General features: G+C 53.6%; 9 protein-coding genes across 30 annotated transcripts in view; 4 read left to right on the forward strand and 5 right to left on the reverse strand.

Annotated features, from left to right (window-relative positions):
- Nucleotides 1-76907, reverse strand: part of snd1 (staphylococcal nuclease and tudor domain containing 1) — a 148095-nt gene extending 71188 nt beyond the window's left edge. Inside the window, 14 exon segments of the mRNA XM_062982754.1 lie at nucleotides 116-180; nucleotides 182-227; nucleotides 4750-4850; nucleotides 13397-13486; nucleotides 45350-45463; nucleotides 55286-55376; nucleotides 56611-56717; nucleotides 58365-58523; nucleotides 58726-58817; nucleotides 58976-59136; nucleotides 61685-61763; nucleotides 69874-69994; nucleotides 72392-72541; nucleotides 76711-76907. Coding sequence (XP_062838824.1) covers nucleotides 116-180; nucleotides 182-227; nucleotides 4750-4850; nucleotides 13397-13486; nucleotides 45350-45463; nucleotides 55286-55376; nucleotides 56611-56717; nucleotides 58365-58523; nucleotides 58726-58817; nucleotides 58976-59136; nucleotides 61685-61763; nucleotides 69874-69994; nucleotides 72392-72541; nucleotides 76711-76818 — 1484 coding nt within the window. The 5' untranslated portion in view covers nucleotides 76819-76907.
- Nucleotides 76908-82384: 5477 nt separating this feature from the next.
- Nucleotides 82385-86585, forward strand: LOC134299724 (transcription initiation factor TFIID subunit 4-like). Of its 2 annotated transcripts, none has more exons than XM_062983466.1 (2): nucleotides 82385-84979; nucleotides 86435-86585. In XM_062983466.1, exons 1-2 carry the CDS (start codon nucleotides 83901-83903, stop codon nucleotides 86583-86585), a joined length of 1230 nt encoding a protein of 409 aa, XP_062839536.1. In that variant the 5' UTR covers nucleotides 82385-83900. The 2 variants fall into 2 exon arrangements, with proteins under 2 accessions (XP_062839536.1, XP_062839537.1); XM_062983467.1 differs by having other exon boundaries at nucleotides 82385-84985; nucleotides 86435-86579.
- fscn3 (fascin actin-bundling protein 3) lies at nucleotides 85575-102498 on the reverse strand. Its single transcript, XM_062982755.1, has 6 exons — nucleotides 102400-102498; nucleotides 98464-99223; nucleotides 98180-98298; nucleotides 87318-87477; nucleotides 87006-87215; nucleotides 85575-86899 (listed from the first exon to the last, which is right to left on the reverse strand). The coding sequence occupies exons 1-6, from the start codon at nucleotides 102496-102498 to the stop codon at nucleotides 86697-86699; spliced, it is 1551 nt and encodes a 516-aa protein (XP_062838825.1). The 3' UTR covers nucleotides 85575-86696.
- Nucleotides 102499-103756: 1258 nt separating this feature from the next.
- Nucleotides 103757-111806, forward strand: gcc1 (GRIP and coiled-coil domain containing 1). Of its 4 annotated transcripts, none has more exons than XM_062983479.1 (3): nucleotides 103757-103866; nucleotides 108537-109515; nucleotides 110287-111806. In XM_062983479.1, the coding sequence occupies exons 1-3, from the start codon at nucleotides 103766-103768 to the stop codon at nucleotides 111631-111633; spliced, it is 2427 nt and encodes an 808-aa protein (XP_062839549.1). In that variant the 5' UTR covers nucleotides 103757-103765; the 3' UTR covers nucleotides 111634-111806. The 4 variants fall into 4 exon arrangements, with proteins under 4 accessions (XP_062839549.1, XP_016854304.2, XP_062839550.1 ...); XM_016998815.2 differs by having other exon boundaries at nucleotides 103798-103866; nucleotides 108437-109515; XM_062983480.1 differs by lacking the exon at nucleotides 103757-103866 and adding an exon at nucleotides 103889-104050.
- A 1433-nt stretch (nucleotides 111807-113239) lies between these two features.
- On the reverse strand, nucleotides 113240-122118 carry dennd6b (DENN domain containing 6B). 6 transcript variants are annotated; one of them, XM_062983483.1, is made up of 20 exons: nucleotides 121951-122118; nucleotides 121803-121841; nucleotides 120219-120261; nucleotides 119964-120079; nucleotides 119795-119872; nucleotides 118662-118767; nucleotides 118261-118340; nucleotides 118093-118155; nucleotides 117412-117467; nucleotides 117002-117124; nucleotides 116776-116871; nucleotides 116600-116694; nucleotides 116415-116480; nucleotides 116096-116160; nucleotides 115688-115777; nucleotides 115507-115560; nucleotides 114908-115131; nucleotides 114232-114334; nucleotides 113766-113840; nucleotides 113240-113633 (listed from the first exon to the last, which is right to left on the reverse strand). In XM_062983483.1, the coding sequence occupies exons 1-20, from the start codon at nucleotides 122116-122118 to the stop codon at nucleotides 113511-113513; spliced, it is 1863 nt and encodes a 620-aa protein (XP_062839553.1). In that variant the 3' UTR covers nucleotides 113240-113510. The 6 variants fall into 6 exon arrangements, with proteins under 6 accessions (XP_062839553.1, XP_062839555.1, XP_062839552.1 ...); XM_062983485.1 differs by having other exon boundaries at nucleotides 114908-115017; nucleotides 119795-119875; XM_062983482.1 differs by having other exon boundaries at nucleotides 119795-119875.
- A 16-nt stretch (nucleotides 122119-122134) lies between these two features.
- On the forward strand, nucleotides 122135-143911 carry ppp6r2 (protein phosphatase 6 regulatory subunit 2). 3 transcript variants are annotated; one of them, XM_062983476.1, is made up of 24 exons: nucleotides 122135-122279; nucleotides 128337-128469; nucleotides 128618-128863; nucleotides 129407-129593; nucleotides 129980-130117; nucleotides 130801-130866; nucleotides 131403-131515; nucleotides 132483-132596; nucleotides 133274-133400; nucleotides 133727-133879; nucleotides 133995-134210; nucleotides 134930-134994; nucleotides 136355-136470; nucleotides 137284-137369; nucleotides 137527-137607; nucleotides 138266-138363; nucleotides 138547-138604; nucleotides 138898-139025; nucleotides 139119-139309; nucleotides 140270-140435; nucleotides 140617-140711; nucleotides 140918-141131; nucleotides 141212-141376; nucleotides 141717-143911. In XM_062983476.1, exons 3-24 carry the CDS (start codon nucleotides 128637-128639, stop codon nucleotides 141766-141768), a joined length of 2856 nt encoding a protein of 951 aa, XP_062839546.1. In that variant the 5' UTR covers nucleotides 122135-122279; nucleotides 128337-128469; nucleotides 128618-128636; the 3' UTR covers nucleotides 141769-143911. The 3 variants fall into 3 exon arrangements, with proteins under 3 accessions (XP_062839546.1, XP_062839547.1, XP_062839548.1); XM_062983477.1 differs by having other exon boundaries at nucleotides 128618-128852; XM_062983478.1 differs by lacking the exons at nucleotides 122135-122279; nucleotides 128337-128469; nucleotides 128618-128863; nucleotides 129407-129593 and having other exon boundaries at nucleotides 130034-130167.
- A 463-nt stretch (nucleotides 143912-144374) lies between these two features.
- Nucleotides 144375-178852, reverse strand: sbf1 (SET binding factor 1). Of its 8 annotated transcripts, XM_062983468.1 has the most exons (43): nucleotides 178585-178852; nucleotides 169950-170035; nucleotides 169040-169177; nucleotides 168764-168901; nucleotides 168228-168338; nucleotides 167464-167490; nucleotides 166740-166845; nucleotides 166334-166466; nucleotides 165538-165646; nucleotides 164261-164374; nucleotides 163397-163474; nucleotides 162799-162912; nucleotides 162309-162437; nucleotides 162119-162217; nucleotides 160995-161199; nucleotides 160504-160616; nucleotides 159737-159886; nucleotides 159543-159611; nucleotides 158770-158928; nucleotides 158373-158632; nucleotides 158046-158218; nucleotides 157861-157934; nucleotides 157438-157633; nucleotides 156200-156336; nucleotides 155878-156053; nucleotides 153420-153565; nucleotides 153076-153286; nucleotides 151961-152157; nucleotides 151670-151810; nucleotides 151072-151167; nucleotides 150726-150803; nucleotides 150162-150346; nucleotides 149874-150050; nucleotides 149503-149604; nucleotides 149223-149408; nucleotides 148993-149119; nucleotides 148006-148136; nucleotides 147642-147878; nucleotides 146585-146701; nucleotides 145902-146125; nucleotides 145661-145748; nucleotides 145440-145571; nucleotides 144375-145347 (listed from the first exon to the last, which is right to left on the reverse strand). In XM_062983468.1, exons 1-43 carry the CDS (start codon nucleotides 178637-178639, stop codon nucleotides 145249-145251), a joined length of 5823 nt encoding a protein of 1940 aa, XP_062839538.1. In that variant the 5' UTR covers nucleotides 178640-178852; the 3' UTR covers nucleotides 144375-145248. The 8 variants fall into 8 exon arrangements, with proteins under 8 accessions (XP_062839538.1, XP_062839539.1, XP_062839541.1 ...); XM_062983469.1 differs by lacking the exon at nucleotides 167464-167490; XM_062983471.1 differs by lacking the exon at nucleotides 151072-151167.
- A 7067-nt stretch (nucleotides 178853-185919) lies between these two features.
- On the forward strand, nucleotides 185920-197390 carry LOC134299725 (germ cell nuclear acidic protein-like). 4 transcript variants are annotated; one of them, XM_062983488.1, is made up of 9 exons: nucleotides 185920-186096; nucleotides 186200-186266; nucleotides 189381-189445; nucleotides 190369-190830; nucleotides 191667-191817; nucleotides 192869-193013; nucleotides 193631-193769; nucleotides 194888-195092; nucleotides 196983-197390. In XM_062983488.1, exons 1-9 carry the CDS (start codon nucleotides 186033-186035, stop codon nucleotides 197233-197235), a joined length of 1551 nt encoding a protein of 516 aa, XP_062839558.1. In that variant the 5' UTR covers nucleotides 185920-186032; the 3' UTR covers nucleotides 197236-197390. The 4 variants fall into 4 exon arrangements, with proteins under 4 accessions (XP_062839558.1, XP_062839559.1, XP_062839560.1 ...); XM_062983489.1 differs by lacking the exon at nucleotides 189381-189445; XM_062983491.1 differs by lacking the exons at nucleotides 185920-186096; nucleotides 186200-186266 and adding an exon at nucleotides 186385-186410.
- Nucleotides 197391-206983: 9593 nt separating this feature from the next.
- LOC103281512 (coiled-coil domain-containing protein 166-like) lies at nucleotides 206984-208249 on the reverse strand. Its single transcript, XM_062983492.1, has one exon. It carries the CDS (start codon nucleotides 208247-208249, stop codon nucleotides 207206-207208), a length of 1044 nt encoding a protein of 347 aa, XP_062839562.1. The 3' UTR covers nucleotides 206984-207205.
- Between the last annotated feature and the right edge of the window lie 19251 nt (nucleotides 208250-227500).

Raw genomic sequence — 227500 nt, forward strand, 5'->3', positions numbered from 1 at the left:
GAACCATCCCCATTGCAAGCCTTCTCCGCTCTGCCCTTGTTGCTCTGGTCATCCCAGGCCATGAAGGTGAGGCCATGGGCCTCTCACTCACTCACTCACTCACTCACTCACTCACCGTGCCTCGGCAGCCAGGAGCTCGTCGTAGTGGGAGGAGCGCTGGTCATCGTCCTGGCGGTAGCGGGATGACAGTGGCCAGACCCTTGCTGACCAGGGCTTCTGCGATGTTGCTGCAAGACAACAGGAGGGACAGTGAGGGCGAGGAGGCCACAACAAGGACTGCAACCTCATGACACCCCCCCCCCCATACACACACACACACACACACATCCCAATACCTTAAGGCAATCCAGGAGCCCATCCTGTCCTTGGGAGCCAAGCCAACCCCATAATCCCCTGCTGCAACCACCACCGAAGCACTGCAGCCCTGCTCTGTCCGCTGGCCAGGCCCCCACGGCTCTCCTCCACACTGGACACGGTGGTGCTAAGGCTTGCGGGCGGGGGAGGGAGGCCTCCCAACAGGGCAGTGCTGCAGAGGCTGGTCTAGATGACCTTTGGGCACCCCCAAGGCAGCATCCCAATGCCCCTGCAGCACTCACAGACACCCCCAGCCCTACCCCTGATGGGCTCTTCAAAGTGGCTGACCTGCCTCCTGCCTCCACCCCATCTTAAAGGTGGCAGGGCAAGACCCCCTCCCCGGCACAGAACTCTGCCAATTAAAACCTTTTTTGAAGAAGGGCTACCTTGCTGTTCTCATGCTGGAAACATGTCTGTTTGTAAAAGCAGTCATGTGTGTCAGGTGTAGAATAGTTTTAATGTTTAAGTTAGACTTTATGTTTTGTGTATTTTAATATGTATTTCACGGAAATATGTTTTAATATGTGTAAATGATTATGTGTGTTGATTGCTGGTATCTATTTTAGCAATGTTGTAATCCACCTCAAGCCGTGAGAAGAGGGCAAGAAATAGAATTATTATTATTATTATTATTATTATTATTACATACACAATGAGATGAGTACACGGCAAACAAGATCCCTATCCTGGCTGTTGTATTGGATCACACGTTGGACCCTTCCCAATAATATGGGACCCTTCCCCATACTATGTAATGTATAGGTGAATAATGCATGCAGATCCGAGTAGGGTGTCCTTTTGCAGCTGACAGGTGGGGATTGTGTCAGCACCGATTGTTTTCAAGTGCTGGCCAAGGTCTTGGGATCACTGGGACCACCTTGACTGGCTTGTGCCAGAGTCTTTGCAGTTTGATCTTTAAATCCTTGTATTATGTAACCTTTACAGTTGCTTCTCATCGATTCTGCTGTCGCCTAGGATTGCAACATCGACGACCCACACTTTGGTTTTTAACACGATGGTGAGGTCAGAAGTATTGAATTCAGAAGTCCATTATTATTACTATTATTGTTGTTGTTGTTGTTGTTATTAGTGACTTCTAAGTGGCAGGTTTCCAAGAGCCAAGGGGGCAAGGAGGTTGCAGCCCACTCTGGCCAAGGCCAAGGTCAAGGGAGAGGCCCTTCTGAGGGGCAGAGCCATCCCGGGCACCCTCCCCTCAGGGACTGAGACCCACCGAGGCCTTGGGCTCCTGGGAAGGACCCAGGAGAAGAGAGTGTCCCTGGGGCTGATGTGGGGCCGGGGGCAGGGAGGAGGGCTCGGCTCCTTGGGAAACAAGGGCAGCCAGGAACTGGGCCACAAGCTCCGGGCAGACAAAACCCCGAGGGGGGGGGGGCTTTGCACAAAGGAAATGCTTCTCCACAGAACCAGCACAGAATAAATCGCCCGCAGGGATCCTCCAGGCAAAAGGCCTCCTCTTGTCCCCGCTGGCACAGAGGGCCCGAGGCTGCCAGGGAGGCTGGAGCGGAATGGAACGGAACGGGAGCGGCCTGGGGGCTTCCTCGGGGGTCCGGGGGCTGCCCCAGCGTGGCCGACCCCCCCTGCAGAGGGACGGGGCCTCCTTTGGGCCCCACTCACGAGGCTGCCTCCGCCCAGTGGGGATCTCCTCCTTCTCTGCAAGAGCCTGGGTGGGAGGACTTGGGCTGTGTTTTGGACGGGGGGGCCGTGGGGTCTCTTCCAGTTCCATGGTTGTATGAGGCCCCAAAGCAGGGCCAAGGAGAGGTCAAGCGGGGTGGAGGGCAAGCAAGAGGGACTGAAGGCCGGCCGGACCAATGACCAAAGGGGGTGGACCAGCAAGAGAGGAGAGCCGAGCAGCAGAGGCCGCAGAGACTGCCCGGCCACCGTGAATGAGCTGCCTCCGCCCCCTCCCCATTGGCCAGTCCGGGAGGGAGGGAGGGAGGGAGGTGAAGCCCAAGCGTGGGCCTCTTTCCCCTTTCCCCCACAGCCCCCAGGAGACCCCAGACCCCCTTCCGTGGAGGCTCCTTAAACAGGAAGGAAGGAAGGAAGGGGCTTCCTCTCTGAGAGGTGAAACAAAGCAGGGATGGGATTTGCAGGCACGAAAGGCAAGGAATTGGAAGGTTGGGCAAATATGAGGTGTCGTCTCTTAAACGGACTTGAATCACAGGCAATTATGGCCACAGGGATGAAAGGAGGGGGGCCCTGGTTGCCCCCAGGCAAAGCGCATGCACTTGGAGGGAGAGAAAGAAGGAAGGAAGGAAGGAAGGAAGGAAGGAAGGAAGGAAGGAAGCGAAGCAGCAGCCCGTATTTCAAGTAAAATAACGGCAACAGCAATGATAATGACAAGGGAAACAACCAAGGGCAATCAGGCCCTTCTGGGTCTCTCTCTCTCTCTCACACAGAGAACACAAGCTTCACGAGAGGAGGAGGGGGGTTTTGCAAATGAGGAGGGGGAAAGGGTGCTTTGCAGGGCACCTCACTCCACACTCGGCTCCCCCCTCACATCGGACTCCCAAGGAGAGGCTGGGGTCGCCTCCCCAAGGAGCCTTGGCAGGAGGGCTACCCAGGAGCCTACTTATTAAGTGATGCAAGGGGAGGGGGAGTCTATGCTGAGCCCCCCCCCAATACCCTTTCTGCTTCTGCATCTGGCCGCCGGGCGTCTGACCCATTTCACGTTTGCAGAGTTGCAATGGCAGCGGCGGCGGCGGAGGCAGCTCATCTGCTACGGAGATTTTGTGCTGATGCTCCGAAGTGGTGCTTGGGGTGGCAGGAGGGGGGCTGCTTCCACCACACGGCCAGGCAGGGCCCCCCAAGGCAGGGTCTTGGCCACAGCGGGGAGGGGGGCAGGTCTCTGGGGGGACCCCCTCCGAGGCCCCGGCATCTCCAAGAAGAGCCATGGAGAAGATGCTCCAAGACCCCCCTCCCAAGCATGCTGCAGCCCCCCCCCCCCCACACACACACAATGTCCCGTGGGACTGCTGGCAGGTCCAGAGCATGTCTAATGTGCATGCAATTGGCAGCTTCACCATTGGCACTGGGGCAGAGAGACGGCGCATGGAGATGCCTGGCACTCTCTTTGGGGGGGGGGGGGGGAGCAGAGAGGAGAGCGGGTGCCCATGGCCACCCAAGGGCCACCCCATCTGCTGGGGGAGGGGGTGCCTGTGGGGAGGGAGGGAGCAAGCCACCCTTCCTGCCACAAGGGGGTCCCCAGCAACGGCCATTCAGAGGCCAAGACCCCCAGCACGCCCTCCTTCCTTCCGTCCTTCCTTCCTTCCTTCCTTCCTTCCTTCCTTCCTTCCTTCCTTCCTTCTTGGCCAGAGAAATCGCTCGGCAAAGGCTGTGTGAGGAGGGGCGCACGGCCCGGGATGCCCCCCAGCCCCCCCTCCCTCTCCCCAAACGCGCCTGCGCTCACGGATGGCGCTGACACAGCGCAGGGGGCACAGAGGCCGCCGTTTGGGCCTCCCGGGGCTCCTCTGACAGGGAAGACGGAGCTGCAGCTGCCGCCGCATGAAGTCAGTGCCCCAGTTGCCCCCTTGCATGCATGCATGCATGCGTGAACACACACAGGCCCAGGCGCAACTGTGCACAAGCGCCGCAGCTGCAGGGAACACCGCCACAGCAGCAGCACCCATGAAGCAGAGCCCCTTCGAGGGGCATCTGCCCTGGACTTTATTTATTTATTTGCAGCATTTATATTCCGCCCTTCTTTCTCACCCTGAAGGGGACTCAGGGCTGATCACATTGCACACATAAAGGCAAACATTCAATGCCATAACACAGAACAGAGACAGAGACAAGATGCAGGCACGGGCTGGCCTCGAACTCATGACCTCTTGGTCAGAGTGATTTGTTGCAGCTGGCTGCTAACCAGCCGGCTTTGGGACACAGGAGCACCTCCAGGGAATTGAGTGTTTTTTCGGGGGGGGGGGGGGGGTAGACACATCCACTGACCATTTTCTAGATCCCCCTGAAATCAGCCACCCAGTTTGGGGGTCCCCAGAGAAAGAAGGGGGCTGTGGGGACGCCTTATTCTAGAGGCCCTTTGCACTGGCATCTGTCCCAAATGTTTGCAAAAGTGGCCTTGGCAGGTGCGGCCCCCTTAGACTGCCCTGGCTGCCTCCCCTCCCGAGATCCTGAACTGCAACTCCCATGAGAATGTGAGAGCCACAGCAGGAGAATCCTGACTGGGTAGGGTGAAGGGAAGAGGGACCTCCTTAAAGACCCCTCCCATAGTGCCCCATGCCTGGGCTGGGATGGGGCTGAGGGACCCATGGCAGGGGCACAGGGCTCTTTGCCAGGCCTCTCCTCCGCTTTGGGTTCCCCCCCCCAACCCCCCCCCCCAGAATGAGAAGGCCCCGCCCCCCCAGGAGACCCCACACTCACATGCCACCGATGGTGACCGTGGCGCATGTGCGCTCGGAGAAGGCAGGCACCGTTTCCGTGGCACTGCTGGCCGGCCTGATGTAGTCCACGGTGACATTCACCTGGAAGGGAAGGAAAGGCACACAGATTGGGACCCAGGGAACGCCAGGACAGCCGAGGAGGAAATAATAATAATAATAATAATAATAAATTTATTTGTATACCCCGACACCAGGAGCCCCGGTGGCGAAGTGCGTTAAAGCACTGAGCTGGAGACCAAAAGGTCCCAGGTTCAAACCCCGGGAGCGGCGTGAGAGCCCGCTGTCAGCTCCAGCTCCTACCAACCTAGCAGTTCAAAAACATGCCAATGTGAGTAGATCAATAGGTACTGCTCCGGTGGGAAGGTAACAGCGCTCCATGCAGTCATGCCAATGGCCACATGACCTTGGAGGTGTCTACGGGCAACGCCGGCTCTTCGGCTTAGAAATGGAGGTGAGCACCAACCCCCAGAGTCAGACATGACTGGACTTAACGTCAGGGGAAACCTTGACCTTTTACCCCGCCACCATCTCCCCAGAGGGACCCGGGGTGGCTCACAGATATAAAACAAGCATACCGTGATATCAAATACAAAAAACACACAAATAAAATTAAAAGGCATAAAGTAAAATAAAATCAGTACCAGGAAACACTATGGGGGGGGGGGGGAGAAAGGTGGGGGCAACAGGAAGCCGTCACATCTCATCTCATTGCATCTGGAGGAATGGGAAGGGGAAAGCCCGCTGGAAGGGATTGGGGGGCTGGTTAAAGGAATTAATGGGGCAGAACCAGAAGCGTGGCCCATGGGACCAGGAGGGGGCATGGAGAAGGCGAAAGCGCCGTTTAGAGGCCCCCAAAGGGGACAGATATGCAAATATGCTTTATGTGTTGTCGAAGGCTATCATGGCCGGGATCACAGAGTTGTTGTACGTCTTTTGGGCTGTGTGGCCATGTTCCAGAAGTATTCTCTCCTGACGTTTTGCCCACATCTATGGCAGGCATCCTCAGAGGTTGTGAGATCTGTTGGAAACTAGTCAAGTGGGCGAAACGTCAGGAGAGAATACTTCTGGAACATGGCCACACAGCCCGAAAGACATACACCAACCCAAATATGCTTTATGCCTGAAGCCTCCACATGGCCCGCAGCCCCCCCCCCCCACTCTCCTCCGCCAAAGACAGATTCCCATTTCAATTCAGGGAGGGGGCACGGCATTCCCGGGTGGGTGGTGGGTTGTGGGTGAAGAGGTCTGGAGAACGTTATCTGCCTGCCCTTGTGGCAAGCCCATTGTGCCTTGCAAGTGGGCCAGCCGTGGTTTCTACAGCTTCTGGTTCACAGATTTGACGGGTTCTTGTTGCCGCTGAGTTGCCTGATCGATTTCAAATGATGCGCAACTGTGTGGCCTTTACGGTCGCTGCCCGGCAGCCTGGAAGCGCACAAGGGCAGCCTGGGCACCAAGCCAGCAGCCCACGCGCCTCTCCAGGCCAGGACCCCCGGGGCTGGGGGGGATCTGCTCTGGGAGCCCCTCCCCAGCCAAGGCTGCAGCCTCCCACCCAGGCACCTGCCCTTTGCCCCTGGCCCCCTGCAGAGCAGCTCCCTCCAGGCCCAGAGCCCACTCCCCATGGGCTTCTGACAAGGTGGGCCAGAGACCCCCGAGGGCCCTGCCAGGCCCAGGAGGGACCCAGGAAGGGGGGGAGGGTCGCTAGTATTGGGGGGGGCTGTGCAGAGCAATACAGCAAGTCCTGATCCCACGTGAATGGCAGGCCAACGGCAGGAACGCGGCCGAGGCGGAAGTTGCAGAGCTCCGGGGGGGAAGAGAGAAGGGTTTCCACTCACACATCTGCACACACCCGGAGGGAAAGCACACGCTCATTATTAGCTTAAGTTACGAGCACAACAGCGCATCACCTTGCCAACTGTCAGGAAGTTTGCAGACTGTCAGTAAGAAATGGAAAATTGCCTGTCAATAAACACAGGGATCGTGTTGCGCAGGCGCAGAACGGCAGTGACAGCAGCGGAAGCGCAGAGCGGGAGGGGGCGGCCACGGCCTTGGGCTGCGTGGTGGTGCTGGCCCTCCCCCTCCGCTGCCCTTCCTGCCCCCCCCCCCCTCCCCAGCCTGGCCTGGGACCCAGAGCACCCCGGCAGCACCACCAGCCCCATGCCCAAGCTGACAGGCCTCCCCGGGGCTTCTGGGTCTCAGCCCTCCTTGGGCTCTCCTGCAGACACAGCTGGGAGGCCCTCTTGACCACAAGCCTGTCCATCTGGCTCTTCCAAGGGAGCCAAACAGGCGGGCCCAGGCCAGGTGGATGTCGCTAGGTTGATGTGAGTTTTTCAGGCTGTACGGCCAGCTTCCCCTCAGAGGAGGGAGGGGAGCAACGGGTTCAAAGGGCAGGGGAGGAGATCCCACCCAAACATCAGGAAGAACTTCCTGACTGGAAGGAGAGCTGTTCAGCAGTGGAACTCCCTGCCTCAGGGTGTGATGAAAGCTCCTTTCTTGGAAACTTTTAAACAGAGGTTGTATGGCCATCTGCCAGGGGGCTTTGGTGGTGCTTTTCCTTCATGAAAGAAGGGGGCTGGGCTGGAAGGGGCTCTCCAGGCGTGGTGTGCCAGCCTCCCTGCGGATGGGGGGAGGGTTTGCCAGGCTGGAGGAAGCCCAGGGCAGCCCTGCCCACCGGCCATGCATCGTCCATCCCTCTGGGACCTCCCTGCACCTCCCTCCGCCCCTCGCCAGCCCCCAGCCCCCCCCAGCCCCCCCCCCCGCGTGTGTCAGAAGAGTGGCAGGGGCCCTGCAGCCCGTTGCGCCCCGGAGCTGCAGGTGCTCATTGGCCTGCGAGTCACGTCCTGTGCAAGCCACCGAGGAGCAGCCCTGCCCCCCCCCACCGCCAAGGAAGGGTCTCTCTCTCTCTCTCTCTCTCTCTCTTTGGCTTTATGGGCCAAGGGAGGCAGGCAGCAGCGACGTGGCCCGAGACAGTTGGGGAAAACAAATGAGGCCCGTTTAGAGGCCGGCCAACGCTCCATAAAGCCGGCGCTCCATAAAACTTCATGCTGCTGTGATGAAAGGCCGAGGCGGCCGAGGCAGCCAAGGCAGCCCATCTATCGCCTGCTCATGTGCCCTCCTCCCCCCCCCCCCCCAGTCTCCTTGGAGGGGCTCCAGCTCTGGCCCCGTGGCGTCACGCTCCCCCACCCCCCGGGAATGCCAGGCCTTTCCTCCCGCTCTGTTTGCAAGCCGGCCCCTCCGCTCGTAAGTATTACAACAACCGACCCCCAAGAGCTCAGCGCCTCCCAGCAAAGAGCCCACCTGCACTCCGGGAGCCCCCACCGTGAGCAAAAGGCATTGAGCCCAATGCACCAGAGACAGTGCGCAGCCGCTTGGGGAGCCTCCTCATCTCCCACCAGCCACTCCAGACCCTGCAGCCAGGAGGGGAGAGCTGTGTGTGTGTGTGTGTGTGTACATGCATACATAAAAAGTAAAGGTTTTCCCCTGACATTAAGTCCGGTCGTGCCATTTCTAAGCCAAAGAGCCCGCGTTGTCCATAGACGTCTCCAAGGTCATGTGGCCACTGGCCGGACTGCATGGAGCGCCGGAGCAGTACCTATTGATCTACCCATATTTACATGTTTTTGAACTGCTAGGTTGGCAGAAGCTGAGGCTAACAGCAGGAGCTCACCCCACTCCCGGGATTCGAATGGTTTAATCCGCTGCGCCACCGCAGCCAATATATATACACACATAAACACACAAACACACATAGGTAAAGGTAAAGGTTTCCCCTGATGTTAAGTCCAGTCATGTCTGACTCTGGGGGTTGGTGCTCATCTCCATTTATAGGCCGAAGAGCCGGCGTTGTCCATAGACACCTCCAAGGTCATGTGGCTATAGGCATGACTGCATGGAGCACTGTTACCTTCCTGCCGGAGCGGTACCTATTGATCTACTCACATTGGTATGTTTTCAAACTGCTAGGTTGGCAGGAGCTGGAGCTAACAGCGGGCACTCATTCTGCTCCCGGGATTTGAACCTGCGACCTTTCGGTCTGCAAGTTCAGCAGCTCAGTGCTTTAACACACTTCGGCATCAGGGCTCCCAAACACACATATCACCCCCTATATGCATAGAATCATAGAATATAGAGTCAGAAGAGACCTCATGGGCCATTCAGTCCAACCCCCTGCCAAGAAGCATGTATGTATGTATGATGTGGGTGTGTGTGGGTGTGTGTGTGTGTGTCTGTGTGTGTGTGTGTATATATATATATATATATACACACACACACAGTATATATATATATATATATATATATATATATATATATACACACACACACACACACACACACACACACACACACACAGTAGAGTCTCACTTATCCAAGCCTCGCTTATCCAAGCCTCTGGATAATCCAAGCCATTTTTGTCGTCAATATTTTCAATATATCATGATATTTTGATGCTAAATTCGTAAATACAGTAATTACAACATACAGTAGAGTCTCACTTATCCAACACTCGCTTATCCAACGTTCTGGATTATCCAACGCATTTTTGTAGTCAATGTTTTCAATATATCGTGATATTTTGGTGCTAAATTCATAAATACAGTAATTACTACATAGCATTACTGTGTATCGAACTACCTTTTCTGCCAAATTTGTTGTCTAACATGATGTTTTGGTGCTTAATTTGTAAAATCATAACCTAATTTGATGTTTAATAGGCTTTTCCTTAATGCCTCCTTATTATCCAACATATTCGCTTATCCAACATTCTGCCGACCCGTTTATGTTGGATAAGTGAGACTCTACTGTAACATTACTGCGTATTGAACTACTTTTTCTGTCAAATTTGTTGTCTAACATGATGTTTTGGTGCTTAATTTGTAAAATCATAACCTAATTTGATGTTTAATAGGCTTTTCCTTAATGCCTCCTTATTATCCAACATATTCGCTTATCCAACATTCTGCCGGCCCGTTTATGTTGGATAAGTGAGACTCTACTGTAACATTACTGCGTATTGAACTACTTTTTCTGTCAAATTAGTTGTATAACATGACGTTTTGGTGCTTAATTTGTAAAATCATAACCTGATTTGATGTTTAATAGGCTTTTCCTTAATCCCTCCTTATTATCCAAGATATTCGCTTATCCAAGCTTCTGTCGGCCCGTTTAGCTTGGATAAGTGAGACTCTACTGTATATATATATATGGGGGTAATTTGGCTCCCCATGGACCAAGCCCCCAGGAAGGCCCTGGAGAAGGCTAGGCAGGCTTCGAGGACACAGTGAGAGTGAGGAGCTCCAGCAAAGGCACACAAGGAGCATTCATGGAAGGAAGCAAGGCAGGCAGGCATGGAGGAGGAGTGGGGGGCTGTCCCTGCTCTTCTTGGTCTCCCCAGTCAGCCCCCCCCCCCCTGTGCCCCTCTCCTTCAGTTGGGCAGCAGCAGGATTCCAAGGATCCCAAGGTGTGGATGGGGCGTCAGGGAGCATCAAAGGTTGCAGTGCAAGAGAAGGTGCCTCTGGCTCTCTTTGCCGAAGCCGGTTCACTTCAGTTGCTGAGGAGGAGGAGGAGGAGGAGGGGGGAGGCAGCGCCATTCATGGGGACCAGCAGGGAAGGCGGCATTCGCTCCCAGCAGGGCCAAGGGAACCCCACACAGGCTGGCAGGTTTGGGGGGGGGAGGAGGAGGAGGTAGCAGGGCTTCCTCAGCACCTGGGGGGCAAAGGGATCTCCGCTCGAAATGGCACCGCAGCTCAGTTGGGGAGCCGACACACACCCCTGCATCCCTGACTGCCAGGGACCACCCTCCCCCCCCCCCCCCAAGATAGGAGGCCCCTTGGAGCAGGTGGCCCTTGTGGTCCCCTCCAATGCCCTGAGTCTATGCTTCCTACCCAGAGGCCCTCCAGGGAGCAGGGTGAGCTCCCAACTGTCAGCTCCAGCTTCCTATGTGGAGACACGAGAAAAGCGTCCCACAGGATGGTAAAACAATAGAGCGTCCCCTGGGCAACGTCCTTGCAGATAGCCAATTTGCTCACACCAGAAGTGACTTGCAGTTTCTCAAGTTGCTCCTGACCCGAAAAAAACTCAATAGGGCCAGGAAGGCCCAAGCACTGGGGGGGGGGGGGGACAAGTGCACAGATGTGCCAGCCAGTCCCCCCCCCCCCCCCCGGCCTCAGAACAGAGCACAGCATCAGATCGGGACATTCAGAGGAACGACTCCTTTCTCCGGAGGCCCTGATGCAGCAGAGGCCTAGGTGTTCCCCTGAGCAGGTGGGCCAAGAGAGTGCTGGGGGGGGGGAGCCTCCTCAGGAGCGCCCCCGCATGCCCTTTAGGCCCCTCTCCCCCAGGAAGCCAGAACCCACCGGTGCTGCGCTCCAAGTGCCCCCTCCACGTGCCTCTCTCGGCTCAGTCTCCCCCTCCCACCCCCTCCCTCCCCCTCCCTCCCCAGTAATTATTCTCACGGATCCTTCTCTGGCTTGATTGCGGAATGTTTCAAATTGCTTTAATTACAGGCAGAGAGAGTCACTTATTATTGTTAAGGTTTCAAAAATGTTTGTGCACCTTTCTCTTACCTGGCAGAGCTGCCGCGCCAGGCAGAGGGGGCAAGGGAGGGGGTGGGCAGGGAGGGGGTGAGTGGGTGGGAAGGGGGTGGGCAGCCCTGTGGGGAGTGGGGGGCCTGACTGACCCAGGCCTCGCTGGTCAAGCGGTGCCCAAGTGGGGGTGGAGGAAGTGGAGCTGGTGCCACTGTCTGTCCAGGAAGGAAGGAGAGAAGGGAGGACGGACGCAGGTGGCAGCGGCAGGAAGAGAGCAAGCGCAGAGGCGGGGGGGGAGGCAGGCGGGGAGGGGGGCACGGGCAAGGGCAAATGGAGGAAGGAAGGCAGGCCAGGCCGCGTCGGCCGGGCCTGTCATGTCCAATCAGGAGGCGGCTCCAACCTCCAGGGATGGTGGTTTTGATCATTAACGCAAAGGACTTTTTCATCGCTGAACTCAATCAAATTAATCTGAAGTGAAAAACGTGGTGCTGACAAAGGAAATATTTATAAAGCAGGTTCTGAGGCATCAAAGGCGGCGGCTGACCGGACTCCCACCGCGGCCCCCCTTTCTCTCTCCCTGGAAAGCCCAAAGAGCAGCTGCCCGCAGGGAGGTGGCCAAGGGGGGCATGGGGCCAGGAGAAGCAGCGTGCCCCCAAAGGTCACTGGGGCTGTGGAGGCAAGGAGGGGGCCGCTCATCTCCTCCTCCCTCCGGCCACCCTCCCTTCAGGGGACCCTCAGGCGGCCACTCAGCCCTTTGGAGCCCACCTTGGCCTCTACGCAACCGTCTCGCCTTCCCTGCCCTGCCCTGCCCTGCCCTGCCAAGCCAGCCGTGCGCCAAATGCCTGGGTCTGCAAAGCGGGAGCAGAACGAAGGGTTATTCCCCTGGCCCTGACAGGAAGCCCCCACCCTGACTGCCTCCTTCTCCAGGGTCTGGGGGCAGAAACCGTTCTTAGCAAAGCACCCTGAGAACCGTTCCTGAGCTAAGAGCAGGGCAAAAATAGCAAAGGTTTGGGAGGAGAAGCACCCCCCCCCCACACACACACACACACACACACTGCAGCAGTGGGCAGCCAAGAGAGGTACGCAGGGGGGGAACCACTGACCAGCGTGTGAGGGGTCAAGACCTTGTCCAATGGAAGAAGATGCTGACCCCCTCCCCCACAGGAGGCAAGGGCACCACCAGCACACACCCACCCCACCCACCCCCCTGCAGAAAGGCAGCACGAACACCCCAGAGGGTCCCAGAAGCCCCGCTGCCCCAGGGAAAAGGCATCGCGACAGAGATCCCTCTTGCACCTGGAAGACTGTGCTGGCAGGAGGCTCTGCAGACTGCCGCCCACGTGCTGGATGAGTTCCTCAAGATCCATCCCAGTCTTCACCCCCCCCCAACACACACACACACACACACACACACACACACAGAGTGGTGGATCTGGCTGTGCTGCCTTCTGTGGGGGAGACCCAGCCCTGCAGGTCTCAGCCCACTGCCCACCCACAGGCACACTGCCGCGGGTGGGCCTCTCTCGGCCATCAGGACGTCCAGCTCTGAGACCAGAGGAGGGAGGCTGGCAGGCCAGCTGACCAGGAGGACCGTCCATCAGAGGGAAGATGGACCTGCACAGAGGCCAGTTTCTCTGAGTGATTCGGCAGGAGGGGAAACTGCCGAAAGAGGCCGAAGAGGCCGGTCCGTTTGCCGAAGACGGCTCCTGTCCTCTCCTCCATGCGCTCAATTGCGCAGAGAGCCTCCCCAGGCGCTGAAATATTCATCACCCAGAGCCCTCCTTCCCATGGATAGTTAATGACGGCAGGCCCGGCTCCAAGAAAGCGGCGCTGGAAGCCACAAGAATTCCTTCTCTGCAGAAAGCGGACGAGAATCTGCCCGGCAGCGGAGGCGGCAGCGAGAGCACTGATTTCTGGCCCTGGCGCACGGCGGGGCTTCCCCTCCACGAAGATGACCGGGGGAGCCTGCGCACTGGGGTGGGGCGCTGAAGGGAACCCTGAATGTGCACCTTGCAGAGGGAGGGGGCGGGGGAAGCCAGGGGTGAGGGGCTGGAGGGGGGGGGCTTCCTGGCCCATGGGTCGCCCATCACTCCCTGCGCCACTCACCTTCTTGCCAATCAGCTTCTTCCGGAGGAACTCCCGGGCCTCAAACATGTAGGGGATGTCGTAGAGCGGGCGCAGCTTCCGGTTCTTGTCCTGGAAGAGAGAGCAAGAGGGTCAAGAGCGTCCTCTGCCCCACACCCACATCCCCCCCACCCCTGATCAGTGGCTCCGAAAGAGATGTGTGCACCCACATGTGCATGTGCAAGCGTGCCTGGAATCACGTTCTCTTTGGCTTCTTTGTGCCACTGTGCCAACACAACCCAGAGAGAGAGAGTTTTGGGGGGCCTCCCAAGAGGTTGGGGCCATGTTCCTCCCCCTCCCCTCCCCTCTGTGGTTGGGGCTATGGACATGCAGTTGGGGGGAAATGCTCAGGATTCTGTGCCAGAGAGTTCACTGTATGCTTGTTTTATATCTGTGAGCCCCCCGAGTCCCTCTGGGGAGATGGTGGCGGGGTACAAAAATAAAATTATTATTATTATTATTAGAGCCATAGAATCATAGAATAGTAGAGTTGGAAGAGACCTCATGGGCCATCCAGTCCAACCGCCTGCAAGAAGCAGGAAAATCTTATTCAAAGCACCCCCGACAGATGGCCATCCAGCCTCTTCTTAAAAGCCTCCAAAGAAGGAGCCCATGCTCCCATGCACTCTCTACACAGGTGCACACTGAAGCCCATCATCTCTACAGGCTCACCCCCTTTGCCACTCCCCTCTGCAGCCCCTCCAGCCCTGTTCCAGGCTTTGCTGGCCATTAACTCAGAGCCCCAAGGCCTTGGACACTCCACACACCCCCCGCCCCCCGCCCCTCGCTTTGCTCTCTTCTGTGCTAGAATGGCCAAAGGAAGTGTTGGGCTTCCCTGGGCCTGTGCGCATGTGCTTCCTGAGACCATCACTAAGCCAGAAAATGTGGGTTTTCATCTAAATGCTCTCAGTGTGCCGAGTGTGCATTTGGCTCGCACATGCGTATGGGCGCGTGCATGCATGCTCCAAGCTGCGCTTTTTAAAAAATCCCATAGTCATCGGCTTCTGTTTGAAAGCCTTATAAACAAATCTGTTTGTGTGGTAATTCTAATAAACCTTTGCTGTTCCTTTGGAAATTGCGGCCTCCTCCCTCCCTCCCTCCCTCCTCCCTCCTTCTAAGGCGGCACAACCACACAAGTCTTGAGAGGGATGCGCAGATGCAACCAGCCCTGGGCTCCTTTTTAGAATAGAGGGGGGAGGGGGCTGGCCCCATCTGTGACCCCCCCCCCATCTGCATGGAAGGGAAGGGCCCTGGCAGAGGGGCGGCCGGAAAGTGGACACTGTCTTCTGATCTATAGAGGCTGCTGTGCAATCACACAATCCTGGGGGTGGAAGAGACCCCCCCCAAGGCCATCCAGCCCAACCCCTTTCTGCCAGGCAGGAAGGCACCATCCAAGCCCTCCCAACAGAAACCCTCCAACCTGTGCTTAAACCCTTTGGAGAGGGGAATCCAGCGCACTCCAAGGCAGTTGCACATGTCCTTCCGTTGCACAGCTCTCACTCTCAGGAAGTCCTGCCTAATGTTGAGGGAGAATCTCTTTTCTTTCCATTTGCATCCATGCGCCCATTATGCCCTCGTTTCTGGGACTTCCTCCCTCAACAGACCTCTTTGACAAACTTAAACCTGGCTCCTTTCACGACCCCTTCTTCTCTCAGCCTTCTTCTCACAAACCAAACACCCCCAGCCCCGTGAGCCACTCCTCGGAGGAGGAGTCATGCTTTCCAGACCTCTGGCCATTTTGGTGCCCGTCCCTTGGACCCCCCCCCCCCCCCGCTTGTCCATATCCTCCTTGAAACAGGCATGTCCCCCGATGAGCCCCCCCCCAATTTCTTAGGTGACAGAGAGAGGAGGCCTCTCCCCCCCCCCCCCCCCCGGACACACATGCAGAGACATGGCTTCGAATCCCAGGCACCAGACAAAGAAAAGCCATCTCAGCTGCCGGCCTGCCATCCATCCGCCCATCAGAGCTAATTGTCCCTGGCAGCTCAGGGGGCAACAGCCGCAAGCCAGGACTGATGGCCGGAGGCAGGTCTGCCCCCCCCCCTTCACCCTCCTGTCAACACAAGGACAGTTTCCGAGGAGGAGCGGCGGGGGGGGGGGGGGGGCTAAGTCCGGCACACAGCTCCGCCTTGGACGACAAACCTGAAATGCAGACAGACCTAGAGGGAAGGAAACACTTCCACTCCCAGACCTTCCCTGGCAGGGATTTCATGGGGGGGGGGGCTCCACCCTTGTGCCAGATGCTGCCACCCCCACCGTTTATGCAGAGACACAGGCACCCCCATTTGTCCCGAGGCCATGCCCTTCACTAAAGGAGAAAAAAGAGTGGGGTTCCCTAAGGAAAGGCCGGAGGATGCAAACTGAGGTGGGTGGACAAGTGGCCTGGCTCCCAGGACCCCCCACCCGGGCCTTGGCCTTCCAGAAGGGCAAAGGGCAGAGAGAGAAGGGAGGCCAAGGGGGATCCCTCACTGGGAAAAGGTCTCTCGGCAAACGGAAGCCATTTGTGCCTCCTGTTGTTGCCAAGTCCCGAATCAGAGCAGATTCCTGGGGCTGAGGATTGAAGCCCCCCGACTGGAGCTCTGCCAGTGCGCGACACACACAAGTATTTTGGTTCAGCCCTCTAAACCTTAAGGAAATAAGGGATAGGTGGGGAGGGGTCCTCCTCTCCATGGGGGGAGGCACCCCAAGAGTGACCCGTGGCCTGGCAAGAGTGGCAGCCCACCCAGGAAGGAGGCAGGGAGGAAGGGTTGGCGTTGGCTGGAACACCACGCCATGTGTGTGCTGACTGGACACAGCCCCATCCGGACATGCCGGGAGCCACCTTTGCACTGGGTCTAAAGGAGAAATAGGAAAACTTGGGCCCTCCCTCCAGTTGTTCTGGACTTCAACTCCCACAATTCCTAACAGCCGGTAGGCGAACCAAAGGATCAAGGGTCTGGAGAACAAGCCCTACGAGGAGCGCCTGAAAGATCTGGGCATGTTGAGCTTGTAGAAGAGAGAAGGTGGAGAGAGAGGAGACATGGTGAGGGCCATGGACCAAGGTGTGAGGGTCGCCCAGCACATGGAGGGTGCCATTCCTGTCTCCCTAAAGAGGGGTGGGGGTGGCTCTTGGCCACCCCTCCCTGCTGGCTGGCCTGACAAGACACCTGCCTGCCTGCCTGCCCACCCGCGTGCCTGCCTGCCTGGGCCCCCGCAAAGGCGGATTAGCAGCTTGCCATCAACGGGGCTGCCTCTCGGCACAGCGGCTGCTGACATTTCGGAGAGAGGTGTGCAGCGACTAATCCCCAGCCGGTGTGCTCTGCCACGGACAGGCAGACGCTGCGGCTTCTTTGTGCCTGCACTGGCTCTGCTCCTGAGGGGCTCACTGGGCCTGAAGCCCCCCACCCCTCCTCCTCTTCCCAAGAGGCCCAAGGCAGCAGTGGATGGGTAGGAGGCCCCCATCAGGAAGCACATACACCCCCCCCATATGCTACAACAGTGTTTGCTCACTGACACCAGAGGCCGAGGCTGGTGAGACGGGAGGAGCCCCCATCCCAGTCACACTTTCCCATTGGTCCACCTCCCTCCTGAACTGCTTTGCCCAGAACTGGACGCTGCCTCCCCTTGTTGTTTGCACCAGTCGTGTCCATCCTTCAGCTTGGAATGCGCTTGGCCTGGGGGAAGGTCCTGGGGGAGTGCAGGACATTTAGTGGATCAGGCCATGGTATGTATCAAGAAAGCCGCTTTTTCTGGACGACCTCTTAGCTTGGATGGCCATCTGTCAGGGATGCTTTGTGTGCTTTTCCTGCATGGTGGGGGGTTGGACTAGATGGTCCAAGTGGTCTCTTCCAACTCTATTCTAGGATTCTATTATTCTAGATACCCTGTGTGTGTGGTGGGGGGGGGTGTAAAGGCAGCCCTTGCTTCAGGGCCACCAACCCCCCCCCACCCACCCAGGCCCTGGCCAAAGTCCCCCAGAGGAGCCACCCGAGAGAGTGGGCAGCCTGGCTGAGACTGGCAGCCAGAGGAGAGGGGGGGGGTCTGTTGGGTGCGAGGGCTCCTATGATTTAGCCAATGCCAGAGGGATTTATGGCCGGGGATCAGAGCCTCCTTCCGCCTCGGAAAGCAATAAATACAGCAGCGCCGGTCGTGGCAGAGTTTGAGCCATGAGGCTGCGCTTGCTTCCCCTCCGATGGATGGATGGAGGGACGGACGCCCCGGGGCTTAAATCACACCAACGAGGCCTATTTCATCCATTTGAGCCCCAGGGGCCTGGCCGACCCGCCTCCTTAAGCGCCATTTCCCTCTCGGAGGCAAGACGGATCCAAGCTCTGGCTTCATGGGGGGGGGTCCCACAGTCTCCCCCTCCACACTGCAGGGTCTTACAGAGTAGGGACCCCTGGCCAGCCCCTCTGGCATCCGTGTGGCAAAGAGCCCATTGAGGCAAATGCATGAGGCTTCACTGGTCAAGAAGTCGGCAGAGCAGGCCTTAAAAGAGTGGCATCACCCCCCCCCCCCAAAAAAAAACGGTCCTCAAGGTGGCTTAGGACTGGTGCAGTATAACTGCATGCTTACAAAAGGGAACATTAGACTATATTATATCAATTTAAACGGGTGCAGTTGACCAGCTGTCCAGGAAAAGCAATGCAAGTCTTCCGTCTGAAGCGCTCTGCCCCAAGGCCGCCAGGAGATGGGTGGCCCTGACCGGAGCACAGCGAGGAGGGGGCCGCAGTGCCAGAGCCCAGGGACAGCCCCCCAAAAGGCCCTGATCCTTTAATGCCTCCCCATCCCCCCAAACCCGGCTGCCCCCAGGACCCTCCCTTCCCAACCCAGTAAGCTTCCAGATGGACGGCCTTCCCGGTGGCCAGCGCAAAGCAGTGCCCGCGCTGAGAGCCAGCAAGCAGGCGTTGGCAAGTCCCCCGCAACGGCACAGATTGTCCTGAAAGCGCTTCCCTGTCAGCCCCCATTAAATGCCATTTTGGCTGCCGGTGGAAGCGATCTCTCTTTGCACGGGGGCCGCACATAAGGTAGCATTCTGGGAACTTGTTCAAGAACCAGCGGCTGCTCAGAGATTTCGCAAATAAACATTTAAAATCAATATAACAGCAAGGAGACCGGCGCAGCCCGGCTGCTTCCAAATACGGAGGAGCCCTTCTGCCGCTTTCTATACACGGCGGCCGCGTTCAGCATCAGGAGCGGGAAAGGGCCTGTGCAAATGGCAGGGAGGAAAAGGGGAGGCAGGGGTGGCCGGATCTCTCTGGCCACAGAGGGAAAGGCCTTGCTGGGGGGGGGGGCATGATGCTCTGGCAAGGAGCCGGCCCTCAGAGGGGCTGCCCGGGCCCCTCCGCACCCACTCCCCTTCCTGACCTTTGGGGGCCAATGCAGCACAGAATGGTCAACACGTCTGCAGCTGCAGAGCTCTGGCCTCAAGGCTCCACGGTGGGCTCACAGTCTGTCCATTTTGCAGGGCAACCCTAGCCTATTCCGGTCTCGTATTTAATAGGACTCATCCCCAGACATGCACCAGCTTTGGCCGTGGTGAAAGGTGTCGCAGGAAAGACCATCACTGCTGCCGCGTGTGCCGTGGGGAGGGGGCTCCACTCAGAGTCCGGTCCCTCTCTGCCCCGAAGGCCCAGAAGCGTGGGTCGGGAGGGCTTCCTGGGGCCGTGGGCTGGAGGTGGGGGTCGCATACCCTCGCCTTCCACACTCTGCCCCCTCCTCGGTGCCACCGAATCCCCAGGGAGCCCTGCAGAAGGTATTCTCCCAATCCGCAGCCAGCTTCCGCTTTGCATGACTGATAATTTGATTTGGCAGCTTCAGTGGGGATTCTCTTTCTGAAGGATTGCCCTTTAATTTGCCAGGCTGCTCCCCGGAGGCCGAGCGGAGGAACGCCTGGGCTCCCTCCCCCTCCCTCGCAGAAGGATCACCCCCACATATACACACACACACACACACACACAGAAAGGCTCCTTTCCTTTGCGCCCAGTTGATCCCAGGCCCCTCAGAGCACCCAGGGGTCAACAGCAGGGAATGGCCCTTTGATCAACGGTCTCCACCTGCCAGCCAGGCCAGAGCATGGACCCCCCTCCCACCACCACCACCACCACCCCCCAGTCAGAAATGGTGGGTCTCACACTTTCCTCACCTCTTCAGTGGACAATGCTCGGCTAGAGATGGACAAGGCAGTTTGCTCTCAGATAAGCAGAGCAAGACCTACATGCACATATATATGCCTTAACCTTCCACATGTAAACGCACTGTGTCTCCCATTTTTTGACAAAAGGAGGTGCACCCAAGCAAGCAAGCAAGCAAGCAACCTAGCCGTGAGGAAACCCAGGCCTCGGAACGGCTCAGGCTAAACACACAATCCTTGGAGCCACTTGATTAAGGGCTCTTTCCAGAGGGCGAAGAGGCCGTAAGGATCTCATTAAGACTGGCCTGGAAGAGGGCGGAAGCAGCAGCAGCAGCAGAATCAGCAGCAGTGAGGGCAGGCCCAGGGGCTTCCGCTGGGCAGCAATGCTCTCAGGACGCAAGCACCACCGGGCGCCAGACCCCACCCACTGCAAGCTGCCCAGGCCTGGAAGGGCAAGGGGCCAAGGAGCCCAAGACCTTCCCATAGGCCCCAGTGACCCATCCATAGCAAGGAAAAGCCACAAACCCCTGGGACCCAATGTTATCAAGAAATCGACCCCTCCTGTAATAAGAATAACTATAACTGTATAACATGCAAAGAATGCCCCAATTTCAAAAATGCATGATAAATGTTTTTGTGAATGCATACGTATGAAACCTACATCAATGTGAAGGGTTGTTTCCCCAACACTCATAGGCACTCCGGATGGAATAATTGCACAAGCGGCCACCAGGCACCGTTTGTGTGCCTGGCAGTGCTAAATGGCTGCAACCCAACAGAAGGCATCCTGTGTCCTACAGTTTCAAAGCACTACGTCCACAACTGCCGTACAGCAGGCATTTAGAATGTGCTATCAGAAAGTAGCGCCAGATGGAAAAGAGGCAGTGGGGATATGCTAAAGATGTGGTGTATGTGCCACCTCTGCTGGCGACCGTTGATGAGCTAAAGAGACAGGTCACCGGAGCTGTGAGTGCCATTGACCGTGACATGTTGCAATGTGTGTGGCAGCAACTGGACTACTATTTCGATGTGCGCAGCATGACTGACGGCAGCCATATTGAACATCTTTGAGTGGAAAAAACTTAAAGATTTCCCTTTCACATTGACGTAGTTTTCATGTATGTGCATTCACTAAAACGTTTACCATGAATTTTTGAAATTGGGGCATTCTTTTGTAATAACCCAGTATTTTTACAAATCTTCTTGGGGTTTCAAGCCCCAGCCCAGCCCCAAACATTCCTGAGAGGATTAATGTAATCATTTACCAAGTGAAGAGACTGGAAATGTACTGAGAAAGAAGGTTAAGGCAGAGGGGAGGAGGGGCCGGGCGGACTTGAAAGAAAGATGGGTCTCCTTGCTGGTCAAAACAGCAGAACGGCAGGAGTTTTAGAAAGATAGAAGGGGGAGAAGGTTCACGAGACAGGACTTAATGACCTTAAAAAGGAAGGAGGGAAGAAAGAAAGGGAGAAATTGCTGAAATGAATACAGATGAGAGGCACCAAGAGAAGGACAAGAGAAGAAGCAGAGACATTTCAATGAGAAAAAGCTTGCGCAAACATGTTTAGGAACTTTAGAAATCTCTCCAAAGAAGACATTGGCCCCACACCCCTTACAGAGGTTTGCCTTGACAAAATATCTTAAGAGCTCTTGTGTCTAGATTGAGGTTTATGCTTTATTAATAAACAAATGTGAGGGGAGAATGCTCACTCATGTAAACACAAAAACACAATATTCCCGGGCACCCAAAGAAACTTGAACTATATATGTGGTTGTAAAACTTAAACTGGGGGGGGGGGGGGTGACCATCCAGGAAGCTAGCCCGATATCTAGCTGAGAAGGAATCCCATTCCCATGAGGGAACCAAGACCTCTTTAGAGATGTAATCAAGGGCAGGTTCTGAGAAAGTCATCCAGGTGTTTTAGAAATATCAGTTAGGAGATACACCTCAATGAAATCTATATGGTGTTATATGTTTCCTTTCTATTCAGCTGTATATATTTGCATAAGCTTCATCTTTTGTCGCTGGGGATGGCCGCTACTGTAAACCCCATAATCCCATCCTGGACTATTTCAGACCATTTCCCAAGTCTTGTTCCTTTCCTCCTTTTCCTTCTGGGAGGATCTTCCAAATGCCTCCAGCTTCAAAAGGACAAAGAGCATCTCTCCGTTTCTCCCACCACAAGAGAGACTCCATCCACCTCTGACATCACAGTAAGTTCCCAGCCAATGACAGCTTAGATCCTAGCTCGACCATTCCTGAGCCAATCAGGAATGGCTACCAAAGGGGATAAAATATTTTGCATTATATTGTATGTTATGTCAGTTCTTTAGGCAATTACACTGTTCTGGCATCCATCTGGCCAGATGAATAAAGCTTCTGCTTCTGCCTTCAAACTCATTCACATTTTTCCTGGCTTTCAAGGTAGCATGGCATGCTGGGCAACAGACATACACTGTCCAGTTGTGGTAGATAGCTGATTTCAGTAGAACCCACGCACACACACCCCCTTTGAAGAATCAGGCCCAGCCCCGACACAACAACCCACCATAGCCCATTAATTTCTTAGCAAAGTTTTGGCTAGTTTCCTAAAAGCCCCCTACATATTTGTGTCCAGGTGACCTGAAGGATGACCTTCTCTCGTCCAATGTGCACCCCGTGAACCCAAATCCTCTAGGAGACAATTTGTTTAACAAGACAGAGCCTGACTGGCAACTCTTGCTCTCTGGAACTTTCAACAGCCACCCCTCAACTGCGGAAGGACCTGCTAGAAGAGAGCCCACAGCTAAAGGCTCTCAGAACTCAAGGAACAACTAGAGACCTTTAGTTGTGGGATCAGGCTTATTTCTGCTGCCCTGGAGACTAGGACGCAATGGAACAACAGCTTCGAACTACAGGAAAGGAGATTCCATTCAGAAGAGCTTCCTAACAGTGAGAGCTGATCAGCAGTGGAACCACCTTCAACTATGGTGGAGGCTCCTTCTTTGGAGGCTTTGAAACAGAGGCTGGATGGCCATCTGTCAGGGGTGCTTTGAATGCGATTTTCCTGCTTCTTGGCAGAATGGGGTTGGACTGGATGGCCCACCAGATCTCTTCCAACTCTAGGATTCTAGAATTCTTCTGTCTTATCTATGAATTTTAACTATGTTGTATCCCGCCTTGAGCTGCGAGGAGAGGCAGGAAACAGATAAGAAGTTGTTGTTGTCGCTTTACTACGACTAGTACTATTAATAAATGCAGGGCAGCAAGGCTTGCGGCCTGTTCCTAGCCAGAATCCTGGTTGGAGGTCCATCAGCGTCCAGCCCGGGGTCCATCATCAGCCCTGTCAAACTCTTGGCCTGGAAGCAGGAGGGGGGGGTGAAGGCCGGTCCAGGTCCCCCTCCTGCCCCAGTCCGAGAGAAGAGCCCCCCCCCTCGCCCCTTGCATATGTCCCCCCCCTCCCGCTCACTACTCCATGAATGCAAAGGTGGATCCGGAGTGGAGGAGGAGGAGGAAGGCAAGCTGACAGGCAGGTCTGCAGGTGGGCAGTTCCCCCTTTTACACACGAGCTAATTAGGAAGCTCATTAGTTGTTAAGTAATTAGCATAACAAATCAACTCAAAGTGACACAGGAGGCTAGGCAACTCAAGATTAAGAGGCAAAATTATTCAAGTGGTTTCCCATGGCAGCATCCTAAAGTGTCTTGGAGGAGAGGAGGAGGAGGAGGAAGGAGCTTGAAGCAAGCAGGGGGCTGTGGGGGGGGAGGGGGAGCAGGAGAGGAGGGGGCCTCTCTTCCCCTTTGGCTCCTCGGCCAGAGCCCATGGGGCATCTTCCTGACCCACATGGCCAGCAGGGCCTTCAGCAGGAAGAGGGACCCAAGGGGACAGCAGCCCAGAGGGAGGAGGAGGGACCCTCTAAGAGGGGTGCCCAGACCCCAGAGGCCTAGAACCAGAGCGGGGCCTGAGCTCTTGACCCCATAGGAAGGGGAGAGACCCGGCCCCACACGGATCCCTCAGTCCAGAAACCCCCTCTCCCACCCAAGTGGAGAAAAGGTATGGCCTCCATGAAGGCATGGCCTCCCTGTTTTCTTGGTTTTGGCCCTGATTCTGCATTAGAGACAAGCCAACCGTTCGCTATTTGAGAAGGGATGATGCCACAAGAAGGGCAGCAGATGGAGGGGGCCCTTTCCTGCGGGACCCTACAACCCCCAGTCCAGGGGACTCCCCTCCCGCCTCTTTGGGATCCGCATTTCTGATGTCGAGGCCAAGACAGGGAGCATGTGGTGTACGGCCGGCCAGCCCCCCCCCCCCCACACACACACACACACATACACACACCTTAATTCCCAGGGCCCACCTGAGGCTGAAAGAGAGAGGGGACACCTGCCCCCCAACTAAGCCACCCCTTGAAAAAGAGCAATTTCAGTCAGCTGCTGAGAGTGAGATCTGGGCTGCAGCTAGCGAAACTTGGAGCACGAATACCGAGTCCCGGTTAAGCGGATACCGGTACCGGCAGCAGGCCATCTGTGGATATGTTTGCTTGGCAAGAAAAGGAAGCCAACCCAATGTTTCCAAACCAAGAAATCTCACCCAGTTGAAGAAGAAGCCACCAAGGTAATTTATTTTCAGGTCAGCTGAAAGGAATGCTAGCTCACGGTAAGCTGCAGAAGGAAGCGGAGATCAGTGACTTCTTCTTCAACTTACCGGGACTCGGTATCCACGCTCCAGTTTTCGCTATCCGCGGCCCGGATCTCACTATTCGCAGCTGCCTGAAATTGCTCTATTTCACACCCCAAAAGCAGGTGGAGGAGAGGAGGCACCCACAATCAGCCCTCCAGGCACTGCAACGCCCAGCTGTCTCCATCCCGACTATGCTGGCAATGGGATTTGCAGCCCATGCACCTGCTGAGGGCTGCTTGCCCCAGCCCTCTTCCAACCCCCCACCCCCAATTCCTCATTCTGCAAAAGAAAGGTGCAATGGCAGCAGCGAGGAAGCCGTGGCCTTTCCCCGTGGTCTCAGCCCCCGCAACACAGAGCCCCCGGTTCGCCCTCCCCCCATCATAGCCCCCCCCCCAATGCCTTCCCAGTTGGATCAAAAGCCAGTGTCCTCAGGAAAAGTCTCAGTCAGGAAAAGCGTCCTGAGAGGAAGTCAGGAGATGCATTACACGGGGAAATAATTACAATTCAGAGATTAGGCATCAGGATGTAAGAGGATCATTCTCTTGGCTACTGAAGCTGCTCTAAAATGGATTTTTGATTTAGTGTAGCCTGTTAAATAAGATTAGCGAGTTTCAGAGCTGTGCTGCTTTGATTACAGCCCTCGGAAGGCAATCGGACGGGGGCTCCTTCCCCACCCCCCACCCCACCCGTCAGAGGGGAAGACAGGCAGCAGCTGCTCCCTCGTGCCCTCCCCCTCCCCCCAGCCCATCGGAATCCCACCGCCCTGCGCACTGCCCACCCCACCCCATTCCCCCCAGCTCCCCAAGACTACGGGACTCATAGCATCAGGGGTGGGAGGGAGCCCCAGAGGCCATCCAGCCCAAACCTCTTCTGCCGGGTGGGAGGACACAATCCAAGCACTCCCCACAGACAGCCATCCAGCCTCTGCTTAAAACCTCTGGAGAAGGAGACTCCACCAGACCCAAGCAGTACATCCTTCTGCTGAACAGCTGTGACTGTCAGGAAGCTCTTCCTAATGTGAGGTGGACTCTCTTTTCCTGCAAGGTTCATCCACGGCTCCATTGCGTCCGAGTGTCTGGAGCAACAGAAAGCAAGGTTCCCCCCCCCCTCCTCAATATGGCCTCCTTCCAAATGTCTAAACACGGCCCTCATGTCCTCTTCTCTCAGGCTAAACACCCCCAGCTCCCTGGCCTGCTCCTCAGAGGAATTCATAGTTTCTAGGCCCTAGATGCCTTAGTTGCCCTCCTCTTCCATCTTGTCCATATTCTCCTTCTTGAATTTCTTTGCCCAGAATTGGACACAAGGCTATTATTCCAGGTGAGCAGAGTGGACTTCCCTTCGTCTAACACCCTATACTTTGGTTGGTGCACCCTGGAATCGCATTGGCTCTTCTAGCTGCCACATCACAGTTGACTGATGCTCAGTTTGTGGTTTTGGAAGACTCCTAGATCCCTTTCACATGGATCCTCCCACCTGGTGGGCTCTGTGGGACTATTGCGTGAGCCTTTGGAGCAGCCTCCTGGTCATGGACCCCTGAGTCTTGCCCTCCAACCTTGGTCCATCTGTGAGTGGCCCCGCTGTGCCTCAGCCAAGTGTGGTGAGTGGGATGGATGCTCAGACTCATCCACGGTCTGCAAGCCTGACCCAAATCGTCATGCTCATTGAAATGGCATCACACAGGAGGCCAACTGTTGCGTGGAGCAAAGACAGGGGCCAACTGGGGCTGAGCTCCCCTCACTCGCCGCTCCCTTTGCCGCCTTCCCTCCAGATCCCGGGCTCCCTGGCAACACAGTCAAAGCACTTCAAGAAGGCAGTTGATAGGATACGTTCCGCATCTTAAGAAGAGTGAGCGAAGGAAGAGCAATCTGAGCTCGCACCTGTCTCTCAGGCGGGCTCCCATGGGAGGACCGGAGAGGCCCAGTCTGGCCAGAATGGCACTGGTCTGGGACTGGGGGGGGGGGCCTGGCGCATGCCGGGAAGGAAGGCGGCGGGAGACGCAGAGAGGAACCCAGTGCGAACAGGTGTGCTGCAAAAGGCCCGGAGCCAGGTCCGTGAGCGAGTGGCCGTGCGCCAGGAAAGCCTTGCGTCAGGAACGCACCTGGAGGGAACCCAAATCCTCCGCAAACTACTTTGCATGCAAGCGAACGCGCTGCCCTAGTTGCAAGGCTCGAGGCCTGCCATCCAACGGAAAGTAGAGCACCTTCGGGCAGCTCTTTCACCTGAGAGCCCTCCTGGTCCGGAGCCAGGCCCCGGCGTCTCTCTCGCCCTCCAGGCAGTTAAAGCCACACGGAGGAACGGGGGGGGGGGGGTCCCTGTGTGCAGGGATGGATTGGGAGCACGTTCCCTACAGACAGAGAAGGGAAAGAGGGCGGAGAGAGAGGGGGCCTTTGGCTTCCGGGGGGGGGGAATGACAGGAGCTTCAGACAAGAGGCTGCACAGGAGGCCCCGGCACACATGGGAAGGGAAGCCGCGTGTCCTGGTTCTGCGGGCGCGAGATTGCCACGGCCCTCCCCGAGGAGCAAGACATGCAGACACACGGCAGAGACGTGTGAGTTTTCGCTCTCACACAATTGGTGCTGGGTGGGAATCCGACAAACACTTAGTGGCGGCCCATCTGTGGCTGTCTGTCATGACAGATCAGCACGGCTTCCTGGGCCACGGGCAGTCCCTTGGGCTCCCTTCTGCCTGCAGGGCAAGCCCACCCGGAAAGCAGGAGGAGCAGCTTGCAGGGGCTGCTCAGCTGAAAGGCCCACCGATGGATGGACGGATGGATGGATGGATGGATGGACATTTCTACATCCTCGGCCATTGGGGAAGACCCGCCTGCAACCACACACACACAGAGATACACACCAGCTATGCCCAGGCCGGGCCCACCACAAGGACAGCCTTCTTCAGCCTCAAGAACGAAGAGCAGCTCATTAGCCAAGCTCAATTAAAAAGGAGAAAATCAGCCGGCTTGAGCCGATCCAAAAAAAGAGCTCCATCTTAATCACTTTCCTTATCAAAACAGACTCCCTGCTGGAGCCTGGTAATTGCAAGCCGGCCATTTTCACAGGACTTGCGAGTGATCGGGCCAAAACCGTTGGCGAAAGCGGCACCATTGCCCCCCCCCCCCGAACATGACGAGTGAAACAAGGGAGGGCAAAGCCAGGTGCGCACACACACAAACACACACCCAGAGACGCCGTCCACGGGCCTAGCTCACTCCAGTCACAGGCCACAGGCCGAGGAGCCCCACGGATGGCTGCGGAGGCCAGAGTGACGAGCACTGGATCCTACCAGGGAGCAGGGACCCCCAGAGAGGGGAGCAGAAAGCGGCTGTGAGAAAAGGGTGGGCAGCACACAGGCCCAGATGCCTGGCCCTGGGGGAAGGGCAGTGGCCCACACCTCACAAGGGGATAGTGGCCGGGGGAAAGGTGGCCGTGGCCGGCAGGGCTCAGCAGCTCAGCCAGGAAAGAAAGCTCGCAGAGCCTCCTCCAGACATTTTTAAACAGAGGCTGGGTGGCCATCTGTCAGGAGGGCTTGGGATTTGTTTCTCCCTGACAGAGGAGGCCGGGATGGATGGCCCCTGGGGGTCCCCTCCAACTCTCCTGGGTTCTCTGAGGCAGAGACCCGGAGGCCCGGTCCTTGGCGTCCCACTCTGCAGGAGGGGTGAGTGGGGCAAGCAGGGTCCATCAGCTGTGCAGAAGGGGGAGGGGAGAGGGGGAAGGTGGGGGCAGCACAAAGCGCCCCCACCAGGCCCCTGCACCGGCAGCGGAGTCTCCCTCCCCACATCCCGGGCCAAAGCAGCACACTCAGACAACAAAGGGGCCCCGCCAGCCTCCTCAATGCCAGCGCCAGCCTCCGCTTTGACCAGGCGGGCCCTTGATCTCCGCGGTTCTTGCAGAAGCCAATTAGGATGTCACTGCACAAGAGCCCCGTGTCACCGCCAGCCGCCCGAGGAAGGAAGAGCCCTTTGATGGCTAAGCGGGAAGCCACCTTTCCTTTCGTCAGCCGGTTTAACAGGCTGTGAAGAGCGGAAGGAAGGAAGGCCCTCGTGCCACGCCACAGCCCCAGGGGCGCTCCCCACCCTGACCGATCGGGGCTGGCCGGGCGAGGGGCGAGGCCCAAACAGTGCTGCCCATAAGCAGGAACAGGTGCTAAAGCAAGGCACCCGGCCACTCCCGGCCTCCCTTTCGGCCGAGGCATCAGGCAGCCAGAGAAACAGAGAACCATCGCACATAAGAGTTGGAAGAGACCACATAGGCCATCTAGTCCAACCCCCTGCCATGCAGGAAAGGCATGATCAAAGCACCCTGACAGATGGCCACCCAACCTCTGTTTCAAAGCCTCCAAAGAAGGACACACACACACACACACACTGGACTCTCCTTATGGCTCTCCTTAAGGTCAAGAAGTTCTTCCTGAAGTTCAAGTGGAATCTCCTTCCCTGTCATCTGAACCCATGGCTCCAGTGAGGTCTAGTCTCCAGGTCAGCACAAAACACCACCAAGAGACGTCAGGGCGCTGGCGGGGAGGCCGCCTGGGAAGGCCCCAAGGGGCCCTATGGCCCCCACAGCTCAGCCTCCTCTCCCTGCCTCCCCTCTCGGGCTCCAAACCCCTTCGTGTTGGTGCCGCCTGGATTTGCGTGGCGCACGGCTACCTGTCCCCAGGTCACCCAGGAGGAGGGGCCGGAGGGTGGCCGCCCACTGTGCCGGGACAGAGGCGGTTATGGCCCCACAATGCGGCCCCTCGGGATGTGGAATCCCCTTCCCCCACAGTCACAGACCCACACGCCACAGCCTTTCCTCCAAGGATAAGCCTTAAAAGGCAGCACAAGCACCTGGGGATCAATTGGCGCCTGATTGCTGCTTCCGGCATGTAGTTGTGGCCGATACCTGTAATTCCAGACATGCCAAATTTTATGAGTCGAGACATCTGATTTTAGGGATTTGCAGTGTGATATTTTAGCAACATCATCTTACGGAAGATTGACACTCGCTCTGAGGAAGGAAGGAAGGAAGGAAGTGCCGGTGGGAGGGAGGGAGGGAGGGAGAGAGGGAGAGGGGGACACGGAGCAGGCCTGGGCCCTGCTGTGCAAGGAGACTGGCTGGGGGGGGGGGGGGGCTGTAGGCGACAGGAAGCCCTGGGACCCCGCAAGTGCAGCCCCCCCCAAAAAAAAGAGAAGGAGGGGGCCAAAGGTAGGGGCTTCCGTCCAGCCACATACACCGAGAGTCCACCTGCCCTGGAGCATTTCTGCGTTTCTACTCTTGCCGGCCCCCTCCCCTCCCCTCCCCTCCTCCGTGGGCCTCTGAGCTGCAGCAGCAGGAGCCACCATCGCCACAAATTAGTGGAGTTATTTGTCTTGTCAGATTGTGTTACACATCGGAGCCACTTGTTAGATAATCAGCGGAGGCACGACCGACCGTTCATGGCCCTCCAGGGAGACCCTGCCAGAGGAAGAGCAGCGGCAGCAGCAGACATTTGGGCCTCCGAGGGAAGCGGGCCCGACACTGCCAGGAGGACCACAGGAAGGAAGGAAGGAAGGAAGGAAGGAAGGAAGGAAGGAAGGAAGGAAGGAAGGAAGGAAGGAAGGCTGGCTCTGTGTGTGGACTGAGAGGGAGGAGGCCAGCAACATGGAGGCAGCCTTTGAGAGGGTCAGCTGCCCCTCTGCCACCGGACTGAGCCAGGACTGACCGGCGGGAGCGTCCACAAGAAAAGGCAGGGCTCCTGAACCACAGAGACGATGACCCCACAGAGGCCATCAAAGCGAGGTCTCCGGCTGCCCCAAGGAGGAGATCCAAGCAGTTGGTCCTCACTGAGTAACTTGTGACGTTCCTCTGAGATCTATGTACTGTGCCTCTGAGATCCTCTCTCCTGTAACTGAAACGCATGAGACCTGGATGGAGAACAAAGGTGCGCCCTCCTCTTGAGTGCGTAAAGGGGGTTATCCTGCCACCGTCCCTCCACCTTGTCTCCCCATCTGAGAGGGGCCGGCTCCTTCAATCCCTCCTGGTGAGTTTTGTTCCCCGTCCCCTTTGCGCCCTTCTCTGAACCGGCTCCCAACTTGTGTGCCTTATTCTTAAGCCAAAGAGCCCAGAAAGGGACACAGAAGTCAACATGCACCCTGCCTAGAACAACACATAGTAGGGGTGTTCCTTCCCATATCATGGAAACTATGCTTCTATTGGTATTACAGACTAAAATATTAGTTGCCTTTTGCTGCAATAATTATGCCTAGGTGGTTCTTCCATGTAGTTCTGCTGAGCCAAGCATCCTGCATCCTCTACCTGTGCATCTGGATATTTCGCAGCCTAAATGTAGGTCCCTTTGAAGCCTGTTCCATCTTCCAGTGTGGCTGCTTCCCTCCGAAGACTACGGAGCCTCCCGCCTCTCCCGCTGAGTGGACAGGAGTGCCAGTCCCAGGGAATGCTGGCCTCCCATGGCCCGTGAGCAAAGAGATAAGCCCCCCAATGCCCCCCTAGACCCAGCGTAAGGGACGGGGACCCAGCACCCCCCACCACCACCACCACCCTCAATTCCAGGCCCAGGGAGGAGAGCCCGGCAGCCCCCCAATCCCAGCGCCATCCCGGACACACAAAGGACGCTGTTGGAAGAGACGGAGACGGAGAGAGGGGAGATTTGCCTGCCGGAGGAGGCTTCGCGCCAGAGGAGAGGCTGAGCCAGATGCCGCAGAAGCAGAAGCCACATTGAGGAGAAGCAGCCGATGACGGAGGTAAAGGGAGCCCAGGGACAGCGCAAATAAAACGAGCCCCCCCCCCCCGCCTCCCCAAAACCAATCCAGGGAAGGCAGAGGAGGGGGAGGATGAATCCTGCCCCGTCCTTGCTGCTGCCGGATGCTGCCGCCTCTCTCCCGGCTGAGAGAAGAGGAGCCCCGGCACACGCCGTGCCTCCACCCAGCCAGCCATCTATCTGCACAGGCCATGGGGTGCCCTCCCAGCCGGGAAATTGATTCCTCCCCCCCCCGCCCTCCCTCCCTCCCGGCTGCGTGGGACTCCACTCGGTGCGCCAGCAGAACGACTGAGGAGGGACCCATTGCAGGCAGGCAGGCAGGCAGGCAGGCAATCAAGAGCTCCTCCAAGAGAATTCAATTTATCGGATGCTGGCGCGAGCCCAGCAGGGAGCCCCCCTCCTTCCCCCCACCACCCATGCGACCAACCGCAAGAGGCTGCCACCCCACCAACGGCACTGAGGAGACCCCCCCCCCGCACACGCACACACCCTCAGGCCAAGCGGGTCCCGGGGCGAAGTGAGGGAATGCAGACACAGATGAAGCTGTTCCCCCCAAAAGAGAGGAATTTACTGAGCGGCGGCAGCAGGCGCTTGCCTCCGCAGAGGAAGAGCAGGCGCAGCCAGAGCGAAGATGGGCAAATAGGCTTTGAGAGAGGCCTGGCCTGAGATTGAGGAGGAGGAGGAGGAGGAGGAGAAAGGGTGGGTGCGCAGGCATCACTTCCACCAGGAAAGGGGCCCACAACATGCAGAAACAAGCACAACATGGCCCGTGCCTGCCATCCCAAGGCACTTCCACCACAATGGATGCCCTTGACTAGCAAACAGAATAACAGCTCCAAAAACATCCCCAAAAGCCCAGCAATCCGAGGCACAAAGAGATCCAGTTTGGAGGCAAAATAAAGCCTGTTTCATGTGTGCTCCTGCCTGGTGGGATGGAGTTGGGCTGGGTGGGCCTTGGGGGCCTCTTCCAACTCTAGGATCCGATCATCTCGCAAGAGATGCAGCCACAGCAATGGCACAGGCCTCCCAGTAATCCGCTCACCACGCCATGGTTTTCACAGGGGTCTCTCAGGGCCTTTCTCCGCTTCTGATGATACCCAGCCTTCAGCACCCAGCATTCCCTGGGGCCTCATCCAACTCCTCACCCAGCCTGGACCTGCTTAGCTTCCAAGGCCAGGGAGCCTCTGGGCCTTGTGCAATCCTTGCTGCCTATGCCAAGACCCATCTCCCGGAGGGACACTGAGGCATCCCTGTCATGCTCAGCTCCAAACATAGCTGGCCTCCTGGGCTCCTCTCCCTCACGTGGACACTTGAGACGCTCAAGACAGAGAGAGAGAGAGAGAGAGAGAGAGAGAGAATCATAGAATCATAGAATAGTAGAGTTGGAAGAGACCTAATGGGCCATCCAGTCCAACCCCCTGCCAAGAAGCAGGAAATCGCATTCAAAGCACCCCCGACAGATGGCCATCCAGCCTCTGCTTAAAAGCCTCCAAAGAAGGAGCCTCCACCACAGCCCGGGGGAGAGAGTTCCACTGCCGAACAGCCCTTCTCACAGTCAGGAAGTTCTTCCTGATGTTCAGGTGGAATCTCCTTTCCTGCAGTTTGAAGCCACTGTTCCGAGAGAATGGGCTCGGGCTGTGGCGCAGGCTGGAGAGCAGCTGCAATTAATCGCTGCAATAAATCACTCTGACTAGGAGGTCATGAGTTCGAGGCCCAGCTCGGAGCCTATGTTTGTTTGTCTTTGTTCTATGTTAAAAGGCATTGAATGTTTGCCTATATGTGTAATGTGATCCGCCCTGAGTCCCCTTCGGGGTGAGAAAGAAGGGCGGAATATAAATGCTGTAAATAAAATAAATAAATAAATGCCAACCAGACAGTCAGCCCCCCACCGCCTGCAGCCTCCACAGAATTCCAGAATCCTATGAGGAGAAAAAACCCCAGAGGCCTCCAGGCCACACAGAAAGGCACCATCCAAGCACCCTCAACAGATGCCCATACCCAGCCCCTGTTGAAAAGCCTCCAGAGGAGGGAGGAGATGCCACCAGGCTCCCAAGCAGCAGCGGAATCCAGCTCTGAGCACCAAGAAAGTTCAATGGAATCCCATTTCCATCCATTTGAATCCTTTGTTCTGTTGTGTCCCAGTCTCTGAAGTATCAGAAAGCAGGCTTTCGCCCTCCGCAATATGACCTCCGCTGCCACCTCCCCTCCAGCGGGATGCAAGAGCCCACCTGCCTACTGACCGCGACAGGGGCCACAGCGGAGCAGAGGGACGCGTGAGCCCAGGTCTTGCTGGCAGCCCAACCCACTGGCAACTCAGCTGCAATCGGGCCTTCATGCCTGTCTTGTAAAACACTGGGGAATCCACCCAAGTAGCCCATCCTGGTGTCACCTGGCGCGTGCCGCAGCAGGAGGGGAGAGCGGCTGGGAAAGAACCAACTCCTCGCTCGTCAAGGAGGACCCAGCACGGGGACACGGCGAGTGGGAAGGCTCTGGCAAACGCAACAGAGCTTCCAGAAAGAGCAGCGCTCTTCCTGAGCAAGGAAGTGCCAGGTTGCCATGACAGGAAAGCCAGTCTTGCAGAGCAGCATGAGCCATATTGATGCACGAAGGTCGTGAGCGCAAGCTTCAGAGCAGGCCACCTTCCATGACCAGCTTCCCCATTGGCCCTGTGCCCTCCTCTCAAGCAAAAGGTATGTCCTCAAATCCACATAGAATCCTAGAGCTGGAAGAGACCACATGGGCCGTCTAGTCCAACCTCCCACCATGCAGGGAAAGCACAATCAAAGCAACCCTGACAGATAGCCATCCAGACTAAGAGGTCGTCATGTAGCTTTCTCAAAACACGCCATGGCTTGATCTGCCAAACGTCCTGCACTTCCCCTTGACCTTCTCCTAGTCCTAGCTGAAGGATGGCCACGACTGGTGCAAACAAGGGGAGGCAGTTCAAGAAGGTGGTGGGCCAGCTGGAAGGTGTCCAGAGAAGGGTCAAAGGCCTGGAAGCCATTGATCCCAATAAGGAGCAGCTGCGGGAGCTGCGGGTATGTAGCCTAGACAAGACCATCGTCCAGCTTGTTAATATCCTCTTCAATTGTATTGCCCAGAACCAGGTCTATTTCACAAGTGGTTTGGGAACAGGACTTCCCTCGATCTAGACCAGGTATGGGCAATCTTCGCCCCTCCATGTGTTTTGGACTTCAACTCCCAGTATTCCTGGCCTCAGGCCCCTTCCTTTTCCCCCTCAGCCGCTTAAGCGGCTGAGGGGGAAAAGGAAAGGGCCTGAGGCCAGGAATACTGGGAGTTGAAGTCCAAAACACATGGATTGCCCATGCCTGATCTAGACACTAGTGCTGTCCATGCGGCCCAGAGTTGCATTGGCTTCTCTAGCTGCTCCCTCACACTGTTGACTCACGTTCGGCTTGCGGTCCTGTTTTCATGCCAGGCATCACCCATCCTTATTTCTGTGCATTTTGTTTTTATTCCATGTGTAATACCATACATCCTTCCCTGCTAACGGTCACTGTGTTAGTTTTGACCAATCTGTGAAAGCCCTTTTGGATCCTGATCATGTCCTCTGGGGTATTAGCTCTGCCTCCCAATTGGGTGTCATCTGCAGAAATGATTAGCATGTCTTCTATTACACCGTCCAAGCCTATCCTACAGTTTTGGTGGATCCTGCTTGGGATTGTCTCCTCTCACGGGTATGGGTTTCACAGGGCTCCAGAGTTTCAGCAGCAAGGCTGGTGGGTCAGGGTTGGGAAGGGCTTCTTGGAAGAGGCTGCTGCCGGGACTGCTGGGACTGAACAGTGTGAAACCCATGGGCTCTGCCACTGAGCTGCTACATCTTCTCTAGAGCAACGGCCAAGAACCAGCATGACCACTGGTGGTGGCACCACACCTTCTCTAGAGCAACGTCCAAGAACCAACGATCAAGAACCAACATGACCACTGGTGGTGGCACCACACCTTCTTTAAACAAATGGCCAAGAACCAACATGACCACTGGTGGTGGCACCACACCTTCTCTAGAGCAACGGCCAAGAACCAACATGACCACTGGTGGTGGCACCACACCTTCTCTAGAGCAACGGCCAAGAACCAACATGACCACTGGTGGTGGCACCACACCTTCTCTAAAGCAACGGCCAAGAACCAACATGACCACTGGTGGTGGCACCACACCTTCTCTAGAGCAACGGCCAAGAACCAACATGACCACTGGTGGTGGCACCACACCTTCTCTAGAGCAACGGCCAAGAACAAACAGCCAAGAACCAACATGACCACTGGTGGTGGCACCACACCTTCTCTAAAGCAACGGCCAAGAACCAACATGACCACTGGTGGTGGCACCACACCTTCTCTAGAGCAACGGCCAAGAACCAACATGACCACTGGTGGTGGCACCATACCTTCTCTAGAGCAACGGCCAAGAACAAACAGCCAAGAACCAACGTGACTACTGGTGGTGGCACCACCAGACAGAGCAACAGCCAATGCACGGATGGAGGGATCCAGGGGTCCTTCTGTGGCTTCCTCTTGCAAGGCCAGCCCCTTTGGCCTCTACTGGAGGGTCCCAGGGAGGGGTGGGTCAGCCCAGGCATGTGCGCTCAGGTGCAGCCACGCGGACCACCAACGCGCTTGGTTTGCTTGACCTGCTCGGCGAGGGCTGCCGCACCTCAAGTTGCTAATTCCTTCCCTGTTGCCATGGAGACGATGCCAGTCTCACCTATTCCCTCCTTGCGCTGCTGCAGCGGATTGTCCTTCCTTCTGCTTCTCTCTTTATGGAATTTGATGGCTTGTTCTGTTCCCGCTGTTTAAAATCACCGGCCTGAGCGTCAATGGATGGGATCTGCGCCGCCTGCCAAGTTTTAATGCTCTGGGTGGGAAGGAAGCTTTGCTCCCCACGCCGGCCACACACCAAAATCTGGCTCCCCCCCCCACACACACACACACACACACTCCTGGCCACAGAGGCCTATTTGCAGCCAGCACAAAGCGGGACGGGCAGAGCCGGGCTGGGCAGGGAGGCTGGCAAGAGGGCGACGGCCTGGGCCCGATCTGTCTGCTCTGCGCCTCCGCTCCAGCCCCACAAAGCCTCTTCCTTTGATCCCTTGGCCGCTCGGAAAGTCCCACAAATAAATCCTCCTTCGCGCTGCCCTCCCGCGCCCACAAGCAACTCTGCCTTAAATAGGTCAGGCCTGGGCTGCGTCCCCCCCTTCTTGGCAGATCCTGCCAGAATTCCACCCAGAGAGACAAGGCTCAAGGGCACGCTCAGCTCAAAGCACTAGCCGAGGCCTCCTCCCTGCTGCCCGGAAGTGGAAGTCAGTCCCTGGCTGCTCTCCACGGGCCCACGCTGTGGCCAACACAACCAGGGAGCCTCCTGCCCTGTGGCTTTTCAGGGGCAAAGGGGCCACTCCCCCCCCCCCGCGGCAGGAGAGAAGGGCCAGAGGTGGGAGGGGGCCAGGCCCGTCCCTGGGAGGCTCAGCTCAAGCAGACCTAGAATCATAGAATCATAGAATAGTAGAGTTGGAAGAGACCTCAAGGGCCATCTAGTCCAACCCCCCGCTAAGAAGCAGGAAATCGCATTCAAAGCACCCCCGACAGATGGCCATCCAGCCTCTGCTTAAAAGCCTCCAAAGAAGGAGCCTCCACCACGGCCCGGGGGAGAGAGTTCCACTGCCGAACAGCCCTCACAGTGAGGAAGTTCTTCCTGATGTTCAGGTGGAATCTCCTTTCCTGTAGTTTGAAGCCATTGTTCCGTGTCCTAGTCTGCAGGGCAGCAGAAAATAAGCTTGCTCCCTCCTCCCTATGACTTCCCCTCACATATTTGTACATGGCTATCATGTCTCCTCTCAGCCTTCTCTTCTGCAGGCTAAACATGCCCAGCTCTTTAAGCCTCTCCTCATAGGGCTTGTTCTCCAGACCCTTAATCATTTTAGTTGCCCTCCTCTGGACGCTTTCCAGCTTGTCAGCATCTCCCTTCATCTGCGGTGCCCAAAACTGGACACAGTATTCCAGGTGTGGTCTGACCAAGGCAGAATAGAGGGGGAGCATGACTTCCCTGGATCTAGACGTTATTCCCCTATTGATGCAGGCCAAAATCCCATTGGCTTTTTTAGCTGCCGCATCACATTGTAGGCTCATGTTTAACTTGTTGTCCACGAGGACTCCAAGATCTTTTTCGCACACACTGCTGTCAAGCCAGGCGTCCCCCATTCTGTATCTTTGATTTCCATTTTTTCTGCCGAAGTGAAGTATCTTGCATTTGTCCCTGTTGAACTTCATTTTGTTAGTTTCGGCCCATCTCTCTAGTCTGTCAAGATCGTTTTGAATTCTGCTCCTGTCTTCTGGAGTGTTAGCTATCCCTCCGAGTTTGGTGTCATCTGCAAACTTGATGATCGTGCCTTCTAACCCTTCGTCTAAGTCGTTAATAAAGATGTTGAACAGAACCGGGCCCAGGACGGAGCCCTGCGGCACTCCACTTGTCACTTCTTTCCATGATGAAGACGACGCATTGGTGAGCACCCTTTGGGTTCGTTCGCTTAGCCAATTACAGATCCACCTAACCGTAGTTTTGTCTAGCCCACATTTTACTAGTTTGTTTGCCAGAAGGTCGTGGGGGACTTTGTCGAAGGCCTTACTGAAATCTAGATATGCTACATCCACGGCATTCCCTGTATCGACCCAACTCGTAACTCTATCGAAAAAAGAGATCAGATTAGTCTGGCATGACTTGTTTTTGGTAAATCCGTGTTGACTATTAGCAATGACCGCATTTGTTTCTAAGTGTTTGCAGACCACTTCCTTAATGATCTTTTCCAGAATCTTGCCTGGTATTGATGTGAGGCTGACCGGACGGTAATTGTTTGGGTCGTTCTTTTTTCCCTTCTTGAAGATAGGGACCACATTCGCCCTCCTCCAATCTGCTGGGACTTCTCCTGTTCTCCAAGAACTCTCGAAGATGATTGCCAGTGGTTCTGAAATAACTTCCGCTAGTTCCTTCAATACTCTTGGATGTAGCTGATCTGGCCCTGGGGACTTGAATTCGTTTAGAGTGGCCAGGTGTTCCTGGACAACTTGTTTCCCTATTTGGGGTTGGATTTCCCCCAATCCTTCGTCCATTCCATGTTGCTGAGGTTGAAGATGGCTTTCTTTTTGTGAGAAGACCGAGGCAAAGAAGGCATTAAGCAGTTCTGCCTTTTCCCTATCCCCTGTCACCATCACCCCATCTACTCCTTGGGTGGCATTGCAAAAGGGGGGGGCTTCTGTTGCCCCTGGGAGGCTGCCCACGGCCTTGGAGCCTTCTACAGCCAAGCAGGAGGCAGAGGAGGAGGAGGAGGAGGAGGAGGAGGAGGAGGAGGAGGAGGAGGGGGAGGAGGAGGAGGCGGCGGCCCCCAAAGGACAGCACAGAGCGAGAGGCCACCAACGCATCCCTTCTCGCCAGAGAGAACGCTCTGCTTCCAAGGCCGAGGGGTCGGTTGCCCAAATGTGATCCGGCTCCCGCTGCTGCTCCAGCCGCTGCCTGGCTCTTGCTCGGCTTCTTGGAAAGCGGTCCGGCCTCCAATTAAATATTGATGAGGCGGCAGCTGCTGGTGGTGCTGTTGATGCTTCTGCTCCCGGGGAGCCCTGGCACCCGGCCTGACTTCTGCGCCCCAAGACCCGGCTCAGCGGGCAGCGCGCGGGCGGCAGCGGCGCTTGGCATTTCACAGAGCGATGCGCTCCACCGGCAGAGCCGCGCCACGCAGAGTGTCAGATCTGGGGCCGCCGCCACCGGCTCCGTTACGCGACACGCGGGCAACTCCTGTGATCCTTGTAACGCCATTTAGCTGAGACGTGCGCGCCGATCAGCTTGCGGCCCAGCTCCTCATTAATCTTTTATTGCTCCACGAGTTCCCTAATGCCGTTTTGTGCAACTGCTCCTAATCCAGCTCAGGCAAACTGGGCAACTGGCAGGAGGCGCTGGGCTCCTCCTGGCAGAGCCCAAAAAGGGGGGAAAGAGTCAGAGCAAGCGTCAGTGCGCCATACAACCCGGGCCTGGGCCCAAGGTGCCACTCGGCCGCCGTGTGGGCCTTTGAGCTTTGGGACCGGGACAGAAAGTGTGCGCTCCCACATCCTCTACATACTCAAAGCCATGGCTCTGCACTAGAAGGAAGGGCTGGCATCTCAGGGCAACATGGTGCACATGGGTCTGCAATGATTTGCATGTTCGCGGCCCTGCCTTGCTGCCCCACACAGTGCAATGCAGAGGTATCTCATATGGAACAGGCCCCAGGCCAGCAGGGATGTCTCAGACCCGTGCCCCATCCTGGCCCACCATCAGCCACACTTCCAGAAAAGAAGCAGGTGGCCCTCCAGCACACCCCTCCTCCTCCTCCTCCTCCTCCTCCTCCTCCTCCTCCGGCTGCGCTTCCATGGGCACAGAGGCCCTGGCACCTTGCTCACATCACTGGCCAAAGGGGAGCGAGCAAGGCCCATCCTCCTCCTTCACCCCCCCACCCCTTAACTCATCTCCGCCTTTCCGCTTTGGGCTGCTTACACATGAAAATCATTGCAATAAGGTTAATACTATTGACAACATGAAGACAAGGTAAAACATATGCTTAAACTTGACTTCCAAGACTTCAAAGCGTCTGGGGCAGCGGCCAAGGGGGAGAGATGACCAAAGAGGGGAAGCCGGGAAGCCCACCAGGCCTTGGTTCTTGGCACACCAGGAATGGGCTGTGCCCACTGTCTCCCCATCCATATGCAGGGCAATTGAGAGACCCCGTAATGGAAAGGGAAGGGCCCCCAATCCCAGACCAGGAGACGGGCAGCGAGGGGCCACGGGAGGAGACTCTGCTGCGAGCGCAGCCCTGGGGGCCCAAGAAGCGAGGCCAGTGGCGGGAGAGGGAAGGGGCAGCCGTCCCAACAGGCCGAGGGTTCCTGCCCAGGACGATGGCTCAAGTGAGGGGCCCAGTCCCCACTGGCCCCCGCGTCTGCTGCCCATCTCTCAGCCCATGGACGTGGGCAGTGCCCGGCGGCCACACAGGCACGTCGCTAACAAGAGCTGTCACATTTGCAGAAAGAAAGAGCTTTCTTCACAAAGCAAACGCGGGTAGTTGTTAAAGCCTTCTGCGACTGGAGACCTCATGAACAGCTATTTTTAAACCTGCAAGAAGAATAATCTGTAGTTTCCGCAGAGGCGGCCGGGGACCGAGGCAGGCGCCCGCCTCAGAGGACCAGCCTCAAACCAGAGGGACCCACTGCCCGGCCCAGCCTCGCTCTTCCTGCAGGGCCACCACCAACCACCACCAAACTTGCCTTCCTGGCCACGGAAGCCTCCTGCCAGCCAATGCAAGAGGGGGGGGGGTCTTGCCAACCTGCAGCCGGGCCCCATCCCCTTGCACATACATGCACAGATATGGACACACATCACAGACGCTCCCCAACAGCAGAGCAAGGAAGCCAAGCCTGCCCAGCGGCACTTGGAGGGAAGGAAGGCAGGCAGGCTGGCAAGGCACTGCGGCAAGGACAGGCAGAGAGATCCATGGAAAGGGGAGCTTCCGGTTCCACATAAATATCTTCATAATCAGATGACAGGGCAGGGAATAGACGGCGGCAGCGAGGCTTTAATGGAGTTTGATAAAATACGGCTCTTCCTGCCCGCCTGCCTGCCGAGATGCGCCCGGCTCAGAGTGGCAGGGAAGGGGGAGAGGGGGCGGGAGGGGAGGGGGATCCACGGCTCCATGTGTCTCGTTATCCGGAGCAGCAGGAGACCCCCTCGCCCCCTCCTCAAGGGGACCCCCTTCCCAATGTTTAGGCAAGGCTCAGGTGCACATCCCCCCTCTAAGTCAAGTCAAGCTCCCATTCTGGGGCAAAGCTGGCGCACAAGCAGGGAGCAGGCACCACAGTCTGGGGGGGGCATCAAGACAGTCCTCGCGGGGTGGGGAGGGGGCTCCTGCAGCCCAGCCACCCAAACCCTGTCCGAGGAGTGGGCACGGGGAAGCTTGGGAGGCCGCTCCGAGAGACGCCTGCCCTCAGAGCCCGTCTGCGGAGGGTGAGGCTGGCAGGAGATGGGAGGCAGCAGGGCGTTAGGACTGGGACTTTCAGTTTGTCAGTTCCCATCTACAGCACCAGCGCACTGGGAGCCATTGGCACTTGCGGGGGAGGGAGGGAGCGGAGCTGTCTCTCATTTGCCTCGCTTGACATCTCTCTCCGCTGCCCGTCCGCCCGACCGCCCTCCCTTCTTCCACTCCAAAGGCAGCCGCACAAAAGTTGTCCAATTGCCCGGCAGCCACTCCTGGCTTGCCCCAGGCGGGAGAGAAGGGCCGCGGAGTAGCCATGCCGGGGATGAGCCAAGCGCTTCTCACACACACACACATTGTTCCTATTCAAAGCCCGCTCCCCATAACCAGAGCCCATCTTGCTGCAGCACAGCAGCCCCGTTCTCATGGCAAGGCAGTGGGAGGAAGCCCCCCCCCTCTGCCCCCCACCCCATGATCACAGAACAATGCACATCATTTTCGTTCTCTAAAAAACTATGAAGCGGGCATGAGCCAGTCCCACCATCAATGCAACAAACAGGATCAACTCAGTCAGTGGTCCTCAACCTGTGGGACCCTCTCCAGATGGTTTTGGCCTACAGCTCCCAGAAATCTCAGCCAGGTTACCAGCTGTTAGGATTTCTGGGAGTTGAAAGCCAAAAACATATAGGGAGGGATCCACAGGTTGAGAACCACTGAACTAAGTAGACATCGAAAAGGTGGATCTGGTCCTGAGGGTAAAGAAGGGTCAGTATCAGCGCTTGGCTCCTTCTTTATCAGGAGAAAGGGGGCAGCAGGGGGGACAGAGGTGCCCTTCGGGTCTCTAGGTCGGTCAGAACACTGATGATGATGACTCGCCTGAGGATGCGCCTCCTCGCTGGCCCCCCACCAGCCGGAAAGGGGTCTTCCCGGGGGGGGGGGGGGGCAGGACGGCATCTGGCTGGGACTCTGGAGGGGCCCAAAGACGGCGCCCCCCTCCCTCTTGTGCCGGAGGCGCCTCGCACGCTGAAGCGCATGCATGCGCTGTGTCTCCTGAAGAACCACCTCTGGCTCACCTCTGGCTCCCCCCCTCCCTTCCCACAGCTGGCTCCTGGTCTTCTTTTTGCACTGTTGCATCCTGGCACCCCTGCACCCTCTTGCTCTGGAGAGGGAGAGGCAGAGGGAGATGGGGGGCGCCTGCCCCTCTCCTTCGCTGACACGCCACTTGCCCCTGCTCTCCCCCCCCCCCCCCGCCACAAAGCCCTGGGTGTTCACAGCGGGGCTCCCGCGGCCGCTGCTCTGCTCTCCGTCCGCTCACCCTTGCGCCCCTCTAATCCCCGGCGGCGGTGGAGGCAGAGGCAGCAGCGCACCTGATCCCTGCCGCCATCTCCGAGGGGCGCCTTCCCGCCTTGGGCTTAATCGCCTCCAGCGCTCGCGGCTCCCACCTCCGCCGCTCCTTATGCACATCTCTTAAACCTTTAGTCTCTTCAGCATAAGCTGCATAAGCTCTCCCAATATATGCGCAGCATCACTTCAAAGCTCTCCTCCTTTAGGGAAAGTCCACTGAGAATCCCTCCTGGCAAGGCGGGGGCCTCCCTCCCTCCAACTCCCCACCGCGCGCCCAGAGGCCGGGACCAGACAGAGCCAAGGGACCCCTCCCCACCTTCCCCCCGCCTCCACTGCTGGGTGGACCAGCGCCTGGCAGGACCAGAACCCACAAGAATGGGGCCCCTCCCAGGGGAAAAGGCCCTTGGCTGCCAGAACTGTGCCCACAACCCACTGCTCCAAAGCCCACACGTAACAAGTGGCAGTTGGAGAGCCCCCCCTTACGCACACACTGCACGAAAGACCGGACAGGACCCCCACCCCACCCCACACACAGGCCCTTCCACGCATGGCTGCCCCACCCTGCCCCGTAAAAGAGGGAGTGGGCAAAATCATGGGCCACAAATGCAGCGCTGCACACCGCCAGGACCACAAAGTCATGTGAGCTAAACCTGCTAAGAGAAGCTCAGATTTTTTAAACCTTTCCAATCGAATACCAGGAGGATTGCACATAATATAACATATTTCTTTGGAGAGAAAGAAGGGGGACAGGTGACCCTACCTAAGGTTCACATGGGTCCGTTTCCAAATTGGGGGCCGCCATGAGGCCAGAACGAGGCCAAGGCCAGGCCACAAACTCTCCGTGGGTCCTGTTTAGTCCTTACGTAAAACAACTTTGCTTTAAAAGGGGTGCAAGTGCCTCCCTGTGGCCCCCAGGCTCGTTTTGGCACACAGAGCCCTTGCCCTCTGCAACCGCCCTGTTTTGGGCCAAGGGAACCCAGAAGCCTTTCCCCAAAGCCTTCGGGAGTGGCCGCTCAGCTGCCACAAGGCTGCCCATCCTCCCCACCACACACACACACACACACACAAGAGTTTAATGCAGAGGAATGGTTTTTCAAAGTGGATTTACTGTGCTGTTTTGGCAGCCTGTGTTTGCCTCCCGAGGGTCTTTGGCAGAAAAGCGGCCCCAACACCCACTGCAGCATCCCGCCCTCCTCCAAAGCACTTCAGGCACTTGGCGCTTGGAACAGAAGGTCTCAGTGACCTTGTGAAGCTGCCGAGACCACCCTCCCGGGCCACTTCTGTCTCCCCGGCAGCCAAAAGCTCAAGGGCAAGAGTGCCCGAGGCTTCAGGGGAGAGGCCCATGGCTGCCTCATAGGGTCTGCACACAAAGCCCCTAGTAATGTGCCAACTGAACACAACCCAGGGGACCACAGTGGACCTCTGGCCTCAGCCCTGGTTCCAGGTGGTCTGCTTCTCCATGGCACTGGGATAGGGACCCCCCTCCCCATCCTCACAAGGGTATTTTTGTGCGTCTTTGGCTGAGTCCTCTCCCTGAGGACACACTCCGGACCGGGGAAGAGAGACGGGATTTGGGGGGCACTTCAGGGCACTTTTGGGGAGAGGTCTCACTCCATGGAGCCATGGCGCTGCTGCCCTGCCATGTTCATGCCATGTTCAATGTCTTTGCCACGTTGCAAGCACATGTGGGCTGCCCCACGGGAGGAAAAGGCACAGCAACAGTCTGCAGGCAAATCAAGGAGGGCGAAGGATTTCCGGGGAAAGCGGCAAGGCAAGAAGAAGAGCGGGGGGCTTCTGGGGGGGATGGTTATTCCCAAACACGGGAGGAGGATCCAGGGAGGGACGTGGCACACAGAGGCAGAACCACAGAGAAGGGAGCCCGTTTCAGGCTTGGAGCCACAGCCTCTCTCTCTATCTCCGATTATAAAGCAAAGCGACGGGGCAAGAGCCTCATGCTTCTGCGGGTTCTATGGATGGAAGGGTTCCTGTTTACTCCCCGAAGGAGGGGGGAAGTGGGGGCCGTGGGGGATTCCCTCTTGAAGGAAGGAAGGAAGGGAGGGAGGGAGGGAGGGACGCTGCAGCCCGATCCGCTGCCCGGAGCCTTGCGCGGTCTCCCAGGGGGAAAGGCCGACAAGGCTCCTCAGGCCGACTGGCCGTTGCCCTTCCTCCCGATCCACGCTGGAGCTAATAATACACCAAGAGATGCCCTTCGATATATCGCAAGAGACGTCCAGGCTCCGGGACAGAGGCAAAGGGCCGAGGGGGGCGGTTTGTGATTTCATCCCTCCTCCATCCTTCCTTCCTTCCTTCCTCCCAGGAAGAGGGAGACGAATGCGAGAAGTGGACAACGGGCCCTGGAGGTGGTCCCCCCCCCCCCCCGAGGAAGGCACGCCGTTTCTGGACCACGGCCTGCGGCTCCATGAACAGGGGCTCTGGGCTGCAACTCCCAGCATTTGGGGAGGATCTGCTTGCTAGGTGTTTCGGAAACAAGATCAGAAGATGCAGTTCAATGGAGGTTGTATTTGGGTGAAAATAAGAGGGAGAGGAAGGACAAAGACCTCATGCAGGAAGAGGGAAACTTGGGCCCTCCTTTCAAGTATTTTAGACTCCAACTCCCACAATTCTTCACAGCCTCAGGCCCTTTCCCTTTCCCCCTCAACCACTTTGCATTGCATTGCATTGCATTTATGCAACACTTTTCTCACCCCTGGGGGGACTCAAAGCGGTTCACTTCAAATAAATGCCAAAATACAATGACTCACATATAATAAAAACAATGTATCACGCATCTAAAACAACTGCACATGACTATGAATTAAAACAATTAAAACTAAGACCATTAAAAACTATATACCATCAAACATAAACATAAAAGGTTTGAACATTGGAGCTGCAAAGTCAATCAGTGAGGGTCTCTGCACAAACATCCACATTCAGAGAATCTGGCAAGCGCAGGGTGTGTGTGTGCATGTGAGCGTGCATGAGTGCGTGCTCAGGGCTGACCCTTCAAACAGCCACGTGCCCCCTCCCCTTTCATCCCTCCCCCCCCCGCCCGTTGCCCCCCCACAAGCGGCGCCTTCTCACCTGGGTGCCTTCGCCTTCCAGCCGCGGGGGGCGGATGCTGGAGAGGTGGACGGTCTTGTAGTCCCCCGAGTTGAGCTTCACGATGATGGCGTCTGCGTTGAGCACCTGCACCACCTGAGGAGGGAAAGGAGTCCCAGGTGAAGGCCTGCCGCCAGCCCTTGTGGGGGGACGAGGGGAAGGAGAGCTCGTTCGGGCCGGCTTTAGCACAGCAGGTTAATCACCAGCTGGTTCCAGGTTTAGGGAAACCAGGGAAGTTCAAATCTCAGTCTGTGCTCTGATGAGGCACACGGAAGATTGATTCTAGGTTGATGTGATCAAGGAGACTCAATTGTTCATTTTGAGTCAGTTTTAAATAAGTTTGGTGACTTATTTAATGTAGTCTGTGTCCTGGAAAGGCATAGAGAATCTGTGATAGTATATCACAGGGGTGACTGTGAATTGAAGTCACTGGATAGTCCAAGTTTCAGACTTTGGGAACCAATCCCAGCTGGACTCACAGACATCCATTGAAGTAACAGTTAGAAAGGAGCAGAGGAATAGGTTTTAACTACTTTAAGTAAAAGAAGTGATACTTTAGAGAGTTTAATTAATCTCATTCTAGTATTGTAACTGTTAATAAGAATACCTCTAAGTGAAACATCTTTTGTAACCCCCAAGCTTGTGCCTGAATAAACTTGTTATTGTTCTTTCAACATCCAAGCCTCTGTTGCATATATTCTAACCCAAGTTACGCTACCCTTTAAAGTAAAAGTAAGCATCTCCCTGTGTCTTTGGTGGTTGCATCTTTCCAAACTGGTGGCAGTCGATATTAGTTATTTACAAATTTGGGGCAGTGGGTAGGATAAAAAAGATTCCCCCTGCCTGAAAGAACCTTAGTCGTTCATAGTCCCTTACAGACCCCCTGCCCCGTGCCCCACTCTGCCGCAGGCAGGGCTCCTTGTGCCAGGCAAGAGGGAGAGACCCATGCGGGTCCCTGCGCAACCTCTTCCTCAGCCTCTATGCGCAGGAGGGAGAAGGAGAGAGACGCAGGAGAGCCAGGCTCACGGTGGAAGTGCCGCCTGCCCTGCGGATACGGGGGCCGATTAGGGTGGCGCGCTGTCAGGCCGCGGTGGAAACCTGCGCCAGATGCTCATGGAGCCAACGATCCTGTCAAGGCCTTGATCTCACTGTGGAATGACAAGCGGCAACAGGCCGATGACGACGACGACGACGCTCTCCCCTCCTTGGCATTTGAGGCAGCTCCGGGCAACAGAGCCACCTGGGAAGGAGCGGGGAGAGCGCACCGGCATGCGGCGCCCAGGCCGGGCAGCGAGCATGACTCCGCTGCGGAGAGGACCCTTTTGCCATCTGTCACAACCTCTCCGCATGGCCGCCGGGCCGCCGAGAGCACCTTCGGAGCCGCAGGGCCCCCAAGAACAGCTGCGACAGATTTGCAAAGCACTTCTTAAGGCGACACAGTTGTGGCGGACTTAAGTGGCGCTCCGCACACACCATCTGGGCAGCCGTTAAGGCCTAAGGATGCGCGGACACGGCGGAGGCACGACAAGGCCGTCCTCAGTATCCCTGTCCATGCGCATCCAACCCTAAACAGAGACCGACGTGGGAGGGAAGCACCTCCGTACTGGCCAAACTGTGCGCTTTATTACTCTACAGCAGGTGTTTTGGACTGCAACCCCCACCATTCCTCACAGCCTCAGGCCCCTTCCTTTTCCCCCTCAGCCGCTTAAGCGGCTGAGGGGAAAAGGAAAGGGCCTGAGGCTGTGAGGAATGGTGGGAGTTGCAGTCCAAAACACCTGGTGGACCAAAGGTTGCCATACCTACTCTACACAGAGGCAATTTAGCATTTTCCAGCTCCCGGCTTTATGAGGGTGTGCTCGATTCCGGCCACAGGGGGAGCTGTTGCTTCATCATCCACTGTGACACCAAGTCCTTGGATACTTCCTCATTCTAACCACTGCTGGACAATTACCTGAATTTCCTACTTGATAGATGAAACTATCTTTTGGGTTGCTGAGGTCAACAATGAGCATGGCTATTTATTTTTATTTTATTTTAATGGTCAAGTGCTCACTCCAACACAGGCTGGCCTCGAACTCATGACCTCTTGGTCAGAGTGATTTATTGCAGCTGGCTACTAACCAGCCTGCGCCACAGCCCGGCCCCCAATTTCTCCATTTCCCCCGAGACATTACTTCTTAGCACTTTAATCCCTTCCTACCTTACCTTATCCCATATTATCCCAGTTGACTCTGACACTTGTTTATGCACTTTATTAAAGCTTTGGATATTGTGGTTTATATGCCCAACCACTTTTATCTTCAGTGGCAGATGTTGTATTATTACACATTTATTCTGATTTTATGAGTTATATTGTATTTTTAAAACGTTTAAATTGTTTATTTCATTTGATTTATGTTGTTACTGTTTTGTTTTGATATTCGTTGTAATTGCTTTATTCTGCTTTTGTTTTGGGCATCGCCCCATGTTAGTCGCCCCGAGTCCCTTCGGGAAGATGGTGGCGGGATAGAAAAATAAAGTATTATTACTATCACTAGCTGTGCCCGGCCACGCGTTGCTGTGGCGTTGTCTGGTGGTGTTGGTGAGAACTTGTTGAGGTAGTGGTGGTATTGAATGTTTATTGTATGGTTATGTTTATGTTTGGTATGCATTTGGTCCCTGTGTAGTATTGTATAGTATTTATATGTTGTCCATGTGCTGTGAATGCTTGGATTGTGTCCTGCTGCATAGTAGAAAGGGTTGGGCTGGATGGCCCTTAGGGGTCTCTCCAAACTCTTGGATTCTATGCTATTATTATTATTATTATTATTATCATATTCATCATCATTATTATGTAGAGACTGGATGGCCATCTGTCAGGAGTGCTTGGATTATGTCCTCCTGCATGGTAGAAGGAAGTTGATCTGGATCCTAAACCTTAGGATTATATGTTATTATTATTATTATTATTATTATTATTATTATTATTATTGGCGGGGAGAGGGAAGCCGCACACGAAAACGTGATTCCAATTAGGCGCCACTAATTTGCCTCACTCCAGATTGCAATTTGATATTGTCAGTTTCCGAGCCGCCTCCTGGCCAAACTGGTGTCCTGGCACTGGGACTACTGCCACCAGCCTCCCAGTGGCAACAGAGGCCAGAGAGGGCTCAGCCAGGAGGCGGGTGAATGTCAGGCCCAGCTTTGACTGCTCAACAAAGACAAAAACACCAACAACCCACCGACCAGCATTAACATAGATACACACACGATACTAACCCACAAAGACAGTTCTATGAAGCTCATGCTGTGTATTGATTGTTATGCACTGGACTGCAACTCCCACCATTCCTCACAGCCTCCTTGCCAGTCATCAGGGAGTTTCCTGGATCCACCAAGGAGGCTGGAGACCACCACGGCCCCTCAGGGATGGTCTGGGGGGGGGGGGCTGACCCTGCAGAGTGACCAGGCTCCAAACTCCGCAGAGTGACCGGCAAGGAAGCCACTCGCCGCCGCCGCCGCTCATGTTGCCGGGCGACAAGCAGCAAAAACGTGATTCCAATTAGGCGCTGCCGCCGTGGCTCACTCCAGATAGCAATTTGATATTGTCAGTTTCCAAGCCGCCTCTTAGCGCTCCTTTTCTCCCCCACTTGTTATCGCCCTCTTTTTAAATGCCTCTGAAATGCTTTCAAAAAGCTTTTAGAATGACTTTGTTTTACAGTAAATTACTACAGTAAATGACTACTTCAAAGCACTCGACTCAAAGCGCGGGCCACGTCCCCTGCGCACCGGCTGGCAAAGGAAGAGGCAGCCGGAGCCACGGCAGCCGGGCAGCCAGCGGCCGACACCTGAGTGGCAGGGAGGGAGGGGGGAGGGAGGGGGGCACACAGGCAGGTGGGGGGGGGGTGTTGGAAATCATCCTGGACTACACAAGTCTCATCTATTAGATATGTAGTGGATAGATTAGACTCAGGGAAACCTCTCTATATCCCATGCATGCCTAGATAGGCCTTTGCTGGTTTCTCTCTTCTGTCCTGTCTACATCCACTCCCTCCACCTTGTTGTTTTAGCAATGTGATCTCTTCAGGGATGGGGTAACTTCCTCTATTTAGATTGGAATTTTTATTGCCCAAAAGAAAGCTCAGACCATGCGGTGGTAGCCATTCTCTCCTCCTTTGTCTTCTGCATGAGAAGGGCACATTTTGCCCTCTCTACTGGCAAAATGTAGCTATTTAGATATTCATTGTTATTTTTACCTGCTTACCTTCCTCAGTGCTAGCTTAGACAGCTAGTTAGCTCCAAAACCTTTTCTATCCACGATGGTTTCCTTTTACCTCAATAAATACCTTTTTTGAACTTTTAAGCTGACTTTGCAATCCTTGGCCATCCTAAGAAGAAAGGCTTCCCTAAACTCACCTCATGTAAGTTTCTGCTGTTTGGAAGTGTGCTTCTGCCACTCTGCTATATTTTAGGGAATCTCCCTCAGAAAGAGGGTTTTTTTTTAGTCTAACCACTCAGAGATTCCCAACAAAGGGTTATGGGCCCAGCACGCTTCCGCTGTGCAACTCTGCCGCATGGGGTATGCATGCATGCGCAGGGCAGAGCACCTCTTGTCCCAGCCACAGGGGTCCGGCTGCGAATGATGGCATCTCCGCACCGTCCCCTACAGCCCCTTCCTCGCCCTTCTGACTGAACGGGCTTTGCAGGCCAAGGCATGAAACACTGTCCAAACGTGGCAGAGCAGGGGTCTTGGAAGGGCAAGGATACCAACACAAAGCGGAAAGGATGCCTAAGGAGACACACCGGACAGTTCCCCCCCCCCCACAGGACACTCTGGAATAGGTCAAGCAGGGAGGGGGAGCCTTGAACCCCTGCCCTGCATCCTCAGCCCCCACTGATCAGCCTGGGGGGGGGGGGGAGAGAAAGGGGGGAAGGGACACGCAAGGGCCCAGGAAGGCATGGGGCGTCCTTCCACCTGCATTTGGAGATGCCACAGGGAAGGCAGAGCCCCCCCCCCCCCCGATGAGCCCACCAGAAGGGCGGCAGGTGGCAGCCGCCATCTGATCAGAAGGGAGGGGGAAGCATATGGCAGAGAAGAGCCACCTCAGCAGAAATGGCAGCAGAGGAGGAGGAGGAGGAGAAGTCGCAGGCAAAAGTTCAGCCGATCGTCACCGCTCTGAAGCGGAGGAAGGTGAAGCCAAGGGAGCTAACCGGAGCAGAAACACGGAAGAGGCCTCCCTGGCACACGCCTGCCGACACTGCTGGCTCAGCAGAGACACACACGCATAAGAGCCAGGTTCAGGCTTCAGACCCACCTCTCCTCCTCCTCTTCCTCCTCCTCCTCCTCCCTGCTGCTGGCCCCACACAGCCCTTCCCCTGCCAAGGGGGCCGCGCTGTGCCCTCCAGGCGCCAAGGAGAGTGCCGGCTTGCCCCCTTGAACCCTCTGCCCGGCTTCCCCCAAGAGCAGCCCTCCCCTGCGGAGGGTCCTGGCCCCCTGTGTGGAGGTGCCCACCTGCCTGACCCTCTCCTGGCCAAGGCAGGGCCCCCTTCCCCACTCCAGGTCCGGGCTGGGAAGGAGGATGGGGTGTCCAGGGGGCTGCTAGGCTCCCCAGCACTGACTTGCCTCTTCTGCAGATAAACATAATAATAATAACAATAATAATGCTTTGTTTATATTCCGCTCTATCTCCCTAACTCAAAGCCGATTACAACATAAACAGATTGGCAAACGTTCAATGGCTTAATACAGCGGACTAACAATGACATACGAATACACAAAACAAAGGTCAAGGCTTCCCCTTTCACCCCTGGCTTTCTGGAGGTGGTTGGTGCTCAACTCTGCCCATGGAGAAGGGCTCTTGTTCTGTTTCCAAGCCCAGGAGCCTGCTGTCTGCAAACACCTCCTGGTTGCTTTGTCGGCATGGCTGCACGGGCACCTTTATGACCTCCCACCAAAGTGTTGCCTATTGATCTACTCACATTCGCATGTTTTCAAACTGCTAGGTTGGCAGGAGCTAGTGCTGACAGCGGGAGCTCGCCCCAACCTTACTGCCTTGAGGGACACGCAGCCAGGGCTTTCCTTCTGGTCTGGACCCAAGGCAGCCCAAACCAACCCCGCTTCCCCTCCTGCTTCCTTCTCTCAACCCGGGACAAAGGCCAGCCCTTCCTCAACTTCCTTCCCAGGAATTCCCTCAAGAGAGGCAAGGGGAGACCCCTCAGAAGCCCCCCCCCTCGGCCGAGAGAGTGCACCACAAGGCAGAAGAGGCCAGGGAAGCCTTGCCCTCGCCAGGGCACCACTGCTGCTGCGCGGCTGCCATGGATCCCTCTGCTGCCGGGCACAGCTGGCCTCCTCCGCTCTGCTCCGCTCCGCTGTGCTCTGCAAGTGCGCAGCCAGGGGCTTGGCACCAGCGCGGGCCCACAAGGCCCAAGGCATTCGCAGGCTGAGTCTCGTGGCCGATTCCGCTCCTGCTGCTGCCGGCCTTCATGGCCCTGGCGCCACTTGCGCTCTTCCCAGCCATGGCCAGCACTGGGAAGGGCACTGGCGCCATCTGGTGGCCGCTGCAGGGAGCGCTCCTCTGGACAAGGCAGACACAAAGGTCACGGCAGGGGCTCCCCCCAAAACAAGGCTGCTGTGGCTCCCCTCCAGGTGCTTTGGACTGCAACTCCCACCATCCCTAACAGCCTCAGCCCCCTTCCTTTTCTCCCTCAGCCACACTGTTTCAGCAATGACCTTGTTGCATGACAGTCTGTGGCCTCTCACCAGCTCTGATTCATGGTGAACCTATAGGAGGGACACTCCCCCCCCCCCCCCGCTAAGATGAGCCCTGCTCAGGCCTTGCGCCTCCCTGGGGGAGCCAGTTCCTCTTTTCCGCCTGCCTTCCTCCCGCGTTCCCAGCACAATTGCCTTTCCCCGTGAGTCATTCCGCCTCATGATTGGGCGCATCATGCGCACAACAGCCTTCGTTTCCTTATCCGTCTTCTAGGGAGAGTTCAAGCTGGATGCGGTCTCTGGCCCACTCACTCGCTGCTCCCGTCAGCCCTCCACGCTCTCCGCAGAACTCTCTTCCGCGTCTCAAGGGAGTGGATGTGATTCCTGTGCGCTCTCTTCACCGGCCACCTTCCACAAATGTACACAGAAAGAGGGGCCACCGGGTCCGTCCCCTGTGGTTCTGCCCCTTTGGTTCTGCCTTCGCTGTTGAGTGACACCCCACCCGAGGGCCTTCCCTGGTTCCTCCCTTCTCAGCTGCCACGCTTTCGTCTTTTTCTGACTTGTTTACCACAATCTCCATTTGTATTAATGACCGTACCATAGTTTTGACGTCAGCCCATATCCAGCTGTAACCCGACTTTGGGACTTTCATCCTTAGCGTTCATCGGTCGTCACCCATTTTCTGCTCGTAATACAGTATTATATGTGCAGCTCAAATGTCACTTCCTTCCTTCCTTCCTTCAAACCTCATCTCACTTCCAATAGGACAAGTTCCACATATACATTCCCCCTTGTCAGCTAGCTGCCTCTTTGCTCTAGGTCCCAACTGCCTCTTCTGTTTCTCTTGCAAATATCAACCAATGGTAAAAGCCTTGTATTTCTGGCAGCTGCGCTTTTGAGGATCTCAAGATGACACAGAAGTGACAGAAACGCACTCTCGTCTCACGCACAATCCTACACACCCAGGGCATCCGGCTGTAGCACTTACACAGGTAAAGCACTCCTGTTGTAGGGGCCGCGGTAGCGCAGCGGGTAAAACCTCTAGGTAGGTTAAAGGTAAAGCTTTTCCCCGACATGAAGTCTATTCATGTCCGACTCTGGGGGTTGGTGCTCATCTCCATTTCTAAGCCAAAGAGCCGGCATTGTCCAAAGACACCTCCAAAGTCGTGTGATCACTGGAATGATTGCATGGAGCGCCGTTACTTTCCCACAGAAGCAGTACTTATTGATCTACTCACATTTTCATGTTTTCGAACTGCTGGGGCTAAAAGCGGGAGCTCACCCAGCTCCCCGGATTCAAACCACTGAACTTTTGGTCAGCAAATTCAGCAGCTCAGTGGTTTAACCCACTGTGCCACTGGGAGCTCTAGCTGCAGGAAATCTACTGACCGGGGGGTTAGCAGTTTGAATCTGTGAGTCAGGGTGAGCTTCCGGATGTTAGCCCCAGCTTCTGCCAACCTGGCAGTTCGAAATGCGAGTAGATCAATAGGTACCGCCTTGGTGGGAAGGTAAAAAGGTGCCCCATGCAGATGTCGACATGCCAGCAACTCAATCAGAGATGTCTCTGGACAACAGGCTCCTCGGCATGGAAAAATGGAGCAAGAGCCCCTCCCCATGGTCGGAGCTGAGCATCGCCTCCAGACGCCAGAGATGGAAAAAGGGGAAGGCCTTGACCTGTCTGCGTACTGTATGTCGTTGTTGCTCACTGTGTCCAAGGCATTGAATGTTTGCCTTAGATGTGTAGATTGCCATCCGCTCTGAGTCCCTCCGGGGAGATAAAGCGGAATATAAAGTGTATAATACCGTGTTTCCCCAAAAATAAGACATCCCCTAAAAATAAGACCTAGTAGAAGTTTTGGTGAATTGCCAAATATAAGGCATCCCCTGAAAGTAAGACCTGGGAGGAGGGAGCTGCCACCCCCGAGAAAGGCCACGTGTTGCCTTAGAGACAGGCCACTGCAAATGGGGTGAGCAGTCTGAGGCCGCCAGTCTGGCAGTGCAGACTCATACTCTCCAGGCCAAAGCAGATCATCTGGAGTCATTTACCTGGATTCTGTGACAGTTTAGACCAGGCCTGGGCCAATTCCAGACCTCCAGGTGTTTTGGACTCAGCCTGTGAGGAATTGTGGGAGTTGAAGTCCAAAACACCTGGAGGGAAGGCTGACGTTGGCCCAGGCCTGGTTTGGACTCATATCATCCACTTCTAAGCAGATATCACATGTTGTGTTGTATTTGTATTTGTACTCTTTGGAAACCTCCCTGAGTCCCTTCGGGGAGATAAAGTGGCATTATTTTTATGCTGATGATGATGGTAATTATTATTATTATTATTATTATTATTATTATTATTATTATTATTATTAACATTGAGGTTGTATTTGTTCCCATTTTGTTTGTTTACTTCAAAATAAGAGATGTGCAGTGTGCATAGGGATTTGTTCATAGTTTTTTTTAAACTATAGTCCAGCCCTCCAACCATCTGAGGGATCGTGAACTGGCCCCCTGTTTAAAAAGTTTGGGGACCCCTGGTTTAGACTCATGTCATCCACTTCAAAGCAGTTATATGGTTATGCTGGTTTGCGATGACCACTCTGTACAGTATATAATAAGTCAGTGATTCCCAAAGTGGGCACTACCGCCCCCTGGTGGGCACTGCAGCGATCCAGGGGGGCGGTGACGGCCACAGGTGCTTTTTCTGTATTACCTTTCTATTCTGAGTTCAAAAAATAGCTTCATAATTTCAAACTTCAATGTTTCTAATTTACACCTGTCTTTACTATATTTTACAAAAAAGGTAGAAACATGAATACATATTTCTTTCTGTTTAATTGCTATTAAAATTAAAAAAATAATAATTTCCAGGGGGCACTGAGTAATATTTTTTCTGGAAAGGGGGCGGTAGGTCAAATAAGTTTGGGAACCACTGTAATAAATGTTCATATGTATTTTTTTCAACAATAAATGTGAATTCTTCTTCATGACAAAATAAGACACCCCCTGAAAATAAGACCTAGTGCATCTTTGGGAGCAAAAATTAATATAAGACACTATCTTATTTTCAGGGAAACAGGGCAATAAAAAGAGAACGTCTGCCAACAGAAACACGCCCTCGAAGGCAAGCTAAACTGAGGGCCAGAGGACTCCGTGGGGACTCTTCTTCTTTCCTGGAAGGGTCACCCTGAAGCCGCCAACACGTACCCCACACTGTCACCCCTGCCCTGCACACTTACCTTGGCCACAAACTGCTTGTCCTTCTGGTCCAGGTTGGCCGTCGGAGCCACGTAGTCCCTCCAGATCCTCAGCTTGCGCTCTTTGGCAAACCTGCCGCCCAACGGGAAGACAAGGAGGGAGATCAGCCCCGGAGCAGCATCTTCCAGCCCCACAGGCCCGTGGGGACCACCCTCTCCTGCCCTCTCCCCTCCCCATTGAAGACTCCAGGCCATTTACAAGGAATAACAGCCTGGCCTAATGCAGGCATGGGCAGGCGTTTCCTGAGGCTAGGAATGGTGGGAGTTGCAGTCCAAAACACCTTTCCTCCAGGTGTTTTGGACTCCCAACCTCCACCATTCCTGGCCTCAGGCCCCTTCCTTTTCCCCCTCAGACACTTAAGCGGCTGAGGGGGGAAAGGCAAGGGCCTGAGGCTGTGAGGAATGATGGGAGTTGAAGTTGAAGGTGACACTTAGTAAGCTAGCTAGCTCCAAGACCTTTTCTACCAAAAATGTATTTCTTTGACTTCAATAAATATTTTTGAGCCTACAATTCTGACTCTGCAATCCTCTGTCATCCAGAGGCATAGAAGCTTATCCCAGCTCATCATGCGTAAGCTTCTGCTGGTTATGAAGTTATGCCAGTCACCCCTTCCCGCAGCTGCACAGCATTGCCAAAAGGCCGTGTTGCCAGCCACGCCCCCATGGTTGGAAACCAGTGGTTGAGGAAGCAAATGGCAGAATTTAGTGGGGAAGGAATTGCAAAGCTCCTTCATCGCTATGATAAGTGCCTAGATTTGAATGGCGACTATGTTGAGAAGTGGTATTTGGGTCTGGCTTTCAACTGTATATGGTAAATGTTTTCTCCTATACTTTGTTCATTTTTAATTCCAAAACGTAACCTACTTTGTGGATAACCCTCGTATATACTGTAAATAAATAAATAATGATAACAGCCCACGTTGGCCTATGCTTGGCCTAATGGTATCCATCCAGAGAGGCCCTGCTCTCACTGCAAGGCCAGCCCTCCTCAGTTTGAGGGACAGCTATCACCGTGCAAGAGGCTGTTGGCCAAGGAAGCCCGAAGGCCATGTCTGGGGCCCTCCCTCTGTCTCTCTCTCAGGAGTGCTTTCCTGAGGATTCCTGCTTTGATGGCTAAGCAGCACTTCCCAACCTACCACAATTCTAAAAGGGGGGAGCAAGTGGTTCTCTGGAGAAAGTGCGGGGCAGAGCCAAGACCCAGAAGAGCCCTCCTCCATGCGCAGATGCCCAGGACAGCCACGCCAAGCCTCCTCCGGCCTTGGAGGGAGGGAGGGAGAGAGGCCACAGACAGGGGTGGGCAGCCCTACCTCTCTGCCGCTCGCAGCTTCTCAGCCCCCCGGGTGTAGACAGCGATGGACCAGTCCACACAGCGAGCAAAGCCTTCTTTCAGGAGCAGCTCCGTGATGTTCCCATTCTGGAGACAAGCCAGAGAGACAGGAGAGACGGTGTGTAAATCCTCAGTTTGACGGACGCCGGCCCTTTCCTCCTCCACCTCCCTGACACCGCTATCACCACCCCTTGGCATCTTGCAAGTGCACAACCCCTGCACACACACACACCCCAAACAACAGCCAAAGACTTCCCTCCACAAAAGGTGGCCGTGTCTGCTTGGTCAAAGGAAGAGAGGTCGTCCCCCCCCCCCCCAGCCCATCTCCACTCCGTGGCTTTTGATCTCACATGTCTTGCCGCTCCTGGTGTGTTGGAAATAGCAACCTTCCAAGCCTTCACTATTTGTTTGTTAATGTATATATTTGCTTACCTGTATTGCATGTGTATGTTGATTTGCCAGTTTGATTGACATCCTTGGTGTGGGAGGGGCTACAGACATGTGATTGTACTGAGCATGTTCAGACTCAAGACTCCATTTTGTTATCAGTTCGTTTTAGACCTCAGTGGAGGTGGATGCACGTATGCTTTAGAGACTTCAATGGATACGGTAAAGTTTTGGACTTCAGTGAGTACAGTTATACTTTTGTTGGAGTATGGGCTATTAATTAAGAATGATACCCTGTGTACTCCACACACAGAGAACAGCATTCTATCGATAACTGAACTTCAATTAAGAAATGTGCTTGTATGGTGAATTAATCCAAGATGTTTGTGAGTAAACAAGATATGTTATTTTTCAAAGAAGACTTTGTTTTTTAATCACTGAGTGCATATTTTATACTAAGAGGTTTCAAGGGAGGGTATATCTTTTGGGCAAACGCAACTACAATTAGAACTGCAAAGAAACATCTTTAGTGCTCTGCTAACCAAAAATATTTTTGTAGCAGCATGTCTTTATCCTTGGCTGTTCAAAGACATGGTTCTTCAGTTTAACAATCTTATGATTATCATTTGTTCAAAGGGTTGAGCTATGTTTTTTCCCAAAATGGCGGCCCTCCCCCCACAGCAACAGGGCTTCTACCTTGGAGCTCCTCAAAGAACGGCCCATGGGGCCGGGCTGTGGCGCAGCTGTTGAGCAGCTGCCTTAAATCACTCTGACCATGAGGTCATGAGTTCGAGGCCAGCCCATGGTGGGGTGAGCACCCATCAATTAAAAATAAAATATAGCCCCTACTCGTTGCTGACCTAGCAACCCGAAAGATAGTTGCATCTATCAAGTAGGAGATAAGGTACCACTTATAAAGTGGGGAGGCAAGATTAACTAATTTACGACCTGGAATGAGGAAGTGCCATCAGTGTGGATGATGAAGCAGCTGCTCCCCCCTGTGGCCAGAATCGAACATCCCCTCAGAAGAAGGTTGACTTGCCTCTGCGTGTGTCTCTCAGTCTCTGTTTGATGTGTTTATGGGCATTGAATGTTTGCCCTGTGTGTGTTATAATGTGATCCGCCCTGCGTCCCCTTCAGGGTGAGAAAGAAGGACGGAATATAAATACTGTCAATAAATAAATGTGACCCTTGCCCAACGCACTCCTTCCTTGCCATTGCTGGACTTTGGGTCTCAGGCCGCATGGACCCTTGGTCTTCCCAAGGCTCAGACCGAGTCTCCAGCTCAGACACTGCCTCCCTGACTCTGAAAGGCCTGCCACACCCACACTCCCCGAAATGCCTTACCGGATGGAGGATGGTGCCCAGGATGTTCTGGTTGTGGCAGCTCTCCAAGACGATCTGCACGTCTCTCTGCAGGAGCCGGGACTCTGTGAAGAACTTGGCCTCGGCCGCAAAGGGCTCCGGGGTCTCTGTGCCGTCTGCCTCTCGCTTGAAGGTGGGGCACTGGGGGGGGGGGGGGAGACCAGCCTTTGATCCAACACCATCCACACCTCTCCATTCTGGTCACAGATGTGGAGGAGAGCCCCCTTCAACGCTCAGGGGGAAAGCCCACCCTCCCTCCCACCTCCGGCCACGCGTTGGATGGGGTGGCAGGAGGCCACCGACAGAAAGGGACTCCGTCTCCAGGCTGCCTGAGGCCACCCACCTTGATGCCAGAAAGCATGACGGTGACCAGGTAGTAGTCGGGCAGGAGGAGGGCGCGCACCACGCTGCCGTCGCGGACGTGTTCGATGATGGCTGCGGGAGAGAAGCAAGGAGGGAGGCTGTCTCCCTGCGGCAGAATGCGCCACCAGGCCAGACCAGGTCGGGCCAGGCCCCCCACCACCTTCTCCAGGAGCCCCTCCCTGGGATGCGGTTGGATGACGGACTTCCGCAGGACCTGCGCCCGCACTCACCATTCACGGGCTTCTGGTGCATGGAGTCCACAAAGTGCCGGGGGTTCTCGATGGTGTACTTGAGGTCCCGGACGGTGTGGGAGCCGGTGCCCTCGCTCCACATGCCCTTCTTGGCCGTCCGGGCCTGCTCCTCCAGCTCAGCCAGGCGGCTCTGTTCGGGGCTGGCGGAGGAAAGGACGCTGTTAGGCAACTCTCCACTGAGCACAATGGGCGGCCGCTCGTGCAAAGGGACCCCAGGCCAAACGAGCCCCCCTCCCCACCTCCCAGGAGGTCCTGGGCAGTCGGGATCCACCACAGTCTTAGAGGGATCGGGGCCTTCCGGCAAGGCAGAGGAGTCCAGGTTGCCCTGAGTGAGAGATATGGGACTTCCTGATATGGCCATGCTATGCGACTCTCTCTTAGGGGAGTGGGCTCCATGGAACCATCTCTGTCTCATGCCAGACTTGTGAGAATTAGAAATGGTGGGAACTTCTGCTGGTATATTGGCAATACCCATCTGCCTGCCCCATCCCTCTCCCTCTGTCCTGTGTCAGTTCAGGTCTCATAACTGGAGCTCAATCCAGAGGGACATTGATAAGAGGCAGCCCTTGTTTACACTCTGATTCAACCCTGAACTTGGGCTGATTCTGGGCTTTGCTGTCCCCATAGAGCCACAGCCCAGAGTGCACCATCCATCTACGGCTGGTGCCCAACGATGAGGCTCTTGGGCAGCTTGCAGGGCGTCAAGGCCCATGGGGCTGCCCATGGAGACTGCTACAAACGTGCCTTTGCTCAAAATGCCTCCACAGGCGTGGGCAAACTCCAGCCCTCCATGTGTTTTGGACTCCAACTCCCACCATTCCTCACAGCCTCAGGCCCCTTCCTTTTCCCCCTCAGCCGCTTAAGCGGCTGAGGGGGAAAAGGAAAGGGCCTGAGGCTGTGAGGAATGATGGGAGTTGAAGATGAGACTTAGTCAATCTCTTTCCTGTCCCCGCTCAAAACCTATTTCTGTTTTACATTCTGCTCTCTCCTTTGGAGGAAGAAGCCTTATTCTGTGTTACTTACAAGGACTATGTCAGTTTGTTGGGCTGTTTTATTTTGTATGCAATACTGCAAATGTATATTTTTTAACTCTGCTGACAAAAGTTTTTCTGTTCCTTCTCCTCTTGCTTGTGTGTCTTTTGCATTGGACCTGACTGAAATCTGCTTACACGCAATAGGTTATGGGCCCAGCATAGCCCAGTCTAGTCCTAATATTGCAAAGACCTTAACTGAGGAATTTTTTTTTTACTTTACTTTTTGTTGTGACTCAGCTGGAGCCTCAGAGTGACTCTGATGGGGATTATGGGATTCAGGTTCAGAGTGTTCCTGCTGTGGAAGATGAGGAACAGGGAGGCTTTCCCATGGCAAGGAATGGTGTTGTTGATGATACTGAAGCTAGCCAAGTGCAAACTGACTCAGGAAGGGAGCACAGCTCTCAATCTGATAGCATGCAGACAGACGCTAACGAGCTGCCTGGCCTTGACGAAACGGAATCTTTAGATCGAGCTGGCCATTTGGAATTCAGGATTCGCAGGAGTGTTAGAATAGAAAACAAGAGGGAGGTCAGAGGCCAAAGAAATGCTTTCATGCTATGCAAAGGGTATTAAAAGAGTGTGCTGAGAGAGAAACCTTTGTCAAATCAACTTCTCATTTGAGACAAGAAGCAAGCTCTTGCTTTCCCGGATTATCTTGTGTGTTCATGTTCATGGGACTTTATCATGCATTAATGGGACTTTGTTTTATGCCTAATGTTTTCTTTATAGCCTTGTTTTTCAACAATCTTTTGGAACTTTACTTTTGTTTTTTAAGAACTATTTATTTCCTATTTCCTAATAATCTACAAAAGACTTCAACCTGTATGCAGCCTGGTGTAATTAGCAAGGTAAAGCTAACCTAAGGTGTAACACTTTTGCTGTGGGACTAAACTCTAGAAGATGGATCCAGGAGTGAATTTTGCAGCATTCCCCATTGCCAGCTTGAATGGCAGGAATTACTCCCTATGCTCAGCCTGCCCCCACCTGGGCCATGGGGCTCCCCTTCACGCCCTGTGGCTGCTCCGGCCTCACGGGTCCCAAGGCCAGCAGTGGGAACCATGTGGGGCCATGGGATTCCTGCCCACAGGTCCCAGCAACACACAGCTGGCCAGCTCCCAGCCAAGAGGGAGGAGTGGTGGGTGGCGCAGACCCACAACATCTAGTGTGTGAGGGCAGACCCCTTCTTCCACTCAGAGGCATCCAAGCCCCCACGGCTTCACCTTCACGCATTAAGCCCCAAGTCCCATCCCAGGCAAGGCTGTTGCTCTTCTCAGAGCCTTAAGGAGGACCCGTTTTTGAGGGGCCTGGGGGCAGAAAAGGGGGGGACCCAGGAGCCACAATGGGCAGGCGCTTGACAGAGAGGAAGCAACGTTCAAGGACACAAACACAGGAAAGGGATCCCACCTGACCAATCCCACCACCTCAACTCTTTCTCTCTCAACTGCCCCCCGGGGTTTTCTCCGCAGCCCAGCATTTAAACGGGTCTTTCTGCATTGCACAACATGGGTTTTGCATCCCAAGAAGGGAGAAGGAGGCGACGGCTGGCTCCCGGCCTCTCCCCAGCCCCTGCCACGGGATTCGCCAGTGAGGCTTCCCCCCAAGAGAACCGGGGCCCCGGTTGGAAGCAGGCCTGGCGCTGCAAAGGGAGACCTACTTGTTGGCACGGATTCCTTCCCGGCGACTGGCCAGCCCTTCCGCCACCAGCGACTCTGCAATGTTCTCCCCGGTTGTGTCTGGCGAGAAAAGACAGGCACGTCAGCAGAGGAGCAAAAGAGGAGGCCCGGGGACAAGGGGGGGCAAAGGGGGGCACGGGACCCACCCAAGTCAGCACAAGGCCCAAGGCAAGCCCACCAGTGCCGCCACCAAAGCCAGGCCTGGAAAGGAAGACCCAGAAACTCTGCTTGTTTCAGTGCGGTGTGGTGGTTAGAGCACTGAACTATGACTCTGGAGACAGGGTTGGAATCCCTCTGGGTGGCCTTGGGCAGGTCACACGCTCTCAGCCTCAGAGGAAGGCAATGGTAGCAGACCCCTCTGAACACATCTCATCAGGAACGGCCCAAGGGTGCCAACTCAAAAGCGACTTGAAGATGCCCCACCAACTGAGGTCAGTCTGGGACAGGGGACCTTCAAAGAGAAGGCCAGGCCCCCCTCTCCCTGCAAGACCCAGGGACAGAGACACCCCCCCCCCCTTTGCAGGCAGCAAGGCCCAGTCGAGGGTCAGCCCAAGCCCAGTTCAGGCAGCAGCCCCCCCCCCCACGCTAATCTCCGTGTGGGCGGGAGAGGTTCATTAGGGAGCCTCCCCCTCCTTGGCTAAGACCGTGGCTGTGGCGCGGCAGCAGCAGGAGACAGAGACAGAGAGCAACATGACATGGAAATCCTTCATGTGGCATGGAACAAGCGGAGAGATAACCGGAACAGAAAACGCCGGCCGATAGCAGCCTCGCCGCTAAACAAAGAACTCTGAAGATTTATGTCCAGCATCCAGCTCAGACAATGTGACAAATATACTACCGCTGGGGACCGACTGCGAGAGGAGATTTGCCGTGGCCGCTGAAGCGCTGAAAGCACTCTTGCAAGAAGTGGGGGGGGGAGGGGGCTGCGGGCAGAGGATACAGGCCCAGAGGAAGGGGACCGGGTGGAGGAGAGGCCAAGGGCAGGGCAGGGACCCCAGGAGGGGCAGATAGAGGGGGGGGGGGAAACAGGCAGGCTCTTTGCCACTGCCAGGAAGCTCAGCCCCAAGGCCCGAGGGGCACGGAGGATGAGGATGAGGGCGACCCACTGCCCCAAGGGCACGCAGGGCCACCTTTGGCCCCCAGCCCAGCCCCGGCACAGCCGGAGGCACACTACAAGGCAGCCGCACAGCCTAACAAACCACGGCGGAGGGAACACAAACAGGACCAGCACAGCTTCAATCCCAAGGAGCCAAACGCTGCCTAACTCAAAGCAGGTTGTTTCTGTTGTTGTTGTTCTTTGCTGGAAAGAAGAACAGCACAAAAGGGGGGGGGAGGGCTGGAAGACGTGGCTCTTTGGCCACCCGTCCTGAAAGTCAGTGGGGTTTGAAAGAGACCTTCTGCCCACCCCCAAAGGACTTTCCTGATAGAGCACCTGTCTTCCGTTTCACAGCAGTGGGAGAGCGAGCGCCTCCTCACCTGGGACACTGGCTGGCGGGGGGGGGGGGGCTATTGTTGAACCCACCCCAAAGCCTTTTCCACAAGCAGGCGGATCTAACTGTGGGAAGCATCCTGCAAGGGGTGGAGGGGTCAAGCGCCCGGTCGGTCACTCAGGACACACAGCTCAGCTCAGGAGAGCAAAGAGGACACAGGAGGAGATGAGGGACGTTCCTTCCCCAAGGCCCCCAGGCCGAACGAGACAAACCACAATCCCCATCCCCGGAAGAGGGGACAAGGAGACCCTCCACAGCCTCCTCCCATCTCAAGGAAGGTGGTCCACTTTCCCACCGCTCTCCCCTTCCAGATGATCTCTTCTCCACAAGGAGCTAAGGGCAGAACAAAAGATGGGTCTCCAAGAAGACCAGAGTCCTTCAGCGGGATTGCTTTCTGACAGATGGAGCTTCCAGCTCTGAAACTCCGTGCGCCCCCGCAGCTGCAACAAGACATTAAGCCTCCTCTTACACTGATCTGATGTGTGACCCCCTCGGAGCCCCCAGAGCTATGGCGCTGAGGTTTCTTGTCCGACAAGGTCCTGCCCTCGGACTGCAAGGCCCACAAGGGGCTTCTGGCTGGAAGGTCCAATTAAGGCGGCAGGGAAGGAGTGGCCAGCGCACTGATCCCAGTTAAGTCCCCTTAAGAGAGAGCTCCCAGGAGCTGCTCAGGGTCCAATCCCTCTCCTTCCGCCCTCCGGAGAGGACCTTCTGCCTCCTGCGGGCCAGGTCAGGGGCCCTTTGGCCGCCCTCTCCTGTCCAGGTGGCCAAGGGGCTGAAGGGGCCTGAATGACCCACCCAGAAGCCAGAGATGGGGCAGAGCCATGGGAACTGAGGGCTCCTCTGAAATGTGGAAGGACTCACAGGGAATCCCCTGCCAGACAGACACGCTTGCACAAAAACACAACAAATACTTTGGGTGAACTGCAACAGGTAGGGGAAGGCAGGTTGCTATTATTGTTGTTGTTGTTATCATTCATCACTCAAAGCAGCTTGACATAAAACCACCAGTGTACAATTTAAAATATACAAAAATACAGAATTAAACACAGCAAGTATCAGTGTACAGTACAGTCTCACTTATCCAACATTAACAGGCCAACAGAATGTTGGATAAGCAAAAATGTTGGATAATAAGGAGGGATTAAACATCAAATTACGTTATGATTTTACAAATGAAGCACCAAAACATCATGTTTTACAAGAAATCAACAGAAAAAAGCAGTTCAGTACAGGGTAACATTATGTAGTAATTACTGTATTTACGAATTTAGCACCAAAACATCGCAATTTATTGAAAACATTGACTACAAAAACATTGGCTACTAAAAGGCAGACTGCGTTGGATAATACAGAATGTTGGATAAGTGAAGGTTGGATAAGCGAGACTCTACTGTATTGTCGAAGGCTTTCATGGCTGGAATCACTGGGTTGCTGTGAGTCTTTCAGGCTGTCTGGCCATGTTCCAGTAACATTTTCTCCTGACCTTTTGCCCACATCTGTGGCAGGCATCCTCACGACTGAGAATGCCTGCCACAGATGTAGGCAAAACTTCATGAGAGAAAGCTTCTGGAACATGGCCAGACAGCCCAAAAGACTCACAGCAACACAGCAGGCATCCCCTCCCCCCCCCACCCCCATTGCTAGCACTCGTTTCCAAAAGCCTTTCTGGAAACCAATGTGGCGCAATGAGTTAAACCCTTCTGGCCGCAATGGCACAATGGATCAAACTCTTCTGCCACTGAACTGCTGACCTGAAGTTTGTCTGTTTGAATCTGTGAGACAGGGTTGAGCTCCTGTCTGTCAGCCCTAGCTCCTTGCCAACCTAGCTCCTTGTCAACTTCGAAAACATGCAAATGTGAATAGATAAATAGGTACTACTTTGGTGGGAAAAGGCAAAGAGCAATCTTTCCGGCCACATAACCAGGAGGTAACAACCCCTCGGCTTGAAAATGGAGAAAGAGCGCCTCCCAGAGCCAGACATGATCATTGCCTCCAAAGCCAGAATTGAAAGGAGAAGCCTTTGCCTTTGTTTGTGTTTGTGTGAGTAAGATTGTAAAGGCATTGACTGTGTGCCTATGTATGTATATACTGTAATCTGCTCTGAGTCCCCTGGGGAGAAGCGCAGAATATAAATAAAGTGTATTACTATTATTATTACTATTCTGAACGACCAAGAGAAGAGTGGCCCACATGAGGGAAGCAGGGAAAGTGAGTATATAATCTCACAAAAGAATCGTGTTTCCAACAGTATTGAAGTACCTGCATTTGGTCAATCACCTGGATGTCGAGATGGCAGACCTAAAGCCTTTGTACAAACACGTAGCCAGTCTTAAATAATAATAATAATAATAACTTAAAGGACCCCCACTGGCTGCCCATCTGCCTCCAGTCTGCATTCGGGTGCTGGTGGGGGGGTCCCTTGTGTTCAGGGGGGCAATCCAAGGGGGAGGGGCCTCACCTGTGCCCCCACCTATGGAATTCCCCCCCCCCCTTTGGAGGCCCAATGGGTCAAGACATGGCATGTAGGGGGGTGGGAGTTTACTTTTACAATGCACCTGGTTTCGCTTCTTTGGGGTTTTCGAGTCTCTTTTAACTTCTTTTAGGCATTTTAGATGGTTTTCTCATAGATACTGTATATACTCGAGTATAAGCCTAGTTTTTCAGCCCTTTTTTTAAGACTGAAAAGGCCCCCCTCGGCTAATCTTCGGGTGAGGGTCTTGGTTGGCTTATATTTGGGTCAGCTTATACTCGAGAATATATGGTACATTTATTATTTTTCTCTATTATTGTTGCTACTATTACATTTATTTTACTCTATTTTTATTATTATTCATACATTTATTATTTCATTCTGATATTATTATTGCATTTATTATTTTACTCTATTTATTATTACATGTATTATTTTTCTGTATTTATTATTATTATTATTATTATTACATGTATTGTTTTACTCTATTATTATTAAAAGGCTACATAAGCACGTTTACATTGAAGAAGATGAGAATGATTTGATCAGAGTTGGACAGTCTTATCTTAAATTTGAGCTTTATGTAAATATTCAAAAACATTTAACCTACTGATGCCTCAATTAATGTAATTTTATCGGTATCTATTTTTATTTCTGAAATTGACCATCCTCAGTTTATACTGGAGTCAATGTTTTCCCAGTATTTTTGTGGTAAAATTAGGTGCCTCGGCTTGTATTCGGGCCGTCTTATACTCGAGTATATACGATACATTATTTATTAATTTTAATTAATTAAACGACTGCCTTGCCAAGCAGCCAGAGCATCCTCCTCAGAGGTTTCCAAGGCTTTCTCTCAGTCTCCTTGCAGCTTTGCAGAGACAGAAAGGAGGAGGCCAAGGCAAATATGGAGGGCGGGGAGCCTGCCCCACCTTTTCTGCTGTTAGAATGGAGAAGGGGGGGGGGATTTCCACTGAAGGAGTTGAAGGAGCCCAAGATTGCTCCAAAGGCCCCCCCCCATTGTTGGGCCTCTTTCTGTGGCAGTGAAGAGGGAATTGCTCCTCCTTGACATCGTCATACAAGAGTGTGTGCTCACAAACAGCCTCACGCTGCATCAGAATGGGGCTCCACAGAGGTTTCCAAGGCCTTCCTGGATGTTCCAACGAGAATTTGAGTCTCTGCTTGGAGCCCCCAGTGGCGCAACGTGTTAAAGCGCTGAGCTGCTGAACTTGCTGACTGAAAAGATTTGTCTATGTATGTCGTGTGTCTAATGGCATTGAATGTTTGCCATCTATATGTGCACTGTGATCCGCCCCGTGTCTCCTTCGGGGTGAGAAGAAAGGGCGGAATAGAAATACTGTAAATAAATAAATAATAATGACAGCTCAGATTCCCCGACACACCCGGAGGGCTCAAGCTGGCCTAATGGAATCCATGCAAAGAGGTTCTGCTCTCACTGCAACTTCCGCCTGTCTGGGAATTGTCAACCCTGACTAGATGGATGAGCCAGGTCCCACCTCTGCTCACCCCGGCAGACCACTTTGATTTATGTCTGCTGAACCTCAGTGGCTCAAAAGGCTTTATTTACAATATTTACAATACTAACTGTCCAAAGCTATCCGGACACATGTTGCATGTCCATCTCACTCAAAGTCAGTTCTCTCTGTGTACATGAGCACCTCCCTTTGCATTCCACAGTCTGTGATGTATCTTCCTGTCATGTAGCTCAAACTGAAGTCCTTGTTCATTTGCCCTTCCAGCAATCAATCAAAGCCTTGCTGCAATTATCCTCTGGACTGCTGGAATGCTTGCCAGAACGAAATACATACATATCACAGCAACAATAGATTACACATTTCACTCCATATCAACAAAAACATTAACACAGCTCTCCTCAGTTTGATGGACAACTATCACCATGTGGGAGGCTGTTGGCCAAGGAAGCCCAAAGGCCACGACTGGGGCCCTCTCTCTCTGTCTTTCTCTATATATGTCGTTTGTCTAATAATGGCATTGAATGTTTGCCATGTATATGTGCATTGTGATCCGCCCTGAGGCCCCTTTGGGGTGAGAAGGAAGGGCGGGATATAAATACCGTAAATAAATAAATAAGGCAGAAGAGAAAGCATTTCCAGTCCAAGACAGCAGTAGCCTCAGTTTCTTAAATATCCCGGTGCGGAAGCACACTCTGGGCTTGGGGGAGGGGGGGCTGGAGCCGAGGGAAACTGAGAGGGCGGGGGCTCTGGTGGGTTTGCCCAGGCCCCGTGGCCAGTGAGAGTGGGAAGGGTGAACCCACGATGGGGAGCTCCCCCCTGCCCACTGCCCGCTCACAAGTCCCTTCGTGGGCTTCGTCCTGCCGTTCAGAGACCCCCACCCCCAAAGATCCTGCCTCCTCCGAACCACACAAGCCGCTTCAGGTCGGGCAAACCCATGGCCACCTAAAAGCAATACAGAAGAGCCAAGCCGGGCCCCTCCTCCGTCTAAGTGGAGATTGAGACCCTGGTCTTGGCCTCAGCCCCACACCCCCACCTCCACACCGCAGTGGTGTGCTCCTCTCTTCCAATTCATGAGTGGGTTGAAAAGTTTGTTCCCGCTCCAGGGACCCCCAAGGAAACCTCCTTCCGTTTGCAAGAGGCATGCTCTCATCTGGGGGGGGGGGGGTCACAGCAGATCAGCCCCTTCCTTTTTCCTGTGTTGGCTCCCCATAAAAGGCTTCCCCTCAACCTGCTGGGACGGTTCAATGGGGAGGGCAGCTGGGCAAAGGAAAGGGGCTGATTTCAGGGCTTCTTCGGGGGGAGAAGGGCTACTGGCCGCAGCCTCCCTGCCCCATGTCTCTCCGCTGGCTGGGCTGCAGGAAACCATTCCCGGCCCAGGCCAGGCCACAGCAAGAGAGGAAACCTGCTCCGCATGCCTTAACCCACTTCTCCTCCTGCGCGAGGTCTGCAATACTTCTGTGAGACTAAAGGGATGTTTACTTCTGGCAGGAACATTCCTTGGACTCCCCCTCCGCCCTGACAGCACCAAACACGGCCTTGAGCAGGAACATGGCTGACCCCGCCAGCCCTTCCCCACCCGCCAGCACACGCATGGAATAGCCAGCGCCCTGCCCCTGTCACAAATAGACTACTGCAATGCGCTCTACGTGGGGCTGCCTTTGAAGACTGTTTGGAAGCTCCAGAGGGTCCAACAGGCAGCAGCCAGGTTGCTCGCCAGTGCGGCATACAGGGAACACACAACCCCCTGTTGCGCCAGGCCCACTGGCTGCCAGTCTGCTACCAAGCACAAAATAAGGCTCTAAACAGTTCCAGCCCAGCTTATCTGTCCAAATGCATCTCTCCCTATGAACCTTCTGGAGCATTAAGGTCGTCTAGGGAGGCCCTCCTCTCAGTGACGCCTTCTTTGCAGGCTCAACCAGTGGGGACGAGAACCAGGGCCTGCCGGCCTGCCTGCCTGCCTGCCTGCCTGCCTGCCTTCCTTCCTTCCTTCCTTCTCGGTGGTGCCACCCCCCCTCGGCTGGGGAACTCCCTCCCCAGGGAGATCAGATCAGCCCCCTCCCTCCTGACTTTCCGTAAAAAAGCAAAAACATGGCTGTGTGACCAAGCCTTCAGAGAATAATTACAGTGAAATAAATGGATTTAGAATTACAGTAGAGTCTCACTTATCCAACATAAACGGGCCGGCAAAATGTTGGATAAGCGAATATGTTGGATAATAAGGAGGGATTAAGGAAAAGCCTATTAAACAACACATTAGGTTATGATTTTATAAATTAAGCACCAAAACATCATGTTATACAACGAATTTGACAGAAAAAGTAGTTCAATGCACAGTAATGCTATGTAGTAACTACTGTATTTACAAATTTAACACCAAAATATCATAATGCATTGAAAACATTGACTACAAAAATGTGTTGGATAATCCAGAACGTTGGATAAGCGAATGTTGGATGTATGTGCAGTGAGTATCAAAATGGTCTGGATTATGACGGAGGAGAGCATGGTTTTAATAGGGATTGTAATGTTTTTAAACATTTTACTGCATTTCAAATGTTGATCTTAATGTTAATTTAAATGCCAATTTTAATTAAATATTGATTTTATGGCGTTGAATTGTTGCCTATCCGTAAGCCGCCTTGAGTCCCTTTCAGGGTTGAGAAAGGAGGGGTAGAAATAAGAGTAAATAAATAAGTGCTGCCCAGGGGGCCCCTCACCTTTGCCCAGGTACACCATGCCGTACTCCCGGCCTTGCGCGGTCTTGTACTCCACCGTGAAGCAGACCTCCTTCCCAATGAGCTTCTTCCGGAGGAACTCCCGGGCAGGGAAACCCCAGGGCTGAGGGGGAAAGACGGGAGAGGCGCGGGTCACGGGCGTCCAGGCCAAGCCCCCCCTCCACTCCCCACCCTTCTCTTTGAGGAAAACTTCGCACTGCCCGGCTCCCTGACAGCCGCGTCCAAGGCTGCTTTTGAGAAAGGGTAACCACCAGCCTCAAGAAACAGAGCACACACAGACAGAGATATTAGGGTTGTGCTTTTGGGGTAAACCTTACCCCGTTTCATCTCCCGGCTTTCGATGGGAGCTCTGATCCGTTTTTTGGGAGCCTCTTGAAATCAAGAGGGCATATACCGTATATACTCGAGTATAAGCCGACCCGAATATAAGCCGAGGCACTTAATTTTACCACAAAAAACTGGTATAACTTATTGACCCAAATATAAGCCGAGGGTGGGAAATGAAGCAGCTAGTGGTAAATTTCAAAATAAAAATAGATACCAATAAAGTTACATTAACTGAAGCATCAATAAGTTAAATAATGTGTGTGTGTATATATATATGGATACAGATATGCAGGTACATGCATCTACATGTATATAGGATTTGCAAGGGCCTGCAAACTTATGAGGGGAAAATTCTTATATAAAATTAATGTATATAGATGGATAGATACATATATGTAAGTACATAGGGATTGCAAACGCATGCAGGGGATTAATGCCTATATATCTGTAGGAGAGAATAACAAATATTTCAGGGGAAATGCTTTTATAAGATTACTGGATATATATTTTTCTTCTTCCAGACTTGCAAGGGCTTCTTTCCCTTTTCAAAACATTCCCTTGGTTAAGAGGGAGGAAGGCTTTGGAAAACAACTATTAAGGGAGAGTAAGAGAGGAATATATCATATATTGCAAGCCATGGCCTCCAGGTTCTGTTGCCCGGCCTTGACCTTGACCCCATTATAAGCCAGGAAGGCATTTTCAGCTCAAAAAAAGGGGGGTGAAAAACTCGGCTTATCTTCGAGTATATACAGTAACTGTTTTCGCTCTGAGGTGCCAAAAGATCAGTTTCCTATTGGCCCATTATTTGAGGCGGGGGGGGGGGGGGCTTCCCAGGCTCCCCTTCCCATCACTTAGACACTTAAGCTCTACTCTAGAGGAGAGGCACTCTGCTGCAGACAGGCACGCGTTTTAAGGAGGCACGTTCTTACCGTCTAGTCTAGAGGAGAGGTGCTGCAGGCAGGCAGGCACCCGCATTTTCTCTCCCGGGCCTGCATGCCACACACACTTTTCAAGGCTTTTTAAGGAAGCTTCGCACTTCCAGGTAAGGAAGAGCTCCTTATCCTCCCTGGGCTTCCTTTAAAAACCTCTCTTGGTTCCTGGCACACTTAATGCTTCCTTACAGCTGTTTCTCCTTTCTACTCTAGAGGAGAGGTAACTGGTAGTAGTTCACAGGGAATGAAAGTTTTCTTTCTGTTTGCTGGGGGATTCATCAGAAAGATTCAACTATGATGCTGAAAAGCAGAGGAGGAGCTGAGAACGGCTCCAGTTTGCTTTCCTTTCGGGCGGGTTTTCATACTTTGGGGAGGGGGGGGAGCTTCCCATTTGATGCTCCCGAACATACAGAATGTGCCACAATTCCCGGAGCAATCGGGATTCGCACACAAGGCTTACAGATCTATATCAAAGGGGCTTCCAAAGCCAACACTAAGAGCAGCAAAGCAGAAGAGTTCAGGCAAAGGCAGGAGGGTGGGACAAGAGGCAGGGAGCGGGTTAGGGAAGCCCCCCTAAGCAGGAACGCCCCAGTCTCAGGGGCTTTGCCGTCCATGACCGAAGGCAGGCAGTCTAACACCCAGGCACTCCACCTTGGGTTTCCCTCTACTATTGAACACAGCACAACCCAACACACGTAGAGGGGCTTGAAAGGGGAGGGGGCCAGCACTGCCTGTATGAGGAGCAATCCTTAAGTGAGGCTAACATTGGGCACACAAGGAGGCTGCCCCACCACACTGTTCCTTGCAAGGGACTGTTTCAGACCCCACTCCCAAGAGGGAGTGTGTGTGTGTGTGTGTGTGTGTGTTCTGCCCCCAAGTCAGGTGTGCTCTAGGCCTGGGTGGTTCTGGAGGGGCTCTGGCCAGCCCAAGGGAGGGTCCGCCCAACTGCACAGAGGGGGTGGCAGCTGCCTCTCACGGCACCCACCGGGAAGCGGGACAGGCTCAGGGCAAGAGGAAGCCCATTGGGCTTAGCTTTATTCAGATCATCTTTCTCCCAGCGTGAGGCCCAGGGAGGGCTGGGCTGCCCATGGCCAGCAGGCCCGGTGCCCAGCTCTCCTTGGGCCACACCGCCCCCCCCCCCGGAGGGAGAGAGAGCCCCCTAAGGCTCCCCCCATGCCCAAGCGGAGCCCCCACTCCAGCCTTGCAACCCAGTGGCCCTGCGCCCAGGAAGCGCCACTTACCTCGTCCGGCGTGTCCTTGCTGTCGGGTTGCCCTGCAGCCGCACGGCGTGCAAGATTCCCCGCCCGGATGTTGCTCAGGTTGATCTGCCTCTCCGGAGGGGGGCCCCCACGTGGCTGGCCCCGGACGATGATGGCGCAGCCGGACAGAACCTGGGGGGGGGGGGGATGGAGAAAGGGAGGCCGTGAGGTCAGGGCCAGCAAGGCGACACACTCGGCCCATCGGCCCTGCAGGGCAGGCCTCACTCGGGAAAGCCCGTGGAGGATGGAAGGCAATCCTCCAGAAAGAAACCTGGCTGAGAAAAGCCTGCCGTGCGACCACAATGTCAGTGGCGACTCAGAAGGCCCATCACAGCAACGAAGGAGCTCTCACACAGGGTCCTGGAGGGGACCCCCTCTCCTACTGACTTGAGGGACATGTGGCGTTGACACCAATGTTACAATATGGCTGCAAAGAGCTTTGGGAGAGTGACCGTTTGATCAAACGTGACGGAGCTATGATGCAAGTCTCTCAAAGGGGCAAAGGTCATCCATCCGCCCTGAGTCATCCCTCGGGGGTGAGAGGGGTGGGGTATAAGTAAGTACAGTAAACAAATAATAATAAACATCCCAGGCCTCAGGCGGCTTCCTTTTCCTCCATCGAAGTCCCCAAGACCCCCTTCCCCGAAGCCCACGCCTCAGCTGAGACGGCCTGGCCCACCGGGCAAGAAGAGCCCCCCTTGCAAAGCCCACCTGCAGCAGGAAGGAAGCCCGGCCCCACAGCAACACCTGGCCGTCCCAGGCCTTGTGTGGGGACGTGTGTGTGGGAGGGGCGCCCCTTCTCTCTGCCAGCCAGGAGGAGGACACGGACCCATCCCCGTCCCAGCCTCCGCTTGGAAACCTAGAGAATCTGGGCTTTTGGCCCTGTGAGCAATGGCAATGTTCCCCCCAAAAGGTGCCCTTCACCTGGGGTGCCCACTGGCACAGGGAGCGTGGGAGCTGCAGAATGGGGGACGATGCGTGGCTCAACAACCGGGCGTGTGAAAAAGATCTCGGAGTCCTCATGGGGAGGAAGGGGAACGTGAGCCAGGAGTGCCACGCAGCGGCAAAAAAAGCCAATGGGATGTTGGCCTTCCCTCCAGTGAAGTCATGCTCCCCCTCTATCCTATTCTGCCTTGGCCAGACCACACCTGGAATCACCCTGTGTCCCATTCCCATTAAATAAATAATGATAATATAATAAATAATTCTGGGCACCGCAATGGAAGGGAGATGTTGACTCTCAGCTGGGATGTGTCCAGAGGAGGGAGGGCAGCTCAAAGGATCAAGGGCCTGGAGAACAAGAATCCCTATGAGGAGCAGCTGAAAGAGCTGGGCAAGTTTATCCTGCAGAAGAGAAGGCAGAGAGTTGACATGAGAAGGGCCAGGGATCAAGAGGTGAGAGAGGGGAAGTCCTAGGGAGGAGGGAGCAAGCTTGGTTTGTGATGCCCTGGAGACTAGGACGCAATGGAGCAAGGGCTTCAAACGACAGTAAAGGAAGGAGATTCCATCTGAACATGAGGAAGAACTTCCTGCCTGTGTGTGTGTGAGAGAGAGCACTTCAGCAGTGGAACTCTCTGCCGAAGAGTGTGGTGGAGGCTTTGAAGCAGAGGCTGGGTGGCCATCTGGAGGCTGGGGGTGCTTTCAATGTGGTTTTCCTGCTTCTTAGTAGAATGGTGTTAGACTGGAGGGCCCATCAGGTCTCTTCCAACTCTAGGGTTCTAAGAGCGGGCCTTTGACCAGCAATGGAAAGGCTGTGCTGGCCAGCCCCACAGGGCTCGGCCCACTCCCCAGCTGGAGGACCCCGAAGGGGCTGGGGGGCCTGGCCTACCATGGGCCAGCAAGAGCCACGCTGGCCACCCTCTCCAGCTTCCACCCCATTCCATGCTCGTCTATCTTCTAATCCTGAAAGCAGGCCAGGGGTCACGCCTCCCAGGAGGGCAGCTAGAAACACACAGGTCACAAGCCCGGACAGGGAGGGGGGGGAGGGGAGGGGGCAATGTCTCTCCAAACACCCTTTGGCCTTCCCTAGAGAGCGGCGGGGGGGGGGGGGCAGCTGGAGGCACCTCCTGGCCTGGGCAGAGGCTCATCCCCTCTGAGGTCGGGCCACCACCACCCCCCCCAATGCTTTCCCCAAGGAAATAAGACAAGCACCCTCCTTGTTGACCTTCAGGAAGGAGCTACGTAAAAACGTGGCTATTTAAGCAAGACTTTGGGAATGGCTAGGATTACACTGGAAACCATCAGACACAGGAAAGGCTGCTTAAACAGTGAGATAGACTTGGATTGTTTTTATTAGGGTTCTTTCTTTGAATTGTTGTTGTGAATTTTAGCTTCTAGGTGGGTTGTACAGGACAATTATTTTCATTTACTCTATTTATACCCCGCCCTTCTCAACCCCAAGGGGACTCAAGGCGGCTTGCACACAGGCAACCATTCAATGCCTTAAAAACAATGTGCAATTACATAAACATTCAATTAAAATACATTGAAACATTAAAATCAGGATGAAAACCACGCGACCCACAATCGTAATCCTGGCCATTCCAGTAGTCATTGCACATACAGTAGTTCCAAATCCATCTATTGCACATAATTATTCTCCAAAGGCTTGATCACAAAGCCATGTTTTCACTCTCTTCCTGAAGCTCAGGAGGAAAGAGGCTGATCTGATCTCACCAGGGAGGGAATTCCAGAAGAGAGGCCACCACGGAGAAGGCCCTGTCTCTCGCCCCTACCCCTCGTGCCTGCAAAGGTGGTGAGAATGGGAGCAGGGCCTCCCCAGACGATCTTAGCCTCCGAGGTGGGTCACAGGGGGAGATATGTTAGGACAGATAAGCTGGACCGGAGCCATTTGGAGCCGGCACTTTGAAGTGTCCTCGGTAGCAGATAGTTTTAAAACTGTTACTTATTTGAAGAATGTCATGATGAAGAATAATTCAAAAAAAGATCACAAGGTAAGAACATGAAAGAGATGGACTGGACCCCCTTTATCGAATGGCTAAAAATCAATGAAGTCAAATGGACAATCTAAAAATAGGAGAGGACTGAGTAATCAAAATGGACAAAGTAAACAAATCACTACCGCTATACGTCATAGAAGGACAAGTTACTATTAAATAAATAGAAGAAGAAACCTTTTTTTCACCACTCCTTCTCCCTCTCCAAACTCTTTCTTTCCCCTATTTTCCTTTTCTTGGATTGTTCCCCCACTTTTTATGTAAAAGAAATGTATTTTATTTTCAATAAAAAATAATTAAAAAAAAAAGAAATGACACAACAAACAAAAAAGTTACTTATTAATAATTATGGTATTTTAAATTGAACTACATGATAATTTGATTGTTGTTATTGTTGTTTATCATGGATGCTTATCATAATTTTGTATTATTACTTATTGTGAGCCTCCCGCATCCCTTTGGGGAGAGGGGGCGGGGCATACATAACAATGTATTGCAGTATCATTATTATTATTATTTGCATAGTCACAGTGTAATGTTGATGTTCTTGGCCAATTCGTGCAAACAGCATAGGAGGACTTGGGTTGGGTTTCTTCCCTGAACGGCACAAGTCTCTGGAATCGCACAGTGTCCCATTCTGGGCACCACAACGGAAGGGAGATGTGGACTCTGAGCTGGAATGTGTCCAGAGGAAGAGGGCGACTCCAAGGGTCTGGAGGAGAAGAATCCCTATGAGGAGTGGCTTAAAGAGATGGGCATGTTTAGCCTGCAGAAGACAGAGAAGGCGGGGAGAGAGGAGACATGAGGAGGGCCAGGGACCAAGAGGTGAGAGAGGAGAAGACACGGGAGGGAGGGAGGGAGGGAGGGAACAGGCTTGTGCTCTGAAGCAATGGCTTCAAACTGCAGAAAAGAAAGGAGATTCCGCCTGAACATGAGGAAGAACATCCTCCCCGTGAGAAAGAGAGCTCTGTTCAGCAGTGGAACTCTCTGCCGCGGAGGGGGTCCGGTGGAGGCTCCTGCTTTGGAGGCTTTGAAGCAGAGGCTGGGTGGCCATCTGTCGGGAGGGCTTTGAATGCGGTTTTCCTGCTTCTTGGCAGAATGGGGTTGGGCTGGAGGGCCCACCGGGTCTCCGCCTACTCTAGGGTTCTGGTGTCACGAAGTTCCCAGTCCTCCATGAGTCTCTCTCCTAGAGAGGGGCCAAGGTAAGGGGTCCCGCCCCGCCTGTTTCCTGCCCAGGCACGCTCCCCTCCTGGCGGCCCCTTCTCCGGGCTGGCTCCTCACGGAGGACTCCGTGCGCGCCCCCGTCCGCACTCTGCACGCGCCCCGGAGCCTCTCTCTGCTCACCATCTTGACGATGCCGCGCTGGAGGGCGGGCGCCGCGGACGAGGAGGCGGAGGAGGCCGAGCCGGACGAGGAGGAGGAGGAGGCCGTGTTGCCGGCGGAGGAGGCCATCGTGGCGCTGGGCGAAGGGAGGGAGGGAGGAAGGAAGGAAGGAAGGAAGGGAACGAGGAGGCAGCCACGGAGGGAGGGAAAGAGGGCAGGAAGCCTGGCGCGGGCAGCCAATGACGGGGCGCCTCCCCGGGCCCCGCCCACCGCGCTCCGGCCCGGCCAATCCGCGCGGCGAGCGGCGCCCAAGGAGGGAAGGCAGCGCGTTCAAACCGCGGCGGGGGAGGGACTTCCGGGGCAGGCCGCCCGAAGGACACGTCGGCAGAGGCGCACGTGGGAGGCGCGCCTGCGCACAGGGAGGGGGCGGGGCCTCCCTCTGCGGCCACGCCCCCGCCCCGCCCCCTTCCGCCCAAGGGAGGCCCGACGGCGCGCACGCCCTCCTCCAGGGAAGAGCCCGCTGCCGACAGCCGGTTATTTATTTATCATGTCGGAAGTCTATTGGGAATACAGTTATAATTCATTCAAAAACACAAATAAAGTGGTTGTGTGTTTTCCGGGCTGTCTGGCCACGTTCCAGAAGCATTCTCTCCTGACGTTTCGCCCACATCTATGGCAGGCATCCGGAGGAAAACGTCAGGAGACAATGCTTCTGGAACGTGGCCAAACAGCCCGGAAAACACACAGCAACCCTGTGATTCTGGCCATGAAAGCCCTTGTGCATGTGGCAGGGCTCAGGCTGCATGCTCCTCTCCACACTCACATCATATAATAATAATAATTATTATTATTGTTGTTGTTATTTATTTCTAGACTTCCCTCCCTCTCCAGAGGGACCCAGGGCGGTTAACATACATATAAACGGCAAACCTTCGATGCCACAACTACCTCACTTAATATCAAAAGTATAAAGTGATTATAACATACTCATAATAAAAAAATCCAAATTAGGAAACAAAGACAATAAATGTAAACATAACACTCAGTAAAAATATTATTGCACAGAGCGAGCATCTACCCGGACTGAATGAAATTACCAAGTGGCACAAAATGTTCAGTATTCCTTGTAGTTAGACCATAGCTGCTATGGGGTGACAATTATGTTAATCGTTAATTATGTTGCAGAATCCACTTTGTGGCCCCATTTCCTCAGGTTGGCTCTGCATCTGGTGGTGCCTGAGCGCAGTCTGTTCAACGCCTTCCAAGTCGCCCAGTCTTCTGTGTGCCCAGGAGGGGGTTTTGGCACTGATTGAGGTTCTGGGTTTGAGCCTGCCACTTTTGGACTCTTGCTTGCCTGGGTGTTCCTGCGAGTAACTCTGTAGATCTTAGAAAGCTATTTCTTGCTTCAAGGTGTTGCCATGCTGGCTGATACCCAAACAGAGGATGGGCCGGAGATGTCAATGCCTTGGTCCTTTCATTGCTGGCTGCTACTTCCTGGCAGATGTCAGGTGGTGCAATACCAGGTAAACAGTATAATTTCTCCAGTCGTGTAGGCCGTAGACATCCTGTGGTAATGTGTCTCATTAAGAGTTACATCCACTGTTGTAACGTGGTGAGCTCTATTCCACACTGAGCATGCTTACTCAGCAGCAGAGGAGCAAAGCGCAAGGGCAGAGTCTTCACTTGTCTGGTTGTGATCCCCAGGTTGTGCCATTTAGCTTTCATACAATGTTATTTCCGGCACCCACTTTTGTGAGCTTCTTGTGAATCAGAGCGCGGTCCAGGGTGACTCCCGGGTATTTGGGTCTGCGGCTATGCGCCAATGGAATTAGAAGTCCAAAACACCAAGAGGGCCAAAGTTTGCCCATGCCTGGTTTAGCTCTACAGAAAACAGATCTGTTGCTAAACGTTTGGAACCCAGAAAATGAAAATATTTCAAAGCGAGAATAATAATTAGGAGAAAATAACTTCGAATCTTGGGAGGAGAGGCTGTTGTCATCTAGTCAATCAATGTTGTTCTTTCATTTTATTATGTGTATTTTATAAATGTTTATTTTATTGTTTTAATTATATATGCTGTTACTGTGTTCTGTTTTTATTTGTTGATTCTTGGGCTCGGTCCCCATGTGAACTGTTCTGAGTCCTCTTGGGGAGATGGAGGCAAGTTATAAATAAAGTTTTTTATATTATTATTATTTTTATTATTATACGAGGGTTATCCAGAAAGTAGATTACATTTTGGAATTAAAAATGAACAAAGTATAGGAGAAAACATTTACCATATGCAGTTGAAAGCCACACCCAAATACCACTTCTCAACATAGTCCCCATTCAAACCTAGGCACTTACCATAGCGATGAATGAGCTTGGCAACTACTTCCCCACAAAACTCTGCCACTTGCGTCCTCAACCAGCTGATCACCCCTTTCCGCAGCTGCGCATCGTCATCAAAACGCTGTGTTGAGGACGCAAGCGGCAGAGTTTTGTGGGGAAGGAGTTTCCAAGCTCATTCCTTGCTATGATAAGTGCCTAGATTTGAGTGGCGACTATGTTGAGAACTGGTATTTGAATGAGGCATTCAACTGCATATGGTAAATGTTTTCTCCTATACTTTGTTCATTTTTAATTCCAAAACGTAATCTACTTTCTGGATAACCCTTGTAGCTCTTTTTTCTCTTCTTGGTCTCAGATATTTTGTAGCTTTCTTTTTAAAATAACTCTACTATCCACACGGAGTCTCCCCCTTTCCTCCACCTTTTCTAACCTGTTGGTAATCAATTGTGCCTGTAATTCAGCCATGAAGGCCCCCCTTCACCTGGCAGGAGGGCCAAAGGTGGCCCAGGGCTGCTATAATGGGTTTGTACGCTTGAAGAGACCTCAAGGGCCACCCACCCATCCGTCCATCCACCCAGCCCGCCCCCCCCCCCCTTCTTTCGATGAGGCAGGAAGGCACCATCCCAAGCTTCCCGGTAGATCCTCACGTCTCTCCTCTGCTTGAAATCTTCAAGGAAGGAGGCTCCCCTGTAAGACGGCAGAAGATTCCTCTGAATACCTTTCCCACCTTTAATAATAATAATAATAAAACTTTATTTATACCCCGCCACCATCTCCCCAATGGGGACTCGGGGCGGCTTACATGGGGCCATGCCCAAGACAATACAATAAACCATAACATAATACAATTAAATAATACATTACATAAAATAAACAGTACAACATAAGATCAAAACAGCAATATAACACGAGCGGGCCGCATGAATACTACATTTAAAAACTAGATTAAAACTAGATTAAAAACTCCCTTTGAAGGGAGTTCCTTCCCACAAGGAAGCTGAGTCTCCTCTGCTGGATTTGGACGACTGGAATGGCACAAGGTCCAGAAACTATGACTCTCTCTAAGGGTTCAGGGGCTCTTTGCCCCGGAGGAAAAAAGGCCGAGGGAGGGAGGGAAGGAGGGGCATGTGCCCCGATGTTGGAAGGGCCCGCCGTGGAGTCCAATGGCGCCTCCTTCCCCGGGAGCAGACTTCGGGTGGTCCCGAGGGGAAGGGGTCTCTTCCAAGTGGATGGCACTCCCATTCCTTTGCCTTCTAAAAGACCAGGAGCAACCCAGAGAGTTGCCCACTGGCCTTCTTCCACGAGAGAATTCGTCACAGAGGGTTCTCCCAGGCAGGAAGCAGCCAGGCCTTGAAGCTGTGAGACTATTCAATACTGATCAAGCTGGCCCATGGCAACGTTCACGCTGGCCTCCAACAGACAAGTCCTTTCTTTCTTTCTCTCATCCTGGACATCATTCCACAGGGATATATATATAAACCCCACCTGCCCAGTTTCCGACAGACCTCACAACCTCTGAGGATGCCTGCCATAGATGTGGGCGAGACGTCAGGAGAGAATGCTTCTGGGACATGGCTAGGCAGCCCGGAAAACTCACAGAGGCCTAGGGCCGGGCCCCAGCCCCCTCCCCTCCCCCCTCCTCCTTTCTCCGCGGAAAGCGGGTCCCAGGGCCTCCCGTCGGGGCTGATCCCGGAGGAGGGGGAGGGGGAGGGAGGAGGGCTGGTTAATGTGTAATGGGGCCAGATGGCGGATCCCTCCACCCGGGGGAGGGGGCGGGGGGCGCCCAATGGGGAGGCAGCGAGGGAGGGAGGAAGGGGGGAGGGTCCGGGCCTGGCGCTCGACGGGAGGCAAAGGGAAGCGGGAGGCGGCTCGCCCGGCTGTTGTTTGCTCGCCAAATATTGTCCCGAAGGGACCATCTGGGCCGGAGGGGGGGCGGGGGCAGGAGGGACAGCCCCTTCCCCCTCCCACAAGGCAGAGGCGCCGCCGGGAAGGGAAGAGAAGAGAAGAGAAGAGAAGAGAAGAGAAGAGAAGAGAAGAGAAGAGAAGGAGCCGCAGGAGTCCCGTCCCTTCCCTCCTTCCGTGCCTTGGGAGCGCCCCTCCCCGCCTTCCTTGGAGACCCCCCAGGGAGGTGAGAAGGAGGGACACCGAGGAGGGAGGGGGGAGGAGAGGGGAAGGAGAAAAGGAAGGAAGGAAGGGAGGGAGGGAGGGAGGCAGGGCAGCCCGAGGAGGAGGACGAGGAAGGCAGGGTCCCGCGGGGCAGCCCCGACGGCGCCCGCCCTGGGTCCGCCTCCCTCCCTCCCTGCCTGCCTGCCTGCCTCCCTCTCCGCCGCTCCGTCCTCGGCCTCTCGGGGCGCCGCTGCCCCGTCCGGGGAAGAAAGAGAAGGCAAGGAGGGAGGGAGGGAGGGAGGCGCAAAGGGAGCCGAGGATGGAGGAAGGCAGGGCGGGGCGCTGTCCAGAGCGAAGGTGCTGAAGCCGCGCCGCCCGGGAGACGCTGCGCCTCCCGACCCGACGGCGAGCAGGGAAGGACGGAGGGAGAGAAGGGAGGGAGGGAAGGAGGCAAAGTCTGCGACGTCAAGGGAGGGAAGTCGAGTCCCCTCACACACACCCCTCCGCCCTTTCCCTCTAGGAAGGAAGGAAGGAAGGAAGGAAGAGGAAGAAGAGGAGGAAGAAGAAGCGGGTTCCCGGTGCCGGGATGCAGGGTAGGCCCGCCCCTCCGCCCCCCCCCCCTTGCCACGGAGACCCTGAAACTGCGCGAGTGTGTGTCGGGGGGAGGGGGGCTCTGGGTACCTCTCCCCCTGCGCCCCCTCCCACCTCCTCCCCGGGAAGTCCTTTTGGAAGGAAGGAAGGGAGGGAGAGGGGAGGGAGGGAGGGAGGGCAGCCTTGCACCAGGGGATTATCCCCAAAACATAACATTCAAGGCGTCCACGTGTGCCGTCAAGCGCAGCCCAAAACTCCGAGCTGGATTAGCGAAGTCCGCAGCGGAGGTGAGAAATGGGACCGGGGATAGTGTGGGGTGATCCGAGTCAGGCATGGTTCTCGTTATCCCGTCGCTGCGAGTGTCATTTTAGAGACCCCAACGAGTGCCCCCTCCTTCCTTCCTGTCCCTCTCCCTCCTGGCAGGGGGGCCGTGGGGCGTGAACCAGCGCGGGGGCGTGTTCGTGGCGGGCGCGCCCCTCCCGGAGGCCACGCGGCGGAGGATGGCGCTGCTGGCCGCCCTCGGGGAGAGCCCCTCCCGCATCGCCCGGCGCCTCAAGGTCAGCGCGGGGCAGGGGGCGGGGAGGGAGGGGGAGGGAGGGGCGGGAGGGGCTCCGGGGACCGCGCCCGCCCTCACCCCCTCGCCGTCCCCTGGGCGTTCAGGTCTCGGAGGGCAGCGTGAGCCAGATCCTGGGCCGCTTCCGCCGGACGGGGTCCCTGCAGCCCCGGGCGCTCCGAGGGGGGCGCCCCCGCTCCTCCGCCGCCGCCGCCCCCGCCCTCGCCGCCCTCCTCGCCGCCCCCGGCGCCCCGACCCGACCCTCCGCCCCGGACCTGCGACGGCGCCTCCGCGAAGAAGGCCTCTGCCCCGACGAAGCGGCGCTGCCCAGCGTAAGTAGGGAGGGGGAAGGGGAGGGGGTCCCTCTCTTGCGGACTAGGGGGGGGGGTGTTTGGGGAGCTGCTCTCCAACAGCCAAAGGCTCAAACTCGGCCAGAAGTGTGGAAGCCCCCGGCCCCGCTCCCTCCCGAGTGGCGGGCTGCAGGGAAGGGTATTTCCACGCCATCGCATTAGACGTCACAAAATCCGACCACGTTCCCTGGTTTGAAAGTGTTGTTTTCTGTCTAATGGTGTCGTCCTTACTTTGCAAGTAGCGGTGATGTCCGAGAAATTCCATTTTCCTGCCTGGCGGAGGGTGGTCCTATCATTTCCTTCATCCAGACCAGGCATAGAAATGCATTCTGGGTAGGAAAGGTCTTGGAGCTCACTAGCTTACTAATCTCATCTTCTAAAGGGTAAAAAGCCCATGCGGCTGCATTCTGCCGAGGGAGGGGCCCAATGTGCACCCTCCTCGCAGGGAGAAAGAAAGGCGAATGGCCGCAGGGCCAGCCCAGGGCAGCAAAACTTTAAATGGAAGTTGCCTCATAGGATTCCATTGCTACATCATCAAAGGGGGGGGGGGAGTGGCTGGCAGGAGGGAGAAAGAGAAAGCCCTTTTGGGAAACATGCATAAGAATGTGGGGGAGGGATCCCTCAGCTTTCTGGCCTGGCTCCTCGTTGAGGACCGGACCCTTGATGGCACAAGAGACTTGTGCACTTCAAGGATGAGACTTTATTTCTTCCCCACCATCTCCCCCAGGGACTGGGATGGGCTTACAAAGAGCACACAAAGATGCTAACCACGAAATACATAATACAGCAGAGTCTCACTTATCCAACATAAACCGGCTGGCAGAACATTGGATAAGCGAAAATGTTGGATAATAAGGAGGGATTAAGAAAAAAGCCCATTAAACATAAAATTACATTATGATTTTACACATTAAGCACCAAAACATCATGTTTTACAAGAAATTGACAGAAAAAGCAGTTCAGTACACAGTAATGTTATGTAGTAATTACTGTGTTTACGAATTTAGCACCAAAGTATTGCAACATTGACAACAAAAACATTGACAAGGCTGACTGCGTTGGATAATACAGAACACTGGATAAGCGAAACTTGGATAAGTGAGACTCTATTGTACATAATTTCCCTGAATGAAAATAGGCCATTCCAAACCTTTCAGTGTGCAAACCTTTAAACGACCACAAAGATCAACTTTGGGCAGTTTAAATAAACTTTCTTCCCGTGAGGAAATAATGACCTTGAGAACCCAGGAGCCAAACGCTTCGTGTCAGGGAGTGCAATGGGGAAGAGAGGAAGGAGCAGGGGGGGGGGGCGGGGGCGGGGGGGGGGGCGAAGCAGGCCTGGTGGGGGTCACGAGGCCCCAGGGAGGGCGGGGCCTGGGACCCAGGGCTCCCTCCTCCTCGCCCTCCCCCTCCTCCTCCCGCCTCTCTCTCCCTCCCTCCCCAGGTCTCCTCCATCCGCCGCCTCCTCCGGAGCCTGGAGAGCGGCGCCCCGGTCCCGGTCCCGCGGGGCCCCCCGCCTCCTCCTGCGTCGGAAGGTGAGGGAGGGGCCCCGAGTGGGAGGGTCTGGGGGCGGGGCTTGCCCGGCGGAATGTCTCACGCCCCGCCCCTTTGCCTGGCAGGAGGTGGAGGGGGCGCCCCCCGGCCCCCCCGCCGGAGCAAGACGGCCTTCTCCCCGCGGCAGCGCCGGGCCCTCGAGGCGGGTGAGTGAGCGAGCGAGCGAGCGAGCGAGAGAGAGAGAGAGAGAGAGAGAGAGCGGGGCGCAGGCGGGCGCCTGGACGGCAACCTCCGAGCAGGCCTGTAGCCAGGATTTTGCTCCGGGAGGGGCTGGGATTTTGGTTGGGGGGGGGGGGGCTGAGTCTGAGCGGGAGAGGGTCTACCCTAGCAAACCTTTTGCATCATTGTCCCAATATCCCCATTCATATGGGATAATATATGGAGCATGGGGATCAGATCATGATATGAATAAACATAACAGTTTAAATAATAAATGTAAGGCCTTCTCAAGAACCACCTTGAGAATTTCGGGGGGGGGGGGCAGAAGCCCCTCAAGCCCCCCTCCCTGGCTACATGCTTGCCTCCGAGGGTGTCCCTGTTCCTCGAAGGGGCTTCTTCCTCCCGCAGCCTTCCAGCGCGGCCCCTACCCGGAGGCGTCCGCGCGAGCGAAGCTGGCCCAGGAGGCGGGGCTGCCCCTCCCCGCCGTCACCGTGAGTCGCCCTCCCCCTCCCCCTCCCCCCGGGCCCTGGGCCTCGACTGCCCCTCCCCCGCTGACCCCTCTCCTCCCCCCAGGCCTGGTTCTCCAACCGGAGGGCTCGACGGCGGAGGGAAGCCCAGGCCGCCCTGGACCCCGAGGACCCCGGTAAGGGTAAGGAAGGCCCACGGGGGGGGGGGGGGAGGGGGCGACACACCTGAGCGGGAAGGGAACCGGGGCATGTTCACCACCCGTCGCATCCGGTTCTCTTGCTATTCTGTTTTACAGCCAGATACAGGGCCGTAGAGAGAGAAAAAATTTCGGGAGTGGTTTTGAACATTTCGGGGTGGGTTGAACCCCTGACCCACCCGCCCCCCGGGTTCAGACCTGTCAATATCTGCTTGAGATAGTGCCTGGAGGGACTCTTAATTTTTTGCGTCTCATAGACTTTGCATGGGGATTTGGTTAACCAGTTAAAATCCATGAGTAAACCAAGTTTTTTTTTAACTGAAAAATTTGGGGGGGGGGGTTGAACCCCTAACCACCACCACCACCACCACCATCCCGGCTACAGGTCTGGCCAGCTATATACAGTAGAGTCTCACTTATCCAACCTAAATGGGCCGGCAGAACCTTGGATAAGCGAATATCTTGGTTAATAAGGAGGGATTAAACATCAAATTAGGTTATGGTTTTACAAATTAAGCACCAAAACATCATGTTAGACAACAAATCTGACAGAAAAAGTAGTTCAACGCGTTAGTAATGTTATGTTGTAATTACTGTATTTATGAATTTAGCACCAAAATATCACAATACATATTGAAAGCATTGACTACAAAAATGCCTTGGATAATCCAGAACCTTGGATAAATGAGTCTTGGATAAGTGAGACTCTACTGTATATATTTTAAGGTGGGGGTGCAGTGAAAGGCCATCACAGGCAAACTTCGGCTCTCTAGGTGTTCTGGACTTCAACTCCCACAATTCCTAAAAGCCTCAAATCATAGAGTTGGAAGAGACCTGGTGGGCCACCCAGTCCACCCCCAAACTGCTAAGAAGCAGGAAAATCGCCTCCAAAGCACCCCCGGCAGATGGCCATCCAGCCTGTTTCAAAGCCCCCAAAGAAGGAGCCTCCCTCCACCACACTCCCGCTTGGGCAGAGAGTTCCACTGCTGAACAGCTCTCTCTCACACACACACAGCCAGAAGTTCTTCCTCATGTTCAGGTGGAATCTCTTTCCTTTCCTGTCGTTTGAAGCCTTTCTTTCCTTTCCTTTCCTTTCTTGAGGGGGGAGAAGGGGGGGCCTGTTAGGAACTGGGGGAGTGGGAAGTCCAAAACACCTGGAGGGAGGGCCAGAGTGGGCCCAGGCCTGGTAGTAGAGCACCTGTGCCAACACTTGGCGACTGGGAATCTTTAGCGCAGGTTCAGTGAGCTGGCCTTCCCCTGAACCAAGTGGAGCCAAGGAGCGTTGCTTCCTGCATTAAAGCGGAAAGCAGGCTGCACTGTGGACACTCGGTGGGGCTGGGGTCTCCATCACCACAGGGAGGGGGAGGGGAGCCCGCTCGGGGGTCTTCCTGCCAGAATGCCCCCTCACCCCGCCCCCTTCTTGCTCTCCCCCAGGAGGGGGTCTCTGCTCCGGCTCCTCCTGCTGCTTCTGGTCCGGAGAGGAAGTGGCCGTGCCACCGTGCCCCTGCTGCCCCCCCCCCCCCGACGGAAGGAAGCCCCCCCTGCCTTGACCTCTGCCCTGCAAGTTGGGGCCTTCAATGACTGACTGTGAACCTCGTGGTGTGTGGGGGGCGGTGTATTTTATTCTCTCTCTCTCTCTTCCTGGGGCGTCTCCTTCCTTCCTTCCTTCCTTCCTTCCTTCTTCGTGTCCTTCCTCCTAGAATTCCCAGAGGCATTGGTGGGGGTCGTGGGCGTCTGCGCAGAGGGCCCCCCGGTGGTCCCCCCGCACGTACAGCCCGTTGGGGGCCAGGAGGGCCAGGCGGTGGGGGCCGCGCAGCTCCAGGCAGAAGTTCAGGGCCGCGCGCCCCCCGCAGAACAGCGCCCCCTCCGCGCCCAGGCCCCAGAAGCCCTTCCCGCGGCCTGAGAGGGGGGGAGAGAGGGAGAGAGGGGGGGTGAGTGCCTCTGGGGCCAGGCCACGCCCCTCCCACCCCAACCCCCGCCCCCGCCCCCGCCCCCCGCCTCTTACTGCGGAGGTGGTAGACGCCCCTGGCGCAGGGGAGCAGCTCCACCACGTCGGGCTCCAGGAGGTCCCCGCGGAGGGGCGGCAGCAGGAGGCCCCGCTTCGGGGGGGAGGAGGGGGGCGAGGGGGGCCCCCGGCTGCCCACGAAGCCCCTCGCCCCGCGCAGCACCACGAAGGGCCGGTCGGCCAGGCGCAGCCAGAACTCCTCTCTGGGGCCTGCGAGGGAGGGAGGGAGGAAGCGAGGAGGAGGGAGGGAGGGGGCACGTGGGGACGCCCCCCGAGGGAAGAGCCCCCCCCCCGCCCCGCCCGCACACTCACCTGGCTCGGCGGCGGTGGCGCGCACCCTCCCGCGGGGCCCCGTGCCCAGGAAGCGCCCGTCGGCGGCGCGCAGGAAGACGGTCCCGCAGAGCCAGAGCGCGCGGAAGAGGGTCGCCGGGTCCCGCGCCTCGCCGTCCGCCCTCACCGCCCCGGAGCCCCGCTGCAGGCCACGGAGGGAGCGGGGGGGGGGGGGGAGAAAGGAGGCACATTTGAGGGGAGGGAGGGAGGGAGGGAGCCCAGTCGCGCACTCGGTCTGGGAGAAGAAGGGCCTCCCCGCCCTCGCGCGCCCGCTCACTGCGCCCTCCGCAGGCCAGCGGCACCTCCCAGGGTTGAGCTACACCCGTGCCTCTCAACCTGGCGGTCAGGACCCCGGGGGGGGGGGTCGCGAGGGGGTGCCAAAGGGGTCACAGAAAACACATATTTCTGATGGTCTTGGGCTAAAGATCTCTCCGCCTGCCCTTTTTGGAAACACATGGCGAATCCTCCCACCAAAAGCCCTCCTGCTGCTGTGACTGGATGCAGGGAGAACCACAATTACCATCATGTTGGGTCAGTTCTCTCTCCCCCCCCCCAAAAAAAAACCCCCCCTCCACCAGTATTCAAAGTTGGTCATATTGGGTATTTGTCCCAAGCTTGGTCCAGATCCATCATTGTTTGGAGTCCACAGTGCTCTCTGGATGTAGGTGAACTACAACTCCCAAACTTAAGGCCAATGCCCACCAAACCCTTCCAGTATATCCTGCTGGTCAAGGGAGTTCTGTGTGCCAAGTTTGGTTCAATTCTATTGTGGGGTCGGCCCTAACTCTCTTATATAGAAATGCAGTTCAAGACAGTCTTTTGTAACTTTGAAGAAGGATGGGCCTCTGTGCTGGTCAAAACAGCAGAACGGTGAGAGAAGGACAAAGAAGCAGAGAAGGAAAAAGCTTGCCCACACATGCTTAGAAACTTTAGAAATGAAAGGGCCAAGTTGCAGCTCAGTGGTGCGGCACTTTCATTGCCAACCTCACCGATGTTTGTCCAAATAAATCTGTTAGGGATTACTGTGAATTTTTCAGGCTTTATGGCCATGTTCTGGTAGCATTCTCTCCTGGCGTTTGATCTGTTGGGGAACTAATAATCATAATGGCGTGTCTGTATGTCCTGTCTTTCCTCTCTTCCTTCTCATCAGTTTTATGATTACCCCCCCACCCCCCAATTAACATTTGCATGGGTCTTTGAGCATCTTCTAGAAAGGTGGTTGACAATCCTTTTGAAGTTAAAAGTTGTAAAAGAGGGGTCCCCTTTGTTCCCCTGTCTCTCTCTCTCTCTGTGTGCTCTCTTAGTTTGAGTTCTGCTCCAGTTCAGGTCCAGTTGTGTCGTTTGCAGGCAGCATGGCCTGCTTTTTGGGCCTATGCTCAAGCCGAGAAATCTACCTTTTGTTCTTTATCCTTTTTGGAATGTACTTTTGATATACTGCAATGAAGTTACCTGTACCTGTGTGATCCTTTGCACAAGCTTTCATGAGTAAACTGTTTTATGACATCAACCAGTTGATGTGGTGTTTTTGATTTGGCACACTGAATACATTTTGGTTGTGTGCATGTGTGCGAGTGCTGTGATTAACTGCTTTGATAAGCTTAACTCTGCCAGTTCCTTTTTTAAAAAGCAAACTCTCCTAAGTTTATACTGTCACAATGAAATATGGTGTATGGTTTGAATGGAATTGTATGAAAGATGAATGAATGAGAACTAATACTGTATATACTCGAGTATAAGCCTAGTTTTTCAGCCCTTTTTTAAGACTGAAAAAGCCCCCCTCGGCTTATACTCGGGTGAGGGTCCTGGTTGGCTTATATTTGGGTCAGCTCATACTCCAGAATATATGGTACATTTATTATTTTTCTCTGTTATTATTGGTATTATTACATTTATTATTTGTCTCTATTATTGTTGCTACTATTACATTTATTTTACTCCATTTTATTATTATTATTAATACATTTATTATTTCACTCTGATCTTCTTCTTCTTATTATTGCATTTATTATTTTACTCTATTTATTATTACATGTATTATTTTCCTGTATTTATTATTATTAGTATTACATGTATTATTTTACTCTATTATTATTAAAAGGATACATAATCACATTTAATACATGATGTAATACAATATAATAATAATAATACACTATTATAATTGTATATTTATAGTACATGTAATATTACTAATAATATTACAATACACTGTTATAGTACAATATAGCAATATATAATGCTTTTATTGTGCTGTGTTAATAATATAATATATTGTATGTAAATATAACTTCTAAGCCGCCCTGAGTCCACTTCGGGGTGAGAAGGGCGGGATATAAATGTTGCTAATAAATAAAGAAATAAAGAAAGACATTTACATTGAAGAACATGAGAATAATGATTTGATCTGAGTTGGACAGTCTTATCTTAAATTTGAGCTTTATGTAAATATTCAAAAACATTTAACCTACTGATGCATCAATTAATGTAATTGTATTGGTATCTATTTTTATTTTTGAAATTTGCCACCCTTGGCTTATACTAGAGTCAAAGTTTTCCCAGATTTTTGTGGTAAAGTTAGGTGCCTCAGTTTATAATTTTGGAGACACCATTCTAAACATATTGAGGCCTGGAAAACAACTAGACTCATGGACTGTAATTAAAAGTTGCCAAACTGCTGACATTGATGAACTGTTGACAATGATCACCTGTTGAACTTTTGGGGAGAAACAATGTGTTTACATTAATCAGAGACAATGGCTCTTTAAGTTCAGGAAATGTTTGCAAGGTATCCTTATGTTAAGTAGGAAGTCAACCCAGAGCTGCTTGTGTTTAGGAACACCAATTACATAGAATCAGCATCTGCCAGGAAGGAAGAGATGAAGCCAGGAGGTTTCAGGCCAGAAAAATATCTATCATCCATTTGCAGCCTTTTGGAACAACATCATCAGAAATGTCTATCTTCTTCTATATATATAAAAGGGCGATGAAATTTCGGCCTAGGACAAAACAACAAAACTACACATCCCAGAAACACTAAACTTGGCAACACAACCATTCATCCATGCCTCTATGTTCATACAACAAAAAGAAAAGAAAAATGAAGTCCTAATTAGAGGGAGAGGAATAATTGTTTTTTATCCAGTTGCTGCCAGTTAGAAGGCTAAGCTCTGCCCACTTGGTCTCCTAGCAACCTACTCAGCCCAACAGATGGCCACCCAGCCTCTTAATAATAATAATAATAATAATAATAATAATAATAATAATAATAATAATAATAATAATAAAATAATACAATCCTAAGGTTAGCAGATACCCCTAAGGATCATCCAGTTCAACTTCCTTATATCATGCAGGAGGACACAATCCAACCACTCCTCACAGATGGCCATCCAATATCTGCACAATAATAATACACATCGAATCATAGCATCAGACAGTTAGGAGACACCCCTAAAGGCCATCCAGTCCAATCCAATTCTGCCATGCAGGACACAATCCAAACACTCCCAACAGATGGCCACCAGCCTCTCAATACTACTACTACTGCTACTACTACTACTACTAATAATAATAACAACAAAAACATCATAATACAATCCTAAGGTTTGGAGTGACCCCTAAGGATCATCCAGATCAACTTCCTTCTACCACGCAGGAGGACACAATCCAAGCACTCCTGACAGATGGCCATCCAGTGTTATGATTGAGCCTCATGGCTCTGTTACTGACAGACGTGGGCGTAAGACTCCTCGAGAGTCAGATACTCTCGAGGAGCGAGAGAGAAAAAGACTGCGAGACATATTTGCAGCACCATCTGACGAGGAGTCTTTCGAAGGGTTTACGGAGAGAATGGAGGAGGGGCTGGTTAGCTCAGAGGAGGATGAGATGGATTGGACTCGGGTAAGGGAGGAAGTGGGTGCCACTGGCCATGATGGGACAGAAGATGAATGGGGACCTTCAGGATTAGACCCATGGTTTAGCTGGAGGGATGGGACGGGATCCACAGCTGGAGATGCTGTTGGGCGTAGTCAGAGGTGTTCCAGCTCTGACGAGGAAAGTGATGAGGAAACGCCCGGGTTAAGGAGGACAGCTGACAGTGATGAAGATTTGTAACTGGCATAAAATGGGGCTTGGGAGCAATTGCAAATTGCGTTGGGCAAGGTAATCTGGGCAAACGCTTGGGATCCGTGTGTGTGTGGGACGCTTCCCTGAAGACTTGTGTGCTTTCCTGTGCTGTGACGTAAGTTGATTGGAATCCAGGGTCAGACGGCGGGAGGGATTGTGTGGGCATTTGTTTGTGCAAACCTGTGCTTACTCTTATTAGCTTGACCTTCCGTCGTCTTCTTGACGGACGCCATCTCCTGCTTTGAGAACTCGGACTGAACTGACCACGGCTTGTCTTCCCCCCCTTCTTGGACTTGGAAAAACTACAAACGTCTGCTTCTGGCTTTGATCTACGGAACGGAACTGGTCTACTCAACTGCTACAATCCTTGGCTGTTTTACTCGTGTTGGAGATCCTGTCTGCTGTGTGTGTGGGGGAGCGACGCAAGTTACTCTAAGCACAGTGTTGGCAGCAGAGAGGAATCTGCTGCCAATTAGTTGCATTCTTTGTATCTTTTGTTCCTTGGCTTTCGTTTCGTTTATACCCAGGCTGACGCAAGCAGTTTGTTTTTACCCGGATTAAACTCCGGTTTAATCCGGTTTATCTTTTGAACATTTACTTTTGCCCCTTTTTGCTCCTAAAGGCAAAAACTGCCTGGCCCTTGTGTTTTACGGGCATTTTTGAGTTCTGTAATCTAATAAACTCTGTTACTTTGAATCTTGTGGCGTTCTGTCCTTGACAGATTGCCCAACGCCATAAAAAGTTTATTGCAGCAATAAACCCGTCAGGAAGACGATGGATGAGTTAAGGGCCAAAGTAGACCAATTGCAAACGGCTTTTACCGTTAGCCAAACAGCTCAGGCTGTGAAAGGACATGTTTTGACTCCTGAACGCTTTGACGGAACCAGGTGCAAGTTGCCAACCTTTTTGGCACAAGTGGAGCTTTATTTTTCTCAGCTCAGTGCTCATGCTTTTCCTACAGACACTAGCAAGGTGGCCTTTATTTTGAGTTTGTTGACCGGTCCCGCAGGACAATGGGCCACTAATTTAATTTTGGGAAATGACCCAGTCAAGGACAATTTGAATAATTTCAAAAAGTTGTTAACTGATACTTTTGGGGATCCTCTCCGCACGGAGAACGCTGGGTGGGCTCTGTATCGGTTGAAACAGGGAAAGGGGACTGTTTTGGATTACTTAAATAAGTTTAACCTGTATCGCCACCAGCTGGATTGGGGGGAAAATGCATTCATGCTTTTATTTACTGCCGGGTTAAGTGATATGCTCCAGGATGAATTAGCACGCTTGGAGCCGGCTGAAAGCTGGGACGCCTTAGTAGCTAAGGTGCTGCGTTTAGACGCAAGGTTCGAGGCTCGTAAACACTCAAAAGCAATGTGTGCGCCACCCATGCATGTAACCAGGGCACCTGTGGTGATGGGGGAAGAGCCCATGGAGCTTGGGGTCTTTAAAAAGCTGTCTACAGAGGAAAAGAGCCGTAGGAGGCAGCTGGGCTTGTGTTTGTACTGTGGGAATGCTGGGCATTTTGCCAAAAATTGTAATGTGAAACCTTCCCAGCTTTCGGGAAAAGGCCAGCCCTAGTGCGACGTGAGTCCAACGCACTAGGGCTCCTCAAGCAGTCAACTGAGGGGAGGAAGCATGTTTTCGTACCCATTACATTATCTGTTGGGGGAAGGGAACTTGTTTCTACTTTGGCACTGCTGGACTCAGGGGCTACGGTCTCCTATGTAGATATTGAGTTTGCTAAGAAGCATGGCATTCCTAGAGTGCGCAAGGCATGCGACGTGTGGGTGGAAGGAGCAGATGGGAGACTGCTGGAGACTGGGGTGGTTAACCATGAAACCTCAGCAGTAACGTGGGAGGTGCAGGGAGTAACGGGAACGTTTGTGTGGGATATTACGAGCTTGCCTAGATATGATGTGATCCTGGGGATGGATTGGCTAGCTGTAGTAAACCCACATGTAGATTGGGCAACACGTAAAGTGATCTTAAAGAGGCAGGACTGTTGCACTCTAAATGTTACTCATTCTGATATGGAGGGAGTGCCTGCTGAGTATGGGGAGTTCTCTGATGTATTTTGTAAAAGAGAAGCGGACAAATTACCACCGCACAGGCCATATGATTGCGCCATCAAGTTGGCAGAAGGTGCGAAACTGCCAGCAGGGAGGCTGTATGCCTTGACTGTACCGGAAAGGCAAGCTTTGCGGGAGTTTCTAGATGAAAATTTAGCCAAGGGGTTTATTCGCCCATCTAGTTCTCCAACTGCGGCACCGGTATTCTTTGTAGCCAAAAAGACTGGGGAACTTAGGTTGGTCTGTGACTATCGGATCCTAAACAAATACACCATTCGGGATAGGTACCCGCTCCCTTTAATCTCGGAATTGTTATCAAGGGTGCAAGGGGCTAAGGTCTTTACCAAGCTTGACCTGCGGGGGGCCTATAACTTAATCCGTATACGGGAAGGGGATGAATGGAAGACGGCATTTAACACGTGTTTCGGATGCCACGAGTTCCGAGTCATGCCTTTTGGGCTTTGTAATGCTCCTGCGGTATTCCAGAGGTTCATGAACGATGTGTTCAGGGACCTAATTGACCAATTTTTAGTGATTTATTTGGATGATATCTTGATTTTTTCTAAGGACGAGAAAGAACATCGTCAACATGTCAAGCAGGTTCTGCACCGACTGCGGGCTAATGGGCTTTTCGCCAAGGCTTCCAAGTGCGTCTTTCATGTGCCTGAAGTGGAGTTCCTAGGTCATGTAGTGTCAGGTAGGGAACTTAAAATGGACCCACATAAGGTTGACGCCGTCAACTCATGGCAGGAGCTGAAGACTAAGAAGGATGTACAAAGGTTCTTGGGTTTCGCTAATTACTACCGGGAGTTTATTCCGAATTTTGCAAAGCTCACGGTACCTTTGACGCAGCTTCTGCGCAAGAAACAGCCATTTGTGTGGGGGCGGGAAGCTCACGAGGCGTTTCTACAACTAAAGTCTAGTTTTCAATCGGACAACATACTAACCCATCCTGATGTTGACAGACCGTTCGTGGTAGAAGCGGACGCTTCTAGCTACGCGTTGGGGGCTGTATTGTCTCAGAAGGATTCCTCAGGGACCTTGCGTCCCTGTGGATTTTACTCGCGGCAACTAACACCCTTCGAGCAGAACTATACCATATGGGAGAAGGAGTTGTTGGCGATTAAGGTGGCGTTTGAGGTGTGGCGGCACTGGCTTGAAGGGGCACGGCACCAGATCGTGGTCAGATCTGATCACAAGAACTTAGAGCACTTGCAAACAGCAAAGAAGTTAAACCAGCGTCAAATCCGCTGGGCTTTGTTTTTCTCCAGGTTTAACTTCAAGGTACAGTTCGTGGAGGGGAAGGCAAACTTGCGGGCCGATGCTTTATCCCGCAAGCCGGAATTTAAGACCAATGAGCAGGTAGTATGTCAGACCATCTTGCCTACTGCCTCTCTGTGTGTTGTAGATAATGAGCTTGGGTTACATGACCAGATCCTTGAGGCTCAGAAGGATGATGTGTGGACTCAGGAGCAACTGATGCTGCTCTCTGCAGGTAACCGTACCATACTGCCGCATCTCCAGGATCAAGACGGGGTATTGGTGCGTAGGGGGCAGGTTTACGTACCAGTAGGGACCCTCAGGTTGGAGGTGATTAGAGCCCACCATGACGAACCCATGGCTGGGCACTTTGGCAGGTTCAAGACCGTACAGCTTATCACCAGGAGCTACTGGTGGCCAAAGATGCGGCAAGACATTCTGCGCTTTTGTGACAGCTGCGCCGTTTGTCAGCAGAGTAAGACGCCTGTTGGGCGCCCTAGAGGGTTGTTATCGTCTTTACCTGTTCCGGAGAGGCCATGGCAAATCATTTCCATGGATTTTATTTCAGATTTGCCTAAGTCTGGGGGTTATACTTGTATTTGGGTGGTGGTGGATTTATTTAGTAAACTGGCTCATTTTATTCCTTGTTCAACCATTCCGGCGGCCCCTACGTTGGCCTTACTATTTACAAAGCACATCTATCGTTTGCACGGAGCACCCGAGGTGATTATTTCAGATAGGGCTCCGCAATTTGTGTCACGCTTTTGGAAACACTTCCATGAGTGTTTGGGGACTAAGTTAAACGTGTCTTCAGCTTTCCATCCGCAAACGGATGGACAGTCGGAACGGGTTAATGGGCTCTTAGAGCAGTATCTGCGTTGTTTTTGTTTAGATCAACCCACGGCTTGGGTAAAGTGGTTACCGGTGGCGGAATTTGCTTACAATAATGCGGTGCACACGTCTAGTCAGCATACGCCATTTGAGCTAACTTATGGTTTTCACCCACGGGGAGGTGTGGCGCCGTCGACCAATGTGGTCTCTTCGGACCCTGTGTACCGCTCTTCGGAAATGGCTGCATTGCATGATGTTGCCCGTCGCTTACTGTTGGAAGCTAAGGCAACGCAGAAGACTCAGGCTGACCGCCACAGGCAGGCAGGGGAGGAGTTGGAAGAAGGGGATTTGGTGTGGTTATCTTCCAAACATATTAAACAGGCTGGGGGAAAGTTTGCGCCTCGGTATTTGGGTCCCTTTCCTATCGTTAAAAAGATTTCTTCTGTTGCGTTTCGTTTGCGTTTACCGTCTAGTTTAAAGGTCCATCCAGTCTTTCATCGTTCACTGTTGAAACTTGATACCTCTAGTCGTCGTGGTGCTATAGCGGAGGGTATCACTGCCACTTCTCCGCCATCGGGGGAGGAGGCCTTTGTGAGAGGGGATAGTGTTATGATTGAGCCTCATGGCTCTGTTACTGACAGACGTGGGCGTAAGACTCCTCGAGAGTCAGATACTCTCGAGGAGCGAGAGAGAAAAAGACTGCGAGACATATTTGCAGCACCATCTGACGAGGAGTCTTTCGAAGGGTTTACGGAGAGAATGGAGGAGGGGCTGGTTAGCTCAGAGGAGGATGAGATGGATTGGACTCGGGTAAGGGAGGAATTGGGGGCCACTGGCCATGATGGGGCAGAAGATGAATGGGGACCTTCAGGATTAGACCCATGGCTTAGCTGGAGGGATGGGACGGGATCCACAGCTGGAGATGCTGTTGGGCGTAGTCAGAGGTGTTCCAGCTCTGACGAGGAAAGTGATGAGGAAACGCCCGGGTTAAGGAGGACAGCTGACAGTGATGAAGATTTGTAACTGGCATAAAATGGGGCTTGGGAGCAATTGCAAATTGCGTTGGGCAAGGTAATCTGGGCAAACGCTTGGGATCCGTGTGTGTGTGGGACGCTTCCCTGAAGACTTGTGTGCTTTCCTGTGCTGTGACGTAAGTTGATTGGAATCCAGGGTCAGACGGCGGGAGGGATTGTGTGGGCATTTGTTTGTGCAAACCTGTGCTTACTCTTATTAGCTTGACCTTCCGTCGTCTTCTTGACGGACGCCATCTCCTGCTTTGAGAACTCGGACTGAACTGACCACGGCTTGTCTTCCCCCCCTTCTTGGACTTGGAAAAACTACAAACGTCTGCTTCTGGCTTTGATCTACGGAACGGAACTGGTCTACTCAACTGCTACAATCCTTGGCTGTTTTACTCGTGTTGGAGATCCTGTCTGCTGTGTGTGTGGGGGAGCGACGCAAGTTACTCTAAGCACAGTGTTGGCAGCAGAGAGGAATCTGCTGCCAATTAGTTGCATTCTTTGTATCTTTTGTTCCTTGGCTTTCGTTTCGTTTATACCCAGGCTGACGCAAGCAGTTTGTTTTTACCCGGATTAAACTCCGGTTTAATCCGGTTTATCTTTTGAACATTTACTTTTGCCCCTTTTTGCTCCTAAAGGCAAAAACTGCCTGGCCCTTGTGTTTTACGGGCATTTTTGAGTTCTGTAATCTAATAAACTCTGTTACTTTGAATCTTGTGGCGTTCTGTCCTTGACATCCAGCCTCAACAAGTTCTCACCAACACCACCAGACAACGCCACAACAACGCGTGGCTGGGCACAGCTAGTTCTATATATATAAAAATGTTTATTATTATTATTATTATTATTTATTAAACTTTATTTGTACCCTGCTAGCATCTCCCGAAGGACTCGATGCGGCTTACAAAGGCCAAGGCCTCAACACACAATATAATAATACAAAACAAAAGACAAATTAAAAACAATTAAAACAGTATAAACAACAAGCAATAAACAATACGCTAAAACACAATAAAACATATAAAAATGTTCTGACCATTTCTAATTTAAACAGCGAAACTACACACCCAAAACCCACGAAACTTGACCACAAAAGACATTGTCATCCCCACTGTGTTTAGACATCAAAAAAACAAGAAAAGTAAAGTCCGAATTAGAGGGAGAAGAATCATTGTTTTTTCCCATTGCTGCCAGTTAGAAGGCTAAACTCCGCCCACTTTGTTTCCTAGCAACCCACTCAGCCATTTAATGGCACCCAGGGCCGCTTCAATCAGGCCTCTTCCACACTGCCTATAAAATACAGATGATCTGACTTGAACTGGATTATATGGCAGTGTAGACTCAAGGCCTGTGACTAAAGTAATCTTCAGAGGCCTTCAACAACACATTTTGATCTCCTCACCTCTTAAGTGTCTAATTGGATAGAGACCAATTCCTACCGCCTGTTAGGAATGGTGGGAATTGAAGTCCAGAACACCTGGAGGAGGGTTGAAGTTGGCCCAAAACTGCTGGATGGGGTTGGCTGCCTTTGAAAGGGACGCACCTGGGCCAGGTACTTCTGGTGCGGCCCCCGCAGGCGCAGGGTCTCCCCATCGAGGTCGGCCTCCAGCAGGAAGGAGCCCAAAGGAGTGGCATTTCGGGACCCGGCATACACGTCACCACCTGTGAAGACCAGAAGGGGCATGGGCAAACTCAGTCCCTCCGGGTGTTTTGGACTGCAACTCCCACCCTTCCTCACAGCCTCAGGCCCCTTCCTTTTCCCCCTCAGCCGCTTTAGCGCAGTCCAAAACAGGCCCAGTGAGCCCATCCTTCCCAAAGGAGACTCGCCTTGGAGGACGGAGAGGAAGCGGGCGGCGGCGGGGCTGCGGAGGGCGACGCGGGGCGGGAGGCGCTGCACCTGGAACCACTCCTGCTCCTCCCCTCCCTCCCCGACGGCGTCGTCGGGGTCTGCGGGGCGGAGGAGTCCGCGGGGCCCCTGCGGGAAGAGCGGGCGCCCGCGCTGGTCCGAGAGCGCGGCCCACCCGCCGGGGCGCAGGCGCAGGAGCAGCGCGGTCTTGCTCGACGGCTGCGAGGCCAGGCGCCCCTCGCGGGACACGAAGCGCCGCCTGCAGGCCTCCAGGTGCACGCAGGCGCCGCCCCTTGCGCGCCGGACCAAGAAGCCGCACTGGGGTCCCTCGGGCTCGTCGGCGTCGACCCAGACGCGGCAGAGTTCGGGATCGGCGCGCGCATAGCGGCCCCGGGGCGGGTGGAAGAGGCAGGCCAAGGCCGGGGCGGCCAGGCGCGGGAGCCAGAGGCCTCGCGGCGAAGGCGGGCACGCCACGCAGAAGACGTCCTCGCCGTCCGACTCCAGGAAGCGGCCCCCGCCTCCGCCGCCTTCGCCTTCGCCGGCCTCGCACAAGCTCCAGGCCCCGCTCGCGTGCGCCTCCACCACGAAGAGCGTGCCCTCCCCCGGCAGCGGCGACGTCCGCACCGCTCCGCCTGCCTCTGCCACCAGGGGGCGCCCCCCGGGCCCACGCAGGCACGCCCACCACCGGGGAGGCCCCGCCCCCGGCCCCGCCGCCTCCGGCACCGCCTCCAGCAGCCACGTCTAAACAAGGGGGGGAAGAGAGCGCGTCCATACAGCACGAACACCCAATGTTTCAGTTAAGTTACTGTTGGGTTATCTAGCAATCATGCCTGCCTTTTCAATGTGGGATGGTTTATGTAGTTTGTTTGGTTGTTGCTTAAGGAGCCCCGGTGGCTCAGTGTGTTAAAGCACTCAGCTGCTGAACTTGCAGACTGAAAGGTCCCAGGTTCAAACCCCAGGAGCGGCGTGAGCACCCGCTGTTAGCTCCAGCTCCTGCCAACCTAGCAGTTCGAAAACATGCCAATGTGAGTAGATCAATAGGTACCGCTCCGGCAGGAAGGTAATGGCGCTCCATGCAGTCATGCCCATGGCCACATGACCTTGGAGGTGTCTACGGACAATGCCGGCTCTTCGGCTTAGAAATGGAGATGAGCACCAACCCCCAGAGTCAGACATGACTGGACTTAAGGTCAGGGGAAAACCTTACCCTTGTTTGTTGCTTAGTAACCTGTGAAGTGGGAAATTTATTTATTTATTTATTTATTTACAGGATTTATATTCCGCCCTTCTCACCCCGAAGGGGACTCAGGGCGGATCACATTACACATATAGGCAAACATTCAATGCCTTTTGACACAGGACAAAGACAAACAACATAGCTCCGAGCGGGCCTCGAACTTATGACCTCCTGGTCAGTGATTCATTGCAGTTAATTGCAACTGGTTTGCTCTCCCGTCTGCGCCACAGCCCTGGGAAAGGGGAGTATACTTCATGGAGACATACAGGAAGTTACATACACCTTTAGAATTTGGGGTATATAAGGGGAGACTTTCTTTTGTTCTCTCTCTTGATCCTAATATACAAAATATCTACACAAACACAAGATGGTCTATGCATAAAGAAAATATAATGTCCAAATTGGATACATAGTATTATTAAAGTTCCCCATACAAAGCTCAATTCGGTAGTACCAGACAAAATGAAAAGCAGCAACAGCTCTAACACAAAAGTTATCTAAGTCTGATATTGTTTCCAATGTATATAGACTTCAGGGATACATAGTCACTGAAAATATCTTCCAAACGAAGTAAACAGACGGTTGGTCATGTTGCTGTATACAGAATGAAGAAAATAATGATGGAGCACCGCTCTCAAAAAAGTCCAAATAAAGTCCCAAATAAAGTCCCAAGTCTCCAGGGGTTCCCGGGGGGGGGGGGGGGGTCCCCTTCTTCAGGAGTTGGTATAATCAGCAACAATGAACTTATATCCAAACTTCTAACTTCCATGATGCTAAGAGATATGTAGTATCCTGATGGAGATAGGCCCTGCATGATCCTGGCCTACTATATTTTGTATCTTGAACTATATTCTTTGGAACTAAGATGTTTTACCTGTATGACCATCATCATACAAGATTGTGAGTAAACATACTTTTACTATTTTACTTTTGGTGTCTCTGATGTTTATTTTATGCGCATGACTCTTTAAAGGGAAAGGGAGGCTGGCTATTTTGCTTTTCCTTACCTCTGCTCACATAAACCCCTAGTCTTCTGTGTTTTTTGCTACTCTGCAGCAATATCTAACCACATTGGTATCGTAATAATAACAGGTTATGAACATATTTTCTAATAATTATTCTGTCCATGCTGCTAGCTGTGAAAGAGTTAATCATTGGAACATTATGGAGCATGTGTACAACAGAGAAGGAAGTTCAATCTCACAACAACCGGGAGGCTGGGCACTGAATTAATGAGCTGATAAGGGACAATTTATATGTAGTTGCCTCCATTGTGATCGCTCTCTCTTCTGTCGTGACCATGCTAACAGGACGGGCTGGGCTTTAGCTCAGCAGGCTAATCACCAATAATAATAATAATAATAATAATAATAATAATAATACAACTTTATTTATACCCCACCACCATCTCCCCACGGGGACTTGGGGCAGCTCACATGGGGCAAGGCCCGACCAGCACAATTTACAAAAACAACAGCATTATTACATTGAACAATATATACAAAAATTAAAACAAAGTAAGACAATAAAACAAGAGTTAATACAGCAGTAATAATATCAATCAACCACCAAGTACAATTCAGTTGACTTCAGCAGCAATATAAAAATATCATCATCAGTCAAAATACCCAAATAAAAGGGACCTAATAAAATCCAGGATAGAGTTATAATGCAAGCTGCAGTAAATCTTGCCAACCGGAAAGCTGAGAATTCGTAGCCCGGGTCAGGGTGAGCTCCTGATCTTTAGCCCAAGTTCTGCCTACCAAGCAATTCAAAAACAAATGTGAGTAGATAAATAGGAACTGCATTAAAATGGGAAGGTATTATTTAGGCTCAGCATTTTGATCAGAAAAAAGGAGGAAGTTTATGAACAAAGAAAGCTCTTTGGCAGGGAGGTGGAGTGACAGCACCTCCCAGGGGCCGGAATTGAACACAGCCTCCAAAGATGCCGAAAGATTGGAAAAGCCTATATAATACTTGTATCTGTTGTCTGTCTTGTCACTGTTATAATCAGCATTGAATGTTTGCCGTGTATATGTATGTTCTATGATCCATCCTGAGTCCCCTTTGGGGTGAGACGGGCGAAATGTAAGGCGAAGGTTTCCCCTGATGTGAAGTCCAGTCGTGTCTGACTCTGGGGGTTGGAGCTCTCCTCCATCTCTAGGCTGAAGAGGCGGCGTTGTCCGTAGGCACCTCCAAGGCCATATGGCCACTGGCAGGACTGCATGGAGCGCCCTTACCTTCCTGCCGGAGTGGTACCTATTGATCTACTCACATTTGCATGATTTCGAACTGCGAGGTTGGCAGAAGCTGGGGCTAACAGCGGGAGCTCACCCTGCTCCCTGGATTTGAACCTGCGACCTTTTGGTCAACAAGTTCAGGAGCTCACTGGTTAAACCCGCTGCGCCACTTGGGGGGGGGCTCCTTAAATAAAAATAAATGAAAATAAATAATAATAAGTAAGTGTTATTGGAAGGGATGAAATGTCAATAAAGACCAGGAGTGGTTTGAGAGAGAGAGAGAGAGAGAGAGAGAGAGAGAGGAGGGTGCTGGGGGCGAATGGCAAGGCAGTCAGCCCTTGGGCGAGGGAGTGGCAGGGGCAGAGGGGAGGGGTCCCGGGGGCGTGGCCGCGGGGGGCGTGGCTTCTCTCTCTCTCCTCCCCCCCCCCCCGCGGAGGCACCTGCTTCCACCCGAGGGCGGTGCCGGAGACGTCGACGCCGCCGCCGAAGCGCTCTCCGGTCAGGAAGCCCCCCGTCCAGTCCACCAGCCCCACCTCCATGGCGCCTGGAGGGAGGACGGAGGGAGGGGAGGGAGACGCCCCTCCCTCACGAGGCCCCGCCCCCAGCCTTTGTGACGCCCCCCGCCCGCTCTGGGCTCCCTTTCCCGCCCCCTCCTCCCTTCCCTGGGAAGCACAGGCCGGGGGGACATCTGTCGGGAGGGCTCGGCCGGTGCCTTCCTTTCTTCCTTCCGTCCTGCCTGTCACGAAAGGCCTCGGATGGGTGACCCTCGACGGGGCCCCATCTCTCTCTCTCTCTCTCTCTCTCAGGTTGAGCATAGGAGCCCCCAGGTGGCGTAGTGGACTAAGTGACTGGAAGGTTGGGTTGCTGACCTGAAAGCTGCCAGGTTCGAATCCCACCTGGGGAGAGTGTGGATGAGCTCCCTCTATCAGCTCCAGCTCCAGGCGGGGACATGAGAGAAGACTCCCACAAGGATGGTAAAAACATCAAAACATCCGGGCAACGTCCCCTGGGCAACGTCCTTGCAGACGGCCAATTCTCTCACTCCAGAAGCAACTCCGGTTGCTCCTGACACGAAAAAAAAAAAAAAAAAGGTTGAGCATGTGTTGTCCAAGAAAGGCTTTCATGGGTTGCTTTGAGTTTTCCGGGCTGTCTGGTCTTGTTCCAGAAGCATTCCCTCCTGACGTTTTCCCCACACCTAGGGCAGGCATCCTCAGAGGTTTATTTATTTATTACAATATTTATATCCCGCCCTTCGCACCCAACAGGGGACTCAGGGCGACTTACAATAAAACACATATGTAAACATTGTACAATGCACTATAAAACAGTTAAAATTATTAACTTACATCGGACATTCATAAAACACATTCTAAAATACAGATGGGCGTGTTCAGTTTTAAAGGACTGGGTCTGTCGATTGAGTTCCAGCGTACATTATAATAATTAGCGCTGCTAATTATTATTATTATTATTATGCTAATTATTGTGAGGTCTGATGGAAACTAGGCAAGTTATCCCAATACCGCCTCCCCATGCATATGGGATATATATTGATCATGATAGGAATAAACTTAACAGTTTAAATAATAAATGTAAGGCCTTCCCGCGGACCACCCTGAGAATTTCGGGAGGGGGGGGGGTGAAGCCCCGTAAGCTGGCGGTGCCTTCCTTCTAGGAATGAATGGGTCTCCGACGCCAGCACACCGGGGCGCCCGCCGGGCAGCTGAAGCACCGCGGCTCTCGCGGCCGCCGTTTGCGCATGCGCCACGGGTCGCCGCGCTCCCTCCGTCCGTCCCCTTTCTGCGCATGCGCGCGCAGGCACACACGCAAGCCGTCAACCGCCGAGGTCCTAGCAGGGAGGAAACGCTTCCGCGCATGCGTGGCGCGGTGCTGCTGGCCGAGAGAAGGTGAGTGGGTCTGGGCCGCGCCTTGGGGTCGCCGCTTCCCCGGAAGGAAGGAAGGAAGGAAGGAAGGAAGGAAGGAAGGAAGGAAGGAAGGAAGGAAGGAAGGAAGGAAGGAAGGGGGCATGGGCCAACTTGGGCCCTCCCTCCAGGTGTTTTGGACTCCAGCTCCCTCCATTCCTCACAGCCGGTAGGCCTTCTATAAACATTCAAAGTACTGTTAGACACAGAATGGTATTTATTTATAGTATCAGAAACGAAACCGAGGGCGCAGTGGTCATGCATTTAAAAACGCAAACAGAGTTAACATCTTGGCCTGATACTAGATGTCCTTTGAGCAGTAGCCGTCCACTTGGCGCGAGTGCCTCTGGCGTGGCCGTGGGAAGGCAGGCCCGCCTCCCGGGCGGATGGGCCTTGCAGTCGGGCCTGTGGGTTGCGCCCCCCCCCGGGGCCCCGCCCGCCCTCGCCTGCCGTGGACTCCCCTTCGTGGCCCCGCCCCTTAAGGCTGGCTCTGCACTGCACTGCACTGGCCCCTTCCCCAAGGACACGAATGAATGAAAACTTGGTGTTTCCTGCAGATCTCTGAGCAGGATTAGGCCCAGCACCCCCCCCCCCCCCAATCGGGGTTGTTAACTAGCACCCCAGTCAGCGCTGGACCCACTTCCCGGCCCTGTGGAGTTGGCCTTGACCACTCGGGAGCCCTCGTCATCATATCTGGCCCCGCTGATGGAGCATTTTGTAACTGTTTTTTTTAAATGTTGTGGTTGTTTGTATGTTCTTCTTTCATATTTATTATTCTTTATCCACCTGGTTTTTACAGTTATTATATTGTACTAGCTGTGCCTGGCCATGCGTTGCTGTGGCAAAGTGGTGGTGGTATTGGTTAAAAATTGTGCAATTTTTAATTTGACGTTATTTGTATTTTTAAAATTTTTTTATTGTAAGTTATCTTTTTATTATATTTATTATTTTCTAGTATTATTTTTAGTTATTTTCTGTTATAGTATTTTATGGTATTAATTATTTAGTGTTTTTAATTATTTTTTAGTGTTTATTATTATTTTTTATTGGGTTGCTAGGAGACCAAGTTGGAGGAGCTTAGCCTTCTAACTGGCAACAATTGGATAAAAGCAATTATTCCTCTCTCTCTAATTAGGACTTTATTTTTCTTTTCTTTTTGTTGTATCAACCTAGAGCCGTGGATGATGGGTTGTGTTGTCAAATTTCAAGGTTGGGGGGCCTTTAGATTTGTTGTTTTGTGGGTCGCCGTGATGCCATCACTCTTTTATATATATAGATTATCTGCTTTTAATGTGTTTTGTCTGTTGCTTTGCTCTTTTAAATGTATTTTACTTTGCTTTTTACTTGTTTTTTGGCTTGGCCCTGTGTAAGCCACCCCGAGTCCCCACGGGGAGATGGAGGTGGGATAGAAAAATCAAGTTGTTGCTATTATTACTATTACTATTATTGTTATGTTTGTTTTGTATTTGTAAGCTGCCCCGAGTCCCCCTGGGGAGATGGAGGCGGGGTATAAAATAAAATAATAATAATAATAATAATAATAATTAATTTGTTTGTTTTTGTTTAATTTGTTGTATGGTTTCTTTGCTATGTTGGAAACTCCCCTGAGTCCCCTCAAGGAGAGAGTTTTACAAAGTTTTATTATTATTATCATGGTGCCAGAGCATAGGCTGTTCAGCGCCACTTCAAGTCACCCAATCTTCTGTGTGCCCAGGGGAAAGTCTCTCATTCAGTCTCAGTCATGGCTTGAGGTTCCAGGTTCTAGCCTGCCACTTTTGGACTCTCGCTTGCTCAGGTGTTCCTGTGAGTATCTCTATGGATCTTAGGAAACTGTTTCTTGATTTAAGGCAGTGATTCTCTTCTTAACCTGGCGTCCGCAGATGTTTTTCGACTACAATTCCCAGAAATCCCTACCAGTTTACCAGCTGTTAGGATTTCTGGGAGTCGAAAGCCAAAAACATCTGGGGACTCTAGGTTGAGAAGCACCGATTTAAGGCATTGGCGTGCTGGCTGATATCTGAACAGGGGATGGGCCATAGATGTCGATCCCTTGGACCTTTCATTGCTGGCTGCTACTTCCCGGCGGGTGTCAGGTCGTGCAATGCCGGCTGAACAGTATAATTTCTCCAGTGGTCTTGGGCATAGACATCCTGGATGATGCGGCATGTCTAATTAAGAGCCACATCCACTGTTTTATTCCACACTGGGCATGCATACTCAGTAGCAGAGTAGCCAAGCACATGGGAAGATGTCTTCACTGTGTCTGGTTGTGATACCCAGGTTGTGCCATTCAGCTTTCATATGATATTATTTTTAGCACCCACTTTTTTAAAGCAGTGCTTCTTGTAAGTTGGAGCATGGTCCAGGGTCCAGGTATTTTGGATGTGCAGCAATGCTCCAGTGGGATTCCTTCCCAGGTCATCCTCAGAGCTTGAGATGCTTGTCTGTTCTTAAGATGAAAAGCACACATCTGCATTTTAGATGGATTAGGGATCAGCAGGTTTTTCCGGTAACAAGCAGTGAGAGCACCTAAAGATTTGGAGAGCTTCTGTTCAACCGTTTCAAAGCTCCCTGCTTGGGCAGTGATGGCGTGATCATCAGCATAGATCAAACTCTGTCTCTTCTGGCAGTGGCTGGTCATTTGTGTAAATGGTAAACATGGATGGAGCAAGCACACTCCCCTGAGGCAGGCCGTTCTTCTGTTTCCACCATCTGCTTCTTTGACCCTGGAACTCAACAAAAAAGCTTCTGTTTCGTAGCAGATTTCTTATGAAGCGGGTGAGATGGTAGTCCTGTGTGATATTACACATTTTTCTCATGCAAAGGCAATGATTTACAGTGTCATAAGCTGCTGAAAGGTCTATGAAGACAGCTCCTATAATCTGTTGCCTTTAAAACCCATCTTCTATGTGCTGAGCCAGGTTCAACACTTGTGATGTGCAGCTTTTGCCTGTCCTGAAGCCAGCTTGCTCCAGAATCATACATGGGTCTATTTTTTTCCATAATTCTATGCAGAATAAGTCTCTCCAGAACTTTGTAAAGATGGCACAACAAGGAAAATGGTCTATAGCTTTTTGGGTCATTGCGGTCTTTGCCTCGTTTCAAGATGGCTGTGACACTTGCTGTAATGCTTGTTAACACAGAATGGTTAACGAGCATTACAGCAGATGCTCAGTTCACAGGGACTCTCAAGCTACCAGCAAATAACACTAGGTAACAAAATTTAAACAAAAAACCTGTTACTGATTTGAAAGTGTTGTTTCCTGTTTAATTGTGTGGTCCTTACTTTGAAAGTAAGTTTAATACTCCAAGAACTTTGCTTTTGTGGCACAAGCTGAGTGGGTTGAGACTCAATGACAAGATATCCATTGAAAAACTAGAGCAAAACGTGCTGTGGTGGGATGTCCCTCCTGCAAGAACAAACCTTTCCCATGTTTTTATGATAGAACCAATTAGGAAACGACTTTGGTAACCCAGGAAGAAAAATAGTGTTACATATTATTACTATAATATATTATATAATATAATAATAACATAATAATAATATATAAGATATCATGTGCTGCAGGATGTCCCTTCCGCAGAAACAATGTTTCGGCAGTTTAGTAAACTTTCCCCATGTTTTTAGGATAGAACCATTTAGGAAATGACATTTGGAGCAAAAAACTTAGCATTACATAGTGTAATCAAAGGAGGCAGGCTCTATTTCACTCGTAATAGTCCCACTTTCCCCTCCTTTTTTGGGCAAAGGATGCCCCTCTTCAATGGGGCTTCCCTGGGTTGCCCAGCAGTTGGGAAGAGAGTGGAGAGATGGAGGGAAGGGCGGCTGTTGAGGCCAGAATAGCACTTCATGGCCCCAGAATGGGGTGCGACCCTCAAGGTACTTGTGGTCCTGATGCTTTTCTCACACAGTGAAACTGTTGAGCCAAGCTGGTCTTTATGGGCCTTCGTTTGCTCTTTAGGACTGCCTTCCAAGTCAAGTCAAGTTGGGGATCATGGCAGGGTCTTGTGTGGGATATTGAATGGGCTGAGCCTGTTTTTAATGGTAGTAACTCTCAAGCATCAAAGACTCTAGTGTTGTTGTGTGTTTTCTGGGCTGTCTGGCCATGTTCCAGAAGTATTCTCTCCTGACGTTTCACCCACATCTATGGCAGGCATCCTCAGAGGTTGAGAGGTTTGTTGGGAACGAATCATCCCTGTGATTCCGGCCATGAAAGTCTACCTTTGACAACACAAAAACTTCTGTGTTGATCCGCCATTCTAAGGGTGCCATGGGTCACCAGTGATTTGGCTGCAGTTTTAAGATCAAGCACATGAATCCCTGGTACAGGGCAATAAAAACAAGGACAATCAGACTGAAGGATCATTTTTATCCTAGAGCTGTGGCTGTGTTGAACTCTGGTTTTGCACTGATGTGGAATTGGGGGCTGTGTGGTGGTGGTGGGGTGTGTGTGCAGAGGGTGTGTGTGATTTTTTTTGGTTTGCGAAGGGGAAGGCATGTAATTTTGGTGTTGTGTTAGCACAATGTCAAATAAAGCTGTTCTCACTCTTTCAGCCTCCTCCTCCTCCTGAAGCACCTGCCTGGGCACAGGGAGTAGGGAGGAGGGGCCCGTGGCCCTGCCTCAGTTTTCCTGCCTGCCTTTCTCTGCTTTCAGGCCTATCCACCCCCCCAGTCCCCCCCCCCCGGTCGCCATGGAGAAGTTTGGGGTGAGCTTTGGGGGCGGTCCTAGCCGGAAGGAGCTCCTGGAGACAGTGGAGCAGCAGCGGGAGCAGCTGGCGCAGTACCAGGCCCGCCTGAAGGACGTGGTCCGGGCCTACAAGGGCCTGCTCAAGGAGAAGGAGGCTCTGGAGGCCAGCCTGAGGGTCCTCTCCGTAGCCCACCAACCAGATACCCTTGATCCGGCCGGACCGGGGACGACCTCCGGGTCCAGCCTGGACCTTGGTGAGGACAGGAGCTCTGGTCACAGCGAGGAGGACGGTGCCGGGCCTGTGACGGAGGAAGAAGAGCAGGCGGTGGGGCCGGAGGAGGAGAGCGGGAGCGGCGGAGAGGCGCCAGGGGATGGGGGCCGGCGCGTGCTGCAGCTTCAGGCCCAGCTGTCCACGCTGACGGCTTCCCTGGCCACGGTTTCCCAGGAGAAGTCCCGGGCGGAGGCCTCCTTCCAGGCGGACAAGCGGCGTCAGAAACAGGAGCGGGAGGAGGCCAGCCGGCGGGCTGAGGAGGAGCGCGGGCGCCTGGCGGAGGAGGCCCGGGCGGCCCGGGAGCAGCTGGCGGAGACCAAGGCCCGGCTCCTGGCGCAGCAGCACGACCGGGCCCAGGAACAGGCCGACCACGCCGCCATGCTGCGCGAGCTCCAGCGCCTGCTGCAAGCCGAGAGGGCCCTGCGCCAGGAGGCAGAGCGCAGCCTGGAGGAGAGCCGCGGGGCCCTGGCCGGGAAGGCCTGTGCCGCCGATCGCGCCGAGGAGGCCGAGCACAGGGCCCGCCGCCTGCAGAGGGAGATGGAGGGCCTGGAGAAGGAGCTGGCGGCCCTGCGCGAGGAGAGCGCCCGCCCCGACCCCCAGCTGCAGGCCCTGCAGTCCGAGATGGCCGCCCTGCGCAGCCACTTCCAGGCCCAGCTGCTGCAGGAGATGCGCAAGGTCAGGCCCCCAAGGGCGAGGGGGGAGGGGGCAAGGGATCGCCAGTGGGTTACCTCGGGGGGGGGGGGGAATTGTATTTCAAGACCTGGTCCTGTCCATGCAAAGGGGGGATGTGCCTGTGAGTTGGGTATTGACCCACCCGGAATAACAGGGCTTTAGCACAGCAGGTTAAGCACTCAGCTGCAATAATCTTGCCAGCCAGAAGGTTGACAGTTCAAAGCCCGGGTCTGGGTGAGCTCCTGACCTTTAGTCAGGCTTCTGCCAGCCTAGCAATTTGAAAAATCTGAGTAGATAAATAAGAACCGCATTAAAGCAGGGAGGTATTTAGGTATACGAACAAAGAAAGCTCTTCGGCAGGGAGATAGAGCGACAGCACCCCCTAGTGGCCGGAGCCAAGTATAGCCTCCAAAAAAAGATGCCAAAAGATGGGGAAAAGCCTATGTAATACTTCTATCTGTTGCCTGTCTTGTCATTGTTATAATTGGCATGGAATGTCTGCCATATAGGTGTTCTGTTACCCGCACTGAGTCCCCTTCGGGGTGAGAAGAACAGAATATAAATACTGTAAATAAATAAATAAATAATAAACAGCCCTGTGTCCAGCTCTGGGCACTGCAATTCCAAGAAGCTGTTGACCAGGTGGAAGGTGCCACCGAAAGAGTCACGGGGTGGAAGCCATGAATCCCTCTCGAGTGCAGCTGAAGGAGCCGTAGCTTCATGTTGACTCTCTCGCTCTCTCTCTTTTGCCCCCGCCCCTGCCCCAATTCCCAGATGGCCCAAACAGAGGAGCGTGTCCGTGCAGAGGAGGATCGAGCAGCCGGCCTGGAGGCACAGATTTCGGAGGCCTCGGAGCTCTTGGGCAGCTACGAGAGGGCCAAACAGAGGGACCAGCTGGCCATGCAGCGGTTGCGCGAGCGCCTGTCCCAGCTGGACTTGGAGAACAAGACGCTGGCCTTGGCCACCTCCAGCCGCTGCCCAGTGCCGGACGTGGGCCTTGACGAGAGCGGCCTGGATGCCAACGTGCTCCGGGACAGGATTGAGAAGCTGCGGGCCCTTCTGCGGGCAGCCACCAAGCAGGACCTGGAGGAGGAGGATGGGGAGGATGAAGGGGGGGAGGGGTCCCTGTGCAAGGCGGAGCCGCCTGGAGAGGAGGCCGACGGGGAGAAGGTGTCCTCGGCCGCCTACTACCAGCGGGAGCTGAAGCAGCTGAAGGAGGAGTTTGAGCACTACAAGCAGCAGCAGCAGCAGCACTGGGCACAGAAGGGCGGTGGGCAGCCGGCACAAGGGGGGACCGAGGGCACCGTGGAAGGGGAGCTGGCGGAGGTGCGGGCGCAGCTGGCGGCCCTGAAGGAGACGTACGTGTCCCTGCGCCTCTCCCATGAGGACCAGGCCCGGCGGCACCGGGAGCAGGCCGAGGCCCGGCGGCAGGAGGCGTCCCGGGGGCAGCAGCGGCAGCGGGAGGAGCTGGAGCGGGCCCGGCGGGAGGCCCGGGAAGAGGCCCTGCACCTGGAGGAGGAGCTGCGCCGGCAGCGGGAGCGCGCCCTGGCCGTGCTGGCCGAGAAGGAGCTGGAGCTGGAACACCTGCGCGCCCTGGCCTGGCCCTACGCCGCCGGCCCGTCCCCGCCGGGGCACCGCCCCCCTTCGCCCACCCCGCCCCCCTCGCTGCCCCCCTCGGCCCCCCAGGAGGACTTGACGCAGGCGCTGCGCCTCTCGGGGGGCCCCGGGGAGCCCCCCTTCCTGCTGTACACGGAGCAGCTGGCCCGGCGGGCGGTGGAGCTGGCGGGACTCAAGCGGGAGAAGCGGCGGCTGGAGGGGGAGGCGCGGCGGCTGCGGGAGCGGCTCCTGGCGGCGGAGGAGGCCCACCGGGAGGAGCTGGCGGCCCTGCGGGAGCGGCTGCAGCAGAGCGCCCGCGAGCAGGGCCGGGAGGGAGCCAACCTGGAGTACCTCAAGAACGTCTTCTTCCGCTTCCTGACGCTGGCCGAGGGCATGGGCCGCCAGCAGACCCTGGGCGCCATCCTCACCGTCCTGCACTTCAGCCCCGAGGAGAGGCAGGCCGTCCTGGGGCCCGGGGGGGCGGGCGGCGGGGGTGGGGGGTGGTGGGCCTCCGGGAGGAGGTAGGAGGGGGGCCTCCCCACTTGCCCACGCACTCTCCCCAAAGGGTTTCCAATCATGCTGGTGGTCTGGGCTTCTGTGCTTTCCATGATTCCTAAATAGGGGATGGGACAATTATGTGGGAGCTGCCCCACTCCCTGTCCATGTTCCAGGTCACCAATAAAAGACTCACTGCCAAAGCCTTTTCCCAGAGCAGAGGCCTGGTGTAGGGAGTACGGGGGGGGGGGGGACGGACAGGGATAGATGAGCCCTCCCTTGCAGCCCTCAGACATGCTGTGTGTGTGTGTGTGTGTGTGTGTGTGTGAGGGGTGTCCAGGGTATGTTTTGGAGGGGGGTGGGCAAGGCTGTGAAGGAGAGAAGCCAGAGACCTGTTTTCTAGGTCTGGTCAGCAGTGTCGAAGAAGATGTGATTTCCTGCTTCTTGGCAGAATGGGGTTGGACTGGATGATCCATGAGGTCTCTTCCTACTCTATTATTCTATGATTCAGCTGTCATGGGCCCCCTTCTATTGGGGGGGTTGACTTGGGGGTGGCCCTAGACTCCTAGAGTTGGAAGAGACCTGGTGGGCCCTCCAGTTCAAACCCAAAAAACCGGGAAAATCGCATTCAGAGCACCCCCAACAGATGGCCACCCGGCCTCTGCTTCAAAGCCTCCAAAGAAGGAGCCTCCCTCCACCACACTTCCTCCAGGGCAGAGACAGAGAGAGAGAGAGAGAGAGAGAGAGAGAGAGAGAGAATTCCACTCCTGAACAGCCCTCCTTCTCGTACAGTGAGGGAGTTCTTCCTGATGTTCAGGTGGAATCTCCTTCCTTTCCTGTCGTTTGAGGCCGTTGCTCCATTGCGTCCTAGTCTCCAGGGCAGCAGAAAGGAAGCCCCCTCCCTCCTTGTGGTGACTTCCCCTCACCATGTCTCCTCTCTCTCAGCCTTCTCTTCTGCAGGCTAAACATGCCCAGCGCTTTAAACCGCTCCTCATAGGGCTTGTTCTCCAGACCCTTGATCGTGTCACTCGCCCGTCTCTAGACACATCCCAGCTGAGCGTCAACATCTCCCTTCAATGGCTGTGCCCTATTGGAATAGGACACAGGGTGATTCCAGGTGTGGTCTGGCCAAGGCAGAATAGGATAGAGGGGAAGCAGGACTTCAAGCCGCCCCCTGGCATTCCTGCCTCCTGTTCCCCTTCCTCTGCATGAGAACCCCAAGATCGTTTTCACAGGTCCTGCTGTCGAGCCAGGCCTCCTCCCCATTCTGTCTCTTTGCCTTTCCTTTTTTCTTTCTAAGCGGAGTCTCTTGCCTTTGTCCCTGTTGGACTTCATTGTGCTAGTTTCAGCCCATCATCAACTCTGCTCCTGTCTGTCTTCTGGAGTCTTGGCTCTCCCTCCCCATTGGGTCCCACCTGCAAACTTGATGACCATGCGCCTTCTGGCCCTTCATCTAAGTCATTCCTAACTCCTAAGGAAGACCCTGGCAAGCGCTGGGCAGTTCTTCTCCTTTCCTTCTGCGTGTCCAGAGTGGCCGCCTGCTCTGCCCTGGCTGCCTTTCCCCCTTGCAGCTCCATTCAAGGGGGCAGGAAAGGTGGGTGGGTGAGGCAGACGGCCAACAGAAAAGCAGTCAGGCTTCTTTCAAAATTAACCTTTACTGAACTGTCAACTGCGCAGTAGCAGGTGCACAAATGCACACACACACACACTCCACACATATATAGATCTATATATAAATATTTATGTCTGCAGAGAGAAGAGAGTGCTTGCTCCTCCCCATATTGGATCCTGTGGGTCATGCCCTCACGGCAGCAGTGGAGCCCCCTCCCCAAAAGAGACCCCTCCGGTTAGATCCTGTGGAATCCCTCTGGGCCTCTGTGGGGAGGGGCCCCTCCAGGTCACGCTGCTCACTGGTGATGCAGGACGGCCTGGAGGTCCTCGGGCAGCGAGCCCACCAGGGTGCCGGCGGAGCGGCCCACCTGCTGCAGGGCCTCCTCCTTCACGGGGAGGAGATGGTGCCGGGCGCGGGCCTGCAGGGGAGGGGCAGACAGGCAGGCATGGGTGGGGCACAAGGGCTGGGCTGGGCTTGGGGGGGCTGCCACTCCGCCAGACCCTCATCCTGGTCCATGGCTAGGGTCTTTGGGGGGGGGGGGGCTTCTCACCAGCTTCTCTCTGAGCTTCAGCACCATGTCCACCACCTCCGCCTCCGACTTGTCCTCCATCCAGGCCTTGATGTTCTGGAGAAACAGCAGCCGGTTTTGAGAGACAGCAAGACGGCCCCCTTCTCTCCCCTAGGCTGGGTGTGTGTGCGTGTGCGTGCAATAGAGGAGGCCGATGGTTCCGCCCCATGGCTTCACTGTGACCCTTAAAGACACCGTCTGGCTCTTGTGCTTTGCAAACTGGCTCCAGGCCCAGGGAAATGCAGGGCGGCAGCCCACCTCTGGCTGGCAAAGGAGGAGGGGGCTGCCCAGGGGGGAGGGGGAGGAGGAGGAGGTGGGCCATTCAGGCAAGAGTACAGAGGTGCCCCTTCTCTGACCACTACACACAGCACTGCTGGGCTGAGCATTTTCCGTGTGTGGAGCCCCTCCCCCCGTGTAAGCCCCTCCCCCTCCCCCCTCCGAGACCCACCGCCTCACTGATGGCCTCCAGGTGCAGGGCCTCCAGCTTGTGGGTCATCTCCCGGCGCCTCTGGCGGTACCAGCCGTCAAAGTTGGGGGACCGGAAAAACCGCCTTCGGAAAAGCGGAGGGGGCACGTCAGGAGTGGCTGCGGGGGGCAAGGGAGGAGCCAACACCCCGGACCCCAGAGCCTGCGAGGAGGGCAAGAAGCGGGAAGACCCCCATCCATGGGGCCTGCCACTCAGGTGAACTGTCCCAGAGTCACAGAACAAAGGAATGGGAGGAAACGTAGGTCTTCCCAAAGCAAATGCCACCAAATAAGACACAAGAAGTAGCAAGAAACAGCCCAAAGTCCATGCTTTCAAGAATCGCTTGTAAAAGGGCCAAGCGCATTCCCTAAAGGGACCCCCCCACTGAAAAGCCCCCATCCCAGGTGACATGCCTCCACCTCCCACCCCCCCGGCCAGGGCATTCCTGCCACGATTTCTGGCTCAGAGGAGGGCTGCCACCACAGCCTCCCCCTGAGGCCGGGCAGAGGGGCCTGGAGCCAGCGGAGCCCCCGCCCAGCACGACAACCATGGCGCACGTGGCCTCTCCTGCCCCCTGCACGCGAGGATGCCTTGGAGGCGGCCTCAGGGCTCTTCCAGGGCTCCTCCATCAGGTGGGGCGGGGGGGGGGGGGGCTCACCTGTACAGCCCCATCCAGTCCCCCTTCAGGAGGCAGGTGAGCTGGGGCCCCGCGTGCTCCAGGGTCTTCAGGAAGTCCTCTTGGCGGAAAGGGCGGATCTGCGGGGGGTTCTGTGCAGCGCAGGCAGGCAGCGTGGGGGGCAGAGACAGAGAGGGAGGGGGAGGGCTGAGCCTTGAGGCCGTCGGGTGCCTCCTTGGTGGGGGGAGGGGAGTGGTGCCCACCCACTTTGACACACACACACACACACATATATATACATTTCAATACGTAGTATGATTTTCAAGGATTTGTGTTCTATGACAACCGTAAGATAAGTATCACTTAAGGAAAAGAAACATAAAATATTAAATTACCAAAAAAAAAAGGTGAGTCTCCTTGTGGAGAGAAAAGTGGGTTACAAACAAACATAATAAACATAACAACAACAATAGCAATCATTATAAATACCAGCAGTTGGTTCCTGAAGGCTGCAGGTTGCCTTTCCCCCACCATAAGCCAAATGTAACCAAGCAGCCACAAACCCCAGATGAGCCCCCCCCCCCCCCGCCCCAATTCCTTCAGGGTGGGTCAAGCGGTCGGTCAGCCCCAGCTCCACGTACCTTCCAGGGGCCGATGGCTCTCTGCAAGGGCATGAGGCCGGCCATGTAGTGCTCCTGCACAGTGTGGGGGAGAGAAAAGGCAGTGGGGGTTGGGGGAAAGCAAGAAGCCCCCTCCCCTGGGCCAGGAGGCAATGACACCCCCCCCCCAAGGACAGAGGACCCCTCCCCTCGTGCTACTCACCAAGGGGAAAATGAAGCTCTGGGTGAGCTCCAAGAAGTGGCGCCGGAGGAGGGCGCTCTGGGCGTCTGAGGAGCGCTTCTTGTGGATGCCCTGGGGGGGGGGGCACACATGCACGTCATCCCTCTGAAATGCCTCAGAACTGCCTTTTCATTCCCTCCCCCCCCCCCCATATCATGCCCCCCTCCCTGCTGCCATAAGTGGCCCCCTAATAAATAGTAGTAATCATCATCATCATAACAATAAACTTTACTTCTATTTTGCCCTGTATCCCCAAAGGGACTCGGGGGGGGGGGATAAGCCCCCCCCTTCCTCAGGCCTCCAAGGCAATGGCAGGGAGGGAGGGGGGAGGGGCTGGCTGAGGGAGGCCACTAGCGCTTGGCCAAAGGCTGCCCTGCCGGTGCTGCTGACCTTCACAAGCTTCTTGACCAGGGCCTTGTCCTTGTGCAGGAAGGTCCGGTAGGCTGTGTAGAGGCCTGGGGGGGGGGGGGGCAGGGAAGGAGGTTAGAGGAAGGAAACGGTCATCGGGGAACGAGGAAAAGAAGGCCCCAGGCCTGCATCTCCTTTCCAGGAGCCTGGGAGTGAGCAGGGGGTCACCCAAGGCAAGAAGGGACCAGGTCCCTAACCCCCCCCCCCAGGCGCTGCAGCTGCCCCACCCTCAAGGGCTCCATGGTGGAGAGCAGTTGGCGGGGGGCAGACGTGGACTGGGAAGGACCCCCCCCCATCTCACCAGGCTTGGCGTCCAGCGTCCTCAGCTTGGCCAGCTTCTTCAGCTTGACCTGCTTGGGGAGGTCCCCTGGGCCAGAAGGGAGCAAGCGGAAGGGAAGGGGCATGGTTGGGGGGAGGGGGCTCGCGGCAAGGCACAGGCCCTCCCCACAAGTGCTCCTCCCTCCCCCATCAGGCCCCCCTTTTTACCAGCCATCTTGAGGTCCCCGAGGCGAAGCACGTGAGGCCAGTGCTGCAGCGTCTTGATGAAAAAGGGGTTTGTGACGCCGAGGAGGACGTTCGGCCTGAGGAAGAGGAAGGATGAGCAGAAGGGAAGGGCGGAGGAAGGGCGACCGCCCCCCCCCCCCCCCCCCAGGGAGACTCACGGGGCCTGAGTCCGCGTCGTGTACTCCTTGAACTCGCTGTCGTGGATGGTGAAGTAGGGCCGGTAGTCGCAGCAGTACCTCAGGGGAGCCAGGCAGCTGCGGACGAGGAGGAGGAGGAAGAGCGAGACGTGGAGGAAGAGGAGGAGGGGGAAGAGGGGGCCTGCCAGAAGCCCCCCCCTCAGCCCAGGGGAGACCCCACCCATTATTATCTGGACCAGCCTGGTACCTGGTCAGGGCGAGGACCACCTCGGAGGAGACGGCGGGCGAGGGGCCCACCACGGCCAGCGGCTCCCCCAGCAGCACCAGCTCCCAGAGCATCTGGACGTGGATCAGGACCGGCTGGAAGCACCTGCCGGGAGGGAGACCCAGGCCGGGTGAGCCCTGGCCCCGCCTGAGCCGCCTCCCCTCCCTCCGCAGAGACCCGAAGGCGGCACAGGCCTGGAAGGCACGGCACGGGCCAGGCGTAGCCGTGAGATGGCGGTGCCCAAGGGCGACACGCACAGGATCCCAGGGCCACCGGCTGATGTCTGCTGCCCCCCCCCCGCCCCTCTGCCCAAGGCCAACACCCCCGTCATGCGCTGGGTCAAGACCTTTCTGCCCCCAGCCCAGTCCAGCCAAGGCAACGAGAGAGCTTACCGGAAGAGGTCCACTTCGCAGGCGCTGGGCAGGAGGAGGGGGGCCGGCAGGAGGTTCTGGAATTATTCATTCATTCATTCATTCATTTACAACATTTATACCCCGCCCTTCTCACCCTGAAGGAGACTCAGAGCGGCTTACATTATTGGCATTGTTCCATGCTTGAACAACAACAATTAAAAGCAATTAAGCAACAATTTGAAACAAAGTTTGAAACAAACAACAAACATTAGAGAAGAGAGAGAGAGACGGGGTCTGGATGGATGGATGGAGAAGTTCTCATAGGCCGAGGCCCTGGATCCTGTACCCTGCGTCGCACTGCATCTCTTTGGGAAGGAGCAGGCAGGGACCGTGGTCCAAGGGGCAAAAGGGTTGATGGAGGGGGGAGCTGGGGAGGGCTCAGCCAAGGAGGGCCCCCGTCCGTCCATCTGTCCCTGCAGCCATGAGATCCGTGGCTCAGGGGGAGGGAGGACTGCAACCCAGCCAGGGGTCTTGGGAGCCCCAGCACTCAGGCCACCCTCCATGGTTTAGAGGCCACAGAGTGCAGAGGCCAAAGGGTTGGTCGGGGGAGGGGGGGTGGCCTCACAGGGAGGGAGGAGGCCTCACAGGAGGAGGAGAGCGGTGGATCACCCTTTTGATGACCCCCCCCCCCCCCCAACAGAGCTCCCAGGCGGCTCTCACCTCTTGCTTCAGGGCCTGGACGGGGCTGGCGTCGGGCCTCTCCACCCGGGAGGGGATCCGCACCTGCGGAGCAAAGGCCGTCCTGCAAAGACCACTCCCTTTCCTGGAAGTCCGGCTGCCCTTTTGGGGGGGGGGGCTTCCCAGGAGAGAGAACGCCTGTCCTGGTACCTGAATGACGACGCCCATCACAGGCAGGTTCAGCGTCTGGCCAGGCACTGGCGGGGGCCACTGGTCGATCTCACTGCACACTGGGGAGAGGCAGAAAACAGGAGGCCCGATGCTCCTCGTGTGTGTGTGTGTGCATGCATGTGCAGGAACAGACACTCCCCAGTCAAGTCACTTGGGCCCACCTTTGGAGCCCCGCTTGCGCTCTATCTCTGCTGCCCTCACAAGCGCAGGCTCCCTCAGAGCCCCCAGAGGTGGGCCTGGCCCCTCTCTTCCAGACCAGGAAAGGCCTCCCTGATTGGAAGGCGTGTGCCCCCTCCCCACAAAGGACCCTTCACATCGGCATCCTCTGCCCCATAGACATGACCTGGGAGACTCTCCCGCAACTCCTTCCCCCTCCTCACCCGCCTCCAGGCAGGGCTCCAGCTTGTCAAAGTACTCCGGGGCAACGAGCTGCAGCAGAGACTGGAAGAGGTTCACGTAGGGCAGGCGGGAGACCAGCACCAAGGACTGGAACAGAGAGAGATTGAGAGAGAGAGAGAGAGAGAGAGAGGAATACTTTTCCCATGCTTCGGGAGAGACACCCCTTGGCCTGCAAGACTTGCATGGGTCCTGCTGCAACACTGTTATCGAATTCTTTTCATTTTATTAAATTAAATTTATTTTTATTAAAGAATACATTTTCTAGATTCATATTTTATAAAAAAGACAAAAGAAAAAAGAAGAAAAGAGGAGAAAAAAACTTACAAAACATAAAAAAACCACATAGTACTCTAAAATAAATGTAATTGACTTCCATCTATTGTATGATGCTGTCGATAAAAATCAGTCCTTCACTCAATTTTAGTAAATCTCATCTTCCTCAAAAAAAATTCTTTTCATTTTCTTTCAATTCATCTGTATTATAAATAGATAATAGTATAGTTGCTGGGTTTGTATTGATGCTTTCTATTTCTACTATGACCTTTCCCCAATAACTCTGTACATACTTACATTCTTACAATGTTACTAACGGCTACAAGGTTATTAATAGAAGATTGGTACAAGGAAATTTGGAAATTAGCAATAAATGATAGTTTAACATGTAATTTGAATGTTAAAAAAGGCCTAAGGAAGAAAAATGATTTTGAAAGTATATGGAAGAAATTTATCGAAGAAACATTAAGGAGAGAAGATGGGAATCAACCCCCTCCAGAAGAAATGAGATTCTGGTGGGACTATAAAGAAATGGGCTCCAGTGAATGGGGAGCACAATGAGTAGAACACTGGGGGAAGGAAAAGATTTAATTATATGAATTGTAAAGATTTTTCTTTTCTTTGTAACAAAATGAATAGTAATGTAATAAAAAATTATTTTTTAAAGAAAGCATGGGTTCTGCTGGGCAAGGGGGGGGGGGGGCTTCTGCTGCTGCTGCCCAAAAGCATGGCTCCCAGGCGCACACCTCTTCCCAGCCAGTCCCTGTGTCATGCTGGGGCCGTGGATGTGAGCGCATGGCTTGGGGGGACAGGAGCGCCTTGGCCGCAGCGCGCCACTCACCTTCTGGAAGTATCCCCTCTTGACGGAGGGGTCCTTGACCTGCCGGAAGTAGACGTAGCCAAAGTAGTGGGCCGTCTCCTGCTGGAAGGGAGAAGGGGAAGGGAGGGCCTTGAGCCTTTGCGGCCCCGTTTCCGGCCCAAACCCGAGGCGGGGGTCCTGTGTTCCTGACCTGCAGGGCGGCGGGGGCTTCCTTGCGGTAGGCAGCGCTCTGGGCCCAGGGGGGCTCCCGGAGGCGGGCCCCGGACTGGCGGAAGCGGAAGCAGTACTGCGTGTCCCCCAGGCTCCCTAAGGAAGGAAGGGAGGGAGGGAGGGAGGGAGGGAGGGGGCGGCAGGTGAAGGGGGAGCAGGAGGAGCCCCCTCCCAAGGAGAGGACCCCTTCCAGCTGTCCCCCCAGCCTCCCTTCCATGCTACCTTCTCCACTCACCTGAGTAGGAGTCCGGGAAGGCCAGGTAGCAGATGCTGGTCTTCTGCAGAAAGAGCAGAGGGCGGGAGGTGAGGCTCGGGGTGGCCACAGCGTGATGGATACATATGATATAGGCTTTGAATGGAATTGTGTGAAAGGAGTATGAATGGGGCCTCATTGGGATGAAGACACCGTTCTAAAATATTGAGCCCTGGAAAACAACTACAGTGTCACTAAAAACAACTACACTGTCACTAAAAACTGCTGAACTGTTGATGACCAGAGACAAAGGATAAACTGTTGAACTTTTGGTAAAACATGATGTTATCAGAGACAATGTCTCTTTAAGTTAAGGAAATGTTTACAAGGTTCCTTACGTTAAGAAGGAATCATAGAATCATAGAATAGTAGAGTTGGAAGAGACCTCATGGGCCATCCAGTCCAACCCCCTGCCAAGAAGCAGGAAATCGCACTCAAAGCACCCCCGACAGATGGCCATCCAGCCTCTGCTTAAAAGCCTCCAAGGAAGGAGCCTCCACCACAGCCCGGGGGAGAGAGTTCACAGTGAGGAAGTTCTTCCTGATGTTCAGGTGGAATCTCCTTCCTTTCCTGTAGTTTGAAGCCATTGTTCCGTGTCCTAGTCTGCAGGGCAGCAGAAAACAAGCTCCCTCCCTCCTCCCTATGACCAGGCTCCTTGAGTGAACCTCAGTGTTCACCCCAGTCTAAGGCTCTTCCCATGACCTTGTAGCACCTTAACTTCCTTCTTGTTTACAAGTTCCACTCAGTGCACTTTGCCCAGCTCATTTTATGTTTTTATTGCTGTGTTTCTCAAGTGTTTTATAATGACTGTGATTTTTAATGCCTTTTAAATTTATTTGTGTGTTTTTGTATTTGATATTATTGTATGTTGGTTTTATATCTGTAAGCCACCCCGATTCCCTCTGGGGAGATGGTGGCGAAGTACAAAAATAAAATTATTATTATTATTATTGAGAAGGAAAACCAATGGTCAATTAAGAAAAGTCAACATCTATCCAGGAACTGGTGGGAGTCAGCAAGTTTATAACAATAATAATAATAATCCCCCCATAGGTGCCATCTGACTGGGATCTATGACTCCGAACACTTCCCAAGCATTTAGGACTGTGTGATATATCACAGTCCTAAACGCTTGGGAAGTGTTCGATTTGTGATTTTGTGATACGAAATCCAGCATATCTATCTTGTTCGCTGTGTCATACTATGTTGTTGTGTCAATAATAATAATAATAATAAACTTTATTTATACCCCATCACCATCTCCCCAAGGACTCGGGGAGGCTCACAGAACACTTCAAAGTGCCGCATGTAAACAACAGTACATAAGCATATAACAGTACATAAGTGTAAAGCATCCGCAGATATAAATCCCATCTGATAAAATTGTAAAATTCTTAAAATGCACTAGAACCTGCGAATAAAACTGTAGTCCAAAACACCCAGGGTGGAGTGGCCAAGTTGCCCCATGCCTGATCCATTTATCCCCTTGAACGCTATGGCTGCCGCCTACTGGGGCGTGGCCTGCCTCCACGGGGCGTGGCCTGCCTCCCTGTGGGCGGGGCTTACCTCCTTCTCGCTGAGCGCCGGCTCCGGCGGGTAAATCAGCTGCAAGGAAAAAGGCAGGCATCAGCGTCGCGGGGGCGGGGCCAGGCAAGGGGCGGGGCCGGGCGCGTGACGTCACCCTCCCCGCCCTCCCTCCCCGCCCTCCTCCCACCTCGATGGCCTGCCCGAGCTCGAGGTCGAACGTGACGGCGCAGGCGCACTCCAGCCAGGCGGAGAGGCGGGCCCAGGGCTGCGCGGAGGGCGAGGGCGGGGCGCGGGAAGGGGGCTCCGCGGGCGGAGAGGGGCTCCGGGGGACGCGGGCGCCGCTCGGAGGCTCCATCGCCGGCCCGGGCGGGGGAAGCCGGGATCTCCGCCCCTTCCGCTTCCGCGGCTCGCCGCTTCCGCTTCCGGCTGCGCTCCTTGAGGCGGCCATTTTGGAGCCGGAGCCGCAAAGAAGGGAAGCGGAGGAGGAGGCGGGCGGCGGCGGCGGCGAGGCCTCCGGTGAGTCGGGGCTTATTTCCTCAGGCCGGTCAGCCCTGCAGGTGGGCCAAGCGGGGAGGGAAGCAGGGAGGCCTGCCTTCTTTCCTTCCTTCCTGCAGCGGGCGCCGAAGGGAGGAGGGAGATCCCGGCTCGGCCTCGGGAAGGAGAGCTCTGGTTACAATAAATAATAATAATAATAATAATCTTTATTCTTATACGCCGCTTCCATCTCCCCGAAGGCACTCGGGGCGGCTTACATGGGGCGAAAGCCCAAGCAAATACAATAAGGAACATAAAACACAACAAATACAATAAGGAACATAAAACACATCTTGTTGGAGGCCTTTAAGCAGAGGCTGGATGGCCATCTGTCGGGGGTGCTTTGAATGCGATTTCCTGCTTCTTGGCAGAATGGGGTTGGACTGGATGGCCCATGAGGTCTCTTCCAACTCTACTATTCTGTGATTCTATGAAACGGAAAAACCATAAGCAAATGAAAATAAACATTAACATAAAAATAATAAAAACATTGGTAAAAACAAAATGCAGCAATAAAATCATAAAAACAAACTGGGCAAAAGTGCGCTAAGTGTTTTATGAATCATGAGGTAGTTAATAAAGTCCTACAAAATCATAGAGGATTTGGAGTGGGATGGACCCTGTAGTTATATCAGAAAATTGCCAAAGCGAGGTGCCCTTGGCTCCTGCTTTGGTCAGACCTCCTCACCTGGAACCAGGCTGTGTCCCATTCTGGGCAAAGCAGTTCAAGAGAGAGGCTGACTCTGAGCAGGAAGGGGCCCAGAGGAAGGGGGGGGGGGGGCTCAAAGGACCAAAGGCCTGGAGTCCGTGAAGAATCCCTCCGAGGAGCGTCTTGAGGAGCTGGGTCTCTTTAGCCTGCAGAAGAGAAGGCTGAGAGGAGACACCAGAGCCATGTGTAAAGGGATGTCATAAGACGAGGGATCGGGCTTCCTTTCTGCTGCCCTGGAAACTAGGGTTCAAATCCCAGGAAAGGAGGTTCCACCTGAACCCTAGGAAGAACTTCCTGTCCATAAGAAGGGCTGTTCAGCTGTGGAACTCTCTGCCTCGGAGTCTTGATAGAAGCTTCCTCTTTGGACGCCTTGAAATAGAGGCTGGGGGGACATCTGTCAGGGCTGCTTTGTGCTTTTCTTGCACGGCAGATGGGAGTGGAATAGATTGTGGTCTTTCCCAACTCTATTGTTATTATCATATTAATAATATTATTGAGGCTGGATGGCCATCTGTCAGGGATACTTTGATTGTGCTTTTCTTGCATGGCAGAAGGGGGTGGAATAGATGGCCCATGTGGTCTCTCCCAACTCTATTATTATTGTTATTATTATTGTTATTGTTATTATGTTAATAATCTTATTGAGGCTGGATGTCCATCTGTCAGGGATACTTTGTCCTTTTCCTGCATGGCAGAATGGGATGAAACTAGGTGGCCCACGAGGTCTCTCCCAACTCTATGATTCTATTATTATTACCATACCAGCTTCGTTAGATAAGGATGGTGTTATCTATCTTGTTGGAGTTTTACAGCATTTGCTAATATCTATGATTTTTACTTTTTCCTAATTTTATTGGATGTAAGCCACCTGGGACCCTTGATTGGGGAAAGACGGGGTATAAATAACTAAATAATGAGTACTATCTTTGTTTATATCCTGCCTTTCTCCACATGGGGACTCATCTATCCACACTAAACAGTTTTAAAGAGCAAAACAAGTTAAAATAACAAATAATAACAGTATGGTAAAAAAAAGAATTAAAATTCAACAAATGCATTATAATGGCATTTCAAACCTATTATCCTCCCTCCCCCAGTCCCTCCCCTTTCCCAAAAGCCTGTTGGCAGAGGAAGGTCTTGATCTGCTTACGGAAGGAAGGAAGGCCCACAGGGATGGGGCCATTCTGCTTTCTCTCTCTTGGGAGGGAGTTCCACAGCCTGGGAGCAGCCACCCAAAAGGTCTCCATCTCCCATGTTCCCACCAAGCGTGCTTGAATGGGAGGTGGAACCGAGATTCTCTTCTAAAGAGTTCTGTTCCCTCACCAAACTATGAGTCCCGTGACTCCGTAGGACTGAGCATCAACTTGATGCTCAAATGCAGCGCAAATGCATCCCTGCCTGCGTGCCTGCTTGCCTGGGGGGCAAGACCATTTTCGTATGGGTACAGGGGCTCTCCTTGCCTCAAGGTAGGATGGTACAGATGGGGTCTGGCTTTTGATGTAGGACAAACTTTGCAGCCAGCCGTCGGGTGGGTGCCAGGAGAGATGCCCTCCGGAGCCTGTCAGTAGCCACAGCAGAAAAGTGCCCCTCTATGCTCCTTCCCTGGCAGCATGTACTTGGAGTCCAAACGTTGGGCTCTTGGCCTTCCGGAAGCAGAGGCCTGGCAAATACCCTGAGGCCCCTGCACAGCGTTTTGTTTGCAGCTTGCTTTGTGTGCCTGTGGGTGCTGCCTACACCTGGAGCAGTGACTGGCCAGTGAGGAGCATCCTGGAGGCAAGAAGGAGCAGCAGCCCTTCTTTGCCTTCTGGCTGCTTTGATGGTCCACAGCTAGAAGGACTATGCCAACATTGTATATCACGTTCTAAAAAGAAAATAACCAGACTGCCAAAGCCGTGTAGTCTGAAAATAAATATAGTTATTCAAAAGCAGAAGGAAGGAAAAGAGATGCAAATACCAAATTACACAACACCCTTGGTGTCTGCTGAGGTTTGGTTCCAGGACCCACCATGAATACCAAAACCTCTGGTCACTCCAGTCCTATCATCTACAACAAACCTAGACTTCTGCTGGAGAGAGCTTAAGAGTTTGTGAAAAAGCAGGTGGCTACAGCAGGGTATGCCTCCCCCTCAGCATCGGACTCTAAGTAGTGCAGCAGAATCATGGCTTGCTTTTTGGACTTTGACCCCAAATATTTTTGAGCTGTGCTGTGGTTGGTTGAATCCATGGGTGCAGAACTCGTGGGGACAGAGGCCCAACTGTAGTCAAAATATGCAAGACAATGAAACCATGTTGGGGGAGGATGCCGTGTTCCGGCCTCTGGGGGCAAAACTGAGTATTTGTACCTGAGCTGCATAAATTCTCTTCAGTTGAGGAGAAGGCAACAGGGGAGCAGCTCACGGAAAGAGTGTCAGGGCTGCATCCCAGTCGGCCAGCTTCCGTGGGTCTTGCTCCTATCTGCCCTTGAACCGCTGAGGCCTCCATGACTGGAGAGGAGTGAGGCAGGAGCCTTCCAAGCCCTTGCTTGCTGCCAAGGACCTTCAGGCACACAAAAGGGCTGCATTGGTCAAAGAAATGCAGTTCATTTTTAAAAACGATTGGGGTGGTTATTAGTACAGGCAGTCCTCAAGTTACGGACAAAAGAGGTTCTGTTGGTTTGTTCTTAAGTTGAATTTGTCTGTGTTTAAAGTCTAACTCCAGCCAGATATCTATCCATCCATCCATCTACTGGATCACATAGAGCAGGTTAACATAACACCCCTCTGGTGTTTCATTGGCAGTCTGTGCCCCTCCCTGTTCAGAAGATTGCACGTCACTTTCTGTTCCTGTGATAATTGGATTTTGAAAAATGTGGTTTGTTGTGGAAACAATGATGAGAAAGCTTCAGTGGCGCTCCCTTTTTCCCAGGAGAACTCACTCTTTCAGGAGTGGATTTCCCTTCCGACTGGGAGATTTCTGTGTTGTCGAAGGCTTTCATGGCCGGGATCACAGGGTTGTTGTATGGGAGATTTCTCTCGATTCCTGTTTTCTCAGCCCTGTTCTTAACTCTGAGTCATATGTAAGTTGGATGTGTGTAACTTGGGGGCTTCCTGTAGCTGTTTTGTATGTAGAATAGCATTGTTACTTAGTTGTTTATACTAATTTCTCATGTGAGTTATTTTATGTTATTACAAAGTTAGTTGTAGAGTACAGACTCGAAGTTAATCGGAACTCAAGCTACTGAAACTCACAATCAGCAAAAAATAAAAAATAATACTTTAAATAAAAATTGATTTTTACCAGAAATCTTAAGTTTAAATTAAGTTTGTTTTCATGTGCTTGAATTTTCTTTTAATTACTGAAAATTCAATATAAAAATCAAATCAATAGAGTTTATTGTCTTTTTTGATACTAACTGTCAAGCAACCAGAAACTACATTTATCCAGGGGGCCATGGGTCAACCGAAAGTCGATTGTAAATATCCATATATTTTAAATGGTGCTATTCCTGATCCTAAAACCAGAATTTTTATGGTATGAAAGGAAACAAAAACATGGAAGCAAAGAGTTTTTAATGCTCTCAGGTGGAGACCCTTAAGTGCTGACAATGGGTCATCCCTAGAATATCTTGCTCCTGTTTTGAGTAGATCTTTCACCTTTATAGTCTCTCTTCCCTGGTCCAGGGGTTGTATAGAAAAGCATAAAGCAGTGGCTTCCCTTTGGTTGGAAAGAGGGGAGTCGGTGGTTGGATTCTGGGAAAGTTAGGCCTCGGCCCTGCTCTGTCCACCTGCACCTTCCATGAACTCACTCCAAAGGCTCACACTGGCACCTGGAGCTCATAGGCTGTCCGTCCCCAAAGGACCGCTTGACCCGCAGTCTCCTCCGTGAGCACCAAAAGGATTCATTCACCAAGCCCTCATTGCAATCAGAATAGCCTGGTAACATTTGGCATACATTGGGCCCCTTTTCCTTCTCACATCAGAAGGCAGGGCCTTGCTTGGAGCAAAGGGTGGTGAGATTCTGGGGCTCAGAAGAGGGGGCCCTGCTTGGACTCACAACCCGCTCTGCTGCGTTTGGGCGGGGGGGGGGGGGGGGCTCAGTGTTGCAACTGAGTCCCATGTGTCTTGCTTTGGACAACGTTTCCCTGTACAGACAGTCCCCAAGCCACAAACAAGATAGGTTCTGTAGGTTTGCGCCTAAGTTGAATGTATAAATCGGAACAAGCATATTTCTTAAGTGTAACTTCAGCCGTGTGTGTGTGTTTTTGTGTGTAAAGGGGGGGGGGTTGGATGGCATAGGGAAGGATTTCTGTCTGAGCCCCTGTTCAGGAGATTTCACCTCATTTTCTGTCCCTGTGAAAATTGGATTTTAAGAACTTTGGCTTGTTGTGGAAACAAGGCTTGGAGATAAAGTGTCAGCAGACCCCCCCCCCCCCCCTTTCCCATGATAATAACTCTTTCGGGAGGGATTTCTCTCATTCCCTGTTGTCTCAGCCCTGTTCTTAACTCATATGTAAGTCGGAGATTTGTAACGTGGGGACTGCCAGTGTTTCATGAAGCTGCGTTTTGTCCTGTTGGGCTGCAAAGGTTGCAGATTCCCTGTGTTACGCTCTGCCTCCGGCGACAGGTTTGCCTTTTGAACTGAGTTGCATTTTGTCCCTGCTGTGGCAGATCCCAGAGAAGGACTGATGGCATGGCCAGGAGGGCAGTGGTGTTTTTGTGCTTGTGTGTGTGTACAGGTCTGTGTGTGCTTTCAGAGTGTGCTGTCATTCAGTCTCAGCGCCTTCTCAGGCCTGTGTTCAAGCGCGAGAGGCAGCCTCCGCTTCCTCCGGGAGAGCAGGCAGATGGGCCCCGTTGTGGCCATGCTGCTTCCTGTGGCAGAGCCTCAAAGGCAGGGCGCCCTGGCCCCAGCTTTGCCTCTTTGGGGGGAGCCTGGCCCCACGGGTGCAAGGGTTTTGGGGAGGAGGGGGAAGGGTTCCGGTGGTTTCCATGGCAACACAAACAGTTTCCTCCTAGCAAAGCCCCTGAATCCTTGGGGCTCTGCAGTTGGGCCTGAAGGCTGAGAAGGCTACTGCTGGCCTTGAGGTGGCCACCCCTCACTCACACAGCTGTTCTTGGGGGAAAAGGGAGGCAGGCCCCTTGGTGTCAGTGAAGCTTCTTCCTGCAGCTGCTTCTATTTTGCGACTTGGACTCTGGGGTGGATGTGGTGTTTGGCTGTGGACTTGGAAGAGACCACATGGGCCACCTAGTCCACACCCCCTTCAGCCAGGCAGGGAAAGCACAGTCAAAACACCCTCCTGTGGCCCTGCCCTCTCTCCCCACTTACGACACGTCCACTATTCTTTCCTTCTGCAGGAAAGGGCTGGAAAGAAACAGAGTTAAATGGAAGTAGTTCCCAAGGCCAGGTCCTCTGGGGCGGCAGGAAGGCCAAGGGACAGCTGGCTGTGGCGAGGGCCTCGCTCCTGAAACGGCGGCGTCTGCGCAGGAGGTAAGGCCCTCCCTCCGCCTTTCCACCCAGCGGCGCTTCCTCCTCCCTGAGATCGCAAGGGAACGGCCCTGCGGGAAGGCGGGCGCAGAGAGACCCCCGGCCGGCCGCCGGCCACGCTCCCCGCCTGCTCCTCACCCCCTCGATGCAGGTAGCAGGGCGCCCTCACCATGTTCTGGAAATTTGACTTGAATGCCACGTCGCACGTTGACAAGCTGCTGGAGAAGGAGGATGTGACTCTGCAGGAGCTGATGGACGAAGATGACCTCCTCCAGGAGTGCAAGGCGCAGAACCGGAAGCTGGTGGACTTCCTCTGCCAGCCAAGCTGCATGGAGGAGCTGGTCCGCCTCATCACCCAGGAGCCCCCCCTGGACATGGACGAGAAGGTCCGCTTCAAGTAGGTGCCGCCGGGCTTTGCGCAGCCCACGGCTGGGGGAGGGAATGGAGGGGCAGGTGGAGGAGGCTGAGGCCACGGGGAGTCAGTGCGCCAGGCAGGTTGGGGTGAGGGATCAGGGACCTTCCCTACCAGCAGAACTTTGTGCAGGATTGCCGGGGGTGTCCGTGGCTTTGTGGAGCCCTCTCCAGGGCTAGTAGAGGTGGGGCCAGAAGCGGGGCTGCAGCTCCCTTGCCCTTGAAGATCCACAACAACAGCCATGGCCCCCAAGCGGAGAGTGTTCTCTTGGGACCGGGGCTTCCTTGGGCAAGTGGGGCTTGTTCCTTTTGCAGCAGCTCAGCGCCTGTTCTTTATGAGGGCCCCGGAACTTCTGTCCTGGAAGTGCCCTGTGCCTTTGGCCAGGAGAAGGATGGGGCATTGCTTCTGGTTGTGGGAGAGGCCAGAGCCCCCCCCCCCCCCCCCAGCCCAGCCCAGCCCCTCAAGGCCAAGGACCCCCTGCTGGCCCTTGCTCCTCCACTTCCTCCCGCTCTGCTCCTGTCCCTGCAGGTACCCCAATACGGCCTGCGAGCTGCTGACCTCCGACGTGCCACAGATCAATGACAGGCTTGGAGGAGATGAGGCCCTGCTGAGCGTCCTCTACGATTTTCTCGACCACGAGCCGCCCCTGAACCCGTTGCTGGCCAGTTTCTTCAGCAAGACCATCGGCAACCTCATAGCCAGGAAGACAGAGCAGGTGGGCAGCTGCGCCCCGGCCTTGCCATATGCAGCGGAGGGAAGGGAGGAGCGTCTCATGAGGAAGCATCAGTCAGGAGGCCTAGTTGCTTCTGCAAAGCCCTTCCCTGGGAGAGGCTGTTTCTGGGTCCTGGCCAGCTTTACCGCTCCAAGTCAGAAAAAGCATTTTTTGCTCAGAGGCTTCACATTGTAATTTCAAGTTTTCAGTGGAAGGGTCTTTCCTGATTGGGTGGTTGTTTCTGAAACTTACCTTTCGTAAGCTTATTGTTAGTCTGTTAAAACTGTTTTTAATTGCGTGTATATTGTGCTAGCATCTCTTTTGGGTGGATTTGAAAAAAAAAATCTTGAAAGAGGTGGCAGAGCTGAGGCTGTGTTTTTTCCTTTCAGGTGATTGCATTTTTGAGGAAGAAGGAGCACTTTATCGACCTGGTCCTGAAGCACATCAACACGTCAGCCATGATGGACCTGCTCCTGCGACTCATCAGCTGCGTGGAGCCGTCCCAGCTGCGCCAGGAAGTCCTGAACGTGAGCCTCCTGCGCCTCGCATGATGGTCCCTGGCAAAGCCAAGCCGCCCGTGGGTTCCCTGCTTGTGGCGGAAGAGGAGGCGGGGAGGGCGCCAGGCAAGGCGGCCCATGTTGGCTCTGGGGTGGAGCCCCCCAGGCTTGTGTGGGAGGGAGGCAGGGGTGGCCTGCGAGGCGCTGGAGGGGCCAGATGTGGTTCTGAGATCCCGGACTCTCGCTCTGAGGACTCCTCCACACCATCCTTTTCATTCCATGCCTTCTGCCTTGAAGTGCAGGAGGCCTGCCCATGCATGTGCTCATCTGTATTGTTTGGCCTGGCCTTGGTTTGTGTGTTGAGAGAGGCTAGCTGATGAGACTAAGCGGGGGGAGGGGGCGACGGCAGGTAGCGCGTGGTTCCTTCTCTGCTTCCCTTTCCCTGCTTCACTGTGTCTGGGGAGGGAGGGATGGGAGGAAGGGCTGGGGAGACTTTGCTCGTCCTTGGGTCCTGGAAGTGTAAGTCACTGGGCATTGCCTCCCTGCTGCTCAGATGGGCTTCCTGAGTGTGGGTGCCGAGCAGGTGGGAAGTGGCGCCCCTCCTTGAGCCACAGCACGGCTGGCCTGGTGTCCAGGGAATGGGGCCAGAGTGGCAAAAGGGGAGGGGTCATATCTGCTAACCGGGGCTTGTTCCCCCTTTGTTATTCCGTCAGTGGCTGAATGACGCAAAGGTTATCCAGAGACTTGTGGGCCTGATCCACCCCAGCCAGGATGAGGACGTAAGTTCTGGCCCCGTGGACCGTCTTGCAGGGGAGACTGATGTGCCGAGTGGGCCTTGCCTCTGCGTGCGTGTGGGAGCTGAGGGCTTCTTCCCTCTTCCCCGGCTGCCTCTCTGCAGTCCTTCAGGCACACAGCCTTGCTGTCACTGAAGGTCGAGGCCACTCCCAAGGCACCCCCCCCCCCCCACATTAGAAAAGCTCAGGGAGGAAGAGTCATGGTGAAGGGCCAGGAAGGCAAAACAAGAGGCCTGATGAGGGAAAGGAGAACCTTATGGACCCCAGGCCCCCACCAAGCAGGGAAGGAAGGAAGGAGTGAGAAGGACTTTATAAGAAGCCGTCAAGAACTACTGTTATGCCATGAAGGCTCAATGGGGCCACAGAAGTGGCGGGAGGAGGAGAGGGCGGTGAGTCTGCCCTGCAGAGGGAACGCCTTGGCCCAGCTGGCAAGGGCGGAAGATACGGCCAGACCTCTTGCTGCCGGTGTTGCCTTGGCCCCGCCTGACCCGTCTCCTGCTCCTCCTCTTCCTGCTCTGCAGCGGCAATCTAATGCTTCCCAAACTCTGTGCGACGTCATCCGGCTGAGCAGAGACCAGGGCAGCCAGCTCCAGGAGCCCCCCGAGGCCGACCCCCTCCTGGCAGTGCTGGAATCGTAAGTGCCGGGGCCAGTGGGCCAGGGCGGCTGGACGGCCCTCCTGCTGCCCTGCAGCAGCAGTTGGCAATGGGCTCTGGGAGTCCTTGCCTTGAGGTGGGGCCGGGGGGGGGGGGGCTAGGCAGGGCGAAAGTGGGGCAACTGAGGGGCTGGAGGGGGGGTGCCTGTTGTGTGGGGGAAGGAAGAGAGGAAGGAAGCCTCTCGTCCAGCTCCGCTGCTAAGGCAGCTGGGAGGCCTGGAGAGTGGGCAACGTGGCGCCCGTGAGCCTCAGGGCTCCTTTCAATCCAACCGTTTTTTGGAATTGGATCCTTGCATGGGGAAAGGCAGTTCCTGAGAGTGTTTATTATTTGCCATTAACTGGAAGTCTTAAATACAGATTTTTAGACTCTGGATGCTTACGGATTATTTTAACTGTCCACTGCTTTTAGCTGCAGGACTTTCTACCTATAAATATTTCTTAAGTTGTCAACTACTTTCAGTTTTATTCTAGCAGAAAAAAAACAGAGCAAAATCGAAAGGGATGGAATAGAATAGAAGAGGCCGTTGGGGCCAGGCTGGCTCTGGGGGGCAGGCCCGGGTTTGCATTTCCCCGCAGCCTTGGCTCCGTCAGGCCCTCAGCCTCACAAAGTGGGAACAGACAGGAAGGGGTGGGTTCTGTCATCTCAAATCTTTGAGGAAAGCACGCAGGATCTGTGGCTGGGAAAAGGGGATTGGTACCCAGGGGGAGGGGGAGGGGGGGAGGAGGTGGCGGCGCAGGAGGAGGGGGTTGGACTGGATGGCCCACAAGGTCTCTCCCAACGCTACGATTCTGTAATGAGCAGCAGAACAGCCGCTTCCTGTCACATCCGCCCAGGGGCCGATCTGTTGGGGTCAAGGGGGCCGCCGAGGCCATTTGGGCCTTTGGGACGCTTCCCCTGCACCAGGCACTTTCCAGGCCTCGGCCTTTATCCTCTCCTGGTCTTGTCAGGCAGGAATGCGTGGAGCAGCTCCTGAAGAACATGTTTGATGGCGAGCGCACGGAGAGCTGCATCGTGAGTGGCACCCAGGCCCTCCTGACCCTCCTGGAGCCCAGGCGCGCGGGGTGAGTCGCACTGCGTTCCCATGAACCCCAAGGGGTGTGTCTGTGTGTCTGTGTGTGCATTTGCCAGGTGCCTTCAAGTTATTATTGGCAACTTATGGCAGCCCTAATGGGAACCTATCACAGGGTTCTTTTGGCAAGATTATTAGTTCAGACAGGATGATGATGATGATGATGATGATTATTTATTCATTTCTCCCCCACTTTTTTCCCATGGGTGGGATTCAAAGTGGCATACAAAAGTTTAAAAAACACGGGTACATCTACATCAATACACTTGCCTTCCTGCGGCTGAGAGTTTCTGACTCTGCCAAAGTCCCCCGGTGGGTTTCCACGGCCAAGCGGGGTTTGAACTCTGGTCTCCCGGTGGAAGCCCACTGGTCAGTTTTGTATGGAGGGGCTGGCTGCCTCCTCAGGATAGGATTCATTTTTGGCACTGTTAGGAGAACCGTTGGGTGTGCGCGCGCACAGGGACACCCTGCTTTCCACTTTGTACGGAAGTGTCCATGTTTCTGGAAAGGATTTCTTTTAAGCCAAGCGGTGACCTGGCTGTGACCCTGAGCGCCCCCCCCCCCCCCGAGGGGCATATTCTGGGCACTTGCCCTCCTGGCCGCCCCCTTGGCCCTGCCCCCTTGGCTTCCCGCCTTGAGGGTCAGGCTTCTCTCCCTTTCTGCCCACAGCGTGGAGGGGCTGGTGGACTCCTTCTCCCAGGGGGGCGAGAGGCCTTACACCATCAGTGGCAGCGTCCTGTCTGGCATCGAGCCCCGGCTGAGCGACTTCCATGAGCTGCTGCTCCACCCGCCCAAGGTACGCAGGCCCTGCCCTCCCACCTGGGCTCCACCCCCCCTCCCTCCCTCCCTCCCCCTCAGTGCACCCCTCTGGCGTGGCTTCCCTTTGTGACTGGGGCCCATAGAGGTGAGGGAGGGTAGTGGGCATTCTTGGTGCCATGGAGTGTAACTGCCCGGGTTACCCGGGGAGGGGGATGAGTCCGAATGCTAGCACCAAGCAGGCAGGCAGGCACTGATTGAGCCCTGGTGCAGGTTGGCTCTGGCCAGCAGCCCCCGCACGGCAGGGAGAGAGGGGGGCCCTTTTGCCTGACGGTGGCTCCCCCTCCCCTCCTCTGCTGGCGACAGGCAGCCCCCATCCTGACCACCATCGGGGTCTTGGAGGAGCCACTGGGGAACGCCCGCCTCCACGGGGCCCGCCTAGTTGCGGCGCTTCTGCACACCAACACGCCCAGCATCAACCAGGAGCTCTGCCGCCTCAACACCATGGACCTGTTGCTGGTGAGTGCGCGCGGGGGGGGGGGGGGGGCTAATGGGAAGGAGCCCAAGGCCAGCCTGTGCCTGGGGGAGAGAGGGGCTCTTGGAGAGAACCTGACTGCTGCTCCCTCTGTTCCAGGACCTGTTTTTTAAATACACTTGGAATAACTTCCTGCACTTCCAAGTGGAGCTGTGCATCGCCGCCATCCTGGCCCTCTCCTCCTCATCCTCCTCCTCGGTGCACGAGAACCAGCCCCCCCCAAGTGACGCAGAGAGGAAGGACGTGGCGGAGGGCGGCCTGGCCTCAGGGGAGGCGCCCAAGAACGGACGCCCCGAGAACATCATGCTCACACACGTGAGGAAGCGCTCCGGTGCTCTCTCGGGGCCGAGGCGGGAGGGTGTGTGTGTGGTGGGGGCAGCAACCCACCAGGGCAAGGCATTTGCAACCTGGCCTAGGAAGTGTAGAGGACCCCCCTCCCCCGGCAGCCTTTCTTTTGCTCCCTTTGCATTGCAGTGAGGGGGCAGGCAGTCTTCTGCTGCTGCAGCCAGAGCCCTGCCCATGGCTTCTGCGCAAGGCCAGGGTGGGCTCCCTCTGCCCCTGGGATCATGGGGTGGCAGCGGGAAGGGGAGCCAGTTGCGCCAACAGGAAGTCCTGGCTCTGGCTGCAGTGCAGCTGGGCCACACACGCACACATTCAGTGATCCATGTGCTGCCCGTGTGGTTTTAGGAGAGGACAGGCCAAAGGAAGCCTGAGCATTGCTAGCAGTTCCGCTCCCCCATCAGCCACCTTGACACCCCCGTGGCATGCTCCACCCTTCTCCACGCCTCGCTGTGGAGGGCTGTCTTTAAAGGGCTGCAAGGTGTGAACTGCCCCTTTCTGTGCCGGTTGAAACCACAAAGCAGGAGAGGCACTCTGGGTCAACCACGGAAGCAATTCCGCCCGTGATGTTGCCTGACTTCTAGTGTCAGCATACCATTGAGTCGCCGGGCCCTGGGCAGAGGGAGCCCCCCTCCTGCGCCCCCCCCCCGGCAGAAACCGACCCCCTGAGGCCTTGCTCTGCTCTTCCTCGCCAGCTGTTCCAGAAGTGCTGCCTGGTGCAGAGGATTCTGGATGCCTGGGAGACCAACGACCGGATACAGTAAGGCCCCTGCTCCTTGACCTTGACCCCGCAGGTTGCTATAAATAATTTAAGATCATTTTAAATCATTTTACATACATTTATTTATTTATTTATTTCTCACATTTATATCCCGCCCTTCTCACCCGAAGGGACTCAGGGCGGCTTACAACAGTGGCAACAATTAGATGCCCATACAAACCAATATAAAACAGCAAATAAAACAGTTAAAACTATTTTATGTATTTTCTTTGTGCTGGTGTTCATGTCTTTGCCCAGCTAATTGTATTTATTTAATTATTAATTTTATTTTCTGGTTTAGTAATTATAGCAATGTTATTTTGTACTGTACTGTTGGATTTATTTGGCTGTTTTTTCCCCTTTTTATTGAATGTTTGCCTTTCACTTTTGTCTGGAAGCCGTCATGTGTCACCTTGGGAAGATAAATAGGGTGGTCTGTAAATAAAGTGTTGTTATTATTATTATTATTATTATTATTATTATTATTATTATTATTATTATTATTGTGGTGGTGGAGGGTCAGCCTGAGTGAGCGAGGGAGAAGCTCAGAAATGCCAGGCCTGGCCTCCAGGGATCGTCCCTGGCTGGCCTTTTGCCTTCTCAGGCCATCCCTTCTGGGATTCCTCATGCAGGAACCTGACAAAAGGCCCATCCAGCTCTGGGAATACCGGGCGGCATCATGCATAACAACAATAATAATCCTAGTGAAGGTATTGCCCGCCTTTATCTCCCTACGGCTCGAGGCAGTGTGCAGCATCAATGGTCAATTGAAACACTATTCAAAGACATATAACAAGATAACACAGAATTAAAATACAAGTCCACTGATAAAATGCACATTAAAATTCACAGCTTACAATTGACCGGGTGGGCCTCCTTCCAGAAGATGGGTCTTCAATTGTGCCTTAAATGTGGTGTTGACCAGCTGCAGAGCCCGTCCTGTTGCCTTGAACCCTTGTTGGCTGATTCACAAATGAGGGAGGGTTCCAGATGTGTGTTTTGGGCCAGGCTGCCGCCTTTCTCTCTCTGCTGAAGGCATCACTGCCTCTCTCTAGGCTTGCAATGCATGGAGACCCCAGTGAGAAAGGCGGTCTCTTCGCCTGACTGTGGTTCTTTGCTCAGCCAACCCACCCCCCACATCCAGTCCTGTGTCCTGCCTGGAAACAAGGGCTCGGCATGTGGGGGTTTCCCCATTGCCCCTGGTGGGCGGGGCTTGCCGCCTTGAGTGGCATGATCAGGCCCAACAGGAGAGTCCCGGGAACCAGGGCAGGGAGTTGTTCCTGCCTGAGACAGGCCCCACACGTGCGAATGCGCTGTGAGGAAGTGGGCCAGGCTCAAGGCCTGCGCCATTCTTTTCCAGGGCAGAAGGGGGGATGAGGCGCGGCAACATGGGGCACCTGACACGCATCGCCAACGCCGTTGTGCAGAACGTGGACAAAGGCCCCGTGCAGGCCCAGATCAGCGAGTTCATCAAAGGTGAGGGGGCCTGGCTGTGGTGCCTGTGGGTCTGTCCCGGATAAGGTGGGCTGGCCATGGTTGGTGGTGGCTCCCAGTCTGCAGCGGGGGCGGGGGCTCCGTTCCTGGGAGCTGGCCTTTGTCCAGAGTGGATGCACTGCTGCAGGACACCCTCCTCTAAAATGCAGAGCCTGAGGGCAGGACGGGGGCTCTTGGGGGCAGCTGGGCCTGAGCTGAGGGTGTGCCTGGGGCTCCACTTGGGAGACCCTCCCCATCCAGCAACAGTCTTGGTTACTGTACTGACTCCCTCATGCCTGGTGGGATGGATGAGAGGAGGAGGCAGGCAGGGGAAGGCCATGAATGAATGACTGGAAGGAAGGAATGGGAAGGGAGGGGACGGGAGGGAAGGAGGAAAGACGCGCAGCTCCAGGACTTGTGTGTGTGTGTGTGTGTGTGGGGGGGGGGTCTGGTTGCTGCCAGGGGGAGCTGGGTGCCTGAATGGCCTTGCAGAAATGCAGAACTCCAGGCCAAGGACAGCAGTGGCTCCATCAGGGCAGCCGAGGCAGAAAGAGGCCCAGGGAAGCCTTGGGGTTGAAGGTGAGGCCGAGGGCCAGGCGAGGGGAATGGCAGGAAATGCCGTATCTTCGGCCCTTGAAAAGCGGGCTCCGGTGGTGCGTCTCCCTTTCTGTTCCCCTTCCTGTGTGTGTGAGAGAGAGAGAGATCCTGCCTTCTGACCAGGCGGGGATTCCAGGCCGCTTTAGCTCTGGTGTGCCTTTGTCTCTGGGATGGCTTCCTGAGTCTCCCTCCCTCCCCCCCCGGCCCCCTTTTCCACAGGGCTCCCTGAGGATTGCAGAGGGCGCTGGGAGAGCTTTGTGGAGGAGACGCTGACCGAAGCCAACCGGAGGAACACCGTGGACTTGGTGAGCCGCCTTCCCCTCCGCTTTGCTTCTGTTCTGTGGCCTTGGGAGCGATGGGGGCTGGGGGCACTGCATGGAGGTGAAGGGGCAGGGCACGGCCCCTTGCCCCTCCCCCCGGTGCTGATGATCAGGGTGGCACCCCTCCTCCCCCTCCTTCCAGGTGAGCACCCACCACCTGCACTCCTCCAGCGAAGACGAGGATGCGGAAGCTGCCTTCTCCAATGAGCTCTCGCTCCAGCAGGTAGCCCCCCTCCCAACCCCGGCAGACGCAGCCCAAAGAGAGGGTCCGTGGCTTTGGAAGGGCTGGGCTTGAGGAGAGGCTTAGAGGCCAGGAGGGGCTCTTGGGGGGGGGGGGGGTGTGGCACCCAGGACCAGCAGCCAATGAGTTGGACCGTGTGGACCTGCCACCTGCTGCAAGGGCCCGCCCCTGTTGCTGTGGAGGCCAGCAGAGCCTTTCTGACCGTGGCACCCTGTCCCTGAGGAGGGGGGGGGGGTGGCACCATGTTTGCCTTCCTTTGGGCTGGATAGAAACCCTGCCTTTTCCCTGGGCCTTTGTCGGTGCATCTGAGCCTTGGGGGCATTCCTGCCCCGTCACACTCTGCTGCTTTGTGCTGATTGTGTTCCCTTGCTTTAATTGTGAAGCCAGTGGACATTTTGTAAGCTCCTCTGGGGGCATTGGCTGAAGAGCTGCCCACCTCTCTGGCCCCTGGATCAGGGCAAGGAGCCCCCGCCCCCGGGACCCTTTGCTGAGGGTCTCCCTTCAGCCCTCTTCGCTGCTTTGCCATCGAGGTGCCTCTTCAGAAAGGAGAACAAGGCCTTTGCGTGTTTCTTCCGTGTGGCAGGAGGGAGGGGGCGGGACCATATAGATCCCACAGCAATGGCTGCCCCCCTCCCCCCAGGCCTTCTCAGAGTATCAGATCCAGCAGATGACGGCCAATTTTGTGGACCAGTTTGGCTTCAATGATGAGGAGTTTGCAGAACCAGATGACAATATCAAGTGAGTCACCCCCTCCCTTCCCCCCCCCCAAGTCCGGAGGGAGGGAGGGCTGCCTCAGACTCTAGCCTTGTGCTCTTTGGCGGGGGGAGGGGGGGACTTCCCCTGCCTTTCTCCCCCCCTCCCCCTCCTGCCACAAATGCCCCCAACGTGTGTGCTTCCCCCTTCTTCCTTCTGTGTCTCCAGCGCTCCTTTTGACAGGATTGCAGAGATTAACTTCAACATCGATGCCGATGATGACAGCGTAAGTCATTGCATGAACTGGGACACCCCCTGCCCCCAAATACCCAATCTCCTGAAGGGCCTCCTGGAGTTGCCCTCTCTTGCATTCTGCCCGTGGGCTTCCCAGGAGAAGGAGCTGCTGTCCTGGCGGGGCGCGAGAGAGTGCCCTTTCCCTGCGGTGGCTGTGGGTGTCTTTAGCCAAGAGCCAGCAGGACAGGCCCAGGGTTTCCCAAGGCCCCCCCCCCCCCAAAACTACTGCTTCTCTGGAATCATTCTGCCCCTGCCCTGGCCGTGCTAATGTGGCCTTTCCCGCAGCCCAACGCGCCCCTCTTTGAAGCCTGCTGCAGCGAGCGCATCCAGCAGTTTGATGACAACGAGGAAGAGGAAGACATCTGGGAAGAGAAGGAACGGAGCTACGCGGCCCGAGTCAAATCCCGGACACGGTAAGGCAAAGGGCGGGGCGTGTGCGTGGAGACCCTTGTGCCCGGGTGCGTGAGGAAGGAGGGAGGGTCTCTGGATCCGGTCCTCTCTTGCAGGTTTGGGCCGTCTCGCTCCTCGGAGGGATCGTCCAGGAGTGACCTCGAGAACGGAGGGCCCGGCGGCAGCGGCAGCAGCCCCGAGTCCGGCGGAGAGGAGTCCCCGCGCCCGGCCCCCCATCCCCTGGGCGGAAGCAGCGACCCCCCTGAAGGGGAGGAGGGGGAGAAGAGGGCAGGCCCCGACCCTGAAGGTACGAGGGGGGGGTGGGCCCTGCTTGAGTGTGCTGGGACCATGGGGCACCCCCCCCCCCCCCCGCTGTGCCAGTGGCTCAGGGCGCCCCCCTGGCGAGTGATGGTTTGGAGCCCCTCGTGCCCTTGGTTTCCAGGCAGCTCAAATGGAGGGCTCCAAAACACTCCAAAACCCTAAGATGTCCACATGGACTAACACACTGAGGGTTCAATGTACACAACTCTGTTAAAAGGATTATATGAAATTGTTGCCAATTCTGGCTATACAATATTTTTATTTCATTGCGTAATAGTTGTATGTTTCTCCCCCATTTTGGGGGTTGCAACTATTATATGGTGGCGAAAGAGCCCCCTTTGAGGCTTTCACTGCATGATAGTCCCTTTGAAGTTGTGGCTGCGGAGGGAGGGAAGGAGGGAGCAGGAAGGCCGGCCGGTGAGTCCGTTCACTGCCCACCCCCCACCCCACCCCCCAGGCTTCAGAGAAGGAGCAAGGCAAGGCTCTCCTGCAGAGGAAGAGGGAGGCCAAACTCACCCCCTCCTGTTGTGTGTTTTCTGGGCTGTCTGGCCATGTTCCATGTTCTGGAAAATACGCAACAACCCTGTGATTCCAGCCATGAATGCCTTAGGCAATTCACACACACACACACACACACCCGCTCCTTTCTTGGGAGCTGCAGGGCCTGCCGCGCCCGCCCACCGACCTATGGAGAGCAATGGAGCCTCTTTAGCTTAGAGGAGGTGGAGGGAGATGGGGGAGAGTGAGTGAATAGTATCCCAGCCCCACCCACCCCACTCCTGGGAGTTGCAGGGCGTCACTCAGTGCCCAGCCAAGTCAAGCCCCTTGGCACCAAAAAAGCAGCCACCGCTTTCATGCCCTCCTCACCTGGGCAAATGCTAAGGCCGTGCTGTCCCTCTGTCCCTCCCTCCCCCCCTCCCTCCCTTCCTTCTGTCCGTCCCTGCAGGGTCTGCCTGGACGGCGGTGTTCGAACCGGTCAGCTCGACACCCCCCGCCTCCTCCTGCGTGGCCATGGACGTGGGCTCCAGCGTGTGGGATGCAGCCGCCCTGGACTCCAAGGCCCCCGAGGAGAGGGGCTGGGCCAAGTTCACGGATTTCCAGCCCTTCTGCTGGTGAGTCGGCGCTTGCTTGCCTCTTGTGGCAGGAGTCGGGCCCTCATGGCTGGGCCACATCAGAGCAGGGGGTGGGGGGGGGGATGGAAGGGTTGGCTGAGGAGCCGCGCGTGCTTCCCCGTTCCTCGGCCACGCGGTCCCCTTTAGCAACAGAGGACCCACGGCTGCTTCCTTCTTGCAGTTCGGAGGCCGGACCCCGGTGCAGTTCCCCCATGGAGGCGGAGGGCAGCAGGAACTCTGAGGGAGGCCTGGCGCCCACCCAGGAGAAGGCCCCTCGTAAGCGCACCTGGCAGAGAGACGGGGGAGGCGGGGGCAGCGGTACCATTGGAGGCCCCCCGGTGGGACGGAGCAAGGGAGGGAGTGGGGCTCTTGGCCAGACCAGGCCTGTGCAGCACCCGCAGCTGGGCCTGTGTGAGGGGGGCGTGTGTGTGTGTGTGAGGGAAGGGCAGGACCTTGTGGCCTGACTGCCCCTCCCCCTGCAGCTGGGGCCGCCCCCTCCCCTTGCGCCTGGAACGTCTGTGTGGCACGGAAGGCGCCCCTGGTGGCCTCAGACAGCAGCTCCTCCGGGGGCTCCGAGAGCGAGGAGGAGGAGGAGAGAGCAGGCGCCGTCCCCACAGAGACCCTGGCCACAGGCCCGGAAGCGCTCAAGGCGCCTGCAGAGGAGGCCAAGAGCGACGAGGAGGCTGTGCTCGCCAGGTACAGAGGGACGCTGCGTGGCCGGAGGAAGCGGGCAAGGAGTGGCCCCCTCGTGCTTGACCTGACCTTTCCCTCCACAGCAACAGCAGCAGCAGAAGCAGTGCTTTGGTGGCCGTGGAGAAGGCGACCAATGCCCTGGAGAACGCACCATCTGCGGCTCCAGGCGACAGCGCTGCCCCGTCGCAGAGAAGCCCCCCCAGTTCTGCCGCCACTGCCGCCCCCTCCTCGGAAGCCAAGAGGGGCAGGTGAGGGGCCTCCCTTGCTCCTGGTGCGACTGCGGGGGGCAGTGGCGCTCTAGGGTTGCTCCCTGGCTGTGCCACCCTGAGCGTGGCAGAGCAGAGCAGAGTGTAGCATGCATGAAGGCTTTTGGGACCGGTGGGTTCCTGCTGAAGGGGCCGCAGAGCCCCTGGCAAGCCCTGAGGGAGGCGCCCTGGACGCTCACGCAGCCCCCACACGGACAGCTGGGGTTATTTCTCTTGAAGCTCCGACAGGCTCTCTGAGGGATTGCGGGCAGGGGGTCTTGGCCCCATAGCACTTCCCTTGAGCCAGACGCCTCTCCTTTGCTCCCTGCCCGTCTCTCTGCAGGAAGGAGGAGCTGCTGCCCGGAGGGGAGACCATCCTGAACGGCCCGGCCTGAGGGAGGGGGGGAGGGGGCTGGGGGCAGGAGGGCGGTCCCGCCTGGGCGGCCACCCACATCCAGCGGCCCTCCCTCCCTCCCTCGCAGTCGGACTGATTCTGTGAATGCCGCTCGGCTGGAGTGCGCTGGCGATGCCTGAGGCAGGCGGAGGGAGGCCCGTCTCTTGGCCCGGCTGCTGCTGCTGCGGGGTCCCTCTTCACGGTGGTGGTGGCAGGGAAAAGGTCGTCTTGACCCATGTCCTCCAGCCGCCCTCCCTCCCTCCCTCCCTGGCGGAGGCCGCTTGGCCGCCCGCCCCCCACTGCCTGTCTGCCTGGACGTGTGACCGCTTCCTGCTCCCCTTGGCTCGACGTGGGCAGGGGTCCCGCGCCCCGTTTGGCCTTCTTGCACCTTGGACTCAGCCTGTCTTTGGGGGGAGAGAGGGGTCACCCCACCTGGACGCTGCAGCTGAGCGAGTCCTTGCGGCACTTGGACACTTGTTTGTGTTGTGTAGCAATAATGCCTTTCCGGGACATTGGCTGGAGAGATGGGATGGGGGGGGGGCTGGAAAAGGAGGGGCCGGGCCTCCGTCTGTGCCCTCCTGCTCTTTCAGGGAAGGGAGGGAGGGAGGACCCAGGCACACAGCCCTGCCGCCCTCTTTCTGCTATTGGGAGGGGGGGGGTCCCCTGAGGCTCTCCTGTTCCTTTGGGGGGGGAGGGTGACTTGTGATCTCGCTTTGGTTTTAGGGAATATTTTTAGCAGATGCAGCACTGCAACACTTTGCACTTTGTGGCCTCTTCCCAGAGGGAGGTCTCTTGCCTGGAGGGGGAGGCAGTGCTTGGGACCACCTTGGGGGGGGGGGGCTGCCTTCGTTTGTCTGGGCTCTGCCTGCTCACCGCATGACCTGGAGGCTCCTGAGTGGGATTTCTTTGGGGGGGGGGGGTGTTCCACTCTACCAATGCACAGTCGCCTTGCATTTGGCTTTTGGAATGGCCTCCCCCCCCCCCTTGAAGGGGCTCAGGGCAGGGCCACGGCCACGGCTCCTCTGCAGGGCAAATGTCTCCCATGAGGCCTGAGGGGGGAGGACTGCCCCCCGCCCTGCATGTGTTGTGCCCCCCCCCAAAAGAATTGCTGGTTTGTCCTTCTTCCTGGCCTGGCGCCCTTTTGCCCTGGGAGAGCCAAGTGGTGGGGGTCTCCTGCCAGTCGCCCTTTGGGCCTCTGACGCAGGGCTGCCCCCCCCTTCGCTCCCTCCCTCCCAAGAGACGGGCGTTGGGTGGCAACCAAATACGTAGGTGGAGGCTGGAGGTCCCTCTCCCCACCTTGGGCTGAGGCCAGAGCCCTTCCTTCCAGCTGCCCCTTGAGGGAGCCTGGCCGCATGGCTGCCCTGGGGCCAAATTCAAGGCCCAGAGGAGTGGGTGGCCCATGCTGCTGGGTGAGTGGCCCTAGGCCCCTTCTGATGCTCTGGAGCAGGGACGGCCCGCCTCATGGATGGGGGGGGGGGGTCCGCTGGCCCCTCCTGTGCTCCCCAGTCAGTGTCCTTGGTCTGTGCTGGGATTCTGCTGGGAAGTGCCTGCCTGATTGCCCTTGGCTGGCAACGGCCCGTGTCCTGCAGGAAAGCGCCTTGCACACTTCATTTGGCCCTTATTCCTGTCCATGTCTTCTCAGCTTTAGGGCAAAACCTCCTTCCAGTGGGCGGCGGGTCCAGAGGCAGCCCGAGCGAGTGAGTGGCCGGCAAGGGCTCTGGGAAGACATTGGCGGGGGGGGGGGTACGGGTGGGGTCAAGGGTCAGCCAAGTCGCTCTGCAGCCTGTGTGGGCCGGACTGGCCCCCACCAGTGTTAGTTGCCAGACTCCTGCAAGTGGGGGGGGGGTTTCCTGGAGGTGTTTAAGGAGGGGCAGGGTGGCCGTCGGGAGAGCTGTGTGTCTTCCTGCCGGGCAGAAGGGCTGGGTGGACCAGAGGGCCCTGGGGGTCTCTTCCAACCCTAGGGGACCCCTTGGCACCCCCCTCCCCCTGCCCCCCCCACCCCCGTAAACCGGCTCACGACTTCAACTGCCAAACTTCCTTCCGCCAGCGGCCCCTTCTTCCTTCCCAGACCGACCCCAGGGCTGCTGGGATGGCTCCTGTTGCAACCATGTTTTACAAAAAAGTATAAAACAGAACAAAACACATTTTGCCTCTGGTTGTTTTTCTGCTGCGTGGCATAGGCCACATCATGGAAGCGTTGGCGGCTGGCCCTCTGGTTTCATCAGAGCCTCTGCCGAGACACTGGATCCTGCGGGGAGGGGGCTGTCCCTGGGGAAGATGGGCGGTGGGAGCAGCTGGCCCGTGGGTGGGGTCCCTTTAAGAGACAAGGCAGGAATGCAGCCTTGGGCTTCACTGTGCCGAAGGACTCCATGGCCCTGCCGCGCCTTCAGGCTGACCGACCATCTAGGGACAAGGATGGAGTCCGCTTGCTTCCACCCAAACAGCAGCGGGGGGCCGGGGGGGGGGGTCTGTCGGTCCTGCTCGGGAGTCTGATGAAGGACATCAGGCGATGCTTCAGGCGATGAGTGACTGGGGGCCGGCCCCTTCCAGTCCAACCCGGAAGCCTGACCTGGCCCTTCGGAGAAGCAGGGAGCCAACCAAGCCCAGGAAACATAAGTCACTGTTTTTTATTAAATCCCATTAGCTTTTTCTCTTCATATAATTTTCCTCTAGGCACAATACAATACAAGGACTCTGTTGTAGTTTGACACAATGTACAGAAACTTCAATAATCTACAACTGCTCAAGGAAGTTACAAAACCCTCCAATTCACACCAGCCAGCCAGCCACAGCCATCATTGTACAAATAGAAAAGGGGAGGGAGGGGGCGGGGCTCCGGCCGCCCGCCTATGTACAACGCCTGCCTCCCTCCCTCCCTCCCTCCCTCGGGGCCTGCACCCAGCACGACTCAAGCCTTGAAAACCAGGAAGGGGGCCCTTGGGGGGGAGGGGTGGGTGTGCCTTGCCTTGGGTCAGTGGCAGGGGGCCGCAAGGGTCACTTCCTGGTCACCTTGGCAGCAGAGGAAGAACCCGGAAGGGCGATCTGGCAAGCTCCCACCTCCAAGAGCCCCCCCCAGGGATGCCCCCCCCACACACACACCTGCCCCAGAAGCACCCGGTGGCCATAGGGCCAGAGGGAAGGGTCAAGCAGCACCGGGGCCTGCATGCCCTCCTCCTCAAGCGACCGAGGCCCAGGCGCCCGCTGTGCTGGAGGGTCCCCATCGCTGCCCCCCTCACACGCCAGCAGAGAGCGCTCCAAGTCCACTGGGCAGCGTCCGAGGCCTTGGCCGGAGGGAGGCCTGGCAAAGGGAGGCTCCCTCCTGGGCTCTGGCCTGGCTCCAAGGAGCGCAGCGCATCTTCCTCTGAGAAGGAAGGAAGGCCGGCCGCCTGGGGCCGCTCCTAGGAGCCTCCTCCCGTGCGCCCTGTCCCGTCCTGTCCCAGCAGGCGCCGCCGGAGAGCGGCCTTTCGGGGGGCAGCCTGCCTCAGGCGTCGGACAAGCAGCCCTGGATGCGGTCGATCCACTGCTGAGCCAGGAGCACGTCCTGGGCGCAGAAATTGTAAACACGCTTGGTGGTCTTCACCTGCCGGGGGGGGGGGGGGGGGGAGGAGAACTTCGTCTGAGGCCGCCCCTTTGCCCACAATACCCCTCCCTCTCCCGCAAGAGGTAACTTACATCAAAGAAGGCCTTCTCGTCCACCATTTTGGGGGCTCCCATGGTCGGGGTGCCGGGGGTGATGGACTCCACTTCAGCCAGGTCAATGACCCCTTTGCACTCTGTGTCCAGACGGCTGTCGTAGTAGCGCAGCTGCAGGGAGAGGCAGCAGGCCCACCGGTCAGCGCCCCTCCCCCTCAGGGCCAGGCTCCCTTCCCCATTTTCCTCCCTCTTCCACGTACCTGGTGCTTCGTTTTATCCAGCACGAACCAGCGGGGCTTCCAGGGCTTCATGAAGGCGCCCTTCTTGTAGAGGATCCCTTCGTAGGACCTGCAGAGAGAGGGAGGGAAGGAGGGAGGGAGGGAAGAGGGGCTCACTGAGGAGGGGCCAGGCCAGGCCAGGGCAGGGGTGCTGGGAAGAAGACCCCCACCTCCTCCCCCCCCCCCCCCAACCACCAATGGCATCCCCTCCCTCTCCTCGCACCGGTTCTCGCTCTCTGCCGGCTGGAACTGGCTGTAGAGGGTGCTGGTGTTGCTCCGGCGGCCACCCGGCTTCCCGCTCGACGGGGTGGAGGTGCTGCTGGCGTCGCCGTCCAGGCTGAGGTTGATGGCGGAGCTGCCCACACCGCTCTCCTGCAGGTAGGCGCCCAGCGAGCGCCGCTGGTGGGAGAGGCCGCTGGAGGCCATGAGCAGGGCGCTGGACACCCCCTGTGGCCGAAGAGGAGGAGGAGGAAGAGGGGGAAGGGGCCGCGTCACCGAGGGCTCCGCTGCCACAGCCCGCCTTGCCACCCCCTCCTTTCCCGGAAGCCAAGGTGGTTTACAAAGCAAAACGCAAACTGTGGGCACACTTCCACATAAAACATTAAAACAACAATATCTCAAACTTTAGATAAAACTGTTCAGAGGTTTCTTAACGTCCTTTATTTATTTATGGGGGGAGGAGATGCAGCGTGCAAGGGCAGCCACTGATAGCCACCCTCTTTGCTCGCCTCGCCAGCACCTCAGGGCCCAGTCAGGTCCATCCCGTAGTCCAGAGCTGGATGGGCCTCTTTGGATCCAAACCAGTATACTGAATGTATATGGGAAAGCACCCTTGCTGGGCAGCCAGGACATTCCCAAGGCCACTCTGCCCAAGGCCTGCCCCCATGACCCCCTTTGCCCCCTTACTTTGCCACCACCGCCATCTTCTTGAGCCTCCGCTCGCTGAAAGGCCTTCAGCTTGTCCCAGGTCTCCTTCCAGCGCCCAGGCACCTGGCCCAACTCCATCTCCAGGTTTTGCAGCTCCTGCAAGAGGAGAGCAGCTGCTGTCAGGGCCCTCCTTGCTTGATCCTTTGGCCCAAATTCTCCGCCTGCAACTCCTCTCTGGAGCCCAGGCCTGACTGTTGGGGAGGGATATGCAGGGTTCCTGGGAGTTTCTGTGCTGTCTGCAGTCATGGGTCAAGCCAAAAGGGGAGGGGTCTTCTGGGCCCCTCCCTTGTTTGGTCAGGCCCTCCCTGGGCATCGTGGCCAGTGTGATGTTGCCCCACATCAAAATGCAGCACAGAAAGCTCTATATCCTGAAGACACCCAAAGGCCAAGCACAGAGTCCTTCTTGTCACTACTAACAGTCTAATAGAGCATTTTAGCTAAGTAATAGCAAGGATCTAAACCATTTTATTACAGCAGTAAAGCAGCTGTTACGGCTTAGTTGGATGCGTTATCTGCTTACGGCATAAAACAAAGCTTTGTGTTTGCTTAGCTTGACTGTTTAGAGTTGGTAGCCTGTCGGAGCTGAAAGCAGTAGGTGGCTGTTTTGGTGCTGGGAGCTGACATGTGGTATTTGGAAGCTGGAAACGGAAGCTAAGGTACACCCCAAGAAAGACTGCTTCTCTAAACTACAACTCAAGGGCATCTTATTTACAACAAAGATGACAGAAACTGAACTCTGTACTATTTTTGTTCCCTGCCATAAAAGAAGACTGTTACACTGGGGTGAGATCAATTATTCTGATTTGCTTTGTATTATTGTTGAACCAAAGTGAATGAACTATTTTCCACTTAAAGCCACAAACTACTCGTGTTTTTGAGTTCCGGGTCACACTATACTAAAGGGCTGAAATATCTTTAACAGGATACGTGCTTGCTTCTGTGATCTGCTATCACCAGTCTGACACTTCTGCCTTCCACACGACCAAAGCCACCCACCCTCCTCTCCCCTTCCTTCTTTCCCCTGAAACGTGCAGACCTCCAGCAGCCGCGAGATGGCATCTGGCTCCACACGTCTGCGGTTGTCATAACAGGGCCAGACGATCCTGCGCCGGCTTGGGGCCGGTGCTCCGGCGTCCGGGGGCCCGGGGTCCTCCACAGGCTCCGGCCGGCCCTGCGCCAGCTCCCAGTCGTAGGAGGGTCCCTCGGACAGGGTCTCCTGCGTGTAGTAGTCCCAGACCTTCAGGTTGGAGAGGTTGCTGTACGGCCGCAGCACCTGGGGAGGGAGGAGAGGCAGCTGTCAGTCAAGCAAGGTCCCTGGCTCCCCTCCCTTGCAGGAAGGCAGCTTGTGCCCTCACCTTGACCCTTGGGTGTGTATGGGGGGTGGGGCTGAGGGAGCTCACCTCGCTGTCTTCAGGGGCATACATATAGTTGAAGAAGGCCGGGGTCTTCTTGTTCAGCCGCTCCACATACTCCCAGACTGACCGGAAGGGCTGGGGCCCTTTCCCCTCGCCCTTCTCCTCGTAAAGGAGGCCTGGCGGGATGGGAGGAAGCGCACAACAAGGTCTCAGCCAAGGCCAGGGGTGTCCCTCCTTTGGACCTCAAGCTTCTCTCTTCCCCCGCCGCCTGCCCCACGCTCCGCTCCCTTTGGGCCTCCTCTTTCCCCCGCCGCCTGCCCCACGCTCCGCTCCCTTTGGACCTCCTCTCTCCCCCGCCGCCTGCCCCACGCTCTGCTCCCTTTGGACCTTCTTGTTGGATTATGGTTGTATGTGTATGAAATGTAAATCAAGTGTTTCTGCTGTTTTGCTAGAGTGTGTGTTTCAGTAATGAAACAGTTAACAGCAGGCTAGTTAGACTGACAGCCTGCTATGACTTATCAGGCATGATTTCCGGCTTTGGAGGTTGGAACTTCCTTCGGACTGAGGAATGTGCTTTCTTATCTGAGTGTGTTGAGCTGTGCTTGCTGTGGCAAGAGGCTATAGAAGAATGCCAGCTCAGAGCGATGGCTTTTGCTATGCTTTGTAAATATGTATTATAGATATTGAAATAAATGTTTGGACGTCGGACTATGGATGTGTTTTGAGTCTGACATTGAACAGAGGAATTGGTGTGGCAGACGATTGCAACCAATTCATCAGGGTGCTGGAGAAGATGATTGATGGTGTTTTGAAGAAACCCACCCAGCATGCACCCTGACCCCACACTGACACTTCTCTCTCCCCCGCCACCTGCCCCACACTCGGCTCCCTTTGGAGCTTCTCTCTTCCCCCGCCACCTGCCCCATGCTCCGCTCCCTTTGGAGCTTCTCTCTTCCCCCGCCACCTGCCTCACACTCCGCTCCCTTGGGACCTTCTCTCTCCCCCCCACCTGCCCCACGCTCTGCTCCTCACCCAGCTCCAGGCGCTCGTAGTCACAGTCCAGCAGGAAGGTGCGGAAGCGGTTGGAGACAGAATGGTAGCTGAGAAACTTAAGGTAGTACTGGCTGAACTCAAACTCCATGGGGAACTGCAAGTGGATCTGTAGAGCAGGAGAGAGGCAGCCGTCACCAAGAGAGGAAGACTGGAGCTGGTGCGCCCCCACGCCCCTCCCCTCAGGAGCCGGGCTCTGGCCGGACCCTCACCTGATGGACACAATCCAGGAACTGCAGGAAGATGGGCGTGAAGCCCCCACCCTGGCCAGCCAGCGTCTGCGCCCCGCGATGGCTGAAGCGGTGGCCGAAGGACAGCCACTCCTTCTCCACCAGCAGCCGGAAGCCCTCCAGCGTGCGGTAGTAGGGGTCCGACAGCAGCTGCACCAGGGAGACCACCTGCGGGAGAGGAGGGAGGGAGGGAGGGAGGGAGGGAGCACGTCGTGCACCAGTCCCTGGGCCACACTCCACAGGGAGGAGCTGAGCTGCTTACCTGCGTGGTGATGTCCCAGCCGTCCTCCAGGCTGACCAGCACAGAGGAGCCTGTGTCCAGCAGCTCCACCACCAGCACAGAAATCTGAAGGATCTTATGGATCTGGCAGAGAGAGAGGGAGGGGTTGAGGCCACGGCACTTGGCACCCGCCCAGAAAGGACTGCCCATGGGCCACAGGGCCACTTTGTCAAGAGGCAAGGCTCCCAAAGGAAAGGGCATCTCAGACGAGTCCTTTCTCCACCGACCCACCCTTCCCTGAGGAGACAAGAGGCCAACGGCAAACAGAAAGTGCTGGGCTTCTGGCCCTCAGAACAGGGAAGACCCAAAGGGGACGAAAGGGCAGGTGCCAGAACTTCCTTCCGGCCACGGACCTGGGTCAGCCACTCAGACTCCTCCAGAGAGCGCAGGTAGGCCACACTGGGCTCCGCAGAAGGGTTGCCCGGCACGCAGGCCTTCATCAGCTTCTTGAAACTGGTCTTGACTTGCCGGGCCTCAAACACCTCGATGGGCACCACCTCCCAGTGCTGCAGAGGGTCAGGCTTCACTCCCTGAAAGGGGGACACCGTTGTGGGGCCAGAAAGAGACGCAGCCCAAGCGGCCCACAGAGAGCGGACCAAGGGGCGCCCCGCCCCCTCCTCCTGTGAGGCCAAGGGTCGTACCCTGAGCTGGGACTTGTCTCCGATGATATAGAGCGAGGCCCGGTGCTGGCGCAGGAAGCTGGCCTCGGAGGGGGACCCGTTGGGCGGCGCGCCAAGCAGCTCCTTCCCGGCCAAGCGGGAACCGACCTCCATGTTGAGCGCGTAGCTGCTGGTGCGTCCGCTGGCCCGGATGCTGCCCCACTTGCCTGCCGAGGGACCGGGCGTCAGGGAGGGAGGGGCTGCGCACGAGCCCCCGGGAGAGGGGGATTCCTGCCCTCGGGGGCTCCTTCCCTTCCACAACAGCCAGCCCTCCTTTCCCCCGGTTCCGCCCGAGTCACGGCCCACTTCCTTGCGGCTGGAAGCTAGAGGCGCCCTCCATCCAGGACAGCCGGCCTTGCCTGAGGGGCCAAGGGGCATGCGGGTGCGGGTGCGGGTGCTGCTGCAGGGTGGTTAGCCCCAAGTGGCAGGTTAGTCGGGCCGGCCCCTGACCCTGGCCCGGGCCTGGCGGGAGGGGCACCAGAGGGGTGAGTTAGCGGTGTGAGCGTCATGTGTCACCCCCCGGTTAGTGCCCCAGCTCCGCAGTACCTCGGGGGGACAGGCGTCCCTTGACAGCCAGGCTCTTGGGGCTGGAGAGGGTAATGACCCTGGCTCTGTGACCTAGGGCTGAGAGAGAGGACAGGCGGAGAGCGGCTTCATGGGGGGGGGATGTACAGACAGAGGGATGGACAGAGCGCCAGGGGGCTGTCAGTGCAGTGCATGGATGGACAGATGAACTGATGGATGGATGGATGAATGGACAACAGCCAACCAGTGAGGAGTGCCTGGGGTCCCTGCCCCCTCCCTCCGCAGGGTCCCCCCCCCAAGGAAGCAGGGGGCCCTCCCCAATCAGGCGCCAAGGAAGGACAGCTACTCTACAGGGGCCATTCCTCACCTCCGCGGCTCACTGGCCCGGGCCCTTCAGGGTCCTTCCCTCCCATCACCTGCTTCATAAGGGATCCCAGCTTGGGCTGCCGCTTCTCAGAGGAATCTGTAGCACCAACAGAAGGCGAGCGGACGTTCCAGACCAGCCTCAAGGCGGTAAGCCCACCCCTCCATCCCTTCACCCTCCCCCTGCCCTGCCCCACAGAAGGAAAAAGGGAGCCCCAGAGGGGGGGCAATCCTCTTGATGTGGAGGGAAGGGCCTTCCTGAGGCCTGGCCTTGAGCAGCGAGTGGGGACTCCCGGCTGTGATATTTAGGGAGCGGGGAGGGGGGGGGGGCTTTCCTTCCAGATGCACCAAATGACTCAGACAAACAACAAATGAGAATGCAGGATGCATTGGGCTAAACGGTGGCTGAGGGGAACTGTGTGGGGATGGAGAACAGATGCAATGGCCGCCACACAGGGTGCCCCCCACTCCCTGGGCAATGGTCGCATCCAGGCCCCCCTTGCAGCCCCTGCAGGAGAGAGAGATCCTGCAATTGCCAGGTCCCCTGCCACCCCTGCCCCAAACTCCACTTCCAGCTTCACCCGGAGAAGCCCCCTCCTCACCGGAGCTGCTCATGTGGGCAGAAGTGAAGCCACTCAGGGTATTCCGCCCGCCGCCCACATCCACATAGTGGGGCATGGAATTGATGACGGCCTGCAAGTACTTCTCTTGCTCCAGGCTGGTGGAGTCCGCCTGCGAGGGGCCTGAAAGGAGAGAACGTCCTTAGGGTCAAGGGGCCAATGGAGAGGCGGTCAGGAGACAGGGGAGGGCCGTACCTGGGGCTGAGGACGTAAGGAGTGCCAAGGAACAAGGGGGAGAAGGAGGGGCGGCCAAGGGACAGAGGAGGGCCGTACCTGGGGCAGGGGTATTGGGGGACTTGAAGAGCCCCGCGACGCCCTTCCCGTGGAGCCCGCCGGAGCGGAGCAGGGCCGCCTTGGTGCGCGAGTTCCTCCAGCAGACAACCGGAAAGCGGTTCTGTCGGTAGCAGCGCGAGATCCGCTGGATGGTGTTGTCTTGGATGGTCTGCGGGACGATCAGGAGTCCCGGGTAACTGCGGCAAAAGAGGGGAGGGAGGGGGCAGGAGGGGCTGAAGTGCCTTGCATTGAGGGGGCCCGGACCCCCAAAGACCCGCAGAGGCAGCAAGGGAGTTCCCCCCCCCCCCGGGATTAAAGGAATTGATCAAGTAAGAAAAGGGGAGATTATCCTTTTTAGCAGAGATACGGTATAGCTGGCAATGTCCATTTATGGCATGAAGTTAATGCAGATGTCAATATCCATTAGGTATCTATTATGTTCTAAAATACCCTCATGGTTTAGAGGCAGATAAAAGTCAACGTGTAAAACAGGCAAAATACAATGGTTTTTTAAAAAATCTCTGAGAATAGGCAGATTTAAAACAAGTGAAAAGGTGATAAGCAAAGGCCATAATTTCATTGATTTGGGGCAGTGCTCCTGCCTGGGCATCCAGGGGGAGTTGGCGGAAGGGGGCTGGGCGCTCTCTCTTCCCAGTTGATGTTTCCATGGCTGTCATGACTCCACCGTGAAGATGACGCGTTTGAACTCCTAACTTCTAGCAGCCAAAACGCCCTTTGACCTGGAAGCCCTGTCTGCCGGTGCGGAGGAGCCCAGGTGCGCACACCAGGCAGGCAGGCAGGCAGGCAGGCAGGCAGGTGTGATGTCACTCCTTAGAAGCCGAGATGGGAGCAAAATGGGGCGGCCGTTGCTTTTAGCCACTGTCTCCCAAGAAGCCCTGCCATGGGGCCCCCACTGACCGCTCCCTCCAAGTGACCAGTGAAGGAGATGCAAGGCAGGTCTCAACACTGCTGGAGGGCAACGAAAGTGTGGCTAACATTCCATAATGTGCTGCTGAGTGGAGCCAGATGGAAGACGGACCTGGCCTGGCCCCTCCTGCATTAACTCTCGTGGGGAGGGGCCCACTCCCATGCTCTCCCCCCCCCCCCCCGCTCACCTCCGGCAGATGGCATACATCCGGTTGACGGTGGAGATGCGGAAGGGCTCGTTCTTGGAGCGGGTCAGGCTGTTGCTCAGGGTGCCCAGGCCCAGGCGCTGGTAGTCCCGGCAGCAGGCCCGCTCCACCAAGTTGCTCATGGTCATCTTGTCAGAGGGCCGGATGGTCAAGGTGGCAGGGGTCAAGGTGCTTCTGTCCACTTCTTCAGACACTGGGGGGGGGGGGGCAGAAGGGTGTTGGGCCAAGAGGGAGGGGTTCCTCTGCCCGCCCTCCCCTCCGCTGGCCAACGCCTCTGCTCAGGGCAAGGGGACACCCCAGCGTCTGACCACGTGCTGCAAGCCCACCTGAGATCTCGTCCTCGTTGTCCTCCGGAAAGGGCTGCTGGCTGCCCCCGCGGTGCTCCCAGGGGGGAGGGGTGTACTTCTTGCGCGTGATGTACTGGCGCCCTATGGTCCTCTTGGCGTTCTTCACCAGATTCTTGGAGATGGTCCTAAAGGTGGAGGGAAGGCAGGGCTCAGCCTCCAGACGGGAGACCCCAGGCATCGGGAGGGTGAGGAGAGGCCGGCCCACCGACTGTCCTCCAGGGGAGGAGCCAAGCAGTGTCCCAAGGGGTCCTGGGCCATGCGGAGCAAGGCAGGGGCCAACGGGTCCTGGGCAATGAGGAGTCTGCATGCACAGCGAGGGGCGCAGCAAGGCACACACCAGCAGAGATCGCCACCACCACCCATGCCAGCAGAAGAGAGAGGTGCCCAGGCGGTCCGTCCTGACAGGAATGCGCCCACAACTGGAGCCCTATCCCTGCAGCTCACAGACAGGGCCCCCCAGCAGGAGGGGCCTCCAGAAGGTTTGCTTCCTTCCTTCCTTCCTTCCTTCCTTCCTTCCTTCCTTCCTTCCTTCCTTCCTTCCTTCCCTCCCTCCCTTCCTTCCTTCCTTCCTTCCTTCCGAGAGGGAGGGACCAGCAGGCAATGGAGGCAAAGAGAGGGCGGGCTGCTCAGAGCAGCAGGTGGCTGTCAGAAATATTAAAAGTTGACTAGGTATTTTTAATTACAAAAAGGGTTAAATAGATACAATGACTCAGCAGAAGCTGTAGTTCTATGTAAGCAGGTGTGCCTGTAGCTTAGTAGGCCGGGCTGTGGCGCAGCTGTTGAGCAGCTGCCTTAAATCACTCTGACCATGAGGTCATGAGTTCGAGGCCAGCCCGTGGCGGGGTGAGCACCCGTCAATTAAAAATAAAAAATAGCCCCTGCTCATTGCTGACCTAGCAACCCAAAAGATAGTTGCATCTATCAAGTAGGAGATAAGGTACCACTTATAAAATGTGGGGAGGCAAGATTAACTAATTTACGACCTGGTATGAGGAAGTGCCGTCAGTGTGGATGATGAAGCAGCTGCTCCCCCCTGTGGCCAGAATCGAACATCCCCTCAGAAGAAGGTTAACTTGCCTCTGCGTGTCTCTCTCTGTCTCTGTTTGATGTGTTTATGGGCATTGAATGTTTGCCTTATGTGTGTTATAATGTGATCCGCCCTGAGTCCCCTTCGGGGTGAGAAGGGCGGAATATAAATACTGTAAATAAATAAATAGGCCTTGGTCTAAGAGAGGCCTCAGTGTGAGAAGCCCCAGGTTGAAGGCCTCGTGTGTGAAGCTCCAGTGTGAAGGCTGCTGTGTGTAAAGCTACTGTGTTAAACTACTGTGTAAGTTTGTTGGGAGAGGAGGCTCTGTGAGAGCGAAGCTGTTTACCTGCATGAGAAGGAAGCCCAGCGTGGAAGCAAAGAAGGAAGTATAAAGAATTTGATTTGTGTTGTGGAAGCCTTGTTTTTGTAAATGGCACAACCATATTATTTTACTTCAAAACAAAAGCCTTCAAAAGAAGATATAACATTGGTCAGAGTTGCTGTGTGTTTTCTGGGCTGTATGGCCATGTTCTAAGTATTCTCTCCTGACGTTTCACCCACATCTATGGCAGGCATCCTCAGAGGTTGTGAGGTATGGGGAAAGTAAGGTTTATATGTATCTGTGGAAAGTCCAGGGTGAGAGAAGAACTCTTTGTCAGTTGGAGGCCACAGATATATATAAACCTTCCTTGCTTAGTTTCTAGAATACTTCTAGAACATGGCCAGACAGCCCAGAAAACATACAACAACCCTGTGATCGCAGCCATGAAAGCCTTCGACAACACATTGATCAGTGTGTTTTTGTTCTTTTTATCACTTTTGGCTACTGGTGCTGGGTCACGCTGCTGCTAATAAGTTACTTTGCTATCCGTTAATGGGGAGGGTCTTTTGTTAATGCGCCCACTTGCCCAACAGCGACTTGGAAGGAGGGGCCTGCAGGGAGGGAGGGAGGGAGGCAGGGGCCCCAGAAGAGCACAGCCCAGAGCAGGGACCCAGGGCCACCACCGCTGCTGCTGCCACAGCCCCTGCCCAGTGGCCCTCTTACGTGGTGGAGAGGCTCAGGCGCCCCAGGGAAGTGACACCCACCGCCAGGCCCCGGAACCTGTCTGGCCCCGGCTGGGAGCTGGGCACAAAACAAAGGCCACAGTCAAGGGTGGCAGGGAGGGAGGGGCTCATGCACCAAGGCAAGGCAGGCCAGGCAAGGCAGGCCAGGCAAGGCCAAGGCAAGGCCAAGTGCCAAGGCAAGGCAGGCCAGGCCCATCCATTCCCCAAAGCAGAGCCCCTCTCAGCAGGCATCAGCTGCAAGGCCGGCCTGCAACTGCCAGGCTCTGACCCACTGCCCTGCTCCCTGGGAGGAGCCGTGGGCCTTCTCTCCCTCCCTCCCAGTCCTGCCTCGGGCTCTGCCTGCACCTGAGCGAGGGGTTCTTCTCCTTGGCTTTGGGCTGCAGGGCTGGCTTGATCGACTGGCCCACCGTGAAGGCGAAGGTGTCGGCAATGTGCTGAGGGTAGCGCAGCTTTTGGAGGTGCTTCCTGAAGATCTCCACGCTCTCAGAGGCCACCTCCTCGTCAAAAGCAATGCGCAGCAACTGTGAAGAGAGAAGGACAGCTTCTCGTGAGGGCCAGGTGCGCCTCCCAAGAACCCCCGGGCTTGGCCTGGAGGGCAAATGCAACAGGCAGACAGCGCTGCCCCCCCCCCCCCGACACACACACACACCCCCAGACAGAGCCTCACCTGGAAGGTACAAGAGCGCAGCTGCAACTGAGCACAGCCCTCCGGGATGAACTGGTCCACCGGTGCCTGGGCAGTGATCTTCTCCTCCTTGGTCAGCGAAGCCACGGGGAAGGAGCGGACCACCACCTGCTCCCCCACTGAGGAGGCAGGAAGGAGGAGGGAGGAAAGGGAAGCGGGGGGGGGGGGGGAGAGGGAGGGATGCAGGGAAGGAGGGGACACCCATGGTCAGACTCCACATTGCCAAGGTAGTGCCGAGCCCCCAGCTCTTTCTAAAGGAGAGCTCTCAAGGAACCCCCTCTGGCCTCGCTCCATGGCAGGACTCTCACGTGCTCACCCACCTGCCCGCTTGCCCATCCACCAAAGAGAAGAGCCAGTGGCCCAGAAACAGGGGCCTGAAACAGGGCAGAGTTGCCCCCCCCCCCCCCGCCTCCTAGTCAGTGGACAGAGAGGCCTCTGCATCCGCCCCAGGGGTTCTGCTGGGAGCCAGGACGCAGCCTCTGGCCAGGAGGTCTGGGGAGCCAGCACGTGAAACCAGGGCTCAAACCCTCCCTACAGGAAGACTTCAAAGCACATGTACGGAGTAGAATAAAGTGGCTGAAATGTGTGGAGAAAACAGCAATTTTGAATTGGGTTGCTGTGAGTTTTCCGGGCTGTCTGGCCATGTTCCAGAAGCATTTTCTCCTGACGTTTCGCCCACATCTATGGCAGGCAACCTCAGAGGTTGCGAGATCTGTTGGAAACTAGGCAAGTGGGGTTTATATCCCTGTGGAATGATGTCCAGGGTGGTAGAGAGAAAGAACTCTTGTCTGTTGGAGGCAAGTGTGAATGTTGCAATTGGTCAGGCAGGAAGCAGCCAGGCTTTGAAGCTGCAAGGCTATTCAATGCTAACCAAGTTGGCCAATTGCAACATTCACACTTGCCTCCAACAGACAGAGTTCTTTCTCCCACCCTAGACCTTTCACAGACATATAAGCCCCACTGGCCTTGTTTACAACACCCCCCACAACCTCTGAGGATGCCTGCCACAGATTTGGGCGAAACGTCAGGAGAGAATACTTCTGGAACATAGCCAGACAGCCCGGAAAATTCATAGCAACCCAGTGATTCTGGCCATGAAAGCTTTCGACAAAACAATTTTGACTTTGTCTTCCAATTAGCAAATAGATTTTTGACATGGAAAGAAAAACAAGGATGAGGATGGAGCCCCAGACCTCGCCCCCTCCCCTGCTCCCTCCTACCTAAGGGGTCCACGGGCGTGCCTTTGAAGACAATGCGGTACGTGGTGAGGAAGACGGCGCCCTCGGCCGGGAGCAGAGGGGGCCCCCCGACACTGCCCCCGGCCCCCTCTTCCCGGCCGTCCGGCATGAGGAACACGCGCAGGCCGTCCATCACGCTCTCCTCCCCCATCAGCAGGCTGGGCCGCAGGAGCTTTGGCTGCAAAGAGCAGAGGGGTGGGTGGGAGGCGGCTGATCTTGCTGCTCCCGCTGGGAAGATCCAGGGGCTCCTCTCTGCCTCCCCCCTCAACCCCATGGCTGGCTGTCTGGCTGGCTCCTCCAAGAGGGCTACAGCAGCAGCACCTGTGGCTCCAGGTAGAAGGAAGGGGGCCCCACTCTGAGGAAATCAAGGGGGAACTGGGGGAAGGGCGCAGGGCTCTCGCTCACCTTCTGTATCGGGGGCAGCCTCTTACTCTCCCGGTGCACGGCGTCCAGGGTCTCAATGTGCATCTGAACAATGTCTGAGGGACAGGGAGGGAGGGAAGAAGCAAGGGAGGGAGGGGGCGTCACCTACCAGGCTCCTCCCCCGTGCTGCTCCCCCCCTCCCCCGGCCATCTTCTGTCCTCACCCACCTGGGATCATGACATGCAGGCCCTTCAGGTGCTCATTGGTGACACCACTCTCCGTGCAGACCTTGTCCACAAAGCGGTTAATGAAGCGGACCACATAGTTGGCCACATCAGAGGTTTCGGCGTCCTCAAAGCCACTCTCCGTGTCGTAGCTGTCGGCAACGCTCCCGGCAATGCTGGGCAAGAAGGAAGCCACGGGCATGAGCGCCTCCGTCCACAAAGGGCAACCAACCCCCCATCTCCCCACAGAACAGCCCTCTGTGGCCTCAGCAGGAGCTGGTGCTGCCCAGTCACTGGCAGGCAGGGAGGGGGCGGGGGGGGGGGCACTACCTGTTTGTGATGAAGCTGTTGCTGACGCTCTCGGCGTCCCCGAGGCCAGAGCTGCGGGGGAGGCGGTTCTTGCTGGTGTCCAGCGGGAGGAGCAGGTAGCTCATGCGGTTGGCGTAGTGGATGGCCTGGCTGAAGACGGTGCTCTCCTCCTTCTGGATCAGCTCCCGCTGCTTCTCTGGGCTCATGGTGGGCCACAGGCGGCACTGCAGGGCCGCGATCTCCAGGATGGACCCGTCCTCTTGAGACCCCTCCTCACCCGCCTGGCCGGCCCGACAGAAGGAGAGAGAGACCCATAACAGTAGGAAGGGCCACCACCAGGATGGAGGTGGGGCAGCTGGCATCCTGACCACAACCCTCACCCCCATCACCACCCTGGGCACACGGAGCCTTTTCCTACCTGCGCCAGGTGGTTCTCCTCCGTGCCTTCCAGGTACAAGGCCCGGATGTGGTTCTGCACATCGCCATAGAACATGGCCTCCCAGAACTGGAGGTTGGTCCAAACCAGGTGCTCCTGCACACAGCTGTAGGCGAACTGGGTGATCCCGGGGCTGAGTTTCTAAGGGCAAGAGGGTGCAGGGACCCTGAGCGGAGAGGGAACGGGCCTGCCTCCCCGGCTCAGCTCTGGGCACAGAACAGCCCCCCTTCCTCCCTGGCCCTCGTTCTCTCTCGAAAGGAGGCCCTCCCCTAATATCCCCCCCTAGAATCCTAGACTTCGTGGGCTATCCAGTCCACCTCATTTCTGCTAAGAAGCAGGAAAATTGCATTTAAAGCACCCCTGACAGATGGCCAGCCAGCCTCTGCTTGAAAGCCTCCAAAGAAGGAGCCTCCACCACAATCCCACAGAGAGAGAGAGAGAGAGAGAGAGAGAGAGAGAGAGAGAGAGAGAGAGATCGAGATCCACTGCTGGACAGCTTTCTCCCTCACAGTCAGGAAGTTCTTCCTCAAATTCAGGTGCAGTTTGAAGCCATTGCTCCATTGCGTCCTAGCCTCCACGGCAGCAGAAAAGAAGCCTGCTCCCTCTTTCCTCCCCATGACTCCCCCTCCTCCTTCACATCTTGCTCCATGGCCCTCATCGTGTCTCCTCTCTCTCAGCCTCCTCTTCTGCAGGCTACACATGCCCAGCTCTTTCAGCCACTCCTCATAGGGCTTGTTCTCCAGTTCTCTACTTACTCGGCAAAATGCTGTGACCAAGGGCAGAAGGGCAGCTGCCACTCCGTGTTCATCTGCGGCGCTGCAGTCCTGGGAAGGGCAAAGGAGGGGAGAGGTCAGGGGCCAGAGGATGGCCCCTGGGTCGGGGTGGTGGGGACTGGCCGTTGGAACAACCAGCACCCCTCCCTCAGCCCCAGCCCTGGCCACGCACGCACCTGCAGGCAGCAGTTCATCATCCGGACCACAAAGTCAAACTGCAAGTGGTCCAGGACGGCCCTGTTCTGCTGGACGTGGAGGTTCAGCTCTTGCGTCAGGCACTGCCGGGCCAGCCGGCTCTTCATGGCCCGCAGCACCGCCGGAAGGAGCTGCAAGGAGGAGGGATTAGGCTAGCACCCACCTGTCTCTCTTCTGTACGGACCTCAAAACCTGAATGTTCCAGTGTGCATTTGATAAAGGCTAGGCCCCTGTCCATGAATGCCCAGCCCAAATTGGCCATTAGACTGAACTCGGCACTTTGCAGAAGCCCATGCCCAGCTCTCTTTAATTCATGCCCACCATATTCCTGGTTACTGGTTGTTGAAATTTGTTTCTGATACATTTTAATGACCTTTTTATACTCTGTGGATTTTAATTGTTTAATTAGATTGTTATATGTTGTATTTTTAACTGTGTTTTAGTTTGGTAAACTCTGTTGTTGCTCTGGGCTTGCTCCCGCATGTAAGCCACCCCAAGTCCCTACGGGGAGATGGAGATGGGGTATAAAAATAAAGTAGGAGTAATAGTTGTTGTTGTTATTATTATTATTGTTATTAAAGGAGGGGTGTGCTGCCTTGCCTGCCTATGGAAGCCACGGGAGAGCCACCTGGGGCCGTGGCATATCCTCCTCCAAGAGAAAGGCACCATTCCTGAGTTGCCCCCCCCCCTATGAAACCAAAGGACACTCCACCCCCAGAGGTGATCCCCTTCAGAAATGGGGCCCTACCCTTTTGGCCTCCAGCATTTTGCTCTCAAAGACGTAGGAGATGCAGTTCCGGACGACCTCCAGGCGACGGGCGCTGTTGGCCAGGACGAGGCCGTTGCGCTCCATGAGCGTCCCTGTGGAGGGGAAGGGGCAGAGAGAGAAAGAGAGACATGCCAGCCCCATTCAATGCAATGGGACCCCCCCTGCCACCCCTCCTTCCTTCCTCTTTGGCACAGAGCCTGGACAAGGAGCGAGGCCCAGACCTTTCCCTGCCCTTGACCAGGCCGGCCTGTCTGAGGAGAGTGGGGCTGCCATGCACAGAGACCCAGCCCAAATGGACTGCTCCACAAAGAAGCAAGAAGCGAGGGGGAGGGCTCTCTCTTTGAGCAGGGCAGGCACTCGGAGGAGCCCCGTTCTGACTGGAGGGGACCAGGAAACACCAGGGAAAGGCTTCCAGATCCCAACCCAAATCTAGCAGCGGTGAGAAAGCAAGGTGCGCTCGCAGCACCTACCGAGGGGGGGCCCAGATGGCACCATGCACTTCCTCTCCGCCCGGACCACAGGCGGCGCCGTCTGCAGCTTGGCCGTGGCCTGATCCACGATCCACTGGATGGTGCCCTCGTCCAGGCGCGGGAAAGGCCTCTGGTGGAGCCGCAGGTGGGAGCCCTCCGTGGGCCTTTGCACCTTGTGCATCGTCACGGCCGGGTAGGGGTTCTCCTGGAGCAAGAGAGCCGGGCCAGAGGGGGGCTGAGAGGGAAGCAGGGCCAGCAACGCAGAGAGGGGCCCGGTGGCCCCCCTGGAGCTCCTTCGTTGTCTTCACTGTCCTTCACCAGGGAGCCCCTCCCCACCTCCATCTGCCGGGATTTGCCTCCTCGTGGCGGCTTCCAGCCCCTGGTTGTGGCCCCCTTCCCCACATGAGCCCCAGGGGCCACCCAGCCCAACTCCCTTCTGCCATAAACAGAAGAATAATCCAAGCTCTCCCAAGCGACCTCTATCCAGCCTGTTTATAAACCTCTAGAGAGAGACCTGCTCAGTACGTTTCCCAGGCTGATCGCATTTACACTTTGCCTTTTGCCACAATTGGGGTGCAAGGCGGGTGAGGCATGAAAAGAATGACAAGGACTCTGGTTAAGCTTTCCTGGCTCTTTCACCCACTGGCTGTGGTTTCGCTCCCTCTAACCATTCTAGCTGCCCTCCAAAGGACACGCTCCAGTCCACCAGCATCTTCCTGGCAAGGAGCCTCCAAAGACCTTGCCTTGCAGCAGAGCTAAGGGGGCCCCTGACTTCTGGGGCAGACCCCACCCTCCGCTGCCTCCTTCTTTCTCCTTCTCCACACCCACATCAGTCCAGGACCTCAGCTGCAGCCTGCATCCCACGTTACTCCTGGAACAGTGGCCAAGCCAGCCCCTCTGCCCTCAACCTTTTGCTTCTCTCCTTGGGTTTCTTGTACCAAGATAAAGCTATAGCCATGCTGGTAATCCACTGCCCAAAACCTGCCCTCCCGGCAACCTTTTTCTTTGCCGAAACCTCAGCAAATGCGGCCAGCAAGACCTCGCTTCCTCAGTGGCAGCGCTGGAAACAGGGTGCGCTGAAGGGAAAGGGCCAAGGAGGGAGCCAGGTGTGCACGTGCACTCACGTTCTTATACAGCTGCTCCGCCAGCTCCTTGATGTGCTGCAGGACCCGGACCTTGCTGCCTTCGTCGGCCTGCATCCGCTGGGCTTCGTTGGCCACTAGCTGAGATGGTAGAGAGAAGATGGTGGTCAAGGGACACCGGACCTCTCTCCAAGCCCCATAGTGTGTCCGCAGTGTCCCCGGAACCCCTCACCTCGTCAAAGACGTCTGTCTCCCGATACGGCGGCCCTCGCTCCGTCACAAAGCCAGCAAACGCCATGCCTTCCAGCACTTTGGGAAGGAAGTCGTCCTCCACCAACCCACGCTGCCCCAGGAAGGCGGCCTGCAGCCAGGAAGAAGAGGAGGCTCCCATCAGGCCCCTGCTGGGAGCGGACTGGGAACGGGCTCCTCGAGACAGCCGGGTCAAGGCACCCAGGGGGTGTCAATGGCCATTGTGCCCAGGAGGAACAGAGGAGTCTCTCCACTTTGCCCACCTTCAAGCGCAACTTTGGACCATTCTTCCGTCCAATGTATTTTGAAGGCCTCTCTGCACAAATCTTTGCGATGCACAAAGGCTGACCAGTTAGCAAAGAGCAAGATATCCCCTTCCTCCATCTGGCTTTGCCCAACCCAGGGAAGAGTCCCTGGTGGTCCCCTCGCTCCTCCTCTCGCTGCCTCTGCTCCTCCCACCTGCAGCGCCTCACCTTATGGAAGCGGATGACGGGCTCCGGGTGGATGCGGATGATGTGGAGGCACCAGCGGTAGCCCTGGAGCAAGTGAGCAAACAACCGGAGGAAGACGGCCCGGATCTCCTTGTCCTGCAGCCGGGAAACGAGGGGCGCGTGTGTCAGGCCCTGGGAGCAGGCGTGGCCCAGCAACTCTGCTGCAAAGCACCCTTCCTTCCCTCCTGGGCTCCAGACTGGGACGGGAGGAGGATGGGAGCTCCCTGGGTCTCCTGACCCAAGGAGGGACTCTGCCTTTACTTCCAAGGGCTTCTCAGACCCACAGCTTCCTTGGCACTGATTCAAGATCCCTGCAAACATTCCTGTGCGCTCCCTTCAATATGCAGTGTGCAAAACATCTAAACCTGCACCCTCTGGGTCAGGAATATGCCTGGCAGTCTCTCTTGCTTCCACTGCCAGGCACTGCACTGCCTCTCCTCCGCCACCCCCAGAGGCTCCCCTTAGCGCCCGGGGCTCCTGCCAGTTCCTCTCCCATCCTGCCCTCAGCCTGCAGAACCTTGGTGGCCCCTTCAAGGAAGTGGACAAGTGGACCCCCACCCCCACTGCTTGCCCAGCCTACCTGCATCTTGAGGGAGGAGGCAGAGATGGTGGACGGTGGGAAGGCCAGGTCTGCAATTTCTAGCCCTGGGTCCAGGACCTGCAAAAGAGGGGAGGGGCCTTGGAGGAAAGGCATCCATCTGGGCTGCAGGGGCTTGGCAAAAGCACCGCGGCTGCTGCCCGGCAAGAAGCCCATGAGAGGCCGCCCTGCAGCCTGACAGCCGCTCCCACCCTGAATCACTGCCCCTTCCCCTTTGCCAGCACCTCTCCCCCCTCAAAAAAAAAATTGTCAAGAAGCAAGTGGCGCTGGGAGGATTTCTTACTTGCCATGTACTTTGATCTGAGTTCAAAAGGGTCTCTATCATGCTTCTCCATCAAGATTCACAGAAATCACAGCTTAACAATGCAATCGTAAACACTACAAAAGCTGCAGCTGTAAAGGCTACACCAGGGAGGGTGGACTGCAGGGCGGAGGCCTGTTTGCTGGATGCTCACAGGGCGCCATGGGGCAGAGACCCTTGGATGATTGATCTGCCTAAAGCCCCCCCCCCCTCCACCACACACACACACACACACACACACACACACTGATAGCAAGTGTGGATGGGACAGTCGGGAGCAGGTTCCCTCTTCATCCCAATCACCTCTGCTCCATTTCCAAAGGTCTGTCCTGAGGGGCCACGATCCTCGCACCTCACAGAGTCTCCTCTGCCCTTTGTTAGAGATCCCGGAGGAGGAGGAGGAGGGGGAGGAATAAGCCTTTCCCGGGAGCCCCCTGCCAGTCAGGGTGGCCCACCTGCCCCCTTCCTGAAGGAACAGCCAGCGCTTGCCCACCGAGGGGTGTTCACTGGCAGGAAGAGAGTTTAGGCAGCAAAGTGAGCCTCACCATGGAGAGAGCTTCGCGCGTGCGATGCAGAAGCGGCTCAGGCAGCAGAGAGATGTGGATGCACTCGGGCACCGTGACCGTCCCACCATCCAGGTCGGCTATGATAACGTCCAGCTGGAAAGACCAATTATTATTCTCCTCCTCCTCATTTACATCTCACCTTTCTCCCAACAACATGACTCAAGAGCTGTTCAGCAGTGGAACTCTGACTGGATGGCCTTTGAGGGTGTCTCTTCCAACTCTGTGATTCTATGATTCAATGTGACTAACTCATTAAGCTCACCACTCAACCAGTGGCCCCATCGAGTGCCCTCCCGAGTGTCTGTCTGTCAGTCAGGGTTTGGGAAAGAGCAGGAGGCCTGAGCCAGGTCCAGTCCAAGAGGAATAATAATAATAATAATAATAAATTTTTGTATCCTGCCTCCATCTCCCCGAAGGGAGTCGGGGTGGCTCACATGGGGCCAGGCCCAAAAACAGGAACAAAGTATGGCAAGTTAAAACATGTATACATAGCTAAATAAACAGTATCAACACGACAATCAAATAAGATAAACAAATTAAAACACAATAATACAAAAACATCAAATAACCAGATAAAAGATAAAATAGTAAAAACAAATATCACCACTAATGGATAGGATGGGGACTCAGGTCAGAAAGTGCATAGTTTCAAGACAATTCAAAAAGTGTCAAAGAGTTGTCTGGGAGAGTTTGGGGTAGGAAGAAAGATAAAGTGCAAAAGTAGTGTGTCTATAAGAAGGGTCTGTCACGTCCATTAATTATTTGAATGCACACTGGAAAAGCCATGTCTTTAGTTGTTTAATAATCTTACCTTCCTCTTACTTTCACTAGTAATTTTATACATTTCTCTCCTATTTTTCTAAGAGGTAAACTTAGCTCCACATATTCATGCCTGTCTTCACAGGGGAGTTGCTCCACCCCCTAAGCACTTCACTTGGCCCCTTATGCAACCAAGGGATCCTTCTCATCCCATGCAGAGGCTTCAAAGTGGAAGAGACCTCCCTCCACTTTCCCAGAAGCAGGGACACCCTTGCAGCCTCCTCAGGAGAAAAGGCAGCAAACAAGTAGTTCCGCATTGGTCCTACACCAAAGTCTGCCTCATGGGGTGAGTGGGGGAAACGGGCCTCTCCCCAAAGGGAAGGGCAGGAGGCAGGGGAAGCCCCTCTTCGGTAGCCCCCCTGCAAGAACAGATCCTCCATGCAGAAGCCCACTCCAGGCCCGGAGACCACCCCGCTTCCCTTGGGCCCTGGACTTACCAGCTCCTGTGTCTCCGACTGGAAGGCAGAACTGACCCCAATGATGAAGGGGGTTGGCGTGCTGAGGACCTCCAGGAGCTGAGCCGGGAGGATGGGCACGTAGGTGAAGCTGGAACCAAGACACCAGTCTCAGGAGGAGCCCTTTGGGAGAGGCCCTTCCTCAGCGCCAGAGGGGGGGGGGAGAGGACGAGGGAGACCCCTTCCGCCCTCGCTCCCAGGGCTCGGAAGCAAGGCACTCAAAGGCAGCAGGCCACTTGCCAATACTCCTTTCCACAGCAATGGCCACCCAGGGGTGCCTCATTTGTCATTGTTCCTTCCGCCCACCCCAAACAGCAATGGGGGCTTCAGGTGTTCACCTCTGGTGGGTGACCCCCCTCCTGCTGAAAAAGAAGCTCCTTTCCACCTTTGCTTCTTTCCTGGGGCAACATAGGCGGCCATGGCTCTAGGGAGTCCCAAAAGCCACACTTCAAGTGCTCTGGGATTGTTGCTGAGGTTTTTAATACTGTTTATGTTTAATTCTAATTTTTGTATATTTGTATATTTTAAGTTCTGTACTAATGCTTTTATGTCAAGCCACTTTGAGTCCCCTCAAACACCGCCACTACCAACAACTGTAGTCCTTCTCACACAGCTTGGCTCCTAGAAAGACTCAGTCGGGGCCTTTCCTGATACAAGCAGCACCATGAGACCAGACCAGCTGGCTCTTCCGGAGGCTGCAGCCACAAGATGGAGCAGGCAGCAAGCAGAGGGCCTGCCCTTTGCCCACCCCCCTTCCCCCGGGACCCCTTGTCCTTACCTGTACTTCAAGGGGAACATGAGGGCAAGGAGGGCCCGGCAGGCATCGGTCAGCCTCTGGTAGCTGCTGGACAGAAACAGAATCTTGTGCTCCGTGAGGGCCGCGCAGAAGAGGCACAGGACATTGGTGATTCCTGGGCAAAGGGCAACAGGGAGGAAGGGGGGAGGCCAGTAAGGTCACCCGCTCTGCTCATCACAGCCCAGCTGCCCCAACCCAGGATGCCCTCTGCCCCACTGCTCTCAGGGGTCAGTAGCCCTTGGGCTGTGGCAGGCCCTCCCTCCCTCCCTAGGTCAGGGGCTGCCCCAGAAATTGCAGGTTTCCAGGGGTTTCTGGGGAGGGGGGGCATAGCAATACAAGACAAGGAAGGCTGCTGGTCCCACCATGAGGGGCCTGACCCCGCTCTCACCAAGTTGTCGGAAGAGAAGGGCCACGCTGCAGTTGCTGATGGGAAGGGAGTCGTTGATAGGCGTCTGGATGACCTGCCTGTCGCCAGCCCCCAAGGAGATGGTCCTCTGCAAGAGAGAGGCAGCAGGCCCCACGGCCAGGACTCAGCGAGGGAAGCCAGACGGCCGGCCATGCTCCGGAGCTGCCTTCCAGGGACCTCGGCCTGCCTCGCTTTGCCTGGGATGCAACCCTCTCCCCTCCGGCTGCACCGAGCAAAGGTGCCCTGCCTCTCCTGCCTGCTGCCTTGCAAAGACTCTCTTGCCTGATCAATTGAGCGCTTGCACAGGAGGAAGAGGAGGAGGAGGAAGAGAGGCCCACAGACAGAAGGACAGACAGACAGGACAAACACGTGCCCTAATCTCTGGCTGGACTGGAAATGCTGGGCTGCAAAAGAAAAAGGCCAACCCTCCCACCCCACCGAAACAGGAGCGACACCTCTACACCCCCTCCCTGCTTTCATAGAATCAGAGAATTGGAAGAGATTGCCAAGGCCACTCAGTCCCTTTTCCCAGCTCTCTTCTCTCTCTCACTGACCACAAAGGACAGACACAGGCAAACTGAGCGAGAACAGGAAGCTGCACACAGGCCCCTCTTGGGATGGAGGGACAGACAGACAGACAAAGGGGAGCCTCTCTGGCCCCCCACATCCCCCTCGCTGCCCCCCAGGAGAGAAAACGTGTGCGTACCGCTCCTCCTTCGTCCTCCGTGTCAGGCTGAGATAGATAGAGACAGACAGAAACAGCACAGTCAATTAGAAACACAGCGCAGGGCGGGCAGCGGGCCGAGCGAGAGGCAGAAACGAGCGCAAGAGCAGGGTCCAGCAAGCAACAGCACAAGGCAGCAATGGCAGGAGGGGGAGGGGGAGGGGGAGGAAGGGCACCGGGCCTTGACACAGCACAGAGGGAGGGGCAGACAGAGGGAGGGCCACCCACATGAACCACAGAGCCATAATGGTCCTTCCTGGCACACCTCCTGCCCTGCAGTGGATACATAATGGCAGATGCCTCCCATTATGCGCCCATGTGTGCTCTCCTCCCATGCACGGATGCACACGCAGGGCCAGGGAGGAGTCAGAGGGGGGCCTTCTGGGCGGCTGAGGAGCGGGTGGGCAAGCAGGACAGCCCCTGCTGCCACTGTCCAGCGGAGGAAGGGGAGGGAAAGGCCATGCCACCCTCCACCCACACAAACCGCCACCAGGAGCCCTTGGGCCGAGGCCTGGCTTCAAAAGTGGGTCTAGCGGCAGCTGCACAAAACCCCCGACCAGAGAGAGGGGGTCCGCTGGGGCTGGGCTGCCCTGAGGGCCAGGGACCACGGCCAGGAACCATGACAGCGAGCAAGCCCCACGCCAGCCCACCACCTCTGCTGGTCCAGAGGCAGCCCCTTCAGAGCCTGGGCCATTGGTGGGAAATGGCCCCCTGGCCTGGGATGCCGGAAGGAAGCAGGGCCTCACCTGGGAGCCCCCCATGATGGGGATGGTGCAGGTCAGGAGGTTTCCAATGACAGTCTCCAAGGAGGTGCTCAGGCCGTCCACGTAGATGGTGTAGACCAGGCCCAGGCAGTTCTATGATGGAGAGACACAGTCACCACACACCTAGACCACCCACCAGGGATTTACAGACCAGGCCCTGAGCCACTGCTGGGATAGAGTAGGAGGGACCCCGCAGAGACCGCTGCCCAGGACGGCTGGGCTGTCCGTAGGCCTTGGGGAGAAAAGGGCCTCTTCCTCCTCCGCCGGGGGCTCAGCATGCCCTGCCTCAAGAAGGGCTTTGCCTGTTGTTGGGATCAGTCTCCTTCACTGAACAGCCTGCCCGCCTTTCCCAGGACATACGCCCATACGCCTGGCACTGCAAACCTTCAGTTCACGCTGCTCTTTCTGGGCCCTTAAGAGCGCAGCTCCTAAGACACCCAAGACGAGAGTGCAGCAGGGGATTCCTGGTCTTCTTTGGCCCTGCCCTGTCCCCCCCCCCCCCCCCCGGCACCACGTACCCGGAAAACTTCTGCATGGTCCAATCGGGAAACAAGCACCAAACTTTTGGGGGCAAAGAGCTGAGCCGGCTGGACTGGGGCGGCCACTTCCTCCTCCTCCTCCTCCTCTTCCTCATCCTTCCGCAAACGATTCTGGAGCTGCCGGGGAGAAAAGGCTCAGCTGCCCCCTCAAAGGGCCTCTGCCCCAGCTGCACCTTCCCTTCGGGGGGCAAGGCCTCTCCACTGGGGGCGGCAGTGGCGGTGTGGGTTCCCTTCCCGCCTCGATCCCAATGTTACCTGGGACCTGTCAATGGCCTCCCAAAAGGTGAAGCAGGCACAGTAATGGCGCTCCGAGTTGATGTCCGTCAGGACAGCGATGAAGAAGGTGGGAGGGTTTCTCTCGCGGAAGAGCTGCCACCCACTCGGCTGGCAGAACTGCAAGAGATTGGGCAGGTTGGCATCGATCAATCCAGGCAGGGGCTACCCCTCATGCCCTCTCCAAGGGAAAGGGGGAGACCCCAGCCCACCCCAAGGCCAGGCCCTTCTCTCAAGAGAAATGCAGGACAGGCAAAGACCTCTTCCCACCTTCCTGTCTTCTTGGTGGCAGGAAAGGAAGGCTTCACTTCCCCCCCCCCCCCCCCACACACACACCCTCCAGCTGATAGCAGGGACAAAAGGACCCCCTCAAAACCCACAGCCATCAGGGCCTACATCCTCCTCGGGGCTCTCTTCCCTTTTTGCACAAGACTGTGCTTAGGCTGCCTGTCGCCGTTTTTGAGATTTCAGGTGGGCGGACTCAGGCATCGCAGCCAAAATATTAGATAACCCACACAGAAGTGAGTCAGGCCTGTCACACGTAAGACCCAACCGAATGAAACACAGAGGTGCGCTCTCCTCATCGTGCATGCAAGCAAGTGCCTGTGCACACATTTGGGATCCAGGGGAAGCGGTGCTCTGCTCAGACACTCCAAGCCTCTGCAACAAGGCCCAAAGAGGACCCCCCCCCCGCTCTTTCACACTGTCCCTGTTCCCAAAACGCTGAGCTGCCCACTTGAGAGCTGAGCTCCCCCCCCAGCGCTTGTCCACCCAAAGGTGCCTCCTTGGCCCAACTGCTGCCACCAATCCCCCTGCACTTAGGGTGGGGGGCGGAGGGCTGAGGGCAACACTCTCTGCCCACCCTCCTCAGGCCAGCAGCCAGGTCACTCACCAGCTCAATGCCCTGTGGGAAAGGGTTGTCTTCCCAATCCTTCTCCGGAAAGCGCTGCAGTATCTGTCCCTGGCCATCGCCATTGCCTGCAGACAAGGAGGAGAGCAAAGTGCATCAGATCATGCCCTGCACCCTCTAAATCCCATCCCCCCACCCAAGACTCCTCTAGAGGGGCACTCATAACTGGGTCTCTTAAGGCCATATTCCTCTAGCTAGGTTTGCTATTGTTGCCCCTTTGAAACATAACTTTATCTGGTATGCCAACTCGCCCATATCAAGACATCCCCACCTGTCTCTTATGCAAATGGTGGCTCCCCCTCAAGTAGTCTTTGATAGCCTGAAATAAGCCACTTTGTGTCTCCTTGTGGAGAGAACAAGCAGTGTATAAACATAATAATTAATAACAATAACAGTAACAATAATAATATAGCCATCATTTTTCGATTTGCTGACTTGGCTCCTCAGAATCTGCCCTCTGCCATTTAATGCCAGAGCTGGGCTTTTCCTTCAGCAGCCCTTCCAGTTCTACCTCAGTTCACAGAGCCTTGCGCCAAGCCATCTCCTGCCCCCTAAGCCTCTGGCCCTGCAACCCGTTGGTGGATCAGTCCCCGCAGAGGCCCTTGGCAGTGGGCCCTTCAGGGGATGGCCTGCAATTCCCAGCCGGCCTCAGGACAGCGGTTCAGGCTTCTCCCAATGAAGCGCAAGGCTCAGCGCCTGGGCCTTTCCTGGCCACGCATCCACCCGCCAGGATAGCAGCACCATCGGTATCTGCAGGCCCCAAACAGAGATGGTGGCCCACTGAGCCAGGGGGACTATTTTGGGCATCACAGCTGGATCCCACCAGGACAGCTCTCCTCCCCAGCAAACCACAGCTCTATTTTGAGGCACAAGCCAGCCATCGATGATGCTATTTATGGTCTCTCCAGCCCACCATAAACACAGCTCCCCTGCTATTTGCCAGGACAGCTAAACTGCTGTTTGCTTGAGCTCCATTCAATCCTGGTTTACAGGAGGAAATCACAGCTGGTCAGTTCCAGCCTCCAGCTGCTGAGGTTTGGCAGCAGAGGTGCTCGCAGGCCAGCCCTTTATCCAGGAACACGCAGGGTCTGAGAGGTACAGGGCTTGGAGTTACATGTATCGGGGCCAGCATCCAAGGAAACACATGATAGCATCGGGGACTGAGGTGGCAGCCGGGGGAGGCAGAGGGCCAAGGGAACACAGAGCCTTGGAGAGACAACGGGAGACCATGGGGACTGGGGGCGATGTTTACGTTAGATGCCTTACAGAAATGAGTGTTGCTTTGCAGCCTCATCTGAGCATGATAAGAAGGGCAATCCCCTTAACCACTGGCTACAGAATCCTAGAGTTGGAAAGGACCTCCAAGGGCTATCCAGTCCAACCCCCTTCTTTCTGCCAAGCAGGAAGGCACTATCCAAGCCCTCTTGACAGATGGCAATCCAGCTTCTGCTTGAAAACCTCCAGAAAAAGGAGGAAACTCCACCAGACTCCCAGGCAGAAGAATATTCCACTGACTGAATCATAGAATCATAGAATCATAGAATAGTAGAGTTGGAAGAGACCACATGGGCCATCCAGTCCAACCCCCTGCCAAGAAGCAGGAAATCACATTCAAAGCACCCCCGACAGATGGCCATCCAGCCTCTGCTTAAAAGCCTCCAAGGAAGGAGCCTCCACCACAGCCCGGGGGAGAGAGTTCCACTGTCGAACAGCTCTCACAGTGAGGAAGTTCTTCCTGATGTTCAGGTGGAATCTCCTTTCCTGTAGTTTGAAGCCATTGTTCCGTGTCCTAGTCTGCAGGGCAGCAGAAAACAAGCTTGCTCCCTCCTCCCTATGACTTCCCTTCACGTATTTGTACATAGCTATCATGTCTCCTCTCAGCCTTCTCTTCTGCAGGCTAAACATGCCCAGCTCTTTAAGCCGCTCCTCATAGGGCTTGTTCTCCAGACCCTTAATCATTTTAGTCGCCCTCCTCTGGACGCTTTCCAGCTTGTCAACATCTCCCTTCAACTGTGGTGCCCAGAACTGGACACAGTATTCCAGGTGAAAGGCGCACATACACAGGCATATCCACACACACAAGGTTACATTACACATTCAGAAGAGACTTTATGATGCAATACGGTAACTGACTACAAATACTTCAAGTGTGTCAGAGAGATGAAGGGGGAGAGTTCCCCCTGCATGAGAAAAGAACAGTTTTGGCTTCACTGCAAAATGCTCTTGAGGTGAATGGCCACAAAATGCCCCACAGCCTCCACAGCTCCCTCTCCTCCTGGGGCTGTCACTGGCTGCAAGGGGGCACATGGGCCCTGACCCAAGGCAAGTGCTGGTGCAGCCCCCTCGTGTCCCAGGTCCCAGTGGAGCAATGCCCAGTATAGAAGCAGGCGTGAAGGGGCCATCAGAGGTCCCATGAGGGCAGCCCTGTCACAAGGAAAGAGAGGAGAATAAAATAGAATAGAATAACATTATTGTCATTGTACACTGTACAACGAAATTAAAGCGCTGGCTCAGGAGGCAACCTCCCAGCCATTTTGACACAGAGGACTCTGCTGCCCATTTCAAACAGGAGGCCCCAGACACACGTAAACACATGCATACACGCAAGCAGAGTGCACCTTCATGCTCCTTTGCTCTGTGGGAGGGAAGCCTGCAAACCCAGCAACGATGGACCGACCTGTGCCTGCCTCTTTCAAATCCAACTCCCACTTCCCTTCATAGGGCTGCCCAGACCCAGACACAATGCACCCCATTTGGCAGGGCTGCCCCCATCTCCACCTCCCCACCCTCACCCCTGTATGCAAATGCACATCTGAAGAGGGCTCCAGCCTCTGCCTCCCCCCACCCCAAGAAAGAGCATCCCGTGTCAGCAGCAGCAGAAACAATGCCTGGCCTGTGTCCTGTCCATCCGTCCAGCCCCCCCCACCTCGCCTGGTCTGGCCTGGCCACAGGGGCAGTGGACCTCCCAAAGGATAGGAAAACAAGGAGGGCACTGTGCCCAGGGCTGCGGAGGGCCAGACCCGGCTGTGTGCGAAAAAGAGGATGCCATCTTGCCTGGATCTCCTACTCAAAGCTCTATGGGTCAACCCCTCCCCAGCAACCTCCTCCATGTACCAAGGCTTATTGCAATGCCATAGCCCCCAGTGCAACGTTTGTTTTTCCTTTCTTCTTTTTGAAAACCAACATGGAGAATGCACAAAATGCAATAGTTACATTTTTAGAGAAAACCCAGAAGTTGAGCAGTCACAGACATCAATAACAAACATGCCAGGCAGTCCAATGATGGAAACCTTGAGTGTATGTGAGAGGGTTCAATCCACCCTAACCCTAACCCATGACCTTCCAAGCCAGTACATTATATGATTACTACAGCAAGACTATGCACAAAAATGGAAAACTAAAAGACTAACCCTAAAAGAAAATTGGATTACAAAAGTTATAGAATTGTCCAAAATAGTAGGCCTGCTCTCAGTGCCCCAGAGGGTAAGACCAGGACCCATGGTTTTAAGTTACGGGATGGATTTCAACAGAACATTAAAAGGAACCCCTTGACAGCCAGGGCTGTTTTGCAATGGGGCCATCTACCTCAGGGGTCTACTTTTCTGGATGCTTCAGAAAGAAAGAAGCTGAGCAGCTCCCTGCTGATGAGGGTCCGGTGTGGAGAGGAATGGCCTTTAGGAAATCCAACTTCAAGCTGTTGACTGTAGCTTTAGGCTTCCTCATCGCACAGCAAAGGACTGCTACCCGTCTTGGTTTGGGGCCATTTTGGGTGAGTCATTCACTAACCTTTCGTGTGGGCAGACGAGCAAGTGCGTATGTTCCCATTCTTCACCACAAAGGCTTGTGAAGAAAACCCAGTGCAGGTGCTGGAGCAAATCTAATACACTCACAAAGAAGGATTGCACCAACAAAATCCCCAGTCTTCACTTTGTTACCTGGGGCCCACGGCTTCACCTGAGAATTACAGCCTTGTCAACTGGAGGCGGGGAGCTTCCGCCAAAGATGACAACATCTCAGACCAAGGCCAGGAAGCATCTCCATTCTTTACCCATTGGATTCTTTCTGCAGCCACCAATGGCTGTCCTGGGAAGGTCCCCTTGCTGGGTTCTAGGAACCAGAGATGAAATCAACAGCTGAACAGGAGAAGGGGGCAGGCGGCCGGGGAGTGGGGTCCATCAACAGAACCTGCACCTAGAACTACAGTTAGGGCTAAAACGCAGGGTTCCATCTGTGTATGAGGCCCCTTTCTTTAGAGATGGTGGTCCCTGGGGCAAGGGGCTTTCAGCAGGTCAGGAAAAGGGGAAACAAGTGGCTCAGGAGCAGCTCTCCCCTTCTCTCGCCAGGATGGCTGCAGCCCTGGACGCAAGACAGCTCTCCGTCCATCACAGCACCCGCAGACCTCCCTTCCACACCACACTATTCTTGGCCAAAAAAAAGAGGATGTGGAATTCCTTCTCCCGGAAAGCCAGAGGAGTGGTGCTTCTAAACAGGTTGCACCCCAAGCATGGGTTAACTTGGGCCCTCCAGGTGTATGGACCAATTCCTAACAGCCAGTAGGTAAGTTTGCCCCTGGCCTCCAACTGCCATGTTTGTTGTAATGGAAGAAACTGCTTTTCAAAACCAGATGTGACCTCCTGCGGTTGGTTCGTTGCTGAGGTTGTTTTCTTGCCCCCTTTGGCTGCAGGTCCAGCCCACGGAGGGCCCTGGGAGGAAAACACTGGCATCCAGGCCTCCTGACGTTGCTATTTTCTGAGCCATACAGTAGCTGCTGCAGCCCTAGCACTGACTCCCCGAGGAGTAAAACCCTAACAAAATTCCCAGTCTTCACTTTGTTACCTGGGGCCCACGGCTTCACCTGAGAATTACAGCCTTGTCAACTGGAGTAAAAGGCAACAGCCTTTTACTCCCCGAGGAGTAAAACCCGCCAAACATATGGCACGTTGCTTCTGCGCCAACACTCTCTTTAAAAACTGGCCTCACCATCTTTTATCCAACATATTGATAAGAGCACTATTCTTGCATACAAAAGAGTGAAGAGGAGCAAAAACCACTAGCCTTCTCAAGAGCAGCAGCCCTAGCATGGTCACATTCACTGCACAAACCAACACAGCTGACCCAACAGGCCTGGCGTTCTCTGCTGCCCAACAATTCTCAAGCGCTGCTTCTGGGCAGCTTTTGGGTCTGGCAGCACCTGGTCTTTGTGCAAACAGAAAACCCAGAAAGCTCATCAGTATTCTGCTATACTGAAATATGAAACAGACATCTTCAACCTGTGACCATCCAGCTATTCGGGCCTCCAAGTTCCAGAAGCCCTAGTCGGCTTGTTCAATGGTTAGGAAGCCTGGGAGTTAGAGGCCCAACCAGTTGGAGGGCCACAGTTTGAAGAGGCCTAGACTATAACCTACAGAGCACAAGGGCCGTGGCCTTCAAAAAACAGGACCCCTTGCAAAGCCAGAAACCGAAGGAGACAGCTGTTTGCTCAGGAAACTCATGGACTGAAAATGTGGGGGCTCGTTTTGGCCTCTCCATCCTCGGTGGGGAAGCCAGGATCAATGGAAAGTAGCCAGTGCTATGGATGGCCCGGTGGGACCCAGCCTGCTAGTCTGGCTCCAGTCAAGGAGGCCTTGGCCTGTCTAACGACCACGGCCACCTCCCCACCCCCAGCCAGGACCATGGGAACAAGAGTGCCCTTCTAGAGACCCCTCTGAGATAAAGAAGAAGTAGGGAAGAGGCCCTGAATGGAGCCCGAAGCCTCTCCTCCTCATCAGGTCCAACAGCAGAGGAAGCCTCTTTCCTTCACACATACAGACACAGGCAGCAACGATTGCTGCTTCTTGGCGGTTCGTCTGCCGCTCCGCCCACTTCCCACCCACAAGCCGTCCTCTCCTTCCTGCCTTCCTTCCCTGGCAAAACCTCAACCTGTCAGCAACCTGTCAGCGTGTGCCTTGCATCGGCATGTACTCGCCACAGGCCTATGCAAGACCGTTCAGAGCAGTAAAATAGTCCCCAAGTCCCACCTGGGAAGCAGGCTCAGTTTGGGGGGGGGGGGGCAAGGTCCCTGATCCCACCGCTCATCCAAGCCAGTTGGCCAGAAGCCCTACAGCCCACTGGAGGGGATCGCCAGGTGTGTCAGAGGGGTCGCCAAAGACCATCATAAAACACATATTAATTCACAGTGCTCTCCAAAGATAGATGACCTACATCTCTCCTAAATCACTGTCAATTCCTCCCAAATCCTTCCAGTATTTTCTATTGGTCATAGGGATTTTGTGTGGGAAGTTTGGACCAATTCTATCATTGGTAGGGTTCTAGGGGTTCTTTGATTGTAGGTGAACTATAAATCCCAGCAACTACAACTCCCAAATGTCAAGGTCTATTATTCCCAAACTCCACCAGTGTTCACATTTGGGCATATTGAGTATTCATGTCAAGTTTGGTCCAGATCCATCATTGCTTGAGTCCACAGTGCTCTCTGAATGTAGATGAACTACAACTCCCAAACTCAAGGTCAATGCCACCAAACCCTTCCAGTATTTCCTGTTGATCATGGGAGTTCTGTGTGTCATATTTGGTTCAATTCCATTGTTGGTGGAGTTCTGAATGCTCCTTGATTGTAAGTTAACTATAAATCCCAGCAACTACAACTCCCAAATGACAAAATTTATCCCCCCCAACCCCACCAGTATTCAAATTTGGCGTATCGGGTATTTGTGCCAAATTAAAACACATCCTGCATATCAGATATTTACGTTACAATTCATAGCAGTAGCAAGATGACAGTTATGAAGTAGCAATGAAAATGTTATGGTTGGTGGTCACCACAACATGAGGAACGGTATTAAGGGGCTGCGGCATTAGGAAGGCTGAGAACCACTGCCATACAGGAACCCAGTCAGAAGCATCCTGGCCACTGTCAGGCCAGCTTCCTCCACTTGGTGCTCAACAGCAAGACTGTATTTTTTCATCACAGTGATATTATGCCCCACACAAACTACTCAAAGACATTGTGAGCTATAGTGGCACAATGGGTTAAACCCTTGTGCTGGCTGAACTGCTGACTTGAAGGTTGGTAGTTCAAATCTTCAAGACGGGGTGAGCTCCCACCTGTCAGCCCTAGCTTTCCATTTGGGGACATAAGAAAAGCCCCCTGCAGGATAGTAACACATCTGAGCTTTCCCTGAGCAACATCTTTGAAGACAGGGTTGTTTTATGTTTTCCGGGCAGTATGGCCATGTTCCAGAACTATTCTCTCCTGACTTTTCACCCATATCTATGGCAGGCATCTTCAAAACATATACCTCATGACCTCTGAGGATGCCTGCCATAGATGTGGGCAAAACATCAGGAGAGAATAGTTCTGGAATATGGCCATACAGCCCGGAAAACACAAAACAACCCTGTGATCCTGGCCATGAAAGCTTTGACAACATCTTTGAAGATGGCCGATTCTCTCACACCAGAAGCAACTTGCCTCAATTCCCTTCTGACATGATTTTTTAAAAAATAGGAAGCATGTGGGCAAAAACCAGTGTAAATCTCCTAAGGCGAACCCTGTGCATGCAGAGCCAGGAGCGCTGCTGCGGGAGAGGGGCTCCATGGGGTGGCCCAAGGGGGCGGGCAGAAGCGGCTTCCTCTGCCAGAAGAGATAGGAGACAGGAAGAAGCCCTGCGGCTCCTCTGAAGGCCAGGCCCCAATCCCTGCCGCTGCACTTCATCTTCCTCTGTGATTCTGAGGAGAGCCACGCAACTGACACCTGCTTTGGGAAACCTGCAACGGACAGTCTGAAAGCCACAAGTGCAGACAGACCTCACTTTCCCCCTCCTCCTCTCTGTGCCTGCCTCTGTCATCCGTCCCGATGAGAAAGCTTTGCTTTGCTCTGCCGCAGAGCGCAGCAGCCTATGAGTCAGGAAGCTCAAATGCCACCAGAAAAGCCACAGCAGATGCCGAGCAAAACAAGCCCAGGAGGAAGCGCAGGAGGAGGGGGGGAGAGATGGAGACTGGGGGGGGGGGGGCGGGCAGGGGGAAAAGGTTTGGCTTGAGCATGCTGCCTCTACCCTGGTCAACTACAGGGCCCATGTGCTAAGGTGGCACACCACTCTACTATGGCACTCACTTTTTCGGCTGGATCTACACCGCCCTATATGCCAGGATCGGATCCCTGATTACCTGCTCTGTACTGGATTATAATAATAATAATACTTTATTTTTCTACCCTGCCACCATCTCGGGGCAGCTACACGGGTCAGAAGCCCGAAATACAAAACAATAAATCAGTTAAAAGACATTGCAATACAAAGACAGTAATAATACGAGTTATACGAGTCTACACTGCCAGATAATCTGGAATCAGATCCTGAGGTATAAAGCAGTGTAGACCCAGCCTTTGTATGAAATGGTGGGAGTTGGAATCCAACAACTGGCTCTAGTGTGGTTCCATGCTCTAGAGCTGGGCTCCCTCCATGTGTTTTGGACTGCAACTCCCACCCTTCCTCCCAGCCTCAGGCCCTTTCCGCTTAAGCGGCTGAGGGGGAAAAGGAAGGGGCCTGAGGCTGTGAGGAAGGGTGGGAGTTGCAGTCCAAACCCCCCGAGGCCTGCCTCCCCGCCCGCTGCCACTCACCGCGCTTCCCCGGCGAGAAGGCCACCACCACGAAGTAGTCGGCGAGGCGGGCCATGGCCGGGCTGCGGGGCCGAAGGGGATTCCTCTGCTTCCTGTGGGGGCGCGGATCCGCCTCATGGCCGCGGGGCCTCCCGCTGCTCCGCCGCCCGCGCCTGCCCGGCTGCGCCCGCTCCGCCCCGCCGCCCCTCCGCCGCCGCCCGCGGCCTCTCCTCCGCCGCCCCCTCACACGACGACGCCGCCGCCATCTTGCCTGGGCGGCAGGACCCAGCCCGGCCTCCCGGGGCGCTCGTGCGCAGGCGCGACTCCGGGACAGCCAATGGGCGCCGGCTCCCGGCTCCCGGCGCGCCCTCATTGGCCCGCCTCGCCCTCCCTTCTCTTCCGGTCCGCAGGGGCGGGGCCGGGAGCTCGCTCGCGTTCACTCTCCCGGAAGGCCTGGCTGAGGGCTGAGGCGTTGAAGTGCAATCCGGACAAGACGGAGGCGCGCCTGGTCAGTCGGAAGGCGGATCAGGGTGTGGGGTGTCAGCCGGCATGGACAAACCTCGGCCTTTATTTATTTATTTAATTGTGTTGTCGAAGGCTTTCCTGGCCATGTTCCAGAAGCAGTATTCTCTCCTGACGTTTCGCCCACATCTATGGCAGGCATCCTCAGAGGTTGTGAGGTCTGTTGGAGAAACTAAGCAAGGAAGGTTTATATATATCTGTGGAAAATCCAGGGTGAGGGAAGAACTCTTCGTCAGTTGGAGGCCAGTGGTAGTTAATCACCTTAATTAGCATTGAATAGCTTCATCTCCTGGCTTCTTCCTGCCTGGGGGCATCCTCTGTTCAGAGTCGTTGGCTGCTCCTGATTGATTCATGTCTGGAACTCCTCTGTTTTCAGAGTGTGCCTCCTTATTTACTGTTCTGATTTTTGAGTTTTTTAATACTGGTAGGCAGATTTTGTTCATTTTCATGGTTTCCTCCTTTCTGTTGAAGTTGTCCACATGCTTGTGGATTTAAATGACCTCTCCGTGTAGTCTGACATGATAGTTGTTGGAGTGGTCCAGCATTTCTGTGTTCTCAAATAATATGCTGTGTCCAGGTTGGTTCATCAAGGGCTCTGCTATGGCTGATTTCTCTGGTTGAGTGAGTCTGCAGTGCCTTTCATGTTCCTTGACTTGTGTTTGGGCAATGCTGCGTTTGGTGGTCCCTATGTAGATAAGCATGTGGACAACTTCAACAGAAAGGAGGAAACCATGAAAATGAACAAAATCTGGCTACCAGTATTAAAAAAAAACTCAAAAATCAGAACAGTAAATAAGAAGCAACACTCTGAAAACAGAGGAGTCCCAGCCATGGGAATAATAATAATAATAACTTTATTTTTATACCCCGCCTCTATCTCCCCGGAGGGGACTCAGGGTGGCTTACATGGGGCCAAGCCCGAATAAAAACAGTAGCAGTATAAAACACAGCAATAGACAACAACTTGCACAATAAAAAAAATTAAACATTAGCCAATAAAAAACAAGAACTAATAAAAACATGGATTAAAACTGAGAGATTGTAAAAGTAGACTGGGTAAGGTGCACCATATAAATATTGTAAACACAAGGTGACTGATAAAGTGCTGCAAATTCTGGAAGTGCAATTGGGATGGGAATAGACCCTGTGTCTATATCGAGTTGACAAAGGTAAAAGGTGCAAACCGGTACAAGAATGGTCACAGATACAGATTGCTTCTGGATTAGCAATCTTTATCTAAAGGCTTGAGTAAAGAGCCAGGTTTTCAAGCTCTTTCTGAATGCTACTGAATGACTCTGAACAAAGGATGCCCCCAGGCAGGAAGAAGGCAGGAGATGAAGCTAGTCAATGCTAATTAAGGTGATTAACTACAACATTCCCACTGGCCTCCAACTGGCGAAGAGTTCTTCTGTCACCTCGGACTTTCCACAGATATATATAAACCTTCCTTACTTAGTTTCTCCATACCTCACAACCTCTGAGGATGCCTGCCATAGATGTGGGCGAAACGTCAGGAGAGAATACTTCTGGAACATGGCCATACAGCCCAGAAAACATACAACAACCCTATTTATTTAATTGTTTACTACATTTATATTCCGCTCTTCTCACCCCGAAAGGGACTCAGAGCGGCTTACAAATTAAGTGAACATACAATATATTATTAGCATAACACAATATAAGCATTAAATTACTATATTGTACTATAACATCATATGATGATATTATTAGTAATATTACATTTAATATATAATTAATTTTTTTTTCATGTCAGGAGCAACCTGAGTCGCTTCTGGTGTGAGAGAATTGGCCGTCTGCAAGGACGTTGCCCAGGGGACGTCCGGATGTTTTGATGTATTTTTTTACCATCCTTGTGGGAGGCTTCTCTCATGTCTCCGCATGGAGCTGGAGCTGATAGAGGGAGCTCATCCGCGCTCTCCCCGGGTGGGATTCGAACCCGGCAGCTTTCAGGTCAGCAACCCAACCTTCAAGTCACAAGGCTTTACCCCTCTATGCCACTGGGGGCTCCTATTTCTTCAACAACTGCAACGCTTTCTACGTGGGGCTGCCTTTGAAGATTATTCAGAAGCTTCAACTGGTCCAGAGATCAGCAGCCAGGTTACTAACTGGAGTGCCATTCAGGGAGAGAACCACTCCCATGTTGCGGCAGCTCCACTGGCTGCTGGGCAAAATACAAAGTGCTGGTCATACCTATAAATCCCTGAACGGTTCAGGCCCAGGCTATCTGACCAATCGCATCTCCTCTTACAAAGCATCTAAGGCGCAGCAGTCAGGGGAGGAAGCCCTACTCTCAGTCCCACCCCGTTGCAAGTGCGACTGGTGGGAATGAGAGAGGGGGCCTTCTCCGCGATGGCCCCCAGCTCTGGAATGCCCTCCTCTCCTTAAAACAAAAACCCATTTGTGCTCTGTCACATATGGAGAGGAGGAAGAGTAGAGTGACCGTCAGCTACTACACCTCCAGCTGGATGTTATCACTGCACTCTGGCCCTGGTGGGTCGGCTGGCACCATGAACATGATTGCAATTATAGTTAATTTTAAATCTTTTAATGAAGTTTTACGAGCGCTGTACATTGAGATTCATGTTTTTATGATTAGATATAATTTTATTGTTTAACCATTTGCGTAATTTTAAGTCTTGTGTTATAATTAGTTGTTTGATGTTCGTTTGCTTTGGGATCGGGTGGGTCATTAATATCTGCATGTTTATTCTTGTCTTGAGGCACTGAATGTTTGCCTCTGTGTTTTTTGTTTGTTGGAATCCGCCCTGAGTCCCACACGGGAGATAGAGCGGAATACAAATAAAGTCCTATTATTATTATTATTGACACAACGACATTGTATGACACAGCAAACAAGATATTTATTTATTTATTTATAGCATTTATATTCCGCCCTCACCCCGAAGGGGACTCGGGGCGGATCACATTGCACACATAAAGGCAAACATTCAATGCCATAACATAGAACAGAGACAGAGACAAGACGCATGCCTCGAACTCATGACCACTTGCTCAGAGTGATTTGTTGCAGCTGGCTTGCTATCCAGCCTGCGCCACAGCCCGGCCTAATATGCTGGATTTCGTATCATAAAATCACAAGTTGAACACTTCCCAAGTGTTTAGGACTGTGTGGTGTATTAAGGTATTATTATTATTATTATTAGGAAGAACTTCCTGACCGTAAGAAGAACTGTTCAGCAGTGGAATTCTCTGCCTTGGAGTTTGGTGGAAGCTCCTTCCTTGGAGGCTTTTAAACAGAGACTGGATGGCCATCTGTCAGGGGTGCTTTGATTGTGCTTTTCCTGCATGAAAGCAGGAGGGGGTTGGATTAAATGGCCCTTGGGGTCTCTCCTTCCCTACCTGCCTGCCTGCCAGCAGTCTTTCTCCTGGCTGGCCGCTCAGACTTCATGCAGACCTCTGGGTTGCTCACCACAACAGGAATTCCAAAATATTCCATCTGAGTGGCTGAAGTAACAACAACTTAGCTTCTCTGGCCATTTACTGTTACACAAACATATAGCAAAATATCGTACAAAATTACTCTGTTATGTGTATATGGGTATTGGTGAAATATATAGTTTCGTCACCTCGGAAGCGAATTGAGGCAAGTCACTGATGGTGTAAGAGAATCAGCCGTCTTCAAAGATGAATGACTATTGGCATTAAATGTGTCCCACCTCCAAGATCTCTCATTATGTAAAAGTATTTGTTTTAAAGATATGTAGGTATATGCCAGGCATGGGCCAACTTCACACCTCCCCTTCCCCCTCCCCCCTTCCCCTCAGTATCTTTTTGTTTGTGTCTTTCTGTTTATCCTCCCAACAACCACACCTGACCTGCCTCCCCTCTCCCTATCCTTTGCCTCTTCCAAACCATGGTACATACATAGAATAAAAGTCAGTTTGGTGTAGGAATATTTGGTCTGTATAATAGAGTACAAGGTAGCCAGTGCTAAACATGAGCTTATGCACCAATACGGTTTTTATTTTTATTGTTGAAGGTAACACATTTCAAATAGTAGACAGACAAAATAAAGTTACTTAACTTTAGTAAAAACATTACTAATGCTGGTTCTCATGTCTGTAATAATAATAATAATAATAATAATAATAATAATAACCACCATCAGAACAAATACAATCAAGGCCAAGATCGAAAATTCAGCAAATGACCCAAAATGCAGACTGTGCAAGGAAACCAACGAAACTATTGATCATCTCAGCTGCTGTAAGAAAATCGCAGATGGACTACAGAGGCACAACTGTGTGGTCAAAATGATTCATTGGAACTTAAGCCACAAGTACCACCTCCCAGCAGTAAAGAACTGATGGTATCGCAAACCTGCAAAGGGAGTGGAAAATGACCACACAAAGATACTATGAGACTTTCGAATCCAGACCTCACGGTTCTGGAAAAGAAAAAAAATTAGGATTATTGATGTAACAGTCAAATTGGTGAAAAACAACAGGAAAAACTCAGCCATGATCAGGACCTCAAGATCGAACTGCAAAGGCTCTGGCAAAAACCAGTAAGGGTGATCCCAGCACTGGGTGCCGTGCCAAAAGATCTCAGCCAGCATTTGGAAACGATACATATTGAGAAAATCACCATCTGTCAGCTGCAAAAGGCCACCCGACTGGGATCTGCCACATCATCCGAAAATACATCACACAATCTTAAACACTTGGGAAGTGTTGGACTTGTGATTCTGTGATACAAAATCCAGCATATAGATCTTGTTTGCTGTGTCATACTCTGTCTTTGTGTCAATAGAGAGTAGATGAATAGGTACTGCTCCTGCGGGAAGCGCTCCATGCAGGAACAGCGCTCCATGCAGTCATGCTACATGACCTTGGAGGAGTCTACGGACAACACCGGCTCTTCTGCTTAGAAATGGAGATGAGCACCAACCCCCAGAGTCAGACATGACTGGACTTAATGTCAGGGGAAAACCTTTACCCTTTACCAACAATTCCTCAATACTTTTATTTCCCATACCACCATACTTCTCCACAGCAACAGGTGGCCAGGCACAGCTAGTACCTCATATATGGACTTTTAAAATATGAAATGTCACCTTGGCACAACCCCAGCGTTTCGTCATCAAGGCACATTAATCACGCACACTTAAAGTACTCAGTCAAGACATTTTGCATGAGCAATAAGGAATGGCTCTTCCCTTGGAGCGGTCAACCCCCCTGTTCAAGCAGCTTCACTGGCTGCCGATAATATTCCGGGCCCAATTCAAGGTGCAGGTTAGTACCTATAAAGCTCTAAACGCTTCAGGACCTGCCTATCTTCGTGACCGCGTCGTCCCCTATGAACCTACGCGCTCTCTGAGATCTTCCGGGGAGGCCCTTGTCTCACTTCCGCCTTCCTCACAGATACGTCTGGTGGGGACAAGAGAGAGAGAGAGAGAGGGCCATCTCGGCTGTGCCCCCCCCCCCCCCCCGGCTCTGGAACTCCCTCCCCAGGGAGATTAGGTTGGCGCCTTCCCTACCATCCTTTAAGAAACAATTGAAAACCTGGATGTTTGGGCTGGCCTTTGGAGAGACAGCTATTGGATGACCAACCTCATTATAATTCTATTCTGAATGTTATTAGGTTCCTTTCATCGGAGTATTTTAATCTAATGATTTTATCTTATATTGCTGCTATAGTCCCCCCCCCCACCTTTAAAGTTGACGGATTTGCATTGGTGGTTGTTTGATATTATTACTGTTGTATAAACCTTTGTTTTAACTTCTGTTTTATCATCTTCTTGTGTTTTAAACTGTGTATATTGTTTAATGTATTCGCGCTGTTACTTTTGTAACGTTGTGAGCCGCCCCGAGTCCCCACGGGGAGATGGTGGCGGGGTATAAATAAAGTTTTATTATTATTATTATTATTATTATTATTATTATTATTATTGGGCTTCGGATATGACCACTCAAGGTAGGGCGCCTGTGGGCAAGATAACCACATTCCACTGGGGTAAAACCCTCCGCCCTCGGAAAGCGGAGATTACCCAAACTGTCTCGCTCCTTTGTCCACACACCTGGCTGATCCTACTGTCAAAAGCCTCACCCGTTTGTTTCAATATTCAGCCTTTAGAAAGCTGGATTGTGGCGTGTCTGCCAGACACAGATGTATATTCCCACTTCTGCAAGACAATATCTGGCTGGCTTGAGCACCCCAGGGGACCTCACCAGCCATTCTATCCTCCATGAATCACTTTAATCCGGAGCCTCCGGTGGCCTAGGGGATAAAAGCCTCGTGACTTGAAGGTTGGGTTGCTGACCTGAAGGCTGCCAGGTTCGAGTTCCACCCGGGGAGAGCGCGGATGAGCTCCCTCTGTCAGCTCCAGCTCCATGCGGGGACATGAGAGAGGCCTCGCACAAGGATGGTAAAACATCCGGGCATTGTCCCCTGGGCAACGTCCTTGCAGACGGCCAATTCTCTCACTCCAGAAGCAACTCGGGTTGCTCCTGACACGAAAAAAAAAATGCACTGAAAACCATCCCCGGTTCATTGTTTCCCGCCCGGCCCGCCTCCCTGCACGTGGCCTTTCTCCCCATCAGGATTCAAGGCATCGAATAACCTCATAAGCATTAAAACAAAATATTATTTTCTTTTAAAAAACCCAATTTAATATTAGTGTGTGGGCATAATAAAGTTATGTGGTTTGCTGAGCTCTCATGCAGCCATGGGCCAGCTTGGGCCCTCCCCACTGGCGTTTTGGACTCCAACTCCCACAATTCCCCCTGCTCCGCCTCCGATTCGCCTTCCAGGCAGGGGGCGGAGCCTGCTCCACTTTTCTTCCCTGCGCGTGTGCCGGAAGTGCGTCATCGCCGCCCGCCCGGCCAAGCGGGAATTTTAAATTCAGGGCAGTTGCCGTCCGCTGTCCTCGCCTCTCTCTCTCTCTCTCTCTCTCTGTCCCGGTCATGGCGGAGAAGGCCCCGTTCCCTGGCTGGGCCAGCGACGAGGAAGACGAGGCCTTCGAGCTGTGTGAGTGGCCGGAGGGAGAGAGGCGCCTTCCTCCCTTATCCCTCCCTCCCCCTCCTTCCCCGGTGAGCGCCGCTCTCTCCCTCTCTCTCTCTCTCTCCCTCAGTCCTGACCCGGATCAAGAACCCGAGGGCGCCCCGCAGCGGAAGCAAGACCCCCAGCAGCGCCCGGAGGTGGGTCTGGGGCCTCGGGCGGGGATTGGGAGGGCTCCCCTCCGAACGGAGAAGGCCAGGGCCGGCTAACACCTCCCAACCAAGCATCCCCCCCCCCCCCAGGCAGGAAGCAGCCAGACCTTGGAGCTAAAAGGCCATTCAATGGTATTCAAGCTTGCTCATGGCAACATTTCCACTTGCCGCAGGCTGGGTTTCTCCCACCCTGGGCATCATTCCACAGGGATATATATATATATATATACAGTAGAGTCTCACTTATCCAAGCCTCGCTTATCCAGGCTTCTGGATTATCCAAGTCATTTTTGTAGTCAATGTTTTCAATATATCATGATATTTTGGTGCTAAATTCGTAAATACAGTAATTACTACATAACATTACTGCGTATTAAACTACTTTTTCTGTCAAATTTGTTGTCTAACATGATGTTTTGGTGCTTAATTTGTAAAATCATAACCTAATTTGATGTTTAATAGGCTTTTCCTTAATCCCTCATTATTATCCAAGATACTCGCTTATCCAAGCTTCTGCCGGCCCGTTTAGCTTGGATGTGAGACTACTGTATATATAGTAGAGTCGCACTTATCCAACATTCACTTATCCAGCGTTCTGGATTATCCAATACATTTTTGTAGTCAATGTTTTCAATACATCGTGATATTTTGGTGCTGAATTCGTAAATACAGTAATTACTACATAGCATTACTGCATATTGAACTATTTGTTGTATAGCATGATGTTTTGGTAGTTAGTTTGTAAAATCGTAACCTAATTTGATGTTTAATAGGCTTTTCCCTGATCCCTCCATATTATCCAACAAATTTGCTTATCCAACGTTCTGCCGGCCCGTTTATGTTGGATAAGTGAGACTCTACTGTGTATATATATATACCCCACTTGACTAGTTTCTAGTATACCTCACGACCTCTGAGGATCCCTGCCATAGATGCAGGTGAAATGTCAGGAGAGAATGATTCTGGAACACAGTCAGGCAGCCCGGAAAACTCACCGCAACCCATCAATATAGTAATGAACAAAATGGGAAGGTGTCCAGAGGAAGAGGGCGTCTCAAAGGATCAAAGGTCCAGAGACTGAAGAATCCCTCTGAGGAGCATCTTAAAGAGATAGGCCTGCAGGTGGAGAGGAGACATGAGAGGAGCCATGGATAAATATAGGAAAGGGTGTCCTAAGGAAGAGAGGGAGAGGCTTCCTTTCTGCTGCCCTGGAAACAAGGACCAGTTTTTCCTTAATCGGAACGGATATCCCTTTACGAACCACCGCGGAGACTAAGATTTTCAGGGGAGGCCCTGCTCTCGGTTCCGTCACTGTCACAGGCGCGTTTGGCGGGAACGAGAGATGGGCCTTCCTTTTCCGTGGTCCTTGTCCCTCCCCCCCCCCCCCCCGCTATGGAACTCCCTCCCTGGGGAGATTAGGTCAGCCCCCTCCCTCCTGTCCTTTAGAAAAATGGAAAGGACCTGGCTGTGGGACCAAGCCTTTGGGGCAGGGCCATGAGGCAATAATCAAAAACCTCTTCCGCTGACCAAGCCAGCATGGTGTCCTGAGTTGGGTTAAACAGCTGATTTTAAAGTAGATATAACTGATTTTAAGGTTTGTGTATATTTATAGTTATTTTGTGTCCCGGCATGGAGTGTTTGCCGTATATTTGTTGTGCTCTGCCCTAAGTCCCCTTCGGGTTGAGATGGGCGGAATATAAATGTTTTAAATACAGTCAAGTCTCACTTATCCAACGTAAACGGGCTGGCAGAACGTTGGATAAGCAAAAATGTTGGATAATGAGGGATTAAGGAAAAGCCTATTAAACATAAAATTGTGTTATGATTTTACAAATAAAGCACCAAAACATCATGTTATACAACAAATCAACAGAAAAAGCAGTTCAATACATGGTCATGTTATGCAGTAATTACTGTATTTACATATTCAGCACCAAAATATTGCAACATTTACTACAAAAACATTGACTACTAAAAGGTAGACCATTGGATAATACAGAACGTTAGATAAGCGAGACTCTACTGTACATAAATTAAATAAATAGGACTCAATGGATCCCATTGAACATTATTAGGAGGTACTTAAAGCTGTTCAGCAATGGAATTACTTGCTGCTGTTGTTAAAAACTTGGTATGATGCTAAATGTCCTTTGACCAGAAGCTGGCCACTTTGAGTGCCTCTGGTGTCGTTGCGAGAACGTCCTCTCTTGTGCGTGTGGCAGGGCTCAGGCATTGTAGTAAATGATCTGTGGTTTGCTCTTCCTCACACTTGCATGTCGTGGACTCCACTTTGTGTCCCCATGTCTTAAGGTTGGCTCTTCCCTCAATCTGGACACTAGACCCCTTTTGGTGCAGCCCAGAATCCCACTGGCGTTTTTAGCTGCTGCATCACACTCTTGGCTCGTGCCCAACTTGTTGCCCATGAAGACTCATTCTCACATGGACTGTTGTCAAGTCAAGTGTCACCCATTTTGTATCTCTGCATTTCATGTATAAATATGTGAAAGGGTGCCGCAAGGAAGAGGGAGCAGGCTTGTCTCCTGCTGCCCTGGAAACTAGGATTCGAAGCAGTGGGCTCAAACGGCAGGAAAAGAGATCCCACCTTAACCTTAGGAAGGACTTCCTTAGAGTAGTAGAAGATGCTGCCTGGGCGTGTGATGGAGTCTTCTTCTCTGGAGAGGCTGGATGGCCATCTGTCAGGAGTGCTTTGAGCCTGCGTTCCTGCATGGCAGAATGGGGCTGGACTGGATGGCTCCTGTAGTCTCTTACAGCGCCATGAGTCTGTGGTTCTCACCCCTTTCTCCCATTTCTCTTGTTCTACTGGGAAGAGAAGGGATGAGGGAGGGGCAGGGGCTTGGGCTGCGGAGGTGGGGTGGGCTTGGGGAACCAGTCCATAGCACTTGGGCCTTTGCCTCCAACCTGCAGGTGAGCCCCAAAAGATGGTTCTTGGCTGCAGGGTGTTCCCTTGGGCATCCCTGCTTATCTGTTTATTTACCTTATGTCTAACCCGCCTTTTCCCTTCTATAGAGAGTCAAAGTGGCTAACGTGGCCGCTTGCTCTCTGTCGACCTCTTACCTCCTGGTTTTGTGTCTTCTCTCCCAGAGTGAAGGAGCCCAAGGAGGATTTCCTCAGTTACCTTGCTGACAAGTACGGATCCGCCCAAAGAGGCAAGTGAGAAGAGAATAGAATAACTTTATTGTCATTGTACAATGAAAGTAAATGTAAATCCCTCTGCACTCCCACCACCACCTTACAGCCCCCAGTGCCACATCAGTCCGAAACCACAGATTTCAACGCAGACACAGCTCTAGGGTAAAAGCTATCTCTCAGCCTGTTTGTCCTTGTCTTTGTCGCCCTGTACTGTTTGCCTAATGGCAATAATTCAAAGAAAGAATATTCGGGTTGAGATGGATCCCAAGAGTGTTCTGAGCTTTCTTAAGGCTGCAGGACTTATTAAGTTCTTCCGAAGAGGGAGAAAGAGAGAGAAAGAGAATCTCATGATTCTCTGTGCAGAAAGGGTGACCCTTTGGAGCCCCTTCCTGTCTGCCACTGTGCAGCTACCAAACCATGCGCAGATGCAGAAGGTTAAGACACTGTCTAGACCACAACAGGAGAAATTCAGCAGCAGTTTTCCATTCAGTTGTTGGTTCCCTCTGCCAGAGGCCCTGCTGCCTGAAGCAAGGCTGGTGGGTTCTCTGTTGCGCCCCAGGGAAGGCCGGCCAGGCCTGTCTCTTCTGCATCTTTGGCACAAGGCATTCAGGGCTTGAAACAAGTGTTTTAACTATTTCAAGACTGGATTCAGGACTCGTTTTAGGAGTTTTTACAGTGCATTTTACTATAGTTTTATCTTTGAATACGTTTAGTTGTTTTCTGTGGCTTTTGTGAGAAACTACAGAAATGCTGTCAATAAATCCTTGATCACCATGTGGGCCCTCCTAGATTGGGTCTCATTCTTGGTCCTGGTTGCCATGCGACGTGTGCAGAGTGTTGGCCTGGTCCTGAGGCCCCGCCTTTCTCTAAAGGCTGCTCGTCACCCGGTTTTGCCCCCAGGAACTGTCCGCTTGAACCCTCCCCTCCTCTCGCCCTGCAGGACCAAGGCCTCTCTCTGCAGCAGGCACCCCGGGAATGCCCTGGAAGAAGAGGGCCCCTCGCTCCGTGTCGCTCCCGCCTCCGCTCACCTTCAGCGACAGCGATGACGACCAGGTCTTTGTCGACTTCACGCCGAGGAACCCCCGCCAGCCCCAGCGGTCGGGCCTCCAGCAGGGCGGTTGGAGGAAAGGCCCGTCTGCCTCCTCGTTGGAGGATCGTGTCCCTCACAGGCAGAGTCCCGACTCTTCCTCGAATGAGGAGGAGGAGGAGGACAAAGGGGGCTCCGGGAGAGGGAACGCAAGCGGGGCACCGGGCGCAGCAGCCCACAGCTGGCGGACGGCGATGAGCGCCAGGTCGGGATCCGGGAGCTCCGACGAAGAGATCGGCAGCCTGGCCACACGCATCAAGCAAAGGATGCTCCTCTCTTCCGAAAAGAGTGGCCTCCGCACCCCGGGCACCTCTGGTGAGTGAGAGGCCCCCGCCCACCACTCATGCTCTGGGCCCGGAGGGAGGGAAGGAAGGAGGGCATGCCTCTGTGCGTGTGCTGCTCCTGATCCATGGTGCCACAGAACAGGGCCTGCTGTGCTCCCTCTTCTTCTCAAGCCCTTCAGCCACATTGGCTGGAGATCCATTCCCCTGGTGAAAGGGGGCAAGAGAGCCCTTGGTCCAGAAACATTATCATTATTGTTGTTGTTCTGGCAGTTTTGAATGGACAAGCTGCTCCTACGTTGGGAAGAGGCAGGTGAGGCCCCTCAGTTTGCCTTGGGGACAGGAGGGAGTGCCCCGGGGAGGGGGATTTCGGAAGCCTTTGCATTAAGAATTACAACAGCTTTACTTATGAACTGCCCTCCCTCTCTCCCTGGGGGCACTCAGGGCAGTTTACATACAAAAAAAGGCAAACAATCAATGCCGAAGTTTCACAGAAATCAACATAATAACATCAGAAACTAGTGAGAAAATAAAAATTTGAAGTAGGATAATAAAAACAAGTACAAAGATTTAAATAAAACATAATTATGTTAATAACACATAAGCTACACTAAAGCATGTACCCCAGACAATTAGACGATTAAGATGTATAAAAAGTGCCTAATATCAGTTGTCATGTAAAATAAACCATAGCAGCCATAGAAGGCGAATAAAGTTAGCCAGTGTTGGGAGGGGGGGGGAGGCAGGAGCTGGGCGGGGGGTACTTTCTCCGTGGCAAATGCAGGTAGGCTTCATTAACCAGGCGTTTCTGGTCTGACGCGGAGCTTGGTTCGCCTCAGCTGAGCGCTTGCCTGGGTTTGTTCCCGGCAGGAGAGAGGCCTTCCCCCGCACACCCCTGCCCATCCGTGAAGAGGGAGCAGCCCCGGCCTCTTGGGCCCTGCCCATCGACGCCGCCGGCCGGGCCCCCCCAGGGCAGGGTGCTTGCCAACGTCACCCAGCGGCACAGGACGCCACCCGCCAGGTGAGCCTTCCTGCCTCCGTCCCCTCCCACCCAGAGGAGCGGCGTTTTGGGGGCTCCCCAGCTGGCCTTTCTGCAAGGAGGGGGCTGGGTGCGTGGCTTTCCCTCTCCCACCTGCCTCAGCAACAGCCCAGAAGCGCAGGGAGGACTCTCAGCCCAAGGTCACTTGGTTGATTTTGAGCAGAAGTTCGCAACCATTGCCTCCTGCCTGAGCCTGGCCTTGATCACCAAGAGCCATTTCTCCAAGCGAGACCCCTCCCTCCGTCCCTGCCTCGCCCAGGCTTCTCCTCTGGTGCATGGGCAGGAAGGGGTCCCCACTGATTGCTTCTGGGGGGTGCAAAGGGGGAGAGGCAGTGGCCTCTCTTCTGAAGGGCCTTTGAGCCGTTCTGGCCCAAGAGGGACCAAGGAGGGGCCGGGGGGAGGCGGTCTCTGGGTCTCTGGGTGGGGCTGAGGCTTTTAAACTTTCTCATAAAGAGTCTGTGAGGTGCTGGTGGCACAAAGTTACATTGAGACCAAAGAGGGGTCGCAAAAACCCCCAGAGAGACCTGCCTCGCCTGAGTGGATGAATGGAGGTGGAAATGGCTCCTGAGAACCAGAGTGGGCCCGTCCCAAGGCCGCCCAGGTGGAATCAGAGCCAGGGGCTGGGGGCTTGTAGGGCGGGCCGTTGGATGAGCATGCCGGGCCCGTGCTTGGTTGAAGACGGCAACCTCCGTGTTGGGCAACCAAATCAGGAGAACGGGAAGCAGGGTCGGCAGAGCAGGCACCACACTGTGCAGCCGTGGGGCAAATTCCCGTGGCACCTTGAGTGGAGGAGCACCTCAGGGAAAGCCTCCAAGAGGAAAGGTGGCCGGGTTTGGGGCTGTTTGGCTTAGAAGGCGCATTCCTTTTTCTACCGGCACCCGAGGGATACCTGGAGAGGGCCCTGCAGGTGGGGCTCTGGAGGGGAGGGGGCTGTGCCTGGGGCCCACAAGGCGTCTCCCTCCTGAAATGGCAGCCCCCTCCCCCCTTGCATGCACTCACACACACAGTCATCCTTTGGGCCTTTCTCTTGCAGGGGGGGCTCCTGCCGGGTGCAAGGCTGCTTCTTGCAGGAGCTGTCTGACCCAGAGACCCAGCACTGCAAGCGCTTCCGGAGTCTGAAGGAGGAGCTGGCGCGAAGCCTCTATGCCTTCTACAACACCTCCGTCTTTGAGCAAAAGGTAGCCTGAGCGGCCCAAGTGGTGGCTTCTGTGGCTTCTGCTCCCGGGCGGCCCAAGGGCTTCCCAGCCAGCCCTGTTCTAGTTTGCCCTCAGCCCTTCCCTGGCCCAATGGCTCACAGAGACAAATCTCAGGGAAGGAGGAGGATGCCTTTCTCGAAGGGCCCATGCTGCCCGGTGGGCCTTGGAAATGCCACACACAGGCCCCGCCATGCAGTGCGTGGCCCTCTCCATGTGGAATTGAGGGTGGGTCTCTGGGGAATTTGCCACAGCTGAGTGGGCTTGAGGGGGCCTGACTCCAAGCAGACGGCGCCTGTCCTGCAGCCAGAGTTGCGTGCTGCCGTCTTTTTGGGAGAAGCTTGTTCTCTGCCCAGCGTCCAATTGACTGAACCATGAGCAGAACTGGCTGGAAAGTCCTCCGCTTGCCTGGACCGGGTTCCTCGGTTGCCTCTCCCTTCTGTCCTGCGGCTGCAGAACTGGAGTGAAGGGATGTGCTGGGATCCTTTCATTATTATATTTATTTATGCCCCAATTTATCTCCTCCGAAGGGGACTCAAAGCGGCTGTTTGAGCTGGAATTGAGCTGAGATACCAGTTTCGCAACTCTGCCTTTTCTCTCAGTTGCCAGAGAGTATGGAGATCCTCTGGAACAAGAAGATGCGGAAAACGGCTGGGTGCTGCGTGACGGGCCGGCGGAAGGGCCCCCCGGAGCAGCGCTATGCGCGGATCATGCTCTCCGAGAAAGTCTGTGACTCTGCAGGTAATTAGTGGGAGGAAGTGCCGATCCCAAAGTGCACTCGAGGCCCCGCTGTCAGCACGAGCGGAGGAAGCCGGAGCAGTAAGGACAGAGCGGCCCCATCCCTGGCATGATGAGAGGATCGCGGAGGGAAGGAGGGGCACCAAGGCTTCCAGCCCAGCCCGTTCCAGTCAGGAAGATCCTTCCTGGCATTTGGGTGGAATCCTTTCTTATAACGTGAGTCCATTGTCTCTCGTTCTAGTCTGTGGAGCAGCAGAGAACAGGCTTGCTCCATCTTTGGGTGTTTAAGTATACCTGTCCACATCTCTTCTCGGTCTTCTCGCAGCCCTAGTTGAAATCGCTCATGTCTGTCCCAGCATTAGTGTTCCACAGCCCTTCAGCACTCCAAGGCCTGGAGCCAATTTCCAGGGCATGCATGGTCATGCTTTTAATTACTCTGATTTTATCTGCTTGGATTTTAATGTATTTGTCCATTTTATTTTGTGTATTGTTGGAATGTTTTAAGTTTATGTTAAATATGTTGTTGTTGTTCGGGCTTGTCCCTGTTGTGAGCCGCCCCGAGTCCCTTCGGGGAGATGGGGCGGGATATAAAAATAAAGTTTATTATTATTATTATTTATTATCCTTGCCTGAGGTCTGTGTCAGACCTTGTTTGTTGTTTAAGAGGATGTTCTCAGGGCTTGGCACTCTGTGTAACCATAACTTGTAATTGTTGGTCCTGGGCCATAATATTGCAGTCGCAGCATCTCTAACGCAACACAAATGGCAGAGCTCAGCAAGAGTGCAGACCATGGGGAGTTATTGTCAGAATCGAGTTGATCAGGCTCACTAAAGCAAATCTCTAAACAGCTGAACCTTTAGGTCTCATTTTGCTCCAACAACAGGAGCTTACTTTTTCCCGTGTTGAAATTCATTTTCATTTTGCCCCACTCTGACCCATAAGTGCCATTTGGGACCCCAGCACTCCCCTCCAGAGTATTAATGGCCTTGAATTGGCCTCGAGAGAAAACGGTGGGTGACACCCTGCAGCAGAAGGGCCACCTTGCCCCGGGAGACCAGCCGGGTGGCCTTTCTTCAAGTTCCGGGGCTCCTGATGTCTCTCCTGCTTTTCTCTGGATTAGACCGCCTGAGGGACACGTTGATCCACGAACTCTGCCACGCAGCCACGTGGCTCCTCCACGGCGTTCGGGACGGGCACGGCCGGTTCTGGAGCCTGTATGCCAAGAAGGCGGTCACGGTCCACCCGGAGCTCCCTGTGGTGGAGCGGTGCCACAACTACGAGATCAACTACAAGTTCACTTACGAATGCTCTCGATGTGGGAACACGTAAGTGGAGGGAGAGGGAGAGTCTCCTTTGGCCTGGGGTGGGGGTCTGCGCGGGGACCCCATTCCCTCCCTCCCTCCCTCTTTTTCGTCAGTGGCCGAGATCCCATCCAGCCGCGTCAACCCTGGGCATTTGCACCAGGAAGGGTTGCAACATTCAGAGAGGGGCAGAAAGGGAAGCCGGGAGGGAAAACAGCTCTCTCTTGCAGTGCTTTTTGCTCCAACCTCCCCCTCCCCCAAATTTTCCTGCACCCTAACTTCTGTTTTCCTTTTAAGTGTGTATGAAACTTACTTAAGTGTGTAGTGCAGGCACACCCAGAGAGCGGCGCATCCCCAATCGTCTTGTACTGATCTGTGGAGTGAATGCATTTCGTCAGCGCAATAGCTTCTCCCTTCTCTGGAGCCAAGACCCAAATCCAATGGTTTGTCCCACCGAGCCCCACACAACAGGAGAATGTAGCCCAGCCTTGACTTAATAGGGGTCCCTCTGGTCCCAGCTGAACAGCATGGGCAACTGCATTTAGGACTAGGCCTCCTTGCGAACCTCTTCCCATCCATTCGTAGCTCCTGACACTGAGGAGGAGGAGGAGGAGGAGGAGGAGGGTGTGGGCCACACAGAAGAGCCGTCACTGGCCGCTGACCTTGGTTCTTGGCTCTGGCCTCTGAAAAGCAGCCTCCGAGTCACCTGCCGTGGTCCCATGGAGTCCGTAGGGCTTTCTTAGGCAAGGAACTCTCAGAGATGGTTTTGCCAGTTCTTTCCTCTGAAATAGGAAACAGCCCACCTGGGGTGCGTTGGGGGTTGGCCTGCGTTTGGAGGAGGTTTTTCTTTTGGAGTGCCGCTCCCAGAATCCCCCAAGGAGTCCAAAAGGTCCACCTTTTCCCAACGCTTTGCAGGTTCCAGCCTGCAGTATTTGGACAAAAGGGACCAAGATCAGATTGTACGCATACATATGCCTTCAAGTCTCCTGCTGACTTTTGGGAACCCCATGAACTCTGTTGGGTTTTCTTAGACAAGGAACCCTCACTCAGTGCCTTCCTCTGAGACAGAGCCTACAGCACCTGGGATTCAGTAGCAGTCCCCCATTGTTGGTCCTGCTTAGCCTGCAAGATCAGGTGGGATCTGGTGCCTTGGGTCAGTTTTGAGTCTGTTTTAATATGGGTTTGCTTTGCTTTGCCTGTTACTGGTTGTGAGAAGGTTTTCTCAAAAATCCTTGGGAAAGATCCCTGAGGAGTCCCTGGCATATCTATCTTGTTTGCTGTGTCAGACTATGTTGTTGTGTCAATAATAATATAATAACAACAACTTTTTTTAATATCCCGCCTCCATCTCCCCGAAGGGACTCAGGGTAGCTTACATGGAGCCAAGCCCAAGTGGTTACAGACATAGTAATAAAAACACATCAATATAAAAACAGATCAATAAACATAATAAAATCACATTAAGATAAAACCTGGTTTAATAAAAAACCTGAAAAGATTCATAAAAAATGACTTTGGCCGAAGAAAGTGCATATAGTGAAGAATGTAAACTAGAGAAAGAAGTGAGTAACCCGGGACTATTATTATTGGTAAGGGGATTGGGATGAGGTAAACATAGGAACTATTTCTAACTAAAGGGGTGGACAAAGTGCAACAGAGATGTCATTGATCACCAGGACAAAGGATTCCTCTCTCTCCCAGGCCTGACCCTTGACTCCTGAAACTCCTTCCACTCTTGGTGCTCCTTCCCATGCCTGTCTGAAGGCCGTTGCCCACCCGGTTTGGCCTTGGGGGCGCCGGGGGTCCGGCTCCTCCTTGTTGCCCCTCTGAGGAGGGAGACGCAGGCGAGCCGCCCTTCTTCCTCCTCCTCCTCCTCCGTGACACCACGGCCTCTCTCTTGTGCTTGGCTTTCAGGATCGGGCGCCATTCCAAGTCCTTGGACACGCAGCGCTTTGTCTGCGCCCTGTGCCGGGGCCCGCTCGCGCTGTGCCAGCCCACGAGGAAAGACGGCACGCCGGCCGCAAGGGCGCTGACTCCGTTTGCAAAGTTCGTGAAGGAGAACTACGGCTCGGCAAAGCGCTCACAGCAGGGACTCAGCCACGCGGACGTCATGAAGAAGCTCAGTGCGGACTTTGCCTCCTCCCGGGAGCGTGCGCTCAGCTTTTGATGGAGGGAAGGACAGACGGACGGAAGGGGCCAAGCCGTGGCCGTTGGAGCCCCTCTCCCTCCCCGGCCCAGACCGGACACCCCAGCACCCCCTCCTTGTTTTTTAAAATGGCTCAGAGCACTAGATAACGTGCGAATAAAGTAGAGTAAAGCCAATGGTTCTTGTGTATTGGGACCTAGCTCTTGTTGTTGTTGTTAGAATTATTTATCCCCCGCTTTATCTCCCCAAAGGGGACTCAAAACAACTAGACATAAAAGCATTGGTATCCAATTAAAAATATACAAACATTAAAACAATCAAAAACAAACAGCATTTAAAAAATCAGTTAAAAACCATGAAAACATTCAAAATGGAAAACCATAGCATCCCCTGACTGGATCAAAGGCCTTATTGAATAAGTGGAGGTGTTCCTTTTAGATGAACCTCTAGAAGTGGGAAGAGACCTGCTGGGCCCTCCAGTCCAACCCCATTCTGCCAAGAAGCAGGAAAGTTGCCTTCAAAGCACTTCTGACAGGTGGCCACCCAGCCTCTGCTTGAAAGCCTCCAAAGAAGGAGCCTCCACCACACTCCCTCTGAGGCAGAGAGTTCCACTGCTGAACAGCTCTCGCAGTCAGGAAGTTCTTCCTCATATTCAGGTGGAATCTCCTGTTGTTTGAAGCCATGGCTCCAGGGCAGCAGAAAGGAAGCCTGCTCCCTCCTCCCTATGGAATCCCCTCTTGATCCCTGGCCCTCCCTCATCCTGTCTCCTCTCTCTCAGCCTTCTCTCTCTCTCTTCTGCAGGCTCAACATGCCCAGCTCTTTCAGCCACTCCTCATAGGGATTCTTGTTTTCCAGACCCTTGATCCTTTGAGTCGCACTCCTCTGGACTCCTTCCAGCGTAGAGTCCACATCTCCTTTCAATTGCAGTGTCCAGAATGGGACACAGTGTGATTCCAGGTCAAGTGGTCTGACCAAGGCGGAGTAGAATAGAAGAGAGCATGGGGAGCATGACCTCCCTAGCGTCCTTTCCAATCACACACTAAAGCAAAGAAGTGAAAGTACAAGAGTTATTTCCAGATGTGTCTGTTTGGTCGGCTGAGAAAAGAAAAGTGCCACTCTTGTGATCACAACTCAGGGTTTTCTACTCCAAGATGTGAAGCATGTGCACACACACTATTTCCTTTCACATTCCCTTTTCCTTTGTTCTACTGGTGCCTTCTTATCAGCTATTTACGACAACAATTCAATAACAACAACTTCCCAACAATTTCCTAATTTCCTGTTTGCAGGTCATCCATGCCATCAAGTTCTGCTTGAATTTTCTTCTCATCCGACACCTATTGCTTTCATCTGATGGCTATTACTTTGGTTAGGAAGTTTCTGACTATGTTGAGTCTTTCCTGATCATGGTCACGTCTTCTTATCTCTCTTCTTGAGGATCTAATACAGGGGTCCCCAAACTAAGGCCCGTGGGCCAGATGTGGCCCTCCAAGGTCATTGACCTGGCCCCTGTCCTAAACTTTAGATTTAGGGTTGACCTAAGTCTACCTGGTCTTTGGAGGTCTCTTTGCTTATCTATGGTCTTATGAGATCGTCTAGATCAGGGGTCCTCAAACTTTTTAAGCCGAGGGCCAGTCCACATCCTTCAGACTGTTGAGGGGCTGGATTATCAACTGAAAAAAATACAAACAAATTCCGATGCACACTGCATATGTCTTATTTGTAGTGCAAAAACAACAACAACAACAACAACAAAAGAACAATACAATATTTAAAAATAAAAACAATTTTAATCAACATACATTTATCAGGATTTCAATTGGAAGTGTGGTCCTGCTTCTGGCCAATGAGATAGTCAAGTTAATTAGGGTTGTTGTTGTTGTTGTTGTTGTTGTTGTTGTGTGCCTTCAAGTCATTTCAGACTTTGGGTGAGCCTAAGTCTAAAAGTTGTTTATTATTTATTTACTGCATTTATTTACTACATTTGTAGCACACCCTTCTCACCCCAAAGGGGACTCAGAGTGGCTTACAAATTATATGTACATACAATATATTATATTTATTATTATTATTATTTACAGTATTTATATTCCGCCCTTCTCACCCCGAAGGGGACTCAGGGCGGATTACAATGAACACATATATGGCAAACATTCAATGCCAATAGACAAACAACATTCAGTTTTAGACAGACACAGAGGCATTTTTTTTAACATCTTCCAGCTTCACGATTTCCGGCCACAGGGGGAGCTGTTGCTTCACCGTCCATTGGTGGCTGTTCTTCCTCTTCTTTTCCTCGTGAGCAGTTTTATGGTGTTGTAGATTAGTTAAATTAGCCTCCCGCATAAAGCGTCCCTAAATTTCCCTAATTGACAGATTCAACTGTCTTTCGGGGCTGCTAGGTCAACAGCAAGCCGGGGCTATTTTTTTATTTTTTTTTATGGTCGGAGGCTTAACCCGACCCGGGCTTCGAACTCATGACCTCTCGGTCAGTAGTGATTTATAGCAGCTGGTTACTAGCTAGCTGCGCCACAGCTTAGCATAGCACAATATTAGCATTATATATTACTATATTGAACTATACCACTATACTGTAATATTATTAGTAATATTATATGTAGTATAGAATATATAATTAATATTATTATATGGTGTTATTATTAGTGTTATATTGTATTACACTATAATATTATTATCAATATTCTATGTATATACAATATATTATATTATAAAACTGAGGGCGGGGGCCAGGTAAATGACCTCGGAGGGCCGCATCTGGCCCCCGGGCCTTAGTATGGGGACCCCTGGTCTAGATGGTCTTTGGAGGTCTCTTTGCTTAGCTATGGCCTTATGAGACCATCTAGATGGCTTTTAGAGGTTACTTTTCTTAACTATGGTCCTATGAGACCGTCTAGATGGCCTTTGAGGGTCCCTTTCCTTACCTATGGTTTTATGTGATTGTCTAGATGGCCTTTGTGTTGTAGTTGAGTCTGCTGGCAATATTACAAACAGTAGTAGAAGTACTAGTAGGAGAAAAGGGGGTAATGTTGAGCAGGTGCCAGATGAAGAACAGCAAAGGAAACTGATCCCGGAGATACTTATGGCATCTTCTGAGGAAGACACGTTTGAAGGGTTTTCAAGTGATGAGGAGTCAATGATTGAAGAAGGAGACGGGATGGATGTGAATATAAAGGAACTAAGAGGGTTACTCGGGAGCAGGAATCAGATGAGGAACAGGAGAGGAAGAAGCTCCAGGATATACTTACTGCTCCCATGGATGATGAGTCGTTTTTGGGTTTCTCAGGGAATTATGGGTCTGGGAGTAATGAGGATGAGGAGGACACGTTGGACTGGACTAAGGTACAAGAGATAAGGGATATGTGTGCAGAGCCAACTTCTAATGATACGTTTGTGGGGGTTTTGGGACAGGAGGATTGGCAAAGGATTGATACACCAGGGACATGGGGAAACCCAAGTCTTGATAGGAGCTGGAGGAGCTGGAAGGATGATAGCCGGGATTCACGTGTGATGACAGGAACAGCTGTGGGAGATGACGATGGGGTGGAGGCCAGCTCATCTTCAGATAATGATGTGTAAGTTAAAAGTAGGGTCTGAAATGGGGATCCTTTGCAGAAGGCAAAGTGTCGTTTTGGCGTAGGTTTGTCCCTGCCTGTTTTTCCTGTTGGGCTTTGGGTCATGGCTCTACAGCTTGGCGTTCCTGGTTCCTGTGATTCTTGGATTTGGACTGGACTATCATGAGTGTGCTTTTTTCCCTTCCTGGACCTTTGGACTGGCGACTTCGGCTCTGTTTGATAACCGTTGGTAACGACGTTTGGATTGGCTTTTCATGGATACAGCTTTCTCCCTTCCTGGCTTTGGATTGACTTGACTTCGGCTCCAGTTACCCACTTTGGAAAACTACCTTTGGATTGGCTATCGTGAGTGCGGCTTCCCCCTGTTCCTGGCTCCTGGTTTGACTCGACTGCGGCTTGTGTAAACACCTTGAAGACGACGTTAGTTTGGACCTTCTGTTCTGCTGTTTTTTGAACTTTGACTAGTTTTGTTTACTTTCTGTGCACAGCGCTGTCTTCCAGGAAGCCTGTTACAGTGCTGTTTGCTGCCAATTCCATTGACTGTGTTTTAATCTGGATTATTTTTCCGTTCTCCTTTTTGAGCCCAGTTTGGGCTAAAACTTTGAGTTTTGGTCAGAGACACTGCAGTTAAGTGTCTCTAAGCCTGTTTTTTAGTTGCAATAAATCTTTTGTTGGGACGGAGTATTGTGTGTGTGGCTCTTTAAGGCGCCTGTGTTCCAACACTTTGGGGGGCCCTTTCCTTACCAATGGTCTTATGAAACCATCTAGATGGCCTTTGAGGGTCCCTTTCCTTACCAATGGTCTTATGAGACCATCTAGATGGTCTTTGGAGGTCTCTTGGCTTACCTATGGTCTTATGAGATTGTCTAGATCAGGGGTCCCCTAACTAAGGCCCATGGGCCGGATGCAGCCCTCCAAGGTCATTTACCTGGCCCCTGTCCTAAACTTTAGACTTAGGGTTGACCTAACTCTGAAATGACTTGAAAGCAGACAACAACAATCCTAATTTTGGAGTATTTCATCATAGTCTGAGGGACTGTGAAGTTTGAGGACCCCTGATCTAATACAATACAGCAGATCCCCTTGTGCTTCTTCCACCTTCTGAGTAGTCAAACTGCCTGTAAATGAGGAACTTGCTGGCTGTGATGCGCAATGTATACTAGGGTTAGGTTTCGCATTCTTGCTCTAGCGTTCATTTTTGACTATTGGGTTTTTTCTTTTAGGAAGGTGCCACCCAAATTGCCAGTTTGGCTGAGGGCCGATGGCAGATGTCCACAGAGAGATCCCCTTTGATTGCTGCTCCAAGGCCCGTGGCCTGCTTCCCGCGCTTCCCGTGCTGTTGGGTCTCCTCGCAGGAGCAGACGCCTTTGAGATGCAGTTCTACACCTCCATCCATAGAGATGGAAGAGACCCAGAATGAGGCTGGGCTGGACGGCACCAGGAGAAGTGGCGCCTCTTCCAACCCTTGGCTTCTGCGCCTTCTGCCAATCCGGATGGAGGTCGACGTCCTGGGACAGAGCGGTGTCCAGAAAGTGTCCTTGACATCAGTGGACTGAATGAAATGGTATGATTGGGGTCTGGCTAAGAGCCTGTGAAGGCTTGCCAAGGTCGGCGCATCCTATTGAAGATGCGCCTAGCTGAAATATAATTTTTAATCATTGTTAGAAGAACGATTTCTGTATTAAATTCTCATTTTGAAATGTTGGTTCAGTAACACAGCAGAGATGGGAGGGGGAGTCGGTGAGAGTAGGAAATGCTGGAACGTGAAGAGCTAGGTTTCCACAGCAATGGGATGCTCTGGCCCTCAAAGCTCCAGCACAAACCCATAAATATAAGACAGTGGGAGCTGGAAAACAGTGATTTCATTGGGTGGGGAATGAACTAGGATGGTGGAGTGGAAGGAGGGACAAGAGCCAGAGATGGGAAGGAGATGCAACTGGGAGGAGCAGGCGGTGGGGTGAAGAAATGTTAGCATACTTTATGCGACCAATAGAAACATATATATAAGGGCAACCGTTTTGTAAATGGGGGTGGCATCCTGGCCGTCATAGAGCCCACCATGGCTTGCTTCTGCAGAAATAAAGCTTTGATGTTGAAGTGGAGATCAAAGATTTGGGGTCTCTTCTAGCGAAGGAGGCCTGTGCTAGACCCGACAAGGAGGGTTGTGCAACACCTGATGACCTCACAAGAAGCAAAATAAAAGTTTTTCCCTATTTCCAATAAAATAGTTTTACCCAGGTTAGGAGCAGAGACCACCAAGGCTTTATTCTGTCCAGTTGGCAGGATGATGGCAGGAATATGATGCAAGAAGAACCGGCATATTTTTCCAGAGAAAAAAGGCACTTTTTATACTTTTACAATTTTGAATTTCCCGTCTCCTGCTGGCTGATTGGCCAGGGGAGTCTCTGACATCAGCCAATGCGGCAACAGGAGAAACAAAGGGCAAACATATGGAAATGACAGGATTATGGGTGACTCAACAATGATCCTTTGCCCAGGTGGCCCAATGAGACTTGGTTCATGGATTCACTGATTAATGTGGTGGGTTTCATGAATGGGAGTCTGGCCCATGCTGGCTAGTTCCGTTGTGGAAGCAGGAACCTTGATAAGCTGATATATATATATGACTCAGAGTCCAAGGAAAGAGGTGGTCTTCGTTGGGCCCTGTTCTCTTTTGCAGGAGGATGAGTTCTTTATGACGGGTGGCCTTAGAGCAGGGGTCACCAAACTTTTTAAACAAGGGGCCAGTTCACGATCCTTCGGACCGTTGGAGGGCCAGACTATAGTAGGCCACCAAGCAATAATAATTAATACTAATAATAGTAATAATAATAACAACAACAACAACAATAAAGAGGGTTGGAAGAGACCCCTTGGGCCATTTAGTCCAACCCCCTTCTGCCTTTGTGCACCGAAAGCACAAGCAAAGCATCCCTGACAGATGGCCACCCAGCCTCAATGTTAATAATAATTATTATTATTTTGCCAACTGCAAAAGGCCACCCTGCTGGGATCTGCGCGCATCATCCGAAAATACATCACACAGTCCTAGACACTTGGGAAGTGTTCGACTTGTGATTTTGTGATATGAAATCCAGTATATCTATCTTGTTTGCTGTGTCATAATAAAATAATAATAATAATAACAACAATAACAATAAGGGTTGTAAGAGAAGAGGAGACCCTTGGGTCATTTAGTCCAACCCCCTTCTGCCCTTGTGCCATGAGGGCCGGATAAATGGCTTCGATGGGCCGCATCCGCCCCCCGGGCCTTAGTTTGGGGACCCCTGCCTTAGAGTGTCCAAAAGGGTTCCCTCCGGGATGGCCTGACATCAGCGTCCTCCGAGGTCCAGAGGAAACCCATTTTTTCTGCTGCAGAGCGTGATCCTTGATAATCCATGTTTTGTAATCCATTGGCCTTAGGCATCCGGATGATGCTCAATTGGGGGTAATATGCAGGCCAGAGTCCATGCCAGGCTGACAACCGCCCTGTTTATAAGGGGTAAGAGATTATAAAAATAATAAAGACAATCACAAAGAAAATAATAAATGATGCAAATAATAGTGGACATGTGAAGGGCCTGCTTCTGGGGAGAATTGTATGATCCAGCATCCCTGGGGCTGGGGGAGCCATTTGAAAGGGCTTCGACCCCCTTTTGCATATCCATAAGGATTTAAGAAGGAATCCCAGAATTTCCCATTAGCCCAGGCATGCGAGAGGCAGGTTGGGGTCACTTTGAGACCGGGGACGGCATGGGGTTCATGCAGGGAAGGGGGAGAGGGGTCCCTGATACTTAGAAGTTCATAAAAAAGACATAGGAAAGAAATCCAAGATCGCGTTGCCTGTGCTCATTCATTAAAAGGCAAAAAACTCATTCATAACGCTGCCTGCAAACAGGCTGCTCTCTGCAGGCCAGAGTGAAAGTGGGCTGGATACAATTTTATTGCTCTTGGGTTAATATGTAACAAGAGTCAATGGAGCGTCAATGGGCAGAGAGTGCCTGAGGTTTTTGCTGCGGAAATAATGTATCTCTGTGGCTGGGGCTCTTCTGGGAGGGGAGAGGCGGAGTTCCCGTGAGCCTGAGGAACTCCTGGCAGGGATCAGCTGCCTGTCAAAGTAATGTGAGTGCGGGGGCTTGCGTGTTCAACGTCAATGTTATAATCTCCTCGTTTCTGCTCTAAATTGGGAAGCAAGGCCAGGATTATATTTAAAGGAAATGGATTTGATTTGTGTCTTATGGCCTAAAGGAATAGGATATTACAGTGTTCCCTCACTACTTCGCGGTTCACTTTTTGCGGATTCGCTGTTTCGCGGTTTTTCAATAAACTCTAAAAGACTATTATAAATCATAAAAAATTACAATTTACAGCCGAAGGAAGGAAGGAAGGTGAAGCCGAAGAGAGAGAAAAGGAGCCCAAGCGGCAATGGGAGGAGAAGGAGGCAATTTATCAACACACGATTGGTCGATAAAAACTTAAAATAGTCTATAACCATTAAATTAATGTATAAATATTAAAATAAATATAGTGTCCCTACTTCGCGGATTTTCATTGATTGCGGGTTGTCCTGGAACCTAACCCCCACGATAAGTGAGGGAACACTGTATATGGCTTTTAAATTGTATGTTTAATATATTTTTATGTCAGTTTTATGCCTTTTTCTATGGAGAATGGGATTTTTAAAATGTTTTCAATGTTGTAATTTATTAATTGTTGCGTGGGGATTTATGTTGTATTTTTGGCTGTAACTGTCTGATTTTATAGGTTGTAAACCGCTTTGAGACCCCTTGCAGGGAGAAAAGAGGGTCAGAGATAAATGAATGAACAATAAAAAGAAAAGGCCTGTAATTTCACTATAACTGAAACCTGGAAAAATGTCATTACGGAGGAGATGAAAAGTACAGTAAAACCCCGCTCGTTCGAGCCTCCGTACAATCCGAGCAGGTGAACGGGGAGGGCCGCAAAGGCCCTCCCCATTCACCTGCTCGCTGGCATGCATGTTGCTAGGGAGATAGTAAGCTACCTAGCAACACGCAGGGGGCACCTCCCAAGGGGCGAGCGCCCCGTGCGTGTTGCTAGGTAGCTTGCTATCTACCTAGCAACACGCACGTCCAACTCCTTCGCCTTGCCGGGCACCGGTGTTGCCGCCCCGGCGTGACGAAGGAGCCGAGGCACGGGCGGGCGGGCGGGTGGGTGAACGGGGAGGGCTTTTGCGGCCCTCCCCGTTCACCCACCCGCCGAACGAAGGGGCTTTCTTCCTTTGGCGAAGGTTTGGAGCCAGGGAAGCGGGAGTCACTTCCCTGGCTCCAGGCCTCTGCCAAAGGGAGGGAGAGCCCCTTCGTTGCGGGGGTGCTCCCAACCGCGGGGAGGCCTCTCCATGGGGACGAAGGCTGGAACGGGAGGCGCTGGAAACGCCTCCTGGTCCAGTCCTTGTTCCCATGGAGAGACCTCTCCATGGGTAAGAAGGCTGGATCGGGAGGGGCTGTAACGTTTGCAGCGCCTCCCGATCCAGCCTTCGTCCCCATGGAGAGGCCTCACCACGGTTGGGACGAGGGCTGGATCGGGAGGCGTTTGCAGCGCCTCCCGATCCAGCCTGCGTCCCGCCTGGTAATCCGAGTTATCCGGTTGACCGAGTTGAGGTCCGCCGGTTTAACTCGGAGTACCGGGGTTCTACTGTAGTGATGAAGAAAAAATGCTGAACCAACATAACAGACCTGGGAACTTTGGGTGTAAAGAGCAAGTATTTATATGGTCAGAGACAATGATTCTTTGAGTTAAGGAAGTCAAAAACAATGGCGCTTATGTTAAGGAAGAAAAACAACATTGGTCCAGAACTGATGGAGCTTCAGCAAGTCTTAGCTGAATGACAGGTTGTCAAAACAATCCAGAACAACAACAGCAAAAATGGTCTCCACGAGGAGCTCCTTTCCTCTTGGGAAAGTGTGCCAGGTGAGTGAGGAACGAAGGGTCTGGGCACCCGCCTCCCTCCGAGGTGGCCCGAATGAAGAAGGTAGGTTGAATGAATGTGTGTGGAGTGACTGCTGAGGATATGTTTCCCCTTTGTCTGTGTAACAAGGATAGCTGTGATCACACCAGGACTGGGGTCTGAGTGCCTACTTCTTTCTCTGGAAGTGCAATCTGTCCCACTGAAAATGGATTAAAGAACATCTTTAAGGTTCAGTATTCATGGCATCCTTTATTTTGTTTTCATGCACGTCTTCCCCACCCTTCTCCTCAGTGCTGATGGTAACAAACCCAGCATGCTTTGGCAGCCGGGGGTGGTCCTGGTGGCTGGACTGGCTTTGGAGAGCCCCATTGCCCCGCCATCTCTGCTCTGGACCTGTCCTCAGTCTGCCAATGACTGACAGCTCACCCTCCGCGTCTTCCCTTGGGGCCGGTCACTCCTGCTGCTCCTCCTCGGCAGGGGGGCTTCTGCTGGGCCGCACTGACAGCCCGCTCGGGGGTCTCGGGACCCTTCCCGCAAGGAGGAGGCTCTCTGTGGCTGTCCGTGGGCTTGCGGGGACCACTGTGGGTGGTGGTGGTGGTGGTGGTGGTGGTGCAGGCTCCTTGTTGGCCGGAGGGAGCACGGCCCCGTTCTGGCCCAGTCGGCCGCGGGGCCCTTGCCCTTTCTGCGTGAGCCATCGGCGCTTGTCCGCCAGGCCCTGGCAGTACCGCATCTCCCGAAGCAGCTGCGCCCTCTGCTCCCTGAGCTGGCGGACGATGGCGTCCAGGCCGTGGGCCCGCTTGATGAGGCTGAGCAGCTCGTCGCGCAGCTGCCGGTTCTCGGCCTTGATCTGCTTGGTGTGCTGGATGAGGCTGCGCACGGCCTCCTTCTCGGCCCGCTTGGCCAGCGCCTGCACCTTCTGCTGGGACTCGGCCTCATACTCGGCCTTCTGCTGCAGGAACCGGCTCTTGACCAGGTGCATCTGCTCCGAGTGGTGGATCTTCATGGCCAGCAGCTCCCTCTCCAGCTCCCGGATGCGGGCCAGCTGCTCCGCCTGCAGCTCCTTGAAGGGCTTCAGCTCCTCGACCTCCTTGTTCATGAGCGAGTACTTGGTCTCCATCTCAATGAGCTGGCTCCGCACCTCCTTCTCCTTGTCCGTGTACTGCGAGGTCAGCTCTTCCTTCTGCTTCAGGACCTGCGTGAGCTCGGAGCGGTTCTGGTCGTTCAGCGTGATGATGGCGTCCTGGCACCGGAGCGTGCGCTTGGCCAGGTAGGACAGGTAGGCCTTGTTGTTCTCCCGGATCTCCCGGGCCTCCTTGTCCAGGCCCTCGTTCTGCCCCTCAAAGTCCTTCATGCGCTGCGTGTACAGGTCGATGTGCTCCGACAGGGTGGCGCATTCCTGGCGCAGGTACTTCTCCCGCCCGGTCACGCACGGCTCACCCGAGCCCGGCTGCGCCTGGGCCGCTCCTCTCCTGCTCTTGGGCCTCCGCATTGCCATCCTTCAGCGGGGTGTCCTCTCGGCCGCTGGCAAGAGAGAGAGAGAGAGAGAGAGAGAGAGAGAGGGTGAGACGAGGCCGCAGGGGCCGCAGGGGAAAGGCCCGGAGAGAAGGCGCTTTCCTGGCACATTCACTGGGTCACTGCAGTCACACCCCACCTTTCTGCTCAAAGTGGCAAACCTTGTGTAAGACCGTGCCAAATCTTGGGGGGGGGGGGGACTGGCGTGATGGAGAAAGAGGGCAGAGACTGGGCCGCCGGCAGGTGAGGCGGAGGACACGGGGACCCCCTTGGCCCCACTGTGGGACCGTCTGTCCCTGGCAGACGCCTCTGGAAACGTGTCTTCTCCGCCAGACAGGAAAGGGAGCGGCAGTGGCACAGATGCAGGGGTCCCGCACCCACGGACCCCCCTTCTGTTAATCTCTCAAGTGGCCAGGACAGCAAAAACCTTGGTACTTAAGCTTACTGCTAACATAAGAAAATGTTGAGGCACAATGCCCAAATATTTCTAGTCTTTTTTCCTAATCAGACTCGAAACAAGGAGATTAAAATGCAATAGTTTAATTTTGCAAGAAAAAAAACACTAACTGTCAAATCAAGAAAGTGTCGAAATCGTGCCACATTGGACTGTGCCTGTATCATGGGTCGTAGCACAGCTGGTAAATCACCAGCAGTAATAAGATCTGCCAACTGAAAAGTGGCCAGTTCAAAACCGGGTCGGGGTGAGCACCAGACTGTCAAGCCCTGCTCACTTTTTTCCTAAGCAGTTCAAAAACATCTTGGAGCTGTAAATAGAGAAATTGGGTAGTGCTAATTTAGCAAGGGAGGTATTTTACGACATCATAAAATGTCGGTGATCGAAAGGAAGGAGGAAGTCCTGGTGGCTCTTTATCATAGAGAATGGAGCAACAGCGCCCCCCTGTGGCTGAATCCGAGCACAACCTCCAAGGCACCAAAGCTGGACTTCAAACACAACATACCTCCTTTCTGTGTGTTCTGTCCTGTCCTGTCTGTCTGTCCAAATGGCATTGAATGTTTGCTGTGTATGTGTATTGTGATCCACCCTGAGTCCTCTTGGGGAGACAGATAGGGCGGAATATAAATAAAATGTTATTATTATTATTATTATTATTATTTGCTGGAAAACAACTTGTCGGAACAACATCAGCAGAAATATTGCTATCCAAGGGGCACTTTACTATTCCAAAATTGTGGCAGACAGCGGAGTCAGGTCCACTCGCCATCTTCTCCAAGGGACAGAGAGAGGTGGAGTATTTGCAAAATGGCCGATTTGCTGCGAACACAATCCGGCCCACTTCATGTTCTCTTTTCCAGGAGAAGGAAGAAGAGATGGTAATGTAGGCATGATGATGAATGAATGTTAAGAGCATATGTGTGAATGCTGAGTTAAATGTAATATCCCCTTTGTTTGTGTACCCAATGTAGCGCTATAGTCTCTGTGTCTTCCTTCTTTCTCTGTAAAGTGCCCAATACTGTCTCATTGTGAGTGAAATAAAATAACCCTGTTAATACTTTGAAAAGTATGTATGACACCTGCTCTGTGGAAGGCAATCCACCTGCTCCCCCAGAACACCCCACGCGGAGGATGAGGCAACCGTGGTGCAAAGGGGAGGCAGTGCCCGGGCCCTTCTCTCACCCACCTGGGTGCCAGCGCTGCCTTGCTCTCAGTCCGTCGCGACGGGCCGGGCTCTCCGACCGGTCAAGTCAGCTCTGCCCGGGAAGCCAGAGAGGAACACTTTCCTTCCAAGCAAAAGCTGCTGCTGCTGCTGCTGCTGCTGCGGAGACTTTTGTGCCTCCATGGCAATGGCAATGGAATGCCTTGACGTCACAGTCTGCCGGCCGGCCCCATTGTGATGCCCCACGTGTTCAGGACTGTGACGTCACTGGTCTTTCTCTGTGTATTTGCTCAGCAGGGAGGTTTGCTAAAAGGTACTGTTGTCGACCGCGTTTTTAGGGGATCGGGCCCCTTAAGGAGAGAGCCGATCCGGTCCTGAGAGAATGGACCTTGGCGGAGCCAATAGGAAAATATGAGCCGCAATACAACCTGAAGCCGAAATGAAGAAGGTCCGCCAAAGTTGAAGGAAAATCCGCCAAGGAGTCTTTATTGAGCGATTCAGCTGAAAAGGACTCTAGTAGTGATCATTCAGTCTACTAGGGTCCCATATAACCAAAATAAAGCCATATTTATACAATGTTTCAGTCTGACAGCCCCTTGAATTTCCCGCCCCGCTCCCCCGCCCATCTGATCGCGGATAGGCTAGAGTGTTGAACGAGGCGGGCTTTCGTTTCCCGCCTTGCTCTGTTGGCCCAATAGGGAGCTGCTTTTTGTCCCCACTCGAGCCAATCAGGAAGGAGAAGGCGGGAGTTATTGGAACAATGAAGTGACAGGGCAGGAAAGATCAGATTAATTCCTGCCCGGCAGATTTCTAAAGGGATTAATGACAGCAATCAAGGGTTCCTGTCACGTATACAGATTTTAGATATGCCTTGGGGTGTCAGGGGGGGAAGTGGTGATGGGTGGTGATGAGCCATAATTGACAGGCTCCACAGGGCGCCTTCCTGAGGTGTCCTGGAATTTCCTTAGGATGAGATATGACAATGTTTGCCTTGGGGGCGAATCACCTTTTGTTTTTGGGAAGGGAAGCCTGGGTCATAGAAAATGGGGCAGGTTCTGGGGTTCAAGTTGAGTTCGAAATATTCCCTATTTGATTTCATGACTTGGCAATTATATGAAATAAAATGAAAAATAAAATAAAGTTGGAATATAAACCCAGCTGGAAAAAATACATATTTTCCTATCGGCTCCGCCAAGGTCCGTTCTCTCAGGACCGGATCGGCTCTCTCCTTAAGGGGCCCGATCCCCTAAAAACACGGTCGACAACAGTACTTCCCTCTTTGGCCTCCCTGGTCTTATTTATTATGTATTTATTTACTGTGTTTTTATATCCTGCTCCATCTCAACCCGGAGGGGACTCAGAGCGGCTTCCAAATTGGCAATAATCCAATCCTGCATTGAAACATAAAACATGCCAAATACACTTTGCATTAAAATCATGCCCGTGCTTCTCCCGGTGGGCTGCTTCCCTGGCTTCCTCCCTGCTTCCTCCCTTCCCCACAAGCCCCTCTGGTTTGGGGCTCTTCGGCCAGCTGCAGGCCCTGGACCACCTCTCCCCATGCAATGAATGGATTGAATGAAATTGTATGATTGGGGCCTGGCCTATGTGTAGCTACAGTGCCACAGATATGCTTCATTAAGGCCTGGTAAGACTGAAAATGCCATCCTACAATTAAAAGCAATGACATGATGGAGAAACAAAGGGGGTGAAGATTGGATTAAGGTTGATTATTTTACTTAATTGTTATACTATTGTTTTTAGTTATTGATATGTGTTTTCAATTTGTTGTTCTTTGTTTCTGTGTTGGGCTCCACCCAATCTCCGGGGAGATGGTGGCAGGATAGAAAAAATATTATTATTATTATTATTGACACAACGACATTGTATGACACAGCAAACAAGATAGGTATGCTGGATTTCGTTTCACAAAATCACAAGTCGAACACTTCCCAAGCGTCTAGGACTGTGTGATGTATTTTCGGATGATGCGTGCAGATCCCAGTAAGGTGGCCTTTTGCAGTTGGCAGATCATAATTTTGTCAAAGTCTATTGTTTCCAAATGCCGGCTGAGATCTTTTGGCACAGCACCCAGTGTGCCCATCACCACCGGGACCACCTGTACTGGTTTCTGCCAGAGTCTTTGAAGTTCAATCTTGAGGTCCTGATAGCGGCTGAGTTTTTCCTGTTGTTTTTCATCTATGCGACTGTCACCTGGGATGGCAACATCAATGATCCAAACCTTGTTCTTTTCCACAACTGTGATGTCTGGTGTGTTGTGTTCCAGAACTTTGTCAGTCTGGATTCGGAAGTCCCACAGTATCTTTGCGTGCTCATATTCCAATACTTTTGCAGGTTTGTGATCCTACCAGTTCTTTGCTGCTGGGAGGTGGTACTTGAGGCATAAGTTCCAATGAATCATTTGGGCCACATAGTTGTGCCTCTGTTTGTAGTCTGTCTGTGCAATTTTCTTACAGCAGCTGAGGAGATGATCAATGGTTTCATCGGTTTCCTTGCACAGTCTGCATTTTGAGTCATCAGCTGATTTTTCAATCTTGGCCTTGATTGCATTTGTTCTGATGGCTTGCTCCTGGGCTGCAAGGATCAGGCCTTCTGTCTCCTTCTTCAGGGTCCCATTCGTGAGCCAGAGCCAGGTCTTCTATTATTATTATTATTATTATTTTTATTATTATTATTATTAATGGCCTTTGTCCTGATGTCTTGCTCCTGGGCTGCAAGGATCAGGCCTTCTGTCTCCTTCTTCAGGGTCCCATTCGTGAGCCAGAGCCAGGTCTTCTATTATTATTATTATTATTATTATTATTATTATTATTATTATTATTAATGGCCTTTGTCCTGATGTCTTGCTCCTGGGCTGCAAGGATCAGGCCTTCTGTCTCCTTCTTCAGGGTCCCATTCGTGAGCCAGAGCCAGGTCTTCACCTTATCAGCTTTTCCTTCAATTTTGTCAAGGAACTTTCCATGCAGTGTTTTGTTGTGCCAGCTGTCAGCTCTAGTTTGTAGTGCGGTTTTCTTGTACTGGTTTTTTGTCTGCTGTGTTTTGAGGAGTTTCTGATTTTTGACTTCAATCAAAGCAGGTTCTTCACTTTGCTTGACATATTCTGCCAGGGCATGTTCTTCTTCTTTGACTGCTTGCTTTACTTGTAAGAGTCCTCTGCCCCCTGATCTTCTAGGCAGATATAGCCGGTCAACATCACTACGAGGGTGCAGGGAATGATGAATGGTCATGAGTTTTCTTGTTTTTCTGTCCAAATTGTCCAGTTCCGCCTGTGTCCAATTTATAATGCCAGCAGTATATCTTATGACAGGTATGGCCCAGGTGTTTATGGCCTTGATGGTGTTGCCTCCATTGAGCTTGCTTTTGAGAATTTTTCTGACCCTTTGTGTGTATTCTTTGCTGACCACAGTTTTCACATGTTCATGCTTGATGTTGTACAGCTGTAATATGCCCAGATATTTATAGGCCTCTGTGTCATGGAACCCAGTTACAGGGCTGAATTACCAAGCCCTGAACTGGGAGTCATAACATAAACAACCCTAGAAGCACCTGGCAGAAGAAGATAGAATATGCCTGGGAACTTGGGGTTGAAAATATAAACAATTATAATTGGTCTAGTGTGTGAAAATGGTAGTAATGTGATATTGGGGGTGGGGATTGATGATGATATTTACGTGTGGTGTTACGTAGCATCAGAGGTGATAAAAATGATTGTATGTAAACATTAGGTCATTCTTGACTTTTCCAAAGTCATGGATTCTTCAATAAAGATTGGATTTGAGAGCAGCTATCTCTGATCTGCGTTCAGACTGATCCTTTGAAGTGAGCAGGACAATTAAGTCAAGAATCCCGTTCTCACCCTCCTGCGAATTTGCAGTGAAGTGATAATGAGTGGAGAAGGAGATCAAAGCCCTGACGGAGCAGAGAGGCCTTTGCTAGGGGCTCGGCCGTTGGCGGAAGAAACGTTGCAAGCCATAGCTTCCTCTACGGGGTACCCCAAGCCGGACGGCGTGACCCAGAGGATTCCCAGAGGAGGAAGAGGCGTTCCGGCGGCGGCAGAAACCAGTTGGGGATCTGGAGGAAGCATGCCGGAGACCGTGGCCCTGCGGTTATCCATCCTGGAAACGAATTTATCCAGGCTGTCGGAAACCGTGGGGAGGTTGGTGCCACTGTTGGAAGAAAATCTCCAGAAGGAACCCACCCGATATGGCACCGAAACAGAGCCACGTAAGGAAGGAGTTTGGAGCCAAAGGGGCCAACGCGCCTCAACGCAGAGCCCCATGGCGGCGAGGAGCGAGGGGGATGAAGAATACTGGCAGGAACTGGAGTTCCGGGACAGAATGGCGCGCGAGGTGGAGCACCAGCACGCTCGGGGAACTCTGAGACCGCCGACTCCAATAGAACTTCCTATACAGCTTCCAACCCCCCGAATGGGCGTCGGGGTGGAAAGACCCCTGGGGCCAGGAATTGGGTCCAGTGGATTAGCAGATGAAGGCGGAGAGGAGCCGGAGACCCAGGAAGGGGAGGAGAATATGCCGTACGGCGAGGAAAGGCGAGATGCGGGGGCTACAGTGAGGCCCGAATTCGGGTGGGTGGAAGGACCGACAGCAGCGGCAGAATTTCGGGAGCCGCGCAGGACGACCGCCGGAGTGGGGCGCGGCGTGTTAAAAGGAGCCGTCCAAGGAAACCCGATGCAACCCTTCCCCATGCCCCCCAGACAGCAGCAGCGGGTCGTAGAATGGATGCAAAGGAGGGAAGATCTCAAACTGGAATACGGAGGGGAATCATCTGAACTGAACTTTTTCCTCATTAGCGTCAGAGGATATATAGAAGACAATGCACACACATTCCCCTCCGAAGCAAGCATGGTTCGGGCCATCGGCAACACGCTAAAGAGAGGAGCGGCCAGCTGGTATGTACAACTACATGCCAGAAGCGACCCGTGCCTGAGGTCAGTGCCCCGCTTCCTCGCCGCACTGGAAAACCGGTTCCGAGACCGGCTAGAGCAATTGAGGGCTCGAGACCAGCTTAAAGGAATAAAGCAGAGGGACAAAACGGTGCCCGAGTATGCAGAGGAATTCCTCCATCTCGCAGAAAAGGTACCAGAGTGGTCTGAAGTGACCAAAGTGGAAATATTCAAGGAGGGACTACGCCCCGAGGTTTTTAGTTGGGCGGCACATAGAGACGACCCAGAAACACTACGGGGCTGGATACAACTAGCGGGGCGCGTTGAATCCACCCTAGCCCAAGTGAAGCGTTTCAGGGGCGGCGGCGGCCAGCAAAGACCGACGGCGAGGGGTCGAGGAGAAACGAGGAAGCAGGAAAGGCCCGGAGCAAGGCCGGGGATCCCCTTCAAAGGAGATGACAACAAACCCAAACCGGGATGCTTTGTATGTGGGAAGACGGGCCATCGAGCAGCGGAATGTTGGGCCCGGAAGGGGGAGCCGCCAAAACCCTCAAAGCCCAAGCCAGCAGTCGGGAGGCGAGCGGAGGAGGAGATGCGAGCCCCAGAATCTCCGGAAAGGCTGGTGAGTCGAGACAAACGCATGCTAGTAGTGCCGATCTGCCTATCGGGGCTAGAGAATCGGGCCACCTGCAGGGCATTCGTGGATTGCGGTTGTTCTAGGAACATTATAACTCCGGAACTAGCAGAAGCACTGAAATGCCAGCAGACATTTCTTGACTCCCCAATTGCATTTTCGCAGCTAGATGGATCAGTTGCTGCTGGGGAAGTATCTACAAAGGAAATGCAAGGGGTCCCATGTAAAATAGGCAAATGGGAAGGAAGAATATCCTTTGTGATAGCCCCTATTGCCACATACCACGTAATACTAGGGATACCGTGGCTTGAACAGGCAAACCCTGAAGTAGATTGGAGAGGGAAGAGCCTGGCGTTTAAAGAACAACAGACGCGATGGGAGATAAGCAAATTAGCAGGAGAGGAGGACGAGGGAGATGAAGCAGGCGAAATAGACCCACAGCTATTGCCACCGGAATACAGAGACTTTGTGGATGTTTTCAATCAGAAAGAGGCGAGTAAATTACCCCCCAAGAGGAATGTAGAAGTAGAAATTGAAATAACCCCAGGAGCAACCTTACCGAAACCAAAAGTATATCCCATGTCTGTTCAGGAGAAGGAGGAATTGAGGAAATATATTGATAAGAACCTGGCCCGAGGCTTTATTAAGCCATCCAATTCTCCTCTAGGAGCCCCAGTGTTATTTAGAAGAAAGAAAGACAACTCCCTAAGACTGTGTATCGACTATAGAAATTTAAATGCAATTACTAAGGACAATAAATACCCTATGCCATTAGTAAAGGATTTAATTACCGTATTGAAGAAGGGGAGTATATTTACTAAACTGGATTTAATTGAAGCGTATCATAAATTAAGGATTAAACCTGAGGATACTTGGAAAACTGCATTTTCCTGCGCATTCGGCCATTTTGAATATAAAATTTTGCCATTTGGATTAAAAAACGGCGGCAGTTGCTTTATGCAGCTTATAAATGAAATACTGCACCCATTATTATATCGAGGGGTATTCATATTTCTTGATGATATCTTGATCGTAACTGAAGATAAAGAAAAGCACGTGGAATTGGTGCGGGAAGTTTTACAGAGACTAAGGGAAGCAAAGCTGTATGCAAAATTATCCAAGTGTGAATTTAATAAAACTCAAATTGACTTTCTGGGATATCGGATATCTCCAGAAGGATTAGCTATGGACCCGGCTAAAGTATCAGACCTAAAAGAATGGGGAGTACCTCAAACAAGGAGGCAATTGCAATCATTTCTGGGGTTTGCAAATTTTTATAGATCCTTTATAAAAGGCTTCGCACAAATAACCGCACCCCTTACTGAACTTTTAAAAACAAAAGGAAAAGGGGAGACAGCAAAAGTGAAAGCTCCTGGCGCCAAACTGAGTTGGACGCCGGAATGCCAAAAGGCATTTGAAACCCTAAAAGGATGCTTCACAGAAGAACCCATCCTAAAACACCCCGATATCAAAAGCCCTTTCATAATCCATTGCGATGCTTCAGATTGTGCATACGGGGCAGTACTATTGCAAAAGGATCAAAATGGGAACTTAAAACCTTGTGGATATTTGTCCCGGAAGTTCAGTGAAACTGAAAAATGCTGGCCCATATGGGAAAAAGAGGCATTAGCAATATTAAAAGCCTTAGAATGCTGGCGACACTTCCTCGAAGGGAGCGGAATCCCATTTGAAATTTGGTCCGACCATAAGAATCTCCAGTATTTAAAATCTCCTCGAAAATTGTCCCCCAAACAAATTAGATGGGCGCAATACTTCAGCAGGTTCGATTTCCAATTAAAGTTTTTCCAAGGGAAGCAAAATGTCTTGGCAGATGCTCTTTCACGCATGCCTCAACACGAAGGCCTGGCCGCAGCAAAAGAGGGAACAATATTCTCTGATAAACAATGGGGTTTAGCGGTCAGGACAAGAGTGCAAACACAAAAAGAGAACACTGCTATTATTGAACTCGACGGGGAAAATGATTGGGGAAAATAACTGAAACAGTCTTATGAGGGAGATCAGTGGATCACATCCAATTCGGAAAAGGGGGAGCAGAAGAGGGGATTTTGGTTCGTGAACAAAAAACTGTATATCCCAGCAATATTAAGGATTAAGATTTTGGAGCGTTTTCACAATAACCAGAGCGCTGGCCATACAGGAATCACAAAAACAACAAAGGCAATAGCAAAACATTGTTGGTGGCCAGGAATGAGGAAGGACATAAAGAATCATGTTGTTCAATGTGATGATTGTGCCAGAAATAAATCAAGAGGAGGGAAGCCAATGGGATTATTACAAACAGTAGTGGAACCTACCAGACCTAGGGAATGTGTAGCTATGGACTTTGTAGGGGAACTGCCGGTCAGCAAAGGACATCGTTATATTTGGACAGTATTAGATTTATTTTCTAAACAGGCCCACTTTATACCACTGACGAAATTACCATCGGCAGAGAAACTAGCTGAATTATACATAAATCATATTTACAAACTTCATGGATGTCCCAGTAGGGTGGTCAGTGACAGAGGAGTTCAATTCACAGCAAAATTTTGGGAAAAATTTTTGGAAATGCTGGGAGCAGAAAGGAGTCTAAGTTCTGCTTTTCACCCCATGACAAACGGAGCAGTGGAACGTACTCAGCAGACACTTGGGCAGTTCCTTCGAATGTATTCTAATATAAGACAAAATGACTGGTCTAAGTGGTTGGCTTTTGCAGAACTAGCTTTTAATTCGACTATACATTCAGCAACAAATAAAACTCCCTTTGAAATAGTTTACGGGTATGAAATACAACCTCTGCCCCAGTTGCCAAAATGGACAGAGAATGAGGAAACAGGGGCAGGGAAATGGAAAAATCAAATGCTAGAATGCTGGGGTCAAGTGACTGCATCCTTAAAGGAAGCACACAAAAAGTATAAAACATTCGCAGACAAAAAAAGGGTGGAAGGCGATAAATTGGAGAAAGGAGATCTAGTATGGTTAAGTACCCAAAACATCAAATTGGGGCTACCTTCAAAAAAATTGGGCCCTAAATATATTGGACCATTCAGAATACAGAGTGTTATCAACGAGGTGACTTTCCAGTTGGCGTTGCCAAAAAGCTTGGGGAAAATACACCCCGTATTCCATCGAAGCTTACTGAAAAAGTATAGGGGTACTTTGGACAAAATGGACACATAGAATTATTGTTTGGTTTGTTTCAGATTTGTGATGAAAGAAGAACCGAAGAGGAGGACGAAGAAAAGGAGGGCACCATGTCATGGAACCCAGTTACAGGGCTGAATTACCAAGCCCTGAACTGGGAGTCATAACATAAACAACCCTAGAAGCACCTGGCAGAAGAAGATAGAATATGCCTGGGAACTTGGGGTTGAAAATATAAACAATTATAATTGGTCTAGTGTGTGAAAATGGTAGTAATGTGATATTGGGGGTGGGGATTGATGATGATATTTACGTGTGGTGTTACGTAGCATCAGAGGTGATAAAAATGATTGTATGTAAACATTAGGTCATTCTTGACTTTTCCAAAGTCATGTATTCTTCAATAAAGATTGGATTTGAGAGCAGCTATCTCTGATCTGCGTTCAGACTGATCCTTTGAAATGAGCAGGACACCTCTGGCTGGTGACACCTTATTGTTTGGCCATTGGGCATATTGATGCCCTCACTTTCAATGATTTTTCCCTTCTTCAATGCCACTGTCGAACATTTATCCAAGCCAAACTCCATGCTGATATCAGTGCTAAAAATTCGGACAGTGTTGGTCAGAGATTGGATTTCAGTTTCCGTTTTCCCATATAGCTTCAGGTCATCCATGTACATCAAATGTGAAATTTTGTGAGAATTCAACGACAGCCCCTGATCTAGACAATCTCATAAGATCATAGGTAAGCAAAGAGACCTCCAAAGACCAGGTAGACTTAGGTCAACCTTAAGTCTAAGGTTTAGGACAGGTCAATTTTATTTATTTATTTCTTTGCAGCATTTATATTCCGCCCTTCTCTCCCCAAAGGGGACTCAGGGCAGATCACAATGCACATATAGGCAAACATTCAATGCCTTGACATAGAACAAAGACAAGACACATGCAGGCTCCGAGCTGGCCTCGAACTCATGACCTCTTGGCCTTATTTTATTTATTTATTTATTTATGTATTTATTTATTTTTCAAACTTATATGCCGCCACTCCCCTAGGGCTCAGGGCGGCTTACAAGAACAGGCTAAAATCAACAATTTAAACTTAGATGAATGACAGGTTGTAAAACAACCCAGAACAACACCAAAATGGTTCTACAGAAGGAAATCCTTTCCTCTTGGAAAGTGTGTTAAATCTGTGAGGAACGCGGCATTCTGAACACCCGCCTCCTTCCAAGAGGATGGAATGAAGAAGGATGGCGAGTATGTATGTGTTGAATGTATGCGCGTGAGTGTGTGCTGAGTATATGTTTCCCCTTTGCCTGTGTACCCAATATAGCCATGTGTCCACTTCTTTCTCTGAAAGTGCCTGATGTACTCTGTCCCACTGAAAACGGATTAAAGAACATTTTAAGGGCCAAAAAGTATTTGTGACACCCACCCCTCCCTCCCTTCCTCCCCCCCCCCTAGTTTTGCCTCTCCTTCTTGAGGCCCCTCCTCCCTGATCCTCAGCTTTCGTTTGCCATTCTGGCTACTTGGTGGCCCTTCCCTGGTGTTTTGGCCTCTGGGTGGCTGCAATGGCCCTGAGGGAACCCGGCCGGCATCTGCAATGGCCAGGCCACGAAGGCAAAGGCAGGAGCGCAGCCCATGGCAGGCTGCTGGCTTTAGTTGCCAGAGTTTAGTAACTATTCTTTTCACTTGCAATGAAAGTTCAAATTTACAGTTAAAATATGATATGCTTTAATAAACCTTATTAAACAGTCAGAAGCCACTCTCTCTCTCTCTCTCTCTCTTTTTAAAAAACAACAACAAAACTTTTATCTTTACCAACAACACATTAACATCAAGGCACTCTAATGGAAGAAATGAAAACTTTTTCATCTTTTGGCGTCTTGGTTGTTTATCTTCTGCAGCATCATTGTCATCATCGTCACAGGTAATGCAGGTTCTCGGACGGGGCCAGGCCGGGCTCTCGGGGGGGGGGGGAGGCCAGCCGATGGGCACATTGGCAGGGCACGGGCACACGGATCACGCCCTGCACGCGACACAGCGGGAGGGGACGGGGGTGGGGGGGCACACAAAAGACAGGGAGCCCCACGTTAGTTGCTGTTTCACTTTAGAAGGCTGTTTCACTTCAGATTGTCATCCAGCTGTCCATCTGAAGGGACCATAAGCCAGAAAATAATAAACTTTTGCCTCTATGGCTTTGCCTCTGCATATGCCCCTCCCTTCTTGTGAGCTGGTGCCTTTCTCCAGGAAGTTCTAAAGAGAGAAGAAAGCTCAGAGTAAACAAGTGAGGTAACAGGTATCATTTATGCCAAGTAGGTGTGGAAGGTGAGGAAGACCCTCAGCCATCGGTCAAGTTTAGATAAGCCAAAGGTATATATTCTTTGTTTGCTACGCCCATGTTGCGGCAGCCATTTGCATGGTACGGGACCCATTTGATGACCGTCACCCCGGCTTTCAAATTGATTTGAACCCGCAGCGGAGAGTTCCGCAGATCCATCACCAAAAGGAACGGAGCGGGACCGCAGCAGACTATTATTAAAAGATCCTTTTTTCCCACTTTCCCCTTCCCTGAACTATGTAACAAACCCCCCAATAAAAGTAGCATTTATTTTAACTGTAACACTCTCTATCTGGTTATTTTGTGTCTTTCTCTGACTCCTTCCTTTGCATGCAATTTCCCTCTCTCTCTCTCTCACTAACCCGTCCGATCTTTAAACCCTGGCGGAGGCTTCGCCCGCCATAGGTTAATACGGTGGGCGATACAAATTGGCTCATATCTTTATCAAAATTACCCCTAGCACGCTCCTCTTTTAGTCCTAACCCTTTCTAAGGCTCCTGACTCAAGGACCACCAACGGAACCAAAATCGGTCCAGTTCTCGGCACCTCATCAGCTGACTGTCAAACGGAACCGACTGCTCCTTTCAAGCCAGACTGCTCTCTTCCAGCCTTATCCCGGACTTTCCTCTCCCCGCGACCCGCGGGATGGTTTTAAGAGATCCCTGGTCCCTTTCTGTGAACTGGGGATGGGGGGATCGCTCTCCCGCTGGGGAGACATAGTTCTCCAAGGACCTTCACCCTCTCTACAGCCTGCCAGGAGGATGCTAGGACGGGCGCCCTCCACGTTTCATTCATACCTTCATAATTTTATGAAGGAGAAGAACACTCTTCCCCAGACCTATCCCTGAACTTATGAAATCTTATACTTCCAAAGACTGCAACCCACATGTGCCTCTTCCCCATGCCATCTCTATGAATTCCTTCCACCACAGATGAACTCTTTTCCTCATGTATCCGTGAATTTTCATATTCTATGTACCTGGACACCCCCATGAATCACTGTTGTATGAATTTCTAATCGTTGGGCTAACTTCATGAATTGTGAGATCATGCTGCTAGAACTCCACTTCTATGAATTTCCATATTGGGTTCCCCAGATGTTGTGAACTTCGTTCTTATCAAATGTTTTCAATTGTTTATATCATTCATGATTCCCCTTTATGCAATGTAACCCACCTCTATGGATTCTCCCTTACTTCCTTGAAATCTATCTATCTGCCTATATGTATTTGTACTCTTTGGGATCCCCGGAAGATATGTATTTTTCCCAGCTGGGTTTATATTCCAACTTTATTTTATTTTTCATTTTATTTCATATAATTGCCAAGTCATGAAATAGGGAATATTTCGAACTCAACTTGAACCCCAGAACCTGCCCCATTTTCTATAACCCAGGCTTCCCTTCCCAAAAACAAAAGGTGATTCGCCCCCAAGGCAAACATTGTCATATCTCATCCTAAGGAAATTCCAGGACACCTCAGGAAGGCGCCCTGTGGAGCCTGTCAATTATGGCTCATCACCACCCATCACCACTTCCCCCCCGACACCCCAAGGCATATCTAAAATCTGTATACGTGACAGGAACCCTTGATTGCTGTCATTAATCCCTTTAGAATTCGGCCGGGCAGGAATTAATCCGATCCTTCCTGCCCTGTCACTTCATTGTTCCAATAACTCCCGCCTTCTCCTTCCTGATTGGCTCGAGTGGGGACAAAAAGCAGCTCCCTATTGGGCCAACAGAGCAAGGCGGGAAACGAAAGCCCGCCTCGTTCAACACTCTAGCCTATCCGCGATCAGATGGGCGGGGGAGCGGGGCGGGAAATTCAAGGGGCTGTCAGACTGAAACATTGTATAAATATGGCTTTATTTTGGTTATATGGTACCCTAGTAGACTGAATGATCACTACTAGAGTCCTTTTCAGCTGAATCGCTCAATAAAGACTCCTTGGCGGATTTTCCTTCAACTTTGGCGGACCTTCTTCATTTCGGCTTCAGGTTGTATTGCGGCTCATATTCTCCTATTGGCTCCGCCAAGGTCCGTTCTCTCAGGACCGGATCGGCTCTCTCCTTAAGGGGCCCGATCCCCTAAAAACGCGGTCGACAACACATTGAAATGGGTGCCTACGACTGTTTGCCTTATCATAGCTATGATAATAAACTTTGCTTTTTGCATCTCTCCCCAAGACTGAGTTTTCTTCCCGATTTTCCTCCTGAGCCAGGACCCTTTGAAGGTAATAGTCTTACAGATCCACTTGCTGCTATTGCACCGGGCAGGACTCTTGGCCCCCCACAAGGCCCCCGGAAACACACACAGCTATACTCAGAGTAGGTGCAGCCAGTTGTGGCTGTTGTCCATTCTGTATCCTGCTTGCCCTCCCCTCCCCACCCAAGACCCAAAGTGACGCACACTTTAAAACACGGGTCCCCAAACTAAGGCCCGGGGCTTAGGCGGGGGCTCCCTCCTCCTCAGCCAAGGAAGGCGCATGTGGCGCAAGGGAGGAGGGAACGGCGTGCACCTCTCCCGCCTCCTCCCGCGCCTTCCAAAGCTTTTCTTGTTCATAATGGTATTTTAATTATATTATTTAATTATTAATTAATTATTAAGGGGCGCTTTGCTAGTGACTTTGGTGCACAGAGGCATAAGGGGGTTGGACTAAATGGCCCAAGGGAGGTCTTCCAACCCTTTTATTATTATTATTATTATTATTATTATCAACACAACGACGTTGTATGGCACAGCAAACAAGATAGATATGCTGGATTTCGTTTCGCAAAACCACAAGTCGAACACTTCCCAAGTGTCTAGGACTGTGTGATGTATTTTCGGATGATGTGTGCAGATCCCAGTAGGGTGGCCTTTTGCAGTTGGCAGATGGTGATTTTGTCAATGTCTATTGTTTCCAAATGCCGGCTGAGATCTTTTGGCACAGCACCCAGTGTGCCCATCACCACCGGGACCACCTGTACTGGTTTCTGCCAGAGTCTTTGAAGTTCAATCTTGAGGTCCTGATAGCGGCTGAGTTTTTCCTGTTGTTTTTCATCTATGCGACTGTCACCTGGGATGGCAACATCAATGATCCAAACCTTGTTCTTTTCCACAACTGTGATGTCTGGTGTGTTGTGTTCCAGAACTTTGTCAGTCTGGATTCGGAAATCCCACAGTATCTTTGCATGTTCATTTTCCAATACTTTTGCAGGTTTGTGATCCCACCAGTTCTTTGCTGCTGGCAGGTGGTACTTGAGGCATAAGTTCCAATGAATCATTTGGGCCACATAGTTGTGCCTCTGTTTGTAGTCTGTCTGTGCGATTTTCTTACAGCAGCTGAGGAGATGATCAATGGTTTCGTCAGCTTCCTTGCACAGTCTGCATTTTGGGTCATCAGCTGATTTTTCAATCTTGGCCTTAATTGCATTTGTTCTGATGGCTTGCTCCTGGGCTGCAAGGATCAGGCCTTCTGTCTCCTTCTTCAGGGTCCCATTCGTGAGCCAGAGCCAGGTCTTCTCTTTATCAGCTTTTCCTTCAATTTTGTCAAGGAACTTTCCATGCAGTGTTTTGTTGTGCCAGCTGTCAGCTCTAGTTTGTAGTGCGGTTTTCTTGTACTGGTTTTTTGTCTGCTGTGTTTTGAGGAGTTTCTGATTTTTGACTTCAATCAAAGCAGGTTCTTCACTTTGCTTGACATATTCTGCCAGGGCATGTTCTTCTTCTTTGACTGCTTGCTTTACTTGTAAGAGTCCTCTGCCCCCTGATCTTCTAGGCAGATATAGCCGGTCAACATCACTGCGAGGGTGCAGTGAATGATGAATGGTCATGAGTTTTCTTGTTTTTCTGTCCAAATTGTCCAGTTCCACCTGTGTCCAATTTATAATGCCAGCAGTACATCTTATGACAGGTGTGGCCCAGGTGTTTATGGCCTTGATGGTGTTGCCTCCATTGAGCTTGCTTTTGAGAATTTTTCTGACCCTTTGTGTGTATTCTTTGCTGACCACAGTTTTCACATGTTCATGCTTGATGTTGTCCAGCTGTAGTATGCCCAGATATTTATAGGCCTCTGGCTGGTCACACTTTATTGTTTGGCCATTGGGCATATTTATGCCCTCACTTTCAATGATTTTTCCCTCCTTCAATGCCACTGTCGAACATTTGTCCAAACCAAACTCCATGTTGATATCAGTGCTAAAAATTCGGACAGTGTTGGTCAGAGATTGGATTTCAGTTTCCGTTTTCCCATATAGCTTCAGGTCATCCATGTACATCAAATGTGAAATTTTGTGAGAATTCTTAGATATTTGATAGCCGAGATTTGTTTTTTGTAAGATTGTTGACAGAGGGATCATGGCAATAATGAAAAGCAGAGGGGACAATGAATCTCCCTGGAAAATTCCTCTCCTGATGTTAACAAGTCCATAGCTTTCATTTCCAACAAACAGTTCAGTTTTCCAGTGCTCCATCATGTTTTCAATGAAGGTGCCAACTGTTTTACAAATCCCAATGGCGTCCAGGCACTTGATGATCCAGCTGTGTGGGAGTGAGTCAAAGGCCTTTTGTAGTCAATCCACGTCATGTGAAGATTAGCTTTTCGGCTCTTACAGTTCTCCAGAATCATTTTGTCAATCAATAACTGGTCTTTTGTGCCCCTGCTTTTCCGTTTGTTGCCTTTCTGTTCATCTGGCAAGATGTTTTTTTCTTCAATATAGTCTTGAATTCTGTCAGCTATGATGCCAGTCAGTAGTTTTAACATAGTGGGCAGACACGTTATTGGCCTGTAGTTTCCTGGTGCTGCTCCTTTTGCTGGATCCTTTTGTATCAGGTATGTTCTTCCAGTTGTTAGCCATTCACTGATACTTCCTTTCTGCAGCATCTCATTGAATTGTTGGGCCATTTTTCCATGTAAACTAATCAGATGTTTGAGCCAAAATCCATGAAGTTGATCACTACCAGGCGATGTCCAGTTCTTGACTTTTTGCACTCGTTTGCTGATCATTTCAGTTGTTATTTCCATCAGTTCCATTTTGTTCTGTGAGAATTTTCCTTCAAACTCCTTTATCCACCCAGCGTTTTTGTTGTAGTTTTTATTATTTTCCCAAAGTTCTTTCCAGAACTTTGTTGTTGCAGTTTTCTCTGGCTTTATGGTTACTGTGTCTGTTGTTTGGTTCAGACTCTGGTACAACCGTCTTTGGTCTGATTGAAACAGTTGATTTTGTCTGTACTGGATGATTCTGGCTTCATACCTTTCAATTTTTCTGGCTGTTGCTGTAATTTGTTCTTTCACGATTTCCAAAGCTTCTTCAATTTTTCTGGTGTTCAGCCAGTACTTTCGGATCAGGTATTGCTTGATTTTGTCATTCTTCAGTTTCCTCTCTTTCATATTTTTCAGGTTACTTGCATCTGATCTAAGTTTCTTGATTTTCAACTCTAGCCTGACCTTCCACTTTGGTTTTCCAGTCGATTTTCTTTGGGGCTGCCTTGGTTGTAGGAGCCCAAGTTCTTCTGTTACTATCACTGCTGCACTGTAGGCAAACTGGTTTGTTTGTTCAATTGATGTTATTTGGACAGTGGAGAGTGCTGCATTCACACCTTTCATGAGAGGCGCCAGGTGTCTCTTGGGCACTGTTTTTAGAGTTGGGAGCCGCTTTCTTATTGCATTTGCTGCAGCATGAGCCATGATCTTATCCTTGAGCTCTTGTTGTCTTGCTTTCAAGGTTCCTGGTGGTTCAGCAGATGTTTCAAGTGCTGGTTCATCAAATTCTTGCAAAAGCTCCACACTTTCTTCTGGTTCAATCTGTTCCACCATTCCAAGTGTTGCTGGAGTCTCTGCTGCTGTCTGTGCTGTGGTCTGATTGTAATTTACTTTGCAAATTTTCTGAATTTCTTCAAGTTCAACTTCACTGAACACTTTGTTTCTGATTATGAATCTTCGTTGGTCAGCCAGTCGGGGTTCTGTTATCTGTGAGTCAGGATACTCTTGTTTCCATAGCTGATGCATCCTTTTTTGGTAGCCACGCCTTTGAGGTTCAGATTTGTAGTAGCATTTCATAATTGTGCGGTTTTCTGGCATTGTGTATTTCTGCCGCTTCTGTGACTGTTCATTTGGGTTTTGATGATTCCGTAGCCCACTTGTCGATGGATGTCCAGAATCAGCAGCATCCACCGCGGTCCTTTTTATCCTGGGCGACGACCGAGCCAGTATAGACTTCGTTTGGGTTTGATTCTCCATAATGCTAATGGGTGAGGTGCTCTTAGTTCTGCTCCTCAGCTGAGGCCTCTCTGGCTTGGTTGGACCTACCGGTAGTTACACTTCCGCCAGCACAGCCCTCAGTCATCATTGGAGCAGCTAAACCCCCCCCACCACGTCAAGGTGGCACCTGCGGAGGGGATTATTATTATTATTATTATTATTATTATTATTATTATTATTATTTTATTCTATGACACAGCAAACAAGATAGGCATGCTGGATTTCATATCACAAAATCAGTCTAGGACTGTGGGATGTATTTTCGGATGATGCGCGCAGATCCCAGTAGGGTGGCCTTTTGCAGTTGGCAGATCGTAATTTTGTCAATGTTTCTTGTTTCC

This window comes from Anolis carolinensis, chromosome 5 (genome assembly GCF_035594765.1).
Source record: "Anolis carolinensis isolate JA03-04 chromosome 5, rAnoCar3.1.pri, whole genome shotgun sequence".
In the NCBI taxonomy this organism is placed as follows: Eukaryota; Metazoa; Chordata; class Lepidosauria; order Squamata; family Dactyloidae; genus Anolis; species Anolis carolinensis.

Bases quoted from the DNA above. Each gene is read 5' to 3' on its own strand.
- LOC134299724 (XM_062983466.1), top strand. From the start codon at position 83,901: ATGGGGAAGAGAGGAAGGAGCAGGGGGGGGGGGCGGGGGCGGGGGGGG. The intron at 84,980-86,434 runs GTAAGGGTAAGG...GCTCTCCCCCAG, and splicing joins CCTGGACCCCGAGGACCCCG to GAGGGGGTCTCTGCTCCGGC.
- fscn3 (XM_062982755.1), bottom strand. From the start codon at position 102,498: ATGGAGGTGGGGCTGGTGGACTGGACGGGGGGCTTCCTGACCGGAGAG. The intron at 99,224-102,399 runs GTGCCTCCGCGG...CCCCTTGTTTAG, and splicing joins CCGCCCTCGGGTGGAAGCAG to ACGTGGCTGCTGGAGGCGGT. The intron at 87,478-98,179 runs GTGCGTCCCTTT...CGTGGCCTGCAG, and splicing joins ACCAGAAGTACCTGGCCCAG to CGGGGCTCCGGGGCGGTGAG.
- gcc1 (XM_062983479.1), top strand. From the start codon at position 103,766: ATGCGCGCGCAGGCACACACGCAAGCCGTCAACCGCCGAGGTCCTAGC. The intron at 103,867-108,536 runs GTGAGTGGGTCT...CTCTGCTTTCAG, and splicing joins GTGCTGCTGGCCGAGAGAAG to GCCTATCCACCCCCCCAGTC. The intron at 109,516-110,286 runs GTCAGGCCCCCA...CCCAATTCCCAG, and splicing joins TGCTGCAGGAGATGCGCAAG to ATGGCCCAAACAGAGGAGCG.
- dennd6b (XM_062983482.1), bottom strand. From the start codon at position 122,118: ATGGAGCCTCCGAGCGGCGCCCGCGTCCCCCGGAGCCCCTCTCCGCCC. The intron at 120,080-120,218 runs GTGAGTGGAGAA...TTCCTTCCTTAG, and splicing joins CTTCCCGGACTCCTACTCAG to GGAGCCTGGGGGACACGCAG. The intron at 118,341-118,661 runs GTGAGGAGGGGG...GCCTCTCCCCAG, and splicing joins GGAGCCCTGCCTGGAGGCGG to TGTGCAGTGAGATCGACCAG.
- ppp6r2 (XM_062983476.1), top strand. From the start codon at position 128,637: ATGTTCTGGAAATTTGACTTGAATGCCACGTCGCACGTTGACAAGCTG. The intron at 134,211-134,929 runs GTGAGGAAGCGC...CTTCCTCGCCAG, and splicing joins AGAACATCATGCTCACACAC to CTGTTCCAGAAGTGCTGCCT. The intron at 140,436-140,616 runs GTGAGTCGGCGC...TCCTTCTTGCAG, and splicing joins GATTTCCAGCCCTTCTGCTG to TTCGGAGGCCGGACCCCGGT.
- sbf1 (XM_062983468.1), bottom strand. From the start codon at position 178,639: ATGGCCCGCCTCGCCGACTACTTCGTGGTGGTGGCCTTCTCGCCGGGG. The intron at 166,846-167,463 runs GTACGCACACGT...TCTCTCTTGCAG, and splicing joins CGGAGGACGAAGGAGGAGCG to AGGACCATCTCCTTGGGGGC. The intron at 145,749-145,901 runs GTGCGAGGAGAG...CTCTCTCTGCAG, and splicing joins CCGGCAGAGAGCGAGAACCG to GTCCTACGAAGGGATCCTCT.
- LOC134299725 (XM_062983488.1), top strand. From the start codon at position 186,033: ATGGCGGAGAAGGCCCCGTTCCCTGGCTGGGCCAGCGACGAGGAAGAC. The intron at 189,446-190,368 runs GCAAGTGAGAAG...CTCGCCCTGCAG, and splicing joins GTACGGATCCGCCCAAAGAG to GACCAAGGCCTCTCTCTGCA. The intron at 193,770-194,887 runs GTAATTAGTGGG...TCTCTGGATTAG, and splicing joins GAAAGTCTGTGACTCTGCAG to ACCGCCTGAGGGACACGTTG.
- LOC103281512 (XM_062983492.1), bottom strand. From the start codon at position 208,249: ATGGCAATGCGGAGGCCCAAGAGCAGGAGAGGAGCGGCCCAGGCGCAG.